Consider the following 248,816-nt stretch of genomic DNA (forward strand, 5'->3'; position numbering starts at 1 on the left):
AGAGACGGGTGGTTTCGCCATGTTGGCCAGGCTGGTCTCAAACTGTTGACCTCAGGTGATCCACCTGCCTTGGCCTCCCAAAGTGCTGGGATTACAGGCATGAGCCACCTCACCTGTCCCAAATCCATAATTATATTTGGAGACTTCAACATTTCTCTCTCAGAAATCAAGAGAACTAGTAGACATAAAAGCAGCAGGCTTACAAGAACTTAATCACACCACCAACCAGTAGATTCTAATTGACATTTACAGAACACTCCACCTAACAACAGCAGAGTCCACGTTGTTTCCAAGTGCACAATGGAATATACCCACATCCTGCATCATACCCTGGATCATAAAACAAACTTTACTAAATTTAAAATAATTGAAATTATACAAATTTGTTCTATGACCATAACGCAATTAAACTAAAAATAAATAACAAAAAATAACAGTGAAGTCTCTAAATACTTGAACATTAAAAACCACACTTCTAAGTAATACACAGGTCAAAAAGGAAGTCTTAAGGAAAATCAGAAAACATTCTGAGCTGAACAAAAAGGAAAACATATCAAATTTTGTGGGATGAAGCTAGAGGAATACTTAGAGCAAAGTTTATGGCATTATATGCTTGTATTGGGAAAGTCATCTAAAGGAAGAAACTAAAGACAAAAGCATAAATCAATAAAATTGAAAACAGAAAAATAAACAAGAATCAACCAAACAGAAAGCTGCCTTATTGAACAGGTTGATAAACGATTTATCAGTAAGATAAACCTCTAGCAAGACTGAAAAAAAGACATAAATTACCATTATCAGGAATGAAAGATATCACAAATTGACCCCATAGACATTAAAAAGATAATAAAGGAATACTACAAACGACTCATGTACATATATTTCACAACTTAGTTGAAATGGACCAATTCCTTAAAAACCACAAACTACCAAAACTCATCCAAGATGAAACAGATAACTTAAATGATCTTACAACAAGAAATTGAATTCATGTTAAAACTTCCCCCCAAAGTAGTCTACAGGCTAAGATGGTTTCTGCTATGGTTTGAATATATCCCCCAAATTTCCATGTGTTGTAAACTCAATCCCCAAATTCATACGTTGATTGGAGGGGGGCCTTTGGGAGGTAATTAGGATTAGATATAGTCCTCAGGGTAGGGCCCCCGTGATGGGACTGGTGGCTTTATAAGAAGAAGAAAGATCAAAGGGGACACACACACTCTTGTCCTGTCATCATGTGATGCTCTCTGTCACGTTATGACACAGCATGAAGGCCCTCATCAGATGCCTGTCCCTCCATCATAGACTCCCCAGCCTTTAGAACCATATAAAATCAACTTATTTTCTTTATAAATTACCCAGTCTGTGGTATTCTGTTATAGAAATGTGAAATAGGGCTGAGCATGGTGGCTCAAGCCTGTAATCCCAACACTTTGGGAGGCCGAGGTGGGCAGATCACTTGAGGTCAAGAGATCAAGACCAGCCTGGCCAACATGGTGAAACCCCATCTCTACTAAAAATACAAAAGTTAGCTGGGCTTGGTGGCACATGCTTTTAATCCCAGCTACTTGGGAGGCTGAGGGATGAGAATCGCTTGAACCTGGGAGGTGGAGGTTGCAGTGAGCTGAGATCATGCCACTACACTCCAGCCTCGGTGACAGAGATGCCATCTCAAAAAAAAAAAAAAAAAAAAAAAGAAATGCAAAACAGACTAAGACAGTTTCATTGACAACTTCTACCCAATATTTCAAGAAAAAATACACAATCTCTTCCAGAAATTAGGAAATAATACTTCCCAATTCATTATATGAACTTAGTATTGCCTTGATACCAAAATCAGGAAAAGACAATACAAGAATAGAAAATTGTAGGCCGACATCTCCTCTTATGAACACGGGCACAAAACCACTTAAAAGATTAGCAAATTGAATCCAGCAACATATAAAAGGAATCCTAGGAACATAAGGTGGGTTCAATATTTGAAAATCAATGTAGTCCACTATTTTCAACAGTTTAAGATGAAAAGCCACATGATCACATCAACGAATGCAAAAAAAGTATTTGATAAAATTCAACATTCATGTTTAAAAACAAACAAATAGGCCAGGTGTGGTGGCACACGCCTATAATCCCAGCACTTTGGAGGCTGAGGCAGGTGGATCAGCTGAGGTCAGGAGTTCAAGACCAGCCTGGCCAACATGGTGAAACCCCATCTCTACTAAAAATACAAAAATTAACCGGGCATGGTGGTGGGTGCCTGTAATCCCAGCTACTCCGAGGCTGAGGCAGAAGAATCGCTTGAACCCAGGAGGCGGAGGTTGCAGTGAGCCAAGATTGCACAACTGCACTTCAGCCTGGGCGACAAGAATGAAACTCTGTCTCAAAAAACCAAAACCAAAAACAAAACAAGCAAACAAACAACAATAAATAAATAAAACAAGCCTCTCGGCAAGGCCGAAATAGAAGGGAACTTCAATCTGATAAAAGGGCATCTACAAAAAAGCTACAGCTAACATCATAGTTAATGATCAAAATACTTCCCCTCCTGGTCATGGTGGTTCCTGCCTGTAATCCTAGCACTTTGGGAGGCCAAGGTGGGCAGATCACCTGAGGTCAGGAGTTTGAGACCAGCCTGACCAACATGGTGAAACCCTGTCTCTACTAAAAATACAAAAATTAGCTGGGCGTGGTGGTGGGCGACTTGTAATCCTAGCTACTTGGGAGGTTAAGGCATGAGAATCACTTAAACCCGGGAGGCAGAGGTTGCAGTGAGCTGAGATTGAGTCACTGCATGCCAGCCTGAACGACACAGCAAGACTCTGTCTCAAAAAAAAAAAAAAAGAAAAGAAAATCCTTCCCCTAAACAGCAGAAAACAAAGGAAGTACAGTTGTCCCTCAATATTCGTAGGAGATTGGTTCCAGGACCTCCCGTCAAGATCAAAATCCTCAGATGCTGAAGTCCCTGGTATAAAATGGTGTAGTATTTACATATAACTTATGCACATCTTTCTGTATATTTTAAATCATCTCTAGATTACTTACAATATTAATACAATGTATGTGCTTTGTAAATCATTGCTATACTGTATTGTCTAAGTAATAATGACAAGAAAAAGGATCTGTACATGTTCAGCACAGATGCAATTTTTTTTTCAAATATTTTTGATACATGGTTGGTTGAATCCAAGGATGTGGAACCAGAGAGTGCAGAGGGCTGCATGACCCTCTTGCCACTCCAATTCAACATAGCACTGGAAAATGATTCCATTCAGGATCCTCTTTTTCTGGTAAAAGAACACCCTATAGAATTTCTTCTAGTGAAAGTGTGTTGGCTGCAAGCTCTCACACGAAGATTTTCTGAAAATGTCTTTATTTCACTTTCACTTTTGGAAGATATGCCAGGTATAGAATTCTAGGTTGGGCCAGGCATGGTGGCTCATGCCTGTAATCCCAGCACTTTGGGAGGCCGAGGTGGGCGGATCACCTGAGGTCAGGAGTTCGAGACCAGCCTGGCCAACATGGTGAAACCCTGTCTCTACTAAAAATACAAAAAAAATTAGCCGGGCATAGTGGCAGACGCCTGTAATCCTAGCTACTCAGGAGGCTGAGGCAGGAGAATGGTTTGAACCCAAGAGGCGAAGGTTGTGGTGAGCCGAGAACGCCTTGTACTCCAGCCTGGGTGACAAGAGTGAAACTCCGATTCAGAAAAAAAAAAAAAAAAGAATTCTAGGTTTGCCATTGTTTTCTTTTGGCACATTGAGGACATCAGTTTAGTATCTTTTGGGTGCCATTATTGCTATCGGCATAACTGTAACTTGTGTCTTAAAAGTAATCTTCTGGCTGGGTGCAGTGGCTCATGCCTGTAATCCCAGCACTTTGGGAGGCCGAGGTGGGCGGATCACGAAGTCAGGAGATCGAGACCATCCTGGCTAATATGGTAAAACCCTGTCTCTACTAAAAATACAAAAAGTCAGCCGTGCATGGTGGTGGGCGCCTGTAGTCCCAGGTACTCGGGAGGCTGAGGCAGGAGAATGGTGTGAGCCCAGGAGGCGGAGCTTGCAGTGAGCCGAGATCGCGTCACTGCACTCCAGCCTGGGCGACAGAGCGAGACTCCATCTCAAAACAAACAAAAACAAACAAACAAAAGTAATCTCCCTCTGACCTATACCACAGCTGTTGTATTAGCCCATTTTCTGTTGCTTGTAACAGAATAATTGAAAGTGGGTAATTTATAAAGAAAACGCATTTATTTCTTACAATTCTTACAATTATTGAGGCTGAGAAGTCCAGGGTTAAGGGGCTGCATCTGGTAATGGCTTTCTTATTAGTAAGGATTCTTTATAGTCTCGAAGTGCCACAAGGCATTATATGGCAGGGGGGCTGAGCATGCTAGCTCAGCTCTGTCTTCTTCCTGTAATGTCATAGTCCCACTCTTGTGATAACCTATTAATTAAGGAATGGATTAATCCATTTATGAGGGCAGAGCCCTCATGACCCGATCATCTCTTAAAGACCCCCCCTCAATACTGCCACATGGGGATTAAATTTCAACACGAATTTTGGAGGGAACAAGTATCTAAACCATAGCAGTTGTATTTAAGATTTTTCTCTGTGTCTTTGGTTTCCTACAGTCTCACTGTAATGTTTCTAGGTATGGATTTCTTTTTTTTTTTTTTTTTAATTCTGCATGTGTTTCTTTGGGATTTTTTTTTTTTTTTTTTTTTTTTTTGAGACAGTAGAGTGACATGATCTTGGCTCACTGCAACCTCCACCTCCTGGGTTCAAGCGATTCTCCTGCCTCAGCCTCCCCAGTAGCTGGGATTACAGGAGACAGACATAATGCCTGGCTAATTTTTGTGTTTTTAGTAGAGACGGGGTTTCTGCCATGTTGGCCAGGCTGGTCTCGAATTCCTGACTTCAGGTGATTCGCCCACCTCAGCCTCCCAAAGTGCTGGGATTACAGGCGTGAGGCACCGCACCTGGCCAGGAATTTTTACTTTGAAGGCTTATATGTTTTTGTAAAACTCTAAGCCATTAACTCTAAGTATTGTATCTCCCCATTCTGTCTCACCTCTCCTTTTCAGTCTTCAGTGAAGTGCATGTTAAACATTATCACTTTATCCTATATACTTCTTTTTTTCTTTTTTTTTTTTTTGATACAGGGTCTTGCTCTGTGTCGCCCAGGCTAGAGGGCAGTGGCACAATCACAGCTCACAGCCTCAACCTCCTGGGCTCAAGTGATCCTCTTACTTCAGCCTCCTGAGTAGCTGGGATTACAGGCACATGCCACCATGCCTGGCTAATTTTTGTATTTTTTGTAGAGGCAAGGTTTTGCCATGTTGCCCAGGCCAGTCTTGAACTCCTGGACTCCAGTGACCCATCCACCTCGGCCTCCCAAAGTGCTAGGATTACAGGCCTGAGCCATTGCTCCCAGCTCCTGTATAGTTCTTACCCTCACTTTTGCATTATCAACAGCCTTCATCCAGTATTTTCTTCTTATTTGCACTCCAGTTTATGAATGAATTATCTATTCTGCTGTTTTAATCTGTTATTAATCCTATCCCATGAATTTTTCAACTGGGGTAATATAATTTTTTAATTTTTTTAATTTTTTTTAATTTTATTTATTTATTTTTGAGACGGAGTCTTGCTCTGTCACCCAGGCTGGAGTGCAGTGGCGAAATCTCGGCTCACTGCAAGCTCCACCTCCCAGGTTCATGCCATTCTCCAGCCTCAGCCTCCCAAGTAGCTGGGACTACAGGTGCCCACCACAATGCCCGGCTAATTTTTTGTATTTTTAATAGAGATGGGGTCTCACTGTGTTAGCCAGGATGGTCTCGATCTCCTGACCTCGTGATCCACCCATCTCGCCTCCCAAAATGTTGGGATTACAGGCGTGAGCCACCATGCCAGGCCTAGAATTTTTCTTTGGTTCTTTTCCAAATTAGTTTTGAAATTTCTAATGGTTTTTAGTTCTGACAATATTTTCAAATTTCTTCTTTATTGCCATGAGCAGAGTAAGCCGTGTTTTTTCATCTGTATCTGGCGACACTGTGGTACTATTTTTGTTTTCTATTATTTTTACTGCTTCTCACTCAAATTGTCTCATTTCCTCTTGTGACTGTTTATCTTTGATTGTGTGCTGGACACACTGTTTGACCAAAAACAAAACAAAACAAAAGCAGAAATAGTTTGAGACCTACCTGCCCTAGCAATCTAAAATTGCCTTAATCTAATTTTAGGATTCCTCAGATGAGTTGAAGCTTGACTGCTTTATGAACAAGAGCTAGTGTACCTCTGTTTTGCCCTTCTTGGGTGTAACTCTGCAGTCCTAAGGGAAAATGAAGAAGCTTTTGTTCTTGTTGTTTTTTGTGCATAGCCTTTGGCTGTGGAATTGTTTGTGGATTCTTGGGGTGGGGCTGGTATGACTGCCGTGTAGGGGACTCTAATGCTGAAAGGGTACCATGGACCTCTGAAGGCAGAGCAGGGGCCAGACCTGCTTGACTTGGGGTCTGGAGGGGGGGGATTTCCTTCTATCAGGGGAAGGAATACCAGTAAGACACATCTGAAGGCTGCGTGGGGATGGCTGCCTTGCCACCCTGCCTTTCACCTGCTTTAGAAATGACCCATGGAAGGAAAAAGGCATCTGAAATGAGGCCTTTGGACAACCAGGGGCTGGCTCTCTGCACCCACTCCCCAGGCTTCCCTGCATTTGGCTCCCACCTTTCCCAGGTCTCACCTGGGAGGCTCTGGCTTGGTCCCCGGGTCCACCTATCCTGCCTCCAGACAAGTCTGCTGAGTTTTTTTTGAAAATTGACTTTAATAATCCAGATTTGGTTCAGCCTGAAATTGTCCTTCCCAAGAGCATCAGGGAAAGTGTGAGGAGTGGGAAGCTTCCCATGTGGCGTTAATCAGCTATGAGGTTGTGACTCAGAGTAGGTAATGGCTCAAAGACATCCTAAAATGGGAAGAAACAAGGGATTTTCAGTTAATGCACCCAGGCAGTGGTTGCCACTCCCCTCCCCCTCCCCTTCCCCTTCCCCCACCAAGTGCAGAACCAATCTCAACAGCAGTCTCAAGGCCCTTCCCTTGTTCCCCATCTCCAATCCCTTCTCCTTCCCAGGATTTTCCATGAGACACATTAGGGGTTTCTCAGGTTGCCTGAGCCTGAGGCATAGCAGCTCCTTGTTTGCATACTTGACAGAACCATGGCAACCAGTCCCCATCATGGGGTCAGTCACAAGACTAATGATGTGGCCCAGCAGCCAATCCAAGCAAAGGAGCCCCGCTGCCATGGTGATGGGGGGCGGGGACCACCAGTTTCCTTGAAGGGCTGAGGGGCTGGAGCACCTCTGAGGTACAGGTTGCCCTAATGGAGCCCATCTAGAAATTTCCCAGATCCACTGCCACAATCGTAGTCCCAGGTACCAGGATCCCACCTGGACAACCTGGTTGCCCCAAACAGGTCTACCTGTTTCCACTCTTGTCCGTTTCAAAATCCATTTTCCAACAGCATCAGTGTGTCTTTATAAAATGCTTATCATATTGTCCTACTCTCTTCCTTAAAAATCCTCCAATGCCTTCCCACTAAACTTTGAATAACACCCGACCCCCTGTCTATGGACTACAAGCCCCAAGTAGTCCTGGGCCTATTTTCCAAGCTCATCTGCTATCACGGGACTGTGTCTGTTCCCCCAACAAGCCCTGGAATCTCATCTAACAGCGGATGTATTTGAAAGCCTCTTTGCCTTGGGGACTCTTCCTCCAGATCTCCCCCTGGCTGCCTCCTTGTCATTTAGGTCTCAGTTTAAATGTCACCTCCTGAGGCCCTCCTTAGCCTAAGGTGTGTGAAACAACCCAACCTCTACTGGGGTCGCTGAGAGGAAGGGTAGGGGCTGTGCGGGGGGAAGGCTGGGAGTCAGGATACAGGGGCTAGTCCTGGCTCCACACTTGTCCAGGCTGGACCTGAGCTTCTCATCTATAAAGATGGCTGGAGGTACAAGACGGGTAGTTTTCTATTTGAGTTCCAAAGGACTCAGTGGTCCCAAGGAGATGCCTGAGATCCTTGCCCAGGTGACTTAGTCAACACCACAGAGATAAGCAAGGGGCTTGGAGGGCTGACGTGAGAGGCTCTGGGCCCTCCTCTCTCACTCAGGGAGAGAAGTGCCCCCCCCGTACATACACATGCACATATATGTGTATACAGTGTATGTATATGTAAGGGTGGGTAAGGTTAGGATTGGGGTCATGGCACGCTTGGAATTCTCAGAAAAACAGAGAGCCCATATGCTTTTGTTGGGGGTAGGGTTGTGTTTTTTGTTTTTTGAGACAGGATCTCACTCTGTCACCCAGGCTGGAGTGCAGTGGTGCAATCACAGCTCACTATAACCTTGAACTCTTGAGTTCAAGCTAATCTTCTTGCTTCAGCCTCCTGAGTAGCTATGACTACAGGTGTGTGCCACCACACTTTTAAATTTTTGTAGAGACAGGGATCTTGTTATTTCACCCAGGCTGGTCTCGAACTCCCCGCCCTAAGTGATCCTCCCAGTGTGCTGGGATTACAGGCACATGAACCACCACGACCAGCCCACAGAGAGCCTATATGTTTTTTAAAAACATTGGAAAACCTCTGAAGCAGATTTCTGCAGACCCTTCAATTTCTGTGCCCATGATTGATCGTATAGGACCAAGCCATCGGAAGCCCCAGTCCCTGCATCCTGAGTTGCGGCAATCTATGAAAGGGAGACTCTGAGAGACAGAGAAAGTGGGGGCGCCCTCCAGTGGGGAAATGAAGAATTTTCCTTCCATCCAGAACTGCTGACTGGCCTTTATCACATTGCCTTTAATCCTCACAGCAGCCAGGGAGGATGGCCATTATGACCACTCCACCGATGTGGAAGGAGGGCTTATAGAGCTTCAGTAAGGTCATGACTGGGAAGCAGCAGTGCCAGGACTGGCCTGGGTCTTTCTGTGTGGAAAGCTGTGTTCCTTCCCATCCATCAGGCCCATGCTTCCAGAAGATTCTCCATGAGGCTCTGCCCTCAGTGAAGCCCTGTCTGTCCTCATGCTGCCAATGTCAATCCCCTCCATCACTCTGCCTCCCTCTTGAAATAGCCCTTGCTGGGCTCAGGCTTCCTGAACAAGGCCAGGCCCTTACCTCCAGCGGGGCCTTGGTGTGGCTGGTCACCTCTTGGTTCAGGACCTCTGAAACCCCTTCAGAGTTAAAGCATTGCTCCCTGCTCACCCTGGTCATGGGGCTCTGATGGGAGGGAAGCCAGGAGCCAAGAGTGAGGAGAAAATGGTGAACAGGCCTAGAGGAAAAGAGAAGGGGCCCAAGTGAAGGATTTCAAAATCTCTGAGGGAAACTCACTTTAGGGAACAAGAGTCTCCTTGTGCTTGCCCCTAGAAAACAAAGATTAAGCAGGGGTAACAAATGGGAACTGTACTTTCCAGCCCCTTCCCGGTGCAGACATCACTAATGGATCATGGATTCCTTCTGGTGGAAATCAGATGGGAGCTCTTATTGTTCCATTCCCTGAGCTCCTGATGGCTCCTGCCTGCAGCCCTGATACTCATGCCCTTCCCAGCTCCTCTTTCTACCGGCAGGTGCAGTGCGGACCAACCATAGGCCCAACACACCTCGCCCTGGTGACTCTGGTGGGAAAGGCTGCCTGTCTGCTCCTCAGACAGGCCTCTGGGGCATGGAGCCAGGGCGTGTGCTCTGTCTGCTGGGTCCTCACACCTTGAGTGATGTCATCCTTCCAGAACAATCCTGCAGAGTGAAAGGATGGGATGAGTTGACACTTGGGGCACTCTGATTGGCCCATCCCAGAAACAAAAGTGTGATTAGAATTTTTCCTTTCCCCAAAATGCACAGGTACCACAGTGCAGAGGGCCAGTGGAGGGGTCAGAGACTGACTCGGGTGCAGGAGTTTGCCTTCTGCCCACCGCCATGGCTTAAATCCTTGCTCTTGCTAGCTCTGTGGCCATGAGAAACAATTAAACTTGCTGAACCTATTTTCTTGCTCATGAAGCGACGAACTTCATAGGATTGAGAGAATGAAAGGAGATAGTGCACACACATTTCCTAGCTTATTGTTTGGCAAGCAATGGGTGATCAAATGGGAACTGTATTTTACTTTTACTTTTACTTTTTTTTTTTTTTAGCTACATCTGCTAGAAAGGGACAAATAGGAATTTTTAAATGATGCTGCTGTGAGAATCAAATAAGGTTGAAGATACAAAGTGTGCTTCCAGGCCAGGCATGGTGGCTTATGCCTGTAATCCCAGCACTTTGGGAGGCTGGGGCGGGCAGATCACTTGAGGTCAGGAGATCAAGACCAGCCTGGCCAACATGATAAAACCCCATCTCTACTAAAAATACAAAAGTTAGCCTGGTGTGGTTGTGCATGCCTGTAGTCGTAGCTGCTCGGGAGGGTGAGGTATGAGAATCACTTGAACCCGGGAGGCGGAGGTTGTGGTGAGCCAAGATAGTGCCGCTGCACTCCAGCCTGGGTGACAGAGCGAGACCCTGTCTCAAAAAAAAAAAAAAAAAAAAAAAAAAAAAAAAAAAAGTATTTCTAGAACCCTAGGACATTACACATTATACACTATGATTATTAGTAGTAATTTGAACTCAAAGCGGATCTCCCTTCTGAAGCCTGAAGCTACACACTCTGCTTTCAGGAAGGGTCAGATACTTTTCCCCAGGAAAAATATCCTTCCATCCTCCACTCCGGCCTTCCATGTCTTCCACTTGTCATACTCTCTGAACTGCCCACCTTCTTAATTCAGAGTCTGAAGTATGTGTGTGGGGGTGGGAGGGACCTGGTTCTGGCTGAGGATGGCAAGGTTCTTAGCTCTGGAGCAGTCAGACAGCACCAGGGGTGGTGAGCCAGGCCCAAGGAGGTAGATGCTGGCCTCTTCTGGGGACTTTCAGTGGCCTCTGCTGTGTTCCTCTAGAGTCCACGTGGGAATGACTCCCCAGCTTAGGTTGCACCATGACTTCTGTCTTGCTCCATCTCTAGCAGAGACTGGGCAGGTGAGGCTCCAGAGGCAGTATGATGAGAAAGTTTCAGGCAGAGAAGTTTAAGGGAGGAGGTTTTAATGGCAAGTTGGAGATTCCCTCTATAGCATCTACCCCTATATTTGACCAAACCCAGTCCCTTTCCTCCAGCCCTCCCAGGTCTCACCTTGAGGCACCGGCTGCCGGAGCACACCTTGCTAGTATCAGAAGGCCACGTGGATGCCGTCTTCGAGGGGCGTGGCCTGCAGTACTCCCACCTGGGTCTGCCCCTCTAAGGGAATGAGAATGAAATGAGTAGGTACCTGGGCCAAAAGCCTTCAAAAGGCAGCATCCTCTCCATTGTCACTCCCATATCCCCACGGTTTCTTCCTTCCTCTGCCGGTCCCCTCCCACTTCCCAGCTATCTATCCTCTCTCCCTGCCTGGCCACCCTCTTCATATTCTGGGTCTCATGCACTCTTGGTACAGACTTCCAGGTAAGAACAGAGTCTTCAGGCAAAGAGGCAGCCTGTGGAGGGACACTTGAACAGAGTCTCAGATGGCTACAAAAACTGAATGGACAGACAGGTGGGCAGGCTAGATAATGGGAGAAGTTCAGCTGCTTCCTGGGAGGAGTTCTGGAATCCTTTGGAAGACTACAGCATGGAACCTAGCTTCAGACAGTAAGGGCTGGCGAGTCCAGATCATTTTCCTGGAAGCCACGGTATACCCAGCTCACAATGGGGGGATGACCTTTCTATGATACAGACCCTCCTCCTGGATACAGATCATCTCCATCCAGGCAAATGGGGCCAGGTGGAAGAGAAGTCAGGCTTTTCCCATCCTAATTTTTCTCCTCCTCCAGTTCACAAGTAGATCCTAATAATGATGCCAAAAAAGGCGAGGGCCCCACACAAAAAGACAAATAACCCAATTTAAAAATGGGGGCAAATCTGAACAGACATTCTCAAAGAGGATAAACAACTGGCCAAGGAACACATGGAAAGATGCTGAACTCCATGAGCCATCAGGGAAATGCAGATCAAAACCACAATTAGGCGGGGTGTGGTGACTTATACCTGTAATCCTAGCACTTTGGGAGGCCGAGGCAGGTGGATCACTTGAGGTCAGGAGTTCGAGACCAGTCTGGTCAACATGGTGAAACTCCATCTCTACTAAAAACACAAAAATTAGCCAGGCATGGTGTCATCTGCCTGTAATCCCAGCTACTCAGGAGGCTGAGGCAGGAGAATCACTAGAACCCAGGAGGTGGAGGTTGCAGGGAGCCAAGATCACACCACTGCACTCCAGCCTGGGCAACAGAGCAAGACTCCATCTCAAAACAAAACAAAACAAATAAACAACCACAATGAGACACCACTTCACACACACTAAAGTGGCTACAATCAAAGGACGGTTAATAGCAAGCTTTGGTGAGGATGTACAGAAATTGGAATGTTTCTACACTGCTGCTGGGAATGTAAAGTGGTCCAGCTGCTGTGGAAATAGTCTGGCAGTTTCTCAAAATGTTAAACAGGCCGGGCACAGTGGCTCATGCCTGTAGCCCCAGCACTTTGGGAGGCTGAGGCGGGTGGATCATCTGAGGTCAGGAGTTCAAGACCAGCCTGGCCAACATGGTGAAACCCTGTCTCTACTAAAAATACAAAAATTAGCCGGCTTGGTGATGCGCACCTGTAGTCCCAGCTGCTCGGGAGGCTGAGGCAGGAGAATCAATTGAAACTGGAAGGTGGTGGCTGCAGTTAGCCGAGATCGCACCATTGCACTCCAGCCTGAGCAACAGAGCCAGACTCCATCTCAAGGAAAAAAAAAAAGTTAAATAATAGAGTGACCATATGACCCAGCAATTTCACTCCTAGATATATACTAAAGAGAAATGAAAACAGATATCCACACAAAAACCTGTACATGAATTTCATAGCTGCATTATTCATAATAGTTACAAAGTGGAAACAACTCAAATGGCCATCAGTTGATGAATGGAGAAACAAGATACAATGGGAATACTCTTCATCAATTACAAGAAAAGAAGTGCTGATACATGCTACAACATGGAAGAGCCCTGGAAATACGCTAAATGCAAGAAGCCAGTCACAAAAGGCCACATGTTGTGTGACTCCATTTATATGAAATGTGCAGAATAGGGAAACTCATAGAGATAGGAAGTACATTGGTGGTTGCCTAGGGCTGAGGAGGGTGGTTGGAGGAGGGAATGGGAAGTGGCTGCTAATGGGCACAGTTTTCTTTTTGGGGTAATGAAAATGTTACAAAATCAATTGTGGTGATGGTCGTGCAACTCTGTGAATATACTAAAAACCATTTTAAATGGGTGAATTATATGTCAATAATGTTATTTAAAAATCACTAATAACTGGCCAGGCATGGTGGCTCATGCCTGTAATCCCAGCATTTTGGGAGGCTGACGGGGGCAGATCACCTGAGGTCGGGAGTTTGAGACCAGCCTGACCAACATGGAGAAACCCTGTCTCTTACTAAAAATACAAAATTAGCCGGGCGTGGTGGTGCATGCCTGTAATCCCAGCTACTCAGGAAGCTGAGGCAGGAGAATCGCTTGAACCCGGGAGGTGGAGGTTGCAGTGAGCCGAGATTGCACCATTGCGCTCCAGCATGGGTAACAAGAGCTAAACCCTGTCTCAAACAAACAAACAACGACAAAAAAAAAAAAAACCAAACACTAATAACTTGTTTAACAAAATGGAAGCACAGCTTTCCCCAAACTTTAGTTATTTGAGAACCAGTAACACGATTTTTGGCTTATCTTTGTACCATTGTGCTATTACTGGCTTACTCTTCAAGTTGATGATTCATGCTTTTTATTTAAGTGAAATTATTTTAAATTTATTTATTTATTTAGAGACAGGGTCTTACTCTGTCTCCCAGGCTGGAGTGCAGTGGTGCAATCTCAGCTCACTGCAGTCTCCGCTTCCCGGGTTCAAGCAATTCTCGTTCCTCAGCCACTTGAGCAACTGGGATTACAGGTGCGCACCACCAAGCCCAGCTAATCTTTGTATTTTTAGTAGAGATGGGATTTTACCATGTTGGCCAGGCTGGTATCTAACTCCCGACCTCAAGTGATCCACCCGCCTTGGCCTCCCAAAGTGCTGTGATTACAGTTGTGAGCCACCGCGCCCAGACAAGTGAAATTATTTTAAAGGGCAACTTTGCTACTGTAAATGGAAAAAACCGTTGTTTCTTGGCATAAGTAGAAGCTAATTATAAAATATAAAGACAAATTCCAGAGAAAGCGAGAGAAGATATAAACATGTATAGAGAGGCCCCAGCAACCTACCAGTGAGGAGGGACTTCAGGACTGACAAGTAAAGAGCGACCTTGGGCACCGCCCCTCTGTCATCAGCGCTGACGCCCTGGGCCCACACAGCGGGGTTTGGTTTGGAGGTGGCTCCCAAAGGCGAGGGCGGAGCGGGGGAAGGTGAGAGCACCCAGGCATCCGCACAGGCGTGACCCTCTGCCCATCAGGCACCCTGCCCACACAGCGCGCCGCAGGAAGCCCTCCGCGTTGGTGTCCAAGCTCGAGCACCAGGTGGAGGCAACCGTGGCCATCAGGTGTGGGGTGTGGGGGGTGCGGAGAAGGCTAGAATTCCTCCCAATCCTCTGCTGCGCCCTCCCCTAGCCGCCTCCTCAGGCTGAGGGGAGGCCCCGGCCCGGGACTGGGCTCTTCCCGAGGTGGGGACTGGATGCCCGCGGTCTGGGCTCCTTCTGCCGGAGATGCCAACCCCCCAGCGCTGGGCACCTTGCCCTGACCCCTCAGTGCGTCTCGCATGGCTCGGATCTCGGTCCCTTGGGCACTCCCTCTTGCCCAACTCCGAACTGGAGTTCTAGTTCATCTAGTTTCCACCCGTCTTCCGACGTTTAAGGCCCCGCTTCCAAGACGCCCTCTGGCTTTCTTTTCCCATCCCGCACACTTTCCTAGCTTCTGAGCTGTGTGCACCCACCAACCCGCAGCCCTCCCTCAGGATCGCCCCTGCCCTTCCCCCAGGTTTCCTCCTGACCGTGGGGCTAATGGCGTCCCAGCCCCCCGGGCGGCTGCTCAGCAGCAGGAAGCAGAGAATCAGACGCATCCCCGCGGGGCCCCGCGCCCCATGCGCGCGCAGGGGCCCCCACATCTTGTTGGGCGTGCGCTGCCCCGCCTGCACCGCAGCGACTGCGGCCAGAGCCGGGCCAGGCGGCTCTGCTAGTCCCTCTCTCGGCAGCGCAGCCAATCGAAGGCCGGCTGTAGCAAGGCCCCCAACCCCGGCTCTCCCCTGTCTTGGCGTCAGAGTCCTGCTTTTAAGAGTGGGGTGTTGCCTGAATATGCTCGACCCCTATCTAGAATCCCAACCCCCTACCTGCCTACACACACACGCACACCATATTGCCTCCCCCTCACTCCCACTTCTTATCACCAGGGATTAAGGATGGTGGGGGGGGAGCTTGATAAAATCCAGAATTGCATATTGGCAAATGGCACTGGGTGTTCTTCTTGAGAAGCAGTGGCCCTTACTTGTTAAAATACTGTGCTGGGACCGGGTGCGGTGGCTCACGCCTGTAATTCCAGTACTTCGGGAGGCTGAGGTGGGAGGATAGATTGAATCCAGGAGTTTGAGACCAGCCTGGGCAACATAGTGAGACCCAGTCTCTAAAACAAATTTAAAAATTAGCCGGGTGTGGTGGCAGGCACCTGTGGTCCCAGCTACTTGGGAGGCTGAGGTGGGAGGCTCATGTGAGTCGGGGAGGTCAAGGCTGCAGTGAGTTGTGATCCTGTACTCCAGCCTGGGTGACAGAGCAAGACCCTGTCTCTCTCTTCCTACCCCTCTCCCCGCAAAAAACACAGTGTGCTGGAGCCAAATCCAAGTACCTGCAGGCAGCTTTTTGCTTCCTCTGTGCCCCAGCTCCCTCATCTGTAAAATGAGTTTGACAGTAGCGTCTAGCTTACAGTGTTCTTAGAAGGATTAATAAGTTTAACACCTTTGAAGGATTTAGAAATATGATGGCACCGGCACATCATAAGCATACATCATAAGCACTCAATTAACGTTGGCTGTTACTGTTCTTTTTGATTCTCCCTCTCTGTCAGTGGCACCTCCTATGCATTGTTCAGGTTTCTCCCTGCAAAAATTTTCTCCTACAGTTTACATTTTTCCCAGACCCAATGCCATTGCCCTTGTTCAAACCACCATCATCTTTCTTTTTTTTAATTTTTTAAATGTTTAATAGAGACAAGACCTCGTTATGTTGCCTAGGCTGGTTTCAAACTCCTGGGCTCAAGTGAGCCTCCTGCCTCAGCCTTACAAAGTGCTGGCATTACAGGCATGAGCCACCATGCCCAGCTGGCCGTCATCTTTCACCTGTTACTGAAATTGCATCTCATCTAGTTGCTTGGAGTAACTAATGACTTGGGGTGTGTTCTAGGAGCCTGGGATTGTGTCTGGTGTACTGTAGGTGCTCAATCATTCTTGTTGAACATTTGTTGTTGCACTCTTGCCTCCCTATAATCTCTTAAGCACCAGGAGAAGCTTTCCAAAATATAAATTAAAGCATGTTACTCCCTTGCTTAACACCATCCAATGGATCACCTCCTTTACACTTTTGAATAAACGCTAAATTCCCGACCACGGCCTATGAGCCCCAGCGTGATCTAGCCTTGCCTTCCTCTCCAGCCTCATTTCCTTCTCTCGTCTTGCTCGCTCTGTTCCCAGCCTCCTTTCCATTCTTTGAACACCTGAGTCCTTCTCAAAGGCCATTTCTGCTTCTCCCCACCCTCCATTGTTATCTCTTTGTTTCAGTATAAATCCCCCCTCCTCAAGTAGTTTCTGGTCCCTAGGAATGATTGTCACTTCATTACCTTCATGACATCACTGTTCCTGACTTCTTCGTTTTTTTGTTTGTTTCTTTTGTTTGTTTGTTTTGAGACGGAGTTTTTGCTCTGTTGCCCAGGTTGGAGCGCAATGGCGATCTCGGCTCACTGCAACCTCTGCCTCTTGGGTTCAAGCAATTCTCCCGCCTCCGCATCCCAAGTAGCTGGGCTTGTAGGTGCCTGCCACCACACCCGGCTAATTTTTGTATTTTTATTAGAGACGAGGTTTCACCGTGTTGGCCAGGCTGGTCTTGAATCCTTGACCTCAGGTGATCTACCTGCCTTGGCCTCCCAGAGTTCTAGGATTACAGATATGAGCCACCATGCCTGATGGACTTCTTCCTTTGTTTACTTGTTTATTTGTGTCTCCCCACTGGAGTGTAAATTTCAAGAGGACAGAAGACATGTCTGTTTCATTGCTGTCACACCCTCAGTGTCTGGCTCAGGACCTAGCTCAGCCTGGATGCTCAAAAATGAAACAGACTTTGGGTCCTGAGGCACAGATGAAACACCTCTGCCTCAGTGCTCTTATCTGTTAGATGGGCAGCTCATCAGGGTGACTGTGAAAATGAAATGAGATGATGGATATAAAGCAGCCTCGTGTTGCACAAATGCATTGTGAGTCGAATTCTAGTTCCTTTCAGCTTCAGCCTCTCTGGGATTTGTAGACCTTGGCCCATGCCGCAAGGTTTCAAGGTGAAAGACCTTGAAACCCAGAAGGGCAGAGAGGCCTGGTCTGGTAGAGAATCAGGAGCAGAATCCAGGAGACCTGCCTTACAGTTCACCAGGGGGAAGGTGTGAGACAGCCCAGCTGACCCCAGGGAACAAAGGCTGCCCACCTTGATAGGGAGAGGGCAAGGCCTGAGTCAACCTCACCACAACTGGACTCAGCACCAGAGGCCGCTGAGGAGTTGCCTGTCTGCGGGTCATCTTGTCCTGGAGACAGTGAGGCACAGGCCACCATGCCTGTGCCTCTTCTTGGATAGCCAGTGGGGATGGTGCTATCATTGCATTGAGGCCTGCAAGACCCAGGCCACCACCCTTTGTCAGGAAACAAGGTCTTCCCTCAAGGACAGGATCACCTCTGGTGGGAATCTCCTAGAGAAGAGGCAGCTCCTCAGGCCAGGTGTGGTGGCTCACACCTGTAATCCCAGCACTTTGGGAGGCCAAGACGGGTAGATCATGAGGTCAGGAGTTTGAGACCAGCCTGACCAACACGGTGAAACCCCGTCTCTACTAAAAGTACAAAAATTAGCTGGGCATGGTGGCATGTGTCTGTAGTCCCAGCTACTCCGGAGGCTGAGGCAGAAGAATTGCTTGAACCCGGGAGGCAGAGGTTGCAGTGAGCCAAGATTGTGCCATTGCATTCCAGCCTGGGTGACAGAGCAAAACTCCACCTCAAAAAAAAAAAAAAAAAGGAGTGAAGCAGCAGCTCCTCAGAGATGGGTCAGAGCTCTGTGGGGAGCCCCAGGTGGGCATCTAGATGGTGAAGAGCCCAAAGACTCTAGAAGTGGGTTCTCAGGACTTGCACATGCGTACATGTGTTTATATGTGTGTGCATGTGTTTATATGTGTGTACATGTGTTTATATGTTTGTGCATGTGTGTTGTGTCCACGTGTTTATATGTGTGTGCGTGTGTTTGTATGAATCAATGTGTATTGTATGCATGTGTGTTTGTGTGTGCGTATGTAGGTTTGTATGTGGGGGAGATGTATTTGTGTATGTAGATGGGATGTGTGTGTCAATGTGTAGACGTGTACATGTAGTGTACTTGTATTCATTGTCTATTACTTTTTTTAAAAATCCAGTTTTAGCAAAGAATATCTATGGCTTATTGCTACATGACAAATTACCCCAAAGCTTAGTGGCTTAAACTATAAACATCTATCTCACAGTTTCTGTGGATTGGGAATCTTGAGAGAGGCTTAGCTGGGTATTTTTGGTTCAAGGTCTCTCTTGAAGTTGCAGTGGAGATGTTACCCGGGGTTGGCTGTAGTCTTCTGAAGGCTTGCGTGGGGCTAGAAGATCCACTTTCAAGATGACTCACTCACCGTCCTGGCAAGACGATGCTGGCTGTTGGCAGGAGGTCTCAGTTCCCTACCACATCAGCCTCTCCATATGGCTGCTTGAGTGCCTCATGACACAGCAGCTGGCTTCCTCTGGAGTGAGTGACCTGAGAGAGAGAGAGAACCAGGCAAAAGCCACAGTGTTTTTAAAACCTAGCTTTGGAAGTCCCATGCCATCATTTCTGCCATATTATACTGGCCACAGAGACCAACTCTGATACACTGTGGGAGGGACTACACAAAGGCATGAATTCCAGGAGGTAAGGATCACTGGAGGTCAACTTGTAGGGTGGCTATCACATGCAGTATGTGTGTGTGGGTATGTGGGGTGTGTGTTTGCGGGTGTGTACGTAAAGATGTGTGTGCTTGTGTGTATATGTGTTTGTATGTTTTTGCATATGTATATATGGATAGATATATAGCAATATGTGTGACATGTATCTGTGTATTGTTTGCATATGTGTATGCGTGTATTTATGTATATGTATCTGTGTATTGCACATGTGTGTGTGTTTTGTGCAAATGAGTATGCATGCATGTATGTATTATGCCTACATGCATGTCTCTGTGTTTGTATGTGTTGTGCATGTGTGCATATGTGTTTGTGTATGCCTTTTTGTACGTATTTGTAGTATGTGAATAAGCATATGCATGTGTGTGTGATGGGATTGTGTATGTATCCAGGTGTATATGTGTGTCTATGCCTGTGGCTGTATATGTTTGCAAACATTGTATGTGCATGTGCACTTGTGTGTGTGCATGTATGCTTACGTGTGCGTGTTTCTGTATAAATGTCTATGTGTAAGTCTGCATGTGTCTGTTTATGTGTGTATAGGTGTATATATGTTATGTTTATGTATGTGTGTGAGGTGTATGTGTGTAGGTTTGAGAATATGTGTGTGCATTACTATGTACATATTGCACTTGTGTATATAAATGTGTGCTGGCACACGCATACAATCTTAGGAATGTCACCTGCTGTGGGAGGAAAGCCTGGAGTCAGGAGTGGGAAGACCCAGGGAGGAGTCCCTCTTATTCCTGGGGCAGCCCATGGGTGGAAGGGTCTGGAGCCCGGAGAGCAGGCTCTCCCTTGCATTTAGGGTATGTGGATCCATGGTCTTCTGCATCTGGCTTTCCTTTGTCAAGGCTTTCTGTTGTTGTTCATTTTTATTTGAACATTTCAGTCTTTCCTAAGCTGTCAAATAAAGCAGCAGAGAAAGGGCGGTCTCTATTGCCTGGAAGTTGAGAGTTCAGTGTAAACTAGCACCCCTTTGGGGCTGGCCTGCCTGGGGAAAACAAGGGGATTTCCCTGGAGAGCCCAGCTGACCCTCCCTCTCATATCTTCTCTGCCTAGGGCCACTCTGGGAGCTTCTGGGTTTATTGGGCAAGAAGGGGGGCATTTCTTTACTTCTAATAATCCAGTCATCTTAGAAGCCACTCATTTCCTCTTTCCATTTAGAATATTTCTGACACCAACTTTTGTGTTTAGAAGCTTCTATGCTTTTTTCTTTTTTAAAAAAGTATTTTTACCTTTTCATCATGAAAGGTAATACACATGAACAGAAGTAGACAGAATGTAAAGATACAGCTCAACAGATTTTTAGAGTGAATAGCCATTTATACTATCCAATGACAGGGTTCAGGACATGCCACCCAAAAACATGGCACACTGGCATGTTGAATATTTTAAGCTGGAAGGATCTGAGAAACAGCATGTGCAGGACAATCTCTGACTTCCCTGATCCTTCTCCCCTGAAGGGATCTCCCTGATCCTTTCCCCATGTGAAAGGTGTCCTTCCTCCAAAGATGGGGACATAGACAGGAATCTGAACACATGGGCCTTGCTAAGTCTTTTGGGTAAATAAAATTAGTTTTAAGATTGTTGGCAGGCTGGGTGCAGTGGCTCACACCCCTAATCCCAGTGTTTTGGGAGGCTGAGGCAGAAGCATCGCTTGAGCCCAGGAGTTTGAAACCAGCTTGGACAACATATTGAGACTTGGTCTTTATAAAAGTTAAAAAAGTAGGCCAGGCTTAGGGGCTCATGCCTGTAATCCCAGCACTTTGGGAGGCCGAGGTGGGTGGATCACTTGAGGTCAGGAGTTCAAAACCAGCCTGGCCAACATGGTGAAACCCCATCTCTACTAAAAATACAAAAAATTAGACCGGCCTGGTGGCAGGCGCCTGTAATCCCAGCTACTCGGGAGGCCGAGGCAGGAGAATCCCTTGAGCTTAGAAGTTCAAACCTGCAGTGAGCTGTGTTCACACCACCGCAATCCAGTCTGGGCAGCAGAGTGAGACCTTGTTTATATAGATTAAAAAAAAAAAAAAAGCCAGGTGCAGTGGCTCACACCTGTAATCCTAGCACTTTGGGAGGCCAAGGCACGTTGATCACAAGGTCAGGAGTTCAAGACCAGCCTGACCAACATGGTGAAACTCCATCTCTACTAAAAATACAAAAATTAGCTGGCCATGGTGGTACATGCCTGTAATCCCAGCTACTCAGGAGGCTGAGGGAGGAGAATCGCTTGAACTCAGGAGGCGGAGGTTGCAGTAAGCCAAGATGGCTCCATTCCATTGCACTCCAGCCTGGGTGACAGAGCCAGGCTTCTTAAAAAAAAAAAAAAAAAAAAAAAAAATTGTTGATAAAATAAAAGCAGAAATGTCTTTGGAGTTGTCAGCATTAAATAGAATGCAGAACTACAATTTTATTCTACCTGGGTTTACTGGTCAAACAATGTTATATCAACTAGATGTTTAAGGTTATAAAACTATAAATCTAAACTAAGAATAAAATATACAATAAAAATAAATTGCTTGATGCATATCAAGAATAGCAGTTTTTAAAAAAAGACAGAGAAGAATCATATATTTAACTTTTTAGGTTTTTTTGCTTCTGTGATTTTTTTTTTTTAAACAGGGTTTAGCTTTGTTGCCCAGGCTGGAGTACAATGGCATGATTATGGCTCATTGCAGCCTCAACCTCCCAGGCTCGAGCAATCCTTACCACCTCAGCCTCCCAAGTAGCTAAAACTTCAGGAGAATGCCACCATGGACAGACAATTTTTGTATAGATGGGGTTTGGCCATGTTGCCTAAGCTGGTCTCGAACTCCTGGGCTCAAGGGATCCGTCCACTTCAGCATGCCAAAGTGCTGGGATTATAGGCGTGAGCCACCGTGCTTGGCCATTTTTTACACTTACCTAATTTGTCAACAAGAAAAATAACTTGAGTTGATGGCTAGCTTTGTTTCGTGTTACAGTATGTCTGCCCGAAACAGTTTCCAAATCTTATTTGGTAACTTGCAAGCTTAAAGTTAGGTTAAATTAAGTAGTAGATATTCATTAAATGAACCATTTGTAAGTAAGATAAACTACTGAAACATTAAGTACTAAGCATAAATTTAAGCGTATATACTTCTGGCATCTTATTTTTGTATGATATAGAGAAGCTAAATATATTTGGGTCTACTAATAAGCATATTCTTTGCCACACTGAAAGACTGTACTATATACGGAAGCATATGTTCCTGAAATTATAAAATGGTATATTCACAAATTTACTAATCTACTACAAGATGCCAATATATGACAGGCAGTTCACAATTGCCTGCTTCCTAGTTTTCACTGCAAATTAGGGTCACTAAGGGTTAAAACTTATAATAAGTATACATAGATAAAACAATTAGACATCATAGGATGGAGGGAAACAACTTTGTATGCAAAGTATGCAAGGTATGAAGAACATATTATTATTATTATTATTATTATTATTTGAGACCGAGTCTTGCTCTGTCACCCAAGCTGGAATGCAGTGGCGCGATCTCGGCTCACTGCAAACTCCACCTTCTGGGTTCAAGCGATTCTCCTGCCTCAGCCTCCCTAGTAGCTGGAATTACAGGCACACGCCACCATACCCAGCTAATTTTTGTATTTTTAGTAGAGATGGGGTTTCGCCATGTTGGCCAGTCTGGTCTCCAATTCCTGACCTCAGGTGATCTGCCCGCCTCGGCCTCCCAAAGTGCTGGGATTACAGGCGGGAGCCACTGTGCCTAGCCAGCTGTGGGTTTTTCATAGATGGTTTTATCAGGTTAAGCAAGCTCTTTTCTATTTCTGAACGTTGAATATTTTTATTATGAAAGGGTTTGGGATTGTACCAAATGCTTTTTCTGCATCAATTGAGATCATGTGGGTTTTGCTCTTTATTCTATAATATAATGTATTACATTAATTAATTTTCATATGTTGAAGTAAACCTGCATTCTTGGGATGTCCACTTTATCATGGTACATGACCAGCCTGGCCAACATGGCGAAACCCCATCTCTACTAAAAATACAAAAATTAGCTGGGCGTGGTGGTGGGTGCCTGTAATCACTGCTACTCAGGAGGCTGAAGCAGGAGAATCGCTTGAACCCAGGAAGCAGAGGTTGCTGTGGGCCAAGATTGTGCCACTGCACTCCAGCCTGGGTGATGAGTGAAACTCCACCTCAAAAAACAAAAAAACACAAAACAAAAACACAAAAAACAAATTGCCACCTTTGTCATAAACCAAGTATCAAATATTCATTTGTCTCTACTCTGTTCTATTGGTGAGTTTTATTCTTAAACCAAGAATATACTGTCTTAATTTCAACAGCTTTTGTAATAAGCTTTGACAACAAATAAGGCAGTTGTCTTCTTCGAATCTTTTAAAAGAAAAATTTTTAAGATATGGGGCCTCACTATGTTTGTCAGACTGATCTCTAACTCCTGGGATCAAGCAATCATTTCATCTCAGCCTCCCAAGTAGACAGGACTACAGGCATGCACCACTACACCCAGATCAAATCTTGGCTATAAAAAAGTATCAGCTTGTCTACTCCCACACAAAAAGAAGAAAAGCAAGGAGGAGGAGAGAAACTCTTGATATTTTTATTAGAATTGCACTGAATCTATATATCTGTTTGGAGGATAACATATTTTACAATATTGAGTTTCACATCATGAATAAGAGATATCTTCCAAATCATTTGGACCTTCTTTCATAAAATTTTCTCTATAGAGGCCAGGTGTGGTGGTTCACATCTGTAATCCCATCACTTCGTGAGGCTGAGGCGGGCGGATCACCTGAGGTCAGGAGTTCAAGACCAGCCTGACCAATATGGTGAAATCCCATCTCTACTAAAAATACAAAATTAGCCGGGCATGGTGGCACATGCCTGTAATCCCAGCTATTTGGAAGGCCGAGGCAGGAGAATAGGTTGAACCTGGAGGGAAGGGTTGCAGTGAGCCAAGATCACACCATTGCACTCCAGCCTGGGTGACAGAGCGAGACTCTGTCTCAAAACACACACACACACACACACACACACACACACACAATTTTCTCTGTAAAGATCTTGCATAACTTTATATTTATTGACAGGTACTTGATTTTTATGCTTGTAGAAGTAAACCTTTTAAAAATTTCGTTTTCTACCCATTTTTTAATGGTATGTAGAAATAAAATTGATATTTGTATGTTGATTTTTCAGCCAGCTGTATTGATAAACTCTCTTATTACAGCCGGGTGCAGTGGCTCACACCTGTAATCCCAGCACTTTGGAAGGCCGAGGCAGTCCGATCACAAGGCCATGAGATCAGGACCATCCTGGCCAGCACAGTGAAACCCTGTCTCTACTAAAAATACAAAAATTAGCCGGGCGTGGTGGCGTGTGCCTGTAGTCCCAGCTACTCGGGAGACTGAAGCAGGAGAATGACTTGAATCTTGGAGGCAGAGGTTGAAGTGAACCAAGATCACACCACTGCACTCCAGCCTGGGTGACAGAGCGAGTCTCGGTCTTTAAATAAATAAATAAATAAATAACTTTCTTATTAATTCAAATAGTAGAACTTTTGGATTTTCTACATAACAAATAATACAAAAAGAAACTTTTATTCCTCCCTTTCCACCTTTCTTTTATTCCTTTTCTTGTTTTAGTACATAGCTAAAGACCTAGAGTACAATGCTGAATCGTAATAGAATAGCAGACATCCTTATCTAAAAATCTCAGAAGAATTCTAACTTAGTTTCAGTTTTCCCAGAAGCAGACCTGGAGACAAGGATCTGTGTACAGGAATTTACTGGGAGGTGAAGGAAAACATTGGTTGGGGAGTGGGAAAGTGAGACAAGGAAGGGAAGGTGGCCAATAGAGGCATGTGTTATCAGGCTTAACTCTGGAGCAGAATTCTGCTGGGGGGACTCTGGGAGCCAGTGTAAACTACACGCCTCAGAGTTCTCTCACCCCAGATGGGAGGGAGCTGTGGTATTCAGACACAAAGTCTTGCTAGTTATTGTTTAGAGCTGCTCTGGGATGGAGCTTGAATTCCCCAGCACTTCCAACTGCTATGGGAGTGGAAAACTGTAGTCAAGCAGCAAAAGAAAGCCCTCAGGCGAGAAGTGCAGATGCTGGCAGCTGAAAACGGTACTGTGTACACTGAAATGGTAAAAGTGACGGATACAGGTAAGTTGCCAACGTCTTCTGCAAACCCCTTCAACATTTTACCGTATTAACAAGTAACATTTGCAGTCCCCATAGGATAACGGCAGCTGCATAAGTCCAGCCTTTCTAGATACGCTCCTAAAATCATTTTGTCAATAGAGAGAGAAAGAAGGAGAAGAATACACATAATTGCTGGGCATGGTGGCTCACACCTGTAATATGAGGCCAAGGTGGGGGGAATTGGTTGAGTCCAGGAGTTCAAGACCAGTCTGGGCAACATAGTGAGACCGTGTCTCTACTAAAAACTAAAAAAAATTAGCTGGACGTGGGGGCGCATGCGTGTAGTCCCAGCTGCTCAGGGGGACTGAGACAGGAGGATCACTTGAGCCTGGGAAGTTGAGGCTGCAGTGAGTCAAGATTGCATCACTGCACTCCAACCTGGGCAACAGACCAAGACATGTCTCAAAAGAAACAAACAAACAACACACACACACACACACACACACACACACACACACACACACACACACACACACACTCCATGCTTACAGCATAACTAGGAGACAGAAAACACCACAAACTATGATGGCAAAGGGTTGCCACCTGGGCACTGTTACTCTGAAGTCCTACTAGCACCATTAACACCAGGGAGCTCAGTTCTCTGGTAGCATTCCCTACTGTGAACCCTGGCCTACAAAGGACAGCCACCACTCAGTGAAAGTCTAGTAACTGTCATACTACAGCATGCAGGATTTACCGCCACCACACTTAGCATTAACAAACAAATAAGAATCCTGGTACTTAGAAAATACACAGAATAGACTAAGTTAAGGAAAAAGGAGAATGGACAAATACAAGAGAAAGAAGGAGGAGGAGGAGGAAAAAAAAGGAGAAAGAGGAAGAGAAGATAAAAGGGGCTGGGCATGGTGGCTCATGCCTATAATCCCAGCACTTTGGGAGGCTGAGGCAGGCAGATCACCTGAGGTCAGGAGTTTGAGACCAGCCTGGCAAACATGATGAAACCCCGCCTTTACTACAAATACAAAAAAAAAAAAAATTAGCTGGGCATGGTGACACTCGCCTGTAATCCCCGCTACTCGGGAGGCTGAGGCAGGAGAATGGCTTGAACCCGGGAGGCAGAGGTTGCAGTGAGCCAAGATGGCATCACTGCACTCCAGCCTGGGTGGCAGAATGAGATTCTGTCTCAAAAAAAAAAAAAAAAGAAAATTCTAAAAAAGGTAAACTAATCTATAGTGACAGAAAGCAGATCAATGGTTGCTTGGACATCAGGAGTGGAGAGAGAGATTGATTGATTGCAAAGGGGTACAAGAGGATGATGGAAAGATTCTGTATCTTGATTGTGGTGGTGGTTTCCTAGGTGTATATGGCATATCTGTCAAAATTCATAGAATTTTACACTTTAAGTGTATAATTTATTATATGGAAATAATACCCCCATTTGCTTTTTCTTTTGAGATGGAGTTTTGCTCTTGTTGCCCAGGCTGCAGTGCAATGGCACAATCTTGTCTCACCACAACCTCTGCCTCCTGGATTCAAGTGATTCTCCTGCCTCAGCCTCCCGAGTAGCTGGGATTACAGGCATGTGCCACCATGGCCGGCTAATTCTGTATTTTTAGTAGAGACAGGGTTCCTCCATGTTGGTCAGGCTGGTCTCGAACTCCAAACCTCAGGTGACCCGCCCACCTTGGCCTCCCAAAGTGCTGGGATTACAGGCATAAGCCACCACGCCCAGCCTTCATGTATAACTTTTAACTCCCTGTAAACTTAATTACTGTTGACCAGAAGCTTTACTGATGACATAAACAGATTACCACATATGAAGTATATTCTATGTATTATACACTGTATTCTTACAACAAAATAAGCTAGAGAAAAGAAAATGTTATGCCTGTAATCCCAGAACTTTGGGATGCTGAGGCAGGAGGAATGCTTAGGCCAGGAGTTCAAGACCATCCTGGGAAATGTAGTGAGACCCTGTCTCTATAAAAAATTAAAAAATTAGCTGGGTATGGTGGTGGGCACCTGTAGTCCCAGCTATTCAGGAGGCTGAGTGGGAGGATCGCTTGAGCCTGGGAGGTGAAGGTTGCACTGAGCCAAGATCTTGCTACTGCACTCCAGCCTGGGCAACAGAGCAAGACACTGTCTAAAAAAAAAGGAGGGGGGGAGCTGGGAGAGAATGTATTTACTATTCATTAAGTGGAAGTGGATCATCATAAAGTCTTCATCTTTGTCATCACATTGAGTAGGCCAAGGAGGAGGAAGAGAGGGGTTGGTTGGGGCAATAGTGGGAGAAGAGGCGGAGGAGGTAGAATAGGGGGTAGCGGGGGTGGAGGTTCAGGAGAGCCAGGCATACTTGGTATAACTTTTTTTTTTTTCAAAGATGGAGTCTTGCTCTGTTGCCCAGGCTGGAGTGCAGTGGTGTGATCTCTGCTCACTGCAACCCCCACCTCCCAGGTTCAAGCAATTCTCTTGCCTCAGCCTCCCGAGTAGCTGGGATTACAGGCGCCCACCACCAAAACCGGCTAAATTTTGTATTTTTGTAGAGATGGGGTTTCACCATGTTGGTCAGGCTGGTCTCGAATTCCTGACCTCTTGATCCGCCCACCTCAGCCTCCCGAAGCGCTGGGATTACAGGTGTGAGCCACTGCACCTGACCGGTATAACTTTTATTGGGAAAAATCCACATGTAAGTGGATGGATTTGAACTGCACAGGTCCATTTATATGTGGATTTTCTTCCACCTCTGGGGTAACATTTCTATCACCCTCTTAAAGTTTTCTTGCACCCTTTTGCAACCAAACTCTCTCTCAATCCTTGACATTCAAGCAACCACTGGTCTGCTGTCACTATAGTTCAGTTGGCATTTTCTAGAATTTATCCCATTGGAAAAACTAAGGCTTGTACAATGATATATGTACATTTATCTCAGTGTTATTTAGAGTTGTCAACTGGAGAAAAAATTAAATGACCATTATTAACAGACTGAATAAATAATGACCATCTATACAATAAAATACTGTATGCCAATTTTAAGAGTAAATATAGTGCAAGGGTAAAATTTTTTACATAAGTAATCCATGGTACATTGTTATACAAAAGGAAACCATTACAAAAAGGGTAAGGCCCTTTTGTCACTCCCAACCCAGAAAATCACTGTAAAAGTTTGATGTGCATTTTTCCAGGCTTTTTCTATATATGTATACATCTACGTGCATATTTATATACACATAAAAATATATAATGATTTTTTTCTTTGAGATGGAGTCTGGCTCTGTCGCCCAGGCTGGAGTGCAGTGGCGCAATCTCGGCTCACTGCAACCTCTGCCTCCCCGGCTCAAGCTATTCTCCTGCCTCAGCCTCCCAAGTAGCTGGGATTACAGGCACCCACCACCACGCATGGCTACTTTTTTTGTATTTTTAGTAGAGACAGGTTTTCACCATGTTGGCCAGGCTGGTTTTGAACTCCTGACCTCAAGTGATCTGCCCACCTCGGCCTCCCAAAGTGCTAGGATTACAGGTGTAAGCCACCGTGCCTGGCCATATAATAATGTTTTGAAGGTACATGGGTTTTGCACAAATTCCTTATCCTGTGTCCAGTTCTGCAACCTGTCTTTTCTACTCAACAATGTCTTTGTAATCTCTTCATGTTAGTACATACAATATACAATTTACCTTTTTCTCTATAGCTACCTATAATGGACGTTTCATAGTGTATTTGGCCTTGCCTTTACTGAGAAATCTTTAGATGAATTCTAACTTTTTGCCATTGCTAAATTAAATTATATGTATTGATATAGAAGTAACTCTATATTAAGTTTTTTTAGAAAGCTGAAGTGGAATATTTATATAGAAATAAGCTTTTATATAGGTATCAAAAAGATTGGAAGGACACCAGTTTGCACAATTATTTTAGTGGAAGGAAGGAGGTTGGTTTATAAGCAGGCTTTGACTTTTTTTCTTTTTTTTTTTTGAGACAGAATTTCACTCTTGTTGCCCAGGCTAGAGTGCAATGGCACAATCTTGGCTCACCACAACCTCTGCCTCTTGGGTTCAAGAGATTCTCCTGCCTCAGCCTCCCGAGTAGCTGAGATTACAGGCATGTGCCACCACGCCTGGCTAATTTTGTATTTTTAGTAGAGACAGGGTTTCTCCATGTTGGTCAGGCTGGTCTCGAACTCCCGACCTCAGGTGATCCACCCACCTCAGCCTCCTAAAGTGCTGGGATACAGGCATGAGCCATCACGCCTGGCCTTTTTTCTTTGAGACAAGAGTCTTGATCTGTTGCCCAGGCTGGAGTGCGGTGGCACCATCTCAGCTCACTGCAACCTACGCCTCCTTGGTTCAAGCTATTCTCCTGCCTCAGCCTCCTGAGTAGCTGAGATTACAGGTGTGTGACACCATGCCTGGCTAATTTTTTTGTATTTTTTTTTTTTTTTTTTTAGTACAGACGGGTTTCACCATGTTGGCAAGGCTGGTCTTGAACTCTGACCTCAAGCGATCCACCTGCCTTGGCCTCCCAAAATGCTGGGAATACAGGTGTGAGCTACTGCACCCAGCCAGACTTTGACTTTTCCAATTTTTTCTGTGATAATCTTTTTTCCTGATAATATGTTCACAATCAAGTAATACCAGGGACTACTGAGAAGTGGATGATGAAGGGTGATAAGGTATAGACTATGCCCTTCTCTTTGCAGCTCCTGAGAGGGGCTGGGAAGGGATTTTGGGAGGGTGGGAAACAGCTTTGTCTGCCCAGAGCAGCTCTGAAGGTGGCCCAGTGCAGAACAGGATATCTGAAGGCAGAGCGGGACACCCATTCTGGGGATGGAAAGAGGGAAGACCATTGAGGCCATTTCCCAGGTGGAGGACTAGGGGTGGGAGAAGTGACCTTCCGCTTGAGGATCCAGCCCACCCATCACCCACTTCAGGCATGGACTTGAGACAGAGAAGAGACTTAAAACCAGATTTAAAACCATCAGCTCCCAGGAGTGTGGCCTCCTTCACCTGCTCCCCAACTGTTCTGGTTCCAAAGGTTCAAGCCAGGCTCAACTCCCACTCCTCTAGTCTCCAAATAAGCATAGCACGGAGAGTCTGAGTGAAAATCCACTTTAATAATCCAGCTTCAGCTCAGCTGAGAACTTCCCCTCTCAGGTGCAAAGGGATGGCAGAGAAGTCTTTCCAAGAGGGCTCAATCCACTAAGAGATTATGGCTTAGAGAAGGGAACAGCTCAAAGAAGCCCTATAATGGGAGGCAACATGGAATTTGGAATTAGTGAGTGACCAGATGGAGATGTCCTGCCACCCACCTCCCACCAACACAAGTTCCAGCAAGAGAAGCACCGAGGTTTCATCTGTTCTTGACAGCCACCCCAGTCTTCCCAGCCCTGATCCTCTCTTCCCATCCCCTCATTTTCCATTTCTTTGGGTCAGGGCCCCTGAGCCTTGAGAAGAATAAGGACCCTTGTTTTATCTCTTTTTTCTCTTTTGTAGAGACATGGACTTGCCATGTTGCTCAGGCTGGTCTCAAACTCCTGCCCTCAAGCAATCCTCCCACCTCCCAAAGTGTTGGCATTACAGCACGAGCCACCGCGGTTGGCCAGGACCCTTGTTTTCCTACATGGCCCCAGCATGACAACTAGCCCCCATTACTCAGGCCAGTCACTTTGTGATGGCGATGTTGTCCCAGCAACCAATCCAGGCACTAGAGGGGAAGTATCTCAGCTGCCATGGAGAGGGTCTCGGGTGGGTGTTACCTTGAAGAGGGTGAGGGTCTGGAGGACTCCTGTGGTGCAGGCCATCTCCCGGATAGAGTGCATGGCCAGTTGGGGGCTGCCTAAATCCAGCACCCGCAGCCCCAGCCGAGAAGCCAAGATAGGTCCAATGGTGGTTCCACAGGGGGTGTCATTCCGGACCATGAGATCCTAGGGAGAGCAGGAGACCCATGAGCAACATGCAGTCTGTGCTTATCAGAGCCAAGGACGACGCCATCTTAGAACTGCAGGGCGGGAAGCGGCCTGGGAGATGGTCCATTTGGAGCATAAAATCAAAGCCAGTGCTAAATGGCAGACCCCAAAGGACAATATATTCGGAATTGGTCCCATTCTATCTGCATTGCCACCACCCTAGTTCCAATCCATTCTTCACGCAGCAGGAAGGGGGATTTTTAAAAGTATCCATCCTTGTCACCCTCTTGCTTAATATCCACGCTCACAGAAAAAAATCACTCAGTGGTATTAATATCTTTAAAAATATTGCTACTGACATTTTGAAATGATTTTATTTATATTGTGGTAAAATAATAAATAAGAAAATGAAAATATAATGCTAGATATCAAGGTTTTCAGTGTAAGAGAAAACAGAATTACAAAATCAAATAGGTAGTAACTATTTAAATAAGAATAATTTGATGAATAAGAATTACAGTATTAACTCATGATTTTTATTTAAAAATTTTTATTTTATTTTATTTATTTATTTTGAGATGGAGTCTCCCTGCGATGCCCAGGCTGGAGTGCAGCGGCACGATCTCAGCTCGCTGCAACCTCTGCCTCCTGGGTTCAAGCGATTCTCCTGTCTCAGCCTCCCAAGTAGCTGGGATTACAGGCATGCACCACCACGTCCAGCTAATTATTGTATTTTCAGTAGAGATGGGATTTCGCCATATTGGCCAGGCTGTTCTCGAACTCCTGACCTCAAGTGATCCACTACCTCTCAAAATGCTGGGATTACAGGCCTGAGCTACCACACCTGGCATCATGATTTTTTTTTTTTTTTTTTTTTTTTGGAGACGGAGTCTCGCTCTGTCGCCCAGGCTGGAGTGCAGTGGCGCAATCTCGGCTCACTGCAAGCTCCGCCTCCCGGGTTCAAGCAATTCTCCTGCCTCAGCCTCTCCGAGTAGCTGGGACTACAGGCGCCCGCCACCACGCCCGGCTAATTTTTTTGTATTTTTAGTAGAGACGGGGTTTCACCATCGTCTCGATCTCCTGACCTCGTGATCCGCCCGCCTCGGCCTCCCAAAGTGCTGGGATTACAAGCGTGAGCCACCACGCCCAGCCTCATGATTTTTAAAATATGTACTTTTTTCTTGCTATGTCCATGGAAATGGACCCAAAGCACCGTCCCTTCCCCCAAGAACAATGAACACTTGCAGTGCCAGACCATGGTCTCTAATACCACTGCTCGCCAAAAACTACCAAGTCTAGGGGGCGAAATGAACAAGACATGCCTGCAATTTTTGTTGTGCCAAAAAGCAAGGAGACTTCCAAGAGTCAAAGGGCACAGGAGTTATGCTGAAGGGGCTCCCACTGGTCAAAGCCATGACAATTCACAAATCAAATATACTAATTATAGAGGACACTGAATAAATGAAATTCCATGATTCTATGATAGTCAGAAAGGGAAAAGCAGGCCAGGTGTGCTAACTCATGCCTGTAATCCCAGCACTTTGGGAGGCCAAGGCGTGCAGATCACATGATTCCAGGAGTTCGAGACCAGCCTGGCCAACATGGTGAAACCCTGTCTCTATTAAAAATACAAGAAACAGCTGGGCATGGTGGTGCACGCCTGTAATCCCAGCTACTCAGGTGGCTGAGGCATGAGACTCTCTTGAACCTGGGGGGAGGAGGTTGCAGTGAGCTGCGATCGCGACACTGCACTCCAGCCTGGGCAACAGAGTGAGACCCTGTCTAAAAAAAAAAAAAAAAAAGGAAAAGGAAAAATATTTCTTTGTCACTATTTGAGATGACATTTCACCTTGAAAAGCGGATAACGGAAAGAATTAGCATCTATCCTACTTTCCAATCAATAGGAGTGATATTCCACGATAACCAAAGAACCCTAGTTGATTGGAGGGAAGAAGTTCCACTTCACAGAAGAATGGAAGACTGAAAGAATTCAGGGGAAGCGGGCATTTTTCGGTAAATTCTAATGAAATTACTGATTTAGACAAGGATTACTGTGTTAAAACCATTAGGTATCTGGTTAATAGGGAACTCACCACTTGTATGGGTCACTGTCAGGTCAATAGGGGGAAAACCACCATATAATGAAAGGATAAGAGGCCATTCCTGGTCCAGTGGTCAATCTTTGCAAGGCTAAGGGTGGCCCACCCAGATATCATGTGTGTGATGCCATATGAATACACCAGCCATGTCTTCTAGCCCAAAATGTTTAACTTGAGGCTGGGCATGGTGGCTCACACCTGTAATCCCAGCACTTTGGGAGGCTGAGAGGGGCGGACCACTTGCGGTCAGGAGTTCAAGACCAGTCTGGCCAATATGGTGAAACCCTGTCTCTACTAAAAATACAAAAATTAGCTGGGCATTGTGGTGCACACTTGTAATCCCAGCTACTTTGGAGGCTGAGACGGAAGGATCACTTGAACCAGGGAGGCGGAGGTTGCAATGAGCCGAGATCATGCCATTAGACTCCAGCCTGGGCGGCAGAGTGAAACTCTCACTCTGTCAAAGAAAAAAAAAAAAAGTTTAACTTGAATCCATCAAGTCTTTAGAAATTCCAGTTGATAGGAAATACGGGGCTTACAGACAAGCTAAATGACACCATGGGGCAGTAAGGAGACATATCCAGAAGTTTCTTGAATAAGCCAATGCTATTTAAAAAGGGGTGGGGAGAACTGTGCTATATTAGAATACATTTAAGCAACATATCAGCCAAATATAATGCATTGTCCTTGTGGGCGGCAAGCCACCCAGGCGCCAAGGCAAGAGACCGAGGACACGAGCTGTTCCAGTATAATAAAATATAAAACAAGAATAGTCATACCAGATATAGATCTTAGATATGATTATATATGAATATCATTAATCATTAGTTGGTAGTAATTACTCTTTATCCCAATATTATAATAATCCTTGCTCTATAATCATAACCTAGGAAAAACCAGGCCATACAGAGATAGGAGCTGCGGGGACATAGCGAAGTGTGACCAGAAGACAGGAGTGCGAGCCTTCTGTTATGCCTGGACAGGGCCACCAGAGGGCTCCTTGGTCTAGCGGTGACGCCAGCATCTGGGAAGATGCCCGTTGCCAGGCAGACCGTGGTCTAGCGGTAGCAAAAGGTGTCAAGAAACAACACCCGCTACTTAGCAGACTGGGAAATGGAGTCACCTTTTCCCCGGGGGAGTTTAGAGAAGACTCTGCTCCTCCACCTCTTGTGGAGGGCCTGACACCAGTCAGGCTTTCCCGCAGTTATCCGGAGGCCTGTCTCCCTGTGACGCTGTGCTCTAGTGGTCACGCTCTTAGTCTACCTTCATGTTCCATCCTGTACACCTGGCTCTGCTTTCTAGATAACAGTAGTAAATTAGTGAAAGTACTAAAAGTCTCTGATATGTAGAAATAATGGCGTTAAGCTGTCTGTCTTCTCTCTCTACCTCGGCTGCCAGGCAGGGAAGGGCCCCCTGTGCAGTGGACACATGACCCACGTGACCTTACCTATCATTGGAGAAGACTCACATTCTTTACCCTGCCCCTTTTGCTTTGTATACAATAAATAACGGCGAAGCCAGACATTCGGGGCCACTACCGGTCTCCGCGCATTGGTGGTAGTGGTTCCCCGGCCCAGCTGCCTTTTCTTTTATCTCTTTGTCTTGTGTCTTTATTTCTACACTCTCTCGTCGCTGCACACAGGGAGAGACCCACCGACCCTGTGGGGCTGGTCCCTACAGTCCTGAGTTGGATACTAGGGGGGGGCCAAATACCTGTAAAAAAACATTTTGAGGATAACTGGGGAAAACGGAAAGTGATCTGTGCATTAGATGAGGTACGAGTTTACTGAAACAATTTCCTGAAATGGGGTTGGGAATGGTGGATCATGCCTGTGATCCCAGCACTTTGGGAGGCCAAGGTGGGAGGACTGCTTGAAGCCAGGAGTTCAAGACCAGCCTGGGCAACATAGCAAGAACCCCATTTTTACTAAAAATAGAAAATTAGCCAGCATGGTGGCATGCATCTGTAGTCCCAGCTACTTGGGAGGCTGAGGCAGGAAGATCTGAGCTCAGGAGTTTGAGGATGCAGTGAGCTGTGATCATGCCACTGCACTCCAGCCTGGGAGACAAAGCAAGACCCTGTTTCTAATTTTAAAAAAAATTTAAAAAAAAACTCAAATAGAAAGGTGAAGATGACTGAGTGAAAAGAGGCAACGAAAATATATCCAATATAATATCATTTTTAAAAAGTGTATAGGAAGTTTACGCATAGAAAAAATCTGGAAGACTACACCAAATTTCTGCAGATTAGTGTTTTATTTTCTCATCTCTATGTGTATTTTCTAATTTTCTAAAATACATGTGTCCTACTTCTGCTGTAAGTTATTAAAGAAAAATCTCCCAATGTCTTCTCACTGCCTTAGAATAAAATTGAAATGCCCTTCCATGGCCTAGGTATTCCTGTATCATCACTGAGCTGGGCCTCTCCCCGACCCCCTCCTGCTCTCATCCTGGCTCTACCATCCTGCCTTTCTCTCCTCCTAAAAGATGAGCTCATTCCTGGCCTCCTTGGGGCTTTTCTACTTGTGCCCTCTGGCTGGGACCCTCCCATAGCTGCCTGTTTCTCAGTGGTTAGGTCTCAACTCAAATATCACGTCCTCAGAGAAGGCTTCCTGGGGGCAGAACAATTCAGCTTTCCGAAACAAAGAGTGAACACTTGCAGCAGAAAGAGCCCTGGGCTGGGAGTCAGGATGCTGCGGTTCTACGCCTGCTATGATTGTCACTGGACCACCCATGCCTGAGTCCCTGATATAGACAGGTAGATAGATAAATATAGAAATAGATAGTCATGTACTACATAGTGACATTTCAGTCAAGGATAGACTACATATGACAGTGGTCCTGTAAGATTATAATGGAGCTAAAAAATTCCTGTCGCCTAGTGACATCATAGCTGTTGCGATGTTGTGGCACAATGCATGACTCACTTGTTTGTGGCAATGCCGGTGTAAATAAATCTACTGCCAGTTGTATAAAAGCATAACACGTGCAATTACGTACAGTATGCAATACCTGAGAATGATAATAAATATGTTATGGTTTATGTGTTTACCATATTATGCTTTTTATTGTTATTTATTTATTTTGAGATGGAGTTTCACTCTTGTTGCCCAGGCTGGAATGCAATGGCGCCATCTTGGCTCCCTGCAGCCTCTGCCTCCTGGGTTCAAGCGATTCTCCTGTCTCAGCCTCCTGAGAAGCTGGGATTACAGGCGCATACCACCATGCCCAGACAATTTTTGTATTTTCAGTAGAGACAGGGTTTCACCATGTTGGCCAGCTGGTTCTGAACTCCTGACCTCAAGTGATCCACCCGCCTCGGCCTCCCAAAGTGCTGGGATTACAGGCGTGAGCCATGACGCCCAGCCTACTGTTATTTTAGAATGTACTCCTACTTATTAAAAAAAAAAAAAGTTAACTGTCAAACAGCCTCAGGCAGGTCCTTTAGGAGCGCCTTGTTATCACAGCAGATAGCAGCTCCCTGCATGTCACTCTCCCTGAAGACCTTCCAGTGAGACAAGATATGGAGGTGGAAGACAGGGACATTGATAATCCTGACCCTGTATAGGCCTAGGCTAATGTGTATGTTTGTGTCTTGGCTTTTAACCAGAAAGTATAAAAATTTTAAAAATAGCAAAAAATTTTAAAAATAGCAAAAGCTTATAGAATAAGGATACAAAAAAGAAAATACTTTTGAATAGCTGTACTATGTGTTTGTGTTTTAAGCCAAGTGTTATTACGAAGGAGTCAAAAATTTTTAAAAATGGAAGTTTATAAAGTAAAAAAGTTGGCCAGGCACAGTGGCTCACACCTGTAATCCCAACACTTTGGGAGGCTGAGGCGGGCGGATCACAAGGTCAGGAGTTCGACACCAGCCTGACCAACATGGTGAAACCCCGTCTCTACTAAAAATACAAAAATTAGCCGGGCGCGGTGGTGCGTGTCTGTAATCCCAGCTACTCAGGAGGCTGAGGCAGAATCACTTGAACCTAGGGGGCAGAGGTTGCAGTGAGCCGAGATCGCGCCACTGCACTCCAGCCTGGGTGACAGAGACTCCATCTCAAAAATAAATAAATAAATAAAGTAAAAAAGTTACAGTAAACTAATTCATTGTTGAAGAAATACAATTTTCAAAATAAATGTAGTGTAGCCTAAGTGTCCAGCATTGATAAAGTCTGCAATAGTGTACAGTAATGTCCTAGGCCTTCACATTAACTCACCACTCACCCAGGGCAACTTCGAGTGCCGTAAGCTCCATTCCTAAGTGCCCTATACTGGTGGACCATTTTAAATCTTTTATACCATATGCTTCCTGTACCTTTTCTTTTACTTTTCTTTTTTTTTTTGGTTTTGTTTTTTTGGAGACAGGGTCTCACTCTGTTGCCCAGGCTGGAGTGCAATGGCACAATCTCGGCTCATTGCAACCTCCACCTCCCGGGCTCCAGAGAATCTTCCCAAGTAGGGAAAGCCTCCCAAGTAGCTGGGACTACAGGCATGCACCACCACACCTGGCTAATTTTTGTATTTTTTGGTAGGATGGGGTTTCACCATGTTGGCCAGGCTGGTTTTGAACTCCTGACCTCAAGTGATCTGACTGTCTTGGCCTCCCAAAGTGCTGGGATTACAGGTGTGAGCCAACATGCCTGGCCTTCTGTACCTTTTCTATGTTTAGATACACTTACCATTTTGTTACAATTACCTACAGTTTTCAGCACAGTAAGAAGCTGTACAGGTTTGTAGCCTAGAAGCAATGGGCTACACCACACAGCCTGGGTGTGCAGCAGGTCGTCCACCTAGGTTTGTGTACGTGTACTCCATGATGCTCACACAACGACAAAATTGCCTAATGATGCCATTTCCCAGGACGTATCCCTGTTAAGCAATGCATGACAGTATATATGTGTATATATGTGTATACACAATACTGTCATGTGTTATATACATACATGTATACAACATATATATGTACACACACACACACACACACACACAGGAGAAAGGACTAGATGGCTGATTTCTCAGGCAAGAGAGAAAATGAGTAGCTGGGGTTCCATACTCCCCAGCCCTGAACTTTTTCCCTGTGGAAGCCCCCAGAGTGTGTAGGAGACAGAGGGGAAGTGGGGTTGCTGCAGGGAAAGACAGGCCTACCATGTGCCAGGAGCACACTGTACCTTCAGTCTTCATAGAAATCCAGCAAAGTAGGCATTACTATCACCCCTATTCTTCAGATGTGGAAACTGAGACTCACAAAGTTTAGGAGACTAGTCCAAGGTCACACAGCTAGCACTGCAGCAGAGCCAGCATGGAATCCAGCTGTATCCAAAATCCCTGCTTTTCTCACTCTACTGGGAGCCCCTCCACTCAAGGCCATCTACCAGGTTCCCTGTTCATGGGGGGCCCATCTGTTTGTGCCCCCACCAAGCTCCCTCCATCACACCTTCCCAGTCAGGGCCCACTCTCACCTGCAGGGGGACCTTGACTTTGTTGGCCACCTCTCGGATCAGGGCCTCTGACACTGCGTTTGAGGCATAGCGTTGCTTGCTGTTCACCTTGATCACGGGGCCCTGGGGAGGGTGTCAAGGTGAGGCAGAGGTAATGACAGGCCCAAAGGGAATGAGTTGGGGCCCAGAACAGCCAGACCTCCAAGTCCCCAGGGAGAAATGGCACATCTCACCTTGTGGAATAAGGGCCGGTGGTTCTCCTCATGCTTGTCCCTGTAAGAGACAGATAAGGGCCAGACATAGCAAACAGGAGCAGGCCTGTCAACACTCACCACCCTCCCATGGCAGACATCACTAATAGATCACCACTCTTTCCCACCCAGCCCAGTGGGACTTCAGAGTCATTCCACACACAGGGTTCCGGGCAGCCTCTAGCAATAGATGGAAACAAGTTTGTAGACAAAGACTATTCCACACACCTGGGTTAGGCATTGCATGACTCTGACCAAGTTGGTCTCGCAGTAGGGAAAAGGAAGTGCCCCCTGAACCTCCCGAGAGAATGAAGAAGGGAGAAAGGAAGAGGCTGGGGCCAGGGCAGAGCCTCAAGGCAGGTTATGCTTGGGTCTCCAGCTATGTGAAAACTGTGTGACTGGCACTAGAGACTCACAGGTAGTTGGGATGCACAGCATGGGCCATGTCTGCGCTGATCATGAAGGACTTGGGTATGGCTTCCTCGAAGGCCGTTGGGTGCTGGCATGAAGCTGAGATCCGCCGCAGCACCAGCTCTGTCAGCAGTGACTGTGCTCCCTGTGCACTCTCAGACCCCACCTGGCGACAGCAGAGTCCTGACTCTGGGAATCTGGGCTCAGGGGCCTGATCTTGGAAGCCAGTGAGAGGGGCCCACTGCCCACCTGGCCCAAAACCCCACTGAGTCACTGGGTGTTCTTAGCAATACCCCTAACCTGGGGTCATCACTGAACACTGGACGGTGGGCTGAGACCAAACTAACTCGCAGTCTTAACAGTACTGGTGGGTTTCCTGCACTGCTCCCCTTCCTCCTCTCGTGACCCTCACATCTGGAGCTCAGCACAGGTGCCCCACCACACTGGTCAATTTTCTTTTATGTGTATGACAGAGACTGCTAACTGTCCATGATATCTTTTATAACAGAACACCCAAGCTGTAGCTAAGCACTTAACTACCCAGCTAGAGATGACATTTCCAGGCTCCCCTGCAGCTAAGTTCTGTGGAATGTAAGCAGTGATGAATGTCACCTCTGGATCATGCCCTTAAAGCCAGGGGGTGTCTACTGCCCCTTTGCCCTCTCTTCCCTTCCTACTAACTCAGTGTAGACATGATGGCCAGAGCTGGAACGGCCACTCTGAATGCTGAAATAGAAGTCATGTGTTCAGGACAGCAGGGACCACTCCTAAACTGCTAACTCTGACCTGGGTTGTTACATGAGAGAGCACTATCTGTTCAAGCTCTGTTATGCAGCTGAGACTGCAGCCTCACACACGCAGGCATCATGAGGACCTACTCTGTGCTGAGCCCTGGGACTACGAGGATGGACTGGGTAGAGTCCCTGTCCTGAAGGAAGAAGCTCACCATGTGGCACAAAGACACAGGAGAGATGGTCACCCTTGAATAAGCAGATCTATATTGAGTCAGAGGAGACACCAAGTGCTAAGGAGGCACACGCAACATCTCCCGTCTTTGGGGCCCCCAGAAGAGCCCTGGCTCACGGTGGATGCCTGGCACAACAAGTTGGCTGTGGAAGACTCCACAGAGGTGACCCTCCCCAGAACCCTCCACGTACCTCTTCGTTGTCATAGAGTGTGATCATGCGCACGTGAGGCTCTGTGGCCAGGGAGCCAGGGCCTGCACAGGAATCTATCAAGGCCTGGTTCAGGGAAGGAAATGAGAGCATCATCTCCAACCTCCTTCTGCTGAAACTCAGCCCACCAGCACCTTGGGTGTGCACGCTCCCCCATCCACCAGCACCTTGGGTGTGCACATTGCCCTGTCTGCCTTCCATGGCCATGACTTTTATCAATTAGGGCACTGCCTGGCACAGGGTGTGGTGGGGACCTTTTTTTCTTTCTTTTTTTTTTTTTTTTTTGCCAAATAAATAGCTACATAGGTAGAAACTTCAGGGTGTGGTGGGGACCTTTTTTTTTTCTTTTTTCTTTCTTTTTTTTTTTTTTTTTTTGGCCAAATCAATAGCTAGGTAGAAACCTTTTCAACTGGGACAGGAGACACCATCCTTTGGGTGTTCTTCTCTACATTCCCATGCAAAAGGCAGTAGGAAGATGTGGAGGACAGAGAGGAAGAGCTGAGAGTCCTGGAAAGCCAAAAGACTACACACATCACATAAATTGATTGGCCTCAGGGAAAAGACTAAGGTTCAAAGAGGTGACGGACTCCATCAAGGTGACGTGACTGGCTGGTTGCCTGCAGAAGTAGATGCAGGTCCCAGGTCCAGCTCTGGTCTCAATTACAGCCCAAAGCCTATCTCCAGCCACAGGATTACAGGGAAGGAAAGGCAGAAAAAGGCAGAGGGAGATCAAGGGCAAGAGGAGAGAAAGAAAGGGAACTGACTAGGGTGGAGAGAAGGTGGGGAATATCAAGGTGACTAGGAAGAGAGGCTACCTGACTGAGATCCCAAGAAACAGGGAGAAGGCTGGGGGCTTAAGCCTAGGGAGTGGAGTAGGAAGCAGAAGGGGGTGGATGATACTACCTTATGGATGATAAGGTCTTTCCCTGAGGCAGAAGTTGTTAACTTCAGGAAATGCAGCAGGAGCAAGGTTAGGACAAGAGACCATGGTGCCCTAAACAACTTCTCAGCCTTCTTCTTGCCTCAACCCCCTGACAGTGCAAGGGCAGAGACCAAAGGTGGCGATGCTGAGGCTGCAGCATTTAGGGCCCCCTCCTGGTCCATCCAGCACCAGCAGACTGAGTGGGTAGACAATGGCCCTCTCTCACAATCTGCTGGGGCTTTAGGCAGCTCCCCCGACCCCAAACATACCACCTCTGCTGGTGGTTATGTGCTGCCTGGGGTGCCCCGGCTCCTCACCTGCAGGGCACAGAAGCAGCTGTGCAGATTGTCCAGCCGAGGAGCAAAGATGAACTCATCATAGGCACCACCCAAGACCTAGAGAGATAAGACAGTCAGCCCAACCTTCAACCCTCCACCCCCACTCACCTTTCTTTTGCTCCCAAGGGCCTCCTTGGTTTTTTACGCAACCCCTCCCTGACCCTTGGCTTAGGGCACTATTTTTTCTTTTTTTTGAGATGAAGGTTCGCTCTTGTTGCCCAGTGTGAAGTGCAATGGCTCGATCTCGGCTCACTGCAACTTCCGTCTCCCGGGTTCAAAGGATTCTCGTGCCTCAGCCTCCTGAGTAGCTGGGATTACAGGCATGCACCACCAGGCCCAGCTAATTTTTGTATTTTTATTAGAGACAGGGTTTCACCATGGTGGTCAGGCTAGTCTCGAACTCCTGACCTCATGTGATTCCCCCCGCCTCAGCCTCCCAAAGTGCTGGGATTCCTTGCTAGGCAGGACCCAGCAGAGATTGGAGAAGGGGGCTGGGCTGGTGCTGAGGAACAAAAGGGTGGAGGCCAATCGCTCTTGACCTCTTCCTGTGGGTCAAGAAAAGGAAGGGCTGAATTGTTACCAAAAAGGCCAAGGAAGTAAACAGAGGAAGCCAGCCAAAAAACAGAAACTTAGTACATGTTCAAGCAGGACAGAGCATCCAGAGATTTAGCAATCTCTGACCATCAGCAACTGGGAGGCAGAGAACAGATGGCCACATCCAGGCCTCTTTCCCTAAGCAGTTCAATGTCAGTGTGGGTCAAAGCAGACACAGCCCACATGTAGAAGAAAATCCTGGCGAATCTGTAAAAAGCGCCAATTCCCAGATACTCCTAGTAGGCAGGTCTGGGGTGGGGAACTTGTCTTTTTGAGAACCACCGCCCTAGAAGCAGTGGGGGATGTGTCTGCTGGGAAGAACTCGGATGAGAGTCACTGAGGGCTTGGTGGAGGTGACGAGTGCTTCAGCAGGACAGGCTACGAGTGGTCAGGATCCTGGAGGCCCTCCACCCACAGGTTCCTACAGCCAGTCCTCACCGCAGGCTGGGTGTCTGCAAGGCAGAGCTCCATCTCCACTATGTCCTTGGGGCTCAGCCCCAGATGGGCACAGAGCAGGGACATGAGGACCGAATGGTGCCGCTCATCCTGCAGAGCAGAAAGACGCTGGGAAGAGTCCATTCCTCCTCTCCTTCCCACTTCTCCGGGGACTCTGCCGCCCTCTCCATGATCAGGGGACTCTCTTACCACAGCATTGAGAGGCCCTGGCTCAGGAGTCCCCTTCTCCAGCTCCTCCTGGATGGCTGTGGCAAGAATGGGGACTCTGTGGGGAGACGTGGGTTGTGGGGGGATTGAGAGGAGGGCACAGCTGAGTGCGGCATCCATAAGTTCAGGTGCCTCCTGATGGGCAACTGCCTCTGCCCTTCAATTCCCAGCCCACTCCCCAAATGGCAAGGCTGTGAGGACCCTTAGAAATTAACTGGGTCCCAAGAGTAAAATGTGACTGTGGCTACCATTAGATAATAATCACCTGGTACCACTCTCCACCCCTCCCAGCCACTGCAGCCCCGCCCCAGTCTCACAGGTGCATCTCTGTGTTGGGCCCAAAGTTCTCGTTGATATTTCGCTGCAGATGGATGGCCAGGTGTGGGATGCGAAGAATGGGCCGCTCCACGTGCACGAGCCGCTGCTCCAGCCGACCTGAGGTAGGGCACTGCGGCCAGCCAGGCCAGGTCAGCCCAGGGTGCCTCCTACCCCAGTGGTCAGTCTTCACTTCACTCAGACTAAGCAGGGTGGTCCTCTGACCAGACTGCCCCCACCCCTCTTCCCCACAGGTACCCTGACGAGTGTGGCAGTCAGTCTTTTGAGGAGGCTCCGCCATCCCCAACCTCGGTTCCCACCTTGACAATGACGCGTCCAGCCAGAGTCAGGTCACGGTCAAACCAGGTGCTCCAGATCCCACCACCATAGGTCTCCACACCGACTTGCTGGAAGCCCACCTGGCTGCGGCGAGACCTACGTTTCACCTGAGTGTAAAGATGGAGAAGAAGTCACAGAAGGCTTCAAGACGAGATGTGGAGATCAGACTTTGGCTACTCATACGTAACAGACAGAGAATATTAGTGTCACATGAAAGGCTCAAAGTGTGGAGGAAGGGGCCAACAAGTTTACCTTCTCCCTTACTCCAGGGGATAGAGGCCCCAGTTTGTACCTCCTAGTTCCCTTTTGCGCTGTACTCCCTCTGACATCTCCTCCCACCCCAACACCGTCCGAGTTCCTTACCCGGAGGCAGGGGCTGTCCGTGTGGGCCCCGATGAGGCTGAAGCCATTGCCAGGAACGTACTGGCCCCCTACAGCAAAAGCTATGATGGTGGAGGAATTCCTGGTCATGAAGTACTGAGGAGAAGGAGAGGAAAGACAGGGGTGTGAGTTGCATTACCCAGCTGGCACACAGGGCTTTGAGACCCAGCCTGGGGACCTGCCTTCCCACCCCCACCCTACCCCCAGTACCTTGCTCTCGGGCTTAATATTCCATTTCTCAGTCTCCTTGAGTTCACTGAAGCCAGCCTGGAGAAGGCGGTTGCGGCATTCAGCCACAGCTGTGGGAAAAGCACCCTCTCATAGCGATGGAAGCTGGTGAGGGGCCCATCAGCCTCCACCCTCCTCCCTTGCCCTGGCCACCACTTACCGTGGAAAGGAGAGGGACTCCGGTTCACGAACTTGAGGAGTTCCTTAGCCGCAGTCTGCACCGCCTCTTGGCGGGCCTTACAGTTTATGGCCACCTAGGGGAGGCGGCGCTCAGACTTTTACAAGGTCTGGGACCCCTGACCTTTCACCCAAGTTCCGAGGATTCTCCCATCCCCACCCCTAGAAGTGACCACTCTAAGGCACAGACCTCTGCCTCCGCCCGTCCCCACCGAGAGACCCAAACCCAGGGCTGAAACTCTCCGTTGAAAGCTTCAGCCCGCCGGCCTAGGATCATGAGCCGGGCCCGCCCCTTAATCCGAACTTTAGCTCGACCCCTTAAGTCCCACCCCCATGTCCCTGCCCAGCTAGGAAATCCTGTTCTGCTCTCAAACTCCGGGATCCCAAGCGGGCCCCACACTCTGAGGCGGCCTGCATCACGTGCGCGTACCCAGCCCGGAGCCAAAGCCCTGTACCCCAAGGAGCACCCTGACTCCTCTCCACCCACCCAGTCTCTCGCAGGACTCCCCCTTCCAATCCCGGGAAAGTCGTCAGGTCACCCTCCGCGGGGCTTTCGGTTTCGCTTTGGGTCGGGCGGCCCCACTGCAGCATCGCGCTAAGCTTGGGCCCGGAAGGGCGCCGGACCCGGTCTGGGATCGAAATTCTAGTGGGGCCGTCGGGAGCCACCTACCTGCATGGCCCCGCGCGTGGGGCTGTGTCCGCTCATCTGGCCTCTGGGCTCGGCCCGCCCCCACCGCGCCGCCTGCCCCGCCCCTCACTAGCCCTGCAGGTCCCCCGCGTGCCCCTTCAGGCCGCGCCGCACGCGCAGGCAGTCATCAGGCTTCCCCGGCCGCCCCGCCCCTTGCCGGGCCGCCCCGCCCCATGTCGGGCCGCCCCGCCCACCTCTCTTCGCCCCTCGGCAGACCGCCCCGCCCACCTCGGTCAGCCCCGCCCCTCGGCGGGCTTACCCTGTCCGCTCCGCCCCTCGCTGGGCCCCACCACCCGCCTTGCCCCGCCCCTAGCTTGGCCGCAGCGCCCGCCCCGCCCCTCGCCAGGCGGCACCGCCCGCCCTGCACCTCGCCAGGCTGCACCGCCCGCCCCGCCCCTCGTCAAGCTTCCTCGTCCGCCCCGCCTCTCGCCAGGCTGCACCGCCCTCCCCGCTTTGCCCCGCCCCTCACCAGGTTTCCCCCTTCCGCTCCGGCCCTCCCTGTACCCCACCGCTCGCCCTGCCCCCGCCCTTGCTCCGCCCCGCCCTTCGTCAGGCCTCCTTGCGCTCCCCGCCCCTTGTCAGGCCGTGCCACCCACCCCGCCCCGCTCCTCGCCAGACTGCGCCACCCGCCCCGCCCCTCGTCACGCTTCCTCGTCCGCCCCGCCCCTCGCCAGGCTGCACCGCCCGCCCCGCTTCCGCCCCATCCCTCTCCAGGCCGCGCCTCCGCCTCCGCCCCGCCCTCGTCTTCGCTCCGGCGGGGGCTGCTCGTTAGGCCCCGCCCCGCACCCCCCGTCACCCCCGCCTCGCGACCCGCAGCCGCCGCCAGGGCCCTCTGCTGCCGCGGAGGTGCTAGGACAGCCGCGGACGGCCTGCCTCCCCGTGCCCTGGGCCTCGAGGCCAATAAAAAGCTCGCCCCCTCCAGCTCACCGGGTCCGACGGGTACAGTACAAAGTGCTGTCTCTCGCCACAGCCGCCCTTGTGACAATAAAAGCAATAAGGCAAATGTCCATGGGGCGCTCACGGTGAGCTTTAGCTTCATGATAAAGCTTGGCCTGTTACCTCGTTTAATCTTCACAACTGCCCCATCAACTATGTACTCTTACTGTCCCCAGTTTATGCATGAACAAAGAAAGCTGAGATACGGAGACGGGTGATCCGTCGAGGTAATAAACGGCACAGGTGGGGTTTGAGCTCCATCAGTTTGATTGCAGAGGCCTGGAACAACCCTACAGGCTTCTCTCGGATCTTTTCTGGACCTTTTTCTGTACGCTTTGGTAAGTGTTATGTCACACGGGAGGTCCACAAGGGACACCGAAGTTGGCTTGCCCAAGATCACATAGCTGTTTGGGTGGATCTGGGATTTGACTCTGATATCTGTGCCCTTTCCATTTGTTAAAACAACAGAAAAAAAATTCCACATTATTGGCAGTTCCAGTATTCCCATGTCAGGAGTAGTGAGTAGCACGTTTAAACCCCATGCACCTTCCTAGCTGCAGGAACTGATCAGGACTCTTAGTGGCCTCTAGATCCAAAACAGGGCCCAGCTACCAGGGGTCCAATCAAAATTCCAGAGATCCCAGGTTTGTGGAGCAACCTGCCGTTTATATACCTGGGGTGGGGAGTGACAGGGTGGGATGGGGAGAGGCTGGAAAGGTCCTGCAGCCCTCACTTCAAACTAGTAGATATGGCAGGGGAGTTTTCAAGAATTCACCCACTAGGTGCTGGCTTAAATTCATGGCATTCCCTAACCGTTTGTTGAAATACTATTATGGGCCTGGCGCAGTGGCTCACGCCTGTAATCCCAGCACTTTGGGAGGTCGAGGCGGGTAGATCACTTGAGATCAGAAGTTCATGATCAGTCTGGCCAACCTGGTGAAACCCCGTCTCCACTAAAAATACAAAAATCAGCCGGGCGTAGTGGCACGTGCCTGTAATCCCAGCAGCTACTTGGGAGGCTGAGGCAAGAGAATCGCTTGAACCCGGGAGGCGGAGGTTGCAGTGAGCCGAGATCGTGCCACGGCACTCCAGCCTGGGCGACAGAGTGAGACTCTGTCTCTAAATAAATAAATAAATAAATACCATTATGTATAAAGCTCAATGCTGAGCAGGACGTGGAGAGAGCATTCTTGTCCTCCACCTCCTGGGGAGGGGACAAATTCAAGGCGGACAGCGAAAGGGCCGAAACAAGGCTACAATGTATAAGGGAAGGAGACAACCTGAATAAGGAACCACCTTTAATGTTCTTTCTGATCACAGAAAAGAGTACATGCTTGAGTAAGAGATTCAAACATCACCAAAACGCATAACTTAGAAAGTGAGCTGGGAGAGGTGGCTCACGCCTGTAATCCCAGCACTTTGGGAGGCCACAGTGGGCGGATCACGAGGTCAGGAGACGGAGACCATCCTGGCTAACATGGTGAAACCCTGTCTCTACTAAAGATACAAAAAAAAAAAAAAAAAAAAAAAATTAGCCGGGCGTGGTGGCGGGCGCCTGCAATCCCAGCTACTCCAGAGGCTGAGGCAGGAGAATGGTGTGAATCCGGGAGGCGGAGCTTGCAGTGAGCCGAGATTGCGCAGTTGCACTCTAGCCTGGGCGATGGAGCAAGACTGTCTCAAAAAAAAAAAAAAAAGAAAAGAAAATGAAAGTAAACATTTGATAAATTGAACCTCTATTCTTGATTAAAAAAAAAATCCCCTAAGAAACCAGGAAAAGGATAAAGGACATCTATAAGAAATCTACAGCAAACATTAGTGGGGAAATACAGAAGTGTTCCTATTCAAATCAGAAGTGAGACACTAATGAGCTATTACTGCTGCTAGACAATGTGGAGCTGTAGTCAGAGCCAGTACCACAAAACAAAATTAACAATTGTATATGCGGAAAAGTAAAATTGGTCATTATTTATAGATTATATGATTACCTAGAATCCCCAAGAAAATAAACGATCAAGCTGTTATTAGAACTGGTAGGAAGGGTAGCCTAATTTAAAAAACACTGACTTTCTTGTACAATAATCACCTAGAAAATATAAAAGTAAAAAGTTTCTTATTGACCATTTTTGGTTTGGGTAAAAAAGAAAAAAAAAGTAAAAAAGGCTATATTTACAAGAGCAAGGAATATTGTTAAATTTCTAGACATGAACATATGAGACACCTAATCTCACTTTAAACAGGAAAATGCAAGTTAAAAATGAGATACCGGTTGGGCGTGGTGGCTCATGCCTGTAATCCCAGCACTTTGGGAGGCAAAGGTGGGTGGATCACGAGGTCAGGAGTTTGAGACTAGCCTGGCCAACATAGTGAAAGCCCATCTCTACTAAAAATACAAAAAATTAGCTGGACGTGGTGGTGGGCACTTGTAATCCCAGCTACTCAGGAGACTGAGGCAGGAGAATTGCTTGAACCTGGGAGGCAGAGGTTGCAGTGAGCTGAGATTGTGCTGTTGCATTCCAGCCTAGGGGACAAGCACGAGACTCCATCTCAAATAAATAAATAAATAAATAAATAAATAATAAAAATGAGATAACTTTTTTGTTTTACTTAGCAGATTAACAAAAATGGAAAAGAGGGGTAATATCAAGTGTTGGAGAAGGCTTGGGGTAATGCAAGCATTTTCTGGAGGCTAAAGCAACTCCATCTGGGAAGCTAATCTGCCATGTTGACTTTTCAACAACCTCTGTTCCAGGAATGACTCTAAGTTTTCTACTTTACCTACTATTACCATAAATCCTGCGCTTAGGCAGATTCACATAGCATTCATGACTTTGCCTGGGGGGTCAACTTCAATTGTTCGACACATTCTTTCCCTATGGTATGTAAGCCCTGGGTTTGCAGGGTAATCCACCATTTCATCTCTGAAACTATGGCCTCTATTCGTAAGTCCTTATGAAATGTTTCTTTCTGGGAGCCTGGATATGTCAGCCTGTTTCTTCGGCTTTTCAGCTTCCCTGAACTTTGGGCGTATGTTTGCATAGACCTGCTCACCCCAGAAGACCTTTATACCCAAATTTCTGTGGTGTAAATGTTCCCCATGGCCGATTTCAAGCTGTCGAGATGATGTCACTGAACGGAGTTGGGAAGAGCTATGTGGAAGCATGCCATTATGTAGATTTCCACCATGCAGACACAATAGATAGAAATAACATCAACAGCATAGATTTAAGAAGGCAGTAAAATGTTTGGAAAAGTGATGGATTTTTGGTTTTTATTATCTGTAATATAATCTATTTAATTGTAAGTGTATATAATTTAGTTTTTTTTAATGATTGCTGTGTTTAACAACAAGCTCACCAAATTCCTGGAAATCTGACAATCAGTTCTCATGAGCTTGTCCAAGTTGGCCCCAGCACACTATTCCACCTGTACTGTACATCTTTGCTACTAAATGTGTGATCTGTTGACCTGTAACATCAATAACATCTGGGAGCTTTTTAGAAATGCAGAACCTCAGGGCTTATCCTAGAGTTATAGAATCAGCATCTGCATGTTAACAAGATTCCTAGATGATTTGAATGCTTGAGACACAGTATTTTAAAGTGCTGTGTAGCAGTTAATTAAAAAAAAAAAAAGGAGGTCGGTCTTTAGGAATTGTTACAGAAAAGAATTCCAAATATACTATTGAGTGAAAAAAAAGCAATTTCTAGAATGTAAGGTGAGGGCATTTAGATGAAACTTACTCAGTGAGCTAAATTTATATTTCTAGATGTTATATAAATACATATGTAAATGGATAGAAACAGGTTTGGAAGGATAATGGTCACCTCTGGGTAAGGGAATGGTAATAGATTTGGGGTTCAGGTAGGAAAGTCATAGGATGACTAGGGATCAAGAAAGAAAAAGTTTCTGAGAATCGTTCTTGCCCTTGGCCTTCTGAAGAAATCTTCCCGGGCATATCTTAGCTGATGTTTACAATGCTACCATTATTCATTCATTGTTTTGGTTTAACACATATTAAAGTGCAAATACTTCTGCGTGAACATAGCAGTCAGTTACATACACTTCAGTGTGAGTTGATAAGATACATACGTCTTTTTTTTTTTGAGATGGAGGCTAGCTCTGTTGCCCAAGCTAGAGTGCAGTGGCACCATCTCAGCTCACTGCACTCTCTGCCTCCTGGGTTCAAGTGATTCTCCTGCCTCAGCCTCCCATGTAGCTGGGTTTATAGGTGCCCGCCACCACACCCAGTTAATTTTTTTTTTTTTGAGACGGGGTCTCACTCTGTTGCCCAGGCTGGAGTGCAGTGGTGTTATTTTGGCTTACTGCAACCTTCATTTCCTGGGTTCCAGCGATTCTCCTGCCTCAGCCTCCTGAATAGCTGGGATTACAAGCACGCATCACCATGCCTGGCTAATTTTTTGGTATTTTTAGTAGAGACAGGGTTTCACCATGTTGGCCAGGCTGGTCTTGAACTCCTGACCTCAGGTGATCTGCCCACCTTGGCCTCCCAAAGTGCTGGGATTACATGTGTGAACCACTGTGCCCAGCCTAGAACTACAAACTATTGATCCTACCTTTCCCTATTCCTCACTCCTGTCTTCATGTCTCTCCTACCTAGGATGAGCCATACATTCCACTGTTGTGCTCACTCCCTTACACACACCTTCAAGTGCCTGCTCTAGATTTGCGGACTTGCCTGGCAAAACCCCAACCCTGACTGCAACCGGCTCCTCCCCTGCTCCAACCTGTGTGGCTGGAGAAACATCCAAGCCGTGCTGCCTGGTCTCACTTTAAACCAGGGATGTCCGGTCTTTTGGCTTCCCTGGGTCACATTGGAAGAAGTGGAATAGTCTTGGGCCACAAATAAAATACACGAACACTAACAATAACTGATGAGCTAAAAACATTTCAAAAAAATCTCATAATGTTTTAAGAAAGTTTACAAATATGCATTGGGCTGCATTCAAAGCTGTCCTGGGCTGCACGCGGTCCATAGGCAGTGGGTTGGACAAGCTTGCTTTTTTTTTTTTTTTTTTTTTTAGTTTTTTTGAGACAGAGTCTCACTCTGTTGCCCAGGCTAGAGTGCAGTGGCATGATCTCAACTCACCGCAACCTCTGCCTCCCGGGTTCAAGCGATTCTTCTGCCTCAGCCTCTCAAGTAGCTGTGATTACAAGCATGAGCCACCATGCCTGGCTAATTTCTGTATTTTTAGTAGAGACAGGGTTTCACCATGTTGGCCAGGCTGGTCTCGAACTCCTGACCTCAAGTGATCCATCTGCCCTGGCCTCCCAAAGTGCTGGGATTACAGGTGTGAGCCACCGCACCCAGCCAGACAAGCTTGCTTTAAATTCAACCACTAACCTAAGTGTGTTCTTTGTACTGCCCAGAGGTCCTATTGCATCTCCTGGGCCATTTGCTGCTTTGCTCTCCTGGAGGACAGTTTCATCCAGTGTCCTCCTCCATCCCCACTCTCAGCCGAGGACCATGGTTCCCATTTTACTGTGAAAACAGAAGCCTTCAAAAGAGAATTTCCGCAAGTTTTAAGCTGCCACGCCTAGGCTCCTACCAGGATCTGAGCTCCATATTCTGCTGTCCTCATTTCTGTGGGGACCATCTGTGCTCCTATCCAAGGCCACCCTCTCCACTTGTGCACAAGATTCCACCCCTCTTGCTTACGTAAGGGCACCATGTCAACTGTTCTTCCCTTTCTCCTGCATTATCAATCTCCACAGTTCTGGTGGGTCAAGCTGATTAGCATATACATGTGCTATAATTTCTCCCAAGAAAAAATAATCCTCCCTTAACCCCCAGTCTCCCTCCAGCAGTGGCCTCATTTTCCTTCTCCTCTTTATGTAAATCTCCTCTTTTAAAAAGAGCTATCTAGTCTTATGTTTTCCCAATTCCTCTCCTCCCATTCTCTTGTAAACCCTCTAGAATGAGGTTTTACCGCTATCATTCCACCACAACTTTTCTTGTCAAGGTCAAAAACAACCTCCACGATGCTGAACCCAATGGTCGATTTTCAGTCCTCATTGTCCTTGACCCATGGGTCCTATTTGACATAGCCGCTTGCTCTCCTGGGGACACTCTCTTCACTTGGCCTCCCAGACACTTACTACCCTCACCACCACTCCTTTGGGTCTCTTCTGGCTCCTGCTCATCTCCCATCTTTAATGTTATTATTATTTTATTATATTCATGTTTTTAAAATAGAGATGAGGTCTCACTGTGTTGGCCAGGCTGGTCTCCAACTCTGACCTCAAGCAATACTCTTACCTGGGGCTCCCAAATTGCTGGGATTACAGGCATGAGCCACCTTGCCTGGCCTCATCTCCTATCTTTAAATGGAAGGCCTCAGGGCTCAGTGCTTAGAAATCTCTCTACTGTCACTCCCTTGCTAATCTCCAATCTCATGACTTTAAATAGCATCCATACCCTGAAAATTGTCAAATTTACATATCCCTAGCCCAGATATCTCTTCTGAACTATATATATTCTCATATATACAATTGTTTTTGCACAGTCTCCATGTGTGTGCCTAATAGGAATCTCCAGTGTAATATGTCTTAATCTGAACTCCTTGTTCCCCAAACCTATTCCATCCACATTCTTCCCATCTCAGTGTTGTGCTGAACCCCTGTCCAGTCCAATAAGGAAGGCCCCAGGTTCAAGAGGCCAAAGAAGAGACCCAGAGCCAGCAAACGAGACAGGGTTTTTTTTTTTTTTTTTTGAGAGGGAGTCTCACTCTGTTGCCCAGGCTGGAGTGCAATGGTGCGATCTCGGTTCACTGCAACCTCCACCTCCTGGGTTCAAGCGATTCTCCTGCCTCAGCCTCCTGAGGATTACAGACATGCACCACCACGCCCAGCTAATTTTTGTATTTTTAGTAGAGACAGGGTTTCACTATGTTGGCCAGGCTGGTCTCGAACTCCTGACCTCAAGCAATCTGCCCTCCTCGGCCTCCCAAAGTGCTGGGATCACAGGCGTGAGCCACTGGGCCTGGCCGACATGGGGTCTATTGAGGAGAACTTACATACAAGATGGTCCAGTGGTGGCGAGCTGGACAGTAGAACCACCGTCACCTGCAGAAAGCATGCATTTTCACTCAACACCTGCTCCCTAACAACCTCCACCTGGCAACCTTCATTTAACCCAAAACAAAGCACCTCGATCCCCTATATGGCCCTTTTTCCACAGGATGGGAAGGGGGCTCAGAGGTTCCTCATAGATGAGGATCTCCAGGTTGCCCACTCCACGATTTCTTAGCTCAGAACTCCAAACACACATCAAGTATATCTGCCATTCAGGGTCATTCTCAGGGTGTGCTTCGGTTATTGCTGTCAGGTGCATCTGCCATACATTCAGTAAATGGCAACTTTGTCCTTCCAGTTTCAGGTCGTAACTCTTGGTGTCAGCCTTGGTGCATCTCTTTCTCTTGCACCCCATGTCAGATCCATCAACAAACCCTGCCTCCCAAGCTCCTTCACAAAGCCTTCCCTAGCATCTCCAGAGGGAGGCCAATCACAAAGCCTTCCCTAGCACCTCCTTAGGGAGGCCAATCCTCTCCTCCTAGTGCCAGTATCATCTCCTGTCTTAGGATCCACAGGAAGAGGTCTCTGTCAACTGGAAGTAACCTGTTGGCCTGTGATGTGTAATCAATTTTACTTTGCTGCTGCAATCCTCAGTGCCTGGCAGGTAGTGGATATACAATAAACACTTACTGAATTAAATAAATTTTGAAAAATAATTGTTCTTTGTGAAAAAGGGCCCTCATGGGATAATACTCAGCAATAAAAAGGAACAAGTGGTTGCTAAATGCAACACTGTGGATGGATCTCAGGTGCCTTATGCTGAGTGAAAAAATGACAAAATTATAGAGATGGAGAACAGATTAGTGGTTGCTCAGGGCTAGGGAGGATTTGGGGAGGGATTTGTGTGACTATTAAGGAGTAGCTCAGGAATATCTTGATGGTGATGGATAGTTCTATGTCTTGATTATAATGGTGGTTATGACTCTAACCATGATAAAGTTAGGGTTGCCAAATGAAATACAGAATGCCCAGTTTAATTTGAATTTAAGATAAACAAGGGCTGGGCGTGGTGGCTCATGCCTCTAATCCCAGCACTTTGGGAGGCAAAGGCAGGTGGATCACTTGAAAGTGGTCAGGAGTTCGAGACTAGCCTGACCAACATGGTGAAACCCCATCTCTACTAAAAATACAAAAATTAGCCGGGCATGGTAGCGGGCACCTGTAATCCCAGCTACTCGGGAGGCTGAGACAGGAGAATCACATGAACTTGGGAGGTGGAGGTTGAAGTGAGCTGAGATCGTACCACTACACTCTAGCCTGGGCAACAGAGCGAGACTCCATCTCAAAAAAAAAGAAAAAAGATAAGGAATAATCTTTTCAGTATAAGTATGTTCCAAATATTGCTTGGGATATGCTTACACTAAAAACAAAATTTAACTGAGTTTCCTGTATTTTCATTTGCTAAATCTGGCAAACCTAGAAAAAAATGGCATTGAACCCTATGCACACACATTTTACCTATGTCACTTTCCTGAGTGTAATACTGTGCTGTGCTTATCTAAGATGTCACCATCTGGGGAAACTGAGTGGAGGGCACACAGACCTCCGTGTACAATTTCTGCAACCTCTTGGGAAGGTAAAATTATTTCCAAATAAAAAGGTTTTCAGAATGGCCCTCAAAGGAAAACCAACTGCTCCTGTTAGTGATGAAAACAAAGAGGTATAGGAAAGTGCTGTTTACTAACCTCGCAAGTTTTATGGAACACTGTAAAACTGGCACTTCACAAAGGTGTTAAGATGTATCCCCCTTGAATGTCAATGCTCTTGTATAGTTAGTGACAGTATAACAAAGTGGTTATGAGCGTGGGCTCAGGATCCACACACCTGGCTCACATCCTGGCTTCTGCATTTATTAGCTGTGGGTCGTATTTGCCCTGTTGTGCCAAAGCCAGCCCCCCTCCCCTCCCACCCCCGTCTCTTTCCCATTCCACATTCAGAGACATCAGGCAGGAAGCTTGAGACAGGCCTGCAAGTAGTTACATTACTGAGATTGGCAAACACTACAAATCAGGGCATTTATTTTTCTTCCAGAGAGCTAGTTGGTTTTTTGTTTTGTTTTGTTTTTTTGAGACGGAGTTTCGCTCTGTTGCCCAGGCTGGAGTACAGTGGCGTGATCTTGGCTCACTGCAACTTCTGCCTCCTGGGTTCAAGTGATTCTCATGCCTCAGCCTTCCAAGTAGCCTCCACATGATCAAAAATGTGGGTGGAATAGGTTTGGGGAACAAAGAGTTCAGATTAAGACATTACACTGGAGATTCCTATTAGGCCCACACAGACACTGTGCAAAAACAATTGGATGTGTGAGACTATATATAGTTCAGAAGAGATATTTGGGCTGGGGATATGTAAATTTGACAATTGTCGGGGTACAGATGCTATTTAAAGTCATGAGATTGGAGATTAGCAAGGGTTACAGGCATGGGCCACCAGGCCTGGCTAATTTTTGTATTTTTAATAGAGACAAGGTTTTGCCATGTTGGCCAGGCTGGTCTTAAACTCGTGACCTCAAGTGATTCACCCGCCTCCGCCTCCCAAAGTGCTGGGATTACAGGCGTGAGCCACTGTGCCTGGATGCTTTTCTTTTTTTTAATTTTTAATTTTAGATGGAATTTCACTGTGTTGCCCGTGCTGGTGGCAAACACCTGGGCTCAAGCAGTCCTCCCATCTTGGCCTCCCAAAGTGTTAGGATTACAGTTGTGAGCCATCACACCTGGCCCAGAGAGCTAGCTGTTAAACGTCTACCATCACACTATAGACTTAGAGCCTTAGCTTCCTCATCTGTAAACGGGAGGAAGATAGTCATAACCTCATAATATTATGAGTAAATGGGATAATGCATGTAGGGTGCTCATCACTGAGTTCTTCAAATAGTTAAGTGGGCAGTACTTGTGAGCTCATATTATCTCTCGTTTTAAACTGTGAGCAACTTAAGGGCAGGTCTCTGCGCTACTTATCTTGATATCTTTAGTGTCTGGCCTGACATGTAGTAGGTTCTCAATGAACGTTTACTAAATTAGTGAATAAATGGCAAATAATAGTAACTTGGGGCCGGGCGCGGTGGCTCACACCTGTAATCCCAGCACTCTGGGAGGCCAAGGTGGGTGGATCACCTGAGGTCAGGGGTTCGAGGCCAGTCTGGCCAACATGGTGAAACCCTGTCTCTACTAAAAATACAAAAATGAGCTGGGTGTGGTGGTACATGCCTGTAATCCTAGCTACTTGGGAGGATGAGGCAGGAGAATTGCTTGAACCCAGGAGGTGGAGGTTGCAGTGAGCCAAGATTGCACCTCTTTGCTCCAGCCTGGGCGACAGAGCAAGACTCCATCTCAAAAAAAAAAAAAAAAAAAAAGTAACTTGGGGTAATATGCCTCTAGAAAACCTGGACTTTTTCAGAAGACTTTTAGGACGCACTTCTTAATCTTTAAACATGAGGGTTTTCAGGCCCTGTGGCAGGATGCCAGGGGGGCCTGGGGTGCACTCCTACCACCAAAGGGTAATGTCTGCCCTTGCAGGCCCGGCTCTGAGCCCCCAAGGAATGCAGCTTCTGACGCACCCCCTCCAGGTGGCAGGCACAGGCCCTCGCCTTCCTCCGGGAGCCAAGTTGGGGCATTTCTGGCTCTCAACCTGACTAGAGGTCATTTAATCCTCGCTGGATTTGTCTTGTTTATTTTAGTGAACAGGGCTGTTTACTTTCAGTTCGTATTTCTAGGGATGCTTACTCATTTTGCTTCCCGTTTATTTACTCTTTGCAAGCACTTGAGTTTGAGTAAATATGTCTATAAAGTTCTAGGGACTGGGTGATTCTGTGTCTGCTATTTTAATGGTCTTTAAACAGTGTCTGCTCAGGTAGGCATTTTATAGATGGGTTGAAAAGATAGGAAATTCTGTTCTCAGTGGCCTCTGACTCCTTTCCAAGCTGACAGCTGGCCACCAGCAGCTTATGAATCACGGCTTTTCATCAGTAATAAAAATATCAAAGGCCAACACCCATCTCAAACAGAAACCGACCCACCCTGGTCCACCAGACGTGGGGCTTGGAAACTGGCAGGTGTTTAAACTCTAAGGCAGTGTTTAGGGTGCGAATCCCCCCGAGTGCTATTTAAAATGCAGATTCATGAGCCCCATACCTGAAACTCCTGATTTGGAAGATTTGGGCTGAGGCCCAGGGATCTCCACTTTTAACAGGTGCTGCAAGTAATTTTGCCATCTTTAGATCACCCTGAGAAACACTAATCTAAATTATCAAAAAACACTTGTGCCGATGAGTGGGCTGCCCTTGAACTCAGTTGTTGGGCAACGTGGAGAGAATAGGGCACCAGACAGGGTTGTTTGGAAAGATTAAATCCTCCAAAGTTAGCCAAGATGATGATGAGTATTATTCTGTTAAGCCAGTTGCTCGAGGTCTAGTTTGTTAGCAGACTGAAAGCAGGGGACCCTACCTCATTCATCTCTTTATCCCCATAATGCCTAAGCCAGTGCATAGCTCATGGAAGGCCAGCGCCCAGGAACATGTGTCTGCACTGGCTGGGACACTCCCGCTGACCACAGAACTAGACAGGTCCCAGTTACCTTGTGGTAGCCATTGAGCCAGCTGTTGGGGACAAACGTGGTGGAGAGGCTCCGAGCCATGGTGACCCGCTCGCCTCCTCCCAAGGCTGGAGACTGGGTCTGAGTGGACAGGCCTGAACCGGGTGCCTTTGTTGCCGAATCCTCCCCCTGCCTTGGGCCCCAACTTCCAGGGCTCTCCGTCATTCCTAGAGCCCATTATGACATCACCAGTGCAATTTGAAGCAGTAACATCCTCAGGGCACCCCAAGCCTCAGGCTGACGTATGGTGGCCAACGTCTAAATGTTGACACTTGACCTAGGGGCGGGGGGTGTCTTGTATTCTGGGAGGCTAAGGTTAGAGACTTTCTTCTTTCCTTGAAGAACTCCTCCCTCATTCTCTATTTTGGCCCCTTTGTTTGCTTCCTGCCAGCCAATGCTCTAATTATTTCACTTATCCGTGTTTACCTTTTTATTATCTGTCTCTCCCAACAGAATGTGAGCTCCAGGAGGACACGGCCCTCCCTGTTTGCTTGTTCCCTGCTGTGTCCCAGTACCAAGTACAGTGTCTGATGTAGTAAGTGCTCAATAAAGACTTTCTGGGGCATGAAGACATGAATGAGAGGCTTCACTGGCTCTGGTCATCCATTCATTTATTCATTCGAAATGCATGCCTGGCGCATCTGTTGTGGGCCAGGCTCTTGTCGACCTGAATAACTCCAATTTCTGCCCTGAGGAGCTGCCAGCCTGGTGGCGGGTTGCTGGAGACACATCCTTTGTGTAATGCACTCTGACAGGGGCTATCTCTGAGCTCTAACAGAGATGGGGTTGCTTGGAGGAGCATGCTGTGGCAATGACAGGCTCTTAAACCAGAGAAATGGTATCTCGTCTAGCAGGATTTCCCCTGCCTGATTCAGGGAGCCCCATCTGCCCTGAGGCCTCTGCCTGTGCTGACAACCACTGGTGCTTGTTTCTGCTAATATTGCAGCAGGGTGCTTCTATAGAAGCAATCTATAAAACACCATTTACATCCATAACTGAATCACAAAAATCAATCCCCAACGCTCACTCCCATCAACAAACACGCTTTGAGGGCCTCCTGGGTGTGGGGCACAGTTTGATGGTGCCCTGGGAGACAGAGGGATGAGTAAAATGAGGACTCTGCCCCTGGGGGAGGAGGGGTTTCGAATCTCCCAAGGGAGACAGGCCACATGGGAATGGGATAATTACTGGACTCAGCGAAAGCGTGGATGCCAAGTAGAGAATGAAGGCTCTAGAACTGTGCTGGCTAGTACAGCAGCCACCAGCTATGCAGGGCTATTGAGCCCTTGACATGTGGCTACACCTTCAAGTACCTCTCACATTGAGAAGTGCTATACCTATAAAACAATGTACCACTGGATTATGTACAAAATGTATGAAATATCTCCATTTTAAGATATTGCTTACAGGTTAAAATGATAGTATTTTGGATACATTGTTAAATATACTATCATTGCTATATTAGTAACATTAATTTCACCTGTTTTTATTACTTTTTTTTTTTTGATACAAAGTCTCGCTCTGTCACCAGGCTGGAGTGCAGTGGCACCATCTTGGCTCACTGCAACCTTCCCCTCCTGGGTTCAAGCAATTCCCCTGCCTCAGCCTCCCGAGTAGCTGGGATTATAGGTGCCTGCCACCATGCTTGGCTAATTTTTGCATTTCTAGTAGAGATGAGGTTTCTCTATGTTGGCCAGGCTGGTCTTGAACTCCTGACCTCAAGTGATCCACCCGCCTCAGCCTCCCAAAGTGCTGGGATTACAGGCGTGAGCCACTGCACCCAGCCTGTTTTTATTACATTTTAAAATTGCAGCTACTAGAACATTCAAAATGACATACATGGCTTCCATTGTATTTCTGTGAGACAGCACTGGTCTAGGAGTAGAGGACCCAGCAAGGGACCAATAGCCTCTGTGACTGCAGCTGCAAGAATTCTGAGGAAATGGAACAATGAGAAGCCTGCAAGGGGAAACTGAAGATGGGTATGGGGAGGACATTTGAAAAGTTTGATCATGAAGGGAAGGAGGGAGGCGGCAGTTCCGGGAGGCCACCAGGGTCCCAGGGACAATCAGTAATAGATGCTCACCAGGTCTTCCTCTCCCTCCTGCCATCTTCCAGAAAGATAGACCCTGGGCACTTGCAGACACCCCCCCACCACTCACCCCCCGCACACCCCTGGCAGTGCTCTAGAGTGAGGCTCCTTCATTTCAGTCCTTGGCAAGGGGGAGTGAGCCAGAGATGGCATTAAGCTACATGTGGCTGCTAAGTCATGGTAAGTAACAGCCTTGGCCAGGCCATCCATTACAAGGTGGGTTAAAAACACATCTCTCCTCCCTGACTCCTAGCTCTGGGCTCTGGGTAAAGGGCAATGGTGGGGAAGGGGAGAGATCAGGGATTCTGATATAGATACAGCTGGGAGTTTGGTCAGTGTTTGAGATCAGGGAGGATTTTTCAGAGTAGCAGTGTGGCCCAGGAGGAGGAAGTCAGTTCCCTGACCTAGCCAGACAAAGCTCCCATTATGGACACGGTTTGTCAGGGGAAATCAGGCAGCCTGGATCTGATGTTCATTTCTCTGCCTGTGCCCTCCCCCTCAGCCGTACACAGAAGCTGTAAACAGTCGAATACAAGGATTAACTCTGCGTGTGGTGTCTGGGACATTATGAACAACTCTTGGTGGCTGTGTTTGTGTCTGTGTTAAATTGATCTTTTTAACCCCCAGCACCTAGGACGTGAGGCTGCCAAGCTCGGTATTCAATAAATATTGATGGATGAAGGAACAATGGAAGAAAGGAGTGTATGGGTAAACAAATGACAAATATGTCAAAGCACGGACGCAGATTCTTAGAATGGGCTAATGCTGTTTTCTGCTGGATTTTTGGATGTGAGCAAGCGAGTTCTCTCACAATACAGATCCACAGTGTCTGGGTCAGAGGAGAACTGATGCTGGGCATGGCATTTCACCATCTTGCCTGCCTGCCTGGGGCCCTGGGCCTACAGGCTTTGAGGACAGTGTATGGCGAGGCTGCAACCTTCTTGGGCTAAAGGTCTGCCTTTTAGTCTCTTATCCTACTTTTTAGAAGCCCTTTAAGGTCTTTGTAAAAGGAAATCTAATGTGAAGAATTCCAGGAAAACTGGATAAGCCTGACTATGGGTGGGCGTGACTGAATTACTTCCCGGGCTGGCTAAGGAAGGGCTCCCCCGAAGTGCATCGGAAGCCTGCAGCTTCTCCTTATGGCCACTGGAGGGCACTTGGACCATGAAATACGAGATCGTCTCAGCGTCCCAGGTCTTTGGAGATGGTGTGATTCAATTCAACAAACGTTTCGAAATCATCACCATAATGATAGCGCTTTTGTATTGAATATCCAATATGGTGCTAAACACCTTATATATATGTGTGCGTGTATATATGAACTTGCTTAATATTTACTACCATTGCTGTGAGTTACTTAGGCTATTTAGGAAAAAAAATCAAGGCTTAAAGAAGTCAAAGTACTTACCCAAGATTGCTTAGCTAAATAAAATTTGGGAGTAAGGACTTGAACTCAAGCCCTTGGGCACCAACCATAAGTAATAGGTGCACACAAAGCTGAAATGAGGACTCTCTTATAAGCAGAAAGACGCACACACCACACAAATATTATTGTTCCTGAACAATTTACACATTCTGAAATTGGAAGATGACTTACAATTTGTACATTACATGGTAATGTTTCTTTTTTCCCTTGAAATGATGTTATTAAATAAATGAAGTGTCTCACAATTCATGGTGTCTTAACTTGGAGGAAATAAAGTCATAGTAATACAAGGCAGGGAAAGATAATTTTCATTTAACATTTAAATAGCACTTACTATGTCCCCAGAACTATTCAAAGCACTTTACATCAAGGAACTCAATGAATCCTCATAGGCACCCTCTGAGAAATGCATTATCACCCTCATTTACAGATGAGAAAATGGAGACACAAGGAGGAAGGCAATCGTCCAAGGTCACACAGCGAGGAAGAGCTGGGATCAGGGTCTCTGGTAGTCTGTTTCCAGTCTGGGCTCCAAACCACTCTGGGCTCTGAGAAGAACTTGGGAAATGAGGCTGGAGCTGGCCGTGAGAGGGAGACGGTAAGTGTTGCACTGTGGTAAGAAATGCCCTGTGGAGGTGAGGATGTTCCAGGCAGAGGAAAAGCATGAGCAGGCCAGGCGCGGTAGCTCACGCCTGTGATCCTAGCACTTTGGGAGGCAGAGGCAGGTGGATCATCTGAGGTCAGGAGTTCGAGACCAGCCTGGCCAGCATGGCAAAACTCCGTCTCTACAAAAATATAAAAATTAGCTGGATGTGGGTGGCAGTAATCTCTACTACTAGGGAGCCCGAGGCAGGAGAATTGCTTGAACCTGGGAGGCAGAGGTTGCAGTGAGCTGAGATTGCGCCCCTGCACTCCAGCCTGGGCAATAGAGCGAGATTCCATCTCAAAAATAAATAAATAAATAAATAAGAAATGCCCTGTGAAGGGGAGGGTGTTCCAGGCACAGGAAAAGTGCAGCAAAGGCTGGGAAGCAGGAAAGCACCAGGTGAGGACTTGGGCTGGGCTTGGAGATGGGGGCTCGGGCCTCAGGCCTGGGCTACTTAGAGGCTGGGACAGCAGAACAGAGTCTTGCAGAGCCAGAGCACCCTGGGGCCTCCTAGGGGTGGGGAAAAAGAGAGGAGTAGAATGTTGGGGCAGGAGGGTGGGGGGTGCTTCAGTCCAGGGAAGAGCTGAGGCCACTCTGCCCCGGCCACTCTCCAGGGAAGGGCCATTTGGGAAGTGCAGCGTGTGCTCAGGAAATGGCCGGATTGGGTTACCGGCAAGATTAAAGGAGCTAAATTGGGCCTGGGCTTGGGAGAGGTGTCCAAGAAGGGAACTGCACAGGACCAGCAGCTGGAAGGCCAGGAGAAGCAGCCTGGGACCTAGGGGTGGAGGCAGGGATCCTAGTCCAGGCTGGAAGCCCTCTCAACACCAAAAAGCTAGGATGTGGGGTCACCAAATAAGGGCCTCCTCACTTAGATGGGGCTGGGACTGGGGTGGAGCCCCAGAGGAGAAAAGGAGAGGTTGGGAGAAGTTGGAGCATAGATTCAGCCCCATTCTGAGCTGGTGTCTGGAGCTCCAAGCCCTGTTCTGGCTGGGGAGTGCGGGGCACTATTGCTTGTAGGGTGTTGGTGGGAGAGCTCACTGCACAGCACAGAGGAACTGCTGGAAACAGCCTGGGGCCCTCCAGCGCCCTCTCAGTCCCAGCACCAGCCTGCCTACTCCTCTCTGCCCAATCCCTCCCCCAGCCTGAGTGGCAGCACCGGCTGTGGCCCCTCCCAGTGCCAAGGGCAGGCGGTCAGTGGTCTATTCTGGTACCCAGGGTGGCTGGGGCACCTGGGAGAGGGCAGAGGGAGCACCTGCCCCATTTCTTTGAGGCCGGATGAGGTGGGGGCATTAGGAGGGCCCTTTGGGATGGTTGGGGTATACCGTTCTGACTGCTGTGGGTGGGAAGAAAGAAGGCCAGCACTCTACTTTCAGCAAATTGTAACTCTGGGGATCTTTAGTTGGGAAGGGAAGTGTTATCTTGGACACTCCTGATGCACTCTGGGAGCATCTGGCACTCACGAGCTTGGGCAGTGGGAATCCCCAGGGGCTGGCAGTGGACCCCGGAATCTTTTTGGAAACTTGAGGCCACAGATCAAGCCTGGACTTTGGTCTCAGTCCTCCTGGCAGCCTCTCCAGGACAGAGGTGTGATTGCTGCTACCCGAGGCTGCTTCCAGGCCAGTTGGGGGCAGTCTGGGGCCAGAGTGGACTGAGGGGAGCCTCTGCAGCCTGTGGGGAGCCCCTTGCCTGGCTGGCCTGTGAGTGGCATAGGGCAGAAGAGCCCCCACTGGATTCTTTATCCCTCAGATGGGAATAAAGAATCCTCTCCACCCGCCTTTCCTGTAGGCTAAAGTTCGGACTCCTCTGTCAATGGGGCCTGACTCCCTGACAGCCTCCCACTCCATGCCTAGACCGTCTCTGGAGGGCAAGGGTTTTGGGGAGAGGAGCAGAGCAGAATGTTAGGAGGGACTTGTCCAATACTGGACAAGGGGCTTTTTCCATGGAGAGCCCCCGATGGGGCCGAGTTAAAAGGGGATAAACCTAGGGCTGTGTCTGCCAAATCAATATGTGGTAAGGCCTTGGAGACCACACAGTGAAATAAGCAGGACTTCTAGGAGACACTGACTAGGGCTAATCCAGGCTTTGTTTTTTACTTGCTGTGCAACCTTAGGAAACTTACCTAACCTCTCTGAGGCTAGTATCCACAGCTCTAAAATGGGGATAAGAGTTACTTCAGTGTTGTAAGGATTAGAGATACAGTTATTCTATGTGGCAGCTATCCATAATACTGTGCCTGGTATACAGTAGATGCTCAGCGAGTGGTAGCTGTGTTATTCTCGGAGGCACCATAGCCCATAGGAAGAGCTAATGTTTGGAGTCAGGCAGTCCTGGGTCTGAATCTTGGCCTTGACCTGCTGACCTGAAGCTGACTTGAGCAAGTCCTTGGCCCCCACTGAACCAGTTTCCTTATTGGTCAAAAGGGGATACAAAAAATACTCGTGATGGCTGGCACTTACTGAGCACTCGAAGTGTGCTGGGCACTGTGCTAAGTGCTTTGCAGACAAGTTTCTCATTTAATCTTCCCAACAACCCTATGCTGTAATTACCATTTCACAGATGAGGAAACAGGCTCAGAGAGGTGAGGAAACTAGCCCAAGAGTGGGAGATCCAGGATTTGAACTCCGGCCATGGCCTATCAGATGCTTCTCAAATTCCTCCCCTTGCCCACACCTCTGCAGAGTCCAGTGGAATTGAGGTCATGGGCTGCCTATCTGGCAGGTGAGAGAAGACAGAAGGATGAAGGGCTGGGCTATAAGAACATACAATGCTGAGGGCCCAAAAAAGGGTGTTGTTTGGAACCCAACCCTCATCTTTATTGTGTACTCGGATAGTTCAGAGAATAAAGCATCCTGCACAGCGGTAAGAACAGTTCAGGGTGCCGTGGTGGACTGGGGTCTGCAGTGGCAGAGAAGGCCCTGGGGTCTGAGTGGACCCCAAGCTGACCGTGACTCAGCTGGTTGGAGGAAGAGGAGGATGATCCTATAAGGCTATAAATAGCAGCTGTGCATAGTGGCCCTGTGAGGTCATTGCCAGCCTGCTCAGGCCCTGTTTAAAGCCTCACAGCCTCAGAGGGATGTAGGAAACCTGGAAGGGGCCCAGGAGGGCAGGGATCTGACCAAACTGGAGGGGCTGAAGCAAAAAAGCCTATGAGGCAAGATGAAAGGAATGGGGATGAATCAGGAAGAAGAGAGAATGGAGTGATGGCACTGAGATCCCAACAGAGAATTCCAAGGAAGGGGTGCAACCCCTTTTCTTCATCTAGGTTGAAATATAAGAAAGAAAGAAGGGGCCCGAGTGCAGTGACTCATGCCTGTAATCCCAGCAGTTTGGGAGGCCGAGGCAGGTGGATTACTTGAGGTCAGGAGTTCCAGACCAGCTTGGCCAACATGGTGAAACCCCGTCTCTACTAAAATATAAAAATCAGCCAGGCATAGTGGTGGTGGGTGGGTGGGGGGGGGGGGACCTGTAATCCCAGCTACTCGGGAGGCTGAGGCAAGAGAATCGCTTGAACCTGGGAGGCAGAGGTTGCAGTGAGCCAAGATTGCATCATTGAACTCCAGCCTGGGCAACAAGAGTGAAACTTTGTCTCAGGAAAAAAGAAAAAAAAAAAAAGAAACAGACCTTTCTCACCCCTCTCTTTGGGGTCAGAGTAGGGAGGTATGTCCAAGCATATTTCACTTTAAGCAAGGATAAACTGAGACCCAGAAAGGGGAGGTGACCAGTCCAATGTCACACAGCTTGTCTCAGAGCTGGTCCAGGACAGGTCCCCCAGTTCAGCCATGTGCTCCCAATGCATCAGGAAGCCTTCCCTGGGGCGTTTTCTTTTTTTTCTTTTAGAGACAGGATCTTTCTCTGTCACTCAGGCTGGAGAGCAGTGGCTCAGTCATAGCTCGCTGCAGCCTTGACCTTCTGGGCTCAGGCAATCCTCCTGCCTCAGCCTCCCTTGTGCAGTGGACTCCAGGTATGCAGCACCATACCTGGTTAATTGTTTTAAAAAAGTTTGTAGAGACAAGGTCTCACTTTGTTGCCCAAGCTGATCTTGAACTCTTGGGCTCAAGCAATGTTTCTGCCTCAACCTCCCAAAGTGCTGGGATTACAGGCATGAGCCACTGTGCTGTCCTGGGACCTTTCTTAATGCTACCAAAGCCCCCTTCCCTTCCGTCCACCCTTCCGTCCCAACCTCTCTTCCCCATAATCTCTTACTGGGTGAATAACACCTGAAATGTACAGGGTACTGACAGTCCACAAAGCCCTTTCATCTCCATCATCTCATGAGCTCTTCCCCCTTGAGGCCCAGCCTCCTTCTCCTCCTAGCCTCCTTCCTGAGCTGAGCTGTCCTATTTGGTGGGAGAAGTTGGGGGTTGGGGAGGAGGTGAGATTAGCCCCAGACTTGTCCTACTTTGGCAGAAAGTCCACAGCACTCTGTGTCTGTAAAAGGAGCGTGGGGCAGGAGGGGGCAGGAGTCGGTGCTGTGGGGCCTTCCTTGGAGAAGGAGCAAGGTCAGGGTGTGGGGGTGATGAGGACGATGAAGGAGGGGTTGATGAGAATTGGGGTGGGGGTGCCAGTGAAGGAAGGGGCCCAGGAGAAGGTCTGGGGGCTGGAGGTGGAAAAAGTTAGGAGAGGGAGGATATGGCCTGAATGTCTTAAGCCAATGAGATGTGGAGCGTGGCCGATGGGAGGGGGGTGGATTGCTGGCTGAGCCTGGGGAGGAGGCAGCACAGCAGGAGAGGGATGAGTTTCAGGGAGAATCCTGACGCCATCCCGGCTGGGCCCCCAACTCTCCAGCCTCCCCCCGGGTGATATCAGGGAGAAACAACCGCCTCTGGACATTCCTTCCCTTTTACAGTCACTCCGGCTCCTCAGCAGCCCGTGGAGGTCAAGCAGCTGCTCCAGCTGGGGGAAGGTGGATGGAGGGGATGGGGATGCATGGGAGGGGGCTGCTGGAGGGAGGGGCTCTGGGCAGGGAGGCCAGGGGACATCAGACAGTGAGTCCCAAGAAAAAACTCAGCTGAGACCACTCACTGTTCTCACCCCCTGCTGGGGCCCAGAGTCTCAGGTTGCCAGAAGTTGAGGGGACCCCAGAGGTGACTTGGCTTTGTCCCCTCTCTCACACTGGGATCACAACAGGGCCGAGGCCAGGGACTTGCCCAGGTGGCCCAGGTGGTCAGCTGGTGAACCCCCAGGATGTCCACCTGTATCTTCGCCTCCAATTGACCACTCTACCCCCAACCTCTATGCTTGTGCCTCCTGCCACCACCACCTCCTCACCCCACTGTCAATGACCCAGTGCTACAGTTGATGATGAGGGCCTAGGCCCCCAGAGTTCATCCTTGCCATGCTGTTCCCAAGACTCTCTCATGCAATGGCTGCCTCCTGGCCCAACCCAGCTCAAGGTGGAGGCACGAGGTTCCCAGCCGGAAAAAAGAGAGAGAAGGAGAGGGGCCCTGGAAGAAGGAGCAGAGGGTGCCCCTGTGGGTGGGTATTAGTCCACAGAGGGAGGGCGCACAGCAGGAGGAATTAACACTGCCTCACACCTGGAATCCCAGGGCAAGTGAGGCTCTCTCAGACAGAGTAAAGGGCCAGATCTCTGCTTTTTGAGTTCTTTCAGTTTTTCCTAATCCAAATGCCCTATGCCGGCCAAGCCACCTCAGCTATCTAACCATACTAGCCACCTGTCATCCATCCATGCCATTCATGGAATCTGGGGGCTCCTAGGTAGAGCCAGGGCCCTCATTTTCCAGAGAGCCCTCTGTGAGGTTCAGAAATCTGCCAGGGCATCCTGAAGCCCTCCAGACATTGCGCTCGGGGGACAGCAGGGAACAGCAAAGGCCAAGGTCTGGAGGCTGGAGAGAGCTGGGCAGCCTCCCCCAACAGAAAGGAGGCTGAAGCAAGGGGAGTCTGAAGGAGAGGTGAGTAAGCTGCAGTTGACAAGGGCCAGTCCTGTGGGGCCCTCAGAGGCCATGACAAGTTTGGGTCTTGCTGGTTCAATTGGTCAGGGAAAGGAAAGAAGCTGGAAGTGGCGAAACAGGCAATGTTCCAAAAGGCATGAGCTCTGCCCCCAAATGTTTGCAGGGCAGATCTGTGAAAGTGGGGTTCTTGCTCTGCTTGGCTCCCAGGTTAGAATATGTGGCATAGCAGAGACATATCATCTGGCTTTGAGTATAAGGAAACGTTTTCTTTCTTTCTTTTCTTTTCTTTTTTTTTTTTTTTTTAATTTTGAGACAGAGTTTCGTTGTTTCGCCCAGTTTGGAGTGAAGTGGTGTGATCTCCGCTCACTGCAACCTCCACCCCCCAGGTTCAAGCGATTCTCCTGCCTCAGCCTCTCGAGTAGCTGGGATTACAGGCCCGTGCCACTACACCTGGCTAATTTTTGTATTTGTAGTAGAGACGGGTTTTTGCCATGTTGGCCAGGCTGGTCTCAAACTCCTGACTTCAGGTGATCCGCCCTCCTCGGCCTCCCAAAGTGTTAGGTTTACAGGTGTGAACCACCACGCCCGGCCAAGGAAAGGTTTTCTAACAGCAGAGCTGTGGTGGAGACATGTTAGGTACTCAGGGACTCTTTGGGAATGGAATGTGCTGCCCGGAGACAGTAAGTTCCCAGGGACTGGAGGGATTCAAGCTAATCAAGTGCTTGCTGGAGCCACAGTAAAGAAGACTTCGGACTTCAGCGAGAAGTGGGAGCATGAGACTGGTCAGCCTCATGACCTGCTGAGGTCCAACTGTAAGCTTCTAAAACTCTGATGTTTGAATAATCTGGAAATATTTCAAACAAAGAGCAGGAGTAACTTCTTTCCTTAATTCCTTTAACAAAAGTTATCGTCAGTACCCACTGTGCAAGGCACCATCCCACATACATAAATTTATAAATTGTCCCCTTTTCTGGTAAATGCTGAATGAAATTGTCCTGGTGGACCTTTCCATTTCCAATATCAATTAAGGAAGAGGCCTGACCACTAAATAATGTGACTTTTATGTTTTTTTTTTTTTTTAAAAAGTGGCTGGGTGTGGTGGCTCACGCCTATAATCCCAGCACTTTGGGAGGCTGAGGCGGGTGGATCACCTGAGGTCGGGAGTTCGAGACCAGCCTGACAACATGGAGAAACCCCATCTCTACTAAAAATACAAAATTAGCTGGGCGTGATGGCCCATGCTTATATTCCCAGCTACTCAGGAGGCTGAGGCAGGAGAATCACTTGAACCTGGGAGGCGGAGGTTGCGGTAAGCCGAGATCGCACATTATACTCCAGCCTGGGCAACAAGAGAAAAACCCTGTCTCAAAAAAAAAAGTACCAAAATTTATGTTCAAAGGTGTCCTGAAGATGTTCACAGCAGCATTGCTTATAATAGCAAAACACTGGAAACAACATAAATGTCTACCAATAAGGAAGTGGCCAAATAAGTTATACCAAGTCTATACAGTGAAATACAAATAAAGATGTTAAGAAAAATGACTCAAAACCTCACAACAAAGAAAAGTGCAGGACCAGATGGCTTAACTGGTGAGTTCTAACAAACATTTAAAGAACTAACACCAGGCTGGGCATGGTGGCTCACACCTGTAATCCCAACAGTTTGAAAAGCCAAGGTGGGAGGATCACTTGAGCCCAAGAGTTTGAGACCAGCCTGGGGCAACATAGGGAGACTCCCTGTCTACAAAAAAATTAAAAAGTTTGCCAGGTATGGTGGCACACGCCTGTGGTCCCAGCTACTAGGGAGGCTGAGGTGGGAGGGTGAGAGGGTTGCTTGAGCCCTGGAGGTTGAGACTACAGTAAGCCATGATCACACCACTGCACTTCAGCCTGGGTGACAGAGTGAGACACTGTCTCAAAACAAACAAACAAAAAACCTAACACCAGTCCTCAAACTCTTCCAAAAATTAGAAGAGAAAGGAATACTTTCTAAGCTCATTCTTTTTTTTTCTTTTTTTTTTGAGACAGAGTCTTGCCCTGTCTCCCAGGCTGGAATGCAGTGGTGCGATCTCAGCTCACTGCAACCTCTGCCCCCGGGGTTCAAGTGATTCTCCTGCCCCAGCCTCCCAAGTAGCTGGGATTACAGGTGTGTGCCACTATGTCCAGCTAATTTTTGTATTTTTAGTAGAGACGGGGTTTCACTATGTTGGTCAGGCTGGTCTCGAACCCTTGATCTCATGATATGCCCGCCTCAGCATCCCAAAGTGCTGGGATTACAGGTATGAGCCACTGCACTCAGCCACTTTCTAGCTCATTCTATGAGGCCAGCATTATCCTCATACCAAAGCCAGACAAAGACACTACAAGAAAACTACAGACCAATATCCCTTGTAAATATAGATGTAAAAATCATAACAAAATACTAGCAAACCAATTCAGCAGCAAATTTAAAGGATTACACACTATAATCAGGTGGGATTTATTCCTGGAATGCAAGGATAGTTCAACATATAAAAGCCAACGTTTTTGCAGAAATAGAAAAACCCATCCTAAAATTCATAAGGAATTTCAAGAGGCCTCAAATAGCCACAAAGTTTTGAAAAAGAACGAAGATGGAGAACTCACATTTTCCAAGCTCAAAATTTACTACAAAGGTACAGTTATCAAAACAGTGTGTGGTACCAGCATAAAGACAGACATACGGACCAATAGAATATAATAGAGAGCCCAGAAATAAACCCTCACACATGTGGTTAAATTATTTTCATCCCAGGTGCCCAGACCATTCAATGGGGGAAAGGATAGTCCTTTCAACAAATGGTGCTGAGAAACTGGATATCCACATGCAAAAAAACAAAGCTGGACTCTTACCTTATACCACACATAGAAATTAACTCAAAATGAATAAAACAGCCAGGTGCGCGTTGGCTCATGCCTGTAATCTCAGCACTTTGGGAGACCGAGGTGGAAGGATCGCTTGATCCCAGGAGTTTGAGGTTGCAGTGAGCTATGATGGTACCACTGTACTCCAGCCTGGGTAACAGAGCAAGACCCTGTTTCAACAACAACAACAACAACAACAAACAGACAAGACACCTAAACATAAGAGCCAAAATATAAAATTCTTAGAAGAAAACAGAGGAAAAGTTTCATGACATTGAATTTGGCAATGATTTATTGAATATGACACCAAAAGCACAGGCAATAAAAGAAAAAATAGATAAATAGGACTTGATCAAAATTACAAACTTTTGTGCATCAAAGGACATTATCAACAGAGTAAAAAGGCAAACCACAGAGTGGGAGAAAATATTTGCAAATCATATATCTGATAAGGGATTAATATCCAGAGTATATAAAGAACTCCTGCAACTCAACAACAAAAAATCCCCAAACAACCCAATTCAAAAATGGGCAAAGGATTTGAATAGACATTTTGCCAAAGAAGATACACAGATGACCAATAAGCACATGAAAAGATGCTCAACATCACTGATCATTAGGGAAATGCAAATCAAAACCACAATGAGCAGCCAGGTATGGTGGCTTGCTTCCATAATCCCAGCACTTTGGGAGACTGAGGCAGGAAGATCGCTTGAGACCAGGAGTTTAAGTCCTCAGTGAGGTATGATCATGCCATTGCACTCCAGCCTGGGCAACAGAGTGAGACCTTATCTTTAAAAAACGAAATAAGGCTGGGTGTGGAGGCTTACAACTATAATCCCGGCACTGTGAGAGGCCGAGGTGGAAACATCACTTGACCTCAGGAATTTGAGACCAGCCTGGGCAACATAGGTTTGGAGACCTCATCTCTATGGAAAAGTAAAAAAATTAGCCAGGTATGGTGGCTTGCACCTGTAGTCCTAGGTACTTGGGAGGCTGAGGCAGCAGGATCGCTTTAGTCCAGGAATTTGAGGCTGCAGTGAGTGATGATTGTGCCATTGCACTCCAGCCTGGGTGATAGAGTGAGGCCCTGTCTCTAAAAAACAAAACAAAACAAACAAACCACAATGAGGTACCACCTGACACCCATTAGGATGACTACTATTAATATTATAAAACAAACAAACAAATAGAAAATAGCAAGTGTTAGCTAGGATGTGGAGAAATTGGAACCCATGTTCATTGCTGGTAGCAATGTAAAACAGTGCATCTGCTGTGGAAAACAGCATGGCAGTTCCTCAAAAATTTAGACATAGCATTACCATGTAACATAGCAGTTCCACTTCTGAGTATCTACAGAAAAGAATTGCACGTAAGTATTTGAACAGGTATTTGTACACCAAAGTTCATAACAACATTATTCACAATAACCAAAAGTTGGAAACAACCCAAATATTCATCAACAGATAAACCAAGTGTGGTGTATACATACAATGGAATATTATTTAGCCTTAAAAAGGAAGGAAATTCTGACCCATGTCACAACATGGATGAACCTTGAAGATGTTATGCTAAGGGAAGTAAGCCAGTCACAAAAGGACAAATATGGTATGATTCCACTTGCATGAAGTACCTAGAGTCAAATTCGTAGAAACGGAAAGCAGAATGATGTTTACCAGGGGCTGGGAGGAGGGGAAGGTGGAGGGTTATTTTTAATACATATGGAGTTTCAGCTTGGGACAATGAAAAAGTTCTGCAGATGGATGGTGGGGATAGTTGTACAACAGTGCGAATGTACTTGATGCCACTGAACTGTATACTTAAAAAATGGCTCAAATGGTGAATTTTATTCTATGTATATTTTATCACAATGTAAAAGTGACTCAGCTGTCAATGTACTAAAATGGAACCATCTCTAAGCTCTATGTCATTGAAAAAAGATTGATTCAGAAGTGGGGGCTCCACATAAGAAAATGTGGTTGTGTGTACATGAAGTATCTCTGAAAGGAACCGATAACAACCAAAACCTGGTTGTCTCTGAAGCAGTGTTTGGGGTGGCTGGGCGTCAAAGTGGGAAGGAGACTTTTCATTTTATGCCTTTTTGCACATCTTGAATTTTGTACCATATACACTACCCATCCAAATAAATTGTCGGTGTTTTTAGTGTGTCCCATCCTGAGTGGTCCTCTCGGGAGGCTGAACTCTCCCTCCAGCGGTGCTGCCCAGCTCACAGCATATTTTGGAGTGCTCCTCTTTCACCTGCCTTCCAAGCCTCAGGGTGTTGATCTGCAGCCCTCCATGGTAGCAAATCCTCAGGGGTGGAACTGAATTTTGAAAACAGTCCCAAGTGGTTCGGGGCCAAGTCTGGTGGTTGCTGATTTTGACTAGAGAATAGATGGCATGATTTATTTGTGTTCTACCTCATTTCACCAAGGAACTGAGGCCTTGGGCTGGTCCAAAGGCCAATTTCCTTATGTGGTCTGGAGATCATTCACAGAGAAGAGCTCCAGAAATGTTGTCCCAGTAGCATCATAGAAATAGGTGTAGAGTCCCCTTCAGAAGATTAATCTGGTTCTTTGGGCTGTAAGTGATCAAAGCAATACCAAGTGCCTTAAATTAAAAAAAAAAAAAAGGAAAGTTTGTTGTCCCAAGGCCAGGAAGGACAGTAGGGGAGCTCAACTCACAAAGTTGAGGGAAGCACTGCAGGAACCAGGGGGCTGGCCTGCTCCTCCTCTCCAGCCTCTTCTGCTTCTTGCATATTGACCTTTCTTCCTACTCTCCCAGGGGGCAGGAAACATGGCTTCCACAAGTTCCAGTGGAAGAATCCCAGTTCCATCATAAATTCCAGGGAAGGTCTCTGATTGGCCCTGCTCATTCCCAGGCCCATTCCTTGACCCAGTCACTGCAGTCAGGGAGATGCAGTAATAAGACTGGCTGGAATCAGGGTCTTTAGGGGTGGAGGGATGGGGAGGAGGCACAGCATGTCATCAAAATAAGGAAATTGCAAAAGAAAGCTTGCAGGCTACTTGAATGACAGTGAGAAAGACCGTGCTGCCTGAGTGTGTTAAGGATCCACATGGTCTCCAAAGTCCTCCAGGAGCGTACAGTCTAGTCTGGGAGATGAGACATAAAAATAACCAGAACACAACAGCTTGCACTGACTTGAGGGCTGGATAAGAATATCTGGAACTCCCCCATCTATTTCAGAAGCTTGTCGCTTGGATGAAAATTAGATAATTAATGGGAAAGGGCTTTGAAAAGAGTGCAGTAACAAAGCCCCCTTTACAATTTACCTGGCACATTCACGCCCATCCTGAGGCCAAAGCCAGAGGCTGTGAGGTCAGACCGCCTCAGCTTCCTGAGCTACAAAATGGGAATGATGCTAGTCCCTACCTCCTAGGGTTGGAGAATTGGGGGTCATGGGTGTGAAGTGCTCAGCAGCTTGGCCCACACTAGGTGGTCAGTACATGTAAGGTATTATTGTTGCTACATACATTAGTAGGGCCTGGGCCTCTTTAAACATTTATAGGGTAGCATGGCAAGGCTAACCATCCTCACTTTATATCTGACAAGCTGGGGCTCAGAGAGGACGTGCCTGAGCTGGGGCTCAGACAAGGACGCACCTACTAGTAACCCCTCCAGCTGGTGATGGCAGGGCTAGGGTAGGACCAGTGACTGGCTCCTAATCAAGCGCTCTATTTCCAGGGTTTGCATTCCAAAAGGGTCAGGTCCAAGAGGGGCCTGGAGTGCCAGGTGGAGGTGTAGAGACACGGCCAGTGCCCATGGAGAATGGTGGATGTCCTTCGGGGTCAGCAAGTGCCCTGTGCTAAGGAGGGGGCTTTGGAGGTTGGGCAGGCCCTCTGTGGGGCTCCATTTTTGTGTGTGGGGGGGCCTGGAGCATTACAGGGGGGTGGGAAGTGATTGGGGCTGTCACCCTAGCCTTCCTTGATTATCTGACGCCCACCCATGCCTCCTCAGGTACCCCCTGCCCCCCACAGCTCCTCTCCTGTGCCTTGTTTCCCAGCCGATGCCTTCTCCTCTATAAATACCCGCTCTGGTATTTGGGGTTGGCAGCTGTTGCTGCCAGGGAGATGGTTGGGTTGACATGCGGCTCCTGACAAAACACAAACCCCTGGCGTGTGTGGGCGTGGGTGGTGTGAGTAGGGGGATAAATCAGGGAGGGGGCCGGGGACCCAGGGGGCAGGGGCCAGACAAGGTCTGTGTGGGGAAGGGATCGGACATAGCAATTGGAAACTGAAAGCTTATTAGACCCTTTCTGGAAATCAACCCACTGTTTATAAACTTGAGGTCCCGCCCTCAACAGTAGGGGGGAGGAAGAGGGCCTGCACTAGTCCAGAGGGAAACTGAGGCTCAGGGCTAGCTCGCCCGTAGACATACATGGCAGGCAGGCTTTGGCCAGGATCCCTCCGCCTGCCAGGCATCTCCCTGCCTCCCTTCCTTCCTAGAGACCCCCACCCTCAAGCCTGGCTGGTCTTTGCCTGAGACCCAAACCTCTTCGACTTCAAGAGAATGTTTAGGAACAAGGTGGTTTGGGGCCTTTCCTGGGAACAGGCCTTGACCCTTTAAGAAATGACCCAAAGTCTCTCCTTGACCAAAAAGGGGACCCTCAAACTAAAGGGAAGCCTCTCTTCTGCTGTCTCCCCTGACCCCACCCCCACCGTCCCCCCCTAGGAGGAGGAGATAACCAGGGCTGAAAGAGGCCCGCCTGGGGGCTGCAGACATGCTTGCTGCCCTGCCCTGGCGAAGGACTGGCAGGCTTGCCAGGACCCCCACTGGCTGACTCAGGGGCGCAGGCCTCTTGCGGGGGAGCTGGCCTCCCCGCCCCCACGGCCACGGGCCGCCCTTTCCTGGCAGGACAGCGGGATCCTGCAGCTGTCAGGGGAGGGGCAGCGGGGGCTGATGTCAGGAGGGATACAAATAGTGCGGACGGCTGGGGGCCCTGTCTCCCCTCGCCGCATCCACTCTCTGGCCGGCCGCCTGCCCGCCGCCTCCTCCGTGCGCCCGCCAGCCTCGCCCGCGCCGTCACCATGAGCCAGGCCTACTCGTCCAGCCAGCGCGTGTCCTCCTACCGCCGCACCTTCGGCGGGGCCCCGGGCTTCCCGCTCGGCTCCCCGCTGAGCTCGCCCGTGTTCCCGCGGGCGGGTTTCGGCTCTAAGGGCTCCTCCAGCTCGGTGACGTCCCGCGTGTACCAGGTGTCGCGCACGTCGGGCGGGGCCGGGGGCCTGGGGTCGCTGCGGGCCAGCCGGCTGGGGACCACCCGCGCGCCCTCCTCCTACGGCGCGGGCGAGCTGCTGGACTTCTCACTGGCCGATGCCGTGAACCAGGAGTTTCTGACCACGCGCACCAACGAGAAGGTGGAGCTGCAGGAACTCAACGACCGCTTCGCCAACTACATCGAGAAGGTGCGCTTCCTGGAGCAGCAGAACGCGGCGCTCGCCGCCGAAGTGAACCGGCTCAAGGGCCGCGAGCCGACGCGAGTGGCCGAGCTCTACGAGGAGGAGCTGCGCGAGCTGCGGCGCCAGGTGGAGGTGCTCACTAACCAGCGCGCCCGCGTCGACGTCGAGCGCGACAACCTGCTCGACGATCTGCAGCGGCTCAAGGCCAAGTGAGGGCCCGGCACCCCAGACTCCCCTTTCTGCGGGCAGGGCACAGGAGACTAGGCTGGGGGCTGGGGTCCCGCTGTCAGTACCTGCCTTCTCCCGGGGCCCTGGACCCTCTCCTGCCCCATGCGGGGAAAGGGTCCTCCCCCACCCCGCCGTGTGTTTCAAGGGGCCGTGACCTCCAGGTCTCTCCCCCTGCGATCCCATCTTGCACAGGAGTTTTCTTGGGGACATAGATCAGGGGGTGGATATGGGAGAATTTAGGGGACCCGGTGCCCTGTGGACAGCCCCCTTAAAAAGCGTTTTAAGATGCTGGGACGATGTTTATGGGGTCAGGTAGTTGATGGGCAGAGGAAGGGCTGCAGGAGGCCCAGAGGGCAGTGTAGCCAAAGGGAGAAGGGAGGCTGATAGGAGACAGGGAAAGCAGGGCAAGGGCCCAGAGTCCAAGCAACAGCTCTCAGCTCAGCTGTGATGAGGCCCTGGGGAGGGGGGTGGAGTGGGGAGCTTGGCCCTGGGGCTTTGCTAAGACTGTATCTTTTTACAAGGTGAATAGACAGGCCGGAGAAAAAGGGAGTAAGGTGGGGGCCGCAGCTCTCAGAGAGCTTGGGAGGACCTGACTGTAGGCTTCACCAGGCTCCGGGAACGAAAAGGGCAGCAATTATGGCATACTTGTTGGTCCCACTTCTGACAGGCCAAGTGAGCAGAGTCACCCTCCTGCCACCAAAGTCATAAATATTAATTGAGCAGCTATATTGGCCAGGCTGGAGCTGGGAACCAGAAACACAGAGGTGGATAAAATAGACACAGTTTCTAACCCCAGGGAGGTCACACAGTCTGGTGGGGACATAGACTTCAAGGGTGTGGCTCCTGGGCAGAGATTGGGCCACTTCCTGTGCCCTCCCTGGGTGGGTGGGGCCTCTCCACTCCCTTTCTCTCCTGTTTCTACCCAGCAGCCAGGCCCTCCCCCTCTGTCCTGGACCCACTCCCTGGTCAGTCCCCGGGCCAGTCGTTTCCACTGCCAGCTTTATCGCCCGCAACTGTCTGTCTTTCTGTCTGTCCCACCCAGGCTGCAGGAGGAGATTCAGTTGAAAGAAGAAGCAGAGAACAATTTGGCTGCCTTCCGAGCAGTGAGTGCCCTTCTTTTCCCCTTGCATGGCCTCTGGCCTTGCTCTGCCCTACCTGGGTGGTGGTGACCATGTCCTTCTCGCTTGGCCTCTCCCAGGACGTAGATGCAGCTACTCTAGCTCGCATTGACCTGGAGCGCAGAATTGAATCTCTCAACGAGGAGATCGCGTTCCTTAAGAAAGTGCATGAAGAGGTATGCCTTGGCCCCTCTTCCTGGGGTCACTGGGCCATGGGGAAAGCAGCCAGAAAGTGGGGCTGGGGTGAGCCTCTGGCTGCGAATAGGGTTGTGAGGGCACTGTGTGGGCCCTGAGAGGGGACTGAAGCCCAGTCATGCCCTACAGGAGATCCGTGAGTTGCAGGCTCAGCTTCAGGAACAGCAGGTCCAGGTGGAGATGGATATGTCTAAGCCAGACCTCACTGCCGCCCTCAGGGACATCCGGGCTCAGTATGAGACCATCGCAGCTAAGAACATTTCTGAAGCTGAGGAGTGGTACAAGTCGAAGGTGGGTGGCCTCACCCAGGGACTGGCATCTCCGTCCCCCAGAATCCCAGCTTGGATGTGCTGCCTGTGGTTCCATCCATGGGAGGAGAGCCCAGAGGCTTCATGCTCCCTTGCTCATCCCTACCCGTGCCCTGCATCCTCCTCATTTTGAGGCCCCTTTCTCTGCCCTTAGGTGTCAGACCTGACCCAGGCAGCCAACAAGAACAACGATGCCCTGCGCCAGGCCAAGCAGGAGATGATGGAATACCGACACCAGATCCAGTCCTACACCTGCGAGATTGACGCCCTCAAGGGCACTGTGAGTCCCTGCCCACCTGGCCAGGCCCTGCCCCTTCCTGTCTGCAGTTCACACCCTCATTTTGTGTCCTTGGGCCCATCATAGATCCTCTCTGGGCCTTCATCTACTTAAATCTACAATAGGGGTAAAACCAGACAAGTGGATTCCAGTTGGATGCTAAGGAATCAGGGGTTCCTGGGGCATCTGCCTGTGTGGGGACTGTGAGGCTGAATGCAAATGTTCCTTTTTATCTATTTTATTCTGAGTGTTCACATATAGACTTAATCTGAGTTCAGGGTTCAACATGTCCTGGACCTGACCATCTAGAGTTGCCTGCCAGCCCCAAAGCTTTCTTTGGGCTCCCAGTGTCCTCTTCCCTTCCTTGACCTGGGTTCCCCCTCTCCTGCAGAACGATTCCCTGATGAGGCAGATGCGGGAACTGGAGGACCGATTTGCCAGTGAGGCCAGTGGCTACCAGGACAACATTGCGCGCCTGGAGGAGGAAATCCGGCACCTCAAGGATGAGATGGCCCGCCACCTGCGCGAGTACCAGGACCTGCTCAATGTGAAGATGGCCCTGGATGTGGAGATCGCCACCTACCGGAAGCTGCTGGAGGGAGAGGAGAGCCGGTGAGGGGCCAGGCAGGAGCCCGAGTGGGAGGTGCGGGGTGCTGGGTGGCCCATTTCTGTCCCCAGGAGGCTCGGGATTACTGATTACCTCAACAAGACCTGGAAACAATTTTTTTTTTTTTTTTTTGAGACAGAGTTTCACTCTTGTCGCCCAGTCTGGAGTGCAATGGCACCATCTTGACTCATGGCAACCTCTGCCTCCTGGGTTCAAGTGATTCTCCTGCCTCAGCCTCCCGAGTAGCTGGGATTACAGGCACCTACCACCACGCCTGGCTAATTTTTGTATTTTTAGTAGAGACGGGGTTTCACCATGTTGGCCAGCTGGTCTCGAACTCCTGACCTCAGGTGATCTGCCTGCCTCAGCCTCCCAAAGTACTGGGATTACAGGCGTGAACCACCGCGCCCGGCATGGAAACAATTTTATACAAGAGGCCACTGCTCTATTAATTGCAGAGAATTAACCAAGGCCACCTGGGTAAAAAGCAATTTAATTAACAGCAGTTATAAAAAGAGAAATATAAGTATTCCCTTATCCACCTTCAGAATTAAGAACCAGCAGCAAAAAAACCATATTCAGCAACCAATAATAAAATATTACTGCCAGTCAAGGGAGAGATGAAAGCAGAATGGGGAGTGATGAGGAGGGAAACGCAGGGAGCAGATAGAGGCAAATAGAAAGAGGGAGGGAGAGAAGCCTTGCACAGGGATAGGCTAAGAGAAGGTAAAGAAATGCATACAGAAGGCATGAGTTTGCACACACATGCACACACGTGCACACACATCAGCATATGCACATGCTCAGAGGAAAAGACACATCATGCTCAGAGCAACCCACCTCTAGACACAGAAAACAACATACAACTGGAAAGGGATACCAGGGAACCTTGTGGGATAATAGAAATGTTCTATATCTTTTTTTTTTTTTTTTCTTTGAGACAGAGTCTTGCTCTGTCGCCCAGGCTGGAGTGCAGTGGCGTGATCTCGGCTCACTGCAACCTCTGCCTCCCAGGCTCAAGCGATTCTCCTGTCTCAGCCTCCCTAGTAGCTGGGATTACAGGCATGCGCCACCACGCTCAGCTGATTTTTTGTATTTTTAGTAGAGATGAGGTTTCACCATGTTGGTCAGGCTGGCCTCTAACTCCTGACCTCAACTAATTCGCCTGCCTCGGCCTCTCAAAGTGCTGGGATTATAGGCATGAGCCACTGCGCCTGGCCTAGAAATGTTCTATATCTTGATTTGGACTGGTAGTTATACAGACGTGGACATTGATCAAAACTCATTGAATTGTACATTAAAGATCTGTGCATTTCACTGTATGTAAATTTAACCTCAATTTAAAACAGATCAGTTACTCCAAAAACTGGTACCCCTTGATACTCATAAAAATAATATCTGAAATTTTTAAAAAGCAGCAGACATGTTTAGATATAGGTACACACATAAAGAGAAACTTCAGATTTTGTAAAATGATGTCTACATATGATGGCCTTTGAAGGTAGCTAAAGGCATGTTGCATTTTCCCAGCATTAGGCCTAAATAGTAAGCTCTCAGAACTAGCCTGGCTGGAGGGTGGGCATGAGCAATGGATATCACCCACAGCTGCTACTGGTACGAACTTCAGTGCCAGGAGCAAGAAGGAAGTCCCAGTGCTCTGGAGGGCCCAGTGGGGTTGCGCATCCTAGTGTCATGCCAGCAGTTCACAGTTGAATGATCCTTCCAGAAGAGACTATTCCTGGGACAGCTGTAGCTGGCCTTCGACCCCATTCCTTGAGCAGTATGGGTGGTGGGAGTGCTGGGGTCTGTGGGACTGGGACAGCTGAGGATGGTGTTTAGAAAGGACCAGGGTGAGCCTTGATGGGTGGTCTCAGGGAAAGATGGGAGCGTTCTTTTTTTGGTGTTTTTTTTTTTGAGACAGGGTCTTGCTCTGTCCCCCAGGCTGGAGTGCAGTGGGGCGATCTCGGCTCACTGCAAGCTCCACCTCCCGGGTTCACACCATTCTCCTGCCTCACCCTCCTATCTGGAACTACAGGTGCCCGCCACCATGCCCGGCTAATTTTTTGTATTTTTAGTAGAGATGGAGTTTCACTGTGTTGGCCAGGATGGTCTTGATCTCCTGACCTGGTGATCCGCCTGCCTCGGCCTCTCAAAGTGCTGGGATTACAGCCGGGCCCAGCCAATGGGAGGGTTCTTAACTCTTAGGAGGTTTTGTCTCTTCCCTTTTAGGATCAATCTCCCCATCCAGACCTACTCTGCCCTCAACTTCCGAGGTGAGTGTCTGCTGGCAGGTGGTGGAGGCTGGAGTTGCAGGGGCCAGGAGTCCAGCATGGGCACTGCCCAAGGCCAGCCAGGAGGGAGGATGGGACCCTGGGGCTAGGGACAGACCTGGACTCTGGGGAAGAAAAAGGGGGCCACTGAGGGTAGGTGGGGAAGTTTAGGTAGAGGTGGATGAGGCATCTTATGACAGAGAGAGCTTTTTATATGATTATATTGTATTGCATTTACCATGTCCCCTACACCTTCTTGGAGTATTGGGCATCAGGAAGCAGCCTCTGTTCTGAATCCCAAACTCTGAAAGTAGCAGGAGTGTCCTTGGGGACCTGGCTTCAGGAGCATCTCATAGCCACCTGCCTTCTAAGGCACCCACGGCCCATTGTCTGTTTGGCACATTGCCAAGCCCCACCTTGGCTGCTTGTTGAACACCTCCAGTTTGCTGGAGCAAGATGTTGGATGCACATTTGAAAAAAAAAAGCCAAATCTTAGCAAAGCCAAACAATGAAAAGAATGAGCTCTTTGGGCACTCTGCCATTCTGACATTAGTAATACGCAGATCAGGTGGCTTTCCAACCCCAGAGAGCAGAGAAACACACGATAATGATGCATTAGGAAAGCAAGTCGGAGTCCTTGGCAGCTTCTCCTTTCCTAGATCAAGCTTTTCTATCTTCGATGTGCATTTCCGTCAGGAAAAAATACACGCTATGCTCCACCGAGTCACAATGTTCATCACAGGCTAGTTGCTAGCTGAGGCAATTCGTGAACACCAAACTCATAATACTGAGGACCTCCATTTGACCTTTCCTACACAACTCAGAAGCTCTCTTTTCGGTTAGTTGTTTATATGGACACCAAGTATGAGTCTTGCATTTTACAACTTCATAGTACAAAAAAACCCCAACCACATTGCACTGTGCTTTTCCAAATTAATAGCTTATGGCCATGATAGGGCAAATATGGTTGGTACCACTTCACTCTGTGTCCTCAGTGAGGAAACTGAGGCACAGAATGGCAAGTGACTGACCATCAGCACAATGAGTCAGTGCCTTATTCCTGCTCTGTCTCACTTTAAGACATCAAGTTGCTCATCTGAATTTTTTTTTTTTTGAAACGGAGTCTCGCTCTATCACCCAGGCTGGAGTGCAGTGGCGCAATCTCGGTTCACTGCAACTTCCGCCTCCCAGGTTCAAGCGATTCTCCTGCCTCAGCCTCCTGAGTAGCTGGGATTACAGGCACGTGCCACCAAGCCTGGCTAATTTTTGCATTTTTAGTAGAGACGGGGTTTCACCATGTTGGTCTCAGGGTGGTCTTGAACTCCTGACCTCATGATCCACCTGCCTCGGTCTCCCAAACTACTGGGATTACAGATGTGAGCCACCGCACCTGGCCCTGAAATCTTAAAGGGAGATGGGTACTGTAAAGTCCTCTAAAGAGTGTCTTGAGACTGGGCTTTGGGGTTCTATCTTGAAGAAGGGGAGTCCCAGGAGACAAATGTGTGCAGGGCTCTCCTGGGGCCTGGGGGTGGAGAGGAACTAGGAGGGATGGGGAACGTCAATGCTGTGCAGCCTGGGCCTCAGGGGTCCCCTCCCCTCCTGCACCATCCGGCACGTGGAGCAAATCTGTTGGCTCCCGAGACTGTCTAAACTATGGGACAGGCCCTGGGGACTGCAGAACCACCTGCTGGGTGCTGGGCTGAAGGACAGGTACTAAAGTCTTGAAGAAGTAACAAGCCTGTCTTGAGGGGGTTTGGGGTCTGCTAGGGCTCTGCCCAATGTGGCCCCAGATGGACTCCCAGCCCCTGGTACAGCCCAGCCTGGACTTGGTCAGGCTGAGTGTGCGATGGACCCTATTACAGAAACCAGCCCTGAGCAAAGGGGTTCTGAGGTCCATACCAAGAAGACGGTGATGATCAAGACCATCGAGACACGGGATGGGGAGGTGAGTGGTCTGTCTGGGCTCCTTACCCTTGGTGGGAGCTATGGATGTGTCTGAGGGGACTGTCGTCCACCCAGCTGTGCTGGTCTAGGTCCCTGGCTAGTGGGGCAAGAGAGATCCTGCGGCCCTGGGGTGGGGATGGCTCAGGGCTGAGGCTCCATTCTCTGGCTAGCACATGGTTGGACTGGGCTTCTCTTCCTCCTCAGGTCGTCAGTGAGGCCACACAGCAGCAGCATGAAGTGCTCTAAAGACAGAGGCCCTCTGCCACCAGAGACCGTCCTCACCCCTGTCCTCACTTCTCCCTGAAGCCAGCCTTCTTCCAGCCCAAGACAACACACCCAGCCTCAGTCCTCGCCTCACAGCCTCTGATCCCTCCTCACTGGCCATCCCTCGTGGTCCCCAACAGTAACATAGCCCATCCCTGCCTGGTCACAGGGCATGCCCCAGCCGTGAGCCTTGGCTGTTGTCAGTGGGTGAGCCTGGCTCTTGTGCTGGATGGAGCCCAGGCAGGAGCGGTGGCCCTGTCCCTCCCACCTCTGTGACCTCAGGCACTAGCCTTTGGCTCTGGAGACAGCTCCAGAGCAGGGTGTTGGGATACTGCAGGGCCAGGACTGAGCCCCGCAGACCTCCCCAGCCCCCAGCCCAGGAGAGAGAAAGCCAGGCAGGTAGCCAGGGGGAGTAGCCCCTGTGGAGACTGGAGGGCTTGAAATTGTCCCCGTGGTCTCTTACTTTCCTTTCCCCAGCCCAGGGTGGACTTAGAAAGCAGGGGCTACAAGAGGGAATCCCCGAAGGTGCTGGAGGTGGGAGCAGGAGATTGAGAAGGAGAGAAAGTGGGTGAGATGCTGGAGAAGAGAGGAGAGGAGAGAGGCAGAGAGCGGTCTCAGGCTGGTGGGAGGGGCGCCCACCTCCCCACGCCCTCCCCTCCCCCGCTGCAGAGGCTCTGGAGAGAAACAATAAAGAGATTTGCACACAAGCCCAGCTGGCCCCTGCTGTCTTGACTGCCAGGTCTCCTGTGGGGCCCCTGGGGCCCTGTGATACCACCTGTCCCCCTGAGATGGACTATACTGACCTCCTACCCAGCCAGACTTTCCCCAGGGCCTCGCACCCACTTCTGTTCCCAGAGCCACCTGTCCTTGCTGTCTGTATGCAGTGTATGGGGCAGGGAGGGCTGGACAGGGCTTTTGTTGGGGAACCACAAATACCTCTCGTTAGGCCCCAATTCCAGGACTGCACCCCTTGTGCTCTCTACTGCACCTTCAGGTCAGCCAGGGTGAGGAACACCACCTGCTATTCCTTTTGAAGGATGTGGCCGCTCCCCACTGACTGGCTCTGAAGTAGGGCTCCCCCAGTCCCTTCTCCAAAGATGCCAACAGCCCCTTTTTTTCTCTCTTTTTTTCTTTTTGAGACAGGGTCTTGCTGTGTCACCCAGGCTGGAGTGCAGCAGTATGATCACGGCTCACTGAAGCCTGGACTTCCTGAGCTCAAGCAATCCTCCCACCTCAGCATCACAAGTAGCTGGGACCACAGATTCACACCACCATGCCTGGCTAGCTTTTTATTTTTTGTAGAGACAAGGTCTTTCTATGTTGCTGAGGCTGGTCTTGAATTTCTGGGCTCAATTGCTCCTCCTGCCACCTCAGCCTCCCAAAGTGTTGGAATTACAGATGTGAGCCAATGGCCTCTTTCTATTAACTCTTTCCAATACCATTTTTATACACAGGAGCCAATTCAGGAAAAATAATGTTTGGAAAAATGGAAAGATCTATTATGTGCTTCGATAAGAAGGTTCAATACTCTGAAGAAGTCAATTCATTCTCCATTCATCTATAATTTCAATGCCATGCAATCTCAATTAAAATACCAAATAAAAATTTTAAGAGAATTGGAGAAGACGGGAGGGGAGTGTAAGACCTGTGAAAAAAATTAGGAGGCTGGGCACAGTGGCTTCACCTGTAATCCCAGCACTTCGGGAGGCCGAAGCAGGAGGATCTCTTGAGCCCAGGAGTTTGAGACCAGCTTGGGCAATGTAACAAGACCCTGACTCTACAAAAAATAAAAAATTAGCCTGGCATGGTGGTGTGAGCCTGTAGTTCCAGCTACTTGGGAGGCTGTGGTGGGAGGATAGCTTGAGCCCAGGAGGTCGAGGCTTCAGTGAGCTGTGATTGTGCCACTGATTCCAGCCTGGGTGACAGAGTGAGACTCTGTCTCAAAAAAAGAAAAAGGAAAAAAATTAGGAAATCATAGAATAAAACATCAAAATATATTAGAAGGATATGATAATTAACAGATTTGTTAATGAAGAGGAAATATACAAATATTAACGAACAAAATAGAGTGTTTTGAACAAGACTCACATACAGGAGACATACATATGTTAAAGGAGGCATTTTGAATTTGTGGGGAAACCTTAATGATTCAGTATAGGGTTTGGAGCACTTGGATAGCTAAGAGATGGGATAGGGGGCAGAGTGAAGGCTGTCTCTCTTTTACTCCTTCTAAAAAATATATTCTAGTGGATCAAAGATGTAGGAAACGATGGATCCACGTAGGCCTCAGCCTTCAAGTTTCTCCTCCGAGATTTCAGGGATTATCCTTTAAAGGAGTCAGGAAGAGGGTAGAGATCACAGAGATAATAAGCTCAGACAGTTTGTATAATAAATAAACCTCAGGAGGTTTTAGTCTTAAGGTCTTTAATCTGACCTTCCAAACTGACTTTTCCAGAAACTTCCAAAAGCCTCTCTGGTGTCTCTTTCTTCCCCTCCTTTAATGTGGCCCTGGCTCACAAGTCACCCCTATCTCTAAGAAGGCCCCTTCTCTGTTGTATTCTTCAGCTTGCCCTGGGAGGACCTGGGGTGTAGCCCCGGGTCCCCTCCCTCTGACACTGGTGACTCATGGTCATTTCCTTCCCCTCAGTCCTCAAATAGGGTGAACCCTACAGGCCCCAGAACTACCCCAATCAACCTGTACAGAAACTCCACAACGACCCTCCCAGGAAATGAAATTGAAAGTCCCATTTCCAATGTCTTTGTACTGGGATGGAGGAGGAGGGATGGGTAAGGGGCTTCTTATCCTTGAGTCTGTTGGGGGCCTTGGAGTCTGAGCCAGCTTCTCTGTGTTGGAAACACCTGGACAGGGATGGGCTCAGGTGGATTAGAGGGAGTGTGTATATCTGTGAGTAGTTTCTGGGATCCTTCTTTCCCCTGAATGAGTTATGTGCCCTTATCTGTCCCACAAAGGATAAAGGGGCACATGGCTTAGGGGAGGTTTTGGAGGCAGTTCCCCTCCCACCCCCCACCCCACCAAATGCTTAGGTACAGACTAGTCACTAAGGTGGAAGGAATGTAGGAATCTCAGAGTCAGACCTCAGAAGGCTCCCAGGCAATGATCCTTGCGGTGCAGAAACCCCCTTCTCAGCCCTGCCCCACATCCTTCCTGAGCATTCCTCAAACTTTGCCTGAATGTCTCCAGAGCCAGAGAACTCACTGCTTCTTTGGTGGCCCCTTCCAGCTGGGGACAGTTCTGAAATAAGCCCTTCCTTCTCAGCACACCTGTCTCCTGTGACTGCTACCCACTTGTCCCCAGAGAAGAAAGAAGGCCCAGAGCCACCCTCTATCCTCCAGGTGGGGAAGGATTCTTTGAGCACAGCCTGCCTGGAACTAGAAATTCTTGTTCTAATCTTTGCCTCTCTTCATAAGAGCTGAGCAGTGACCAAGGGAACCCAGGAAATGGGCAAATACAAATCAAAACAGATTTGGGTTTCCACCAGGTGCAGTGGCTCACATCTATAATCCCAGCACTTTGGGAGGCCAAGGTGGGAGGATCACTTGAGCCCAGGAGTTTGAGACCAGCCTGGGAACCTGCAAGACCTGGTCTCTACAAAACAAAACAAAAACCCAACAACAGGGGCAGAGCGCAGTGGCTCACGCCTGTAATCCCAGCACTTTGGGAGGCTGAGGCGTGTGGATCACGAGGTCAGGAGTTCAAGACCAGCCTGGCTAACACAGTGAAGCCCCGTCTCTACTAAAAATACAAAAAAAAAAAAAAAATTAGCCGGGCGTGGTGGCGGGCGCTCGTAGTCCCAGCTACTCGGGAGGCTGAGGCAGGAGAATGGCGTGAACTCGGGAGGCGGAGCTTGCAGTGAGCCGAGATGGCGCCACTGCACTCCAGCCTGGGCGACAGAGGGAGACTACGTCTCAAACAACAACAACAACAACAACAACAACAACAACAACAACAACAACAACAACAGCAACAACAAAGCAAGCAGGGCTTGCTGGTGTGCACCTGTAGTCCCAGCTACTTGAGAAGCTGAGGTAGCAGGATCATTAGAGCCCAGGAGTTTGAGGTTGTGGTGAGGTATGATTGCGTCACTGCACTCCAGCCTGCACGACAAAGTGAGGCCTTGTCTCTTAAAAAAAAAAAAAAAAAAGATTTGGGTCCTGTGTGTCCATATACAGACAACCAGCTCTTCAGTGTGCCCCTCCCCAGCACATACCCACACATACCCCATCACCTCCATGGCAAAGCCTCTTCCTGCTCCATCACCTCCATGGCAAAGCCTCTTCCTGCTCCTTGGGCTCTGGTGTCTTATCCTTCAAGACTCTGAACATCAAGAAGTAACAGGGCTCATAGAATGCTGACTGGCTTCCCACTGGACCCAAGGGACCAGGCCCAGACCAGCTCTGACCCCAGCAGACAGGGTGGAACGGAAGGGATCATGGAGGCAGATACCATATGCCAGGACTTATGGCTCAGCAGAGACTTTCCTGCCTGTCTGTCCACTCCAGGTACATTTTCACCCCCTGTCCCTTGAGGCCCCTGTCCTATTCTACTCATTCACCCCCTCCCTCCTTCCTCTCACCACAAGCTCGCCCAAGGCACATCTGCAAATGCTTCAATAACCTTCGATTTAACACCTAAAATGTCAGCTACCTAAGGGTAGAGTTTTAATCCATTTTATTCACTATTGTATCCCAAGTGCTCAGAAGAATGCCCAGAAGAATAGTAGGTACTCATTAAATATTTAAATACTTAATGAATGAATACCTACTGCGCACTTTTACTTACTTTTCTCTAAATTAAATATTCACCAGGAAGGGCTGATGGCCCCCACTTTATTCACTGATTCAATGAACATTTACTGAGATTTTTCCCATGTGCCAGGCATGTGGTACATCATTATGGCTTAAGAAGTGCCCAGTGCACCTCCAGAGAGGTAGGATGACCTGCCAAGGTCACACAGCAGTCTGTAGCAAAGGAGGACTGGGCTCCAGGCTCCTTGGCCTCTGGAGCTCAGATCTCTTTCCATGACACCAGAGGTTTGTGATCGCAAGGCAGGGCAGACTGGCAGCACACACACCCAGCCAGGCGCCAGGCTGCAGGGCACTGTGGGGCCCAGGCTGAGGGACAGACGAGTGACTTGCAGCCAGCTATCCCAAGTGCCTGGCCTGGCCAGAGCCTGACGGCTTCCAGCTGTCACAGCTAGTGTGAGCTCCTCCCAGAAGAGGGCACCAATGACTCGAATGGACCTGTGCCCTCCCTACCCAGGCCCACAGACTCCTGCAGGCAAATCAACGAATGCCCCAATTACGGATCTAGGAAGGCAGAAGACAAGTCATGTTCCAGGCTGTGTGCCAGGCCCTTTTAAATAGTTAATATTCATTTGAATATTTAATGTAATAATTTAATGTCATCACTACAACGTAAGTCAGATCATGTAATTCTTCTGCTCAAAACCCTAAGATGACTTCTCATTTCACCAGGAACAAAAGCGCCGTGGCCTGCAAAATTCTAGGCCATCTGGCTCCTGCTGCCTGTCTGACCCATTTCCCTCCACTCTCCCCTTGCTCCCTCCATCCTCTCTGGCCTTCGTCTTGGAGCCCACCAGGCATATTCTCACCTCTGCCAGAAGCAGCCCTCCCCAGACATTTGCATCATTTGCTTTCTTACTCGAGATTGGCTCAAATATTCCCAGTGGGGCCAACTCCAGCCACACCCTATTTGAAAGTGCAATCTCCCACCACACTCACATTTGCCTTAAGCTTTGTCCACAGTGCTTACCTCCTTGTAACAATCTTTACAGGTTCATTTCCCTTCCTTCCTTCCTTCCTTCCTTCCTTCCTTCCTTCCTTCCTTCCTTCCTTCCTTCCTTTTCTTTCTCTTTCTTATCTTTCTTTCTTATTGAGATGGAGTCTCACTGTTGCCTAGGTTGGAGTGTAGTGGTGCCATCTTGGCTCACTGCAACTTCTGCCACCCGGGTTCAAGCAATTCTCCTGCTTCAGCCTCCCAAGTAGCTGAGATTACAGGCGTGCGCCACCAGGCCTGGCTAATTTTTGTATTTTTAGTAGAGATGAGGTTTCACCATGTTGTCCAAGCTGGTCTTGAACTCCTGACCTCAGGTGATCCACCTGCCTCAGCCTCCCAAAGTGCTGGGATTACAGGCGTGAGCCACCATGCCCAGCCTATTTCTTTGTATTTGTTGTTCATCCCTCTTCTCAAGTAAAAGCAGCATGGGAGCAGAAATCTTTGTTCACTGCTATATCCCTAGTCCCTAGCACAGTGCCAGTACATAGTAGAAACTCAAAAATATTTGTGGATGAATAAATAAAAAAATTATGGATGGATAAATAATTAAAACCCTGAGTAGTGCTACCTCCGTTCTATAGATGAGGAAACCGAGGCTTAGAGATGCTAGGTAACTTGCTTGAGATCACATCGTTCATTTATTCAACCAACTAACTAACCAGCCAACATTTACAGTCTACCCACTGCATTCCACACACATTTAGAGGCACAGTGTTGGGTGGCTTTGGGTTGTTTTTCAAAATAGTCTTTATTCCTTTTTTCTTGATGTACCATCTGTTTGCAATGACTTCCCCCATATTGTCACCGTCTAGAATTCAATTTACACTTTAGAATTCAATTCATCATCAGTGGTTGCCAGGGGTTGGTGGAGGGGGTCTATGGTAGAGTCTATGACTCCAAAGGGGATACACGAGCTAATATTTGGGGTGATGGAATTGCTCTGTATGGTCCTGGAGTGGCAGACACATGATTCTATGCATTTGTCAAAACCCAGAGAACTGCACCTCATAAAAAAATAGACTTTAGGCCAGGCACGGTGGCTCACACCTATAATCCTAGTACTTTGGGAGGCTGAGGCAGGCGAATCACCTGAGGTCGGGAGTTCGAGACTAGCCTGACCAAAATGGAGAAACCCCGTCTCTACTAATAATACAAAATTAGCCGGGCGTGGTGGCGCATGCCTGTAATCCAAGCTACTCAGGAGGCTGAAGCGGGAGAATTGCTCGAACCCGGGAGATGGAGGTTGCAGTGAGCCAAGATCGCACCATTGCACTCCAGCCTGGGCAACAAGAGCGAAACTCCATCTCAAAAAAAAAAAAAGAAGCTTTAATGTATGCAAACTATAAAAAAATTATTCCTCAAGGTTCTTAACCTCTATGGATGTAATTCAGTGTTTAAATGGTTCCTCCTATACCTTTTACACACTCTCTCTCACACTCTCTCTCTTTCTCTTTGACTTCAGTATCCCAGAATGAGGATGGGGAAGAGGAGGCAAGGGTAAGAGTAACATTCTCTGCCTCTGAATACTAATGGCTCCTCTCAGCCCTTCCTGGACTTCATCTCTCAGGGCTCGAGGTCAGGCCTGGGTCTCCTACTTGGACTTCTTAAAAAATTTTTTACTTTATGATAACTGTAGATGCACATGCAATTATAAGAAATAATACAGAGAGATCCTGAATTACCTTCACTTGGTTTCCTCCTAGGGTAACATCTTGTATGACTATAGTACAGCATCACAACCAGGAAAGGGGCGTTGGTATAATCCACCTACCTTCTGCAAGTTTTACCAGTGTTACATGTACTGTTAGTGTTGTGTACAAGTGCAAATGCACATTTAGTTCTATGCAACTTTATCACTTGTGTAGATCCACATGACCACCACCACTACCACTGTCGAGATACAGAACTGTTCTGTTTTTGCTTTTTTTTGAGACAGTCTCACTCTGTTGCCCAGGCTGCAGTGCAGTGGTGCCATCTAGGCTCACTGCAACCTCCACCTCCCAGGTTCAAGCGATTCTCCTGCCTCAGCCTCCTGAGTAGCTGGGACTACAGGCATGAGCCACTACACCTGGCTAATTTTTTGTATTTTTAGTAGAGACAGGTTTCACCATGTTAGCCAGGCTGGTCTTGAACTCCTGAGTTCAAGTGATCCACCCACCTCGGCCTCCCAAAGTGCTGGAATTACAGGCGTGAGCCACCGTGCCCAGCCAAGATACAGAACTGTTCTATCACAAAGGTCTCATCTGGATTCTTGATGTTTCTCAACGTGCAACACTTAGACACATCAGAATCAGTTGAGTCATTTGTTAAACGTGCAGATTCCTCCCAGCTCAGCTACTGAACCAGTGTGGGGCAAGAAGGCTGGGAATCTGGCCTTTACTTGAACTGGCCCTCATTTCTATCCATCCTCCGCTTTGTGGCCACCAAAAGGATCCTCCTGAGACATAGCTCTCACTGTGTTTTTTCTGCAGCTTAAAGCTGTGTAGTGGCGCCCCCTGCTTTCAGGGTAGAGAAACCAAAGCCTTAGCAAACAAAGCCTTCTCCAGGCCGCACCTCCCTTCTTCCACTCACCCCACCCACTACAGTTCAATCCCTCCAAACTTCTCTAATTCCCAGAACGCCTTTGTTTTCATCAGGCTCATTTTGTTCATGCCGTTCCCTCTGCCTGGAATGTCCTGCCCACTCTTTTCTGCCTATTGCAACCCTATTCCACCACCCATTCTTACAGATGAGGACTTGGAGGTTGAGAGAGGTTTGGTGTCACCCAGCAAGTAAGGGCAGGGCGCACTGGAGGCCCCAATCCACCTGACTCCCAGGCTCCCGGTCTTACTGTTCGCCAGCTGTAATGGAGGCACTGGGGGAGGCCATGGTCCCTCTTCGGAGCTGTCTGCTCACCTCCACTTGGGCCTACCTCCCCATCCACCTCTCAGGCGTCTCACCAGGACGGTTCCTCTTCCTCCCCTCCCAGCCGAGCCGGGCAGGGATGAGGGGTCTGAGAGGAGGGAGGAAGGGAAACGGGATTGAGCCCAGGGGTAACCTGACTCCCTGCAGTGGGTCGTGTGGGGGCCAGGCACACTACGGAGGAGAGAGCCTGGAACAAATACCGAGGGACTCCCTTAAGCCGGGCCGGCAATGGGGGCTCCTGGAGGGAGAGAAGGAGCCGAGTGGAGTCAAGTCCCTCCTCTGCTGCCCCCTCCCTCCACGGCTCCCTCGCAACCCGAGCCGGGGGGCCTAAAAATAGCCCCCAGGCGCAATCGCCGGCCGCCCCGGTGACCTTCTGGGTAGCACAGGCCGAAGGCGGGCGGGCAGCAGGAAGGCAGGCCGCCGGCCCCCCAGACTTGTCTCCTAGGGCACTGTCCCGCGGGTGCCCCCGTGGCCGCCCAGTTCCAGCGTCCCCCCAGCCCAGCTCTCAGTGGCCATGCAGAAAGCCCGGGGCACGCGAGGCGAGGACGCGGGTACGAGGGCACCCCCCAGCCCCGGGGTGCCCCCGAAGAGGGCCAAGGTGGGGGCCGGCGGCGGGGCTCCTGTGGCCGTGGCCGGGGCGCCGGTCTTCCTGCGGCCCCTGAAGAACGCGGCGGTGTGCGCGGGCAGCGACGTGCGGCTGCGGGTGGTGGTGAGCGGGACGCCCCAGCCCAGCCTCCGCTGGTTCCGGGATGGGCAGCTCCTGCCAGCGCCGGCCCCCGAGCCCAGCTGCCTGTGGCTGCGGCGCTGCGGGGCGCAGGACGCCGGTGTGTACAGCTGCACGGCCCAGAACGAGCGGGGCCGGGCCTCCTGCGAGGCGGTGCTCACAGTGCTGGAGGTCGGAGGTAAAGGGCAGGTGGGGGCCGCGCCCGGCAGGGGCGGGGTGCTTAGAGGTAGAGAAGGGCTGCCCAGGCCACGTGGGTAAGGTACTGGATACTGGTTCCTCCGCCTTCTTCCCAGGTGCCCTGGCTTCTCGGCTGCCCGGCCCCAGAAGTGAGATGAACAGCCAAGTGCAGGGAATGGGGTGTCAAGGTAGAGAGGCTCCCCACAGGAAGGTCAGAGGTCAAGGGGCAGCAAGCAGTTGATAAGCCAAGCATGAGACCCACTCCCGCCTCTCAGGGAATTCTGGGGTGGAAGTTCTTATCCTCCTGTAGAGAAAAGTCTCCTGGGGGAAAGGGTGTCCTTCAGTTCCATAATTTAAATGTGAGATTGACACTCTGATCAGCCCCTTAACAGGGAAGTGCATGTCTGAAGGAGGGGACCAGCTCCTCTGGTCCAGGCTGCACTGTTGAAGGGATGGCTCAGAGCTCCCTGCAGGCCACTGCCGTGGCAGGGTTGATGTGGTCAGCTCTAGGCAGGGTGTGGAAGAGGCCTATGGGTGGCCACGTGTGAACAGGGTCCAGGGTAGGAGGAGGTGGAGCCAGGGCCAGGGCCCCATGGGCATGAATGGAGGTGAGTGCTTGAGAATCCACATGCAGGCGTGTGCCTGCATGGGTGCTGTGGAGGGCTCTGGATTCTGTGTGGTGGTGCAAACAGGTGAGGTATGGGCACGTGGAGCTGGAATGGGAAGCTCATGGACCATGTCTACCTGAGCTTCCAGAGTGGATGTTTCCAGAGCATGGAAGAGGGATGCTCTGGACCAGTGCTTGTCCCCCGCCCATAGATTTCCAGGTGCAGTGTGAAGAAGAGGCTGAGGGTCTGAGGCAGAAGGGGAGGGCAGGAGGCTGGGCCCAGTGCTCATGGTCCAGCTGGGGCTGCCATGGAGGCCAGGCCAGGGCTGTTAGCCTTGGGTCCATTTGGGGGCTTTCTTTTTGATTTCCTTAGCCCTTGAGTATGCCAAGTGGTTCTTCTCTAGCCAAAGGCAGAGCCTTGGGCAGGTTGCGCCTTGAGAAACAGAATTCTGAGGAAGTAGGCTACAGCTGGGAGAGATGGCAAGGAGCGGGAGGTTCACTCCCCTGGACGTTTTTAAGAGGGACATGTCACTCCCCTGGGTGCTGCTGTGCAGGGGTAAGTCCTTGGAGGCTGGGGAGGAGGCATAGGGAGGAAAGCCCTCAGCAGCAGGTGGGCAAGAAGGCTCTAAGACACAGCCGAGTCAGGAGAGGGAGCCGGGCTGGCCTCCCTCCATCAGCATCTCGTCTCCCCCAGCCCGGCTCTGCCCACCTTCCTGGAGTCTCTGTGGCCAGGCCTGGGCCAGAGAGGGCCAAGGCTGGCGTCTCCTGGTTGGCCTAGCACCTGGATAGGTACAGGCTTCCCCAGCCTGGGGTCAGGGGATGGGGTGCATTCTAGCAGACTTCGGAGCTGGGGAAGGTGTGGACTCTTTGGGGATCTCAGCTCTGGTCCCCCCAGGGGCAAAGAGGGCTGAAAATAGAACATAGATCAAAAGGTAAGATAGATGAGTTGATGAGAATATGACTGGGGGAGAGATTAGGGAAGGGAACAAAAGAGCTGAGAAGGAGAGTAACGGTCATAATATAAAGTTGGAAAGGCTCACAGAGAACTGCAGCTCCAAACACATCCTTTCACAGGCAAGGACACTGTGGGCCAAAGATCGGGAGCTCTGACTAAGATGTACTAGTCTAGTTAGAGACATAGCTAGTTATGGACATCCCAGAACTGAGAACTCAGTCCTCCTGGTTTTGGCTCTGGGGGCCTTGTACTCCTCAAGAAGTTCTGGAGAGAGAGGAGAGAGCGAGAGAGGGAGGGAGAGTGCTGGGAAAGTAGCTGTCACATGATTGACCCAGGCCTGGCATTTCTCAAGATGGGTGCCTCCTGGCCTGCCTTGGTCCGTCAAAGTGGGAAGCGGTGATGAGGTGTGAGAGCCCCCAGCAGGGCTGTTTGCTCAGCCCCTCTGCAGTCTTGGTGGTGTGGTCAGCAGCGCTGAGCCTGGCTGGGCATACCTAGACAGAGGCCAGGCTGACAGTGTGCAGGCTGGGCTGCTCTGGTGGAACAGCAGGCTTGAGAGGCTTGGGGTGAGAAAAGGGTCCTGGGTGCTGTGGGGCTGGATCAGGGGCCCTTTGACATTCATATGAGAATAGGAAGAGGATTGGGCTGCAGCAAATAACCTTTGAGAACATGTCCTGATTGTGCAGATAGAAGGTAGCAGAATAGGTGGAGGCCTCAGTCTGTCCCACTGCAAAGAACCATGTGTGTAACTATTACACCTATCCCACATGCTTTGGAGGAGGGAGGGGCTTTGCTTTGGTGATGCTGAGGGACTGACTGGGTGAATCTGGCTTCCTATCCCTTCTGTTGCCCACCCCCACCAGCCCCTGCCCAGTGATAGCTCCTGCTCCAGGGCAGCCGGGCAAGCAGCTTGGCATTGCTCAGACTTACTCATGGAAAACTTTCTTGGTTGGAAACAACAGCAGGAGGACTTCAGGGTACTCGAGGAAGCCAAGCAAGGACCTGGCTGCAGAGGGAAGGACATGCTTTCCTGGCTGGGATTGCTGGCTCAATAAGACAAAGTGCTGCTAGGTTCCTGGCACTCCTGAAGCCGGATATGTTAGCTCAAGGATGGAAGGATTTGGGCATGGCTCTGGGAAGTTGGGGTCATGAGAAGGCGAATGGGCTACAGCCTGGAAAGTTTGGAGGATGGGAAACTAGGGGTGGTGGTGTTGAGATTTGGGGGATGTAGAAATGAGGAAAGAATAGGAAACAAAGGGGGTGAAGATTGCAGAAATGCAGGATACTTGTAGAATCCTTAACATGCGTAAGTACCCTGTCTCATTTAATTATTTAATCTTCCAAACCCTAGGTTACTTTTATGACTATTATTCATATAGAAGAACTGGGGTTCAAAGAGGAAATTTACCGAAGTTCCCAAGGCTAGTGAGGTGCCAGAGCTAGGTCTGAAAACCAGTTATCTAAGTCTGGGTCCATACTGCCTGTCCACAGAAAGAGAAGTGTGGGAAGACTGTCAAGGATTTATCATCATCACCATCTTTCTCGGTCAATATCTCCAAATCCATCTCTGGCCTAGTTTCCAAGATAGGCAGGCATTCTTCTTTTTCAAAATATCAGGCTCCCACCTGCACAGGCTGAGGAGCCACATGCAAATCCAGTGACCACAGCAAGTGCTACCCTCAAAGCTGTGGGTGTGCGTGTGTAGCTGAAGGGCAGACCTGCACTAAAGGGCAGAGGGGAAGCAGGAGAAGGCACAGCCGAGAGAAGAGGTGAGCTTATGATGCTCACATGGTGTGTTAGTTGGAGCTTCATAGCTAGGGCCTGGAAGATTCTGGTGTTAATCAGAAGGGCCAAAGATCAATACATGGTAATGAACCATCCTGGGGACTTGAAGGCTTGGAGGGGAGAGCTTAGAGATAGGGAGAGAGGGCCAATTTAGGCAAGGAAAGGGTTGACGAATGTACCAGAACCTGTGTTGAGGAATATTCTGCAGTTATTCTTTTTCACCTGGAATTTAGAATGTCTGGCTAGAAAAGCCAGGTGGAAAGTAGTATGGAGCTGGGAATGGGTATGGGGAGTGTCAACATGCATGCATGCCAAGTGCTGACCAGTGAGCGGAGGAGAGGCCAGAGTGGGAGCAGAGAGGAGCTCTGGGACCCTCTCCAGGGGAATCCTGAGTGGAATGAGAGATGGTCACTTTTCTGGCTAAAGACCTCTGGGGACAGAATATGGGTTAGGACAGAGAAGGGGGAAGGCTGGATGAATGGAAGTGGTTGCAGGAAGATTTAGTGTCCCATTCCCATCACTGCTTACCCTCTCCACCTGCAGCTCTGCCACCCCCTTCCATATTTATTGAGTGCCTACTATGTGCTTTCGATACACAAGTCAGGGGGTTGAGGGAGACCAAAATTTATGTCCTCCAGGGGATAACTTTCTAGTGAGGGGAGACAGACAATGCACAATAAACATAGTAAATACGGAAATTACATAGTATGTCAGAAATACAGAGCAGGGTGGTAAATGAGGGAAGGGAGAAACTGAACTGAGGCAGGAAAGAGGAGACAAACGGGAGGTGGGGTGGGAGCTTGTGGCATAGGATGGAGATTTGGATTTTCTCTGGTTAGAGGGAAATGCTGGCAGTGCAGAAATTGGAAGTCTGGGTTTGGGGGAGTGGCAGGGAGACACAGCTGCCCAGCTATGGGAGAAAAATGGGGCAATCTGGGGCCAGCTGGGGAGGCCCACTGGGAGAGCATGTTCCAGGCCAGCCCTTCAGGAGTGAGCAGTGCCGACCCAGAGCAGGAACACAGAATCCTGCTGGCCCCTCCTGGGCCCAGCTGTCCCGTCACTCACGCCCGCTGCCCATTGGTTATTTTTGCTACGGAATGTGCCAGCCCCTCGGATTCTCCTGGGGAACAGGGGCTCAAGTTACCCCCTCTCGTCACTCAGCTCCCCATCTGTGAGTGGGTGTGTTTAGGGGTGTATAGGGAAAGTGCCCATGGGTGTCCAGGGTCCTCTGGCTGGAACGAGTGTGGACACACATATGTGCCCTCTCAGCACACGTCCCTGTGCATGTGTCTGTACTTGTAATTTGCTCTGATGATCTAGGAAACAAGAACACCTGTATGCACCCAGAATGTACAAGACATGACCTAAACTTTAGAATAAAAGAGCAGCCAGGTGCGGTGGCTCATGCCTATCATCCCAGCATTTTGGAAGGCGGAAGCAGGAGAATAGCTTGAGCCCAGGAGTTCGAGACCAGCTTGTGTAAGATAATGAGACTTCATCTCTACTTAATATTTTTGAAAAAATTAGCTGGTCATGATGGCATGCACCTGTAGTCTCAGGTACTTGGGGGGCTGAGGTGGGGGATCTCTTGAGCCCAAGAGGTCAAGGTTGCAGTGAGCCATGATGGCACTGCTGCACTCTAGCCTGGACAACAGAGTGAGACCTAGTCTCTAAAACAATAAAGAAATCTAAAATAAAATAAAGGGGCCACAGACTCAAATAACTGCAGGGGTCAAGTAGAAACTGAAAATGAGGGAGGTGCGCTGAGCTCAGGCATGATTGCTCCAGCCCAAACATTGTGCAGGCTGAACAAAACTCATCAGTCTGTCCCTGTATTTATTTTATTTTATTATTTATTTATTTATTTATTTATTTGAAGCAGAGTCTTGCTCTGTCACCCAGGTTGGAGTGTAGTGGTGCAATCTCTGCTCACTACAACCTCGCCTCCTGGGCATAAGTGATTCTCATGTATCTGCCTAAGTTGGAATTCCGGCTCCCTCAATTTATTGGCTGTGTGACCTTGGGCAAGTAACCTCTCTGTGTCTTAGTCTCCCTCTTGTCATGAGGATTAAATGAGCTCATTCACATAGAGTGCTTAGCACAATGCCTGGCACATACCAAACATGCAATAACTGTTAATAGTTACTTAGTAGTCACAGCTCAGAAACCAGGATTGGCACTACCTGTGCTCACTGGGATGATAATTCCCATCTCCAGGACACATGGAGTTCCAGAACCTGTATGGCTTCGACTAAGTGATAGGACTTCTCTGAGACTCAGTCACTTGTCAGTTAAATGGGTATAGGATTATCTATAACGGTTTCAAGCTCATGGGATTATTGTAAATGACGTAACATTTGTAAAGTGCTTGGCATTTAGTAACTGCTAAAGAAACATAGCTATAATGGTCATGGGGAGGATAGAATTTTGTGTATGCAAAGTGTGCGTAGTGCTGAATAGGGCAGGGGTTGGGTGGAACACACAAAAAATTTGGTGAGTGTGCTTCCCTGTGATTGAGAACACTGGCCAACTTTGTGAATAATGGGGGTACCTCTGTGCACCTTTGCTTGTGTGTGTGAATGTATGGGGGTAGGGGGCCGCGCATGGGACAATCAAGAGGTAAGGCAAGATAAAACCTTCTCTGGCTTTCTTGAGAAGCCTTAAGGTTTTCACAGTCTGAGTCCATGTTAACACGCAGTCCACACCCGCCAGGACCCTTGCCCTGCGTTTGACCTAGGCGCCCCCACCCGGCGCTTTGCCCTTCGGCGAGTTCGGTTCTGCCTGGCACAGTGTGTGTGCGCGCATGTTTGTGGAATGAGCAAGTCGAGATGCTGCTGACCTTCCAGAGAGGCCCCGCGGGAGGAGGTGAGGGTGGGAGGAGGCTGCGCTGGGCTGCCAGAAAGTGGCCTGAGCTAGAGGCCATTGCACCCCTTTCTGTGCCTCAGTTTCCTCATGTGTCTAGGGCTCAGGAGGCAGATGCAGGGTGGGGGTCCATGGCTCTCGGCGTCAGGAGGTGACCGGTGGTTGTGTAGGGAGGCAGGTGAGGGCCTCCCCGGGGGAAGTAGGGGGACAGGACAAGGAAGGGGCCCCAGGTGGGGTGCAGGCTGGCGAGGGAGGGGCGGACTCCAGCGCCGCCGCCGCCGCTGCTGCCGCCGCCGTCGCCGCCTTACCCCCACCCGGCTCCCGAGGCCCCAGGCTCCTTCCGCCACCCGCGCCGGCTCCCGCCCGCTCCCCAGCTCGCCCCCGGCCCCGCCTCCGACTCCGCCCCGCCCCCGCCCGTCCCCTCCTCGCCCGGCCGCCGGCCCGGCCCCCTCCCCCGCCATGAAGAAGCTGTGGGTGAAGAAGCGTTTCCAGGTGAGGGCTCCGGGGGCGGGCGGCGCCGGGAGGGGGCAGGGAGGCCTGGGCGCCCCGGAGGGAGGGCGGGTCACCGCAGCTGGGCCCGGTGGAAGGGGTGCTGGATCGGCGCCTGCCCCACCCGAGCCCCGCCGAGGGCGGCGGGCCGGGCGCGATCTAGGGGCGCCCGGGTCTGTGTCCTGAGCGCGCAGGCCCCTCCCCGCGCTGAAGGGCAGACCCCCCGCTCCCCGATCGCCCGCAATCCCCGCGACCACCGGGGAAGGCCCCCGCTGCAGCGTTCGGCGTGGAGCGCCCACTTGCTTCTTTGCCACATCTTCTCTCTCTGTCCAACCTCAACCCCGGGCCCTGGCCCCCTGCCCGGTCTGCCCCAGCCCCCCACTCTGGAGCTTTCCATCTTCCGGAGCTCCTGAAAGCAATGCGCACGGATCTGCGCTGAGCTCAATATATTCCCCAAGCCCTGCCCTGTCCTCCGCGCACCTGGGCCTCCTGCATTCGTGAGGCTCTGGCCCTCTGCCCCCATCATCCCTCCCCCACTCCCTTGACACCTACCCAGGTATCTGTCCTCCCCCCAGCAGGAATCTGTGCCCTCGTTCCTCCATCTCCCAGTCACTCAAGCACCCCGACCCCCGCATCCCCATCTTCTCCTTCTCACTGAGCCTGACTACCTCGTCTTCTATCCTGTTTCTCTCGGGCTGTTGCCCTGGTCCCGGGCTGTGAGCCTCTGTCCGGTGGGATGTTCCAGCTTCCACCTGCAGCCTGCCGTTCTCTCCTTCCTCCCCCGCTCCTCCCAAGAGCCCAGCTGGGTACCCTGGAAGAAGGCAGGGGAGCCATTCCCTATAGGGGAAGCTGGTCACTCTGGGTCTCTGCCCACCTCCCCTCTCACACACACACTGGCCAGGGAATGAGTTTCTGCTTGATGTTGCAGGTCTGGATGGGAGGCACAGGGACCTTAGGAACAAGCCTCCCCCTCAACTACTCATTCTGGCTTTTCTCTTTCAGAAAACCGGCCATTCCCGCCGGGCCTTTGGCCGACTCACCCATGGTGCGTGGACCGTGGGCGTCCTTGCTGTAGCCCATGCCTACTCCTCCTCTTGGTCCCTGTCCCTCTGTGAGGCATTGAGGCCCTGAAGACAGCCCATAAGATGTGGGACCCTCCCACACACCCCCACACTTATCTACCACCCACCCGACCAGGCCCCCTGTGCCCTACAGCTGAGAGAGGACCCAGCAGCAGGGAGGGCGGCTCACTAGCACACCTCTGCATGGACTGGGTGCCCTGCTCTCCATGTGAGGCCTAATGGGAAGGAGTTCATTGCCATGCTTTGGCAACCAGTACATGGCTCCTGCTTGTCATGGCAGCCAGAGGGAAACTGAGGCACAGAACCTGCTAGAATCTGGGAAAGTTGAAAATACTCCCAGGAACCTTTGCTCCTAACCTAACCACTGGGCATTTTTGAGGACGATTCAACAGTAGAAGAGAGGGACCTTGAGGAAGGTGCCTGTCACATCATGATGCAGACAGATAAGGGGTTGGTTTGCAAGGAGGGGTCAAAGCACAATGCAAATATTGTAATAGAGGGTGGGCCTGACTCCTAATGGGAGGCCCAGGTCTGCGGCTGGACTGGACACAAGCAGGTGTGTGTGTGTGTATGTGGCCAGTGGCAGCACCAGTAAGTGCCAAGGATACCAGAACCACTGGGGCAGCTGGAATAACAAGCCCAATTATGGGGGTCCCCAGTGCTGGGCACGTCCCAGGTATCTCCCTCCCCACCCATTGCCACAGGGCACTTCTGGGGACTGGGTACCTCACGCCCCTTCTGTCCTGACTGCCCTCCATGCCCTGCCCCACAAACGCTCTGATAACAGTCTGTCCCTGTCTCTCTCCTGCTGCTCCTATGGAAGCGAAGTTTTCCGCTCCTGCAGAAAGCAAAGTTACGGTAGGAAACTGGCTCCTGCTCTAGCCCCCCATGTCCCCCCCTTTCCCACGCGGCTCCGGCCTCTCCTCACCCTGCCTCAGCTGTACCCAATGCCTTCCAGCTGGTTTGGGGTAGAGGACAGGCTGGCCCTGCGGTTGGTCGAGTGCCCTGGCAGTACGACTCTGAGGTGACTCCTCTTTGTTCCTGGGGTACTGGAACCCAGACTTTAGAGCCTTGGAACCTAGGACCTGATGATTTTGGGGCTGCACAGGGGCTTAAGCTTTCACTGACAAGGGGAGGAGGGAGAAGGGAGGAGGCCCTGATAATCCATTAAGATATTGGCAGGCGGGGAGGGGGTGGCAGTTTGGAGGGCCCTACAGAGGTAAACGTGAGTAACCAGGGGCCCAGAGATGGAGCCAGGGCACTGGCATGGGAGGGGTTATCCTGAGCAGCCCAGGCTGGGCAGGGGATGTAGGGAGCAAAAGAGAGGAGGTGCTGGCAGCCCTGCCAGTGATAAGATGGAGCCTGCTGTTGGCAGGGAGGCAGAAGGCAATAGAGAAGAGTTGGAGGCAGAGGGAGGAGGGCCCTGCCCACACAGACCCCTTCTTCTCCAGACTCAGAGACTGCTGAGGATGACATCAGCGACGTGCAGGGGACCCAGCGCCTGGAGCTTCGGGATGACGGGGCCTTCAGCACCCCCACGGGTGAGCTCCTGGGGTGTACAAAGAGCAGGCAGGCGGGTTTCCCACAAGGGGTGCCTCAGTCTCACGGTGCTCCTTTCTCTAGGGGGCTCTGACACCCTGGTGGGCACCTCCCTGGACACACCCCCGACCTCCGTGACAGGCACCTCAGAGGAGCAAGTGAGCTGGTGGGGCAGCGGGCAGACGGTCCTGGAGCAGGAAGCGGGCAGTGGGGGTGGCACCCGCCGCCTCCCGGGCAGCCCAAGGCAAGCACAGGCAACCGGGGCCGGGCCACGGCACCTGGGGGTGGAGCCGCTGGTGCGGGCATCTCGAGCTAATCTGGTGGGCGCAAGCTGGGGGTCAGAGGATAGCCTTTCCGTGGCCAGTGACCTGTACGGCAGCGCATTCAGCCTGTACAGAGGACGGGCGCTCTCTATCCACGTGTAAGTAACGGCCTTACCTGGGCCCGAACTGCCCCATCTCACCACGCTGTCCTGCGCTGCCCTCACTGCTCAGTCAGCCTCCACCCATCACCCTGCCCCATCCATCTCTCTGTGCACTTCTTCACCCCCTGCTGCCACTCCATCTTCCCACACTGCTCCCTCCTCCTCCTGAGCCATCACCGCCCACATCCCCCTGCTCCCACCTGTCCTGGCTCACCATGCCATCTCCATGGTCTCCTGGACCCTGCTGTCCCTTCCTTGTCTCCTCCAATATCTCCAGTTTCTCAGGGGCCCTCTTCTGCCTCACCCATTCAGGCTCCAGTTGTCCCCAGGATCCCTCCCCCAACCCGGGGGCCCCCTCCGTGCCTGCTGTCTCAGCAGCTGCTGCCTTTTCATCTCTCTGCACATTCCTGTTCCCATGTGGGCCTTTTTCTGGGAGGAACAGAACCTTTCCACACGGCAGCTCCCGGGAGAGCAGGAGAGAGCAGGGGAACAAGCCAGCAAGCAGGAGAGAGAAGAGAGTGAGGTGGCCAGGGGCAGATGGGGCAAGGGGCCTGTGAAAGCAGGAGGCCATGGGCTGGGGGCGGCAGGGGGCTGGGAAAGGGAGGGGCTGGAAATGGGGCCAGGCCAGAGGGAGAGGGCGGGAGTGATGGTGGCAGGGGGCTTGCAATGATTTCTCTCATGGGAAACCCCTAAGTCCCCGAGGGTGGGGTTCAAGGTTGTCCCGGGAGGGGGTGTGAGGAGCGGAAGTGTTGGAGGCACTAGAGCCATTTTTGGAGATTTGGGGCTCGCAGATACAGGAAGGAGTGCTATAGTGGAAGAGGGGAGTGGCTGAGGATAGAGGTACTGGGGCATTTGGGGAGCTGAGGGGGGCCTGGTTTGTGATGGATATGGGTGTGGGGGCAGCTACCACCATGCAGGAGAAAGAAGGGGCCTGGTGGAGGAGGCTGCTTTGAGGGTGGTTAGAGTAGGGCTAGTGGTGGGCAGGGGAGAGGGCCAGGGCGGGGCCACGGCCAGGGGGAGGCTCCCTTGGCTTATCTTCTTGGCCTTACCCGGTGTTCCTGTGCCCTGGACTTGCCTTTCCCTCCCTGCCTTTCTTTACCAGGCCCCAGCCAGAGCCTGGAGTTGCTATGGCAACTTCGGAGGAACCCATTTCCTTAGTGATGTCTATGGTACAGAGACTGGCCTGGAGCTCAGAGCTGCCGGCAAGAGGCCTCCTCTGCTGTCCTCAATTTCTCTCCAGGCCTCACCCACTTCCCAGAGGCCCTTCCCTGGGGACTCTGCGGCCCTTCCCCCAGAGAAGACACTTCCTCCCTGCAGGTGGCTGGCTGGGGTTTCTGTCTCTCAGGCCACTCTGCATTGCCACCGCCCCTTTTAGCCCCAGTCAGAGGCGGGTCTGTCATGTGGGTGGCTGACTCAGGTAGGCTAAAACATCCTTAACTCGGGACCCCTAGAACTGCTCGTGGCTGGCACCCTACTCCTTGTCCTCCCTTCTGTACCCCTGGAAACCCAGACACTTTGGAGGGAATAAGGGCTCAGGATTCTGACTGCCTGGGTTTCAATCCTAGCAACAATCATTTCCCAGCTGTGTCACCTTGATAAGGCACTTAACCTTTTTTATGCCTCAGTTTCTTCATCTGTAAATGGGGGTGATCACAGTTCTTACCTCACAGGGCTGTTGTGAGTATTAAATGACTCAATGCATTTTAAGCACTTGGTACAAGCCTGACACTCAGGAAATATTCAATGAGCTACAGATTTTTATTAAGCTCTCTCTGATGTGTCAGGTATGGTAATACATCTAATTCCTTTTTTTTTTTTGCTAATCTTTATTTGTGATGTGCCCCCTCACCCGCTCCCCCCCCCTGTCCCCGCAAGGGTCCAGATGGGGAAAACTGAGACCCAGCTCTTGGGCACCAAAGCTCTGTTAAGTGAAAGGGATACTCTGGGGTGACCGGCTCCTTCCCTCCTCCTTTTCTCCCACACTCCCTATTCAGGCCCACTTAGTAGCTATTTCTGAGCTGAGTTATTTCAGAGCATACCCCTGTGGGGGGCCTTCTGTGCTTCTCAGGGGGGATTTCCAAGGACTCAAGATAGCTTTCCCAGGGGAAGGGCAAGTCAAAGGCCTATGGGGGGCAGACTGAGCAAGGGAAGTAGGAGCCTGGGCATCCCGTTGCCACCTGCTGTGTCCCATCAGTGCTCATGGTGGCAGCAGGTATAGGCTCAGGTCTACACAGCAGCTAGGGAATCCTAGGGATGGGGCACTGCCCCCCAAAGGCTTGTGCCTGGTCCAGAAGGCTGTTGCTTGGCTTCCAGGGACCACTAGGAAGGGGTGTGCCCTGCTGATGATGGGCAGGGGTGTGGGGGCCAGCTGGGGGCTGGAATGAGTGGGTGGCTGCATTCCTGAGAGCGCCCCTCCCCACCCCCCCACCCCCCCCTTGTCTTCCCTCCCCACTTCATCCTTTGGGTCCTAAGCCTCATTCTTTTCTCTCCCTCATGCTCAGTTCTGTTTCCGCTGTTTCTCGGCTTCCAGGGCTGGGGGGAGGAGGCTGGCCCGAGTCCTGGGGCTGAGTCTGTACCAAGACCCAGCCATTAGCCCAATCTTGTGGTTCCAGAGCCGCCGGCCTCTCCCCAGCACCTGCTCTGGCTGTGCGCTCCTCGTGGGGTGGGGGGTGGGGGGCAGGAGGATCTGGCCCATGTCACCCCCAAGCCTGCCCAGCATGCCCACCACCCAATTCGTGTCACAAGCTAAGGGTCTAGGAGAGGAGGCCCCCTGAATCTTCTACCCTTCTCCATCTTGGTTCTGCAGCAGCGTCCCTCAGAGCGGGTTGCGCAGGGAGGAGCCCGACCTTCAGCCTCAGCTGGCCAGCGAAGCCCCACGCCGCCCTGCCCAGCCGCCTCCCTCCAAATCCGCGCTGCTCCCCCCACCGTCCCCTCGAGTAGGGAAGCGGTCCCTGCCGGGACCCCCGGCCCAGCCCGTGGCCACCCCCACGTCGCCCCACCGCCGCACTCAGGAGCCTGTGCTGCCCGAGGACACCACCACCGAAGAGAAACGAGGGAAAAAGTCCAAGTCGTCCGGGCCCTCCCTGGCGGGCACCGCGGAATCCCGACCCCAGACGCCACTGAGCGAGGCCTCAGGCCGACTGTCGGCGTTGGGCCGCTCGCCTAGGCTGGTGCGCGCGGGCTCCCGCATCCTGGACAAGCTGCAGTTCTTCGAGGAGCGACGGCGCAGCCTGGAGCGCAGCGACTCGCCGCCGGCGCCCCTGCGGCCCTGGGTGCCCCTGCGCAAGGCCCGCTCTCTGGAGCAGCCCAAGTCGGAGCGCGGCGCACCGTGGGGCACCCCCGGGGCCTCGCAGGAAGAACTGCGGGCGCCAGGCAGCGTGGCCGAGCGGCGCCGCCTGTTCCAGCAGAAAGCGGCCTCGCTGGACGAGCGCACGCGTCAGCGCAGCCCGGCCTCCGACCTCGAGCTGCGCTTCGCCCAGGAGCTGGGCCGCATCCGCCGCTCCACGTCGCGGGAGGAGCTGGTGCGCTCGCACGAGTCCCTGCGCGCCACGCTGCAGCGCGCCCCATCCCCTCGAGAGCCCGGCGAGCCCCCGCTCTTCTCTCGGCCCTCCACCCCCAAGACATCGCGGGCCGTGAGCCCCGCCGCCGCCGCCCAGCCGCCCTCTCCGAGCAGCGCGGGGAAGCCGGGGGACGAGCCTGGGAGGCCCAGGAGCCGCGGGCCGGCGGGCAGGACAGAGCCGGGGGAAGGCCCGCAGCAGGAGGTTAGGCGTCGGGACCAATTCCCGCTGACCCGGAGCAGAGCCATCCAGGAGTGCAGGAGCCCTGTGCCGCCCCCCGCCGCCGATCTCCCAGAGGCCAGGACGAAAGCACCCCCTGGTCGGAAGCGGGAGCCCCCGGCGCAGGCCGTGCGCTTCCTGCCCTGGGCCACGCCGGGCCTGGAGGGCACTGCTGTACCCCAGACCTTGGAGAAGAACAGGGCGGGGCCCGAGGCAGAGAAGAGGCTGCGCAGAGGGCCGGAGGAGGACGGTCCCTGGGGGCCCTGGGACCGCCGAGGGGCCCGCAGCCAGGGCAAAGGTCGTCGGGCCCGGCCCACCTCCCCTGAGCTCGGTAAGGCCTCAGGGAGGGCTGACAAGGTGCCTGAACCCCGGTCGGGGGGCGTTTGTGGAGAGCCAGACTGCTCAGCAGGAGCGGAGGGGTCGGGGATTTCTCCTGGGGCTGCTAGCCGGCTGCAAGGGTGGGTTTGCCAGAGAAGTCACAGACACAGGCACAACTTTGAGTAAAGGACTGTGAAAGTCCTTGTGCTAGGAGTGCCACTGGTGAGGCGGAGCGTGAGTGTTGTGATGGAGGCTAGGTGAGGCTGAGATGTGAGCTAAGACTGGTACCCAGATGCCTACCATAGCTCCCCTGGGTCCAGTGGCCTGCTAGGCTGTTGGATCAAGAACCGCTACTGGGGGGATGCACTGGTGGGAAACTAAGGACCCCCCCCCATACCCCCAATCCCTCTGTTGGGGAGAGATGGTAGATGGTCTGAAATAATTTGCAAATCCCTGTTACAGACACGCTTTGTGCCAGATAGCTCTTTACTCTGCCTCTCCCACCTGGGCACCATCCCCTGACCCATGTGTGGCCACCCAGCCTCCCCTTCTAGCCTCCTCACCCCAGGCTTACACCCTACATGGCTGAGCTGACTGTGGTCCCTACACAATGCCTGCCTGTGTGTTGCCTCCCAACCTTCCCATGGGTAATGACAATATCACCAACAAGAGAATGGCTCTGCACCCACCCCTCATCCTGCACATCAACTTGAGGCCCACTCCTGGAGAGGCAGAGGAAGGTGTCCTTGACCCACTTCCACTGCTTCTCCAGAATAGATGCCTCTACCTGCTGCTCCTGGGAGACCCTGGCAGGATCTCTTTCATTGCACTTACTACACTGTATTTTTCTTCATCAAAATTATTTTGCATTTAAGTATTACCACCTTAGAATCTTTAGAGATAACTAGGCCCCTGTCCATCATTCTCCTGGCCACCATTATTGCAAACACACAACTATGTGCCAGCGTTGTGTTAACTAGGCCCTTACAGATGTTATTTCATTTCAGCCTATATGTCAGTTTCAGAGGGTCTTTTCCCCTCCATCTTACAGATAACAAAACTGAGCCTCAGAGAGGCTAATTTGCCCAAGGTTTTGTAGCTAGGAAACAGCAGAATTGGGATTTTCACTGCTTTTTTGGCTACGTACATTGTCCTTTATCTAGCTTACAGAATGTCGGAGTTGGAGAATGCCCAGAGAGAGCCATGACAGTGGAGTTTGTCATCTCTCTGTATGTATGAGCTTCCTGTAAGCAGGGACCACTGGTCCTTCCTCTAGCGTTCTTGTTACCCATACAGTACTCAGTATGCCGGGAGTACAGGGTCACTATTTGGTGAACGGGTGAAATCAAATCTGATCTTCGTAGGCCTCTCAGACCACCTACCATTCACTCTTTTGAATCCGATGGCTTCACACATTTGACAATTCACCTCGTGTTGCCCTGTGACACCGCTGTTATTGCTTAAGTCTTGGGTTGCTTTTAGCTTGTCCTTTGTCTGTTTGAAAGCTTGTGCCCCTCCAAGTGCTTTGCACAGGGCCTGGTATGCCATACACGATGGCTGATATATTAAAGACATACACAATGTGGTCCTGTCTTTCTCCAGAAGCCAACGCTCTAATTGTGGATGAAGGTGAGGAACAGCCACACTAACATGGAGTCAAGGCTGCCCTGACCTGTTTTGAGAACGCGCCTTCTGACTTCCTTTGTTCCCTAAGGACATTCAGGAGGCAGACCCTCTTCTCCCCAAGTCCCTGCTTTCTAGAAGCCCCTCTGTCTGAGTTTGGCTTTCTAGGATGCAGGCCACCAGGACTCTCTCTCCCGCTGTCATCCCTGCAGGGATCATGGCCCCTTACCCCGTTATTCCTGTGTCCGGCAGAGTCTTCGGATGACTCCTACGTGTCTGCTGGAGAAGAGCCCCTAGAGGCCCCCGTGTTTGAGATCCCCCTGCAGAATGTGGTGGTGGCACCAGGGGCAGACGTGCTGCTCAAGTGTATCGTCACTGCCAACCCCCTGCCCCAAGGTGAGCTCCAGCACTGGGCCAAGGTGAGGTTGAGGTTGGGAGGGGGTGTGTGAGAAGGGAAGGGGAGGTTCCCTTGGACTCCTCCAAGGGAGGGGTGGGAAGGAGGGGAATTATCCCCTCCATGGGGGCTGCCCTGACTTGTGTGTGTGTTCAGGGACATTTCTCAGGGCCCCCGAGAGAGGGGAGGGCAACCTGAGCTTCCCAAAATGAGGGTGGACTCTTCTGGACTCCCTGGGGTGCTGAGAGGAGAGGTTTGGGCTCCTGTGTGGTGTGTGGGGTAAGAGTGAGAGATTCTCAGTGGGCGCCTGTGGGCCGTGGTAAGCCGGGTCCCTGTGCCTCCCCACAGTGTCCTGGCACAAGGATGGGTCAGCGCTGCGCAGCGAGGGCCGCCTCCTCCTCCGGGCCGAGGGTGAGCGGCACACCCTGCTGCTCAGGGAGGCCAGGGCAGCGGACGCCGGGAGCTATATGGCCACCGCCACCAACGAGCTGGGCCAGGCCACCTGTGCCGCCTCACTGACCGTGAGACCCGGTAGGGAGCCCATCAACCCTGGGGCTGGGTGGGCGTAAGCCGTGACTCTTCCCTGGCCCAGACCCCAATCCCCCTCCCTTCCCACTCTCAGCCTTAAGCTTGGGCACCCCGCCAGCGTACGCAGTCCATGCAATCCCTTCTGGGTGTCGGCAGCTCTGGTGAAAGCATTTTAAATGGCCCTGGCCTCAGGGCAGGGGCCAAATCCCCAAGGCGCACACAAGGCTGGCCAATTCATGAAGTCAGTGAAATTTGTGTTTAGCCATCCTCTAAATGCCATCCTCCCATGGCATTTCCCTGAACAGGGTCCTATGGGGAAAGCAAATTGTCCTTGAGTTTCCGAGAAAAAGAATCTCTCCGCTCACAGGGCTTAAGAGCCACCACAAGCCTTCTGAAGTCATTTCCCCCGTAAGACAGTCCCCCCTCCCAGTAAAAAGAGATGCTTTCGAGTGCCACAAGCCACTTTCCCCCTACTTTTCTTGAACCCAAAGTCGTAAAAAGGGTACAGCCAAGAGCACTTCTCAGGGGCTGGCAGTGCCGAGGCCGCCTTGTTTTCTATTTTTGTGAAAGCCCTTACTTGGTGTCAGACTACTTTCTTTGGGATTCAGCCCAGTTTCTTTCTGGTTCAGCTGGATCAGTGTCGGTGTACATGGCCAGTTCAGCTCATTCAGCTTGCTGGGCCTGACAATGCACTGACCCCGGGCCTGGGGTTCGGGGAGGTGAGGATGGTCAGGGGGCATTACAGAAGGAAAACACACTCAACCCTCAGGGGGTTCCCATTGGGTGACCAGACCTGGATCAGAGGACCTAGGTTGGGGGACAGTGCGGAGCAGATGAATCTAGTGCCGAGGACATCCGAGCAGTTGCTTAGTGTTTTGGGATGCCTGCGCTGAGAGACGTTGGCGCCCTGAAGGAGGCTGGGATTTAGACCGGCACGGGGAAGGCGGGACATGCCAAGAGGGGGAACAGCACATGGTGTTCTGTCCCTTTCTTCCATGAAGTGCTGCAGGAGACAAGATGGCAGAGCCTGTGTGCCTGTCCCAGGGCCTCAGCACCTGAGCAGTGAGGGAGTTCTTGATGCATCTGATCACAGTCTTGTGCTCCAGTAGAGCCTTTGGTTGCACAGTCTGGCTTGTGCCACTGCATGTCTTCATCATCCTTAGCTGCATATCCCTCCCAGGGGCCCATTTTCCAGGCTTTCTCCTCCTCCTATCCCTCCTACCCCGCTGAATCATGCCCATCCCTCCACCACATGCTTCTGTCCTTCCATCACCTCCGGGATCTGGCTTCTGACTCAGCTTCCAGCTCCCCTGAGGGGGCCCAGGCCTGGCTCCAGGACTCCAGTCAATACCTGGCTTGGGCTGAAATTTGGCGAGAGTTGGGATGGGGGGTGCCCCGATACTGACTCAGGGCCATTTGGGAGCCTTTTATGGTTGGAAAGGCAGCTTGGGGCGAGGCAGTTGTCAGCCCTTGACTGAGAGTTCTGTATTTGCGGCATAGAACCTCCTGAGCTTCAGTTTCCTCATTTGTAAATCGGAGATAATGACACCGTCCTCATGGATGAAAGCGAATGTGTGAACGAGCTTTATGAACTGTAAAGCTGTAGACAAATGTTAGTTGTTAGCGTTATTAACAGGTGATGTTGTGTACAAGAGCTCAGGTTTCTACAAGGATCTGGGAAGTAAGTGCCTTATCCTTCTCTGTCCCTTTCTTCAGCCCATCTGTGCCTTGGGGACTCCACCTCTCCCCTTGGAAGGCCCATATCCTGCAGACCCTCCATATTTCCCAGCCCCTGTGTCCTCAGCTCATCACAGCATCTCTGCACCTCTGCCCTGGGGAGCCAAAAAGCCTTCATCGCATTAGTCTGTTGCATCAGGCATTGCAGCAAGACAGCCACCTCCTTAAGTCAGGCTGGCTCGGGGGCCCCAGGGCCTGGGGGGCAGGCATGTGGGTCCAGACTTGGCTCTGGCTGTTGTGGAGCAAGCTGACTTTCTTACCCTACAAGGCACTGTTTAGTCCAGAGTGGCTGGATGGGGGCCAGTGGACTTGAGAGCAGCAAAAGTGGGTGGAACCTGGGGATGGCACAGACATCTGGCAAGGGGTGGTCCCAGGCCTGGAGTCTGCAGGCAGTGAGGGGTGGGGCCAGGGGAGGCAGTCCAGCAGTTTGCCCGTGGGCCTGGTGGGGAGCAGGTAGAGGGAGGCAGTGGGCAGTGTATTGTGGGCAGTGTATTGTGGGAAGAGGCCTGCATGCAGCCACCGCCCTCTCTTTCTCCTCCCCCTCCCCGTCTTGCTCTTCACCCTCCCCCTGCCCAGTGCTATGGTAACCAGGGCTGGTTGCCCAGTCCCCTCTTGGGGTCCACCCCAACAGGGCCTGCTTTTGAGGGCCCACAGATCCCAATTCCTGGTTGGGAGCCATGGTAACCAGGGAATGGATAACTAGAGAATGCGGCCCCATGGACCACGGTTTAGGGGCAGGGTCTGTGCGGGCAGGAGCTGGTCCTCACCAGCTCCCCTGGTCCCTCCCACCCTTTCCACCCCACTGAATCATTCTGTTGAGACCACAGCCGTTCTCCCAAAGCGGATGTGTGGATGGGGGCGGGTGGCTTGGGAGTGTGAGAAGTGTGCTTAACCAAAGCAAAGCATTCCCCACCACTGCCCACATCCATCGCACAAGTATTTATTGAGTGCCAACCAGGTGCCAAGTGCTACAGCTCTCTAAACAGTTTCTTCTGTTTGGAGGGTGTCATAGACTTTCCCAAGCCCTTTCACATCTCTTTCCTGGCGATAACATTGTGCCATACATATCCCTTGGAGGGACGTGTGGCAGGTGGGGACATTCTCATTTTACAGATGAGAAGACAAAAATATGGATAGAAAAGTGAGGTAGAGCTAGCACCAGGCCAGCAGCCTTTATTTAGCACTTGCAATCTGCCTAGAGATGTTATCAGCAACAAGTGATTTAGGGTGATGGAAATAACTGCCCATGAAGCAAATAAACTTAGTGTGGGGTGCAAATAAAAGTACATGACCAGGCCGGGCGCGGTGGATCACACTTGTAATCCTAGCACTTTTGGAGGCTGAGGCGGGTGGATCACCTGAAGTCAGGAGTTCGAGACCAGCCTGGCCAACATGGCAAAACCTTGTCTCTAATAGAAATACAAAAATTAGCCAGGCGTGGTGGCATACGCCTACAATCCCAGCTACTCTGGGGGCTGAAACAGGAGAATCACTTGAACCCAGGAAGTGGAGGTTGCAATAAGCCGAGATCATGCCACTGCACTCCAGCCTGGGTGATAAAGTGAGACTCTGTCTCAAAAAAATAATAAATAAATAAATAAATAATACATGACCAGTGAGCACTTATTGAGTGCTTCATATATACCAGGCCCTGTGTTGATCTGATTATTTTGTTTAATCCAGCCTTATGAGCTAGGTTCTATTATTATGCCTATGTTACAGATGAGGAAACTGAGACTTGGAAAACTTTAGCAAATTGCTCTCTGGACACAGTGGCTGACACCTGTAATCCCAGCAGTTTTGTCTGGAGCAGCATTGATCAATAGACATTTCTGTGATGATGGAGATGCTCTATATGTGTGTGGTCCAGTATGGTAGCCCTAGCCACATGTGGTTAGTGAGCCCTTGAAATGCAGCTGTGGTGACTGAGGAACTGCATTTTCAATTTAATTTCATTTTAATAACTGCGTTTAGATAGTCTCAGGCGGCTAGTGGCTGCCTTCTTGGGATGGTCAGCTCTAGGAGCTTAGGGCCAGCTGGAGGCTGGAGCTATGATTTGAAGCCCTATCTCGGTCTCTCAAGCCTACACTCCTAACCATGACACTGTCCCACCCCCCTTTCCTGTTGCTCTGAAGAAGTTTGAGGTTGAGGTGGAACTGAGCTCATGAGCTCACTGGGAGGGCACTGGTGATGCCCTCTGTGGATGGGTCGGACTAGGGGCTTTCTCTCCTTCCTCTGTTGACTCCCCACCTCCGGCACAGCTGTGGTCCTTTTGTTTCCTTGCATGCCTGATGTGAGCACACCCAGCTTCCCCACTGTGTGCCCCGAGAGGAGGCCCTCTGGGTGCTGGGCAGGAGGAAGTGGGAATATGGGAGGCCCCATGGGCCTGGGCCTCATGCTGCCCACCTCCAGTCCTTCCCTCAACTACACGTCTCCTATATTTGAGCCCAAGATTCTTGCATTTTCCAGCCAAGACCTTGGCCTCTTCATTGTACCTTAGCTGGTCATGGTTTTCTTGGCTGTAAAGTGAAGATCTTCATACCAGACAGGCTACCTACTCGGTGAGATTCCTGAGGGTCTGTGAGGAGGGCGAGTTGGCTTAGGACACTTGGGACAGAGAATATAGCTCATCGAAGCACATTCTGGTCCCACTCATAGAATCAACATGACCACAGCAGAAAATAGGTTGTTTATTGGGGGCCATGAAAACAAAAACAAGGAAGAAAACCTTAGCATCCATGTCAGTCCATGTCTTCTCTTGCCCCTGGTCTCTGGCCACCTGTGGCGTAGTTGCAGATTCTCCTTTGTGATGGCAGTGGCTGCCGATGGGGAGGATGCCACATGGCCCCCATCGTCAGTCCTCGATGGGGGTTTGGGCAACACTTGACAAAGCAGTATGGCGTGGTCCCTTGCCCAAACTCAGCCCTTCCTCTACCCTCCTGTCTGCCAGAAACAGGCCTGCCTGACAGGTGGCCTCCCCGAGGCTGGTACCTAGAATGGGGGCCATCACTCACAGCCTGTCAGAAGAATTGAGAGCTCATTTACTGTTGTTGCAGCCACTTTTCCTCACCTGGAGCAAACTAACATAATCATATGTAAGAAATTAATCATGACCGGGCGCAGTGGCTCACGCCTGTAATCCCAGCACTTTGGGAGGCCAAGCAGGCGGATCATGAGGTCAGGAGTACGAGACCAGCCTGACCAACATAGTGAAACCCTGTCTCTACTAAAAACACAAAAAATTAGCTGGGTGTGGTGATGGGCATCTCTAATTCCAGCTACTTGGGAGGCTGAGACAGGAGAATCACTTGAATCTGGGAGGCAGAAGTCGCAGTGAGCCGAGATCACACCATTGCACTCCAGACTGGGCGACAGTGCGAGACTCTGTCTCAAAAAAAAAAAAAAAAAAAAAAAGAAAAGAAAAAAGAAAAAAGAAAAATTAATCACTTCTGGGGCTAGGTCAGGCTGACCATGTGAAATGATCTGATGGCTTGTACATTTTGAACTAAGCCTGAAACATTCTCAGTCCAAGGGGAAGCATTCATGTCAGCACCCTGTGGAAATGCCCACCTCCTGGCCAGCCGTGTCCTCCCTTTCCCTGACTTTTTCACAGTGGGGTTACCACAGCAGACATTTCAAGAACTGCCTGTGGAGGACCTACTGAAACAGCATATGTGGAGGGCCAGCTGGGAAGGGCCGAGCCACAGGCAAATGCTGGCTAACTTGCAGCCTATCACTCCCTTCCTCAAGAATCATAAGGAGAAAAAACCGTTTATGGACTGGATGCCGTGGCTCACACCTGTAATCCTAGCACTTTGGGAGGCCAAGGCAGGTGGATCACTTGAGGCCAGGAGTTTGAGACCAGTCTGGCCAACATAATGAAACCTCGTCTCTACTAAGAATACAAAAATTAGCCAGGTGTGGTGGTGGGAGCCTGTAATCCCAACTACTGAGGGAGGCCGAGGCAGGAGAATCGCTTGAACTTTGGAGGTGGAGGTTGCAGTGAGCTGAGATTACACCAGTGCACTCCAGCCTGGACGACAGACTGAGACTGTCTCAAAACAAAAACAAAAACAAAAACAAAAACAAAAAGAATTGTAAAGAGTCCATCTTGCCTACAGAGTAAAGGCTGCACACCTTCGGGTGGCCTCTACCATCTGCACCCATAGGGCAAAAGGAGCCAGAGGCCTGAGGCTGGCCCTCGGGTGGCAGTGGGAGGCACCTGCTTGAACAGTGGATGCTCCAGTCCTTACTTCTTTACCCAGTTTATAGACAGACAGTTGAGCTATAGTCCTCTGCACACATGCCTTTTGCTTCAAACTTTTCTGCATGCACTTTCCTCTGCCTGGAATACTTTTCCCTTTTTCCTGCAAACTGCAATTCCAATACTGCCTCTTCCTTCAGTTCTCTCTTTTTCCCTGGGCCAAAAGTCATCTCCCACCTTCTGTACTCCCACACCCCTTACCTGCTGCTCTCTTGCTACCTCATACTTCCTGCTTGCTCTTATAGTCACTTGTGTATCTGGCTTGTCTTCCCCACCACCCAGAAGGCTCCTGAGGACATGACCATGTCTTTGCCACTCCTTAGCACTGGCAGCTGTGCCTGGGGGCCCTCCTGGATGGTTAGGGGCTGTGTGGACTGCAGAGCTGTATGTGAGGTGGCAGTGAGTAGGCAGAGACCCCCATGACTCTTCAAGACCTTGAACAACATGGGTGACACACACAGGTGAGGATAGGCATGACACCCAGCCACAAGGGTCATGAGGCTCTGCCTATGAGGGGAGCTTGGGAAAGAGACCATGGAGCGGTGGTCCTCAGAGTGGGGCCCCCAGACCAGCAGCTTCAGCATCAGCATCACCTGAGTACGTGTTAGAAATGCAGTTTCTTTTTTTTTTTCCAATAAGCATTTTGCACTCTTAAGAAATGCAGATTATTGGCCCCAGCCCCGACCTACTGAATCGGAAATTCCATGGGTGGAGCCCAGCACTCTATGGTCTAAGGAGCCCTCCAGGTGATTCTGATGCACAGAAAACCTTGAGAACCACTGCCTTAGAGTTAGAGATTGTGCCCAAGATGGGAGACTAGGTCGTGCCATGGGAAGCACATGGGCTGTGCAGCCAACCTCCTAGGTTCAAAGCCCTGCTCTGAGGTTGACTGGCCCAGTGAAGAGGGGCTTAGTGATACCACCTCTTAGGGCTGTCCTCCTCCCATAAAGATCAGCAGTGGTCCCTAAGCTTTCATGTGCCTAAGAGTCACCTGGGGTGCTTTTTAAAATGCAGTTTCCTGACATCTCATTTCAGAAAATCTAATTCTGCAGGCTGGAGTAAGGTTGAGGAATCTATATTTTAAATAAGCCCGAGGTGGTCCTGATGTGAGTAGGTCAAGTAACATTCTGAGAAGCCCTGAAGCAAAGGGCTGTGTGTGATACCTTTTATGTACTAGATATTCGCAGTGGTGGCTGCAACTCTGTCTATTGTGAGAACACATCAGGGGACACTGAAACAGTTGGGGCCGGTGGATGTGCTGGTCTGAGGAGAGGGAGTTCACTGTGTGCTTTCCTAACGCCAGTATTTTCATCAAATGAGTTTGACCTGAGAGTGATGTTGAAAGGGCAGACATGAGCATGGGGTCAGCGTGGGGGATTGGGAGCCAGTGTGAAGGGGCGGTACTTCCGTGGTGGGTTGTTCAGGGCCATTGAGTGTATGTGCCTCTTAGGTTTAGGGGGGCACCTGCCCCCTCCTTCCTGGCTGATGTAACTGTGTTTGCCACAGTGAGAGTTGAGCTTGTGGGTGGAGCAGGGCTGGGATGTCAGGGACTGGTTCCAAAGATGGTTTTTGCTATGGGGCCAGGGAAAAAACTAGGTGGCACCAGATTCTGATATGGAGCCTCAGGAATCCTCGATCAGCTTCCTTGGTCACTCACTTTTGGAGGTATGGAGGGGCAGAGGCTACTGCCTTGTCTGAAAGAGGCCTGGGCTGCTCTGACTGTCTCTCCAAGGGGCTTGAGGATGGGGGCTCGCTTGCTGGCTGGGTGCCCTCCAGCATGCTGTTCCCCTGGACACCACCAGGGGTCTCTGAGGCTCCCTGCAAACCTTGACCATCTGGCCTTCAGCTCTGCTTCCGCTCCCAGTCCCTGGGCCCGTGAGCCGCCTCAGTACTGTCCAGCCTGGAGGTGACCCTGGGGCAGGACTCCAGGCTCCACAGAGGGGTAGGACCGCCCGCCTGCGGGGCTGTGCCTGTGATCTCAGCATCAGCTGCCTTAAACACCAAATGCCATTCTGACTCTTCTCCCCAACCCTACCTCAAGACAGCCAGCCTGAACCGTGGGTCCCTCCTCTGCCTGGCCCCCAGCCCTCCTTCCTTACTGGCCATGCTGGGAAACACAGATCATGGCTTGGGAATGTGGCCCCGGGTTGGGGGGTGAGGTGATAGGAAGAGGGAGAAGGACATGTGACCCCTGCTCAACAGCCCCCTTCTCTCAGGCTGTGTGTCCAAACCCCTTCCCCATCCCAGATACAAATGGGTTCTCATGATAAGGGGCCATTTGGGGGAAGCAGCCCCTGCTGTCCTCCCTAGTGGGGCCAATGGGTGGCGGGCAAGTTGCCAACAGGTGCCCCGGCGGTATGGGTCGGAAGGCTGGATGTGGGCTTAGGCCCTGTGGTGGCTGCTGGCCGGACCTTCCATGGCAAGGATGAGGGGCAGAGGTGGGATTCTGGGCCCCCTCAGATTCCTCCCCCATCTCTGTGAAGGAGGGCAAAGATCTTGACAGTTCTCTGATTTTCGGGGCCAAAGAAAACAGGTAAGCCCTGGCTCTGTAGTATTTGAGGCTCGTTAGCACATTCCCAGGTCAGGGATCTTGGTGGTTCCGTCAGAGCAAGGGGCAACACAGGGAACATTTCCCACGGGCACCTCCTTTGGTGGACGTGTCAGAACAAATGGGTCAGAGCAAGCGTCTCGATTGGCACAGCGCAGTGCCACCCCTCCCCTGTCTTTCTTGGGGACGGAGGCCCCACACCTTGAGTCAAGGCGCCGCAGAGCGGGCTTTGCCCTTGTCAGGGTCTGAAGCCGTAAGGAGAAGAAAGGCAGGTCGCGCGGCTTGGGAGTGAGCAGAGTGGCTAAATCCAGACGGCCGCACTCCGCCCTCCCTCCCCTCTCCCCTCTCCTCCCCCTCCACACCAGGGCCCAGGCTGCCTGTAGTCTCGGCAGGCACCACCTTCCTAGCCAGCTGCCTGCCGGCCTGCCATCCAACCTCCTCCTTCCCCTCCTCAGGCGCCTTCCCCTCCCCCAGGGCCTTCTCCGTGCAGGGCCTCAGCTGGGTCAGCCGAGTGAGTGGGGCTGGGCAGGCTGGACAGGCCGGGCTCCTGCTCCCTGGGGAGCCACGCTGGGGTAGGCAGTGGGCAGGCAGCAGGAGGGCCTGGTGCCAGGGCAGAGCCTTCAGGACAGGCACAGGCGGGGGTCTGTGTGCAGAGCCTCGGGGTGAGTTGGGGTACAGCCCTGCTGGGGGCTTGGGGTGGGGGGACCCCGGGGAGAAGCCAGGGGGCTGTGGCAGTTTCATGTCTGTATTTGGCAGTCGGATAGGAGCCAGCTCAGCGAGACTGGGACCCTGGCCAGTTGCAGGGGAGGGCGTCAGGGCCCTGGGGACACCCCTCCCCCAAGGCTGACTCTGGTGTCCCCCTCCTCTTCCCCAGGCTGAGCTGCCCTTTTCTGTGGATGACTCCAGCTCTGCTTTCATATCCCTGGAGCGTTTGGGGGTGCAGGATGTAGGGCCGTGGCCAACAGGTGCCCCTGGGGTTTGCACGGCAGGAAGCTGAGAAGGGAAAGGGGGAGGGGCAGGCTAGATGGTGCCGCCTCATTGGCCCTGGACCGAGGTTGGGATGTGACTTGTCTGCGGCGTGTGTTCCTCTGCACCAGGCCCAGCTCGCCCAAGAAATGGGCATCCTAGCCATGCTGGTCCAGGGTTCCATAGACCTGCTCCCGCTGCTTTTGGAGCCTGCAGTTGGTAGTTTAGGTCCCTAGTCCATGTCAGGAATGTGGGTTCCCTGCTCCAGTGGAATTCTCCCACCAGACCCAAGAGTGGCCCCTCTGCTGCCAGAACCCTTTGCCCCAGGCCTTTCCCTAACGGTGTCCCCTCCTGGGAGGATCAGCAGGGTCAGTGTTGGCAGAGCCAGTGTCAGAGGAGGTTCCAGGGGCTCAGGGAGGGGAAGCAGCTGGGCGAGGTCGCAGGAGCCTGGGGGTGAAGTCAGGGCAGGGCCAGCCTTCGAGGAGCTGCCCTAACTCCTGGGCTCTGGGCGACATTCCAGCCAGCTCTCTCAGGCTCTCTGCTCGCCTTCCTCCCTGGCAGCTATCTCTGTCTCTCTCCAGGTGGGTCTACATCCCCTTTTAGCAGCCCCATCACCTCCGACGAGGAGTACCTGAGCCCCCCAGAGGAGTTCCCAGAGCCTGGGGAGACCTGGCCCCGAACCCCCACCATGAAGCCCAGTCCCAGCCAGAACCGCCGTTCTTCTGACACTGGCTCCAAGGCACCCCCCACCTTCAAGGTCAGACCCCTGAGGCTGGGGCCCAGCCTCCTGTGTGCCCCTGTTCCTTTGGGCGCCCCCTTGTTCTTGGGGCCATGCTTAGGCACCAGCAAGACCTGGAACTTTGCTCCCATTCAAACCCTCTTACCCAGAGCCAGTCTCAGTCTGGCTGTGGAAGAGTCCTCCATCTCAGATTCCACAGCCCTCAGGACCCAAGGCTCTGCCCTGACTGTCTTCCCCTGACACTTTGGGGTACCCCCTTCAGGTCTCACTTATGGACCAGTCAGTAAGAGAAGGCCAAGATGTCATCATGAGCATCCGCGTGCAGGGGGAGCCCAAGCCTGTGGTCTCCTGGTGAGTAGCCGCACTTCCCACCACCCACCAGCGACTCTATGCCAGGCTTGGCTCTGGGAGGTCTGGCTTTGGGTGGAAGGAAATGGAACCTTGGTGGGCTTCCCCATGATCTGCCTCAGGGGCCTCATCTCAGGGACAGCAGTGTACTCCCCCCGGCACCCCGTCCCTTGCCCCATGTTCCAGGCTTATTTAGGGTTTCCCTTTCTGGGGAGGGGTTTGGGTCTCATGTCTGTCCATTTGGGATAAATGGCTGGGTGCGGTGGCTCACGCCTGTAATCCCAGCATTTTGAGAGGTGAGGCGAGTGGATCACTGGAGGCCAGGAGTTCGAGACCAGCCTGGCCAGCATGGTGAAGCCCTGTCTCTACTAAAAATACAAAAAATTAGCCAGATGTGGTGGTGCAAGCCTGTAATCCCAGCTACTTGGGAGGCTGAGGCAAGAGGATCACTTGACCCTGGGAAGTGGAAGCTGTAGTGAGCTGAGATCACACCAGCCTGGCTGACAGAGTGAGACCCTGTCTCAAAAACAAAATCACCCCCCTCCCAAAATTAGCAAGGAGCAAGACATTTCAGAGGCCAAGGAAGGAGGATTGCTTGAGCCAAGGAGTTCAAGACCAGCCTGGGCAACATAGTGAGACTCTGTCTCTACAAAAAATTTTTTTAAATTAGCTGGACACGGTAGCACATGCCTGTAGGCCCAGCTACCTATGAGGGTGAGGAGGAGAATCACTGGAGCCCAGGAGTTTCAGGTTGCAGTGAGCTATGATCACGCCACTGCACTCCAGCCTGGACAATATAGCGAGACCCTGTTGCTGAAAAAAAAAAAAACAAAACGCATAACAATTTGTTTCTGAGCTGCCAGCAGCCCAGAGTTAAATGTGGGTCTAAGCAGAGGGGCCTCGCTCATCCCGGGTGCCTGGAACATGGATTACTCAGCTTGCTAATTTTTTATTGGTTTGAATTCTGTTTTTAATTTTTAATTGATTGTCTGGTCCCCACTGTGATTTTTTTTTTTTTTTAGATGGAGTTTCACTCTTTTTCACCCAGACTGGAGTGCAGTGGTGCGATCTGGGCTCACTGCAACCTCCGCCTCCTGGGTTTAAGGGATTCTCCTGCCTCAGCCTCCTGAGTAGCTGGGATTACAGGCATGTGCCACCACACCCAGCTAATTTTGTATTTTTTGTAGAGGCAGGATTTCTGGTCAGGCTGATCTCGAACTCCTGACCTCAGGTGATCCACCCACCTCGGCCTCCCAAAGTGCTGGGATTACAGGCATGAGCCACCGTGCCCAGCCCCCACTGTGATTTTTTTTTTAACATTGTAAGTTTTTTCATATCCCTTTTGGGAAGTGGGAAAGCTATCTGTCCATTATAAATAAATAAAAATAAGACATGGGGAAGTTTAAGAATTATTAAGAGCTAAATAGGGTCGGGCATGAGGGCTCAATGTCTGTAATCCCAGCACGTTGGGAAGCCAAGAGAGGAGGATCATTTGAGCCCAGAAGTTCAAGACCAGCGTGGACAACATGGTGAAACCCTGTATCTACAAAAAATACAAAAATTAGCTGGGCATGGTGGCGTGTGCCTGTAGTCCCAGCTACTCAGGAGGCTGAGGTGGGGGGATCGCTTGAGCCTGGGGAGGTAGAAGTTGCAGTGAGCTGTGATCATGCCACTGCACTCCAGCCTCGGTGACAGAGGGAAACCCTGTTAAAAAAAAAAGGAAGAAAAGAAAAAAGAGCTAAATAGCATGGCTCCACTCTGAATGCAGCAGGGTTCCGAGAAGGGAGAGCTCCAGGCAGTTAGAAGTGACCTGGAAGCTCCTAGAGGTGGGTGGGATGGCAGAGTGGGGGTAAAAACCTAGCCCTGGAAACCAGGGATGCCCACGGTCAGTGGGACAGATCTGGGGACTGACTGGGCAAACTGCACAGGCAAGGAGAGGCCTGCACAGTGCTGCAGCCCCAGTTCCTGTGCACACACATCAGGCCCCTGGGCCCTGGGACTGAGTTTTTGCCCCTCTGACAGGCTGAGAAACCGCCAGCCCGTGCGCCCAGACCAGCGGCGCTTTGCAGAGGAGGCTGAGGGTGGGCTGTGCCGGCTGCGGATCCTGGCTGCGGAGCGCGGCGATGCTGGTTTCTACACTTGCAAAGCGGTCAATGAGTATGGCGCTCGGCAGTGCGAGGCCCGCTTGGAGGTCCGAGGTGAGTACCTGATTTCTCCATGGACGCCCACCTGGCCCTGGCCCCTTCCTTCCCCCACTGTCTGCTCTCACACAGCCTCAGTTAGAGGATGCCACCACTGAAAGGGCCTTAAGGGGCCCCTAGTCCAGCTGCTTATTATTATTGTTGAGTGAACCAAAGCCCAGAGACAGGAAGTGACCTGCCCAAAGCTGCACAGCACATTGTTCCGTGCTCAGCTTACTACACACCACCACCTTCCCTGTTGCTCCATCATGGAGCCCTGGCGGCAGCCAGAGACCCTGCATCTGCCACTGGCCAAGCTCTCTCTACACTCTTCTGAGCCTTTGTCACCCTCCTCTGCCCGGGACCCTCCCTCATCTCCCTCCCCCTCTCCTCTCGCCCCTTTGCCCACCCTCCCATCCCATTCCTGTGCAGAAGCTACTGTGAGGTAGTGGTGGGGAGAGTCTGGTGGCTGGACCCGTTCGGAGGGGCCCTTGGGGTGGCTTAGGCTTGGAGCATCACATGGACCCTAGGGTGCCAGGGTGAGCACAGCCGTGACGTGTGAAGAGGCCTGGGCCCCCAGAGCCTGGGGCATATTTGCAGGGGCCCTCTCAGGCAGCAGGAATGCCAGGCCCTGGCTAGGGGGCCCTCGAGAGCCGTGGGTTTTCCTCACCGAAGGCCACAAACGTTTATCCTGCCTTCCACCTCACCCTTCGCCTCAATGGCTCCTTGCTTCCTCTCCTCACTTCTCACTCGGCCCCCAGCCCCTGACCTTCCCCAAGGCTCAGAGCTCAGACCCTGACAGTCGTGGTCCCTCTGCTGGCCCCCCTGCCTCAGTTCCCCTCCTCTGTGCCTGCCGTTCCTGTAGTTGCCACTTCCTTGGTCTCCAGATTCTTCAGCCCTCCTCCCTGGCCTGCTTTCTCTCCAGGGCCTGGCTCTGCCTCGCTTCTCTGTATTAACCCATGTCTTCGGTGCTTCTTTCTCTTGGGGATTCCTTCGGACACCCTGAGGCTTTGGCGTGCTCCTGATCCCATGAATGCCTGGTTGCCCGGGGTCTCTGCCTGCCCAGGAACCCCAAGGAACCAGTCTCTGGCTAGCTGCCAGCCCTTGTAGCCCAGAGCTGACCTTGGAGGAGCCAAGAGTGGCAGTGCTGCCCTGGCAGTGTGAGAGGCAGCCCTCTGTGCAGAAGGGCCCTAGCCAGGTCTGCGTGCCTGTGCGTGCATGTGTGCGTGTGCGTGCGTGCATGTGTGCATGTGCGTGCGTGTGTGTGCATGTGTGCATATGCATATGTGTGCATGCATGTGTGTGCGTGTGCGTGCGTGTGTGCATGTGTGCGTGCATGTGTGTGTGTGCGCGTGCGTGTATGCTGCACTAACCTGCCGCTTGCTGACTGAGGTTTTTGTCTGTACACAGGCGAGTGAGCTCAGGGGGCCACCTGCGCTCCCCCCGCTACCCTCCGAGCCGCGCCCCTGTCTCAGGCACCTCTCGGACCTCGCTGTGTTTCACTGCCTCCTGCCCACAGACCCAGGCCCGCCGGCCCGGACCCGTCCCAGCCTCCCCTCCCCACCCCATGCAGCCCCCAGGGGGATAGCCCATGGGCCCCTGTGGACCCTCCCTCCCCAAGTGGACACATGGCTGTGCAGGCCAGGAGGCCCACAGATGGACTGAGTGCTGGGAAGGGGTGGCTGCGAGGGGTATCAACCCCCCAAGTCTCTCCCTGAAGGGGAGCACCGGGCGAGTGCATGTGCTACTGCTGCTACAGGCCTGTCTATCTGTTTGTCTGTCTGTGTGTCTGTGACAGTCAGGGAAGGATGCCTCGGAGCTGAGGTGGGGTGAGAAAGAGTGGGAGAGATTAGGGCATGGCATGGAGGGGCCCAAGGAGCAGGGGCTGTTGATAAGGACCTTACCAGGAAGGGTTAGGACACTGACCATTCTAGAAATGGGTTTCGAATGGCATAACACTTTTTATTCCACAAAAGACCAAAAGCCAGAGGCCCCGGGCTCTGTGCTGATGAACAGCCTGGCTGAGCCCTAGCCCTGGTGGGTTTAGGACCCGTTTGGGGCCCCCTCCTTCCCTGTCAGGGCTGGGGTGCTCTGTCTGGGAATGAGGGAGTTAACCAGGTTTGGTGCAGGAGCAGGGGCAGGGGGCCACTGTAGTGAGCATGGAGAGATTTGGAAACACCTATTTCTTAACTCAAATAAAGTCCAGTTTGTACCCAGCTGGTGTGTTGTGTTGTTTTTTTTTTCCCCGCCGCTGTCTCTGCCACCGCGTGGCCCTCTCGGTTTCCCCTCCCTCAGTTCCCTCTTGCCTCCATGAGTCACCCTCCCTGGCCCCGCTTGGATTGCCATCTCGAAGCCAGGTCTGGGCATGCCTTGCTGTCCTGGCCAGGTGGGTGGGCTTTCCCCATCTCCAGAGAACAAAATGCATCTCTCTCTCTGTGTCTGTCTGTCTCTCTGTGCGTGCGTATGTGTGTCTCCCTCACCCTGTGTGTCTCTGCTCTGTGTGTGGCCCCCGTGGCTGCTTTCCCCTCAGCACACCCTGAAAGCCGGTCCCTGGCCGTGCTGGCCCCCCTGCAGGACGTGGACGTGGGGGCCGGGGAGATGGCGCTGTTTGAGTGCCTGGTGGCGGGGCCCACTGACGTGGAGGTGGATTGGCTGTGCCGTGGCCGCCTGCTGCAGCCTGCACTGCTCAAATGCAAGATGCATTTTGATGGCCGCAAATGCAAGCTGCTGCTTACATCTGTACATGAGGACGACAGTGGCGTCTACACCTGCAAGCTCAGCACGGCCAAAGGTAACTCCCCACTCAGGCCTTGGGCTGCCGTGGGTGCCCAAGAGCTGGAGGGAGGGGACTGGAGGTACACAGTAAGATGCCCGGGAAACAGAGCTCCAACCCCTAGGGGAAGGGGGGTAGGGTGGGAGCTAGTACATTGCCCTGGCCTCAGTAAAATGTGCACTTAGAATAGGGCGTAGCACAAAGGAAAGGCCGAAACAGGGTTAACTGTTCCTAGGAGGGAGTGTGTCTGCTGAGGTGAACGTGGGTTCCCACGCCTGCCCTGCAAGTCACCAGCCACATAACTTTGAACAAGTCACTTCATCTCTCTGAGCTTTAGCCTGTTCATCTGTAGAACAGGGATGGTAATCATTCCTCCTCTGTAGAGGGATTGGTAGGATTAATGAGATAGTGTATGTGAAGAACAAAGCACAGGGCCTGTCACAGGGCCTTTCCAGGAGAGGGTAGGGCACTGACCATTCCAGAAATGGGTTTCAAATGGCACACCTGCCTAATAAGTGCCAGCCATTGTTACCACTGATGCTATCTCTGACCTGGGCCTGCCCTCATGGAAGGGCAGAGATTATGGCACCTGCCTCACTATTTGTGGGTGACGAAGACCTAAGTGGAAGCTGGAGGGGCATTAGAAGCAGGAGGGTGCATCGGGTCAGCATAAGGGACCCTTATCTCCTCCAGAAGCTTCTTTGGGGGTTGGTAGAGTGGGGCCAAGGGGCATCTGCTCTGGGTCTGGGGCAGTTGGCTAGGAGCATGGGCATGACCCCAGCACAGAGGAGAATTCTGAGAAGGAGATGGAGGAGGGGTGGGCTTGGCTTCTAGGACCCTCTCAGAGCTCAGCTGTGCTTCATCCAGGGTGGGCAGGGTGAGAGGAGGAGCGGGGAGCTGGGGCCAGGCCCTGGGCTCCTATGGAGTCCCCAGCCCACCATGGCAGTCTGCACCCACCCTTGCTGACCTCCACCCTCTCGAGTTCTAGTCTCTGGATCTGTGCCCACTTCCTCCCCTGAGTACCCAGAGCCTTTGCTGGGCTCTGTCCAGGCTCCAGCTTCCTGCTCAGCCTTAGGTCAGGAGCGGTGGGTTGGGATGCCTGGGCCTCCTTGGCCTTCCCTATCTCTGAGCTGCCCCCTGCCCCGCAGATGAGCTGACCTGCAGTGCCCGGCTGACCGTGCGGCCCTCGTTGGCACCCCTGTTCACACGGCTGCTGGAAGATGTGGAGGTGTTGGAGGGCCGAGCTGCCCGCTTCGACTGCAAGATCAGCGGCACCCCGCCCCCTGTTGTTACCTGGACTCATTTTGGTGCGGCCCCTGTGCTGCAGGTGTTGAGGGCCCCACAAGGGTCCAGGTGGGGATGGGGTGCACCCAGAGGGCAGGGCCCCTCACTGTGCCTGCTCTGCATTCCCACCCCTCCCTTCTGCAGGCCGCCCCATGGAGGAGAGTGAGAACTTGCGGCTGCGGCAGGATGGGGGTCTGCACTCACTGCACATTGCCCATGTGGGCAGCGAGGACGAGGGGCTCTATGCGGTCAGTGCTGTTAACACCCATGGCCAGGCCCACTGCTCAGCCCAGCTGTATGTAGAAGAGCCCCGGACAGCCGCCTCAGGCCCCAGGTACCACCGGGGCCCCAAACGATGCTGGGGCTGCCTGTGAGGGGCCAGCCCAGCCCTGGGGTGGGAGGCATGGCCCTGGGCCTCTGGGCAGCCATGTGATCTTGCAGCTCAAAGCTGGAGAAGATGCCGTCCATTCCCGAGGAGCCAGAGCAGGGTGAGCTGGAGCGGCTGTCCATTCCCGACTTCCTGCGGCCACTGCAGGACCTGGAGGTGGGACTGGCCAAGGAGGCCATGCTAGAGTGCCAGGTGACCGGCCTGCCCTACCCCACCATCAGCTGGTTCCACAATGGCCACCGCATCCAAAGCAGCGACGACCGGCGCATGACACAGTGTACGTGTCTGGGTAGGACCCCGGGAGTGTCCCCTGCAGCACCCTCTTGGCTTGCAATGCCCTGCCCCTCTCCCCAACTTTCCCCAGGCCTTTCCTCTGTAGCCTGACCATAGACGGGGTGCCTGGGGGAAGGGAACCCGGAGGGACTGTGAGGTCATTGCCTCCCCTGCAAGCCCACACAGCACTCATCTGCTGAGTCACCCCTCAGTGCCTGTTAGCACTGACTGGGCAGGCAGTACAGCCTGCTACTAACCCGCATCAGGCCCATGAGCAAGTTACAGAAGCCCTCTGTGCCTCAGTTTCTCATCTGTAATTGGGTTGTTACGAGACTAAATCAGTTAATGCATATAAGCCCTAGAGCAGGGCCTGGCACCAGGCAAGCAGTTGTGAAGTCTCACTATTCTTGTTTTAGTAGCCATTATCATCAGCGGTGGTACTTCCTGGAGACATTGCAGTGAAAAAGCAGGTGTGGGCAGTGTCTGGCATGGAAGGGATGCTCTGTCCAGGGTTGCTAACAAATAGCAAATAAAGAAGAAGGGGCCAGGGGAGACACAGAGGAATGTATTTGGGTTGGTGTCCTCTTAGCCTGGGATACTTTCTTATGGGAGCATCTCAGTTCCATCCTTGGAGGAATCTGAGTCTTGTGTGAGAAGGTCTGCCCACCTCCCATAAGACAGTGCCCACTCTTTGACCCACGATGGTTTCCTCTTACGGCTGCAACATGACAAAGATCACCTTCATTAAGTGCTTTCTAAGTGCCAGGCCCTGAGAGCTAAAGGTGTGACAAGGACCATCTTACCTTACCACAGGCCTGTAAGGTGGGTACTATTAGCCCCATTTACAGATGGGGAAACTGAGGCTTAGAGAGATACAGGAAGCTGCCCAGAGGCAAGAAAGGACTGTCTGACACTGGTGCCCAGCTCTTAACCAGGATGTCCCTGTCACCCATGCTACATTCTCCCTGCCTGCCCGCCTGCCCATCTCCAGTGATGCCACCCTGGCTCCAACCCCTGCCCACAGCCTCCCATGGCTGTCATTCTCAGCAGCAGGCCTCCCTGTCTCCCAGTCTGCTCTGAGGCCCTGGGTGAGTGTCTGTCTCAGGATCTAAGCTGGCGTCTCCGCTTCTGCCTGTATCTGGGGTCACTGGCAGCCCTTGGCTTCTCTTCTCTTATAAATAGTGTCAGCAGAGATAAATGAATGGGTGACTGTTCTATGCGGAGATAACTGCAAAGAGAAGGGAGGGGTGTCTGGGGACAGCCCTGACATGAAGGAGGACAGTGGAGGCCTCTTCTCTGTGTCCTCGCCAGAGACAGCCTCCTTATCATCCAGGGAGCAGGGAGTAGGGAAAGAGCTTTGGAATCACATGGTACCAAGGTCAAGCTATCATTTATTAGCCATGTGACCTTGAACAAGTCAATATCTCTGACCTCATTGGTAAAATGGGGATAATTTTTTAGGGTTGTTGCGAGGATTCGCGGGGGGGGAAAGCATGTCAGGTACCTGGTATAGGCTGGGCACAGAGCAGGCAACTCTTGTAATATATCATAGAATGTATTTGGCACTTACTGTGTGTGAGGTTCTGGGTCTGGTGGGACAAGCAGATCTGACAACGTCAGCCCTCTCTTTAAGGAGCTTGCAGGCCAGGTCAGGAGCTATGACTGATGCAAGAGGAAGAGCCCCTGCCCATGAAAGGCAGGGTGGGCCAGTGCCCATCGATGTGCTGGCGAGAGGGTTGGGGTCCTGGGAGGAGTCAGAGGATGAGGGGTAGAGAGCGGGCCAGGGGCAGGGGGGCTTCATGGGCTGTACCCACTTAAACTATGTCTTGAAGGACAAGGAAGCCTTAGGTAAGAGGAGAGCATTCCACAAGGGAGGAATGTTGTGAGCAATGACCTGGAGATGGAACTCAGTGGCTCGTTCAGGGGCCTGATAGTTTGCCAGCATCAAGATGCAGAGGAGCAGCAGAGACGTGGCTGGCAGGGAGTTTGGGTTGAGGGCTTTGCTGTCCTCCTGGAGGGCTTCCCTGAAGCTGTGCTGGAGACAGAATGGCAGTGGCCTTGGGGATGGAGAAGAAGGGCTTAGGGGAGGGGCCTTGGGAACAAAGCTTTGTTTGAGTTTTGACATAGAGGTTGTGACCATGCAGAGGTGGGAAGACGAGGGGCCAGTCAACAGAGGCAGGGACCCCAGAGGGTGGCCCAGTGTAGGAGGAAGAGAAGATGATAAGTTGCCTGGCCTGACACACTGGAGGGACAGACCAGAGGGGCCAGGGCAGTTGTAGACTGGGAAGCCAGCCCGGGCCCGGACCCAGAGTTTGCTGCACTGTGGATGCACTTCCTGCTGCCTGCCCCATCCTTGCCCCATCCTTCCCCACTCGCCTCCTCCCTGCAGTGGATGGGGGTGAGGGAACAGGCCCGGGATGGCATGGGCCTACCCCTCAAGGTATCCTCCGGGCTCAGGCCCAGTGTCACTGTCCCTCCCCCACCAGACAGGGATGTCCATCGCTTGGTGTTCCCTGCCGTGGGGCCTCAGCATGCCGGTGTCTACAAGAGCGTCATTGCCAACAAGCTGGGCAAAGCTGCCTGCTATGCCCACCTGTATGTCACAGGTGAGGCAGGCACCCTCGTGGTCAGCTGCATGCACATCCTGGCCTCTGGCACTACATGGGAGCTCAGGGAAAGGGGCCTCCACCCAGCTCCCTTCCCCTCCATCCCCTGGGGACCCTCCTGCCTTGCCCCTGCCCCTGTGGCTGAGCCCCCAGGCCCTAGCCTCCTGCCCTGAGGCTCAGTGATCTTGTGGGGCTGTTGGGCCCTTGGACCCAGCAGACATTTGACCTGTGGCTTTCAGATGTGGTCCCAGGCCCTCCAGATGGTGCCCCGCAGGTGGTGGCTGTGACGGGGAGGATGGTCACACTCACATGGAACCCCCCCAGGAGTCTGGACATGGCCATCGGTGGGTCAGCGCTGCACAGGGTGGTGGGTGGGGAAAGGGTGTGGACAGGGCAGGCTCAGGCAGGTCACTCTGGGGGCCAGGCCCCAGAAGCAGATGGGCAGGGGCAGGAGCTGATGGAATGCTGGCGGGAACAGCTTTGCCCGTCTTCTCTCCACGTTGCATGGGGCTCTTGCTCTGGGTCAGGAGAGGAGGCACGGGGCACCACCACATTCCCTTCCCATCCTCAGAGTGGGTGCCTGGGTCGGGACTTGCAAATGCCCTCTCCTCCTCTTGTCCAGGACCTCCTCCCACTCCGCCTCAGTTTCCCAACCTCAGGTATCAAGGAATCAAGTTCAATTCCTGCCCCATCTGTGCCTGTACTGGTACCTTGTTGGCTCTAAACCTCCCAGGGAAGTGGCTGGGCAAGAGCAGATGGGGGGACAGGCAGGAAGCAACAGCAGAGACTGAGGAACGTCCTCAGAGCAGACTAATGATGAGTTCCAGGGTCCTGGGCCAGCTGGATGGGGAGGGGTTGCTGCACCTGCAACAGCAGGCTCTAGTAGCTCCTCTCCCGCCAGACCCGGACTCCCTGACGTACACAGTGCAGCACCAGGTGCTGGGCTCGGACCAGTGGACGGCACTGGTCACAGGCCTACGGGAGCCAGGGTGGGCGGCCACGGGGCTGCGTAAGGGAGTCCAGCACATCTTCCGGGTCCTCAGCACCACTGTCAAGAGCAGCAGCAAGCCCTCGCCCCCTTCTGAGCCTGTGCAGCTGCTGGAGCACGGTGAGCCTGGGTGCTCCTGTCGGGTGGGGGTGGGAGCTGCTGGGATGGAGAATGGGACCCTGTGGTGGAGGCTCAAGGGCTGGCCTGGACATGGTAACTGGCAGGAGCAGCCTGGCCAGGCCGGACCTTGGCCCATCTGTACACTTCCTTCTCCCTCCTGAAAGCAGCAGGGCACGGTGGCTGAAGTTCAGGCTTTGGGATCGGCCTGCTGGGGTACAACCCCACAAGCCCAGCTTTGCCACTCCCTGGCTGTGTTCCCTGGACAAATCGCTAAACCTCTCTGAGCTTCAGGTTCCCCATCTGTAAAAATGGAACTCAAGTGTTGATGAGGGATGTTAAAGGAGTGGCAGGTGCTGAGGACCTGGCATCAAGCCCAGCACAGAGCCTGCGCTGTCCTCCCAGGCCCACCCCTGGAGGAGGCCCCTGCCGTGCTGGACAAACCGGACATCGTGTATGTGGTGGAGGGACAGCCTGCCAGCGTCACCGTCACATTCAACCATGTGGAGGCCCAGGTCGTCTGGAGGAGGTGGGCCCCTTTCCCACATGTGGCAGCCCAGGTCTGGCCCAGCCTGGCCAGAATGCCCTGGGGCAAGATCTGGGTGACCTCCCTGTCATGTGTCCCCTAGCTGCCGAGGGGCCCTCCTAGAGGCACGGGCAGGTGTGTACGAGCTGAGCCAGCCAGATGATGACCAGTACTGTCTTCGGATCTGCCGGGTGAGCCGCCGGGACATGGGGGCCCTCACCTGCACCGCGCGAAACCGTCACGGCACTCAGACCTGCTCAGTCACATTGGAGCTGGCAGGTGGGTGACAGCGGGCCTTCTTCTTAGCCTCCCTCCAAGGCCCAAAGCTCTCTCTTCACACCCGCCAGGTACACAACCCACCTGACACTGCTGCAGATCCAAACCCATGTCCTCTGGTCAGGCCTGTCCATGTCATGGCTATACAAATACCATACTAGTAATAATGACAACAATCATACTAATGAGATTTATTGGCCAGACGCGGTGGCTCACACCTGTAATCTCAGCACTTTGGGAGGCCAACACGGGTGGATTACCTGAGGTCAGCAGTTCGTGACCAGCCTCGCCAACATGGTGAAACCCCGTCTCTACTAAAAATACAAAAATTAGCTGGGCATGGTGGCAGGCACCTGTAGTCCCAGCTACTTGGGAGGCTGAGGCAGGAGAATCACTTGAACCTGGGAAGCAGAGGTTGCAGTGAGCCGAGATCGCTCCATTGCACTCCAGCCTGGGCAACAAGAGCAAAACTCTGTCTCAAAAAAAAAAAAAAAAAAGATGTATTGAGCCTAGTGTGTACCAGTCTCAGTACTAAGCACTAAGCACTTTACGTGTATTGCCTTATTTAATGTTTACATCAGCCTTGTGAGATGGGGTTGGTTATTATCCCCATTTTACAGATGAGGAAACTGAGGCTGAGGCTAAGAGGAACTGGCCCAAGTTCACAGAACCTAATAAGTACAGGATTTGGGTTCAAGTGTGGCTGCCTGACTCCTAGCTCCTGTGTTAAACATAATAGGAAACAGTATCTCAGATATAACAAACATGGGAAGACCAAGTTGGTTTTTAAAGAAACTCATGAGCACATCTTATCACTGGACTGCCAGCCCTGAGAATCCTGGCCGCCCTTTGGCACAAGCCTGTTTGACAGAGCCTCCCAATGTTTGCAGCAAGGATTCTTTTTTTTTTTTTTTTTGAGACAGTCGTCTCACTCTGTCACCCACACCATCTCGGCTCACTGCAACCTCCACCTCCCAGGTTCGAGTGATTCTTGTGCCTCAGGCTGCCAAGTAGCTGGGACTACAGGTGTGCACAACCACGCCCAGCTAATTTTTTGTATTTTTAGTAGAGATGGTGTTTTGCTATGTTGGCGAGGCTGGTCTGGAATTCCTGGCCTCAAGTAATCCATCCACCTCGGCTTCCCAAAGGGCTGAGATTATAGGTGTGAGCCACTGCGCCGGGCCTTAGGATTCTTTTTATAATTTCTCCTTTAAAGATGTAGTCTCTCAAACTAGTTACTACCTAATGCATTAGGTAGTAACTGTTTGGTTTTCTAATTTGTTAATTAACTCTAGACATATGTAATCGCCACTCAGAACTCCTGATCAACATGGGCTAAACAGGGTTACCTGCTGAGTAAATACAATGCCAACCAAAAGCAAAGAAAGTGACATTTTACTTAGCACAGGCAATCTTATCATAGGTAAATGGACATTTTCTGGTGCTTTCAAAAAACCATTGAAGCTCACTTGAAACTTTCCGGTGCTTTGACCTTCACAGACTGCCCCCACCACCTCCCAGCCCATGGGGGACAGGATTCCTAGAGGGGAGGGGAGGCATCTGTGAAGTGGAAGATAAGTGGCAATAGGGTGTGTAACAAAGAGACAGGGAACTCTTCTGGCCCTGCTGTGAAGATGGTGGGGGTGCTGGGCACTCTTTTAAGTGTCTCCTTCCTTGCCTGCCCTGTCCCTAGCACTCTCCACTCAGTCACCACTTTACTTCTTGACAGTTCATCTTCAGGACTCACCTTTCTTCCCAGATATAGGTGGAGCCCTGAAGTTTGGGGAGCCCCTGGCCCTGAGAGCCCTGCAGCACAGCCTAGCTGGAACAGTGACCGATGGAGCCCCATTTGAGCCCAGCCAGCCAGGGCTCAGATGGGGCTGGGGCTTGCACTGACACTCCTATTCCACTAGATCCCACCCCACCACAGCCAGACAGGGCAAGTGGAGTGGTGGCCCCCCTTCCTCCACGTCAACCTCACTGCAGTGTCTTCCCCACCCCCAGGATGGCCTCACCCGTTGTCTGTGTGCCTGTGAAGGGTGGGGGTCCACACCCGGCCGCCCTGCCTTCCCAAGTGCCTGACTCATCCTACTTCTCCTCAAGCTGAGATGCTCAAACACGCTGGGGTGGGGGGTGGGGGCTGGCGGGGGACACCTGGAAGTCACAGGCTCCTTTGCAAAGCACATTGCAATATGTATTTAATTCCATCATGAGAATTAGAAGCTGCTTTACGAGGAAATCATATGACCACGTGATATGTATGGAGAATGAAATCATAACCACATGTGGGAGATACTGAGATTCCATTTCTAGATGGTTTGGTATTTGGGGGTTACTTGTTTGTTCATCTTGCCATCTCCCAGATGCTATTAATAGAAGCCCCTCTAAACATTTTGCAAAGATTCAGTGAAAAAACTTCAAGATAGAGGCAATGCCATCCATGAGCTTAATTCAGGGTCACAGGCTGAGCCACCTGCAGGGGCCAAGTTCAGGTACTCAGAAGCCAGCGGGTGGCCCTGTGAAGAAGGGCGGCCACCCACAGGGGGCAGCATTGAGCCGCTCCTCGCCCGCTGATTTATGCAGCGAGGGGAGCGACTCAGGATGGCCAGTCCTGATTTTTCAAGAGGCAGGAAATCCAGATTTCTTTAGAAAATCTCCTAATTTCAAAGCTGCCAAATGAATACAGAAGGTCAAACAAAGCAAGCCTGCACCTTGTGCCAGGTTTCCTGAGATTTGGAGAACATCACGTTTGGATTTACGGGGCGGGGCGGAGCTTGGTCCAGGCGGGGAACTCTGTTGTCCCAGTTGGTGGGGGGATGGGGGGTGGTGGCTTGCAGGGAGGCGGGGGTCTAGCGTTCTGATTGAGCCAGTCGCTGATGCGGGATCTGGGGAGGGGCTGAGGAGGCAGGGTAAAGCCAACCCTTTGCCTCTCTCTTCCCATCCCTATCCCCATGTGTTTCAGAGGCCCCTCGGTTTGAGTCCATCATGGAGGACGTGGAGGTGGGGGCTGGGGAAACTGCTCGCTTTGCCGTGGTGGTCGAGGGAAAACCACTGCCGGACATCATGTGGTACAAGGTCAGAGTGTGCTGCTGGCTGAGCCTGGGGGAGGGAGGAGGGGGCTCCCTGGGGGCATGGGAGGGTCCTGGGAGGCCTTAGGAGGGCGGAGCCCGGGCAGAGGCGTGGTTAGGAGGAGGAAAGGGGATGCAGGAGACTGACTAGCTGAGGGGTGCAGGGCTTTCTGTGGGGGATAAGGGAGGAGCGGATTCTGACTCCTGGCGAGAGATGCGCTGCCCAGAGTAGGAGATGAGGGCGGGGCCTGGTACAGTGGCTCCTGGCCCCAAGGTAGAGGTGAGGCCAGGCCCAGGCTGAAGGTGAGACCCAACTCTGTAGGACGAGGTGCTGCTGACCGAGAGCAGCCATGTGAGCTTCGTGTACGAGGAGAATGAGTGCTCCCTGGTGGTGCTCAGCACGGGGGCCCAGGATGGAGGTGTCTACACCTGCACCGCCCGGAACCTGGCGGGCGAGGTCTCCTGCAAAGCAGAGTTGGCTGTGCATTCAGGTGGGCAGGAGTTCCGGAGAAAGGTAAAGCGCCCACCCCCTGGAATCTGATGTGACCCCCCATGCTCTGCCCAGGAAGCAGCCAGCCTTGGACTCGAGCCACCACACCCCCAGCCCAGCACCCCGCCTTGAGCTTCCCACATTCTTGCACCTCTTCTCTCTCCTTCCTCTGTCCACCTGTCCCAGTCTCTGGCCTGCTGGCTTTCTTCCCCTCCCGCCTAACACCATGACATCTCTGCCCCAGCTCAGACAGCTATGGAAGTCGAGGGGATCGGGGAGGATGAGGACCATCGAGGAAGGAGACTCAGCGACTTTTATGACATCCACCAGGAGATCGGCAGGTGTGGGGCTAGGAGGGAAGCCAGTGGGGGCCGAGAGAGGCTGCTGAGTCTGAGGGCTGGGAGGGGTGGAGAGGGCCACAGTGATGGCTGATCTCTGACCCCCCTCCCTGTGTCAACCAGGGGTGCTTTCTCCTACTTGCGGCGCGTAGTGGAGCGTAGCTCCGGCCTGGAGTTTGCGGCCAAGTTCATCCCCAGCCAGGCCAAGCCAAAGGCATCAGCGCGTCGGGAGGCTCGGCTGCTGGCCAGGCTCCAGCATGACTGTGTCCTCTACTTCCATGAGGCCTTCGAGAGGCGCCGGGGACTGGTCATTGTCACCGAGCTGTATCCTGGGACAGGCTAAGGGCTAGGGGGATCCATGCCTAAATGACCGTTCCTTGTAACATCCAATAGGCAACATGTTTTACAGTTTACAAAGTAGTCCCATTGACAATTGGGAGGGATACATCTGGAGACTTCTATGAAAACCAATAGTTTTAAGCCCATTGTTAGCTTAAATTTACATAGCACTTAATGTGTGCCTGGCAGTGTTCTAAGAGTTTTACAAATATTAACCTATTTAATCCTCATATATTCCTATGTCCTTGAATTTTATTATTAACTTGTATTATCCCCATTTTACAGATGAAGAGACAGGCATGGAGAGGTTAAATAACTTGCCTGAGGTCACAGAGCCAGCACATGGCCTATGCTTTTCATCATGAAATGCAGTACAGTGCATCTGCATATTTGTAGTGACCCCATTTCAGATCAATACTTGGCTTTATTTGGAGGCTGTTTTCATAAGGAACAGATTTTACCCTTTCATGAAGGCTGTGGTTAAGCAAAGGCACGTTGAGGTAAGGATGCTGGGTGATTGGCTCATCACCCCAGTAGCAGGGTGACTGTAACCTGCACATGAGCCTCCTGCCTGCACTGTTTGAATTCAAACCTCAGCAAAATGACAAATTATTCCATGTCATGGACCTTCTAGGTCATTCTCAAATAGAGTCAAGAAGTGCCATCCACAGTCAACAAAATTCTGCTGTAATTTGATCCCTATAAATGCTTTACAGGGTGGGCAGGAGAGGAAATGTTATTCCTATGTTACTCCTGGGAGAACCTAGGCTCAGAGAGGTGAAGTGACTTGTATGAGATCCCATAGAAAGTGGGAGTTCAAGCAGGGATGACCCACCTGTGCCCTCAGAGGACAAGAGGTAGGGAGGGGGTACACGTAGAGGAGGGGAGAGACAGTCTCTGACTAGTATCAAGTCTTCTGTAAGGGGAAGGAGGACCCCATGCTGAGCTGGGACCTGCCCTGAGCTCTGGGCTGGGCCGGGCAGTTGGCACTGGGCACTGTTCTCCTTGATCTGGGACGTAGCTGCACAGAGGAGCTGCTGGAGCGAATGGCCAGGAAACCCACCGTGTGTGAGTCTGAGGTGAGGGCAGTGGGTGGCAGGGGCCAGGTTGGGCACCAGCCTTCACCCACCTGAGCTTTGAGAACCAACAAATGGGTCCTGAGTGTGCCATCTGTGCCCACAGGAAGCCAGGGGTGGAGGTGGAGAGCACTGTTAGGCAGGCAGCAGAGTCCCCACCCAATGATACCAGACCCCTGTCTATCTGGGACTTGCTTGCGCTGTTCTCTCTAAATCTCAGCAAACCCACCCCAGCTCCTAACTGTTGTTTCCCACTCTTCATCACATAAACATCCGCCAAACATTTCTCCTGGAAGGAGCCCCACCTAGATTTTATTGATCTCACTGCAGCCCAGCCACATCAGGCTGTACATGTTGCGCACTGCACAATTTTACTTATTACCATGCAATGGCTCCTCCCTATAATTGTGCTGTACCCTCCGGTGCATATGGTAGCCTTGGATCTTTGCAACCCCAAACCTGTGTTTCAGCCCCTTCCGTGAACCATCTGAAGGCTACCCCACAGGCACAGCCTGACTGCTTGCCGCCCTGGAGGTGTTCAGACATACACCACCCTCCACAGACTCTGGGCCCCCTATTTCCACAGATCCGGGGCTATATGCGGCAAGTGCTAGAGGGAATACACTACTTGCACCAGAGCCACGTTCTGCACCTCGATGTCAAGGTGAGGTGGGGACTGGAGAGCAGACAACCCCTGTGGGAGCCAGGAGTGGAGCGTCCTTCCCTGTTCATTCGGCCCGCACACCTCGCCTTGTGTCTTCCAGCCTGAGAACCTGCTGGTGTGGGATGGTGCCGCGGGCGAAGAGCAGGTGCGGATCTGTGACTTTGGGAATGCCCAGGAGCTGACTCCAGGAGAGCCCCAGTACTGCCAGTATGGCACACCTGAGTTTGTAGCACCCGAGATTGTCAATCAGAGCCCCGTGTCTGGAGTCACTGACATCTGGTAAGGCTGGCATGCTAGGCTGGGTGGACCAGGGCAGCTGCCCTTGGGGCTGTGCTGGGGACGCGCTCACTGGCAGGGAGATTTACCGAGCCTGGATTCCTTCTGACGGTGGGCTGGAGGCATTTGCAGGGCCTCCTGCCCATGTTACTCCTTGCCCCTTGTGAGTCAGGGCTGCCCCATTCTCTCAAGGCCCCAGCCTTGTTAGTCCTTGACTCCTTGTCTGCCCTGGAAGCTGGGCCTTCCCCTCAGCAGCCAGCATGCCTCCTCCAGTGAGGCAGACATGGTCCCATTGGTTCCCTAGACTTCCTGGGCCAGTCCTGCCATGACCCTGGACTTCTCCAGGCATATCTGGACCTGGGTTCAGGGTCCTCCCTGAAGAAGCCACTCCTGTGCCCGTTGTCCATGGCAGTGTTCCCAGGGAGGTAACAGCTCATTCAGGTCAGCAGTAGCAAAGAACTGCTCCCTTCCAGTTGGAGGGGGGGTGGTCCTCTTACCCATCACTGTCCTTTCCCTACAGGCCCGTGGGCGTTGTTGCCTTCCTCTGGTAAGGACCCCTCTGCAGTGTCCCAGCAGTCTCCTGGCAGGTCCACCCCTAACCTTTGCAGGGCTGCAGCCCACCCACTTCTCTTCCGCACCCCCCACTCCTTGCACCGCAAGGAGCCTCATGTGCATGAAGGTGGACACCCCTGTCTGCGTGCCCACACTCTGCTTGTCCCCACACCCCTCCGTAAGAGGTGAGCACCCTAGATGGAGAGAGCCCAGCACAGGCTTAGGGCCATGGAGGCAGGGAACTCTTTGGCTCTGAGTGTCCAAAACTTGGACTAGAAGGGAGTGGAGCTCAGGGTGGGCACATCCCCTTGGCACCAACTCTTCACTCATGGAGAGGCCACACTGGAGGAGGGATGGAACAGGTCCTCTAAAGCACAGGCCACTAGGCCCCGAGGCAGCACTACCTCCCTGCCCATCAGGGGGCTGGGGAGGGGACAGGGCAGGAGAGAGTCTGCAGCCTCACCTCTTACCCAGATTTGCCCAGCCTTTGTCATCCTCACAACCCCAGAGCCTCCATCTGTCTCCAGCCCTGTGCCCCCACTGGCATTCCTCTTTGTCCCTGCCTGCCCCTCATGACAGCCCTCTTCACCCCTGCAGTCTAACAGGAATCTCCCCGTTTGTTGGGGAAAATGACCGGACAACATTGATGAACATCCGAAACTACAACGTGGCCTTCGAGGAGACCACATTCCTGAGCCTGAGCAGGGAGGCCCGGGGCTTCCTCATCAAAGTGTTGGTGCAGGACCAGCTGTGAGTACAAGGCCCTGGGAGCCCCAACCTGCAGGGTCACCCTCATACCACCTGCCTGCTACTCCCCAACTCCTGCCCCTCAACATGCAAGCCCCCAACTCCTTAGGAGCCCTGTTTGCTCAAACAGTTATTGACTCACTGATGGCTGTATGATAAATCCCTTCTTAATCCTCATTCATTCACAGGAGACCTACCGCAGAGGAGACCCTAGAACATCCTTGGTTCAAAGTGAGTCTAGTCTGCAAAGTGGTGGCATAAAAGGTGGAGGGAGAGAGAATGTTACTAACAGCTCTATTTATTGAGTACCTACTGTGTGCAGTAACCACGTTAGGCATTGTATGTACATATGACCTATTAGCCTCACAATAGCTTTGCAAAGGAAAGCATTAGTCCCATTTTGTTGACAAGGAAACAGGCTCAAATCAGTGATGGAGTTGGGGGTATATATACTGGACTCCAGGGCATACATCTGAACGTCTCCATCCTGGGCATCCTCAGTGGAGTTCTCCCCCATGCTTGAGACCAGACGCTGGTCTTCCTGACTTCTGTCTGTCCATGTCTGTCCTGCACTGGTCCCATACAATAGCGTTGGAGGTGACCAGGCAAGCTCAGCCCCTTGGTTATGAGCTTCATGTGGGCAGGTTCTCGGTTCTCACTCATTCATCTTCAAACCCCAGTCCCTCAGGGCACAGTGCCAGGCATTGATGGGGTCTTGGGGATTTGGGAGGGGGGGTTCAGCAAATGAGTCTGGAAAGAGCGCCTGAATAAACTGTTCATGGAGGATTGTGCCAGGTCACTTGAAGGCTGAGGTCATTCTGGTATCAGGAGTTGAATTAAGAGCCTTCTTTCTCAGACCGGAAATGAGCTCCAGAAGAGAGAGCCTGGGTGGGTAGCTGAGGGAAGCATCCGTTTTGGTCTGGACCACCAAGGCTCCAGATGTCTGGGGTGTTGGCCCTACATAGAGACAGAGGGGAGCTGGGGAGCCGGGGCCCAGGTAAGGGGCCTAAGAGCACAGGCCTCCCAGGGAAGCTGGTTTACCAGGACAGGGCCATGAGCCTTGGTGGAAGCTCAGAAGCCTCCCTCTGGGAGCCACCAGCTTCCTGCCTCTCCCCTGGGGGGTTCAGGGGATTTGTCCTTAGGTGTGCACCTTGGCTGTAGGCATTGTCCTGACAGACCCAAGGGGAAGGGGACCCCCAGGAGCCCAGACTCAGTGCTGCTCGATCCACTCTCTCCTGCCACCCTGCCCCACGGACTTTGTCTCTCTGTTGCCAAACCTGGAGGGTCTAGGTTGACAGCTTTTCCTCAAGCCCTCTTTCCTGGGTTTGCAGACTCAGGCAAAGGGCGCAGAGGTGAGCACAGATCACCTGAAGCTATTCCTCTCCCGGCGGAGGTGGCAGGTGAGTGTGGCAGGCCAGCCTCTGTGCTTTCCAGCTTCTCTCTAGCACTGCCTACCCCCTCCTGTGGGCCTTCATCTCCTGCTCCTGTCTTCTCGCTTTCACTGGCTCCATGCCCAGCTTCCTGCCTGTTCCCTGACCCTGTGCATGCTCAGGCCTCTCCCCCAGGGCTGAGGTGGGCCTGGGGGGGACAATCCTGCCCCAGGGGTCCCTCAGGTCTGACTCCAGTACCCTGTCTCCAGCGCTCCCAGATCAGCTACAAATGCCACCTGGTGCTGCGCCCCATCCCCGAGCTGCTGCGGGCCCCCCCAGAGCGGGTGTGGGTGACCATGCCCAGAAGGCCACCCCCCAGTGGGGGGCTCTCATCCTCCTCGGATTCTGAAGAGGAAGAGCTGGAAGAGCTGCCCTCAGTGCCCCGCCCACTGCAGCCCGAGTTCTCCGGCTCGCGGGTGTCCCTCACGGACATTCCCACTGAGGATGAGGCCCTGGGGACCCCAGAGACTGGGGCTGCCACTCCCATGGACTGGCAGGAGCAGGGAAGGGCTCCCTCTCAGGACCAGGAGGCTCCCAGCCCGGAGGCCCTCCCCTCTCCAGGCCAGGAGCCCGCAGCTGGGGCTAGCCCCAGGCGGGGAGAGCTCCGCAGGGGCAGCTCGGCTGAGAGCGCCCTGCCCCGGGCCGGGCCGCGGGAGCCGGGCCGGGGCCTGCACAAGGCGGCGTCTGTGGAGCTGCCGCAGCGCCGGAGCCCCAGCCCGGGAGCCACCCGCCTGGCCCGGGGAGGCCTGGGTGAGGGCGAGTATGCCCAGAGGCTGCAGGCCCTGCGCCAGCGGCTGCTGCGGGCAGGCCCCGAGGAGGGCAAGGTCAGCGGCCTCAGGGGTCCCCTGCTGGAGAGCCTGGGGGGCCGTGCTCGGGACCCCCGGATGGCACGAGCTGCCTCCAGCGAGGCAGCGCCCCACCACCAGCCCCCACTCGAGAACCGGGGCCTGCAAAAGAGCAGCAGCTTCTCCCAGGGTGAGGCGGAGCCCCGGGGCCGGCACCGCCGAGCGGGGGCGCCCCTCGAGATCCCCGTGGCCAGGCTTGGGGCCCGTAGGCTACAGGAGTCTCCTTCCCTGTCTGCCCTCAGCGAGGCCCAGCCATCCAGCCCTGCACGGCCCAGCGGCCCCAAACCCAGTGCCCCTAAGTCTGCAGAACCTTCTGCCACCACACCTAGTGATGCTCCGCAGCCACCCGCACCCCAGCCTGCCCAAGACAAGGCCCCAGAGCCCAGGCCAGAACCAGTCCAAGCCTCCAAGCCTGCACCCCCCGCCGAGGCCCTAAAAACCCTAGCGCTGCCCCTCACACCCTATGCCCAGATCATTCAGTCCCTCCAGCTGTCAGGCCACGCCCAGGGCCCCCCGCAGGGCCCTGCCGCGCCGCCTTCAGAGCCCAAGCCCCACGCTGCTGTCTTTGCCAGGGTGGCCTCCCCACCTCCGGGAGGCCCCGAGAAGCGTGTGCCCTCAGCCGGGGGTCCTCCGGTGCTAGCCGAGAAAGCCCGAGTTCCCACGGTGCCCCCCAGGCCAGGCAGCAGTCTCAGCAGCAGCATCGAAAACCTGGAGTCGGAGGCCGTGTTCGAGGCCAAGTTCAAGCGCAGCCGCGAGTCGCCCCTGTCGCTGGGGCTGCGGCTGCTGAGCCGCTCGCGCTCGGAGGAGCGCGGCCCCTTTCGCGGAGCCGAGGAGGAGGATGGCATATACCGGCCCAGCCCGGCGGGGACCCCGCTGGAGCTGGTGCGACGGCCTGAGCGCTCGCGTTCGGTGCAGGACCTCAGGGCGGTCGGGGAGCCGGGCCTCGTCCGCCGCCTCTCGCTGTCACTGTCCCAGCGGCTGCGGCGGACCCCTCCCGCGCAGCGCCACCCGGCCTGGGAGGCCCGCGGCGGGGACGGAGAGAGCTCGGAGGGCGGGAGCTCGGCGCGGGGCTCCCCGGTGCTGGCGATGCGCAGGCGGCTGAGCTCCACCCTGGAGCGGCTGTCGAGCCGATTGCAGCGCAGCGGCAGCAGCGAGGACTCGGGGGGCGCGTCGGGCCGCAGCACGCCGCTGTTCGGACGGCTTCTCCGGGCCACGTCCGAGGGCGAGAGTCTGCGGCGCCTTGGCCTTCCGCACAACCAGTTGGCCGCCCAGGCCGGCGCCACAACGCCTTCCGCCGAGTCCCTGGGCTCCGAGGCCAGCGCCACGTCGGGTTCCTCAGGTGAGGAGGGGCAGGGGTAGGGCAGCAGGTGCCGAGGAGGGTGGGGTGCGCTGGAGAGAGGCTGTGGGAAGAGCAGAGGGCTGGGGACACCCACCAGGGGCAGGCTGAGGCCCCGAGGGTGGAATCAACAGGGCTGGAGGGGAGGAAAGCAGGAATGGCAGCAGGGCTGGGTGGGCTAGGTGATCCTTCTGGTTCTCTGGGCTGAGGGCTGCAGAAAGGTGGGAACTTGCTGGTACTGACAGCAAATACTCACGGGCCTGGGTCTTCACAGCCCCAGGGGAAAGCCGAAGCCGGCTCCGCTGGGGTTTCTCTCGGCCGCGGAAGGACAAGGGGTTATCGCCACCAAACCTCTCTGCCAGCGTCCAGGAGGCGTTGGGTCACCAGTACGTGCGCAGTGAGTCAGGTAATAGAGGCCTGCTGGGTGAGGACCCTCCTGCACCCCCGTACCCCCATCAGGGAGCAGTCATGGCTGGTGAGAGGTGGGCCACCTTGACAAGCCTAGTGGAAGGGGTCTGCTCAGACAACTATAACAATAGCAGTAGCTGCCATTCATTAGATAAGCTGACTGTTCTATTAAACACTTTACAAGCACTGCCTCATTCAATCCTGCAGCATTGTTTGGGAAATGTTAGTATCATTGTCTCTATTGTACAGGTGAGGAAACGGGCTTAGTGATGCTAAGGATCAGTCCAAGTCGCAGGGCTAGTAAGTGGAGCAGCTGAAGTTGGACTGTGTGACCTTTTGCAGCCAGGTCCCTGAAACAACTTCAGGACACCATACTTATGTCTGTCTGGGGCTGGCCTCCTCTCTCCTGGGAGACCCTAGAATGTTTCTGTAACTGGCTGTACTTTTCAAGGAGCTCAAGATATAGGGCCCTCCTGCTCCCACAGTCCCCCTTTAGATGTGTGTGTGCTTGGGTGTGTACCCAAAGACACTCAATTTCTCTCCAGCCTAGAGGACCACGACCTGGATTGTGCCCCCTAAGTCTCCATTGCTCTGCAGCTCCGAACACCTGACTGCTCCTCCCTGACCCTTCTGCACAGAAAAGCAGCCTTCCGCGCTCTTTGCTAGCTCTTTGCCCTCTTCTGTTTCTCTGCCCGAGTGTCCTGGAGCTCCAGATAGGGAGGCATTCCCCACGTGGCGTTACCCCATCCCCCCGATAAAGGGGCATTACTCAAGGATGACAAGCAAAGGCTTCGGGAGGTTGGGGTTTCCAGGCCAGCATGCAGGAAAGGAGCAAGTCCATGAAGCCAGGCCACCAGTCCTGTTCTTCCCCCATTTCCTGGTAAAACTCAGAATAGAGTGGCTGTCGAGTCTTGCCTCAGCTGGGCTTATAGGGATTGTGTCCAGCCTTGGCCAGGGCAAAGGGGGCTGCACTGAGAGAAAAGGAAGGAGGGAAGGGCTGCTGGTGGGGAGGGGAGGGTGGAGAATGAGGGGGAAAGACAGCGATCTGCCAGCAGAGAGGCCTGGGGACAGCTGATCCCTTTCCACCTGGGGCCTCCCTCCCGGCCCAGTTTTGCTTATGCAGCTGATTTCCTGCCTAGGCAGTGTCCCCTTACCTCATCCTCTCCCTGTTGCCTGCAGAAACAAGGCTGTCCCAGTCCACTTTAACAACCGGGGCTGGCCCCTAGGAATGGGGGTGGGGCTGGCGGGGCTGGCAGGGCTGGGCCCGGATCACTTTCACCTCTGAGAGAGGTGGCCTCTCTCTCTCTCTCCCTGCTACCCAGTACCCTCACTTGGCCTGGAGGCAGCCATTGAGAAACTGTGTTCACATTGCCTTGTTGGAGCCTCAGTGTGGGACCCCTCCTTGGGGAGCAGTGGGGTACAGCGGGAAGGGGGCACACTGCCATCCTGATCACCACATCTGCTGAGTACTCCTTTCCTGCCTGGCTCATCCCCACTCCCAGTCCCCCACAATTCTTCAGACAGGCAGCAGCTGGGGCTCCCAAGGCTCCTCAGCTTTCTCTGCCCAGGTGAATAAAATCCACCTCCAAGTCCTCCCCTATCGCCACCCTTCACCCACCACCCCCATGGCCGAACTGGGATTCTTCTAAAGGGACATTCCCAGGGATCATGCACTCAAATCCTCAGGGCACTAAGGAGGCACAGGCTGGCTACATTGGAGGAAGGAAAACTGGTCGCATCCCTAGCCCTGCGTGTGCACAGCCACCAGCCAGCTGTGAAGGCAGCTTCTCTGCTTTGCTGAAACAGCCTTTCTCTGGGGGTCTGCTCCAGGCTTCTCTGCTGGCCATATTATAGAGATAATGATAACAACAAGAAAAGTTAGTATTTATGATCAGTTACTCTATGGCAGACACTTTACATGCCTCGTAATTATCACAGCAAGAATCCTGTGGGCGCGGTATTATTTTCCTTGATTTACAGATTAGAAATGGAGCTTCTGAGAGAGTAAATGACTTGCCCAAGGTCAGGCAGATACTGTCTCTTGCCCCTTCAAAAGCTCTCACCACTTAATTGACCTGAAGTAGTATACAGAAGACCTATGACCCTGTCCCCGGATGGCAGGTGGGAAGAGGGGCCAGGAGGCCGACACGCTTCCAGCGTCTGCCCACAGTTTTCCTAGACTGCAGCTCTTTTGAGACTGCACATTCTGATAGAACATTCTTCATTTGGTCCCATCTCAGCTCGGGTCACTAACTCATCTCAATTCTCTTCTCACTTGCCCTATGGTGCCCCAGAGAGGGTGGGTCTTGTAGGATCTTAACCATTATAGTTTTTCAGTATTTGTTTGCTTTTATTTTATTTAACAAATGCTTATAGACCACCTACTTAGTGCCAGGCCCTGCTCTAAGTGATTTACAAACCCATGACATAAGTAGCATCGTCAATAGTCAGTGCAAGGAAAAGGCAGTTCTCTGCACACAGTGAGGGCCTGGGGAAAGTGATGCTTGCCCCAAAGAAAACTATCGAAGGCACGGCGTGGGGTTCCACTTTCCACATCCGCCTGGGAAGAGACAAAGTTTCACGCTGCTTCCTGATGGCTGTTTGCAGGCCTTCTCCACTCCTCCCTCAGCGGTAAGTGGGCCAGGGTCCCTACAGACAGATGGCCGTCTCTGCTTTTCCTCCAGACTTCCCCCCAGTCTTCCACATCAAACTCAAGGACCAGGTGCTGCTGGAGGGGGAGGCAGCCACCCTACTCTGCCTGCCAGCGGCCTGCCCTGCACCGCACATCTCCTGGATGAAAGGTAAGGAGACTCTGCCTCCCACAGAGAGGGAGGCCAGCAAGTGGCCCTGAGCCCAGGGGATGGGAGGGGCTAGGCCGGGGTGGGGACTGAGCACAGTTGGGGGGATGCTGGAATGGGGAGTGAGTGAGGGGGCCTGGATATGTGCTACCTCACTCAGCAGCTCCTCCTGCTCCTCCCTGTCCCCAGACAAGACATCCTTGAGGTCAGAGCCCTCAGTGATCATCGTGTCCTGCAAAGATGGGCGGCAGCTGCTCAGCATCCCCCGGGCGGGCAAGTGGCATGCCGGGCTCTATGAGTGCTCGGCCACCAACGTCCTGGGCAGCATCACCAGCTCCTGTACCGTGGCTGTGGCCCGTGAGCCTGGGGCAGGGCCCCAGGGGGGTAGTGATGGGGATGGCGGGACAGGGCTTGAGGGGCTCTTAGCTAGGGAGTAGGGGCTCACTGGGACTCTTCTTTCTCTTGCCAGGAGTCCCAGGAAAGCTAGCTCCTCCAGAGGTACCCCAGACCTACCAGGACACGGCGCTGGTGCTGTGGAAGCCAGGAGACAGCCGGGCACCTTGCACGTATACGCTGGAGCGGCGAGTGGATGGTGAGGATGGGGCAGCTGGAGGGTGCGGGGAGCGGCAGGGGGAGGGGAGAGGAGTCTGGTAAGGCCAGTGCCCTCCCAGGCTCCACAGATAGCACTGTGGGAGCTGGGGCTACCCCTTCTGTGACAGCCCCTCCCTCATACTGCCTATAGGGGAGTCTATGTGGCACCCTGTGAGCTCAGGCATCCTCGACTGTTACTACAACGTGACCCACCTGCCAGTTGGCGTGACTGTGAGGTTCCGTGTGGCCTGTGCCAACCGTGCTGGGCAGGGGCCCTTCAGCAACCCTTCTGAGAAGGTCTTTGTCAGGGGTACTCAAGGTCAGTGCAATAGTGTGGGGTGGGAGGAGGAAGGGGGCCCTGAGCCTCGGGTTCTTGTGGAGCACCATGGCCTTGCCCCAAGGCACCACGGTAATGATTTTCTGTCTCTCTTAGATTCTTCAGCTGTGCCATCTGCTACCCACCAAGAAGCCCCTGTCACCTCAGGGCCAGCCAGGGCCCCGCCTCCTGACTCTCCTACCTCACTGGCCCCACCCCTAGCTCCTGCTGCCCCCACACCCCCGTCAGTCACTGTCAGCCCCTCATCTCCCCCCACATCCCCCAGCCAGGCCTTGTCCTCACTCAAGGCTGTGGGTCCACCACCCCAAACCCCTCCACGAAGACACAGGGGCCTGCAGGCTGCCCGGCCAGCAGAGCCCACCCTACCCAGTACCCACGTCACCCCAAGTGAGCCCAAGTCTTTCGTCCTTGATACTGGGACCCCGACCCCAGCCTCCACTCCTCAAGGGGTTAAACCAGTGTCTTCCTCTACTCCTGTGTATGTGGTGACTTCCTTTGTGTCTGCACCACCAGCCCCTGAGCCCCCAGCCCCTGAGCCCCCTCCTGAGCCTACCAAGGTGACTGTGAGGAGCCTCAGCCCGGCCAAGGAGGTGGTCAGCTCCCCTGGGAGCAGTCCCCGAAGCTCTCCCAGGCCTGAGGGTACCACTCTTCGACAGGGCCCCCCTCAGAAACCCTACACCTTCCTGGAGGAGAAAGCCAGGCAAGCAGGGCTGGGGAAGGGAAGAGGGCAGAGGGGAGTGGGCCAAATGTCTGTAGCACATGGCTTCGGAGAGAAGACCAGACTGTCCTGGCTGGGGTGGGGGGAGGTGCTGAGACCTGGGTTATTAGAATGATTGAGTTTAAATACGCCAGACACTGCACTGCGTGCTTTAGCCATATGATCTCATCAAATCTTCACAACTCTGAGAGACTGCGCTATTAGCATCACCCATTTCACAGGTGGTTAGAGAAGCTATGGGATTTACCTAAGGTACAGAGCCAGTGAGTGGCGAAGCTCGGACTCGAACCCTGGTTTCTAGGATTGAACTCTGGAGCCCACACTGGAACCACTGCATTCTTGTCCCTAGGGGTCCCTGCTCTCCTGCATTAGTCCTCACTATGGAAGTGTCCCCCTCCTCTCCTCTGAGCCTGTGGTGTCCCTCCCCCCGACACACAGGGGCCGCTTTGGTGTTGTGCGAGCGTGCCGGGAGAACGCCACGGGGCGAACGTTCGTGGCCAAGATTGTGCCCTATGCTGCCGAGGGCAAGCGGCGGGTCCTGCAGGAGTACGAGGTGCTGCGGACCCTGCACCACGAGCGGATCATGTCCCTGCATGAGGCCTACATCACCCCTCGGTACCTCGTGCTCATTGCTGAGAGCTGCGGTAACCGGGAACTCCTCTGTGGGCTCAGTGACAGGTAGCTGGGCGTTCTGGGGGAGTAGGGAGGAAGAGGTAGGGGAGGCTGGGCCGGGTATCATCTGCTCCACCCCTGCCCTCCCAGGTTCCGGTATTCCGAGGACGACGTGGCCACTTACGTGGTGCAGCTGCTACAAGGCCTGGACTACCTCCATGGCCGCCACGTGCTCCACCTAGACATCAAGCCAGACAACCTGCTGCTGGCCCCTGACAACGCCCTCAAGATCGTGGACTTTGGCAGTGCCCAGCCCTACAACCCCCAGGCCCTTAGGCCCCTTGGCCACCGCACGGGCACGCTGGAGTTCATGGGTGAGGGGACCAGCTGCCAGCCAGGGTGGGGACAGGGCACTGCCAGAGAGGCAGCAGCCAGGGCTCACCCCACTTCACTTACATATGTGCCACTTATTGAGTGATTACTGTATGCAAGCAATGAACAAAGTATGTGGATTGATCTTTACAATAACCCTGGAGTGTGGCATAATATTAGCCCCCTTTTACAGATGAGGAAACTGAGGTGTACTGATGTTAAGGATTTGTGCAATCAGACAATTATAAATGCTAGTGGCAGGATTCGCTACAGCCGAAAAGACAGGAGAATCAATTATTATTTTATTTAAATAAGGAGAACCAGCTACCATCGAGCAACCTGCTAAATGCTTGACATTCATGATCTCTCTTCCTTAGTGTGGTTCTACAGGCCACACTTTATGAATGAGGCTATGGAGAGCCAGGCAGGTTTAATAAATCGCCCAGGGTCCCATAGCTAGAAGGGGCAGGTCCGGGATTAGAGCCAGCCAGGCTGATTCTGAAGGCTTTTAATCTTGGTGTCAGCCACACTCTTTGTGAATGGGAGCCATACCTTGGAGCTGATCCAAGGGAGCTTGTCACCCTGCTTCTCAGCCCCTCTGGAGTTCTGGGGACCCTGCCACTTTGTGCCAGGGTTAATTCCTCAGGTGTCCCATATGTCTCTTGGGGTATGTCACCACCTCTGTCTTGCCTACTGGCCTTCAGGGCCTGCCACTCTGGTCATTCCCATGGTCTGGTGACCTGGACATTGTCCTGCTGCTCAAGCACCTAGGGACCTCCCCCGCCCCCACTTCCCTGCCACCAGGAAGCTGGGTCATCTTGGCCTCTGTCTCCTGTCAGCTCCAGAGATGGTGAAGGGAGAACCCATCGGCTCTGCCACGGACATCTGGGGAGCGGGTGTGCTCACTTACATTATGTGAGTGTCCCCTACCCCGCCGCAGCCCTCTCTGCCCACACAGTGAGCTCCGGACTCACCTTCTGCTGACACCCTCTCCCCCGTGCCCCACTTCCCCTGTACACACATCCACACTGCACACTCGCACTCAGGTGCACAGTAGCACGGCCCTGAGCACTGTGCACCCAACACTAATGTCCTTCTGGGTCTGGGTGTTGGCCTCCAGTCTGCATATGTCAATCAAGCTATCTTCCCCAACAGGCTCAGTGGGCGCTCCCCGTTCTATGAGCCAGACCCCCAGGAAACGGAGGCTCGGATTGTGGGTGGCCGCTTTGATGCCTTCCAGCTATACCCCAACACATCCCAGAGTGCCACCCTCTTCTTGCGAAAGGTCCTCTCAGTACATCCCTGGTGAGTGAGCCCCACAGCTGCCATCCCCCAGTGTTACCTGCCCCTGGCCCGGCCTGTGCCAGAGGTCTCCCAGCTCCTCCCATGCTCCTAGGAAGAAGTCTGCTCCTTCTACTAAATGGTCATACTACTATCATTTAAAGCCCGAGGCAGCCCCGTGCAAGGCAGAATCACTGTCCCCATTCCAGAGATTGGGGAATTGAGCTCTTGAGCTGCCCAAGATCACGCACATAGGGGTGGATCCAGGATTGGGACATGGGTCTGCGGGAGGACAGAGCCCCGGCAGCTCCCAGAGCTTCCTTCCAGGCTCATCATCCCTGGCTCTGCCTGGCAGGAGCCGGCCCTCCCTGCAGGACTGCCTGGCCCACCCATGGTTGCAGGACGCCTACCTGATGAAGCTGCGCCGCCAGACGCTCACCTTCACCACCAACAGGCTCAAGGAGTTCCTGGGCGAGCAGCGGCGGCGCCGGGCTGAGGCTGCCACCCGCCACAAGGTGCTGCTGCGCTCCTACCCTGGCGGCCCCTAGAGGCACGGACCACAGCCAGGCCTCGGGCTTCAACTGGGGTTCCCACCAATGCCACGGGACATTCCAGGGCCCACGCTGAGCCAGGCGGGCCTGGGGCTTTGGTTACCACCAGCAGCAACATCTGGCCGGGCTCTTACCTCATAGACCTTCAAGGACAGAGACCCCAGGGCCTCGACCTGATGCCACCCCAGGCCAAAGCCAGAGTGGGAGACCCATTGGCCAGGCTGGGCAGGGTGGGAACAGGCAGAGGGACAAGAGGGGAATGGGGAAGTGGAGAGGAAAAGAAGTCGAGGGACAGGAAGGGGGAGGCTCTAGGAAGGTTCTGGGCTGGGGGTCAGTGCATCTCAGGGAGAACCAAGGAAGGTGGGCATGGCTGGAGAGGAGGAAAAGGAAGGAGTCCCGGGTGTCAGGGCAGTGGGCTGGGAGTCAGTGTGGCAAAGCGGGGGCAGGACACAGATACAGTGGCAGGGGCCCAGGGCCGGGACGTGAGAGAAGGCAGTGAGGCGGCGGAGGGAGAAGAGAGGACTCAGGTGGAGGTGGGGTGGGTCAGCTGTGAGCATCCCTCAGAGGAGAAACGTGGAGAGCTGGAGGCCAGCGGTCACTCACACTCGCTCTCTCCTCCTGTCCAGTGGATACAGCCCCAGGCGCTCTCTGCTGGCCCAAAGATGTCCCCACTGCCCCTCCATGGCCTTTGGCCTTCTTCCCATTCATATTTATTTATTTATTGACTTTTATGAAGTTTCCCCTTCCATCCGATCCCTACTGCCCATGTTGTCCTGACCATCCCTCCCAGCCATCCAGCTGTCTGTCTGTCTGTCACAAAGAAATAAAAATGGCAAGCAGCATAACCTGTGTGTCTATTGGGAGGGATGGCTGGAGGGGAAGATGGCTGGTGAGGGGTGAGTCCAGGACAGGGGCATTTAGCCCTCTCTGGGCATTCCCCAACACATACATTCAGGAATATACCAGCTAGCACTTTGGGTCCTTCCAACCCCCTCCCCTGACCCTCCTGGCCCCTCGCCTCTCCTTATTCCTGGAGGGAGGGGAGACTGTGGTCTGCTTCTCCTCTTGCAGTTTCTGGAATGCTGGCAGATCCACTGAACCCCCGCAACCAGGCTCTGGTAGCCCCCACCTCTTGTCACATGTTCCCTCATCACAATGTAGGGGATGCTGGGCTCTGAAATAGGCCAGCCCTCACCCCAATCCTGGCTCAGCCTGGTTCACTCTGCCCAGAAGACAGGCAGGAGCTCTGGTCCTGACCCCTGGAGCAGAGAGGGTTTCATCCTAATGGTTGGCGAGAGTAGGTAGTGTGAGGAGCTGCAGAAGAAACCAGGACAGGGAGGCTAAGGTGGCTGGATCACCTGAGGTCAGGAGTTCAAGACCAGCCTGGCCAACATGATGAAACCCTGTCTCTACTAAAAATACAAAAATTAGCCAGGCGTGGTGGTGCACACCTGTAATCTCAGCTATTCAGGAGGCTGAGGCAGGAGAATCGCTTAAACCTGGGAGGTGGAGGTTGCAATGAGCCAAGATTGCACCACTGCACTCCAGCCTGGGTGACAGAGCGAGACTCCATCTCAAAAAGAAACACTAGGACAGGCCCACACCCCTCGCCCTCCATGTCACAGCACAAATCAGAGCACATGGAGAGCACCAGCTGGGAGTGCTCTGGTCTGCTGTGTCCAGCATTTTCCTAGGGCTGAGGGGACACACCAGCCTGGACCTTCTTGTCCACATGGCAAGTTAGGAGGTCTGCTGGGTGCTAAAGCACCTCAATTCTAGCCACACCCCTGCAGTGCCATAGAATGGTCACTGGGACCTAGGACTGAGCTGCCCTGCCCTAAGGTTGGGGACGAGGGGTTGGGGGGTTGGCAGGGACCCAGATCTCCTTGCCTCCAGAGGAAATGTTCCCCTCATCCCCACCTTCAAAATTCTGTTCTTGGCAAAGTAAAAGGAACAAAGCCTCTGACCAGGGGAAAGAGAGTTGACACTGCTGTGTTTCTGATGGAGGTTGAGGGCCCCTTGGCTCCAGCTCAGACAACCCTTTTGCCCAGCCCAGCCTAGCCTCTCTAGCTTCTCAGAACCCCAGGGAAGAGGCAAGCCCCATCATCATAAAATAACAGGATGTTAAAGCCAACTGGAAGGGACCAGAATGACACCTTGCCTACCTGTCATTTTAGCGATGAAGATATACAGTTTGCCTGTGAGAATCTCCAATCCCCTACACACTGCAAGTGTTTTGTATAAAAATGAGGTGCCTGAACTCATATCTTGATAAATGGTAAAATTCCTCTCCCGTCCCCCCTCTGATCTTGAGCTCCCTTCCCATCTCCATTGGAAATGGCATGTGAACTGCTTGTTCCAAACCCAGAGGAGCAAAGGTAATTTATGTCAGCCGAGCTATGTCAAAATTGCTCTGATCAAAAGGTGACAGTGCCCCCATACTAGGGCGGGTAGTTCCAATGAATGGAAGCAATGCTTCTGCCCGGTGCCCGGCCTGGGCAGACTGGCCTCCAGGCAATCCCCAGAGGGGTTAACTGAACCCCTTCACCCCAGGTGGTCTGATGCCCCTATGCACCAATTTATGCCCCCAAAAAGGCATTGGGCAGACCTAGGGTTGGGGCCAGTAGTGGTGCTAATCTCCAAGGACAATGCAGTCTAAACAGCCCCTACCATGTGACATCGAGGGGAGTGAGTGGGGATGGGGAAGGCATGGAGGGGCTGCTATTCTCAAAAATTTTTCCCATCCCCGCCCGGTTTATCTCAGTTTACCGCCAGGGGGCACAGTGTGGAAGTGACAACCCTGGACTCCTGGGGTTGGGGGTAAGGGAAGAGTAAGGAGCTTCTGGATTGGTCTTAACAGCCACGTGGCCCTGTTGCCATTAGCTGTAGGGGCCCTGAGGCCCAAGCCCGATGCTACTCTGGCTTTATTCAGGGACACCCCCAAAACACTCAAACCCCTTAACCAACAGGGTGTGTTGTCTGACCATCCAGAGCCCAACCTGAGTGAAAAGCTGCCCCAGCAGGAAGCTGGATCTCTTGTCAGCTAGGGGCTGAATCTGGTCCTCCTGGGAGTTGGATGGATACCCTCTGCCCTGGGAGGGGACAGGGCAGCATCCAGCTGTCCAGGTGCTGACGGGAGGTGCACCTCAGAGCCGCTCGGGTTTCCCCCCACGGGCCTAGCCCAGCGGCTGAGCCAGCATCCCAGGCATCCGCAGGCTAAATAAAGAACCTGCCTGAGTCAGAGGGAGGTGGATGGGGTCCCGGGGGGCTTGGGGCAACCACGCCAAACAAGGCAAGGAGGGGAGCGATGTATAAAACCAGGCCCAGGGCTGAGCACCTGCCTGCACCCCTGCTGTGCCATCCAGAAGGGCTCTGTGCTGCCTGCAATCCAGCCAGTCGACTCAAGTCCCTAGGTCAACCCCTCCACGGTGAGTCCGATCCTCAGAGAAGCCGCAGACACCCCCATTCCTCTACCCCCCTGAATGTTCTGACCAGGGAGGAAAAGGTGGGAGCTGAAGGTGGGAGCCTCTGTCTCAGCCTGGACCCCCATATTTGTCGCCCACTCCCCAGATGTCTAAAGCAGCTCCTGCCAAAAAGCCAGTGGCTGCGGCCCCACCTCCTGGATGTACCCTGGACATCAATGACCCACAGGTCCAGAGTGCGGCCATTCGCATCCAGGCCTCTTACCGGGGCCACAGGTGAGAGGGAACCCCGGAGCCCTGTGGAGGAAGGGAGCTGCAGAGAGCGCATTCTTGAATGGGGTTTGGGTAAGGGCTGAGCAGCGTCAGGAGCCTTTAGAATGAGTGGTCTTAGGAGAAGGGTCGTTACTGAGGTATGGAGGAGTGGCCGGCAGGAATGCATCATCCTATCAGGGCAGCAGTTAAGGAGCAGTCCTCCTCCCTACCAAGCCACACGTTTAGGGGTCTGGCGGGCCCAGGGGGCAGGTAGGAGATGGTGCGCTCGCTAAGGGCTGTGGCCGGGCCTGTCTTGGGAGCTATGGGCCCTGACTCGGCCCGCGGGTAGGTCCCGGAAGGAGCTGCGGGAGAAGGGGCCGCCGCGGGTGCTGGAGCCGCTGAAGGATGTGGTGCTGATCGAGGGCAGCGCGGCCAAGCTCACTTGCCGCATTTCGGCTTTCCCGGACCCATTCATCCGCTGGAGTAAGGACGGCAAGGAGCTACGTGACGGGCCCAAGTACCGCTACGTCTTCGAGGACCCTGACGTGGTGGCACTGGTGGTACGCGACGGCGAGCTGGCAGACCTGGGCCAGTACAGCATCAACGTCACCAACCCCTTCGGCCAGTGCTCTGACTCGGCGCGCATCCTCGTGGAAGGTACGCGTGCCCCGGGCTCAGCGTCAGGGCGCAGACCAGCACCACTCAGCCAGAGCCCGCAGCCCTGTCCAGCTGCGCGTGTTTACCTCTGGGCCTAGCTACAGGGTCCCCGCCAGCCCAGCTCTGGGCACGGCCTGGGGCGCATCGCCGCGCCAACCAAGTGCGTCCTTCCCTACCTTGGGATCCAGCTCCATCCGGGCTGAGCAGTCAGCTGTAGGCTTCCATCACGCGGCTCCGAGTCCCCAAGGTCACACAGCAAGCCAGAGGCAGAGCCAGGGTTGGACCCGGGTCTTCTGGCTCCCAACTCTGGGCAATTTCCACTACCCGAAGCGGTCTCTGAGGCACCGCGAGATGTGTGAACATTCAGGGGCTTTCGCCCGCCTTATCTCTCTTGATCCTCTATTCGACCCCGAGAAGCAGGAGAGGCAGGGATAAGTCCCTTTAACAGCTAAGGAGATGAAACCAGAGAGGCTAATGATTTGCTCAACGTCACACTGCGAGTTTAAACGCATCTGTATTTAGTGCCGGGTATTAGCTGGTGAGGTGATGCCCTGCCTCATCTCTGGGTCCTTCACGGAGTTTCGCTCCCCTTTCCTTCCGCTAGTCCCGGCGAAGATTCAAAAGGGACCCGACAACACTAAGGCGCGCAAAGGCACCACCGTGACGCTGACTGCGGAGATCCTAGGAGAGCCTGCGCCCGACGTGGGCTGGACCAAGGACGGGGAGGACATCGAGGAGGATGACAGGCGAGGGCCGGGACCTGTGGCACGGGCAGGGCATGGGGCTGGAACCTGGGTAGGACTGAGCCCAGAAATCTGGCTGGAGTGACGGGGCGGGGACTGGGCGGCGAGGAACAGAGCTGGCTAAGGAGCCCGGTCCAGTGCGCCCGTGTACTGACCACGGCTCCGCCCTCCTCCCCGCCGCCCCTCCGCAGGGTGTTCTTCGAGATCGGCAGCACCACCACGACGCTGACCATTCGCCGGGCCACGCCCCAGGACAGCGGCAAGTACGAGGTGTACGTGGAGAACAGCCTGGGCATGGACCAGAGCTTCGCTCGCGTGGACGTGGCCTGAACGGCACCCCCGGACCTTCCGCCCTGGCGCCGAGCCCGGGGGTGATGGGACCCACAGCCCTCCTCCAGCTTGCTTAATAAAGCTGCTCTCTGACCCTCCGCGTCTGTCCTGCTCTTCCGCGTCGCCATTCCCTCTCCCCCGCACCCGCGCCCACACGTATTCCAGACCCCCACGCCAAGGTCACAGCCTGTTGGAGTCACAGGGAGGTCTGGAGAGCGCCTAGCCCCGTGCTGCATTTCAGACAGTCAAACTGATAGAGTTGCCCTCGCCGTCCAAGGCGCCCTGACTTCCCAGGGGTACCGGCGGCTGGGCCCGGGACTCCGCCTTCTCCTCTTTTGCGCGCCTCCAGCCCCAGCCCCTCGTGGCTGTTTGCCCCTGGCTCCGCCCCTTCCAGGGCTGGCCACACCCCCCTGCTGTCCTTAGTCCCGTTTTCCTCTGGGACCCAGTTCCTCACTTCGGCTGCCGCCCCGAGGCCCATTCCCCAACAGCTGGGGTCCCAGTCTTAAGTTCCAGGTTGTGCTTCTCAGGCCCCACCCTTCTTCGCATTTAACCCCGCCCCGCGATCCCTTGGTCACGCCCCCGGACTTCAGCACCTCTCTCCTCTCCCATAAAGTTAGAAAGCGGGGAAAGGTTCAGACTACAATTCCCGGCAGACCCTGCGAATGAGTTCTCGCGACTTGCGAGAAGACACGTGCGCGGAAGGAGCTTGCAGTAGCGGGCGGCAGAGCTGGAGTAAAGGGAGCTAGTGGTAAAGGGAGCTGGTGGAGGGGTGGCGGCAGGGGTAAGGGGCAGGGGACGGCCTCTAGACGGAGAGCGGGCTCCGAGGTCCTGGCTGGCCCTCGGTGCGCCCGCGCCTGTGTTGGTCCCACAATCCCTGGCAATGAGAGGCCAGGGTTTATTGAACAGAGTCAGTTGTGGGTTCAGAGGGTCAGCAATCAATCAATCCTCCGAATCCAGAGATTTAGACCCAGTCGTCCGTATTAGGACTGGAGGGGGGTCAATAGGTTCAGTGTTTGAGATGCCAAGGGAACCTGTCTTTTGATTTGGGGTTCAACGTACAGAGGTTAGTTTTAGGATTCATGTTCAGCATATAGAGGATTTTTGCTGGGATTAGGGGCTCATCAAATTCAGATTAGTGTTAGTTCAGTACTTGGGAGTTACGTTCAGGATTTAAGTTAAATATCTGAGGCTCACTCGGGGTTTGCTGTTCAATATTCAGGGTTCACTATTGGGATTCAGGGCTTAATATCTAGAATGAAGACGCAAGACTTTGGGAATCAGTGGGTTTGAGGCTTCAGTATTTTGAGGTTTGGGTCTGAGAAGGGAGTCTCTGCCAGGTTTCTGAATTTGCAGAATTTGTTCATGGCCAGAGGGAAGTCTTTTAGAGATCAAATTGTGGGGTGTGGATTTCAGAATTTGGGAGGAATCACCGTGAGGTTTGAAGGCCAACTGGAATCTGGGTTGGGATTTGGGATGTGTGGGATTTGTGAGGTTCTGTCCAGGCAGGGACTATATTGAGCTTTGGGTTTACATCTTGGGGGAGGGCTAAGTGCTGCTATTTGGGGTTTGGGGTTTGGTTGGGGTGTGAGATCTGAGCTTGATTTCTCTGCTGGGATTTGAGATGTGTGGGATTTGTGAGGTGTTGGGTCCAGGCAGAGACTATATTGAGCTTTGGGTTTACATCTTGGGAGAGGGCTAAGTGTTGCTATTTGGGTTTTGGGGCTTGGTTGGGGTAGGAGATCTGAGCTTGATTTCTCTGTTGGAATTTGAAGTTTAGGTAGCAGTCACCATTATGCTCAAAGCGGTGATCCTGATTGGAGGCCCTCAAAAGGGTGAGGTGCCAGGGGAATGGGGGGAGGATGTTGGGCTGGAGTGGTAGGCGGGATGGGGGCAGAGGAAGGCAGGAGGCCGAAATGTTCTCTCTCCTCTCCCAGGAACTCGCTTCAGACCTTTGTCTTTTGAGGTGCCCAAACCACTGTTTCCTGTGGCAGGGGTCCCTATGATCCAACACCATATTGAAGCCTGTGCCCAGGTAACCTCAGGGGCTCCCCTCTCTCACCTCACTTCCTGTTCATCTTCATGCTGTGTTTCCCCCTTTCCCAACCATGATCTCTTCCCACCAGGCATAACTCCAAGGACCATCATTCACAGATGACAATGTGAATGGCACCCCCTCAAGTTATGCTGTGCAGCTGCCCTGCTGTCTTCCCCTAATCTAGTTTCTCATCTGGCCTCTTCCTGCTCAGATTTCACTCCTATTTTTAAAATATGGAATGTGAGATCAGGCAAGGATCTTGGAGACAATGTAAAGCCGTAGCATGGAGACTCTTAATGATAACCAAGCACAAATTCATATCCTTGATCACTGTGATGCTCGTTTCTTTATTGCTTTTCGTATTGAGCCAGGCAAGGTTTTGGTTTGAATTCAGTCTCTGCCTGCTGTGAGGCCTGCAACAAATAACACACCCTTTCTGACACTCAGTTTCCTTATGTGTCAAATGGGGGTGATTAGACCTACCTTGTTGGGTGGTGAAGCTTAGAAATGATATTTGTAAAATGGCTAGTACAACACAGACCCTTGATAAATGGTACCCTTACTTCATGCTGATCTCAAGCTTAGGCTGATAGATAATAAAAATGGGGGTGGGGGGAATGGATTAATGCAGCTTGGTAGGCAAAGTCTTTCTTAGAATGAGTCCCAGTTCAGGTTGGTGGGGGGTAATAATAATTGATTGAAAGATCAGGCCTGGCATGGTAGCTCATGTCTGTAATCCCAGTGCTTTTTGAGGCCAAGTTGGGAGGATTGCTTGAGGCCAGAAGTTCTAGCCTAGCTTTGGCAACATCAAGAGACCCCTTCTCTACAAAAAGTTTAAAAACTAGCTAGATGTGATGGCCTGGCTGTAGTCCTAGCTGCTCTAGAGGCTGACGCAGGTGGTGACATGGCTGTAGTCCTCAATACTCAGGAGGCTGAGGTGGGAGGATCGCTTGAGCCCAGGAGGTGGAGGCTGCAGTGAGCCAAAATCATGCCACTGCACTCCAGCCTGGGCAACAGAGCGAGACCCTTTTTCACAAAAATAAAACAAAACGAAAAAAGATCAGGCCTCTGACTTCCTCCAGATTGCTCATTGTCCAGAGGAGAAAATAGCCCAGAGTGGTGAGTGCCCTGGGGCCCCACAGCTGAGACTGAAACTAGTTTCTGGACTTTGGACCAGCACCAAGGATTTCCCTAACATCCCCTCCTATTAGATATTCTTCCTCCTAGCCTCTTCCCTTGTCCTCAGGTCCCTGGGATGCAGGAGATTCTGCTCATTGGCTTCTACCAACCTGATGAGCCCCTCACCCAGTTCCTAGAAGCCGCCCAGCAGGAGTTTAACCTTCCAGTCAGGTGTTTGTGCACACACTTTTATATGGGGGGGGGGTGGGGAGGCCCTAGGCCTCTGAGTTCTTGGGAGTGGGTTGAGTCAGCATTTGCCAGAGTTCATCCTCACCTACTAGAAGGATTCTTATTTGGACATCGCTGAATCCCTGAATATATAGAGTTTCTCTGTGGGCGTTGGGCAGGAGTACTCCTGGGAGCAAGCGGTGGGGGTCAAGTGCCCTGGCTTATGGTATCTATTTCCTAAGATCCACTGAGCTGGCTCTCGGGTCCCTGGGGACAGGTACCTGCAGGAATTTGCCCCCCTAGGCACAGGGGGTGGTCTCTACCATTTTCGAGACCAGATCCTGGCTGGGAGCCCCGAGGCATTCTTCGTGCTCAATGCTGATGTCTGCTCCGACTTCCCCTTGAGTGCTATGTTGGAAGCCCACCGACGCCAGCGTCACCCTTTCTTACTCCTTGGCACTACGGTGAGGGGGTCAGGAGGGCTGGAGGGTGTAGAGGAGGTGATCCCAAGAGCTTCCCGGAATTCAGGGTGTTGGGGAGGCAGGGGCGCTCCGGGAGTTGGTGTGGGAGCTGGCATCAGGAGGGAGATGCGCTGCTCTGGCAGGCATGGAGGTGTTAGTGGAGACCCCGAGCCCTCTGGCTGTTCAGAAGTAGGGAGGGGGAGGGCAGCTGTCAGTTTCCACCCTTGCTGAAGGCCTGTCAGTGGCAGAGCTGCATGCCAGGTGCTGTAGGGGAGGGAAAGAAAGAAAAAACAGACCTGGCTGCCCTGGAGCAGGCAGGTCACTGTCTCGGGTGTGTCTGTCTTTCAGGCTAACAGGACGCAATCCCTCAACTACGGCTGCATCGTTGAGAATCCACAGACACACCAGGTGGGAGCAGAGAGGGGGCTGGGTGGGTGCCTACTCTGTGTCATCATCCCCTCTACCTCAGGCCTCTAGAGAATGCTGGCACAGTATGGGGTGGGCCCTAGTCTTGTCAGACAGGTGAGACACTCCCGATTAATCATCTTATATCCCTTTAAGAGAGATTGACCAGGGGGAGGGGGCAATAGATAATTTCCCTGGGAGTGGTGCTGTAATAAATGTATGCACAGTGCATGATGGGAACACCAAGGGGGTCCCAACCCAGCCTTACCGGGGTGGGAGTAGGGAGGGCTTCCTGGAGGAAGCAAGGTCTGAGCGGAGTCCCATTTGTCTAGATGACAGAGGAGACAGGAAGGTACTACAGGCAGAGAGGATGGCAGGTGTAAAGGCCTGGAAGCAGGAAATAACATACTGGAGGCAGGAGCATGATAGGCAAGGCAGCAGGGCTCTGTCTTGGTTTGCGAAACTCCCTTCTCCTAAGCCCCTCGACTTTCACATTTATTTATTTATTTATTTATTTATTTATTTATTTATTTATTTATTTTGAGACAAGGTCTCACTTTGTCTTCCAGGCTGAAGTGCGGTGGCACGATCTTGGGTCACTGCATCCTCGACCTCCCAGGTTTAAGCCATCCTCCCACTTCAGCCCCCCAAGTAGCTGGGACTATAGGCGTGAGCCAGCACGCCCAGCTAATTTTTTTTTTTTTTTTTGAGACAGAGTCTCACTCTGTTGCCCAGGCTGGAGTGCAGTGGTGCCATCTCGGCTCACTGCAGCCTCTGCCTCCTGGGTTCAAGCCATTCTCCTGCCTCAGCCTCCTGAGTAGCTGGAATTACAGTCATGTGCCAGGCTAATTTTTATATTTTTAGTAGAGACAGGCTTTCGTCATATTGCCCAGGCTGGTCTCGAACTCCTGAGCTCAAGTGATCCACCTACTTCAGCCTTCCAAAGTGCTAGGATTATAGGCATGAGCCACCACCATACCTGGCATCACATACCCCTTTTATTTGTTTGTGCTTTAATATAAAACATACATATAAACACGCACACACACATGCATGTACACACCTACACACATATAGTTTTGTGGTCAGCACCAGGTAGGTGTGAGAGAAACAGAGCCAAATGGGTGCAGTCCCTGCCTCTTGGGCACTGTCAATCTAATAGGAGTGACAGAATCAAAAGACAACCTTTGCAAATGACAATGCCATGGGTGAGGCATGGCCAGAGTTCAGGAGTGCCCAGGCATGAATAGCTAACTCTGGGGCCAGCAAGAGAGGACGCACAGAAAGAGTGACAGTGTCAACTGGGTTTGGAAAGGTGGGCTTTCCAGATGAAGAGATGAGAAAGGCCATTCCAGGCACAGGCATGCAGTCGGGTGGAAATGCATCTGAGAGGTAGGCGGTGGGGAGGATCAGGCAGGGAAAGCCATGGACTTTGGATTTATCTGAAGGTGAATCAAGTGAAGGGCAGTCATCTCAGGGTTTAAAGCCAGGCAGCAGGAGGATGCGGACGCGCACTGCATTTTAGCCAGGCCACCCTGGCAGCGGGGAGGAGAAGCAGGAAAGGTCTGGAAATCAGGTCTTAGGGGACTGTGGCGGTAGTCCCTTCTTCTACTGAACCCAGCCTGCTCTGTCCTCAGGTATTGCACTATGTGGAGAAACCCAGCACATTTATCAGTGACATCATCAACTGCGGCATCTACCTCTTTTCTCCTGAAGCCCTGAAGCCTCTTCGGGATGTCTTCCAGCGTAATCAGCAGGATGGGCAATTGTGAGGCAGGCCCCATAGCCCTGTGACCCCAAGTACCCCCAGTCACGGACCCCAACACATACCAGTCTCTGCAGGCTCCATCTCAACTTGCTCACCTTCCTCCTCCCCTCTCCCTTCTCCACTTGCCATCTCCAGCAGAGCCTCCTGAGTCCCTCCCCTTCTAACCTCGTTCTGTCCCTCTTCCTTATCCATCCCAGTTCCTCCTCTGTCACTGCCTGCCCACTCCCCTTCTGGTTCATTTCTCCTAAGCCCTGAGTGTCCCAGAGACGTCTTTCAGAACAGACGGCAACACACAGTTGGGTGCACACACGCTCGGGTGCAGACGTGTGCACGTGCACACACAGACAGACATGCACACTCTCAGGCTGAGGCTCCCCTTGGAACATAGCACCTAGAGCCCTGCTCGCCAGTCCCAGGGTCTTCCCTCGTAGGGCTAGAAGCTGTTCCCTTCTAGTGATCCTTGCCTTACCCCTACATCGCCCCATCTAAGGCCTCCTCTGCTCATAGCCATTTCTCACTCCCACCCATGTCTCTGCTTCCCTCTCCATCTCTCCTGGCCTGTCTGTCTCTGTCTCTGCTGAGCTGGCATCTCTACCATCTCTCTCCCCCTCTCTTTCTGTGACTGTCTCTGCCCTCACCAGCTGCCTTGCTCTGGGGTGAGTCTGTCTGTGTTTCATTCCATCCAATGAGGGGGAGGGTAACTTGGAAGGGGTGAAGGGCTGAATGGGGATGAGAATGTGAAAATGGGGGGAACTCCTTCTGGAAATGGGGCAGGGATGGGAAGCAGGCCTCTGCCTGGGGCTCCTTTGTGACAGCACCCACCCAAGCGGGGGCTGGGTGGGAGAGGTTCCTGGGATGTGAGCAGCCCTTTGGAGAGGACCGGACCAGACCTGGAGAGAGGGGCTTAGAGAGGTGGTGGGAATCCTCCCACTCCTGTCCCTGGGAGACTGTGTTAGCCCCACAGTCGGGGCTCAGCTGGGGGACTGATGTCAGCATTCTTCCTCTTTGCCAGGGAGGACTCACCAGGCTTGTGGCCAGGAGCAGGTACCATCCGCCTAGAGCAGGATGTGTTTTCAGCCCTGGCAGGGCAGGGCCAGATATACGTGCATCTCACTGATGGTATCTGGAGCCAGATCAAGTCCGCAGGGTATGGAAGGCTGGGTCCCCTGGGGATTGAAACTTTGGGGTGGTGGGCACAGGCCCTGCTGACCCCTGAGCGCCTTCCCCCCTTGTGGCCCCCAGTTCAGCCCTCTACGCCTCCCGCCTGTACCTGAGCCGATACCAGGACACTCACCCAGAACGGCTGGCCAAGCACACCCCAGGGGGCCCATGGATCCGAGGTACCCAGCCTGCCCCAATTCCTAACCTTTGGCTTCCACCCTAGTCCCTCTGCCCTCTGAACCAGGATTCTTGACCTCAAGTCCAGAGTTAAAGCCTCAATCCCTGCCCCTTCCTGATCAAATTTGGTTTGGGATATTTGCCCCCAGGGCCTCTCTTCTGCTTCTAGGGAATGTGTACATCCACCCGACCGCCAAGGTGGCCCCCTCGGCTGTGGTGAGCGCTGGTCCCAGCCCCAGGGAGGGAAGGGTGGTGGTCAGATGGATGGAGGGTGCCCACGCTGCCTGAGTTCTGGGTGCCAGTTTCTTCACTTTGTCACAGACTATTGTGTGTCCTCGAGCAGGTCACTTCTGCCTTATCTGTTCTAAAAGGGAGTTGGATTTGGGGATCCTCCAAGTCCCTCCAGGGCTTATGGTGTGTGCTTCTCTCCACAGCTGGGCCCCAATGTCTCCATCGGGAAGGGGGTGATCGTGGGTGAGGGTGTGCGGCTCCGGGAGAGCATTGTCCTCCATGGAGCCACGTTGCAGGTAGGTACGAGCATACACAGCAGCATGTGACACCCCGAGAGGCTGCGGGGAGGGCCCAGGCATCCCCCCAAGAACAGAGAAGGGTGAACGCCATGGGCTCTGCATCTGGACGCACCTCACACTCTCTGGTTCCTGCTGCCTCTTGCCCCTTCCTCTTACCTTTCACCGTCCTCTTTGGCAGGAGCACACGTGTGTTCTGCATAGCATCGTGGGCTGGGGGAGCACCGTGGGACGCTGGGCCCGCGTGGAGGGTACCCCCAATGACCCCAACCCCAATGATCCCCGAGCCCGCATGGACAGTGAGAGCCTCTTCAAGGACGGGAAGCTGCTGCCTGCCATCACCATCCTGGGTATGGCTTCCCAGGGGCCAGGGCTGGGGGAACCCCACAGCTGATGGCCAGTGGCCCCCGGGAGCATTCGTTCCTCCGTGTGCACACGTGTTTCTTCTTTTAGCAAATAGTTACCAAGGGCCTGCTGTGTGCCAGGCCCTGTGTGAGTCACCGGGGGCATGAGACCAGGGACACGGATGGGCAGGAGGAGTCCCTCCCTGCTGGCAGTGGCCCCCAGCTCCCTGCCCCTGTCTCCCCTCCCATGACCTCCCCTGGTGCTCTCATCCATGCTGCAGGCTGCCGAGTCCGGATCCCTGCCGAGGTGCTCATCCTGAACTCGATTGTTCTGCCACACAAGGAACTGAGCCGAAGCTTCACCAACCAGATCATCCTCTGAGTGGGGCTGCCAGAGGGCCCCCAGCTCCTACCCACTCCCCTTGGGGCTGCCGCCTGCTTGGCCAGCCTCTGTCCAGAAAGGACCAGAGAAAGCCAGGCAGGATTGTCACACGCTGGGGAGCAATGTGGGTGGCCTGGGGACTCCTGGGTTTTCTCCCTCCCGACTCCCTAATAAACCCCGTGAACCCTGGAGCCAGCACGGGCTGTACTTATGTCTGGGCTGGGGGTGGGGGCGGAAGCGGGGCAGCTGAGTCAGGCCCCCCCACATTAGCATTTAAATTGGAGTCGTTGCTGTGGGCTCATGAATAATGAATCTGGAGCCCTGGTAAATCTCCCCCTCCCACTGCCTCGGCCTCTTGCTGCTCGGGGGGAAGGCCCTCAAGGCTCCCCAGCCTGCCTGGCCCCCCCTTCACCCCTGCCTTCCTGCCTCCCTGCATCCCTGTTCCTCCTCACTGGGCCTGGCTCAGGCCCCCATGTGCAAGGATTCCAAAGGGAAGGGTGAAGGATTTCGGTTGGGCAGCGGGCACAGGAACCGGGGCCACAGGCCTAGAGGCTGATCCCCATCGCCCGCTCTGCTTGGTTCCCGCTGAGCCCAGCCCTGGCCGGTTTTCCGCTTTGCCAGCTCCATCTGCTGCCAGCTTGGCTTTTGGCAGGGTGGGGGTTTCACCTCTGCCGGAGGCCTCATGTCTCTGTCTTCTACTCCTCTGGCAGGCTGGGTGGGCCTGAGCTGGTGCCATTCTCTTCGGAAGCACAGTGGGAGGTACCCTGTTCTGGGAAGGCCCTCACTACCTCCTGTCCTCTGGCCCTGCCCTTTGGGAGGTTTCAGCCCTCCTCTCCCAGCCATCTCTCATGTTTGCCCATGACCCCCATGTGCCCCTCTCGGTGCCCCCCTTCCCCAGCTGTGGGTGCGGAGCTGTGTTGCCAGACGAGCTGGTAATGATCGTAATCTGCTAATTGAGAGGAATCTAATTACCCGAAGAGAATAGGGGGTGCAGGGCGTGGGTGGGAGAAAGGAGGGGTCCTGGCAGCAGGCAGGGGTGGCAGGCAGCAGGGTGCTGGGGCCTTGTTATCAGCACCAGGCTCTGGGACAGAACCCAGGGTTTCATAGGTTCATAGCCTGGCAGTTAGGAAGCTGCGCTTTCTCAGGAGCTGGACTGAGGGTGACTTGGGGATTGGGCCAGATGTGACCTCCCAGGCCTCTCAGGTCCCGTGGGCTGTGTGCCAACATGTAGGGAACGATCTACACGGTGTGGGGTTTAGCAGTCCTGACCTATAAGCTGTCCCTAGTTCCTCAGTTCCTCCTGTCCCAGCCTCCAGCCCAGACCTTCATTATTTCTCTTCATGGGAGTGGGAGGGGCTGCAGGTCCCCACTCTGGGCTGGGGTCATCACCCCAAGGAAGGGGCTGGGAAAGGGTGGGCCATAGGACCAGGGGCTAGGTCCCTTCCCTCTCCTCCCCCTAGTCCTGACCCTTCTGTTCCGAGTGGTTGGCAGAGGCCATGGCAGCTCCATCATAAATATGATAATTTAATTATTTTCTCAGCAAAACACCGTGAAATCCAATAAGTCTGTGTCAGGCCCTGGCCCCCGGGATCCCCCTCCTAGACCCAGTGGGGGTGGGGACATGGTGGGGAGAGGCAGTGCAAGGGGAAAGGGTCAGTGTTTGAAGGGGGTGCCGCTAGCGAAGCTGAGGTCTTTGTAACATGCCCCCCAGATTGAAGGAGTCACCGTTGTTGGGGGAGTCTAAGAAGGACATGCCCCCCCCACTCCTTCCCAGCCCACTTCTGTGCTGGGAGGGACCTAAAGTCCCATCCATCCCTGAGAGACCCAAAATGGAGCACCTGCCCCTGGACGGGGTGCAGGGAGCCCCCTTGTCCACCGCTGCTGGGACCCTGTGCCCAACGATCATTGGCCGTGTAGAGGTAGGAGGGCGCCAGCCCGGGGAGGGTCTGGGAAGGGAGAAACAAGAGGGAACTGGGGTGGGAAGTGGGGGATGAGCGGGGGAGGGATGCGGGGGAGGGGTGCGCTCCTGCCATTAGTGCTTCTTTCAGTTTCCATAAAAAGATTATTCTGTAAAATCAGCGAGGGGGAGCAAGCTGGGGGCCGGGGAGGGGGGTGGGTCCCTGGCACCAAGCTGGATGGGGCGACAGGGGAGGAGAGCCGGGGACAGGGACTGAGTGTGGAGAGAAATTTGGATGGGCTTCAGGAGCCAGCCGAGGGGGAAAGGCTGAGCCAAGAACACAGACTGGGGGGAGGCTGGCCAGGACAGGGTGGGGTGGGGGCAGAGCCCTCATCTCCCTCCCGTCCCCTAGGCCAGGCTGCCGGGGGCTCAGTCCCACCTCCATCTCAATCCCCTCCCCCTGGCACTTAGCAGCCATTATCGGGGGAGCAGATTGCAGCCCCCTCCCCCTCTCTGGGAAGCAGGCACAGCTGGGGCCCCACCACATCTGCTGCATCCGCACGGAGCACAGCTGGGTGTGCCTAGAGCTGCACTCCCCAAAACACAAAGGGGTTGGAAAGGGGTGGGCGGGAGCCAAGGAGAGCCCAGACCCCTGAGACAGACACACTGACACCTCTGCCAACAGACACATACTCCTTGAGGTGAAGCTACACCCACCGACACACGCTCCCTCGTGTGCAGAGACGGGAGAACTGGCAAACATGCAATTACCCGGCCCCGCCCGCCACCCCCGCTCCCCTTCCCCAGCCCCTCCTGCTCCCCTTCCTTCCCCGAGGCTCCCCTCTGCCGCCATGGCCACCTCTGAACTGCCCTGGTCTCTGGTCTGGAGGGAGTGGGGGGCCTCACCCACCCCAAGTACATCCTGGGAGGCTCAGAGAGCAGGAGGGCAGGGGGTGGTGAGGAGTGTCTGAGTTCGAGGGGTGATCCCTGGGAAGCCATCTGCCCTCCTTCCAAGCCCACACCCCTCCCCATGAAGAAGCCCCCTCTGAAACTGATCTTTGCCACAGCCTGGGCACTACAAGGTCTCGGTGCCAGCACTGATCGCTGCGGCACCCTTGTGCTCCACTGGCCACCTCAAGGGGGTGCTGTGTGTTCTCAGTCTAGCCTTCAGCTCAGCTGCTAGGGTTGGCCCCTGACACTGCCCCCACCCCAAAATCCGCCCGTTCTCGACCCTCGGTAGTGCGTCCCTCTGCTGCCCCTGACATGCATGGGGTGTGGGGGGCGGGGACTCTGTCAATGGCAGAAAAGTCCCCTTCTCCCAGGACAGAGGAGAGAAGGATCAGGAATTCCTTCTCTCCTCTCCCCGTCGATGACCACCTCTTGGCCCCTGATGAAACCCTGCCGTCTTCACAGCCCTCACTTTTCCCACTTATCTCCTTGGCCCTAGTATCTTGCCCTCAACCTTCTCCTCCCTGCTCCCCCACCATTCCCACACCGCTCCCCACATGCCCCTCGGAGCTCTAATCCCTCCTGCTGCTGTGCCGCCTTATCTGCTCCCAGCAGCTTTCACTGCTGCAAAGTCCTCTCCCCCTCCTTCCTGGATCTTCTCCCTCTCCTTCCTCGGCTTTCTCCGCTCTCTGACCAGCACCCCCTCCCGGCCAGCCTGTCTCTGCCACTCAGGCCCCCACTGTGGCTATTGGCTGACACTGCCTCTGTACTCCATGCCCTTTGCCCTCTCTGCAGCCTCAGCTCCGAGGTTGTCAGCTGCACACCCACTGCCACGGTGGCTGCGTCCATCCCAGCCCTCCCCCGCAGGCCCCACAGAGTTTGTTAGTTTCTGGCCAGCCAGGATTTTTCATCTTCCTGCCCTCCCTTTCCTGGTGTCTTCCCCATTTCCTCCTGATGCCCCCATCCCATCTTGGACCTGGTGTCCTTATAGTCCCAGGGACCCGTTGCCTTGGCTTGGGAGTACCCGAAAGGAGATAGGAAGTGTTGGTATGAGACTCGAGAGAAGGTGCTGGGCTGGGCTGGCCCTAGAAAGATGGGGTGGGGGTGCAAGGAGTACTGGCGGACAGTGGGGGCAGGGCCTGGTGGTGGGACGCTAACCCTCTTCAGTCGCCTCAGATCACGTTCGGGCCTCCCCACCCCCCTTCTCTGGGACTCTCATTAACCACTTCTCCTGCCTCGTCCGCGGCATAAATAACCCAGATAAATCAGCCGCCGTCCGCCCCCCGCCCCTCGGCCCCCGCACAGCCCGTTTGTCACTGCTGTGTGCTCACCAGCCAGGCCTGGCCCAGCTCCGGCCCCAGCCCCCCGATCCTTGTCCCTTCCCGCCCACATCTGTCCCACACTGGCTCATCACTTGGTCCGCACCAGGGCCAGATGTCTGGGCTAGGGAGGGTGTCCTCTGGGCGCAGGGGGAGGCTGGGCACCTTTTGGAGAATGCTGTCTAGGAGTTTGGGGGGTCACAGCATTTATGAATGGGGCCAGCCAGGCAAGGAATCTGGGCATCAGCTTGGGGGTTCCTGTGCTTTGAGAAAGCACCCTTGGAACCCCCCAGGTTGGATCCTGGGAGGTCTCTGGGTCTGTCTTTGGGGCATTTTGCCCAAACAAAATCTCCGTGCCTCCTCCCAGGAACCTTGAGCCAGAAACCCACTGCTCTCCCTGTCTCTCTCCTGCTCTGCATGCACCCGCCCCCCAACTCCGCCCTGTTACCAAACCTCGTCCCAGTCCATCTAGCACTCATTCTCACTGTCAGGAAGCTCATCCCCTGGAGGGCGGAGGCGGGTGAATTGGACTGGGAATAAATCTGAGGAATGGGGACAACCGGAGAGCAGAGGAACCTGGGATGAGGCTTCACATTCTGACCCCGCAACACCCAGCTCCCCCGCACTCCCAGTCCAGGGTCCCTAACAGCCCCGCCCCCTTTGCTCACACCCAGCTCAGGGCCTGGCCAGCAACACTTGTCCCTGATGCCTCACTGCAAGGGGCAGCTGGTCCCCCGGGAGTGGGTGGGGGAAGCAAGGAGGGGTGGGGGAGCTTGGGCGCAGGGCTGGGGTGGGGGTGGGGAAGAAGCTGGGCCGGGCCCCAGGGACCAGCTGGGCAATGAGCCGGGGAAGCAGCCGGGAGGCTAAATGAGGGAGATTATCACCCAACTGCAGCCGGGCAGAGAGGGAGGCAGGCAGGGAAGCGGGGAGAGGGAGGAGAGAGGGGACGGGGCCAGAGGCGAAGGGGGTATAGAGAGACAGGGAGGGGGCCAGAGGGCCTGGTGAGAAGTGGAGGGAAAGGTCAAGAGATGAGCTGGAAGGATGGGGGCCCTCCCTCGGAACATCACCAGATTCCTGGAGATCTGGGAGACTGGAGGCTGGGGGCTTGGGGACAATTGGAGACAGCTGGCTGTGGGGCAGTGGTGGGGGTGTGCATGCAGCTAATTGCTGCTCCACTTCCTGGCAGCCTGGAGCTCCCCTCACAGCACCCCCCACATGCCCCTTATACCCAGTTACCACCCAATTTCTTTCCTTATAGAGGTTGAAGGCGTCCTGCCTACCCTCAGGAGGAAAGAGGATGTGATTTGTCTCATGATGGAGGCCAGTATGTTGTCGGGGAAGTGAGACCCCAAGATCTCAATGGATGGTGGGGGAATTTAGAGATATGTATGCACTCCAGGGTAGCAACGAGTGCTGCGGAGAGTTTGGGGGGCAGTTCCCCGCTTTCTGGGCAGAGTCCCAGACTAAAGTAACCTTAAAAACCAATTAAATCACCTTTTTAAAAAAACAGTAAAGAAAAATCAATATTAGGAGAAAGGGGAAGGGAGAGAAGAATGGGGAGGAACAGTGGGGGGAGTTCTGGAAAGGTCTGGAAGTCTACCAGGGAGGGAAGAGCATAAGAGGGGGCTGCCTGGGCATAGGGCAGAGAGAGGGGGCTGTCTGTGGTCACTTGGCCACTTTCAGTGCTAACTCAGCGGCTTTGTCCAATGCCAATCCCACTTTCCCTTCTGGGACACTATGTCCCAGCCAGATGCATCACCCTGCCCCAGGGGTCTTATCTTCCCAGCTTGGGGAACCAGCTGACCCAGACTCATTGGAGGCTTGTGGGGAAGCCCAGCTGTGGGGTCCCTGGGGAAGCCACTTTGCCTAAAGGCTAGGGACAACCTAAGCAGGGCACCATGCATGGCCAGGGCTGGGTGTGTGGGCAGGCTCCATGCTGGGGTGACCCTGATGGGGCCTGACCTGGCCTTGCAGCCAGGGTGGGCAAAGTGGCTTCCAGCTGCCAAGGGAGCCATCCCTGGACCCCTCCCCTGGGGCCAGGCAGAGGCTGCGGGGCCAGGCCTGACGCAGGGGGCGGGGTGGCTGTTGGGCCGCGGGTGGACCTCGGGCTCTAATCCCCAGCAGCTGCTGTTTCCCTCAGATCGATTCCCTTCTCACTTTTTTTTCAGCTGCTGGTTCCGCGGCTTGGATCGATGGAGCCACCTCCCCCCGCCCGTCCACGCTTCCTCTCCCTGCTGCTCATTAGCGCCCCGATTAATCAGCCCCCCTTTCCTCCCAGGGACAAGGGCTTCCTCCCCTGTGAAGGCACATGCTCTCACATGGGGCCCCAGAGCACAAGCACTGATTCTTGCCACCCCTACCCTGGGGGCATGGATGCATCCCCTCCTGGCCAGTCAACTGAGGTTCCCATCCCCACCTATGATGATGGCCCACATGCCTGTTCCCCTCCACAAGAACACAGCAGACCCCTTACGGCTCTCCTGCCCCACTCTGCCAGGCACCCCTCAAACCCGTTTCTTTAGGAGAGCACTCGCTCCCATTGATGCCCAGCACATCTTCCTGCTCCCACGCCCCCACTGGGGCTCTTTCTCTCCCTCCATTGCATGCCCCGTCCCCCTACATATAGAGCACCCCCAAAGCACACCTCCCCTTTGCTCCCTGGCTTGCTTACCCAACACCCCTCCCCCAAAGCCTGGTTGTGGCAAGGGATTTGGGGAACATTTGGGGAAGCAAAGTGGCCACAGATATGCAAGCTGGCCAGGGTGCTCTCTGTCCCAGACATATGAATGACTGAGATTGCGGTTGGGGGCAAAATGAGGGTGAGGGCAGCCAGCCTCCCAGAGCGGACAGGGGCATGGTGGGTGTTGAAGTCTGGAGCAAAGCTCCAGGGAAGCTGAGAATCTTGGAGTCACAGTTGTTCCCTGGTCTGTCTAGCCTGCCCTCCTCTGCCCCCCTCCCTCCCTCATTCAAACAAGTGGCTCTCTCAAGGAGTTTCTGGAAGCTGCTGTGGGGATCAGGTGGTGGCTGGGTGCTGGAGTCAGGAATCTCAGTGGCCAGGAGGTGAGGGGATAGAGTTGGCTGACCCTTCATGGGGTGTGGGCCAGGAAAGTGGCAAAGAATGAGCTGAGGACCCTGGGCATGGCACCCTTCCCTGGGTGGCCAGGGAGTGGGGAGATCTGGGGACCCAGTGAGCGGCTAGGGTGCAGCAGGAGTTTGGGGGATAGCCCCAGTCTCGGGATCCCTGTCCTGGGCTGGGGACTGCCCCCTCCCCTGGCCTGGCTCCTGACGCCCGTGCTGCCGGTGAAACGCTGTTGACATGTCCTGAATTATTAAGCACGGGGTGGGCTCCGGAGCACATGCTGAGTGGAGCGGCTGGGGCTGCGCGGCGTGGCGGAGCAGCGCTCGCTCCCTCGCTCACTCGCTCGCTCGCAGGGACACACGCAGGGGCTGACAGCTGTGCTGGTGCTGATAAGGGAAGCCACAAGGAGACGATCGAGGAGAGAGACAAGCGGCAGCAGAGGCAGCAGCGGCAGAGGCAGCACCAGGGCTGCGGAGCTGCTGGGAGTGGGAGTGACTCCCCCACCTCGGGCCCCCACCCTGTCCCTGTCCTCCTCCCGCTTGCCCTGAGTTTAGAAGAGCAGCCGCTGCCACCACCGCCACTCGGGAGGGCACCAGGGCTGCTGGCTAGGGAGGGACAGGGCAGGGAGGCTCTGGCCAGTCCCAGCAGCCGGGGACAGATGCCGATCGAGATTGTGTGCAAAATCAAATTTGCTGAGGAGGATGCGAAACCCAAGGAGAAGGAGGCAGGGGATGAGCAGAGCCTCCTCGGGGCTGCTCCAGGGGCAGCAGCCCCCCGGGACCTGGCCACCTTTGCCAGCACCAGCACCCTGCATGGACTGGGCCGGGCCTGTGGCCCAGGCCCCCACGGACTGCGCAGAACCCTGTGGGCACTGGCCCTACTCACCTCGCTGGCTGCCTTCCTGTACCAGGCGGCTGGCCTGGCCCGGGGCTACCTGACCCGGCCTCACCTGGTGGCAATGGACCCTGCTGCCCCAGCCCCAGTGGCGGGCTTCCCGGCTGTCACCCTCTGCAATATCAACCGCTTCCGGCATTCGGCACTCAGCGATGCCGACATCTTCCACCTGGCCAATCTGACAGGGCTGCCCCCCAAAGACCGGGATGGGCACCGTGCTGCTGGCCTGCGCTACCCAGAGCCTGACATGGTAGACATCCTCAACCGCACTGGCCACCAGCTCGCCGACATGCTCAAGAGCTGCAACTTCAGTGGGCATCACTGCTCCGCCAGCAACTTCTCTGTGGTGAGTTCTGCCAGCTGGGCTGCCTGGCCTTGGATGGCCGGAGGCTGGGGAGCGGGGAGGAGTGGTGGCAGTGGTGTATAGGGGCATCCTCAACAGGGCTTCCCTTCTTTCCGCCACCAGAGGCTGGCCTCATGTTTCTCCAAGCCTGGCGTCTCCCTCTGGCTTCCCAGCCATGGAGCAGTGGCCGCTCATAGGGGCTTACCCTGGGGCGCCTGCTGCTCCTCTGCTTGGTTTTGCTGCTGCTGCAGTGCCCAGGTCTGGGAGTTGGGGTGGGGGTTCCTGGGCATGGGCCCAGGTGTCCTGGAGCTGGCTGGCTTGCAGGGAAGGCACGCACCATCCCAAGGCCAGACCAACTGACTCCCACTTTTCTCTTGCTCCCTTTTTCTTCTGAGGCTACTGGATTCTTCCCACCAAACGAAGGAGATAGGGAGGGGAGGTTTGGGGGGCTCCATCTAGGGAAGGACCCCGGGCGGCCTCCTGGGGAGCTGGCCTGGTGGGCAGGCTGGAGAGAGCTGGTCTTCAGGACACTGGGTGCCAGTGTCTCTTCTGGATCTCTGTGTGTCTCTCACATGCCCGCCTCACAGACTCGCTCACACATCGCTCTTTCATTCTGCCCTCCAGCCCTCCCGGGGGCCAGTCCCCCTCTGTCTCCTGTTCTAGCGGCTCCCATGCCCAGCTCTGGCTCTTACACTGGGAATCACTGGTTCACTCTTATGTGCATAACTCACCCTCACTGCTGCCCCAGCAGGGGTGCATGCGCACATGCACACGCACACACACACGCACTGCTGGGGGACACAGTTTCCTGCACACTCCCTCTCTCACACACACTCACTGTCCCTGTCACTACATTCACATGCACACCTGCACACCCACACCCAGAGAGCTACTTATCTCCATGTCTAGCTCCCAGCTCTCGCTTAGCTGCCAAGGACAGGGTCCCACTGTGGATGCCATCCCTTCTCATGACACTCCCACCCCCATCTATCCCAACCGCTGCTCCGCATTTGGAGACTGCTGGCGCCATCTCTCACCTACGTGTGAGCACAAACACACGCACCCTCTCCGGGAGAGGGGTGTGAGCTTGGGCTGCTCTCCCATGCACGCCTCCCACAGTCAGGTATGTGAGGGGGTGGGCGTGTCTTGTACACCGCCTGTCTGTCAGGGCTCCATTCACCCATAGTCACAGGGTATCTAGTATTCATGGCGCTCGAGATGCTTGTCCCCAGTCCACAGTTTGCTCCCAGCGTTGTGTGTGTGCGCGTGTATGTTTCATCCTTGTTGCCACTGCCCAGTGCATATGCAAATGTTTGGCGTCAACATGGTACCCACTCCGGCCCAGCCTCCAGCAGCCAGCCCCAGTGATAGGGACCCCCGCCAGGTTCTCACTCACCCGCTGCCTCAGGATCACCAGGAAACATGCTCCAGCCAACGAGGTTCCTGGCCCCCACCATGCCTGCAGTGTCTGGGGCCTCCTGCCATTGGGCAGGGGAGTTAGGTAGAAATAGAGGGACAGGAGCGGGAACATTGTGCAGGGAGAAGAGTCGGGGGCATTGGCCTGTTGTCTGGCTGTACACCCCCTCTCCTAGGGAAAAGCACTGCTCCCCAAAGCAAGGGTTGGTAGAGTCCCCGAGGAGGAGGTGGGATATGGAGGGTGAGTGTGGCCTTTGGGATCCATAGGGCTCTGCTGTCCTCAATCCTCACCACTCCGTATTGGGGGCTGGGCAGAGCTCAGTCTCAGCAGGTGCTGTTGGGGCAGAAATCAATGGGATCTTTGTGTCCCGGAGCGGGAGTCGGGGGTGGGCAGGAAAGGGGAAGGGTGATGAGACCTCAGTGGGAGGAAAGGAGAGGAAGAGCTGGAGGGGGTGAGGAAGTAAGGGGAGGGAGGCAGAGGGTTCTGCTTGGTCTCCAGGCTAGGAGGCGGTGCCTGGAGGATACAGGAACGGGGATCCCCTGATCAAGGCTGGTGAGTCCCCGGAATCCTGGGGATGGCCCGGAGTGTGGGTGGATTTCCCACAGGCCCTCTGGTACCCTGGGGCTGGAGAAAGGAGGATGGTAGAAGTCCGTGGGCTGAGGTTCTGGCCCTGGTGCAGGACAGTGAGGAGTAGAGGGCATAGCTAGCATTGGGGGACAGGAATTCCCCTTTGGGATTTCCATTTCCCCTGTCTCCAGCCCAGCCTCCTACCCTTCTGCACACACTGCATCCCCCGTCTGCTGAGTAACTGTCTTGGGTCTGGCATTCAAGGGCTGAGTCTGCTGCAGATTCACCAGGGTCTGGAATTACAGATTGGGCTGGGGCTCATGATCCATGGCAGTGGGGAAGATGGGGTGTATTACAGGGGAAAGACTGGAGAATGGGCATGGAGATGAAGATATGGGGCCTCCAAAAAGGACATGAGGTCCATAATCAGCTCTGTGGTGAGGACCTGGAGTCAATGATGGGGATTTGGGGTCTATGGTGGGGAGATGGGTATGTAAGCTGGTTGGTGGGGAGCCTGCCGGGGTATGGGTGGTGAGATGGTCAGAGACAGGGACAGGCTTCACCAAGGGGCTGTTATGTGTTTTCTGTTGCTTTCCCTGTTTCCTCCTTCCCACTCCCCACTCTGCTGTGACCTTTCCTCTGGAATCCAAGTTAATAAATGTCACATTTTCCAGCCTATTTTTACTCCGGGTAATGTGCCCTCCCCCAGTCCCCTCTGCTGCTGCTCTTGCTTCTGTTACCACTGCAATCGCTCTCCCCCCACGCTCCCTAATATCCCTTCATGCACTCCCAATCAGTCAGTCAATCAATCAACATGGAGTTCTGCATGCCTACTATGTGTTGGGCTCCTTGCTCAGAGCTGTGGAGGACAGCAAAGATGGGAAGCCCTGTCCCCAGTCCCTGTCCTCAAGCAGCCTATAGTCTCATGGTAGAGTGGGGACAGGGACACTCAGAAGTTTAAGCAACCATGCAAGAGTTAATCAGCCATGCAAGTGGTGTCATAAGGTGCCGGGATCAATTGCCCGACGAGGTGCATGGATAGTAAGAGGCCGAGTTCAGAGAGGGAGAGGCCATTCTGGGTGGAGGAGAGCTGGGAGGGCCTAGAGGATGAGGCAGGCTGGGCACAGTTTGGAGAGAAGAGGGAAGAGGGGAGAGAGGAGAGGGCCCTGGGAGGTGGGCCCCGTATGTTTGCTGTGCACGGCGGATAGCTCCAGCTAGTTTACCTCTGCTCCTCTCTTCTTCTCCCTCCCCTCCTCACTCAGTCTCATACCATCTCACTCCCACCCATTCCACCACCTGTATGTCCCCCACCCCCAGCCTTGTAGACAGCTCTCCCTTCCTCCCTGATTCCTGCCGCCATCTGCTACCCACACCCCCTTCCTCCAAGCCCCAGTTCTACCTTCCCCACTGCAGCCTGCTCTCAGCCTGCCCTCTTACTAAAAGGCAGAAATCACTCTTTCTCCTTAGGCTTCATTTCTTGAGCTGTAAAATGCAAGGGTGGCTCTAAAATTCAGCATCTCCTCTCACCTGGGGACCACCAGGATTCGAACCTCGGCTCTACCCGTTAAGCTGTGTGGCCGTGGGGAAGCCAAAAAGCTTCTGTGAGCATCAGTTTGTGTATTCTTTAAATAGGATATTAGAACCTAAAAATTGGGGGTGGTTGTGAGGAGTAAAGAGATGCTCCTAAGAGCTTAGCACACTACCTGGCCCACACATCGTATACTCTGTGTAAGCGTCAGCTGTTATAAATGCCGCCACCCCAACTCCTGGCTATCTTTAACCTGACTGTTCTCAGCACCACCTACTGGTTTCCGACCCATGTACTGGCATCTTCGTTACTCACCATTACCTAGTCATCCGCCTGCTTTTGACCCTCTGGCCCACACCCTCCTCTGCCCTGTACTAGCATTCCCATTCTATCCAGCCCTCCAAAATATGCATGCACATGTGCATAGGTGCAGGAGTGTGCACACTCTGTCTAGATCAGTGCTGGCCAATAGAACATTCTGTGGTGATGGACACGCTCTGCACCTGTGCTTGTCCAACATGGTAGTCACTAGCCACATGTGGCCGTTGAGCACTTGAAATGCGACTAGTGCGACAAAGAAAATGAATTTTAAATTCAAATAGCCACACGTGGCTATAGGCTGCCGTGTTGGACAGCACAGCTCTGGATGGCCCTAGGAATGAGATTGTCTGGGTAGGGCAGGGCTGGGATTACAACTGGGACCACAGGATATAAGGTGTAGCTGCGGGCTGTGATTGGAAGTCGGGCCGTCTACTCTGTGGGCTGCGATCTCAGGTGGAGCTGAGGATAGGGCGTGTGTCTGAGGGCTGGGGGCAGTGGGGTGTCTGGAAACACCACGTGAGCAAAGGTGCTTTCCTCCCAGGTGCAGGACATGACTTTGGTCTTTTCCACGCTACTGTCTGGAAAATTGAGGCTGGGGGAGGTGAAGAAGCCCTGAGGAGGCATGGGTAGGAGCCAGCCCCGCTCCTCAGGGTCCTCAAGGGTCCAGGCAGCCCCGGAGGGCCAGGAGCCTGGGGCCCTGTGGGCACCTCACTATCTCCATCCCCTATGGGCTCTCTGGTCTCCCTCCCCCTCCCGACCCTCCTTCCCCACACGCTGGTGACTGCCGTGACTATTAATCACTCGCCCTGTTCTCTTCCTCTCTACTAATCAGGCACAATTAGACAAGGCCTCTTCCAGCTGGGCAGTCCCCCTCCCTGCCCTCCTCTCTCCTCTCCCTGCCCCACCCAGCCGCCAGCCAGGACAGCTCTGAGGCACAGAAAGCATGCAAGCCCTCTCTCTCTCTCTCTCTGGCTGTCCCAGGACCCAGTTTTCCGGCTCCTCAGCACCCACTCCTTCTGTCCCAGCGACTTCCTTAGCCCCTTCTCTTCCCAGTGTGTGGTCAGGCCAATACTGACAGTCTCTGCCCTCCACCCGCTACACTTGGCTCCTCCCACACTCCATCCCAACTCCACACCTTTGCCACCAGGTTGGAGGTTCCAAGGGCTGCCCCTTGCCCCATTGGCTATGGAAGGGAGAGGGTGCCCACTGAGGTGGGTCCAAGCCTCTTATCTACCACACAGGCGTCCCTCTGACTCCCCCTGCCTGTCCAGCCCTCTGTTCCCCGTGGTCCCAGCTTCTCCTGAGGCAGGAGCCTTAAGCACATTTAGTTCAACATCTGGTTCAGGGCCGATCCTGCCCTCAGGAGCCAGGCAGGTCAGGTTGGGGTGGGGGGATACAGTAGGGAAGGGTGGGGTCTGAGGAGAACTGAAGACCACTTAGTCTTGAAGGACACAGCTGCTCCTCAGCCCCAGCTAACTGTTGCCCTGTGTGAGGAGCCCAGCATGGCTGGGTCTTCCAGTTTGTCAAAAGCAGCTCCAAATCATGATTATTTTAATAGAACAGTAACTGATTTAAAAAATACTGAGGGCTGCCAACCCCTCAGATTGCAGAACCAGGTGCACCCACCCTCCCCACCTTCCACCCCACACCAGCTGCGGCTCAGACCCTCCTGGAGGGGTGCTGTCAGCCTGCCTGCTTGGGCAGTGGAGTGGGTAGAGGGGATGTAACTGTTGTGGCCCGGCAGGGAAGGGCAGGGACTGTTACTGTCTCAGAGGGCTGGTCTTCAAGGGCAGTGGGAGGGCCGTGAGGGACATGCCCCACCCAGCCCCACTCAGCAGCCCTGTGGCCTCTTCATTAATCAGGAATCAGCCCCGAGCTGGGCTCATTATCAGCTCAGCTTCTCAGACACTGCCGGAAGATGCTGATTAGCGTTTGAAGAAATGGCCCCACGTCCTGTCCCCCTCTGATCCTCCCTCTGTCTCCCCTGCCTGCACTCCTTCCTGGACCCCCACCCCTGCCCTTCTGCTTCTTGGGAGGAATCTGCTCCCTCTTGTGGCTGGCGGCAGGGCTGCCTCTGCTAGGTCCAGGCAGGGGGCAGGAAGGATCAGGAATGGAGAGGCAGGGGCACCCAGGGTGCACTACAGGGAGCATTAGAATGCCAAGACCCAAGCTACTCAGTCCCCGAGTCGTCAGTGGGTCCCATGGGCAGGCGGGAGGGAGTGAAGAGGGTGGAGCCTGAGGTGGTCCAAGAGAGATGGACAGCCACCCTGGAGGAGGGGACAGAGGCCGGCCTCAGGCTGCTGAGTTATAAGTGTTCCCTGCCCTTCCAGGGTGGCCCTGCAGCCCACCTCCTTTGAGCAGCTGGGAAGAGGAGGTGGGAACGGCCAGCACTGGGGGCAGGAGGCCCGAGGGGAGAAGATCTGCCACTTTTGTTTTTTGATTTTTTTGCAAATCATGGTGGAAACTTAGGGTCTTCAGAAGGATGAGTGAGGGTGGGAAGGCAGGAGGAGGACACAGGGGCAGAGACCCTGAGAGTGGAGATGGGAAGGTTCAGTGGTGTGTTTTCCAGGAAGAGGTGGGCAGGGGTCTGCACTTCTTCCCCTGGCTCCTAGGCTGGGGCTGGCAGCGCTGGAAAGCCAACCCACCCCTCAAATGCTCACCATGCCCTTGGGACACCCGTGGGTGTTGGGTTGGAGGGGGAGCAGTTCCAAAGAGACAGGCACGGGCTGCAGCAGCCAAGGCGGCAGCAAGAGTTCAGAGAGGAGCCACGGGATGATTAAGGGGAAATGGAGGATTGATTTAGGAGGAAAGATTAAAGGAGCTAAATCCGTGGCGCTTGGCTCAGCGGTGACTAAGCGTGGACAGGATAATAGCTTACAAATGTGTGGAAGGTGTAAATACCAAACGGGGGGAGGGGAGGCGGCTCGGCGGGCCCGGGGGGTGGGGTGGGGGCTGGGCAGGCCCCTGGGAGGGCTGGGAACCCCTGGGCGATTGCCCGGTGGGGCCGGCCCCTCCCCAGTGGGGGCTCACGGGGGAAGGAAACGGGACATTGGGGAGCCCCGGTTTCCCAGTATGGGTTCCGTTTCTGGCCGCAGCCTCCCGGGCATCGTGCTGATTTCCATGTCTCACTCCCGCCTGGCTGGGGATCTGAGGTCGCGGGTTCAAATCCCACCCGAGCACCCAAGTCCCTCAGTGCCCCCCGCCCCCCCTGCCCGGCCTCGGGCCTTTCGGCAGCTTCAGGCCCGCCAGCCAGGCCCGGCTCCGCATCCATCTCCTCAGGACCCCCGCCCCTGTCGCCCCCTCCCCGGCCGCGGCGGGGGCGGGCGGCGGTGTCTCCCTCCGCGGTGGAAGCCTCTGGCGCTGCTGTGTGCGGAGGTCACTTTGCCGAGGAGCCGGGAGCCGGGGGAATGCAAATGAGGCAGACCCAGGGAGGAGAGCGGAGGAGCCCGGGGGAGATGGGAGGGAGGGCGCTCGGGAGCCGTGATGGATGCCTGGCCCGCGGGAGGAAGCGGAGGGCGGCGAGGCGCGCGAGCCGGTGGGTGCGGCCCTCTGGGTGCGGGTGGGCCAGGCCTGGGCGGCCAGGCTGTGTGTGCGGGAGAGGGCGGGGGGCCAGAGCTCCTGGCGGGCGCACACCCACCCACCCACCGTCCCCGTCGCCTCCTTCTGTCTTGTCTCCTGAACTCCCGCCTGGCTGTGGGTGTGTGCTCCACTGTGTAAGCAAAACTCTTGACGAGGAACTTTGCATCGAGGGGCGGGAATGTCAGGGAAGGACTTACTTACCAATTCACCAATTAAAAATTGACTTTCTAGGGTGTAAGGCCTAAGCGGTCGCTGCCCGGGGAATGGTTTTGACTGTTTACCTGGGTCCTGGAAGACTTCATGCTCCCGTTCTCCTCTCCTGTGGAAGCGCGGCGCCCGCCGGGGACCACAGCCTTCTTCCACGGCCCCCAAGCCTCCCTGGCTCCTAGGGCTCCCCTGTGCCTTCCACCACAGCTCACACATTTACATTTGAACAAACACCCGCAGCCATTGCCTCCTAGATCCACCGTAGGGAGGAAGTGGCCCTGAAAAGCTCATGGGTGGCGATGGAGGCGGGGAGGTGGGGGGTCCCTGTATGCACGTGTAGAACTAGGCCTGCTGAGGGCGCTGTGTCTTCCTCTTTCTTGAGTGTGGCATGGTCTGATGCCCCTCCTGGGTGAGCCAGGTGGCTTGTTTAGAGAAGTTTTTGCTGACCCTGCAAGCCAAATTGAGCTCCTGTTCCACCGTAGTGGCCTTGGCTAGGTCACCCCGTCACTACAAGGATCACAACTAGTAACAATTTATCCATTTGTGTGACTGGTGGATTTGTGAACACGCCTGGTGCAGTTCAAAGTGTTTATGTTGTAAGTGCCCCATAAGCACTTTTTTTTTTTTTTTTTTTTTTTTGAGACAGGGTCACGCTCTGTTGCCCAGGCTGGAGTGCAGTGATGCCATCACGGGGGCTCCCTGCAGCCTCAACCTCCCGGGCTCAAGAGATCCTCCCACCTCAGCCTCCTGAATAGCTGGGACTACATGTGTGAGCCACCATGCCTGGCGAATTTATTATTTGTAGAGACGAGGTCTCGCTATGTTGCCTAGATTGGTCTTAAATTCTTGGGCTCAATTGATCCTCCCACCTTGGCCTCCTAAAGTGCCAGGATTTACAAGTGTGAGCCACCGTGCCTAGCCCATAAGTACTTTGAATGAATGAATGTCTCTGCAGCCAGACAGCAAACTCCTTGAGGGCAGAGCCTGTCTGTTTTGTTCCCTGTTGTATGTCCAGCACCACACACACAGTGCCTGATACTGTTGAGCACAGGCTCAGTGAATAGTGTTGGACAAAGTAAGTGTTGTTTGAACATTCACCAGTTCTTGAGTGCCTACTATTTGTAGGTACTGTGTGCCAGGTGTATGTCACACAGTGGCTATGGGTGGACTCCAAGGCCACAACTGCTTGGTCCCGTCAGCTTCCTTATCCTCTCTGTACCTCCGTTACCCTGTCTGTAAAATGAAAACGATAGGACTACTGCCATATAGGATTTTTGTGAGGGTTAAGGGGTTAATCTATATAAAGTGCTTAGAAATGTGCCTGGCACAGAGGTAAGCACTAAATAAATATTAGTGGTTGCTATGATTTACATACATTCTGTCTTTCGTCATAACACCTTTGAAGGGCGCCTGTTGTTACTCCCATTTTACAGATGAAAAATGGAGGATCAGAGAGGTTAATTGATTGAATCTGAATCCCACAGACTTAACTAAGGGCAAGGCCCGGATGTAAACTAGGTTGGGCTTTCCATCTGGTAGGAGAGCCATATCTCAGAGCCTGGGGGTTTCGCTGTGACAGAGCTCCATCCTCTAAGCCGCTCCCAAATTGCAGAGAGCCTGCAAGGTGCTTGATGCCCTGTGAGGATGCACCCAGTGGGGATCCAAGATCAAAATGGCTGCACCATCCTGGCAGGAAGCTCCATTCCCCAAAGGGCCTCACCCCTCCCTCGAGCACCTGCCAGGAATCACTGAATTGATCTCTAATCCTCTCATGTAACTTTAGGAGGAGGAATTACCATTCCCCTTTTACAGATGAGCAAACCGAGGCTCAGAGAGGTTCAATCACACATCTGAGGTTGTTTGTCCAAAGTTGGTGGGAGAGGCTGGATTTGAACCCTGTTCTGTCAGCCTACAAAATATATGCCCCTTTCCCCATGTTATGAGCCTCCTGTGTATCCATTTCCAGCACCACATAGTGATCCATCTCTGCCCTAGCTTGGTTCATGCTGGTCTCTACAAAACCTTTATTACTGGTGCACGTATATGACTGCGCTTTGCAAATGCCTTTCACATACTTCCTCTCTTTTGAGATGTACAACTAATCTGTGAAATAAGCAGGGATTTCTGTCTCTGCTTGACACATGAAGAAACTGAGGCCCAGAGAAGTTGATAAATCACTTTACTAACCTAAGTCACACAGGCTGTCAGTGGTGGAGCTGGAGCTGAAACCAGGGCCTGCTGACTCCCAGGGAGGTGATGTTGGCCCGTGAACCTGGGGTCCACTTCTGAATCTGCCCCTGTTTTCTGCATGCCCTTGGATCTGAACCTTGCCGTCTCTAGGCTTGTTTCTGCCTTTGTACAATGAGTGACTGGACTGAGTGACCTCGAAGTTCTGAGCAGCGCAGACACCTCAGGCATTTTGGTTGGTGCCATCTTCCTTCCTCTGCCCCTGGAAAGGATAGGGAAGGAAGAGGCTTTGAACCTGGATACTGGGCCACCCCTGAATAAAGCCAGGCCCTGGGAGCTGTTCCACCCCAGGGTGCTGGTCACAGTCCAGGGCAGATGAAGATGCACCCCATTCCACTGGCCCATTCTGGACCTAGGGGCAGAAGAGTTCATTCCAGGGGTACCTAAGAGAGAGGCATGGGGGTGGACCCCGTCAAGGGGAGAGCTGATAGAATTTGGGGGAAGGGACACCGTGGAAGAATGTCAGGGGAAGTGCCGGGACCAGAGGCAGGGTGCCCAGAAGGCAGTGGAGATAAAGCCCAGGCCGAAGATTAGCTCTGGGATTAGCCTGGCCTCGGAAGCTCCTGGCTGCTGCTTATCTCCTGGAGGCCCAGGGCCCTCTCCCCACCACAGCTCTGAGCCCTGGCCCCGCTAATTGCCTGTTAACCCTGTGGGCTCTTCGAGGGAGGGAGGATGCAAGCAAGCCAGCCAGGGAGAGCTTTATGGAGAAATGGAAGCTGTGAATAGATGGAGCTCCGAGGGCTGAGAGAAACCACCGCTCTCATGAGGAGCAAGCTCTGGACAACTCTATCCCAACCCCTCATCACTGTCTCAGGCAGACTCTGAGAGAGAGGGGCCGGGGAGAAGGAGGTGGAGGGCACCTGGAGAGGGGTTCCTGGCATGTTGGGTCAGGGTGGGGAGCCTCAGGCCCAGGGAAAAGTCTAGGAGGAAGACAAGAGGCTGAGACTCCACAGCCAGACTAAGGGATGGACAGAGAAGGAAGAAAATAGGATAGAGAATGCAGTGGGCAAGGGACAAAAAGGCCAGGGGGCATCCAGGACAATGGTAGAGAAAGAGGCCAAGGGGATGGACAGGTCAACAGAGGGCAGGGACAGAGAAACAGAGTCCAAGTGGATAACTGATCAGGGGTAGGGACAGACGGGCCTGGCAGATAGGAAAGGACTTGAGAGACAGACTGAGATCAGGAAACAGAGGCTAGCGAGGCAGACAGACCCAGGCCGGGGTTCAGGCCAACACTAAAGGGAAAGTGATCAGAGAAGGACAGGCAGGTGCTGGCCAGAAGGAAGGTGGGGGAGGGGACCCGAGGGTCTGTGTGCAGCACAGACATAGTCCTGTCTAGGAGCTGTCAGCCAAGGCTGGGAGGGGCTTTGGGAGGCCACATGCCCCAGCTAGGGCCAGGAGCATGGGCCTGGAGCTAAGGCAGAGAAAGAGGGAGGGCCAGACCAAAGGAGGAGGTGGGGGTCTGAGATGGGGACAGGTCCCAGAGGCTGAGAGCCAGTGATCTGGAGATAGCCTCTCTGCCATCAGGACACTCCCTGGCCCACGACCTTCCCCTTTCTGTGACTGGACCCTGGACTCTCCACTCCTTTGCATACCACCCCCCCTTCCTGGGCCAGTCCATGGGGAGGGAGCAGTGGACAACCTGTGGGACCCTGTGGCAGAGCTGCCGTGCCGTCTCCATGGAAGAAGCTGTGGGCTGTGCTGCCACCAGAGTTCTGCCACTTAGGAGCTGATGGCTCCACCCGCCCCTGCCCGCCTGGCCCAGGGACTGTCTCCTGGGCAACGCTGTGCTTTGACCAGCAGTCAGGACTGACCCGGGCTGTGCAGGTGGCCTCCTCCTGCCAGTCTGGCCGGTCCATTCCCTGCAGAGTATCCCTGAGACCCAGACAACTTCCACCCATCTCCCTTTGTCACCCCGACTCTGCACAGCCACCTTGAGGGTTTGTGTGCCAAGGAACCACCACCCTCGCCAGCTGGGCATTCGTTCTGCCCTGTGTGGGGTGGGCTCGGTCCCATGTAGCGTGTGTCTGTGTGTGTCTGTTGGAGGTATCAGGTAGGGATGCTGCTCCAGCCCCTCCGAGAGTCAGGAGCCTCCAAAAGCCATTCATTCACTGAACACCCACCAGGTGTTCTATAAGCACCTACTGTGCTTTGACCTGGGGTTCAGTTCTGTTTGAATCTCGGCTGTCATTTATTTGCTGTGTGCCCTTAGCCAAGTCACTTTCCTTCTCTGAGCTTCAGGTACCTAATCATTAAATGGGGGAAAAAATACTTAGCTCATATGGGTTTCTTGGAGACTCAAAGGAGAAAATAGATCAAAAGCACCTATCACAGGACTTGGTACAAAGTCGGGATGTTTGATAGTGTTTGCTTTCCTTCCTCCCACCTCTTACCTCCTTCTGCAAACCTTGCTGGGCTCTGGGGATGCCAAGAGGGAAACAGGACTCCTGGTCACATGGAGTTCATGGTCCCGTGGGTGAGGCTGAGCTTCAGAGAGACCATAACAGTGCCTGGCAGTCAGGGCTCTGCGGAGGTGGTGCTGAATGCTGAGGGACATGAGTGAGGAGCTCATAACGTGGGTACGCCACGTCGCCCATGCCTTCTTTAGCCTTTCAACTGGAGCGTATATGCAAAACTGGCTGTGTCAGCAAGAGCTGATTCTAGCATCTTCTTGGTTTGAAATAGGAAGAGGTTGAGTACTTTCAGATTTCTACAAATACTAATATATGCCTCCCATCTGCATTTCCCCCACACCACCAGGACCCAGGAATTTTGTTGTTGTTGTTTTTTTTTTTGAGACGGAGTCTCGCTCTGTCACCCAGGCTGGAGTGCAGTGGCGTGATCTCAGCTCACTGCAACCTCCACCTCCTGGGTTCAAGTGATTCTCCTATCTCAGCCCCCTGAGTAGCTGGGACTACAGGCGCCCACCACCACACCCAGCTAATTTTTGTATTTTTAGTAGAGACGGGGGTTTCACCATATTGGCCGGGCTGGTCTCGAACTCCTGACCTTGTGATCTGCCCGCCTCAGCCTCCCAAAGTGTTGGGATTACATGCATGAGTCCCGGGGTCTGGACTTTTTTTTTTTTTTTTTTTTTTTTGAGATGGAGTCTCACTCTGTTGCCCAGGCTGGAGTGCAGTGGTGTGATCTCAGCTCACTGCAACCTCCGCCTCCTGAGTTCAAGCGATTCTCCTACCTCAGCCTCCTGAGTAGCTGGGATTACAGGTGCCCACCACGACACCCAGCTAATTTTTGTATTTTTAGTAGAGATGTGGTTTCACCATGTTGGTCAGGCTGGTCTCGAACTCCTGACCTCAAGTGATCTGCCCTCCTCGGTCTCCCAAAGTGCTGGGATTACAGGTGTGAGCCACTGCACCTGGATGGGACAGAGGAATCTTGCACCAGGCCCACTTCAGAGTTCCTCCACCTCCAGTGACTTGCCATAAGAGCACAGGTCTAGAGTCGGGCTGTCTTGCTGGGTTCTCCTCCTTCACCTAGTGCCTTTCTACTCACAGTGTGGTCCATGGACTCTCAGCCTTGTCCAACTCCCTCCCCACATCTGTTCTACCAGAATCTGCACTTTAAAAAGATCCCCCTGATTCGTGTGCACGATAGCTTTTAAGCCCTGGGCTTGAAAATCTTGGGAAACCAGTTGAATTCTCTGAGCCTCCATTTCTTTCTCTGTAGAATGGGGAGATAATAGTACCCACCTCACAGGGTAGTTGTGAGGATTCATCCAGATAGAGCATGTGAAGCGTTTAGCACAGTGCATGGGGCATACTGAGTGCTCCTGAGCTGTCCATGACACCCACTCCTGCCCCACAGATGGACACATAGCAGGGAGGAAGACAGGGGTGATACCTGTGGGGTCAAGGACTTGAACCTGGGAGCTGGTAAAGGTGTGTGGGGGATGTTGAGGGAAGGAGAAGACTTGGGGGACAGGCAAGGAATTGAAGGGAAGCTGATATGGAGAAGAAAGGGTGAGGAAGGTACAGAGGAACGATGCAGAAGGGAAGGAGGAATGGGAGAAGAGAAGGGGACGGGACTGGGGCCCATTCCTGTCTCATCTACCTGGATGGGGCTGGGGCAGGAGCTGGGTCCCGAGGTAGGGTAGGCTTGGGGTGGGGGGTGCCAGCAATGGTTTGCGGGAGCAGCTGGAGCCTCGCCCCTGGATGAGGTGCACCTCTCCTTCTTCCCAGCCGTGTGACTTTGGACGTCACTTCACTTCTCTGAGCTGTGATGTCTTCATCTGGAGTAGTCGGGATAACTACACCTAGCTGGTACTGAGGGGATGTGTGCCACGGTAGACGGCACTATGTTCTGTAAACTCAGGGAGCTTTGTTTGTGGTGCACACGTTTTTGTTTCGGGAACGGGAAGCAGGGTGGCTGGGTGGTAGAAGAACGGTGGGAGAGGGGAGGATCAGGGCTGCGACTCCCAGAGCACTGCAGCAGGGTGGCCTAGTTCTCAGGCATGGGGACTTCACCCTGCCCCCAGGAGGTCTCAGGAGGACTCTCGGTTGGTTCGCTGCCCTCCACCCAGCCTCTCTCCCTTCTGCACTCCCCCTGTGAAGCCAGGCATTCAGGATCTCTTTTTCCTTCCACATCGCTTCCTGCCATTTCTTCCAGCTTTTACCAGTGGGAAATGTTCCCAAGGAGAGGGGAGCAGGAGCGGGAGAGAGTGATTGAGTGCGCCGACCCCTTCCCCCCAGGGAAGGTGCTGCCTGTGATGGGTTTGACCCAGGGGCTCAGCTCTGTTAGGGAAGCCTGGCAGAGGGGAACTAGAACCGCCTTTCCCTCAGCCTGTTCTCCACCCCTGCCGCTGCGCAGCTCCCGGTGGCAGCTAAATCCCCAGCTGGAGCCTGGGCTTCCATCTCCGGGGCGCCAGCGCCATCTGCTGTCCATGCAGGAGAACTCTCTGCAGAGAAAAAGGGAGCCGGGCTTCTGTGCTGCAGAGACTGCTTATTCAAGTGTCCCTTGTGCCCTGCACTGGGCCAGAGGCTGGGGACACCAGACAGGCTCACTGCTCCTGTGCAGCATACATGCTCATTGAGGGAGATGGACAATGGACAGGAGACAAGTAGATGAACAAGATCATCTCAGGTCTTGATAAGTACCTTGAGCAAACCAACAGACATGTGGTTGCGTGGACGATGACACTGAATGTGGCTGTGTGATGTATGAGTGTGACATGCTGAGGCTTCAGCGATGGGCAGCTAGCCATACCAAGAGTGTGTGTGCAGGGGCATTCCAGGAGAGGGGACAACAACAACAAAAGCCTGAGGAGAAAAGGAGTCCAGGTGTCTGAACTTGTCACAGAGATGTGGGGGAGGTGGTGGGAGAGGCAGGCAAGGGCCACATCACATGGGCACTTTTGGGTTAGGGAAGGAGCATGACTTCATTATGTGGGAAATGGGAAGCTATTGTTGGGTAAGTCAGTGAGTAGTTTCACTGGATCTGAGCACTGTGGACTGGGCTCCATGGCTTCCGGTAGGGAGGGGCAAGGGTGGACCAAGGTGGGAGAGCAGTTAGGAGGAGATAGCAAAATGGGGGTTACTGGAGAAGGAAGGAAAGTGGATGGATTCTAAATGTATTTCAGAAGTGGCCTGGAGGTTGGATGTGGTGGCTCATGCTTGTAATCCCAGCACTTTGGGAAGCCAAAGCAGAAGGATTGCTTGGGCCCAGGAGTTCAAGACCAGCCTGGGCAACATGGCAAGACCCTGTCTCTACAAAAACAAAATAAAAAATAAAAAAAAATTAGCTGGGCTTGGTGGCATATGCTTATAATCCCAGCTGCTTGTCAAGCTGCTGAAGCAGGAGGATGGCTTGAGCCTAGAAGGTTGAGGCTGCTGTGAGCTGAGATCGTGCCACTGCATACCAGCCTGGGCAACAGAGCAAGATCATATCTCAAAAAAAAAAAGAAGAAGAAGAAGAAAAAGAAGTGTCCCAGGACTAGCTGTTGGCTTCGATGCAGGAGTGATGGAAGGGGAGATTTCAGAAATTCCGACTTGAGAAACTGGGTGGATATAGTGGGGTGGTTTACTAAGGAGGAGGAAAATGGTAGGGGGCGGGCAGGGTTTGGGAAGGTGTCGATGTGCTGTTAGGTTGGAGATGCCTTTTAATCATCTAAAGGAGGCCGTCAGTAGAAAAGTCGGTGCTCATTGGAGAGGCTGGGCTATACATTGCTTGCTAGGATATGGGACTGGAGTGTCCAAGCAGATCTGGTGGCCCTCAGCAGGGAGCAGGGAACTTCGGAGTTGACTTGGCCACTCCTTTCATCTCCCCTCCTGCTCTCTCACCCCACCTCCCAGGTCTATACTCGCTATGGGAAGTGTTACACCTTCAACGCGGACCCGCGGAGCTCACTGCCCAGCCGGGCAGGGGGCATGGGCAGTGGCCTGGAGATCATGCTGGACGTCCAGCAGGAGGAGTACCTGCCCATCTGGAGGGAGACAAGTACGCAGGCCGGAGAGGGACAAGGGCCACCTTGGGGACTGGGGCCTGGGCCCTCTGCCTGGGATGGGTTTCCAAAGGTCCCCATCTCTGCTGTGCAGATGAGACGTCGTTTGAGGCAGGTATTCGGGTGCAGATCCACAGCCAGGAGGAGCCGCCCTACATCCACCAGCTGGGGTTCGGGGTGTCCCCAGGCTTCCAGACCTTTGTGTCCTGTCAGGAACAGCGGGTGAGCACCTCCTGCCAGGCCCTGGATTGGGCACAGGGCTCGCCTTTGGGCTCAGAGGGTATGCGGAGCAAGCCTGCCCTCTAGAAGCTCACAGCCTGCCAGCTGTGTTGACTTTGCTGGGGCTGTGGGCACTGGAGGAGCGGGTGGGATTCCTGAGCATGACCTCATCATGCCCCACCTCTGCAGCTGACCTACCTGCCCCAGCCCTGGGGCAACTGCCGCGCAGAGAGTGAGCTCAGGGAGCCTGAGCTTCAGGGCTACTCGGCCTACAGTGTGTCTGCCTGCCGGCTGCGCTGTGAAAAGGAGGCCGTGCTTCAGCGCTGCCACTGCCGGATGGTGCACATGCCAGGTGGGCACCCCACCCCCAGCCAGCCCTCCATGCCACCCTGCTAGGCTCCAGAGCCTCCCGGGGCAAGGCATTGCTCATGTGCACAGGCAGGTGCATGTATACAACATGTGTGTGTTTCTGTACTCGTGTGAGTGTGAGTGTTTGGGATTTTTAAACATGGTTTCACATATGCATGTGGGAATGCCAGCATGCAGATGCCTGTGTGCATGTTAATATGTATTTGTGTACGCGCATGCTCATTTATATCTGTGGTTGTGTATTTGTGGGGGTTGCGTGTGTGGTGTTCAAGCACATTTATGCAAATGTGTGCATATGTGTGTGCATGCATGCATGTGCTTACATTTGGGCGTGTGGGGGACAGGGGAAATGATCGTAGATTCCAGGAATAATCTTCTCTCCTTTCAGGCAATGAGACCATCTGCCCACCAAATATCTACATCGAGTGTGCCGACCACACACTGGGTCCGTGCTGCCTACCCTTTCCTACCTCTCCATCAGCCTCTTCATGTCTCTGTCCACTCTTCTCCTCACTGTCTTGGCTCCTCCCCTCTCAATCTCTTCCTGGAGGGTTCTTCCTGGGGGTTGAGCCTTAGCCCATACTTCAGTGGGGTCGGGGAGAGGTCTGCAGACCTCTGCAGGTACAGACACTTGGGTAAGTGGAGGCAGCAGGGTGGGGGGTTGCAGAGAAGCCAGTACTGGGAGTGAAGGTCTGGGCTTCACATCTTGGTTCAGCCAATGAGCTCACCCACTTTGAGAAAGTGAAATGACTTCTCTCTTGGTCTCAGGAAAAATGCATTGCTGGCTATCGGTGTGGGTAAGGCAAACCCCATCTGTCCACAGATCTTGCCTGATCTGCAGTTCATCCATCTATCCATCCATTCATCGATTCGCGCATTCTCCAGACCTTTACAGCCTGTGCTGGGTACTGGAGGTGAGAGTGGGGGCGACAGCCCTGCCCTTGGAGAGCTTACACCCCGGCAGGGCTGTGGACAGCCATTCCCACACAGCTTGTCAACTCCTGGAGAGGGGAGCCTCGGGTGTGCGGCAAGGCCCCAAGGAGGGGTGTGCAGCCCTAGCCTGGGAAGGTAGGGAGGATTCCTAGAGGAAGGGACACATTAGCTGAGGCTTGATGGGTGTATAAGAGTCAGGTGCAAAGGGGCACATACACTAAAGACCTGTGGCCAGAAAGAGCATGCTGTGTCCAGGGCACTGAAAGATCTGTGTGGCTGCAGGGCAGAGAACAGGGGAGGGAGTAGAAAGAGTGGAGGAGGGAGGCCAGGCACAGTGGCTCACAAGTGTAGACCCAGCACTTTGGGAGGCCAGGGTCTGTGGATCACTTGAGCCCAGTTCAAGACCAGACTGGGCAACATGGTGAGACCCTGTCTCGGCAAAAAATAAAAAAGTGAACTGGGTGTGGTGGTGCACATCTATAGTCCCACCTATTTGGGAGGCTGAGGCAAGAGGATAGGCTTGAGCCTGGGAGGTCGAGGCTGCAGTGAGCTGGGATCACACCATTGCACTCTAGTCTGAGCTACAGAGTTACTCTGTCTCAAAAAAAAAAAAAAAAAAAAGAGGAGGGAGGCTCTAGGAAGTCAACAAAGGCCTCTGGCAAAGGCAGGAATGCCAGGTGAATCCAATGAGATAGGAGGGGAGGAGACTCAAAGCCAGGGACTGGCCGAGCTGGCTGTAGTAATCCAGACACCTGGGGCCTTGGGGCTGGGTTTGAGACACTGGGCAGCCACACACATATCCAGCCCTTCTCTGTCCCCCACACCACCTGCATCTGTCACAGGGGTGATTGGAGGTGTTTAGTGAAGGAACAGACGTGTGATCAGGAGTAAGGAGCCTGCAAGGCACAGCGGAAGACCACAGAGCTAGCAACATGGGGAGCCTTCATTCCCACCAGGCCTGCAGGAGGAGAGAGACCTGTGGCTGTCCGAGAGGGCTGACTGACAGCAGCATGGCTGGAGGAGCACACCCTCTGCCACCTACGGCCTGGTAGTGAGGAAGCCAGGCGGGAGAAATACCCTGGCATCTCTTCCCTCTCACCTTCTGTTTCTGCTGGGGCCTCCTGTTGGCCAAACCCAACCCAAAGCCAGAGGACAAGGGAGTTTAGGTGATGCATTTGGTGGAGATCAGCCTCATAGGGTGCAGAGCAAGGTGAAAGAGTGGAGAGTGGATCTGAAGGGGCAGGCAGAGAAAGCCCAGCACATTGATCCTGGGAAGCTTGTCGGTCTATTTGTTCTTCTGTTCGCCCATCCTTCGATCTGGCCATCTGCCATCCATCCATCCATCCATCCATCCATCCATCCATCCATCCATCCATGCATGCATCCCAGCATCCTCTCCACACCTCCTTGTGTGTCTGAGGCCTCACATAGTTGATTAGCTCTGGTGGATGGGCTCTGTTCTCCCTCTGGGCCACGAGGACCCCCCCAGTCCCAGGGGGTTGGGAGGGTGCTGAGGGGTTCTGCTTACACTTGCTCTCCGGAGCAGTCTGAAGCTGGTTCAGGTGGGGACCTGCAGCCAGTCCCCTCTAGGAAGCACTGGGGCTGGCCAGTAAAGGCCCTCAGTGTGGGTGTGCCTGCCTCAGGACGGCCCCTGGGCCTCCTCTCTGCAGTTGGTGGGCCACTGGACCACCCTTCTCCAACTCCCACTGTAGCTGCTACCTCTGTGTTGCAGACTCCCTGGGTGGGGGCCCCGAGGGCCCGTGCTTCTGCCCCACCCCCTGCAACCTGACGCGCTACGGGAAAGAGATCTCCATGGTCAGGATCCCCAACAGGGGCTCAGCCCGGTACCTGGCGAGGAAGTACAACCGCAACGAGACCTACATACGGTATGTGTGGTGTGTGTGTGGGGGGGGTGGCTGTGTGACTGTGTGTGTGTACGTGTGTGTGAGTGTATGTGTGTATGTGTTTGTATGTGGGTGTGGGTGTGTATGTGGGTGTGTACATGTGTGTGCACGCATGTTGGTATCTGTGTGGGGGGTGTGTATGTGTTTCTTGTGGGTGTGTGAGTGTATGTGTATGTGAGTGTGTGATGTGTGTGTGCACGCACACTTATGCGTGTATCTGTGAATGGGTATGTGTGTGAGAGAATGTGTGTGTCTGTGTGGGTCTGTATGTGTGTGTGTGTGTGTGGTGGAGGCCGCCCTCAGCAGGTGCTGGGCATGGTGGAGGTGGGGAGCGGGCTGCATCTCTGTGATGAGTCTTCTACCACGAATGCTTTTGATAGCTCTATTCTTCTTCTTCTTCTTTTTTTTTTTTTTTGAGACAGAGTCTTGCTCTGTCGCCCAGGCTGGAGTGCAGTGGCACAATCTTGGCTCACTGCAACCTCTACCTCCCAGGTTCAAGCGATTCTCCTCCCTCAGCCTCCCAAGTAGCTGGGATTATAGGCACCCACAACCATACCCAGCTAATTTTTGTCTTTTTAGTAGAGATGGGGTTTCACCATGTTGGCCAGGCTGGTCTTGAACTCCTGACCTCAAGTGATCTGCTGTCCTTGGCCTCCCAAAGTGCTGGGGTTACAGGTGTAAGCCACCTTGCCTGGCCACAGCTCTTTTCTTCTAAGCAGCCCCACTCATTGCTCAAGTCACATTCAGTGTCTCCACCTCCAGGGAAGCCCTTCCAGGTCCGAACGCCTTTCATCTGAGCTCCCAGCACCTGTACAGATCTCCATCATTACACATATGCCACATTTCAGAGTGCTTTGCTTATGCGTCTTTCTTCTCTGCACTGAGGGAGAGGGACAGGATGAGACAGGAGAGGAACACAGTACCCTGCAGGGGGAGGCAGGAGGGACTGCCCTGAGCCTTGGGTCTGGTCCCCTCCAGCCAGTCTACACTTGTGGAGCATGGTCTGGGTGCCAGGCTCAGTGCTGGGTTCCGTGGGGACAGATGATTACAACACAAAACCCATGCCACAATTTGTCAATGAGCCCACGTTTGATCACGTAGGACTGATTCTCAGGCCCCAGTCGGGGAGGGATGCTGGGGAGGCGTGAGCTGGCCTCTGAGGGCCCTGGGTTTGGGTCTGTGAGAGGAGGCGATAGGGAGGCGTCCAGTGAGAGGACGTGGGGCGGTGGGGTGGTGTGGCACGGGGCGGTGGTGTGGTGTGGTGTGGAGCCTGAGCCATAGGCAGCTGTGTGGAGGAAGCAGAAAAGAAGGTGGCTGGGGAAGAAGGTGCCGGGGACAGGCCACCAGCTGCCCAGGACACTGAGAAGGGGCATTGTGGAGTGGACTGACAGGCAACAGGGGTCACTGAAGGGTCTGCAGAGGCGTAAGGTGGAGGCAAAGGCAACACCACTGGCTGCTTTAGAGGAGGGATGAGGGTTTCCTTCAGGTCCAGGAGTTGTGTTTTGCTCTCCCAGACCCTTTGCTACCCCTCAAAAGATGAAGCTAACACACATCTGGGACTGCCTCCCCTCACAGCCTTGGGGAGTCCAGGGGGTAGTCACTGACTTCCCCATGTAGTGGTCTCTGATCAGGATTTGCTGGATCCGGGATGCCCCTGTCAGCCTTCTCAGGAAGAGAGGCCCACACGGATACCCTGCTTCCTGTCTCCACAGGGAGAACTTCCTGGTCCTAGACGTCTTCTTTGAGGCCCTGACTTCTGAAGCTATGGAGCAGCGAGCAGCCTATGGCCTGTCAGCCCTGCTGGGTGAGACTGGTGTCCCTGCCCCCAGCTTGTGTGGGGGTGGATCGGCCCAGCTGCTCCCTCTGACACTGCTCTCCTGCTTCCCAGGAGACCTCGGGGGACAGATGGGCCTGTTCATTGGGGCCAGCATCCTCACATTGCTGGAGATCCTCGACTACATCTATGAGGCAAGGGCCCCGGGGAAGGCAGGGTGGGAGTGGGGGCTGTGGGCAAAGCAGAAGGGGGCAGTGTGGGGTGCCTGGTGGAGCTGGCCTGGCTGGAAAGTCAGGTTCAGGGTTCTCTGCGAGGGTCCCCTGACTGGCTGGCAGGCCTGAGGGCTCAGAGTCAGGAGAAGGGGATGGGTGAGGAGGAGGAGGAGGGTGTCCTACTGGGAGTTTGCTGTGGCAGTAAGTCCTATGGGCAGCTGGGCATGGTAAGGCTCATGCTTCTCCTCAACCAAATTTCCTGAGCCCACTGCTGTCCCCGACCCTGAACCCCAAGGTGTCCTGGGATCGACTGAAGCGGGTATGGAGGCGTCCCAAGACCCCCCTGCGGACCTCCACTGGGGGCATCTCCACTTTGGGGCTTCAGGAGCTGAAGGAACAGGTGAGGACAAGCTCTACAGAGCATGCAGCCACACCTCCCCAGGACTGAATACGTCCATGGTTTCTGAACCAGCCTGTGGGGGGGCCCTGGAGCCTCTGCCCAAGGTGACAAGGAAAGGCTGGTGGTGTGAGCCCTGGGGGCACCACTTGAGCTCTCCCTGTCCCACTCTCTCTTTCTCCGGCAGAGTACCTGCCCCCACAAGTTCTCCCTGTCCCACTCTCTCTTCTCTTTCTCCTGCAGAGTCCCTGCCCGAGCCGGGGTCGAGCCGAGGGTGGGGGGCCCAGCAGTCTGCTCCCCAACCACCACCACCCCCACGGTCCCCCAGGAGGTCTCTTTGAAGATTTCGCTTGCTAGGATGGTGCTGTGACTGAAAGGACCCAGGAGTCTGGGACCCCTCCTGGGATCCCAGCACATTCTCCTGCTCCTGGGAAAGGCCTGGGGGCGGTGCTCACTGCGAGGGCCAGGACTCAGTTCCTGCTCTCATCCTCCCCTGCCCTGATGTCAGCTGCTTTGCACAAAGGTCCTTCTTGTCCACACCCCTTACCCCCAGGCTGGTGCCCCGGGAGGGCTGGAGACCAGGCCACGGGCCCTCATGGAGAGGAAGGGAAGGAAGGAGAGAGGGAGGGGGCGGATAGAGCCCACCCCAGCCAGTGAGGGGGAGCCCTCTGTACATTTGTATATATTTAGGGAAAGCCGGGTGGGGGGGATACAGATGTAGAAGGTGGGTAGGGCTACAGGGGTGGGTGATTTAGGGACAGCCAGGGTCCCAGCCCCAATGTCAGCAGGACAGGGAGAGCCCCAGGACTCAGGAGTGCTGGGCTGGTCCTACTTCCTGCCCCTCTCCAGGCCCAGCTCCCCTCTTGGCAGGGGGAGAGGATGGCCCAGCAGGCCTGGCCCAGCTCCCAGTTCCCCCTGCACCAGCCCCACCCCTTGAGTCCCTTCTATAGGGAGGGGGCAGGAGACCTTCCAGACTTCTGCTGAGCTTGGAGGGTGGGAAGGGAGCCTTCTCAGGCCTCTCTCCCTCCAGTCTGATTTTATAAAGTGCTGACGAGATTGGGAATAAAGAGGCATAAAGAATTCTCTGTGTGTATGTGTGACCAAGCACGCACTGGGGGCTGGGGTGAGGCTGGGCACATGCATGACTTGGTCCCGGGTGAAAGGAAAGGCAGGCCCCAGCAGGGGCAGGGGAGCCTGCGGTGCTCAGCCAGTCCTCCCTCCCCCACGCCTGCCTACCCTTTCAAAACCTCTGAATCACGAGTCCACACTTGGCCAGTTTATTAAAGGCAGGGAGCTTCGGCAGGGTCCAAAAGGGAGAAGTTGGGAGATGCCCCCTCCTCAGCTCCCCGCTTCCCCAACAACTCATCTACAGCCCAGCCCCCAGGGCCCAGAGGCAGGGCTGGCGTCAGGCAGACTGTACTGCATAAATACGTGGAGGCCACAGCCCGAATCAGCAGCGTCAGGGGGCAGGGAAACTGGGTTTGGGACGAGAAGGGGGTGGCTCTGGGGGTACCTCCCCCAGTGCTTGTCCAGAGCCCAGGGACCCACAAAGCCAGAGAGGGGACCAGTGGGCCAGCTTGGGGTCTGGCTACGGCCAGCCCTGCCCAGCGAGGCTGGCAGGTGGCTCTGGTTTTGGGGGAGGAGTGGGGTGGGGTGTGGCCATGTCACGGCCCACGGGGACAGGGTGGGGTCAGGTGCTGTTGCCCTGCTCCTGCTCAAAGAGTAGCATGGCCAGCTGGGTTCGGGAGCCGAGGCCCTCAAGCACACTCTGGCGGCAGCGGTGGTACAGGTCCTCACTGAGCCTTGCACTGCACGTCTGGGCCCGGTAGCGCTGCAGCAGCGCCGGCTCCACCGCCCGCAGCACATGCAGACTGGAGAAGTGGAGGAACAGCTCGTACACGTCCAGGCTCTCCAGCAGCTCCTCTTCTTGTTCTGAGGCTGCCGCCAGGCGCCCACGGGCTGCCACGTAATCGGAGTTGTAGAAGCAGGCCTCGCTGGCTGCCTGGCGATCAAAGTGGCCAGTGTCACGGCCCAGCTCTGGGGGCCCAGGCCCTTGTGGTGGGGCCACAGCTGGGTGGAAGGCTTGGAAGTGCATGGGAAAGAAGGCCTGCCAGCCGGAGATGGCATGCATGCGGCAGCGGTTCAGGAAGTCAGGCGTGAGCACCGTGTCTGGCCCGGCCAGCAGGAACAGTGTGTCCAGTGGGTGCTTCTTGGAGAGTAGATCCATGAGGCGCAGTGGTGAGGGTGCGGCTGTCTGCACACTGAGCCATGGCACCCGGGCGCTGGGGAAACGCCGCTCCAGCTCTGCCACGTGGGCCTTGACAGGTGCGAAGACATCTGCGTGGGCCGCGCGCTGGGCCTGGCGCGGCTCATACAGTAGCAGCAGGGTCAGGGCTGCCGCAGCATCACCAGGCTCCAGTGCTGCAGTGGCAAAGGCCTCCAGGAAGCCAGGGGCCAGGTCACGCTCAGCTGCAGCTAGAGGCAGCAGCACAGTGAGACGCGAGGCCTCAGTGACATAGGGCACAGGCAAGATCTCCACGCGGCTCAGCGGCCGGAGCAGCTGCACTCGGCGAGTGAGGGGCCGGCGGCCTCCCTGGGGGGTCAGTGCCTCCAGCTGCAAATCCAGCATGTATTCCATACCCCGGGCTGGATCAAAGCGTCGGTAGCCATTCACCAGCTGCTGCTTCTGGAGCCGCAAGGCCGGGTGGTAGCGGCGGTTGAGCTCCTCTAGAGCTGTCCCCAGAACATCGGCCACATCAGCCCGGTCAGCCCCACGCAGTGGGCAGCGGGGTGAGCCATCAGCGCAGGAGAAAGCATGCTGCTCCGTGAAGTAGTCCCAGCGCAGCACCTCAAAGCGGGAGGCCGGGCGGGATGGTGCTGGAATGCCCACAGGCCAGGCAGCTGCCCGGTCCCCATCAACGGCCAGATGGCTGGTATTCTGGATCTCCCACTGGATCAGAGAAACAGGCCATGGGCAAGGGACAGACCAGAGGGAGCAGCACACAGCTGGGGGACTGGGTAGGCAGCAGGTGCCACTCAGGATGGGCCCCTCGTCCCCTGCCAACCTCTGCCCACCCAGGGCCCATACCTATCTTTTCCCCAGCATAGACAGCCTGGAGGCTCATCAGAGAATGTAGAAACAGGCAAGGGCTGGGAAGTAGTTTTGTTCTGTGATTCTAGTTATAACTTCTCATTTCTCTGGGATCTCTGTGACCTCTCAGATCCTGTCCCCCTCACTCTGCCACCCCCAGACCTAGACCATACCTGTAACTCCTGGATCTCCTGGTACGTGCGTTCCAGTTCAGCTCGGGCGAAAGCCTTGTGCAGCTGGTACATGTGCACAGGGTCACGCACAGGGTGGGCTGTCAGGGCACTTCGGAAACGAGGGTCCCCCTCCTGCACTGGCTCCCCAGGGCTCAGCTCCAGATGGCTATAGTGCACCCCCTGGGGAGAGGAAGGGAAGGGATCTGTGATGAGCTGGCACTGTCTTCCATTGTCTCATAGTGAGTGTCTCATCTCCTCAGCCTATGACCTGTTGTGGACCTGCAGTCTGAGGGTTTAAGTCTACCTTGACCAGTTGTGAGTCTGTGTGACCTTCAGCATGCCTCTGCTGGCTCATCTGAGAAATGGGCATGCCTCCTGTCTCAGAGCTGTCCAAGGGCTAAAAGAGTAACTAACATCAAATGCCTATTATGTACAAGGCTCCCTTATTTTCTCTAATCCCTGTAACAACCTCGAGCAATAATTATTTCCATTGGCACAGAGGAAGATACTGAAGCCCAGGATATTTAGTAATTTACCGGGGGTCACAGGGATAGAAAATAAATGTCCGAATTGGCATGGAAAACCAGGCCTGTATCTCCACCATCCCTTTGCCTCTCAGAGGGATTTGAACATGACAAGGAGGTATCAGTGGGATAGCTTATCATCCCACCTCGTGGTCACCAGTGCAGCCCACCCCAGTGGCATCGAGAATGCAGCGACCCAGCCACTCGTCAGGGCGCGCACTGACGATGTCGTTGCGGCAGCCTTCCAGGTGGGGGCGCAGTTGCTGCAGCAGCATGCGCGAGAGCAGCACCCCAAAGCCTCCGTGGCAGTAGCGGCCGGGGGTGGGCTCTCCGCCGATGAAGTCCTGGGGCCGGCCCAGGTACAGGTGGGCGGCGGAGGCCAGGCTGAGGTGGCCAGTTAGGCGTGCCAGGCCGTGCGCCTCGGTGTAGGTGGTGTCAGGCACCAGGAAGAACCAGTCAAAGTCGTCGCCGTGCTGCTCCAGCAGGTGGCGCAGCGCCAGGTGCAGGTGCCCGATGGGTCGCTCCTCGCCCAGCGTCACCACCGCCATGCCAGGTGGGGCCCGGCGGCCCCGTGCGCCCGTCAGGAACACCACACGCTCCAGCCGGTGCCCCAGGGTGCGGTTCACGGCCACGCCCAGCGTGGGCAGCGTGGCCTGAGAGGTCAGCACCGCCACAAGCAGCCTCTGCCTGATGCCCAGCTCCGTGCTGATGTAGCGGGTCCTAGGGGAGGAGATGGCACAAGCTTATCAAAAAGACAACGGGGCGGGGGGTGGGGGGGTGGTCAGCACAGACTTCGGCACGTCGCGTCTTCTCTGCATCTGTTTTCTCACCTATGAATAGGTTAAGAATAAACCCTCTCTCCCAGAGGTCATGAGGATTTAAACGAAATGGTCTTACCCAGGTAGTGCTTTGCATTTGGGAGATGGTAATATCCACCCAGATAGGAGAGAGATACTGTGGGTCTGACTCCGGGGTTCGCTACTTAGTAGTTATGTCCTTGAGCATGTTATTTAACCTGAGCCATCTGTAAAATGGGACTGATTATATCTGTTTAAAGCACCCAGCCAAACGCTGGACACACCATGTATCTACTCATTTCTATATAAATATGCCATTATGCCACAAATGCCGCACATAAATGATATAAAGGAACGTTTGGCATAAGAGTGTACTGAGTGTTTTTGCGGGGAGGGGCAAACTGAACTCAGGTGCTCTAGGAACTTACCTCTGGTAAGGCAGAAGGTAAATTGCAGAACCAGCATTTGATCCCAATGTTACTTAGAAATTATTTCAACTCATCAGCAGAGACATTAATGATATGGGTACATTCCTGCCTCCCCCATCTCACCCTGAGGTGGCCCTTGTAACCCACTCAGGAACAAGAGATCCAGGTAAATCCTAGTTCTCGCCTTTCTCTTTCCCTGTCTCTATACACTCACCCTATATACAAGTCATTTCTCTAACACCAGCAGCTCAGCCAGGGAGCTAGTAGGATCTCTGGGGAGCCATCGGGTCGAGCCGGTTTAGGACACAGGCCAGCAAGTTCAGCCCAGGCCGGGATAGGGCCCAGATAAAGTCTCGGACTGGCCCCACGGCTCTCGGGAAGGCAGGGCCATCGGAAGTTATCGGGGCCCAAAGACTTCCTGGCTCGCCAGCCCCTTCCTTCCGGAGCCCGACCCGGGCCCGGGCGACTTCCCCGCGCGCGTCCCGGCCGCTGCCCAGGGGGTGGAGCGGGCGCAGCCGATCACTACCTGACGGCCTTTTTGGCGGCCTGGCCGGGCTGTGCGGGGTGGTAGGGCAAGACGCGCGGCTCCCAATTCTCCCCGGCGCCTTCGCCGGCCCCGGGCTTCTCGCGCTCCGCTCCGGGCTGCACCGAGTTGGGTCGGCGCGCCGCGTTGGTGTTGCCGCGCGGCGGCAGCTCAGAGTCTCCAGGTTGGGGCGGGCCTGGGCCGCATGGCTCCTCCACCCAGGTGACGCTGAGCAGGCTCAGGGTGAAGCCCAGGGAGATGCCCACGGCCACGGGCCCTGCGGGCCGCAGCACCGACAGCAGCAGCGATGCCCGCATGGCGCCCGGACCGCGGGTCCCGGGCCCCGGCGAAGCCCCAGAACAGCCAGAGGAGGCTCCGAGGGGGCGGGACCGGGGAGGGGGCGGATCCGGAGGGCTCGGGCCCCGCGGGCGGGCCCGCTCCCTCCCCGCAGAGCAGAGCCAGCGGCCCGAGCCGAATCCCCGGAGCCGCGCCTCGATTCCCCTCCAGCAGCTGCTCTGGGCTGCGCAGGGTTCTTGCGCTCTGCACTGGAGCCTCAGCCGCGGCCGCAGCTGTCCGACGTGTCACTGCAAGGGCCCCGCCCCCGGGGTGGGGTCTCGGGCTCCCGCTACCGGAGAGGGAGGAGAAGGGGGAGGTTAAAGGGGAAGGGCCCCCGGAAGTGCCCCCTCCTCAGTGCGGGAGAGGGAGACGCTGGGGGCGGAGTCCCCTGCCTCCCGCGGCTTGGTTGGTGCGTCCCAGGTGACGTCAGAAGCAGCCCGCCCCTGCCTGGATGGTGCGCCCTGAGTGACGTCAGGAGCAGAGGCCGGAGCTGTCCATCAGCACCAAAGGCCGCGGGCGGGCTCAGGGCATGGGGCCGCGGTTCTGGGGCGGCCCGAGCCCCGGCTCCTGCGCCTTCCCCTTCCCCAGGCCGAGCCTGAGTTCCCGGACGCAGCAGGACTGGAGTGCCAGCCGGTGTTGGAGGTGGAGCGGCGCCGCCACCGCGCCGACACCATTCTCTCCGGCCCAGCAGCCCCCTTCCTTGCACGACGGACTTTCCCTGGACCCCAGTCAGTTGGAGCCTCTGGCGCCCCGCAACCCCGGCCCCTCGGGCCTCTGCACAGCCTCTTTCACTCAGAAGCTCAGGTCGCCTCCAGCCCAGGTAAATCTTGGACAATCCCATATTGAGCCGCCCACAGATGAATCTCTTGGCTGCCTCCTTCTCACTGGCAGCACGCTCCCTTCATCCCCCCTGACTCCCGTCCCTCTTTTAACTTCATCCCAGCCTCCACTAGCCAGGCACTTTTGTTTCCCTTTGTCTTTGCTCCCCACTCCAGAGATGCTTCCAGAGCTGCACAAATGTGGATACCACTCCTTTGTCCACTGTCCTTGCTGAGTTCTCCCAATCCCTCTCCCACCCCCATCCTGGTGAGGACCCAGGACTCCTCCGTGACCCCAACTTTCCCTCTGTCAGGTTAAGTTGGGAGGGTGACTCCCTTCTATTCCCAGCACTATGCCGGGGACTGTGGCAACACTGCGGTTCCAGCTGCTGCCCCCTGAGCCAGATGATGCCTTCTGGGGTGCACCTTGTGAACAGCCCCTGGAGCGCAGGTACCAGGCACTGCCGGCCCTCGTCTGCATCATGTGCTGTTTGTTTGGAGTCGTCTACTGCTTCTTCGGTGAGATCCCCATCTCATCCCTCACCTGGGCTCCCCAGTGTTTCCCCGAGTTCTTTTTCTGCCCCCCCCCAAGTCTTCTCTGAATCCCTCTACCATCATGAATAATTCTTCCTTTTCTTTCATCCCACACATTTATAGATTGTCTAGACTCTAGATTATAGGAAACACAGGTTTTTGGATTAAGCACACCTGAGTTTGAATTTACTTAGCTTTGCAGTTACTAATTGTGATGTCTTGGACACATTAATCTGTCTGAGCCTCAGTTTTCTCATCTGAACAATGATTACAATATTTGTCTCATGTAGTGTTATAATTAGTAAGCATTCAATAAATAGTAGCTATTGTGAGGATGTGTTTGGGTAACTGTGCTAGGTAGCCACTGAAAACGCTTAGCAGGGTTATTACACATGGTCCCTTACCACAGGGCGTATTGTCTGACAGGGAGGAGACTCCCTGGAGCATTTACACCTGGGATACATATTAGAGTGGGCTGGATGGTGGTCACACACATCCATCCAGCCTACAAGGCAGGCTCTGGTAATCAGAGCTGCTGTGAATACTTGTACGGGACGGGTACTAAATAAGCGAGCTCAGCTGAGTGGGCAAGTGGGGGCTAAAGTCCAGCTCATGCTCTACCTGACAAACTCTGGGCCTTGGCACAAAGCTGCTTTGCCTAGAGAAAGGCACACCTTTTTCTAATATGCATAAAGGTGCCAGATGGGCTAGTGGCCCAGTGTAATGGGAGTAAGTGACCAGTGGCTTTGGAGCAAGAGTTGCAGAACTTCAGAGAGCAGAGTGAGCTCTATAGGCTGGGGGCCCAAGGAAAGCCTCCGGGAGGAGAATTATAGGTGAGTGGGACCAGTGGGGGCAAATGAGGCTTGGGGGCTGGGGTTCCAGGTTGGGCAGAGGTAGTGCAAGACTTGTGTTCTGCAGCCTCCCCCTACAATGGGTGGGTAGACAGGGTTGGGAGCCAGATGGTCCCTCCCATTCCTCCCCCAAACTCTAGGCTGAACAACTGAAGAGTAGGCAGGAGGAAGTGCCCCCCGCAAGGGTTCAGGACACGTTCTGGGCCTCCGAGGATTCTGTATCACCTCACCCCCTCCATATCTGTACCCACTCCCTCTGCATGTTGCTCAGTGCAGCCTCATATTCCCTCTCTTGGGCTTCCTGACATCCTACCCCTCTTGGATGTCACTACTCCCAGGCTCATGGACTCTGAGCCCTTGTCCACCCCCTACTCCTCTCTCTGATCATGGAGCCTCCTGGACTCTCATACTCCCCCCGACTCCTGGAAGTGACTCTCCTCTGTTATCTTTCTCTTTGGCTCTCCCTGACTCCTTGACCCCCATCTCTTGATTTCTATCTTTCCAACTATTCAGTCTCCACTTCCCTCACCCTTTCAGGTATCTCTAATGGGCCTAATGGCCCTATAACCTCCTTATTTCTGAAACTCCACAAACACTATTTCCTTCTCTTTGATTCTGTGTGACCTCATGTAAGCCTTAGTGACCTCCACCTCCCCTCACCTCCAGTTATGTCATTACCTTCCATCTCTCTGACCCCCTGTATTACTCCTAGTTGTGATACGTGATTACTCCTTTCTAATTCCTATAACCTCATCATCTGATCACCCCTCCCCATACTGTGATCCCAGTAATTCCTTGTTTTGGTCTCGGTGTTCCTCTCTTGCAAATCGTTTTATACTCTCGATGATTCTATTTCTGTCAATCTCCCTAACCTACAAATACCTCATTTTCTGGGACAACTCCCCAGTAATGCTGCTACTCTGTCCTCTTTGTAACCTTTCAGTGGTGCCGTATCTCTGAAGCCCTGTGACCCCCAAAGACTCATCTTTCTGAACCTGTGTGACCCTCACCTCTGAAAGTTTTTTTTTTTCAGACAGAGTCTCTCTCTGTCACCCAGGCTGGAATGCAATGGTGCGATCTTGGTGCACTGCAACCTCTGCCTCCTGGGTTCAAGCGATTCTTCTGCCTCAGCCTCCTGAGTAGCTGGGATTACAGGTGCGCGCCACCATGCCCGGCTAATTTTTTGTATTTTTAGTAGAGACGTGGTTTCACCATGTTGGTCAGGCTGGTCTCAAACTCCTGACCTCGTGATTCACCCACGTCGGCCTCCCATAGTGCTGCCACCACGCCTGGCCCTCGAGTTTATTACGATTTCCAAATACCTCATCTCTGTGAGTAATCCCTTCTCAAAGACCCCAATGACTCTTTTGCTGATCCCCTTGGGACCCCAGTGACTTATCTCTCTGACTCCTATGATCCCAAAGACACCAATGCACGAATTCACTCTTGACTCAAAAGATTTATCCTAACTCCTGTGATCCTCAAATACATCAACCCTCATGATCTCAATGGTTATGTTTGCCTTCCCATTGACTGCCAACAGCCATATCTCTCTAACCTCCCCTGAACTCAATGGCCCCATCACTGATGCCTTCATGACCCCAGTGACCCTTAATTCTCTGATCTTAGTGTCTTTCTCTCTGGTTCCCCTGGGATCCCATGTCCTTGACCCCTGAGACCTGCTCCCTCCAGCCTGGTGCCCTCATTTTGGCCCCTCACTAGCCCCTGTTCCCCTCCAGGTTACCGCTGCTTCAAGGCAGTGCTCTTCCTCACTGGGTTGCTGTTTGGCTCGGTGGTCATCTTCCTCCTGTGCTACCGAGAGCGGGTGCTAGAGACACAGCTGAGTGCTGGGGCGAGCGCGGGCATCGCTCTGGGCATCGGGCTGCTCTGCGGGCTGGTGGCCATGCTAGTGCGCAGCGTGGGCCTCTTCCTGGTGGGGCTGCTGCTCGGCCTGCTGCTCGCAGCTGCTGCCCTGCTGGGCTCCGCACCCTACTACCAGCCAGGCTCCGTGTGGGGTCCACTGGGGCTGCTGCTGGGGGGCGGCCTGCTCTGTGCCCTGCTCACTCTGCGCTGGCCCCGCCCACTCACCACCCTGGCCACCGCCGTGACTGGTGCTGCACTCATCGCCACTGCCGCTGACTACTTTGCCGAGCTGCTACTGCTGGGGCGCTACGTGGTGGAGCGACTCCGGGCCGCTCCTGTGCCCCCACTCTGCTGGCGAAGCTGGGCCCTGCTGGCACTCTGGCCCCTGCTCAGCCTGATGGGCGTTCTGGTGCAGTGGAGGGTGACAGCTGAGGGAGACTCCCACACGGAAGGTAAGCGGGCACAGGCCAAGGTGGACATGAGAGGAGTGGGTGGTCAGGGATGGGTTGGGGGCCGAGTGACTGGGGAGTGGGGGACAGCAGCAGAAGGTCTTGATGGCGGTAGACAGCTGACCTGCTCAGGGTCCAGGTGCCATCATTCATTCCACAACAACATATGGAGTGTGGGCTCCACCCCATTCCAGGCACCAGGGATACAGCAGAGATAACATAGACAAGGTTCCTGTCCTTACGGGTATACATTCAAGGCAGGCAGGAGACAGAAAACAGAGATGCAAACAAACAACATGATTCCAGTTGTGTAGAGTGATATGACAGAGACATTGTGCAGGATAATGTGACCTATGGAAGCTATTAGTTAGGGTGGTCAGGGAAGGCTGCTTGAAGGAGGTGGTATGTAAGCAGGCACTTGAAGGCTAAGGGGCCGGCCATGCAAAGAGCTAGAGAAGAGGGAACAGCAAGGGCAGGGACCCTGAGAAGGAATGAGCTCAGCTTGCTTGAGGAAGTGGGGCAGGAGTATGGGAGGTGAGGTGTGGGAGCCAGGGTGATTGCATGGACCCTCTGGGTCATAGGCAGCACTCCACATTTTATTAGAAGGGCAGTGAGACACCACTGGAGGGTTTAAAGTAGGGGAGGATAGAATATAATTTAGCTTTTGGGATGCTCATTCTGCTGCCGAGTGTAGAAAGCACTGGAGGGAGCAAGTGTGGGGGAAACCAGTGAAGCAGCAGCTGTGATTGTCCAGTGGAAAGATGATGATGGCTGGCCTAGGTGACTGGGAGAGGGATGACAGCCTGGAAGGCAGTACCTGGAAGCCTAGGAATCTTCCATAAAGACCTATGGAAGAAAAGAACAACAGCGGGAAGTCCCCTCTGAGAGGTAGGAGACCAGGAAAAGAAGTGACAGGGTGGGAGTAAGAGGTTATGGACAAGAGGAATCTGGAAGCCTAGAGCCCCAGGTGGGAAGAGAGAGGGAGGGCTCAGGGGAAATAAGGCGCACAGTCCTCTGAGTTCCTTCTCTACCCATCCCACCACAGTGGTCATCAGCCGGCAGCGCCGACGCGTGCAACTGATGCGGATTCGGCAGCAGGAAGACTGCAAGGAGAAAAGGCGGAAAAAGAGACCTCCTCGGGCTCCCCCCAGAGGTCCCCGGGCTCCTCCCAGGCCTGGGCCACCAGACCCTGCTTATCGGCGCAGGCCAGTGCCCATCAAACGCTTCAATGGAGACGTCCTCTCCCCGGTGAGCTCCCTGAGCCCATCCTGCCAGAATGAGAAGGAAGTGTGGAAACTCTGTCCAAACAGGACTGGGCTTTCCCCACTGGCTGGTTGCTAATCTAGAAGGTCTGTTTGTCCATGGACTGTTTGTCCATGCATTGGAGCCCATGCACCAGGGGCTTGGCGGGTCCAGCTGGCGGGGGGATTGGGGGAAGGTACCTGAGAATGGGTTTTAAGTGGGATATGGTATGTGGTGGGGTCTCAGGGCTGTGGACTCGGTCTATGGCAGTCTATAGAAGTGTCAGGCTTGTGGGAATTCAGGAAGAGGTGGCTTTTAGGGCAGGATTCTGCGGTGGGACTCACACCTATGTTTGCTCCCCCACAGAGCTATATCCAGAGCTTCCGAGACCGGCAGACTGGGAGCTCCCTGAGCTCCTTCATGGCCTCACCCACAGATGCGGACTATGAGTGTGGGTCCCGGGGCCCTCTGACAGCCTGCTCAGGCCCCCCGGTGCGGGTATAGCCATATCTGCCTGTCTAGACCCTGCAGTCACCAGCTCTGCCAGCTCGAGGAGGCCTGCTAGGCTGCCACTCAGCCTCCTGGCTTTGGCTGTCCCTCTCCCCAGCCTGGAGAGGGCTGGCCTGGTCACTAGAAGGGAGGATTGTCTCAGGCGAGTCTTGGCCTGAGAGGAAAGCCCCCTCCCAAGCTCCCAAGAGGCTCCTGAGGAACTCGGGGTGTGAACCCCACTGGGGTGTGCTCAGGGTTGTGAGTGTGTTGCCCGTGTGTCTGTGTGTATGTGTGGGGGTGGGCGGGCTTGGAGTGGACGCTGGGACCCTTGCCTTAGATTTCTGACTGGTAGGGTTTCTCCAGGCTCAGCCCCACCTCCTCACCCCCTGCTGGGGTCCCATGGGCCACCTCCTGCATGTCTCCGCGGAGGGGCTACCTTCCTTCCCATCGCCCTGCCTCCCAGCCAGACTCATCTAAGGGTTCTTGTCCTTGTCTATGGGGCAAACTGTAGCACCCCTCACCCTGGTCCCCTGGCCTCTGCAAAGCCACCAGCCTGAGGGCAGTGGCAGGAGATGGGGGTGGGGGGTGCTGCTCTGGGCTGGGTTGGGAAGGGAGTTGGGGAGGGGTTTAAATGCACGGTGCATGTCTGGTGTCTGTCATACCAACCTGGACACCTCATGCTTCTGTCTCCCCCACCCCACTCTGTTTTACATCTTTTATAAATGTGCCAAACTGCGTGGCCTCTGCCAGGAATGGTGGTCTTTGGTGGCTGGCACTTTCACAGGCCAGGTACAAGCACTACAGCCCTTGGTCCCCAGTGTCATTCACTGCACAAGGGCTCCAGGCAAGGTCTGCCCTCCCACATCACTCAGAGAGGCAAGGAAATGAGCTGTAGCACTTTTATTGTTTCCTGACACCTCTGGTTTCCTTGTCTCTCTACCCCTGCCCAGGGTAAGGGCAAACGCCTTCCAAGCTGTCCAAGGGCACCCGCCTGGCCTGGTTAGGTCCTCCTAGTTACCTGTAGAGGAATGACTCCACATGGGGCTGGGGAGAGAGTGGGTACCACCTTCCTCTCCCCTGGCAGAGCCTGGACACCAGTACAGGAAGAGCTGGGCCCCCAGGCTCTGCCCTACCCTTTCTGGGTCTTGGTCAGGGCTGTCTTGGTGGCAGGAAGGTGGGGGTCAGCTAGGGGTGGGGCACAGCGCAGCACCTGAAGGGAATGCTGGGATTTGGGATAGAAGGTGGCATGTCTCCTATGTGGAAGAGGAAAGAAAGAGGCTTCTGCCAAGGCTGACATGGAACTTGCTGAGATGGGCAGAGGCAAGCTGGGCAGAGGGCAGGAGGGAGAAGGGACAGGCTGGAGGAAGGCAGTGTTGGTGAAGTGGGGAGGAAAGGAACTGGTAGAAACAGGGCTGTTCAAGAGAGACAAACATGGTCCAGTGGCAGGAGAGAGGAGAAGCCTGGCAAGAAGGGGCGTAGAAAGGTGGGAACAGCTGACCAGGAGCAGCTGATCTGAGCCAAGCAGTTCCAGGGCTTTCCAGCCCTGGGTGTGCTCTACCCCTCCCCTCCCCCATCCCCACCTCCTACGTATCCCAGGACCCGTTGCCACCCCAAGTCCTAGAAAGCCTCCCATAGGTGTGGCTTAACCCATCAGCTCCCAGGCGCCCTCACCCTCCTGCCTCTGCCCAGTTGGCTTTACTCACCCTCTACCAGCAGCCGTGTGTGGGCGCTGTCCTGGCCGGCCTGGCAGCAGTAGGTGCCTTGGTCCTCAGGTCGAACGTCATGGATGACCAGGCTGTGGGTGGGGCCGTGGCTGCGCATCTCATACTTATCTCCCGGGCACAGCTCGGCCCCCTCCCGCAGCCAGCACACGTGGCCCCCCGAGCGGGACACAGTCACCTCCAGCACCGCCCGGCGGCCCACCAGAACGGTCTTCTCGCGAGGGGGGTGGCGGCACATCTGGAGAGGCAATGCTGGGGGTAGGGGGCGGGGGCTTAAGTTAATAGGGACACGCATGGCCCCCAGAAGAAGAGATGCATCTTCCCTCCCTGAAGCCTCCACTCCTGGCCTTAGCCCTCTATGCCACCAGTCCGTTCCCTTGCACCTCAGACCCAAAGTCTCCTCTTCCCGGGGAAACGCGCTGCCCTCTGTGACCTGGCCCAGGAGAGCCCCTCGGGGGGAGGGGAAGAGAGAGCGGCAGCGTTCTTGGGGCCAGCCCCAAGTCCGTCAGTCCCATGGCAGGAGAGACAGGATGTACTCTCTCTGTCGCTCCCGCCCCAGGTGCTTACCCTCCACTTCCAGTAGAGCCAAGGACTGGGCGGGCCCCGCCTGGAAGCGGACTTCACCGGCGTCCTCGGCGCGCAGCTCGCTAAGCACCAGAATGTGTTTCTTCCCTGGGGGTGAGGGGGTCGCTAGCGAGGCCGGAGCCACCTCTGAGGAGCGTTGGGGACGAAGGTGGGGGCGCAGCAGGCCCCTGGGTCGGTTCGGACGCCGTTAGTGTATGCTAGGGTGGGCGGAACAGGGATGCGGAGCGGGAAGACTAGCGGTCCGGGACTCGGGGCTGGGGGTGGGGGAAAGACCGGGGACGAGGCTCACAGGGCCGTGGGGCGGGGCCCGTCCGAGCCAGGGGCGGGGCTTGTCCCGGTGGGGCGGGATCTGTTCGAGCCCGGGCGGGGCAGCGAGGGGCCCGAAAGGGTAACCAGGAGGCCAGACCTTCCTGTCGGATGCGGACGTGGGCTCCGGGTCTCAGCGGGCGGCCTCCGAGCTCCCAGCGCCCCGTGGTCTCGACCTCCGACACGGTGCACTCGAACGTGGCGCCGTCGCCTTCGCGGGCGCTCACCGACCGCAGCTCGGAGAGCACCGCCACCGTACGCTCTGGGGCGGAGCCCGGGGCGTGAGCGGGGCGGGGCAGAGGGCAGGTACCGGTCACGCCCCCTCCACGCCCCTTTTCTAGAAGCACGCGCGGTCAGCAGGGTCGGGTTAAGACCGCTCCGCAAGTCTCGCGCCCAAAGCAGTGCCCAGCCACCGCATCACCCCATACCCACCGCGCACGGTCAGGCGGACCGGTCCGGCGCGGGCCGTCCCCACTGCGCAGCTGTAGGTCCCGGCGTCCGAGAGGCCGCAGCGCCGCAGCTGGAGAAGGCGGCGCGTGCCGAGGGCCTGGAGCCGGAGGCGCGGGCTAGACGTGAGCGCGCTCCCGTCCTAGGGGCGGGAGTTGCAGAGGGTCGGGGCGAGCCCGGCTGGGCACAGGCGACCCCGGCCCTGGCAGGCGGCGACACCCTTTGTTGATGCCAAGCGGTCTCGAGGCGCGTTTATGCGTGTCTCGTGTTCCCAGGCTGGGGTCGGACTGTCCCCAAGCCTTTGGGGCTGTGCCAGGAGCCTCTTTGAAAAAGCGTCACCCTTTGGGGACCTTAGGGCCGCCAAGGTGCTCGGGAAGCCCAGAGCCAGGTATCGATCACAGGGGACATGGGCACGGATTCTGGAGTTAGGCAAACCTGGATTCAAATATGGGCTCTACCTGTTGTCTGCCCTTGGGTAGGTAATTTTTCCCACTGAGCATCAGTTTCCTGATAGGTATTACAGTGACAAGACCTACCTCCTAGAGTCGTCCTTGGAGTAAGGGATTAAATATAATGCAAATCTTAAAACAGTGCCAGGCACATCCGCTCAAGGAGTATTAGTTGTTTCTGTCTGGGGCATTATTATTGTTGGTGTTACATTGAAGTGGGCTTGGATGGGGCTGGGATCTAACCTTCTCCCAGGTAACATCAGCCAAAGCTTGGGAAAGCTCGCACTCGAACGTAGCTGTGTCGCCCTCGGTCACCTCTAGGTCCTGTGGCCCCCGCACGATGGTCACTGGGACCTCTAGGGGTGGGAGAGGGAGGACAGTGCAGAGGGAGCAGGATGGGGACCCATCTTGCAGGGACAAGGAGGGCATACACTTGGGCACAGCGGGCAGTAGAGGACACTAGCGAGTGGGGGATGAGCTGGGACAAGTGGTCCAAGAAGGATCTGTCAGTGGTGGGGGTGGGGGGGAGGTGGGCAGGGCCACAGGGCCAATGGGTTAGGAGTGGCCAACTGGGAGTCACACTTTAAGGTGGTCAGTGGGGGAGAAGCTGGGGGCCAGAGGGCAATGGGGAAACGAGCAGAGATGCCAGTGGAGTGGTCAGTGGGAACATCCTGGGGCTGGAAGTAAAAATGGGGCACACTCAAGCAGAGTTGCTAGTGATGTCGCCCTTAGGCAGTCAGTGGATTCGAGGGACTGGAGTGGTCACAGGGCCCACACTTAGGCGGGCAGAGGGAGCCATGGCAGGCAATGTAGTCAGTAGGGTCACAGAGTGGTCAGTGGGGTGGTGTGTAGGCAGGCAGACAGCAGTGACCACAATGGCATAGGCATGCTCACGGTAGCAGTCAGTGGTTGGCTGAGCCTTGGGCAGTCAGGGGCCACACTCAGGCAGAGGATTCTGGGGCCACACAGGGCCTATGAGTCAGGGGGCTCACACTCTGGTAGGGATGTCAATGAGGGCCACACTGAGACAGGCATGGTCAGTGGGGGTCACACGAGTCGGGGGTCAGTATTCATGCCTGGGGTAAGTAGGGCCACACAGGTCAGCAGGCAGGCTGTGGTCCTGGAGGCCACACCTCTCACGACGAGTCTGGCTGCGCAGCGCAGGGAATCCGCCGTGAAGGAGACGCAGCCTGAGTCGGCCAGGCCCAGGCCGTTGAGTACCAGTCGGTGACAGTGGCCCTCCGAGTGGATGTGACACTTGGGCCCTGGATACAGCCGTACTCCACCCCGGGCCCACTCCCCGGTCACACCTTCCTGGGACAGCTCCAGCTGGAAGGTGGCACTGCCCCCCTCACTGACGGTCACATCCTCCAGAGGCCGCAGCACCCTCAGCTGCCTCGCTGGCCGGGGGAGATGGAGAGAGGGAGGATGAGGCCTCCAGCTCTGGGCAGGGGTTGCAGTCGATCCTCATCCCTTGGCCCTGCCTCCACCCCTCAACACCCAACCTAAGGTCCTGACCAAAAAAGTTCAGAACCAGTGTTCAGGAAGAAAGGGGCACAGTGGACAGATTGGCGGGGGGAGGGCTGTATCAGGCTTAGGAGATGAGGGCGCAGGAAGGGGGAGAAGTGTGGTTAGGCGGTGGTGGAGTCTGGGTGAGGGGTGCTGTGACACTTGAAGGAGCACAGAATTTGGAGTCAGACACACTAGGAATGGAACCTCGCTCTACCACATGGTTTGTGTGCTATGTGATCTTTGGCAAATGGCCTGACCTCTCTGGGCCCCAGTTGCCCCAGCTGTACAAGGTAAATAACATTGGGACACAGGTTTATTGTGATGATTTCTTGAATGAAATAAGTTAGAAGAGATGTGTCACCAATGACAACCATTCACCAAGCTCTGTGTAAGAATTTTCATGTTATCTCAGTTAATGTTCCCAGAGACACTTGAGACGGGGATCAACCCCATTTTTAAAATTTCAGACAGGGTCTTGCTGTCACCCAGGCTGGAATGCCGTGACATGATCATAGCTCACTACAGCCTCAAACTCCTGGGTTCAAGCAATCCTTCTGCCTCAGCCTCCGTAGTAACTACCATGCCTGGCTAGTTTTTTTTTTTTTTTTTTTTTTTTTTTTTTTTGTGGAGATGGGTTCTTGCTGTGTTGCCCAGGATGGCCTCGAACTCCTGGCCTCAAGGGATCCTCCTGCCTTGGCCTCCCAAAGTGTTAGGATTATAGGTGTGAGCCACTGCACCTGGTCTCAGCCCCATTTTTAAGGAGACTTGGCTCAGAGAGGTTAACTTGCATGAGATCACACAGGAAACAGAGGGCTCCAGCTTTGGGTGGGAGGTGTGGGGTGCTGTTTGCCAGCCATCCCTGCTACTTAAGTGGGTATGTGTATCCCTAGAATACATGACTGAAGGATGCCCATGGCAAGTCTTTCTGGAGAATATTTGTGTTTATAGCAAAGCCAACATGGAAATATGCAATGGAATGCAAAATCCACATGGACTTCTAAGGTAAATAAAAAATATTAGAAAAAGAAAAGTTTTGCTTTGGGCAAGCTGCTGCTGGGACAGCCATGGGTGACTTTTCTCAGCGGTGAGGGGCACTTTGGTGGGGGCCTGAGGGACTCCAGGACAGCCAGAAAAGGCTGTGCTGTAGGGTGGGTAATGCATTAAGAGAGGACAGGGCACTCACGCCTCACGCTGAGCCTGGCCAGGGTGCGATCGTGGTGGCTCTCGCAGCCGTAGGTGCCCTGGTCGGCCAGTATGACACCATGGATGAAGAGGCGGTGGATGTGCCCATCCTGGGCCATGGACAGGCGAGAGTCTTGGGGCAGGGGCTGCCCACCTCGCACCCAGCGCACGGCCCCTGCTGCACCCACTCGGCCTGTCTCCACTTCGAGACACACGTCCTGGCCTTCCTCTGCCCGCACATCCTGCAACCGCCGTAGGAACAGCAGCTCTGTCTCTGGTGGGGAAGAAGGAGGCGGCCATGGAGCCTGGTGGGGTTGGAGGCTGGCCCCTTGCTCCATCCCACTGGTCTGTCCCTAGGTGGACAGGCAAGGCTGCTGGGATCCAGGTTGGGAGTACAGGCACGGGACACAGAGCATCTCATCCTCATCAGGACCTAACCTCGAACATGGAGCCGGGCACTTGTGGCCGTGCTCCCTGCCCGCACAGTCACGGTCCCCGCATCCTCCAGTTGGCAGCCTCGCAAGGTTAAGATGTGGCTTGAACCATTCTGGGCCATCTCCACCTGGGGCCCTGGAGTGATGACGGCCCCATTGTGCAGCCAGGTGACATCGGCATCTGGTGGGGAGACTTCACACCGGAACGTGGCATCATCACCCTCGTGGACAGTGAGTGGTGTCAGCTCCGAGACCAGCTTCACCGGCAGTGGCTCTGAGGGGCACGGTCAGGCAGTGAGCTGGCCTGGGTCTTTTCTCCTCTCTCCTTTTCATCCCCTCCTCAGGATACAGGCCCTCATCCCCAGTCATTTAACAAACCTTCTGTGAGGACCTACTATGTATTGACCACACGGGTGGCCCAAAGGACAAGAAGCCAGCTCCCTGCCACTCCTTTTAGTCAGTTCCTCATCATCCTAGCCTAGCACCCCACCTCGATGACACCCTAATAATATCATTTACCAGGGACCCTATTTACAGCATTTACTTGTCACAACAGGCCTATAAGAAAAGCACTATCTCCTCTTTTCAGAGCTGGGGCTTAGACAGGTTGAACAACCTGGCCAATGTCACACAGCTACTGAGGCACAGAATCTAGGCTGGAACCTGGCTGGGTGGACTCTAGAGCCCCTGCTTTTAACCACTGGTCTATGCTGCTCTCAACATGAGGGTTTCTGGAAAGAGGAGCCCTGAGCCCCTATCCAAGTGATGGTCATGCACGCACTGGTTGGAGCCAGAAGCAGCAAAGCGGGGGTGGAGGAGTAAGGGGGCCCTAGAATGTGGCAGATGGTCCTTGGGGTGCCAGAGCCCACAGGGTGTGAGGGGTACACTGTTACCTTCCACACTGACGAGGAAGATGCGGCTGTCCTGGGGCGCGTCGCACAGGTACTCCCCAGCGTCCCCGCTCCGTGCCCTCTGGACTCGCAGCACCTGCCTGGCCCCGGCCTGCTCCAGCTGCACCCGCCCCTGGCTTGCCAGTCGCTCCCCATCCTTGTACCAGCGCACAGGGCCCCCTGGCCCGGAGAGGTGCACCACCAGCTCTAGGTCCCCGCCTGGGGTGCTCCGAACCCTCGTCTGGGCTGCCTCGGGAGCTACCACCCGCACAGGGGGCTCTGTGGAGTCAGAGCTGGAGGTCACTGGGAGGGAGAGGCTCAGGGCTTTGAGGAGGGCAGGGGGAGGCATGAGGGGGAGGGTACTGAGAGAAGTGGGGCCAGGGATGGGCAGGGCATGCTGGAAAAGCAGGAATCCTACAGGGTTTGGGGTGCCACTCTCAGGCTTAGTGCCCAGGCTGTACTCACCAGCCACCTGGACGGTGAAGCTGAGGCTCGGGGCTCCTGGGGCTGCTCCAGACTGGCAGGTGTAGAGCCCTGCATGGGCTGGGCCTGCAGCCTGGATGCAAAGGACTCGGCGGGGGCCCTCAGCATGGAGCTTTAGGCCCTCGCCCTCCTGCACGGGCCTCCCATTGTGGCTCCAGACCACGGGGGCGCCAGCCCGGGACAGTTCACAGCTCAGCATCACTGGCTCCCCAGGGGCCACACAGAGTGGGCTTGGGGTTGTCTCTGGAGCAAGGAACTGCACTGGGGGCTCTGGACAAGAGAGGAGGGTGTCAGCCCATGCTTGCCCTTGCCTCCCTGCCCTGGGTTGGCCAGGAGCACCCACCAGCCAGGATGACATTGAAGGTGATGGCCTCATCCCGGGTCTCACACACATACTCCCCGGCGTCCTCAGGCTGGGCGTGGGGCAGGGTCAGGGTGCGGGTGGGCCCCTCGGCACCCAGCTGCAGGGTGTCTGATGCCTCCACTTCTAGCCCGTCCTTGTACCAGCGCACCTGAGACCCAGCTGGGGCCACCTCACAGCGCAGCTCCACGCGCCCCGGAGCCCCAAAATGCAGATCCAGGGAGCGGGCTGCCGGGTGCACAATCCTCTCTGGTGGGGCTGGTGGGTGGGCAGAGAGAGGGGCACATGGGCTTGGCCAGCAGGCCTCTCCTGCCTTACCCACCAGATCCTCAGCCCTCCCCCCTGGCAGCACAGCTCTTGAGAACAGTGCCAGCTGCAGTCCATGGAGCAGCTGCTGTGTGCCAGGCACTGTCCTAAGAACCGTGTGTTTTTTCAATCAGTTACTCTGACCACCCTGAAGAGGTGCACAGCTGCTGGCTGCACTTCACAGCTGAGGACCTGAGGCCTCTTTAGAAGAAACTGACTTGCCTAAGGTCACACAGACAGAAAGAGGCAGATCTAGACTCACACCCAGATCTACACACCCCACTCCACACCCACCCCCACTTCCTATCCCCTTTCCCTGCCTTGCCTCTGATGCACTCGTTACCACCTGACAAACCATCTCTTTTGTTTTTTGTCTGTCCACCCTCTCCAGAGTTTAAACTCTGTGAAGACAGGAGGTTTAGTCTTATTGGTTCACTACTGTATCCCCAGCATCTAAAACAGTGCCAAGCACATAGTAGTTGCTCAATGAGTATTGAATGAATGGATGAACGAACGAATGGTTCTAATTGCTGGGCACCCTCCCACCAGGCCTCTGGTCCTGACCTGATGTGGCTAAGTAGGATTCTGATGGCCGAACACGAGGAAGCTGGATAAGGGGAAGGCTGGGGATGGGGTGGGGGAGGTGAGGCTAGGTGGGTGTCTGTCTCTTAGCCCCCTACCTCTCTACCTCCTCTGTGTGCTGCAGAGACTGCCCACCTGTGACAGTGACAGTGAAGAAGGCTGAGTCATCTCCAGCGTCGCATACAAACTCGCCCCCGTCCTCGGGCTGGGCAGCAGGTAGCACCAGGCGGCAGCGTGGCCCATCCCTCTCCAGCACCAGGGCCTCGCTCTCCTCCACTTCCAGCCCGTCCTTGTACCAGCGCACAGGGGCATCCTCCCGAGACAGTTCACACATCAGCACCACACACTCCAAGGTCACGGCGATCAAGGTCACCTCATCGTGAGGGTATATGATCCGCACTGGGGGTTCTGCAGGGTGGGGACAACCACAGCCTGTCACAAGCTCACCGTCAGCCTCTCTGGAGCCATTTGGCAGCATGAAGTCCCCATCACCCACATAATAATGAGAATAACGAGAAAAATAATAATAATAAGCAATAATAGGTCTACAATTTGTTCTCTGAAATCCCTGGGGCCAGAGGGTGTTACAGAATTCAGAATGCTTTGGATTCCAGAAATGATGCGTTTCTCATCTATCACATACCTTCCTCAGCCCCCACAGGAGCCTCCCCCTTCATCAGTCACGTTAACATGTCTGTGGTATAACACATATTACATTCACCCTAAGTAGGATATATTGAAAGATACAGAATCTTATAGATACAAGAATATATCTATAAGACACTCATATCTTATAGATATACAGCTATAGCTATATTCACCCTCGGCAGGATAATTAAAGCATAGAAATAGCTTCAGAGCAATCAAGCTCAGGTTTTCCTGAAATGACTTGGAATACAAAACTTACAAAAAGCCTTTTGATTTTGAGAGTTTTGGAATTTTGGAACTATGGATAAAGGATGGTGGATCCGCAATAGCAAACGTTGATATGACACTTCCTAAGGTCCACTTGAAACATTTAACTTTCACGGCAATCCTAAGAGGAAGACAATGTTTTATCCCCATTTTCCATATAAGGGACTGGGCACAGAGTGATTATACAACTTCCTTAAGGTCACAGCTAGCTACACCCACTCTGGGGCAGGAGGAGGAAATACCCTCTGTTAAAGGGAGGGTTCAGGCCCCACAGGTATTGGCAGGAATTCCAAGCCAAGGCTTGCAGGAACTCAGTAATGCTTTTTGCATTCAACATCTGTCTGAGAGTTCCCCAGGGGTGCTAAATGCTGATTCTGGGAGCTCATCTCCAAGTTCTGGTCACTCTTCTGCAGAAAGGGAACCATGTCAATATTGGAGGTGACCAGCGCATGGAGCCCAGGCCTGCCCACACTCCCGCTGCCCCCAGGTCCCCCCAGAATCTTCAAGTTTCTGGGAGACTAGTGCTCCATTAGCCTCTGGCCCCCTGGTGGCTGGGCTGAGGAACTGCTAGCTTCCCAGTCGGGGGCCAGGGTTGGGGGGTGGGGGCTGGGGGTGGTTTATAGGGGCACGCATGGGCCGAGGTAACCACAAGCTGCCACTCAGCCCCCTGGCCTCCACGGAGACTCCTGCCTTGAGCCACACAACCCGCCTCCCCCATGGGCTTGCTTGCTCTAAGGGTCTGGGGGATGCAGGCTGGTCCTCTGGGGCTGAGCAAGACCAGGAGAGACCAGAATGCAGCTGCCTGAGGAGTGGGGAAGGTGATGAGGGCAATGGAGTGAGGACAGGGTGCAGTGATGGGACCGGGGGGGCTGCCCAGCCCCGGGACCTCAGCTTGGTGTCAGAGTTGATTCGTTCTGGCCTAGAGCAGAGGTGGTGTTTGTGTGAACTTCCCTGTGAAGAGACTGGTGTTTTGTGGGGAGCCTGAGCGTGGGCTGGAGTTTGTGTGGCTGTGGCCATTCTGTCTGGCCACGGCTGGGTGGGAGAGGGTGAAGGTGATTACTACAGGGCAGAATGTGTGCAGAAGGCCTCTCAGGCATTGTGAGCTTGTGTGTGTGCAGGGTGCACTAACTGGGGTGCAGGGAGTGGGGGGCCCTAAACAGCTCAGCATGGGGCGTGACTTTCAGGGCAAGGATGGGAGACGACAGGATTGTGGCCGCAGTAGGATGGGGGCTCCCATGCAGCCACTGGGGTTCTGTGCCACCCAGAGCTGCCTAGCCCTATGGACCCCCAGCCCCGGACACACACACTGGGCTGGGCGCTGTGAGCCATCGCCCCGAGGTCTCCAGCACTGAACCTCCGTCACTTCCACAGTTGTCCTGTGCTTCTCCCGCTTTGAAAATTCTCCCCCAATCTCCTGCCCACACCCCACCCCACTTAGCTCCAGTATCAGCTTTGAAAGCACTTCCTGTCGCCTGGCCAGGGTGGTGGCTCCCAGCCCCAGGGTCCCTAGAGTGGCCCTTGACAACCCATGCTCTAAGATCCTGGAACGCGTCTGGCTTTCCTGCCAGGCTGTGCAGTCCTGGAGGGAAGTGGCCGTGTCTGCGCGCTGCTGGCTCCTGTGTGTGGAACGGCGACTTTCTCCGAGGCCCTCCCTGACCCTCCTGCTCTGCGCTCTTGAGCCCTCTGCCCTTGGCCCTCACAGTACTTATCACCAGGTGTCACTGTACATTTATTTGCATGTTTATTGGTTTAACACAGGGGTCGCAAACTCAAATGCCCACAGGGACCAGGTTAGGATAGTGGCTGAAGCAGTCTGGGGAGAGGCAAAAAGCAATGGCAGGGAGGTGGGACAGAGGAATGTGGGCCCCAAACTATGGGGGCAGCTGCTACTCAGTGCCAGCTGTTCGTCGCCATGGGGGGAAGAGGGACCAGAGCCGCCGGGTCTTCGGCTTTTTCAAGAGGACGCATAACTCCGGATTGTTATTTGAACTGTCCTGACTTTGGTAAGACTCTGCAGACCAAACAAAGCACATGTGTGGAATGCGCAGGGCCCCAGGACTGCCCGTTTGCGACCCCTGGTTAACAACTGCCTCCTCACCTAGCCTGGCAGCTCATTCAGAATAGGGACCGTGTTTGCATTACTCACCTGCTACTTCCAGTGCCTGATCCAGGGAAAGTGCTCAGTGAATGAGCTGTGGAGCAGAGCTAGGCCTGGCCTTGGGCACCGGGGAGGGGCTTGTTTCCTTGAATAGGGGCCCTGGGCTCATCTCAGCAAGAACCCTGGCACATGCACCTGCAGCCCACACCTCCCGCCTCCCCGGGGTGCTAGCTGGGGCTATGTGGCCAGGGCTCAGGGCTGTCTCTGTGACCCCGGGTAGCTGGGCTGGGCCCACACCTGTGACGGTGACAGTGAAGGAGGCCGACTCATCGTCGATTTCACACAAGTACTCGCCGGAGTCCTCGAGCTGGACGGCGGGCAGCACCAGGCGGCGGACGGTGTCTTCCTTCTGCAGGAGCAGCGCGGGGCTCTCCACCACCTCCTCTCCATCCTTGGTCCAGCGCACCTCTGCCCAGGGCCGGCACAGCTCACAAGTCAGCACCACACGCTCCAGGCGCACGGCTGCCACATACACCTTGCCGCTGGGATACACGATCCATGAGGAGACGTCTGGAGGACAGGGACAGCCACTGCTGGGCATGAGGGGTGGGCCAGGTGTGCCCTGCCGCCCTCCTTGATCCTGGTGTGTCCCCTACCCCTGGAAAGTAGGCCATGTGTTGAAGAGGGACCTTCCTGAGACCACATCTCACAGCAGCTGACAGTTACTCGCAGCTAGAGACACACGAATACAGCTGTCACAAAAGCACAGCAGACTTTGTGCTGCACAGGAGCTGCACAGAGGGGACCACGGGGTCAGCCTCGGCTGTGGAAACGCTCCACATTCTCTGGGTTGGGATAGGGATGGTATGAAGGGTGGAACTGAGGAGAAGAGGGCTGGGAGGAGGAGCTGGGGGTCTCCTCCTCCAAGATTTTTTTGCCCCTCTAGTGCCTGAGAGCACCGGCCCTAGACTCTGCCCTACCCTGCAATAGACTCACTGTCCCCAGAGATTTCCCTTGGTACAGGTTTTCAGGAGAACAGAGAAAGCAGGCCTTCCTTAGCCAAGACCAATGTGCTTATGATAACATGCTTCCTGAGTGTGACTAGACCACAGCTTGAGGAGAAAGGGAGGAGGTCTGATCTGCCAGGGGGAGGGCAGCAGGGGCGGGGAACAGTGGCCCAGGAGTGAAGGTGTGGCAGCTGCCCCAGCGGGAGCAGGGGCACCTTCCCCTGTGCCTCCGAAGCCCACCTGGCCCCCCACCTGTGATGGTGACGGTGAAGTAGGCACGCTCATCTCCAGCGACGCACTGAAACTCGCCCCCATCTGAGGGCTGGGTTGCGGGCAGCACCAGGCGGCGATGGGGCCCCTCATTCTCCAGCACCACGAAGTCACTCTCCTCCACCTCCTGCCCATCCTTGTACCAACGCACAGGGGCGTCCTCTCGGTCCACCTCACAGGCCAGCATGACACACTCGGAAGTTATGGCATGCACGAATACATGTTCTCGGGGGTCCACGATGTGCACGGGGGGATCTGGGTGGGGAGCAGAGACGGCATTGCACAGACACCCCCGCACAATGAGTCCAAACTAGCTGTGTGGCCAGGAGACACTGTTTCTGCACAAGAGGACACTGGGGGAGGGCTAAGGTCTTGCTGTGTAGGGACTCAGGGACAATGACAAGGAATGCTGAGGGCATGGCAGGTGAGGCATGGCAGGAGATCATGTGGCACCAGAGTGCTCTGTGGGTCCCCAAAGGATCAGAGGTGGCGGGGTGAATACATGGAGAGAAAGAAGCACAGAGAGTTCACAGAGTGGCAGCCACCATTTGTCTAGGCTGAAGGGAGGTCACTGTCGTAAGTCACATCAGGGCCATGCTTACTGCCTCATTACAAGAAAGACCCCAGGGCGGGCAGGAGGTGAAGGATGATCCAACAAGTGGCAGCAGTGAGACAGCCACTCTCCAGGTAGTGGGTTCCCTGTCACTGGGTGCCTTCAGGCAGAGGCCACAGTGTGGCCCCTGGCAAGAGTGTGGAAAACAGGACTCCCACTCAGTGAGGTGAGTAGGATCCGTGGTTCCCAAGCTGCTCTCTCAGAGAGTCTGCACTTGTTAAGAGAGGATCTTCAGGCTCCACCCTGGATACTGGGGCTCTGGACAGTCCAGGGATTTATAACCAGCTTCCAGGAGCTTCCTAAAGCAGCCAGCCTATGGACTGCCTTGTGAGAACCATGGGGCGACTGCACTTGATGCTTCTGTTTGACTCTATCTGAGGCAGCAGGAACAGAACAATCCTGTGTGTGTCTCCAAGCTATGGTGTGACAGAGGTCACATAACCTCTTACAGCCTCTGTTTCTTTGCCTGTGAACTGGAGATATATTGCTCCTCATCTAGTTGTGAAGATTAAATGAAAGACTGTATATTGAAAATACTTAGCATAGTGCTTGGCTCAGAGTAAGTGTCCAAAAAGTGTTTGCTCCCATCTCTCCTCCCCTTAATTGCATTTTGTTGCCCCACCCAACCCAGCAGAGGCTATGTGGACAGCGAGACAGTGTTAGTGTATCAGGGGTTTAGGAGGCAAAGGCACGCTGTGCGTGGCACACACCTATAATCCCAGCTGCTCAGGAGGCTGAGCAAGGAGGATCGTTTGAGCACAGGAGTTCAAGGCCAGCCTGGGCAACAGTGAGACCCTCGTCTTAAAAAAAAAGAAATAAATAAATAAATCCAGGCATGGTGGCTCACACCTATAATCCCAGCATTTTGGAAGGCTGAGGCGGGCAGATCACTTGAGGTCAGGGGTGACTTAACCAACATAGTGAAACCCTATCTCTACCAAATAATAAAAAAATTAGCTGGGCGTGGTGGCATGCACCTGTAGTTCCAGCTACTTGGGAGGCTGAGGTGAGAGAATCGCTTTAACCCAGGAGGCGGAGGTTGCAATGAGCTGAGATTGCACCACTGCCCTCCAGCCAGGGCAACAGAGTGAGACCCTGTCTCCAAAAAAAAAAAAAAAAAAAAAAAGCAAGTGCAGAGTTATCTGAAACATGTCCCCTGGGCCACTGAGCTCTCCCTGTAAAGGACTCCCCCAAGTAGGCAGCAGACCACAGGGCATGGCTTATGCGGCCCCACAATCAGCCTTGGCTGGAAGAGCCCAGGCTGGTATGCTTCCTGACCTTGGACAGTGACGCCGAAGAAGGCCGAGACCCCTTCTGTCCTGCACTCAAACTCGCCACTGTCCTGGACTTTGGCCTCAGGCAGGATCAGACGGTGTTTGCGCCCATCCATCTTTATCACCAGCAATTCGCTCTCCTCCACCTTCTGCCCATCCTTGTACCAGGTCGCCGGGAAGTCCACCCTTGAGAGCTCACAGGTCAGCACCACCCGCTCTGAGGTTGTGAAGGTCAATGACATCTTGTCCTGGGGGCTCAGGATGTGCACCGGGCTCTCTGTGTGGGGAGAAGTACAGATAAGCACCCCTCCCTCTGGTGCATGGGCTCAGTGTCGGATGCATCGGAGGGAACAACTGCTGTTGTTGGGGTTTTTAAAAATAGGCTTAGGCTTACACACCAGTCCTTAAGAGCAGTGCCTTGGCTGTGCATAAGAATTCCTAGGGAGCCTGCTAAAAAATGCAGAATTCTTGGATTCCCAAGCATGCAGGGGCCAGGAAATCTGCATTATAAACCAGCCCTCCAGGTGGTTCTGATGTCAGTGAACTGGAATCCCATTTTGGAAATGCTGCTCTGGTTGCTGGTCAGGTCTCACCTGGCCCCTCTGCCTGCTATGCTGACAGTGAATCACCCCAAGACCCTGTGCATAGGTGCCAACAGATTCCTTGATTGGTCTTACAAACTCCAGCAATGGTGACATGGCAAATGCTAGCGTGATCCTTGAACTTTGGGCGCCCCACCTCTAGCTGTTCTCCTCAGGGATGCCTCCTTCCCCTCCTTCCCCCTTTCAACAGGTGGCACAGTGTGATCAGGAGCCAGACTGCTTGGGTTCATAATTCAGCACCTGTGCTCATTAGCTCCGTACTTTGAGCAAGTCACTTAACTTATCTGGCCTGTTTCCCCAGCTATAAAATGGGAATGTCAAAAGAACCTATCTTAAGTTTGAGATAAGCCTGGTCAACATGGTGAAGCCCCATCTCTGCTAAAATACAAAAATGAGCTGGGCATGGTGATGCACGTCTGTAGTCCCAGCTACTCAGGAGGCTGAGGCAGGAGAATCTCTTGAACCCACAAAGTGGAGGTTGCAATGAGCCGAGATCGCGCCATTGCACTCCAGCCTGGGCGACAGAGTGAGATTCCATCTCAAAAAAAAAAAAAAACAACCATCTTATAGGGCCATTGAGAAGATTGTGTTAATGTATGTAAGGTGATTGGGACTGTGCCTGGCAGGTAGAAAGTTGCCACAACAATGTCAACAATTAGACAACATGATAGGAGGCAGTCAGGGACTAGCAACCAGGGTCTGTGTCTTTCAAATGAGATGACAAATGTGACAGGATTCTGTAAACCACAAAGCACTCCAGAGAATTGGGATATGATGCTGACATATATCAAGATAACAAGGGGTGCCCTGGATGTTGCATGTGGGTTGAAATTGGCCTTCCGGACCTCTGAGCCCTCAACCTCAGCCCATCACGGATGCTCCTTGCTCTCCTGGCCCAGATACAAGAAATAAGAACAGCATCTGCCTCATTTTGCCAACAGGACTTCTGTGTCTTGACCCTCTCTGCCCACTCAGGTCCCCACCAGCACCAACCTTGGATTGTGAGGGCAGCTGAGTCCTGCACGCCGGGGCAGCTGAAGCCGACCAGGGCACCGCTGTCCTGGTGCTTGACGGCATGCAGGATGAGTCTGTGCTGCAGACCCTTCTGCTCCATACGGTACCGCAGGGCCCCAGGTTCCACCTGGCCCTCCGGCTCGTTACTCTTGAGCTCTTCCCCATTAAGGAACCAGGTACCCTGGATGATGGTGGAGAGATCGAGGGAGAAGACGGCATCTTCCCCGTCGTATACCTGCACATCCTCCAGACCTGCCACCAGGCGAGCTGTGGGCACTGAGGCAGGGACAAAGTGCAGCTGTCAGAACTAGAAGGTGCGGCAGAGGGCAGAAGCTGGCGGATGGCAGGCCTGTGGGAGGACCAGCACTGAGGGCTGGGGAAGGGAGGAGAAGTGATGGGCGGGTCTGGCAGGACCAACTTACCAAGGTGAGCAGAACCATGGAACACCACGTGGGGACTACGGCCATGTCCGCTGACTGTGCAGATGCGGAAGCGGTAGTCACCCTCGGAGGGCACACAGTCGCCCGGCACCTCTACGGCTCCGGCTTTCTCGATGCTGAAGCACTGAATCCAGTCTTCAGAGCCCACTTCCTGCCGCTCCAGCCGGTAGATGAATGGGGTCTCGGGAGCTGGCTCGGGAGGCTTCCAGGTCAACAGGACCGTGTTCTTGTGGCCCTTGAACATCTCTGCTGATATGGGGGGTCCTGGGGGACTGTGCTTGACACCTGAGACCAAGGCAGGGATGTGTTCCGGCCTTGCTCGGGCCTCCACAGCCTTCCACCTTAAATCTACTTCACCAACCCAGCTCCGGCATCTGGCCAACCTCTGCCCTGCCTCGCCTGTCCAGAGGCCTTCCTGCCCTCACATTTTACTCTGAGAAGTGTAGTGGTACGGGAGTTGCCCAGGCTAAAGGTGACCTCTCCAGCATCCTCTCGGGTGACCCCTGGAAGGACCAGAGCATGCATGTGGCCTGAGCTACTCTGGCAGATGACCGGCAGCTCCTCCCCATCACGGCTCCAGCGTCCCTCGACCCCGGCCTCTAGAGTTTCCACTAGCAGCACCGCGTTCTCTCCTTCCAGGACATCGAGCTTCCGGGGCAGGCGCTTCAGGATGGGCCCTGAGATGTGGACAGGAATCCATCAACCTGGAATCTGAGCACTTGCCTGCCTCCGCCTCAGCCTCTTCCCCATGGGCCAGCTGACCTTTGACTGTGACGTTGGCCACGGTGCGCACCCGGCCCCGCATCTCGCACAGGTAGATACCATCATCGTCTGCCTTCAGCCTGTGGATGATGAGGCGCCGGACAGTGCCCTCTTCGATCTGCTCGTACTTGCGGCAGGGCAGCAGCCGCTGGTCCTCACGGAACCAGGCCGTGGGGATGCGGGAGTTGGGTACTTTACACTCCAGCACGGCAATCCCGTGCTCACGGCCCTCCACATCCTGCAGGGGCCGTGTGAACCGGAGGCGGGGCTCTGTGGAGAGGGGAGAGACAAGAGAGGGCTCTGGAGAAGGCCCAGACTAGGAGAAGGATGCCTCAAAGCGCAGTAGCTCATGCTGTGTGCTCTTTGTGCAGAGCCAGCAGGCACTGTGGAATCACAGAAAACTACCAGAAGGGAAGCGGTGGTTCCTAAGATGACCTGAGTTCTCATCCAGCCCTGACACTAGCCACATCACCTTAAGCAAGTCCATTTCAATGCTTCTGGGCCTCAGTCTCCTTACTTGTAAAATGAGGAAAAGGAGAGAAGGGGTTGGACCAGATTGATGATTTCCAAACTGTTCCCTGAGGCCCTCCAGGCCCTAGATTGGTGATTTCCAAACTGTTCCCTGGGCCCCCCACCCCCCAGTCATTTCACATATTCCGCAAGGGTCTGAGTAGAATTTAAAATATTTTAACCCTTTTTTTTTTTTTTTTTTTTTTTGAGATGGAGTCTGGCTCTGTTGCCCAGGCTGGAGAGCAGTGGTGCAATCTCGGCTCACTGCAACCTCCACCTCCTGGGTTCAAGCAATTCTGGTGCCTCAGCCTCTCAAGTAGAGCTGGGATTACAGGCAGGCACCACCACGCCCGGCTAATTATTTTGTATTTTTAGTAGAGATGGGGTTTGCCATGTTGGCCAGGCTTTTCTCAAACTCCTGACCTCTAGTGATCCACCCACCTCAGCCTCCCAAAGTGCTGGGATTACAGGGTGAGCCACCACACCTAGCTATTTTAACCCTTTTCAAAAGTGTATTTCAAAAAAAAAAAGAAAAAGAAAAGAAAAGAAAACAGGATGTTGGAAACCAGAGGATTAACTAGGGCTGCTGGAGAAGCAAGTTTTTGTGTGTGTGTGTGTGTATGCAACTCGGGGAAGCTCCTCTAGCCTTCCCTCCGGGCTTTTCTTTCCTGATGGAGGTCCAGATCAGCACCAACCTGACGAATCTGTGAGCATTGAACTGTAACAGTGAGGCCACCACCGCAGCCCGGGGGCAACATGCTTGACTGCATGCCAGGCAGGACTCAGGAGAATTTACCAACTTTTTTTTCCTCTAAGAGAAAAATCTGGACAATAACTAGTGAAGGTATAATCTTTTGCGTTGTGATGAAATACTATTATGGGGAGCATTACCTTCTGGTGAGTTTGGGGTGTGCTTTTTTTTCCTTCGGAATTTTCTGTTTATGAGAATGTAAGTGTTTATTGGATATTGTTGGTGATTCAACTTTGAAATATAAACCTTCTCTCCTTCACCTTCCTCTTCTTGCAAACGTGGGGAGCAGTTTAATCAAAGAATAGTAAAAACACGCAGGACATTTGTCCTCCCTCAAGTCTAGCTTTCCACTGAATCACTTGTTTCTCAAGGTGACAGATGCAGCCAGGCCGTCCTCCCAGGGTTCAGAGCCTGGTGTCATGAATGCAGCCTTTACTTCAAATTCCTGTATTCAATAAAATAGCCTCCTTATTCTCACTGATGGTTTAGAAATACCTGTTACATAGGTAGACTTAGCAATTTACGCCCATAAAATACTCTTTTATCTGTCTCATATATTGGGGCTCTGGTTGTGAATTCAGTTGGGGAAGGAGGAATAAAATAACAAAGGCGTTGAAAACCACTAGGGAAGAAGAGTTACAGGGCCCTCCGGATTTGTACATCAATCACTCCTTAGTGGTGTTCCACCATCTGCCTCGGAATCATTTGGGGAGTTTGCTAAGAAGTTCCTGAGTACCCTAGAGACCTACTAAATCCGAATCCCTGGGGAGTAGGAGGCGGGCGGGTTTGGTATTTTAATATTCTCGCGGACTACCTCTCCTCCAGTCTTGGGGGCAGCGCTGGGCACCGAGGAGGGCTGGAGTTCGGAGGGCCTCGGAGGACACCCGAGGCCCCTCCCCAGGACCCGGGCGCCGCCGTACCTTTCACGTGCAGCTGCACGGCACTGAGCGTCTGGCCCGCCGAGTTGCGCGCGGCGCAGACGTAGAGCCCACGGTCCTTGGCCTGGCAGTAGAGCACCTTGAGCACGAAGCCGCCGTCGCGGTCGCGGTACATGAGGCGGCGGCGGTCCGGGAGCAGCGGGCGGCCCTCCCAGTGCCATTCGATCTCCGGCTCGGGCTTGCCCATCACATAGCAGCGGAACTTGGCGTGCTTGCCCTCGTTCACCCAGAAGGTCTTAGGCGCACACTTCAGCGGCTCCACCACCGGTGCGGGGGCCTCGTCGGGGTCCGCGGGCGGGCTCTCGGGGGGCTGGTGTACCTGGAGCAGTGCCCCCGCCTGCGCGTGGCCGTGCGTGTTGCGGGCGTGGCACACGTAGACGCCGGAATCCGGCAGCCGAGCCGCCAGGATGCGCAGCGCCAGGCTCGCGCCGGGGCCGTCCTCGACGCGGCCGGGCTCGAGCGCGAAGTGGCTGCTGTCCCACACTTCGTCCAGGGCCATCCCGTCCTTCTCCCAGTACAGTGTGGGCTCGGGGAGGCCCCCCGCCCGGCACGTCAGCACCACCTCCGCCCCCCGCAGCACCCACTGGGATCGCGGCCCCGTGAGGAAGACCGGGGCGCCCTCCCCGGACCCCGGCGGTGGCAGCGGGCGCTCGGCGGGCTGCGGCTCGGGCTCGGAGGCCGGCGGCTCCAGCACGGTGACGGCGGCCGCCGCGTAGGCCTCGCCGGCCGCGTTGCGGGCGCGGCACACGTAGACCCCCGCGTCGGTGGGCAGTGCAGCGCTCAGCAGCAGGCCGTGCTCCGCGCCGTCCGCCGGGAAGCTCAGGCGTTCCGAGGCCGCCAGCTGCTGCCCGCCCTTCTCCCACACCACTACAGGCGGCGGCTCCCCCAGGACCACGCACTTGAGCTCGGCCTCGGCGCCACTTACCACCCGCACGGGCCGCGGGAAGCGCAGGAAGCACGGGGGGCTCCCCTGGTCCCCCGAGCTCGCCTTCATCGCGGCGGCCGCAGACCGCCTGCAGCGGCGAACGGGAAGGGTGGGCGGAGGGCGAGCCGAGGCCGGGGGCGGCGGGGCCGGGGCGCGGCTGGGGACCCGGCGCGGGGACCTGTGGAGCTCTCCCGGGCCTCCCGCTCTCGGCTCGCCTCCTTACCCTCGGCCCCGAGCTGCAGCTCTGCGGCGGCGGCGGCGGCGATTCCCGGGCCCGAAGCCTGGCGCTCAGGGGGCAGTCCTTCCTGTTTGCCTCTCCAGCGAGGGGCCCCGCAGCCTCCCCTGCCCGCTGCCTGGCTTCCTGCTCTTGGGAGCCTCTCTTCCCAGCCCCCTCCCACAGCTTGGGCCTCTTCCCCCTCCTCCCTCCCACCTCCAGCCGCCAGGTCCCCAGCCGCCCGCCAGGCTTGGGCCTGAGTGGCAGAGGGGCCTGCAGCTGCCAATCCCAAAAATATTCTCTGATGACACAGCTGGAGGACAAGAGCCCAGACTGGCTCCACTGGGCTAAGTATAGAGCAGGCAGGACCACCTGCCCCCGGCCCTAGCCCCGGTTCTAGCCCCGGCTCCAGCCCTCCCCACAAGGGCTGGCCGGCCCAGCAGCTGCTTATTGAAAGGGGCCCCAGAAGGTCTGAGGGGTGGTGCACTTTGTCTCCCTGACAAATGACACTTTCCGGGGCTGGCCGGCTACAGCTCCCAGGCTCCTGTCCCACCTGATGTCACCTCTGGATGTGTGTGTGTGTGTGAGAGAGACTGTGTGTGTGAGAGTGTGTGTGCGTGTGTGTGTGTGAGAGTGTGTGTGTGTGTGAGTGTGTGAGAGTGAGTGTGTGTGAGTGTGTGTGTGAGTGAGAGTGTGTGTGTGTGTGTGTGTAGGGAGAAGGGGTCGTATGTTTGCGTGTGTGAGTCAGGTCGCTTGGGGTGAAATCCTCCCCAGCCCCTCCCCCACATCCCTGGCGGGAGTGGGAGATAAGGCTCATGGCCACAGACATCTGCGTCAGAGATAGGAGGTCTCAATGCCACTGGCAGGGGCAACTCGGACTGTGGGGCGTGGAAAGGACTGGGGAAGACTAGGTGAGAAGGGTAGAAGAGGGTGGGTGTGGAATGGGGAGGTGAGAGTGGAGAGGCCCTGGGCAGACCCTGGCAGAAGGGGCACAGGGCAGGGTGTGAGTTCCCCACTAGCAGGGCCAGGTGAGCTATGGTGCTGCCCCTAGTGCTCTTCTTGCTGCTGACCCCACAGGGTGGGCACAGCTGCCAAGGGCTGGAGCAGGCCCGGGAACTTGTTCTGGCCAAGGTGAGGGCCCTGTTCCTGGATGCCTTGGGCCCCCCCGCGGTGACCAGGGAAGGTGGGGACCCTGGAGTCAGGCGGCTGTCCCGAAGACACGCCCTGGGGGGCTTCACACGCAGCGGCTCTGAGCCTGAGGAAGAGGAGGATGTCTCCCAAGCCATCCTTTTCCCAGCCACAGGTAACGAGGGTGGGGGAAAACGAGGGTGGGGGAACCGGCAGGATGACTTTGAGAAAAAGCAAGACACAGCATTGGTTTGTGGGCCAGGCGGACCTGGGTTTGAATCCCAGCCCTGCCACTCAGTGGCTTTGCAACAATAGGCCAGTTACTAAACCTCCTTATGCCTCTGTCTCCCCATCTGTAAAATGGGCTAATGCCAACCTCTCAGGATTAAGTGAGAGGCTGTACCTAGAGTGCCTGGCAGGTGGGAGGCATTTGGGAGGTATGCGCTGGGAGACCGGGGCTCTCTAAAGATGGAGATGTCTGGGCTTGAGCCCCTTCCTGCCACCTTTCCTCCGATCTCTGCCTCTGCTCGCTGCTCCAAACCCTGTTTCTTTACTCCCAGGTAGCTGAGACTGAGAAGCTATCAGACATACAGGCAAAAGATTAGTTGGGAAACTTTTCTGGAAAATTAGTCTATCTTCTCTTGAGTTCCTGTCTCAACATATATGTGTCCCCTTGTTCCACTGACTGAACAGATAAGCCCTCCTCTGGGTGGGTTTTCTTGTCATCTGGTCTACCTTTCTCTTAGAGAGAACCCCTGCCTCCCTTACTTCAGTCCGTTCGCAGCACAGTGGGGAGAAGGATGGCTTTGGGATCAGGCAAAATCCCAGCCTGGCCACTTAGTCGTCGAACGTCATTTCACCTCTCTAAGCCTCAGTTTCCTTATCTGCAAAATGGACCAATTGTGACTAGATAATGAGAGAAGCCATGTAACAGTATAGTTCCAATTGCCAGTCCATGAACGGGTGCTGCTCTAGGATGATTAGTATAGTCTATGAGTGTGTCAGTGTGAGGATGCCAACTACACGTTCTTGAAAGGACTGCCCTCTGTTCTGAGTTACAGCCCTCCTCCTTCTTTTCCCCCTCCTCCTTGTTCTCCATTTTCTTCCCCTTCCCGCTCGCCTTTCTCTCCTTCTTCTTCTTTTTTTTTTTTTGGTGTAATCCTGTCTTTTAAAAATGGAATTATTTTAAAGAATTTATCATACAATATTCCTGACATGCCAAAGATATAAAGAGTAATATGGGCTGGGCGTGGTGGCTCACGTCTGTAATCCCAGCACTTTGGGAGGCCAAGGCAGGAGGATCACAAAGGTCAAGAGATCGAGACTATCCTGGCTAACATGGTGAAACCCCGTCTCTACTAAAAATACAAAAAATTAGCCAGGCATGGTGGCACCAGCTACTCTGGAAGCTGAGGCAGGAGAATTGCTTGAACCTGGGAGGCGGAGCAGGAGGCAGAGGTTGCAGTGGGCCGAGATGGCGCCACTGCACTCCAGCCTGGGTGACAGAGCTAGACTCCATCTAAAAAAAAAAAATAGTAATATGGCTGGGTGTGATGGCTCATGCCTATAATCCCAGAACTTTGGAAGGCGAAGGCAGGCAGATTGCTTGAGCTCAGGAGTTTGAGATCAGCCTGGGCAACATAGCGAGACCCTGTCTCTACAAAAACCACAAAACTTAGCTAGGTGTGGTGGCACACGCCTGTGGTCTCAGTTACTCAGGAGGCTGAGGTGGGAGGATTGCTTGAGCCCAGGAGGTAGACGCTGCAGTGAGCCGTGATCATGCCACTGCACTCCAGCCTGGGTGACAGAGTAAGACTCTGTCTCAAAAAAAAAAAAGGTAATATAACAACCATCCATGTAGACCACCATTCAGGATACTGTTTCACACTATCTGGTGAGTAAGCATTGAAGTCTAATACAAATTCTTAGTGCTGGTGAAGTGGACAGAGGGCCTCTTACACACTGCTGATGGGCATGTTAATTGGTAAAAACACTTCAGAGAGAAGTTGGCAATGTCTTCTATTTTTTTAAGTCCTTTCATGATGAAATTAAAAAATGGGGAGCCTACAGAAACTCTCCCAAAACTCAGGAGAGTCCCCACATCCCGAAGGGCATGCAGCAGAGTGCAGCCCATCATTGGCTCATGACTGGGGCCACATCCCTCCTGCTGAAGAGGAGGGGTGCCAGGTCCTGCCAGTTAGGGCTGCCCTCTCCCTTTTCTTCTGTCTCCTGCAGGTGCCAACTGTGAGGACAAGTCAGCTGCCAGAGGGCTGGCCCAGGAGGCTGAGGAGGGCCTCTTCAGATACATGTTCCGGCCATCCCAGCATACACGCAGCCGCCAGGTGACTTCAGCCCAGCTGTGGTTCCACACCGGTCTGGACAGGCAGGGCACAGCAGCCTCCAATAGCTCTGAGCCTCTGCTAGGCCTGCTGGCACTGTCACCGGGAGGACCCGTGGCTGTGCCCATGTCTTTGGGCCATGCCCCCCCTCGCTGGGCCGTGCTGCACCTGGCCACCTCTGCTCTCTCTCTGCTGACCCACCCCGTCCTGGTGCTGCTGCTGCGCTGTCCCCACTGTACCTGCTCAGCCCGGCCTGAGGCCACGCCCTTCCTGGTGGCCCACACTCGGACCAGACCACCCAGTGGAGGGGAGAGAGCCCGACGCTCAACTCCCCCGATGTCCTGGCCTTGGTCTCCCTCTGCTCTGCGCCTGCTGCAGAGGCCTCCGGAGGAACCGGCTGCCCATGCCAACTGCCACAGAGTAGCACTGAACATCTCCTTCCAGGAGCTGGGCTGGGAACGGTGGATCGTGTACCCTCCCAGTTTCATCTTCCACTACTGTCATGGTGGTTGTGGGCTGCACATCCCACCAAACCTGTCCCTTCCAGTCCCTGGGGCTCCCCCTACCCCAGCCCATCCCCCTTTCTTGCTGCCAGGGGCCCAGCCCTGCTGTGCTGCTCTCCCAGGGACCATGAGGCCCCTACATGTCCGCACCACCTCGGATGGAGGTTACTCTTTCAAATATGAGACAGTGCCCAACCTTCTCACGCAGCACTGTGCTTGTATCTAAGGGGGGTCTTCCTTCTTAATCCCGTGGCTGGTGGTCAAGCCCCCACCATCATCAGCTGGGAGGAAAGGCAGAGTTGGGAAACAGATGGCTCCCACTCCTCCCGCCTTTCACTTCTCTGCCTATGGGCTACCCTCCCCACCCCACCTCTATCTCAATAAAGAACACAGTGCATATGACTTGACATACGTTCTCCAGCTTCTCTGATATGGAGTTGGGCCCCCAGGAGCATGGGACTGTCAGATCTTAGGTCACTCAGCCACACTTGACCTCGGAGACATGAAGTTCAAGAGCTATAACTGGATGTGTATCGGTTGGGAATCTACAATGCTTGAGGATGACACAATAGTTCTCCAAGCTCCTTGGAGAGCCACCCTGGAGACAGAGCTGGACCCATGCAAGCTGAACCAGACATGTCAATCAGGTTGCTTGCCCTGCACACCTAAGGGAGACTGCTGCACTCACATGCCCACATCCAAGGCAGCCATAAGTCCCCTCCCCTGCCATTCTCTGCCCCAGCTGATGGGCACTTAGCCCAAGGTCAGGTGATTTGTAGGCCGGAGATTGTGGCCTTTGGAGCCCCACTGAGACAATTGTCCAGAGTTGGCCAGCCCTTGGAGTCACTTGGGAAGCTTGGGTGGGATGTAAGGGAGAGATATACGTGTTGGCAGCATCAGAAAGAAATTAACAAGGGCAAAGAGGTGGTGGTGTGTTAAGGTCAGATCACCTGACCAAAGACCTGAGGATTTCGGTTTGCCAAGGGCCCTTCTTTGAATCCGTCACTGACTCTTGCTATAGAGTCCGTGAGGCCTCCTGCAGTAGGATTCTAGTTCATGAACTCTTTGGCTCCCTTGATGTCACCTGTACATCTTTACATAGTCCCTTAACTCAGCCCTTAGCATCAGAAGAGTGGAAAGACTGAGGCTATTGCCGGAAAATAGAAAAGCTCTTTTGTGAATTTGCGCGTGCAGGGCATGGTGCAAAACAGCACTTTTCTTTTTTCATTGCGTTTCCTAGCAGTCCATTCTGCCTCCGGATTTGGGCACTGGGAAGCCCCTCTCTGCTGGCCTTCCTCCCTGCTTTTTTCACTCTCCTTGTTATGCCCCTGGGTCTTGTTATCCTTGTGCTCCACCTCAGGGTCCCTGCTCTCAGCCACTGGTTCCATCCAGTCTCCAACATGTGTATGTGTGTGTGTGTGTGTGTGTGTGTGTTTGTGTGTGTGTGTTTAGGGGAAGGGCCGGGATGTTCAGGTCCATCAGACTGGAACTTGAGAGCACTTTCTGATATTGACTGCACAACTACAGTGTATATTTATCTAACCAGAGTCTTTTACTGGTCAAAAACTCCTTTCTACCAGCCTGGCTTGATGGGGTGGAAGGGTAAGCGCCTGCTCCAGTGAGCGGTGTAGCGGGAAAGAATCCCATCCCGTCACAGTTACACCAACACCCCTCCCCCACTGGAGCTAACCTGAATGAGCCACTGTTCCCTGCAGCACAGGAGCCTTCAGAGCCTGTACGTGCTCCTGTACATGCCCCAGTCTCTGTTGACACTGAGTCCCCCAGGAGGCTGCGACTGTTCTGGAGGGGGGAAACCTGCCTGTTCGCAGTCCCCAGTCTCTCCCAGGACCTTCATGTTGACTCAGCATTGGAAGTGCTCTGTGCTCAGAGCTCTGTGCATCCCTATTCAGGCAGTGGGCTGGGGAGAGAGCTGCTTGGGCTCTGCCAGTGGTGGGAAGGGGAGGTTTTTTCCAAGCCCGTCTATGTTCTACGTGCTCCCTGCCTGGCTTCTCTGGCTAGATCCTCTCTGCCCAAACAGTGAGGTCTTTCCCTGGGATCTTCAATTTTCCTACTAGGCTTCAGCTCTTTATTCTTCCTGCTGGGGCCCCCTAGAACCCTGTGTTATCCAGACGCTCCCTGTCCCAGGGATGAGGATGGGAGCTGAGGGCTGGGGGCAGATTACTGAGGGGTACAGGATTCTCGACGAGGCCAGTTAGCAGATTGGTACTGCAAGTGAAAAGCATGCACGTCTGAGACAAAACGAGAAAAATGAGTATGAGGGAGTTTTTCACAAAGCCACATATATTCATTTTATAAAGGCTATCTTTCATGGCTACCCATTACCTTTTCTGCTTGTGGGTGTGTGACAGTGTTAGCTCTTTCATGATGTTATGAAGAGGGTAGAAGGTAGTGGTTTTGTTTGTTTGCATTTCTACCCAACAAAATTTAAACTTGGCAATTCCAGATTGGAATGTAAGATTTTTCTTTGGAATTTTGTTGCCCTGCGAAATCTGTGAGATCCCAATATCTGACAGTCACTGTTCGGAGCCACCCCTTCTAAGGTCTCTAAGACCTAGATTCTGCTAACGTAGCAAATTAGGAAAGATGTTCACAGTTTCCTAAGAGGGGCTCGACAGTGGCTACGGACATCGTTTTGTCTTCTATCCTCATCATGACACTAGCCCAAGAGCAGTGAATTTCAAAGATGATCCCTGTTCCCAATGCTAATCATTAGGGACGTACTGTGAGTACTCTTAGTTTGGAGTCAGTTTAAACAGAAAACCCAGCTCCAACTGGATTAGATCAAAAAGTGTTTTTAAGCCAGGCACGGTGGCTCACGCCTGTAATCCCAGCACTTTGGTAGGCTGAGGTGGGCGGATCACCTGAGGTCAGGAGTTCTGACTCCATCTCTACAGAAAATATGAAAATTAGCCGGGCGTGGTGGCACTTGCCTATAATCCCAGCTACTTGGGAGGATGAGGCAGGAGAATCACTTGAACTCAGGAGGCAGAGCTTGCTTGCAGTGAGCAGAGATTGCGCCACTGCACTCCAGCGTGGGTGACACAGTGAGACTTCATCTCAAAAAAAAAAAGTTTTTAAAACTCACCAGCACTGGCTCATTGGCTCATGATAAATCCACAGGCACAGCTAGCTAAGGTATGGCTCAATTCTGGGCTCAAAAGATGCTACTAGGATCCATCTATAGGCTCTACCTCCCCCCGGATCAGCTCCATCCCGGGTCCATGGCAACTCCAGGCAGCACAGGCTCCTATCATTATGCAACTTGGTCCAGCAGGAGGGAGTTCACTTACAAAAGTCCTGGGACAAAGACAGGCACAGTGGCTCATGCTTGTAATCCCAGCACTTTGAGGGGCCAAGGCAGGAGAATTGTATGAGGCCAGGAATTTAAGACCAGCCTGGCAACAAAGCAAGACCCTGTCTCTATTTAAAATGATGCAAAACAAAACAAAAGTCCCAGGACAGGTCTTGATGGCCTGATTAGACTTATTAATGTCATGTGCTACTCCAGGAAAAGTGGCCTGCATTAATGCCTTAGCCTAGGTCACTTGTCCTCCCCACAGAGCCTCAAGCCTAAAGCACAAGGGCTAAAAGTGAAAAAAGGTGATGTCCCCAAAGCAGGGGACAGTCACCACGAAAAGGTGGGGTAGATGCTGAGAGGCAAGTACTGTTTGTCGTTCCTCCTAATTATCTTTCAAATCAACCCCTTTGTCTCTCCTCACGTGGACACTATTTTGCAATTCTTGATTGGGCAAGTTAGCAGCCTCCTAAACCAGTCACTCCCTGCCCTCCATCCACCATCAACATGGCTGACACAGGATTTTTCTGATGTGATCATGTTACTTAGGGTGGCTTAAAAAATTGTCTCCACAAAGTTCAACCTCCTTCATGTGGTCGGAAAGCCCTTGGTAACCAACTCTAACCCTTTTCTTGCAGCCTGATCCACCCAGTCCTCCTTTCCTCTCCCCACCCAACCACATCATCCAAACTCTGGTGACACAAATTCCAGATACATAATGTTCTTCTCAAGTGCCTATGTCTTTAGCAACACCTCCTTTTTTTGCTGTTTTGTTTTGTTTCAAGACAGGGTCTGGCTCTGTCACCCAGGCTGTAATGCAGTGGCATGATCTTGGCTCACTGCAGCCCTGACCTCCTGGAACTCAAGCAATCTTCACACCTCGACTCCCGAAGCACTGGGATTACAGGCATGAGCGGCTGTGCTCCTACCTCAGTGCTTCCTTTAAGATCCAATTCTGATGTCATGTTTTCTGTCATCCTCCCCTTCACTCCCAGATGGCAAAGCTCTTCACCCCTTCTTCACTACTTCCTGGGCACTTTGTTTTTTAATTTTTTTTTTTTTTTGAGACAGAGTCTCACTTTGTCACCCAGGCTGGAGTACAATGGCACAATCGCGGCTCACTGCAACCTCCGCTTCCCAGGTCAAGCGATTTTCCTGCCTCAGCCTCTTGAGTAGCTGGGATTACAGGTGCGTGCCATCACGCCCGGCTAAGTTTTGTATTTTTAGTAGAGATGAGGTTTCACCATGTTGGTCAGGCTGGTCTCAAACTCCTGACCTCGTGATCCGCCCCCCTCGGCCTCCCAAAGTGCTGGGATTACAGACCTGAGCCACCGCACCTGGCCTGTTTTAAAATTTGTATTTTAAAAAATTAGTTGTTCTTGATTTCATAAGCCACAAGGAGATACATTCTCACAGTAGATATTCAAATATTTAAAGAAAAAACTGAAGTTCCCCTTGATCGTTATTCCCAATTCTAGTCCCTTCCACAGGGGCAGGTATCCTTCTAGACACATTTCCATGAGTTGACACACATGAGCGTATCTGGTAGAAAAAGTCTATTTTCCCCCCACAAATTGTGTTATGCCATGTGTAGGGGGTTGCCACTATTTTACTTTATATTCTACAAGTTTGTTTTGACCTTATTTTCCAGTCTATTAGCTTTATTTTCTTAGCAACTATATTCCTCCCCTTGAAAGAAATAAGATTCTATTATTTAATTTTATTTATTATTATTATTATTATTATTTTTTTTTTTTTGAGACGGAGTCTCGCTCTTTCACCCAGGCTGGAGTGCAGTGGTGCGTTCTCGGCTCACTGCAGGCTCCGCCCCCCGGGGTTCACGCCATTCTCCTGCCTCAGCCTCCCGAGTAGCTGGGACTACAGGCGCCTGCCACCTTGCCCGGCTAATTTTTTGTATTTTTAGTAGAGACGGGGTTTCACCGTGTTAGCCAGGATGGTCTCGATCTCCTGACCTCGTGATCTGCCCGCCTCGGCCTCCCAAAGTGTTGGGATTACAGGCGTGAGCCACCGCGCCTGGCCATTATTTATTATTTTTATTTTTTTTGTAGAGATGGGCTTGTTACATTGCCCAGGCTGGTCTTGAATTCATAGTCTCAAATGATGCTCCTTCCTTGACCTCCCAAAGTTCTGAGATCACAGGCGTGAGTCACCAAACCCAGCCAGAAATAAGACCCTTTTGTTAATTTTATTATTATTATTATTATTATTATTTGAGATGGAGTCTCACTCTGTCATGCAGGCTGGAGTGCAGTGGCGCGAGCTCGGCTCACTGCAACCTCCGCCTCCCGGGTTCAAGTGATTCTCCTGCCTCAGCTTCCTGAGTAGCTGGGATTACAGGCACGCGCCACCAGGCCCGGCTAATTTTTGTAGTTTTAGTAGAGACAGGGTTTCGCCATATTGGTCAGGCTGGTCTCGATCTCCTGACCTCGTGATCTGCCTGCCTCGGCCTCCCAAAGTGCTGGGATTACAGGTGTGAGCCACCGTGCCCAGCAATTTTATTATTTATATACTGAACACTTACACAGCACTATGTGCCTCATGCATGTTAGAACTAAAAGCTCATGCAATCTTTGTAACAACCATTTGAGGTAGGCACTCATATTATACCTATTGCACAGTAGAGGAAACTGAGGCACAGAGAGATAAAATAACTTAGCTGGGTGCGGTGGCTCACTCCTATAATCCCAGCACTTTGGGAGGCTGAGGTGGGCAGATCATGAGGTCAGGAGATCGAGACCATCCTGGCCAACATGGTGAACCTTGTCTCTACTAAAAATACAAAAATTAGCTGGGCATGGTGTCACGTGCCTGTAATCCCAGCTACTCAGGAGGTTGAGGCAGGAGAATAGCTTGGACCAGGGAGTCAGAGGTTGCAATGAGCCAAGATCGCGCCATTGCACTCCAGCCTGGGCGACAGGGCGAGACTCCATCTCAAAAACAAAAACAAAAGCAAAAAAACCTATCCAGAGTCACATCCCTAGTAAGTGATGGAGCCAGGATTTGGACTCCAGAAGTCTGGTATAAGAATCCATGTATCCACCACTATATCATATTACCTCTCCTCCACTCCTCAAGCATACTTCCTGAGGAGACAAAATTATTTCTGTTGGCCAGGTGCAGTGGCTCACACCTATAATCCCAGCATTTGGGGGAGGCTAAGGAGAGAGGTTTGCTTGAGCCCAGGAGTTCAAGACCAGTCTGGGCAACCTGCCAAGATCCTGTTTCTACAAAAAAATTTGAAAAATTAGCCAGGCATGGTGGTCCATGCCTGTAGTCCCAGTTACTTGGGAGGCTGAGGTGGGATGATTGCTTGAGCCAGGGAGGTTGAGACTACAATGAGCCTGATGGCACCACCACACTCCAGCCTGATTACATTGTTGAGGTGGCAGCCATCCTGTATCATGGGTTCCAGTCTGGTGGTGACTATTACTGCACCTTTCAAAACATAGAGGCATGGCTGGGTGCGGTGGCTCATGCCTGTAATCCCAGCACTTTGGGAGGCTGAGGCAGGTGGATCATGAGGTCAGGAGATCGAGACCATCCTGGCTAACATGGCGAAACCCTGTCTCTACAGAAAATACAAAAAATTAGCTGGGCGTGGTGGCATGCGCCTGTAGTTCCAGCTACTTGGGAGGCTGAGGCAGGAGAATGGCTTGAACCCAGGAGGTGGAGGTTGCAGTGAGCTGAGATTGTGCCACTGCACTCCAGCCTGGGCGACAGAGTGAAACTCTATCTCAAAAACAAACAAACAAACAAACAAAAAACACATAGGCACTTTGCCCAATACCTGCACTTGAACAGCTGTCATTTGCCCAAGTTCATCATGTATAGCATAACCTAAAGTTGGGATGGAGTTTAGCTGTTTTCTAATTAGATTAAAAAGGTGCCTTCTTGTCTCTCCACAGGAGGGGAAGGGGCTACGGCCTGTGTGGCTATGATACATGGGAAAAGAGGGACTACGTTTATAATATTCAGTTTCCCAATCATAATAAAATCTCCATAAATTTTGGTTGGCTGGTTGAATATGCCAGGGCAATCTGGAAGCGGAGGGAAGTGGCAATTCTCCACGTACCCAACAGTTGGTCTGATTATGTAGAGGCTAAAGCCTGTGCCCACTCAATAAATAAGTTACTCTACATGATTCCAACTTGTAATCAAAAGCAGAATGCCAGTCCATATCCTTACGTTACCCAGCCCTTTCTTTTCTTCTGAACAGGAGCCAGAGGTCACTGGTTGGCTCACAGGAATAAGTGGGATCAGTGTCTTGTGTTCTGTCAGCCTGTGGGACTTTATAAGAGACAGGTTTAATTTGAGATAAATGGCCCCAGCTGTTTATTCCCAGAAATTCAACTGCAGTAGGGGTACTGAGGAGAACTTGACACGGTCCCTTCCATTTTGGGAAAAGTTGATCTGCTGGGGATCCTTCCTTCCAAGGGTTTATAGAACCCAATCTCCCGGCTGGGTTGTAACCAGATTCTCTTCCTTAGTGGGGGAAGGGAGTCTTTGATTTCCATATTCAAGGAGTGCATTTTGCACTTGTCCTAAGTTGATTACATAATTTTGTAGCTTGAAAGTATCTATGTCTATTAGGAGGTCTGTAGTTAAGAAAGGCCTTCTATACATTATTTCAACATGGCTGAGCTGCAGCTTTCCCTTGGGGGCTGCTGGAATCTGTAACAAGGCTACGGGCAATAAAGATAGCCAGGTTTATGATATTTCTTGGCATAGTTTAGGAAGAGTCCTTTTTAGAGTTTGATTGGCTCTTTCTACTGTCCCTGAAGATTGTAGCCTTCATGCCAAGTGAAGGTGGTACTGAATTACTAGGGCTGAAGATACGTTTTGGGTAATCGTTGCTGTGAAAGATGGGTCATTATCCCTCTGCAAGCTCTTAGGCAGCCCAAATCTAGGAATTATTTCCTTTAATAGGAATTTAGAACCCTCAACTGCCTTTTCGGACCCCATAGGAAAAGCCTCGATCCAACCAGTAAAGGTGTCAACGAATACTAATAAATATTTAAACCTTTTACATGGGGGCATCTGAGTATAATCTATTTGCCAATCTTCACGAGGGTACCTTCCCTTATGCTGAACAGGCCTTACTAAAGAAGGAGGTAAAGATTTGTTATTTGGGTTATTCCAGGCATATAGTTCGCATGCCTCAGTTACCTGCTTTACTGTTTTAAGTAAGCCTTTTCCAGGGGTATGGGACACCAGGCCTAAGTTGGATGTAAACTGGGGGAACATTTAACGTTTTGCCTGGAATCTTATTGTTTCATAGTATAGGATTTACTTGGGAGGTTACTTCAATAGGTAAAGTAGGTAAGTCCCCTATTGCTTTTCCTCCTTTATCACAGGAAAGGAGAATAGGGTTAGGGTTAGGGTTAGGGTTAGGGTGGTGTCTGCCTGGTGGTTTCCAAAAGATACCACTGTGGCTGGGCATGGTGGCTCATGCCTGTAATTCCAGCACTTTGGGAGGCTGAGGTGGGTGGATCACCTGAGGTCAGGAGTTTGAGACCAGCTTGGCCAACATGGTGAAACCCTGCCTCTACTAAAAGTATAAAAATTAGCCAGACATGGTGGTGCTCACCTGTAGTCCCAGCTATTTGGGTGGCCTAGGCAGGCGGATCATTTGAGGTCAGGAGTTCAAGACCAGCCTGGCTAACATGGTGAAGCCCCATCTCTACTAAAAATCCAAAATTAGCCGGGCGTGGTGGTGCACGCCTGTAATCCCAGCTACTCAGGAGGCTGAGGCAGGAGAATTGCTTGAACCCGGGAGGCACTCCAGCCTGGGCAACAGAGTGACACTGTGTGTCCAAAAAAAAAAACAGAGAAATTTTTTTTAAAGTTCATCAATTATTGTTAGTGTATTTTATGTGTGGCCCAAGACAATTCTTCTTCTTTCAATGTGGCCCAGGGAAGCCAAAAGATTGGACACCTTGGTGTAGGGAAAACATGGTATATAGAGAGTTTGGTAATATCTGCGGTTTCAGGCACCAACTGGCGGTGGAGGAGGTCTTAGAAAGTAACCCTCTGAGGGTAAGGTGGGACTACTATTTCTAGGCATTTGGGATGGGAGGGAGAGGCTCTGGCAGGTATTCAGCTTGCAGTCTTGGACTGGAACCATCTCCTATAGTGCTATCTCTACCATAACTTGCCCCATGTTTGTGATAGGCAGGAAAATGGCTCCCCTCCCAAAGATGCCTATATCCACATCTCCAGAGCCTTTGAATATGTTATGTTACTTGGCAATGGAGAATTACAGATGGAATTAGGGCTGCTAATCAGCTGACCTTAAAATCATTTTCTTTCTTTCTTTTTTTTTTTTTGTTAGATAAGGTCTTACTCTGTCGCCCAGGTTGGATGCAATGGTGCAGTCGTGGCTCACTTTAGCCTCGACCTCCCAGGCTCAAGCCATCCTTCCACCTCAGCCTCCCAAGTAGCTGGGACTGTAGGTGCATACCACCATGCTTGGCTAATTTTTGTAGTTTTCGTAGAGACGGGGTTTCCCCATGTTGCCCAGGCCGGTCTCAAACTCCTGGGCTCAAGTGATCCACCTGCCTTGGCCTCCCAAAGCACTGAGATTACAGACCTGAGCCGCTGCACCTGGCCTGACCGTAAAGTAGGGACATTATCCTGGATTATCCAGGTGGGTCCAGTGTAATCACAAGGGTCCTTAAATGTTGAGCGGGGCAAGAGAGTTAGTGTCAGAGTGATGTGATGTGAGAAAGACTCAGGCAGCCATTGCTGGCTTTGGAGATGGAAGGGGGTCACAGGCAAGGGAAGACGGCAGCCTCTTGAAGCTGGAAAAGACAAGAATACAGATTCTCTGGCCAGGCATGGCGGCTCACACCTGTAATCTCAGCACTTTGAAAGCCTGAGACAGGAGGATCACTTGAGGCCAGGAGTTCAACACCAGCATAGGCAGCATAGCAAGAAGCCATCTCTACAAAAGATCAAAGGATAAAAAATTAGCTGGGCATGGTGGTGCACACCTGTAGTCCTAGCTACTTGGGAGCTTGTTTGGAGGTTCTAGCAGGGGTGCACAGTACTCGTATACCCTTGACCAAAGACCAGTCCTCCTCTATCGGGGATGGTCATCTTCTTCAACTGAGCACACAGCTTCAGGAGGGACGCACATGGAGAGGTGAGGGAGGAAGGAGACACCCGCCTAGCCAGCCAGATTAGCCGAATCAACCTTGGTGATCAATGGGGTGACAGAAGTTGCAGTCATATCACCCTTACATCCAGTCCTAGCTGCTTGGGAGGCTGAGGCAGGAGGATCTCTTGAGATTGGGGCTGCAGTGGGCGGTGATCACACTACTGCACTCTAGCCTAGCCAACAAAACGAGACCCTGTCTTAAAAAAAAAAAAAAAAAAGAATACAGGTTCTGCCCTGGGGAGAAAGGAACACAGCCCTGCTGACACCTTAATTTTAACCCAGTGCGACCTATTTTGGACTTCTAACCTTCAGAACTGTAAATATAATAAATTTTGTCATTTTAAGCAACCAAATTTGGGGTACCCTGTTGCAGCAGCAGAAGGAAGCTGATACAATGTAACGTGACTGCTCTTCCACCACTTGGCTAGCTTCTTAAGAACAAGAACACCTTTGTCTCCTGTATTTACCTCGAATACTTTTTTTTTTTTTTTTTTTGAGACAGAGTTTCGCTTTTGTCACCCAGGCTGCAGTGTAATGGCGTGATCTCGGCTCACTGCAACCTCCACCTCCTGGGATGAAGTGATTCTCCTGCCTCAGCCTCCTGAGTAGCTGGGATTACAGGTGTGCACCACCATGTCCGGCTAATTTTGTATTTTTAGTAGAGATGGGCTTTCATTATGTTGGCCAGGCTGGGCTCGAACTCCTGACCTCAGGTGATCTGCCCTCCTTGGCCTCCCAAAGTGCTGGGATTACAGGCATGAGCCACCACACCTGGCCTCTTCACCCAGAATCTAACACAGGATCTGGCACACAGTCAGGGCTTAGTAAATACCTGTTGAATGAACAAAAGAACGAAATACAGCTCCAGCTTTGTGGTTCTCCAGAGGTTGTGAGAGTCCAAAGCAGCCTCTACGCTTACCCTAGTCCTGGAGACCCTAAGTCATGTGATCTCAGTTTTCTCGTTTCCTTTTCCCCATTGGCCCATGCTTAACACTGCAAGGCTGGCTGCTATTCTTCTGTTTGTTTTGAGGCAGAGTCTTGCTCTGTCGCCAGGCTGGAGTGCAGTGGCATGATCTCAGCTCGCTGCAACATCTGCCTCCCGGGTTCAAGTGATTCTCCTGCCTCAGCCTCCCAAGTAGCTGGGACTACAGGCGTGCACCACCATGCCCAGCTAATTTTTGTATTTTTAGTAGAGACGGAGTTTCACCATGTTGGCCAGGATGGCCTCAATCTCTTGACCTCATGATCTGCCCGCCTTGGCCTCCCAAAGTGCTGGGATTATAGACGTGAGCCACTGCGCTCTGCTAACTGCTATTCTATGTGCAGTTTCCTCCCTTGCTGTGGATCATTCCCCTCCTCTTTCTGGCCATGTGTGTAGGGAGCACTGAGATGGAAGACACTTGTCACATACTATAGGTGATTTTGCCAACCAGCCTTCTGCGAGTTATGCCTGAAACAGCAGGTTGCGTTTTCCTTCCTGTCTCGGATTCTGTCCGCTTTCCTCTCTTCTCCATATCCACCTCTATCCATATTTTCTATCAGGTTTCTGTCCTTTGAAGACCATTTTTTTTTTTTTTTTTACTTATTTACAATATTCTTGGGGTCTTCATCTCTCCATTTCCTGTGTCCTGAATGAAGCGCATAGTTCTGGTCTTTCTTATAGCCCTTCTTAACCCCCTTCTCAAATGGTTCCATGGTTTTCCGGGATAGACAATGAATATAATTAAAGGCACTCTCATATAACCTCGAGTTTACTGCAGAGCTCCTCATGGACGCACTCAGTTTATTTTGTGCAGAATGGTCAAGTCCTCTCATGAGGGGAGAGCAGAGCGGCTGCCGGGTCACTGGAATATTGTTATTCTGTTGCTTTCTTTTCAGTCAGTCATTCTCAGGCCCCAGCTTCTCTGATTTCTCAGCGAGCTTAGTTTCTGCCTCCCCAGCTTTCCCTCTGTGTGCCTCAAATTAAATCTCTTCCGGAACCAGGCTCTGATGAGCGTGCCTGGTCACGGTCTAACTCGGAGTTCTCATGCCAGACCTCCTCCAGTGTGGCTGATGTGTCCTGTATGTTTTTGACTTTGGTAACTGAGTTAATTCCTGGGCCAGTCTTTTGTGGCCAAGTCTAGTAGCAGAGCCAAGGTTACTTATAGAAAGAACTACCTCCGGCCACTCAATCCTGGGGCTGTGGCTACTAGGCATACGGATTCCTCTCTGGTACAGACTCTTTTTACCAAAGCTATATTTGGAGGTAACATTCATACCTTTTCATTCTCTTCCATCCTTCCCCCTTTCCTACTCCACAAAGATAGCAAGTTTTTTCACCCTGTTGACCAGGCTGGAGTGCAGTGGTGTGATCACAACTCACTGCAACCTTGAACTCCTGGGCTCAAGCAATCCTCTCGCCTCAGCCTCCTGAATAGCTGGGACTACATACACACACCACCATGCCCAGCTAAAGATACCAAGTTGATGAAACAGATAGATCATCCAATTTCACCCCCCTTCACTCCCAACCCAAGTATAACATTTTCATTTTGGTGGAACCAGTAGGTCTCAGTTATCTGATCTTCTGTTGGAGGCTGCAGCATCAGAGCAGGGAGGTCTAGACCCAGGACAATGGCGTGTATCCTAAAGGTGAACTATGACTTCTGTTCCCCTGTAGGCAAGGATCCTGGGTCTCGCATGGTTCAAGGTATCAGAAATTAGCAGGATCTGAGATCTGTATTATGTGGCTGGCTGTCATTCTTCATTCTGGTATGAAGATACTCTCTTCTCCCTTCTTTTCTTTTCTTTTTCTTTCTTTTTTTTTTGAGATGGAGTCTCACTCTGTCTCCCAGGCTGGAGTGCAGTGGTGTGATCTCAGCTCACTGCAACCTCCGCCTCCTGGGTTCAAGCGATTCTCCTGCCTCAGCCTCCTGAATAGCTGGGACTACAGGTGCACACTACCACGCCTGGCTAATTTTTGTAGAGACAGGGTTTTGCCAGGTTGGCCAGGCTGGTCTTGAGCTCTTGACCTCAAGTTATCCACCCGCCTTGGCCTCTCAAAGTGCTGGGATTAGAGCCATGAGCCATCACACCCGGCCTTCTCCCTTCTTTTCATCCCTGAAACCTAAGCTAGTAACCAGCACACCTTTCCTTACCCTCTTTAATCATCAGCACTTTGCAGAGCCTACTCCAGGAAACTCAGGGGTGGCAGGGAAGCTACCAGCAGCAGCTCTCTCTCCACACAATAACATGGGGGTGGAGCCCCAGGCAGATGAGTAGTGCCTCTCTAGTACCAGAGTGCTAGGAGTTCTTTGTCATGTGCGGCTGGTGTTGGTGCTTGGAAGAACCAACTGGACATTTTTGATTTTAGGTGGAGTACTAGTCCTGGGGACTAAAACTTAGAAGAGTGTTTGCAAGTTAACAGAGTGATATCATAGCATGTCTTTGAGAAACGCAGACTCATTGATGATAGTATGAAATTATGTAATAGCAGCCCATACATGTTATGCTACTTTCCAGCAACATGAATTTTTGAAATGGCATTGCATACTTTTTTTTTTTTTTGAGACGGGGTCTTGCTCTGTCACCCAGGCTGGAGTGCAGTGGTGCGATCTTGGCTCACTGCAAGCTCTGCTTCCTGGGTTCACACCATTCTCCTGTCTCAGCCTCCCGAGTAGCTGGGACTACAGGCGCCCGCCACCACACCTGGCTAAATTTTTGTATTTTTAGTAGAGACGGGGTTTCACCGTGTTAGCCAGGATGGTCTTGATCTCCTGACCTTGTGATCTGCCCGCCTTGGCCTTCCAAAGTGCTGGGATTACAGGCGTGAGCCACCGTGCCAGGCCGCACACCATTTTAATAAAGAGAATTTTTTTTTTTTTTTTTTTTGAGAAGGATTTTGCTTTTGCTGCCCGGGCTGGAGTGCAATGGCACCATCTCAGCTCACTGTAACCTCCGCCTCCCCGGTTCAAGTGATTCTCCTGCTTCAGCCTCCAGAGTAGCTGCGATTACAGGCGCCTGTGACCACGCCTGGCTAATTTTTGTACTTTTAGTAGAAACAGGGTTTCACCATGTTGGCCAGGCTGATCTCGAACTCCTAACCTCAAGTGATTCACTTGCCTTGGCCTCCCAAAGTGCTGGGATTTTGGGTGTGAGCCACTGTGCCTGGCTGGGTCATTTTTAACGTCCTAAAGTTCTCTTGTTCTCTTCACATAGATCTGGCATATTTCTCAAAATATTATAAGCATGTATGTATTTGTATTTATATCTATAATTTATTTATTTTTTGCCTGCTATGATGAATGGGAATTTTTTTCCCTTTTAGACTTCGTTTTGTAAAGGTTTTGTCTTAGTTGAGGTTCTTATGGTAGCAATTTACAGAAATACATTCAGATTAACTTAGGCCAAAAAAAAAAAAAAAAAGAAAAGAAAAAGCGGGGGAGAATTCTCTGGAAGGCAGCCAAGGCCTCCCCTACAGGCCAAGGACAGAAAGGAGAGTGGGCCTCACAAGGGGGAGGGAAACAAGAACTACTGAGTCTCCTGTTGCTTTCCCTTAGTAGATCTATTTTTCTCTCCCTCTGTAGTTCAGCTTTCTTTGCTTCTCCCTTTGTCCCACTTCCACGTTTCTGAGAATCAAAGGGATACAGAGCAAACCTCGCTACAGGGGCTACCCATGTGGGTACAGCAATTCTCAGAAAATAACTATGGGTTGAAAAGGCACGACTGAAACAGATTTCAAGACACTGCAATGTCAGGGACTTCAAAAGAATCTGTTTCTTGCCTAAGATGGGTAGAGTTGGCAGTTACTGTTTGGGAGAATCTGTCCTTCTAAGTTCCAGATGATTAATAAACAGGGACTGACAGTCGTCAGGTTATGGGATTAATAATTCAACAAAATATACTGAGCTGTTACTCTGACTTTATATTTGCATACTAGTTAGCTGTTGTAGGGGCTGAAAAGGCGTGATGCCTTTCTTCCTCATCATAAGGGTCAGAGCTGACACTCGTATAGCAAAAGATAGGTTAAGAGAAAAATCTAAAATAAACTAAGAAGTTTATTTAATCAAAGTTTTACATGACGTGGGAGCCTTCAGAAATGGCTACCCAAAGAGCCAGGGAAAACTTGTTTTTAATGCTTAGATTCTATGAAAAATGGACAGCCTGGAGTAATGTGGTTGGGCAAAAGTGTGCCACTTAATAGTAACAGACAGTAGGGGGAAACCCAACAAGGCCTTTCTGTGTAGCATTCCTTCCTCCCAGGTATGAGGCAGGATCTCTTCCAGAATGAGGGTCTTATGGCCTACTATCAGACAAGGTAGGCCAGAGAAGTTCTTTACTGCCAGCTTGTTTTTTGGACTGAGTTTCCCTCTTGTTGCCCAGGCTGGAGTGCAATGGCGTGATCTCGGCTCACAGCAACCTCTGTCTCCCGAGTTCAAGCGATTCTCCTGCCTCAGCCTCCTGAGTAGCTGGCGTTACAGGCATGCACTACCATGCCCGGCTAATTTTGTATTTTTAGAAGAGACAGGGTTTCTTCATATTGGTTGGGCTGGTCTCGAACTCCCGACCTCTGGTGATCCGCTGGCCTCGGCCTCCCAAAGTGCTGGGATTAACAGGCGTGAGCCACCGCGCC

The 248,816-nt window shown here is 53.5% G+C and overlaps 10 protein-coding genes and 1 long non-coding RNA gene across 41 annotated transcripts; 8 read left to right on the forward strand and 3 right to left on the reverse strand.

Annotated features, from left to right (window-relative positions):
* Positions 1-30,530: 30,530 nt before the first annotated feature.
* DNPEP (aspartyl aminopeptidase) lies at positions 30,531-58,116 on the reverse strand. 5 transcript variants are annotated; one of them, XM_055290725.1, is made up of 15 exons: positions 57,963-58,116; positions 44,661-44,754; positions 44,483-44,571; positions 44,255-44,368; positions 43,873-43,998; positions 43,555-43,685; positions 43,220-43,295; positions 43,013-43,120; positions 41,960-42,037; positions 40,703-40,786; positions 39,551-39,711; positions 39,117-39,156; positions 38,905-39,006; positions 31,194-31,361; positions 30,531-30,679 (listed from the first exon to the last, which is right to left on the reverse strand). In XM_055290725.1, exons 1-15 carry the CDS (start codon positions 58,020-58,022, stop codon positions 30,629-30,631), a joined length of 1,482 nt encoding a protein of 493 aa, XP_055146700.1. In that variant the 5' UTR covers positions 58,023-58,116; the 3' UTR covers positions 30,531-30,628. The 5 variants fall into 5 exon arrangements, with proteins under 5 accessions (XP_055146700.1, XP_055146701.1, XP_055146699.1 ...); XM_055290726.2 differs by lacking the exon at positions 57,963-58,116 and adding an exon at positions 45,348-45,515; XM_055290724.2 differs by lacking the exon at positions 57,963-58,116 and adding an exon at positions 44,868-44,966.
* LOC129488473 (uncharacterized) lies at positions 46,160-61,743 on the forward strand. Its single transcript, XR_008659665.1, has 3 exons — positions 46,160-46,387; positions 46,478-46,639; positions 60,700-61,743. It is a non-coding gene; the product is annotated as an uncharacterized lncRNA (long non-coding RNA).
* Positions 61,744-75,873: 14,130 nt separating this feature from the next.
* DES (desmin) lies at positions 75,874-84,271 on the forward strand. Of its 7 annotated transcripts, none has more exons than XM_055290737.2 (9): positions 75,881-76,562; positions 77,624-77,684; positions 77,780-77,875; positions 78,024-78,185; positions 78,357-78,482; positions 78,871-79,091; positions 81,316-81,359; positions 83,219-83,301; positions 84,090-84,271. In XM_055290737.2, the coding sequence occupies exons 1-9, from the start codon at positions 75,985-75,987 to the stop codon at positions 84,114-84,116; spliced, it is 1,398 nt and encodes a 465-aa protein (XP_055146712.1). In that variant the 5' UTR covers positions 75,881-75,984; the 3' UTR covers positions 84,117-84,271. The 7 variants fall into 7 exon arrangements, with proteins under 7 accessions (XP_055146716.1, XP_055146712.1, XP_055146713.1 ...); XM_055290738.2 differs by having other exon boundaries at positions 75,882-76,562; positions 78,892-79,091; positions 83,505-84,271; XM_055290739.2 differs by having other exon boundaries at positions 75,882-76,562; positions 78,940-79,091; positions 83,505-84,271.
* Positions 84,272-92,665: 8,394 nt separating this feature from the next.
* Positions 92,666-151,253, forward strand: SPEG (striated muscle enriched protein kinase). 9 transcript variants are annotated; one of them, XM_055290743.2, is made up of 43 exons: positions 99,787-99,885; positions 100,885-100,927; positions 101,793-101,822; positions 102,416-102,505; positions 102,588-102,924; positions 105,734-107,034; positions 108,897-109,040; positions 109,387-109,569; positions 119,663-119,838; positions 120,083-120,171; positions 122,191-122,366; positions 124,879-125,139; positions 126,270-126,428; positions 126,550-126,739; positions 126,847-127,070; positions 129,553-129,672; positions 129,912-130,016; positions 130,574-130,780; positions 131,183-131,306; positions 131,407-131,582; positions 134,542-134,654; positions 134,970-135,138; positions 135,382-135,478; positions 135,599-135,799; positions 136,836-136,893; positions 137,477-137,554; positions 137,655-137,833; positions 138,351-138,377; positions 138,980-139,132; positions 139,318-139,360; positions 140,461-140,529; positions 140,769-142,743; positions 143,015-143,146; positions 145,833-145,949; positions 146,136-146,303; positions 146,416-146,538; positions 146,689-146,856; positions 146,971-147,574; positions 148,031-148,270; positions 148,355-148,578; positions 149,416-149,491; positions 149,732-149,881; positions 150,213-150,986. In XM_055290743.2, the coding sequence occupies exons 1-43, from the start codon at positions 99,853-99,855 to the stop codon at positions 150,403-150,405; spliced, it is 9,525 nt and encodes a 3,174-aa protein (XP_055146718.1). In that variant the 5' UTR covers positions 99,787-99,852; the 3' UTR covers positions 150,406-150,986. The 9 variants fall into 9 exon arrangements, 8 of the variants coding, with proteins under 8 accessions (XP_055146717.1, XP_055146718.1, XP_055146720.1 ...); XM_055290745.2 differs by having other exon boundaries at positions 102,588-102,747; XM_055290744.2 differs by lacking the exon at positions 146,689-146,856.
* A 2,496-nt stretch (positions 151,254-153,749) lies between these two features.
* SPEGNB (SPEG neighbor) lies at positions 153,750-155,981 on the forward strand. The gene is made up of 5 exons (XM_055287860.2): positions 153,750-153,836; positions 153,979-154,106; positions 154,432-154,739; positions 155,344-155,485; positions 155,674-155,981. The coding sequence occupies exons 2-5, from the start codon at positions 153,979-153,981 to the stop codon at positions 155,810-155,812; spliced, it is 717 nt and encodes a 238-aa protein (XP_055143835.1). The 5' UTR covers positions 153,750-153,836; the 3' UTR covers positions 155,813-155,981.
* A 288-nt stretch (positions 155,982-156,269) lies between these two features.
* GMPPA (GDP-mannose pyrophosphorylase A) lies at positions 156,270-164,610 on the forward strand. 4 transcript variants are annotated; one of them, XM_055290748.2, is made up of 13 exons: positions 156,270-156,560; positions 157,585-157,644; positions 157,747-157,844; positions 159,094-159,197; positions 159,472-159,658; positions 160,004-160,063; positions 161,698-161,828; positions 162,841-162,975; positions 163,071-163,168; positions 163,336-163,382; positions 163,601-163,693; positions 163,875-164,043; positions 164,319-164,610. In XM_055290748.2, exons 2-13 carry the CDS (start codon positions 157,605-157,607, stop codon positions 164,417-164,419), a joined length of 1,263 nt encoding a protein of 420 aa, XP_055146723.1. In that variant the 5' UTR covers positions 156,270-156,560; positions 157,585-157,604; the 3' UTR covers positions 164,420-164,610. The 4 variants fall into 4 exon arrangements, with proteins under 4 accessions (XP_055146723.1, XP_055146724.1, XP_055146725.1 ...); XM_055290749.2 differs by having other exon boundaries at positions 156,469-156,560; positions 157,590-157,644; XM_055290750.2 differs by having other exon boundaries at positions 156,511-156,875; positions 157,590-157,644.
* Positions 164,611-171,699: 7,089 nt separating this feature from the next.
* ASIC4 (acid sensing ion channel subunit family member 4) lies at positions 171,700-196,110 on the forward strand. 2 transcript variants are annotated; one of them, XM_055290759.2, is made up of 10 exons: positions 171,700-172,902; positions 189,074-189,218; positions 189,317-189,444; positions 189,631-189,793; positions 190,199-190,255; positions 192,476-192,629; positions 194,360-194,451; positions 194,536-194,615; positions 194,929-195,033; positions 195,274-196,110. In XM_055290759.2, exons 1-10 carry the CDS (start codon positions 171,940-171,942, stop codon positions 195,385-195,387), a joined length of 2,001 nt encoding a protein of 666 aa, XP_055146734.1. In that variant the 5' UTR covers positions 171,700-171,939; the 3' UTR covers positions 195,388-196,110. The 2 variants fall into 2 exon arrangements, with proteins under 2 accessions (XP_055146734.1, XP_055146735.1); XM_055290760.2 differs by lacking the exon at positions 190,199-190,255.
* A 181-nt stretch (positions 196,111-196,291) lies between these two features.
* Positions 196,292-201,223, reverse strand: CHPF (chondroitin polymerizing factor). The gene is made up of 4 exons (XM_055290758.2): positions 200,570-201,223; positions 198,965-199,538; positions 198,295-198,474; positions 196,292-197,980 (listed from the first exon to the last, which is right to left on the reverse strand). The coding sequence occupies exons 1-4, from the start codon at positions 200,881-200,883 to the stop codon at positions 196,721-196,723; spliced, it is 2,328 nt and encodes a 775-aa protein (XP_055146733.1). The 5' UTR covers positions 200,884-201,223; the 3' UTR covers positions 196,292-196,720.
* Positions 201,177-207,901, forward strand: TMEM198 (transmembrane protein 198). Of its 3 annotated transcripts, none has more exons than XM_055290762.2 (5): positions 201,177-201,722; positions 202,035-202,239; positions 204,845-205,420; positions 206,463-206,665; positions 207,026-207,901. In XM_055290762.2, the coding sequence occupies exons 2-5, from the start codon at positions 202,074-202,076 to the stop codon at positions 207,161-207,163; spliced, it is 1,083 nt and encodes a 360-aa protein (XP_055146737.1). In that variant the 5' UTR covers positions 201,177-201,722; positions 202,035-202,073; the 3' UTR covers positions 207,164-207,901. The 3 variants fall into 3 exon arrangements, with proteins under 3 accessions (XP_055146737.1, XP_055146738.1, XP_055146739.1); XM_055290763.2 differs by having other exon boundaries at positions 202,070-202,239; XM_055290764.2 differs by lacking the exons at positions 201,177-201,722; positions 202,035-202,239 and adding an exon at positions 204,365-204,436.
* On the reverse strand, positions 205,561-228,914 carry OBSL1 (obscurin like cytoskeletal adaptor 1). Of its 7 annotated transcripts, none has more exons than XM_055290752.2 (21): positions 227,583-228,914; positions 225,402-225,671; positions 225,065-225,316; positions 224,622-224,924; positions 224,179-224,475; positions 222,588-222,860; positions 220,679-220,951; positions 219,717-219,989; positions 216,542-216,814; positions 215,501-215,776; positions 215,140-215,427; positions 214,678-214,953; positions 213,789-214,058; positions 213,352-213,624; positions 211,790-212,056; positions 210,900-211,012; positions 210,193-210,349; positions 209,861-210,022; positions 209,437-209,541; positions 208,852-209,121; positions 205,562-206,263 (listed from the first exon to the last, which is right to left on the reverse strand). In XM_055290752.2, the coding sequence occupies exons 1-21, from the start codon at positions 228,592-228,594 to the stop codon at positions 206,091-206,093; spliced, it is 5,856 nt and encodes a 1,951-aa protein (XP_055146727.1). In that variant the 5' UTR covers positions 228,595-228,914; the 3' UTR covers positions 205,562-206,090. The 7 variants fall into 7 exon arrangements, 6 of the variants coding, with proteins under 6 accessions (XP_055146729.1, XP_055146727.1, XP_055146730.1 ...); XM_055290753.1 differs by lacking the exon at positions 205,562-206,263 and adding an exon at positions 208,034-208,166; XM_055290754.2 differs by lacking the exon at positions 225,065-225,316 and having other exon boundaries at positions 205,561-206,263; positions 225,363-225,671.
* Positions 228,915-229,674: 760 nt separating this feature from the next.
* INHA (inhibin subunit alpha) lies at positions 229,675-233,116 on the forward strand. The gene is made up of 2 exons (XM_055290761.2): positions 229,675-230,042; positions 232,103-233,116. The coding sequence occupies exons 1-2, from the start codon at positions 229,775-229,777 to the stop codon at positions 232,933-232,935; spliced, it is 1,101 nt and encodes a 366-aa protein (XP_055146736.1). The 5' UTR covers positions 229,675-229,774; the 3' UTR covers positions 232,936-233,116.
* The last annotated feature ends 15,700 nt before the right edge of the window (positions 233,117-248,816 follow it).

Source organism: Symphalangus syndactylus, chromosome 8 (genome assembly GCF_028878055.3).
Source record: "Symphalangus syndactylus isolate Jambi chromosome 8, NHGRI_mSymSyn1-v2.1_pri, whole genome shotgun sequence".
NCBI classification, from domain to species: Eukaryota; Metazoa; Chordata; class Mammalia; order Primates; family Hylobatidae; genus Symphalangus; species Symphalangus syndactylus.

Coding starts and splice junctions, on each gene's coding strand:
- GMPPA (XM_055290748.2), top strand. CDS start 157,605: ATGCTCAAAGCGGTGATCCTGATTGGAGGCCCTCAAAAGG. Junction 162,976..163,070: donor AGCCAGATCAAGTCCGCAGG/GTATGGAAGGCT, acceptor TGTGGCCCCCAG/TTCAGCCCTCTACGCCTCCC. Junction 164,044..164,318: donor GCCTGCCATCACCATCCTGG/GTATGGCTTCCC, acceptor TCCATGCTGCAG/GCTGCCGAGTCCGGATCCCT.
- TMEM198 (XM_055290762.2), top strand. CDS start 202,074: ATGCCGGGGACTGTGGCAACACTGCGGTTCCAGCTGCTGCCCCCTGAG. Junction 205,421..206,462: donor GGGAGACTCCCACACGGAAG/GTAAGCGGGCAC, acceptor ATCCCACCACAG/TGGTCATCAGCCGGCAGCGC. Junction 206,666..207,025: donor ATGGAGACGTCCTCTCCCCG/GTGAGCTCCCTG, acceptor GCTCCCCCACAG/AGCTATATCCAGAGCTTCCG.
- ASIC4 (XM_055290759.2), top strand. CDS start 171,940: ATGCTGAGTGGAGCGGCTGGGGCTGCGCGGCGTGGCGGAGCAGCGCTC. Junction 189,445..189,630: donor TGTCCTGTCAGGAACAGCGG/GTGAGCACCTCC, acceptor CCACCTCTGCAG/CTGACCTACCTGCCCCAGCC. Junction 189,794..190,198: donor CCGGATGGTGCACATGCCAG/GTGGGCACCCCA, acceptor CTCTCCTTTCAG/GCAATGAGACCATCTGCCCA.
- DNPEP (XM_055290724.2), bottom strand. CDS start 44,954: ATGATCCTAGGCCGGCGGGCTGAAGCTTTCAACGGAGAGTTTCAGCCC. Junction 44,755..44,867: donor GGGGACGGGCGGAGGCAGAG/GTCTGTGCCTTA, acceptor CGCCTCCCCTAG/GTGGCCATAAACTGTAAGGC. Junction 42,038..43,012: donor TTGCAGACACCCAGCCTGCG/GTGAGGACTGGC, acceptor TTATCTCTCTAG/GTCTTGGGTGGTGCCTATGA.
- OBSL1 (XM_055290752.2), bottom strand. CDS start 228,594: ATGAAGGCGAGCTCGGGGGACCAGGGGAGCCCCCCGTGCTTCCTGCGC. Junction 216,815..219,716: donor CTTCACTGTCACCGTCACAG/GTGTGGGCCCAG, acceptor CCCACCCTGCAG/AACCCCCAGTGCGGATCATA. Junction 211,013..211,789: donor AGCCAGACTCGTCGTGAGAG/GTGTGGCCTCCA, acceptor TCCCACCCCTAG/AGGTCCCAGTGACCATCGTG.
- DES (XM_055290735.2), top strand. CDS start 75,985: ATGAGCCAGGCCTACTCGTCCAGCCAGCGCGTGTCCTCCTACCGCCGC. Junction 76,563..77,623: donor CTGCAGCGGCTCAAGGCCAA/GTGAGGGCCCGG, acceptor TGTCCCACCCAG/GCTGCAGGAGGAGATTCAGT. Junction 77,876..78,023: donor TTAAGAAAGTGCATGAAGAG/GTATGCCTTGGC, acceptor CATGCCCTACAG/GAGATCCGTGAGTTGCAGGC.
- SPEG (XM_055290742.1), top strand. CDS start 92,801: ATGCAGAAAGCCCGGGGCACGCGAGGCGAGGACGCGGGTACGAGGGCA. Junction 125,140..126,269: donor CAAGCTCAGCACGGCCAAAG/GTAACTCCCCAC, acceptor CCTGCCCCGCAG/ATGAGCTGACCTGCAGTGCC. Junction 146,304..146,415: donor CTGTACCGTGGCTGTGGCCC/GTGAGCCTGGGG, acceptor TTCTCTTGCCAG/GAGTCCCAGGAAAGCTAGCT.
- INHA (XM_055290761.2), top strand. CDS start 229,775: ATGGTGCTGCCCCTAGTGCTCTTCTTGCTGCTGACCCCACAGGGTGGG. Junction 230,043..232,102: donor CATCCTTTTCCCAGCCACAG/GTAACGAGGGTG, acceptor TGTCTCCTGCAG/GTGCCAACTGTGAGGACAAG.
- SPEGNB (XM_055287860.2), top strand. CDS start 153,979: ATGTCTAAAGCAGCTCCTGCCAAAAAGCCAGTGGCTGCGGCCCCACCT. Junction 154,107..154,431: donor GCCTCTTACCGGGGCCACAG/GTGAGAGGGAAC, acceptor GCCCGCGGGTAG/GTCCCGGAAGGAGCTGCGGG. Junction 155,486..155,673: donor GACATCGAGGAGGATGACAG/GCGAGGGCCGGG, acceptor GCCCCTCCGCAG/GGTGTTCTTCGAGATCGGCA.
- CHPF (XM_055290758.2), bottom strand. CDS start 200,883: ATGCGGGCATCGCTGCTGCTGTCGGTGCTGCGGCCCGCAGGGCCCGTG. Junction 199,539..200,569: donor GCCGCCAAAAAGGCCGTCAG/GTAGTGATCGGC, acceptor CTCCTCCCCTAG/GACCCGCTACATCAGCACGG. Junction 198,475..198,964: donor GCTGCACTGGTGACCACGAG/GTGGGATGATAA, acceptor TCCTCTCCCCAG/GGGGTGCACTATAGCCATCT.